Here is a 257899-nt window from a genome sequence, read left to right as displayed (position 1 = left end):
CGGTTTATTTAAGCTGATATTGCAACATGTGTTTGTCCAGTTTTACACTGTGCCTCTCTTCTACCTGCAGTTGCTTTCACCTCTATGTATTTTACATTGTGCCTGAATAATTTAGAGCTCAGTAGAGTCTCGAGCAGGATTATTACTGGAGAAGGTAAAATGCAAACTGACTGCAGCATTTGTGCCCGGATGATAAGAAGAAATTTGTGATGTTTCTGGGTTATGTTCTGTGAGAAGTCAGTGACTGACACTTCATGTTCAACCCTTCTGACAACTTCAAATGTTGTTTTTTTCCCTTCCTGGAGTGCACTCTTTGTGTCGAAGTAAACAGTCCTTCATGTCTTTGCAGCTAACTGAATCCCAACATTTTCCTGTTAGCAGCATTTCCAGTTCCACAAAAGCAGCATCAAAATGGAAATGAACTTCTGCCCTGTTGAGTATAATTTTACAATCTGCTCCATAAGAAAATTTACAGCTAAAAGCTCTCAGGGCTTTCAGTTTGTGCAGCTGTCAACAATACAATGCTCTCCATACCTCCCTGCCTATTAATCAAGATTTGATTTGGTCAGTTTGTTGCTTACTTCACAGAAAAACTGATGACGTGCATTGAGTGATTATATAGTCAGCTTGCCATAAAGACATTCAGAACTGGCAGATAAATTAAGGGTTTTGACAAGAAGGGAATACAAATAAACTAATCAAAATTCAAATCTCCCCCTTCACTTCAGTTCAACTTCCCTCTTTTCTTCTTGTGAGTGTTTTTTTTCTGTTTTTTGTTTCTTTTAATCGGTGGGGAGATAATACATTTTTCCCTTACGGTAGATGCAAAAGATCTGCAAACAAACATGGCACGATTTGTAAACGTTTCAAGACTTTAACTGCTGATGATACTAGCACGGGAGCACAGCTTGAGAAGAGGCAGAATAAAGCACTTAAAGAAGAAAAGTGAGCAGTGGCAGCTGGGTTTGGATGTTTGATGCAAAGTCAAACTGACACGGTTATCTTTGTGCATGATCATAACATAAGCCACAGAGACAGAGATGCATCAGACTTGTGTTTTTTATGTGTAGAACAAAGGGTTCAGCTGCTCAACTTAAGGCATAGAAGGTTTTTTTGTATGTTTTTTTTTTTTTTTTGCCCCTGCGTCCTTGCCTTCCTGTGTTTACAAAACTGATTTTTTTTTCCTACGCTTGTCTCTGTGAGTGAATGCGAGTGTACACATGGCTGTGTGCATGTGGATATGATTAGAAAGGAGAGTAAAAAAAAAAATCTTGAGACAGAAAATTTGCAACCAGAGCATTTTTTTTTTCAAAAGGAATCCTTGTGGAGTCCAGTTTGTTTTCCTCTCGTCATAGACGGGCAGGAGAGGAGAAGCGGAGGGGTTTTGGGGGCACGGGGAATAAGAAAGCGGCAGGTAGCTGTACATTTCACAGTTGATTAATGAGTCAGTGGGATGATGTCTCTTATCAACACTCTGCACATGGCGCCGAGAGAAGAAAGGTTTACTGGAGCTAGAAACGCTCCAATCACAGACGGCTCCTGTTGCCGTCCCATCATTCCTTTCTGTGCTCACCCACCTGTTTTTGTGCAGGGGCTCCTCTCTTCTCCCCTCTGCAGCAGTTTGAGGCTGATGCAATATCAACTCTTTACCCTGTATTAAGTTAGGTGCCAATGAGTTTTGTCTGAGATACATCTGCTACTGTGGAGTTCACAGTGTGTATCATGGTCTTTGTTATGAGATTACCACAAGGAAGTGATGTAAATGCTTGTAATGACTTGTTAAAGTGGCTTCATGCACTAGAAAAGTACAGCAGACTGCCCGCTGACAGCCGCAGAAGATGTGCAAGTAAAGTATCTATTAATAGTTACAGATGTGCTTGAAAATATATCACTTTCACGCTTGACAGAGCTGGATGTCTGATATAAACTCCAGTTTATCAAGTTTGATACGCAGCCTGAATGTGTTGATTCTTGATAAATATGTATGGCTTCCACTAATGGCTCTCCAAAACCTCCGCGATATGAGCTGAGAATGATAGTTCTGTCAATGCCGGGGCAGAAAAATCCCAGCCACAGCATGTTTCCTTAGCAGTATAACACACTGTGAAGATAAATCACAGGGAGGAGAAAGATGAGAGGAAGAGGAGCAGGAGACAAATACATACAAAAAAAAAGTGTATTACTCGTGTTGTGTGGAGTATATATCCCTCTGAGCAGTGAGCCTAGTTGTTTTTGTCATTTTGTTTGACTTAAGGTGTTAATGCGTTGATGTAATGTTGGAAATCCTTTCTGGTTGATTGGTTTGCAATACAATATAAATAACAGCTGTAGGGACTGAACATGGTGAGACAGAGAGTCTCAGAAAGAGTTGAATCCAGTTTTCTCTCCAGAGCTTAGTTTTGTGCTGAGGAGCCTTTTTTGTTAACTCAGAGGAAATCGAGATAGAAAACAGAAAGGCTGTATCTGAAAGTAGATTAAAGGATAAATCCACTGTATCAAAGCAACATGGAGCTGATTATTCCATCAGTGTCTTTTCTCTCACACTAATAAAGAGCAAATCAACAGTCTCAGCCATGCAACATGTTATGCCACAGGTGTTTCAAAACGACAAAAACTCGCTCAGGAGAGCATTTGAAATGCATTTCTGAATCTCGCCCCTCGCCTCCAATTAAATGTGTTTTGCAAACGCGCATTAAATAAAACAAAGGTTGGCCGAGCAGTGCCAAAGTGGTGGCAGTTCCACATGGCAGCAAGGGGTAATTGAAAAATGTGAACTTCAAACCCAGCATTCATGCAACTCAAATGATGGCTGTGCACAAATATTTCTGCCTCTCCAGTGGATTTCAGACCCAGTTTGGGAGAAAAAAGCCACCTCTTGCATTTTCTGTTCTTGTGGTTGGGCAGCTCTGCTGTCCACCTGGACTCATGCAAAGACCCAGGTATGTCTGACAACACTGCACTGTGTCAAGCTGTATTGTTCTGTTCTGTATTGTATATTGATGTGTTTTACTTTACTGAATCATATTTTACCATATGTTAGATAAATATTTCATATAATATAATATCACATCAGTTGCACGATGGGGCAACAGTTAGCACTGCAGTCTCACAGCAAGAAGGTCAACGGTTCAATTCCCAGCTTGACCGGTGGGCCTTTCTGTGTGGAGTTTGCATGTTCTTCCCATGCATGTTCTCCAGCTTCCTCCCACAGTCCATAAACATGCTCATCAGGTTAATTGAGCCCTCTAAATTGTCTGTAGGTGTGAGTGTGTGCGTGAATGGTTGTCTGTTTCTATATATCAGCCCTGTGATTGGCTGGCGACCAGTCCAGGGTGTAGCCCGCCTCTTGCCCAAGGACAGCTGAGATAGGCCCCAGCCACCTATGACCCTGAACAGGTTAAGTGGTTAGAAAATGAATGAATGAATGAATGAATGAATGAATAATATCACATCACAAAGTTTAGTCCTGTGTCATATCCTGTTGCATAACCTGGTATCACCTGTTATCTTATCATACGGCATGGCACAATCAAATCCTATCATATTGTGTAATGGACAAAAGCTGAGCTTGAGATAAAAACATGATAAATAAGGCCTGACGTTCTTTAAACACCTGTCCATGTTTATGATACAGAGCAATTTAATACAACTCCATTTAGTAGGGGGTCATTCTTGGTTCTGCAAAACAACGCAGTATAATGAAAACAGCATCCTATACACAGAGATCTGAAGGCCTGAGAGTAACTCAATTTATTGACAGCAGACGGTTTTTGGAGAGAAGCGGCTGGTATCCTTCGAACATTTCTTGTCAGAAAAAGCAAATGTTTGATGCTTTTTAAAAAAGTTGTATGGTTTGAAAACCTGTAAAAGTTCAGCAGATATTTCTATTACTTTATGTAGCTTTGGAAAAAAAAAGATCTTTCTGAAGGGATGACAGCTCAGCCAGACACTGCTGTCCTTTCTGTCTATTCAGCGTCCTGTGAAGTTAGTCTGACCTTCATGAGACCTTTGTGCATTTGAGCTCAAGCATCTCCGATACAATGTATTCATGATTAAAAAAAATGACTCATTTATCTGTCAGCATAGCCTGTTGTGAAATAATAGGAGATATTTTTTTTAAGAAGAAGAAAAGGCTGGCAAAATCTTGTGTGATTGGAAAAGAGCCAATTAGGGTTGTGTCGTCTTTTGTATATCTTTCTAAAAAAGACAAAAAGAGACTTTCTCTCTTCCTTTAATGATGTTGTTCTTTTAATTTAATTGTTAAAGTGTCACTTTTATTGCTAAGGAAATGGAGTTACTTATGACATCCCGTCAGACGAGTGAAAATTGTTCCAGGGAAGATGAGAGAAGCACAGAGACAGAGAGAAAGGCTGTAATTGGAAATCAAAACAAGGGCCATATATCTTTTTAAGCAAACATCATCGTGGTCTGGCGAGAGAAGTGGACGGCAGTATTGAACCAGACCACTTGAGATGTAATTCCTTGCTCCACTGAAGAAAGACTGGACATTTCTATTGCCAAGAGCAGAAAAAAAGTGAAGGTAAAATCAAGAGAAGGGGGACAGAGGGAATGAAAGAGAGGCATCAGCAAGAACAAAGAGGCGTCAGAGAAAGAGCAGTAAGGAGGGAGCGGAGGACTCAGGCTTGTGGAACTGTGAAACAATCCGATATGGATTCTGCCATGGCTGTGCGACTTTGACTGCGTCATGCTCATCCCTCTGCCTCTCACATGTGGGGTTGTTATTGATGGAGCCGTCATATCCAGGCTGAACATCTGTAATGAAATTCTACTGCTCTTATTGGATTTGGCGATGGGATCTCTGTCTCTCTCACAGCTGTAGTCTGTCCTTTATTGTACAGCAGCTGGTGCGTATACACTGTAAACACACAATACACAGGACTTTATGGAGTCCTGCACGGAGGGATTATGAAGCTACTCACTACTGTACCTATTGTTTACCTCTGTGGATGGGTCCATCAACAGTGTATTCTTACTCAATTTTAAGAAATTTTCTCATCCTCAGAAGATTGTCACCAATCCATTTAGGAGTTAAATTTAGTTTGTGCTTTCAGAAAATGTATTATTCCTTCAATACAAGAAGGCAGAATAAAAACATAATGGACGCAAGCTTGGAAAGAAAAAAAAAAAAAGATGTGGAAACTAGAAACAGAGTTGGTATCAGCAGTTGCTGCAGGCGGCCCACAACAATGGGAGGTTGGTGGAAAGAGTTGTGCAAGTGGTATTCAGGGAGGAGAGCAGGAAGAGAATAAAATACAAAATAGATTTGAAAAGAATAGAGTAAAAGAGATGATACAATGCAATGCAAAATTATGAATAATTTATCAGCGTTGCACTAGAATGGGATCAGAATATTACAGTGGACTCAGGTCCATGAAGAGCTGCAGCGGCCACGGGAGAAGCTTTCATCCGAATTTCCAAAGGGAAGAAAAACGGAAGGCAAGAGAGCAAGTAAGAGGGACGGCACAAACAGAGCAAGGAGACAGAGTATAAAATTCACATGACAGGTCTCGTTATCTGGGATGCAAATGCCGGCTGTGTGTTTGCCGGAGTGACACATTGGTTCTTTTATTGATAAATTGAAGACCGCTATGCTATAATGCTACCAATATACTTTGCAGAGGCCTGGCTGAAGGAGCCACTCTGAAGGCATAGATGATGACAGACTGTTCAGACTGCCTCTCATTACTCTTGCACCTCCTGGCCCAGCGCGTTTACATGTTTATGACGTACACATAGCAAAAGATTCATTATTCTTGGTGCCTGTGCTGATTTAAAACGGCATGGGTGGATTTTCAGATTACAGGAGCTCTAAAAAAATAAGCCCTGGTTTTTCTCACAGCTGAAAGATTAGAATTCAGGGCAGATGACCCATCAAGTCAGCTACTGCAGATAAAACAAAACAACAGCATCACACCAGCTATTTTGCCTTTTTGTTTGATGACAGAAATCGAGATTTGTTTGTCACAGATTTGATTACATGATTAGCGTTCTCCTGAATGAGTTCACACACTGATTTCTGATTGACAGAACATCTCCTCACTGTAAGATAGATAGATTTTGCCAGTTTTCTTTGGTATGATATGATCTAGCAACCTTAACCAATACCATTTTAACCCCCCAATTCCAGCCATCCTTTACTTTAGACTACACTCATACAATTATCTGTAAGGTGTAAAAATCCATTATGCAAATACCTGTATTCACTACCAACCTCTGTGCTGAGGGGGCCAATAAAAGAGTCTCTTCTGCATTCTCCGCGGGCATGCAGACACTGCATGTAACCTGAAGGGTGTATCTTACCAGACTTGAAATTATATTTACAAGACCTGAACATATTCCAGTAGGAGCTCTATATGAGAACCAAACCACTGGGGAAGGGTTTTGAAGGCTAACCCCAGTGAAACATCACCATTTTAAAGCAAGAAAAAAAAGGATCGGGGAGCAGTGCAGCAAGATGTATCTGTCAAAAAGTGTGCTGAAAAGTATACGATTTTCATTGAAGATTCAGGCACTTAGTTCTGGCAGCAAAGAAATTCAAAATTTATCAGACCCCCTCTCCCTCCCCATCCCCTTTTCTTTCTGTCTGATGAGCAAATGTTTCCCCTCTCAGTGGGAGCTGCGGGGCTGCACAACAACCTGCTAACCTCCACCAATTAGAAAATTACTCAGCATATGAAATACTGTGCACTGGTGCTTCATCAATTACCGTAAAACTGAGTATTTCGCTGCTCAAGCAAATCTGCTGCAACAGTGGCAGTGGTCTTATTTATTCCTTGGTGTTAGGAGTCGTTTCAAAATCATCTGCAAATAATATTAATGAATTATAAATACTTAAAATATGCTGCTCACTCAAAAACAAGTGGAAAACTTATAGGTCTGGACTTGTCGGACTTAAGGCTCCATTATTGGACGTCGCTTATTACAAACTGAGACGACGTGTCAGCAAATCAGTTCTCTCTTTTGCTTGTGTTGAAGAATATTGATAAGAGTGCATTATTCTAATGAGAATTGTAGTTTTCACGAGCAGCAAAAAATTGATTGGGAAATTATTTCTGATAATGTATGAAACATTGATCGAGTTCCCCCTTCAAGAAAAAAGGGATCAGACAACACCTTAATGCCTGACAAATTGTCCACCCTACAAAAAAAGCAAAGGGAGTTAAGCCCAGATCAAAAACTGCAGTGAAAGTGCGGACAGAGATTTATTTAGTGGAAAGAAAGTCTGAGTAAAGGTGAGCATCATGGAAAGCTCAGTGCAAAGGTAGAGAGCAGCTCTGGGAATCTCAGTGAGATATCGCAAGCTCTTCTATCAGCGCGTGTGCGTGTGTGCGTGTGTGCGTGAGTGTGTGTGTGTGTCTGAGTGAGTGTGTATGTGTGAATAGCCTCACATAAGGGTGTGTTGAAGCTTGTATTTTTAGGTCTTTGCCCAGGGCCGTTGTACTACCCTGAGTCTGTGTGCTTTATGTATGCATTGAGGCAGAGAGAAAAAGAGGAGCTGAGGAGGAGCTGAGGAGGAGGAGACAACAAGGACCTGAAGGTGGATAGGATGAATGGAGAGAAGTAGAGGTAGTGTTGACCCCCCCCACCCTCACCCCGGTCCCTCTCTTCTCCCTCCCCTCTGAGGTAAGCTCCAGGTTTGTATTCAGAGCGAGTGTAACAGCAAGAGAACCACACTCCACAACCAATAACCCCGACCCCAGAGGACCCCACACGGCCTCCAGCAGCTGTGGACCGACGTGCTGAACAAACCCAATGTCAGGTCAACACACCTCCTCTTACAACCACACATCAGGCAGGGCTGAGATGCTGAGAGAGACAAGCGAAAGAGAAAACTAAGACAAAAGGAGGGGGAGTGTGGGAAGGAGGGGGTGTGGACAGTGAGAAATAACGAGAGAGTTGGGGAACAGAAGTAAAAAAAAAAAAAGAAAGTAGAGGAGGAGAGATATCTTTCAGATAGTGATGAGATGGGGGAGGTCTACATACACAGAATGAATGAGTGTGTTGATGATGTCTATGTGTGTGGAGTGTTTGAGGGAAAAGAGCAAAGGGTAGATAGATATGAAGAGGGGAGCAGAAACTCAGAGGAAAGAAAGTCAGACACTTGGCTAAAGATTCTTTTATTTTAGATTTCAGTTCTTTCTTTCTCCCACTACAGCAGTTTCCTGCTGGATACTGAGGCTGCACAGATGTATAAGTGCTTCACTTTGCTTTAACTGGCAGTAAAGCTCTGAAGATGGGGCTAAATAACAAGTCATGCTTTAGTAGAAAAAGCTGCATACTAAGGAGTAATAGATAAATGGAGAGGGTAAATCCCCTTTAAAACATATCTGTGTCTTCTTTTTTTTAATAGCTAGTTAACTAAAATCTGCACCAAATCACTGTGAATAATCTCTGCTTATTAACACCCGCTGTAAGAGAAACTGTACAACTTGTGGAAGAAATAAGCCAATTGTCTCTCTGCAGGAAAGTGAGATGGCAAGACTGATACTTCTCTTATGAAGCCACTTAGCGTATCTCATCTTAGAAAAAGATTAGCTATTTGGCTGTAACTTTAGACAGTAAAGTGGTTCCTATTGTATCATAATCCTGAACGAGCAGCCTCTCTCATCACAGCACTGGAAAAGCTTTTCTTATGTGTTTGTAGTCTCTACATTTAGAAATACAAAACAGCTGCTCATTAAAAAAGGTTAAATTTTTTGGCACCGTTGACAGCCAGGCGCCAACCTCTGAAACCAAACGTTACACCTCAGTCAAGTGACAGCTATGACCACTGGAGGTTGGCTCCAAAAAGGAGTCCGTTCTCACCTTGGCCACAATTCAGAGGCTTTAAAGGTCCCATATTCTGCTCCTTTTCTGCAGTTTAATACGGATCATTGATGTCTTCATGAAATGGTAGTAACATGTTTTGGTCCAAAAAACAATAAATCAAGCACAGCAGCATTGTTTCCAGGCTCTCATAGCCCCTCTGTTCAGAAAGCTCTGATTTAGTGGGCGTGACCTTCATATGTAAATGATCCACCGCTGATACTGCCCGCTCCTCCGCGTCACTGAGAGCGGCGCCATGAGCTCCAAATGCACAATGTTTAGAAAACAGTGAAGATCGTTTACTGTAACATTACAGGCTAAAACAACAGGCTAACCGCAGCTACAGTTAGCATCCTGAAGCTAACACAGAGACAGGGGGGACACTGAGGAAAAGCTCTTACATCTGCTCCACAGCACACAGCATTTAAAATACTCACATTTCCAGGGTCCCAGGTTGTTGGCGGATGGTTGGTAATGCGCCTGGATTCAGGACCAGTCTATTCGCTAGCCCTCTGTTGTACTGCCCAAAGTTGGGAAAAAAGTGACTTGCACACACATGCACAGTTTTACTGAGTGTAGCTGGCACATTTCCTTGATAAATGAACTCTAGCCACTTAGTTTTGTCTTCTTCCAAGATGGGGAGCTTGTGCATGGAACTATGTGGCTGTTTACAGCCAAAAACAAAGCAGTGATGGTTCATCAACTTTAGCATTCTCCTCCCCGCTGCTGGGGAGGGGAGTGGGCGGGGAGGGGAGTGGGCGGGGAGGGGGTGCAGGGGTATCTGCTGGGTGGACCAATCAGGTCAGACTTGCTCCTGATTGGTCAAAAAAGGGAATCGCTGATGTCAGCAAATCCCCAAAATCCAAACAGCTCGTTTTAGGTCAGGATTTTACATTCACAAGCACTACTAAGTACAGTTTTTGTCATTAAATATCACATTTTGTGGGCTGGGAGGAAATCCAAAGACCCACAAATTTCACTAAAAGACTTAATAAAGTGATTTTTGCATAATATGGGACCTTTAACACGTGTTTAAAAAAAATCAGTGTTGCTTCTCACAAGCACTCCTGGCTCCTTTAGCCTCATCATTAATCACCTCTGATCAGCTACATCTAAGATACAATCTGCCATTGCAGGAAACAGGATAGATCCATATCTTATTAAACACAGCGACAGCCCACTGTATAGTTTGATGACCTGTCATTGGCCAACTCACTGCTCCTCTTCAGCACTGTAATTTTAACTCAAAGTGGTCAAAAAGTAGGAAAAAAGAAAAAACTGAACTTGAATACTCTAAAGGCATTCAAAAAAAATCTATAGGTGAGGTCACTGTAGTTGGGTCAATTTTCTACACAAGCAATACCCCTGACTCTGGAGAAATCTGGCAGAGTACTTCTTTTTAAAAGGCAGATATTTTCTTGCTTCTATTTTTTTTTCCTGTGTAAGTGAGCTTTTCAGGCAATTTGATGGGTTGTGTAACTTTTGGAGAGAGCCAGGCTAGCTGTTTCCCTCTGGTTTTGGTATTTGTATGCAACACTAACAGCTGCCGTGTGAGTCTTGTAACCAGAACAGATGTGAGCGCCATCAATCTTCAAATCCAGGGGTTTAGTTCAGTACATACAACCTAATTTGATAACAAGTGGACTGGATCAGTCCACTCACTGCTCAAAATCAGAGCACGATAACCTGTAAATAACAACATCTCCACAATTGTTCCACAATTGGTACAGTGGGGAAAATAAGTCTTCAACTTTTTTCACATCACATTTATTTCCACAGATGCAATTCAAACCAAATTTCCACCAAACATTGGTATTAACTTGAATAATCCACACATGAAAATGCAACGTTCAGGTCTATAAATGATAAGTGTGTGGAATTAAGTACAATAACACAGGAAAAAAGTATTGAACATGCTAACTGAGACTCATCTAATACTTAGTGGAGAAGCCTTTGTTTGCAATGACAGCTTCCAGACGCTTCTTGTATGTTTTAACTAATCGCTCACACTGCTCAGGTGTGATTTTGGCCCATTCCTCTGCACAGATTGTCTTTAAATCTTGAATATTCTTTGGTGCCCTCTGGTGAACCCTTTTCTTTAGTTCTTTCCACAAATGTTCAATTGGATTTAAGTCAGGTGATTGACTAGGCCATTCTAACAGATTGATTTTCTTTTTATGAAACCATTTGAGAGTCAACTCTGCCGTGTGCTTTGGATCATTGTCCTGCTGGAAGGTCCAGCCCCGTCTCATCTTCATCATCCTGGTGGATGGCAGCAGATTCATATCAAGAATTTCCCCATACATGGCTCCATTCATTGCTCCGAAGATGAGAAACAACCCCATGCCATGATGCTTCCACCTCCAAACTTCACTGTTGGTGTAGTGTTTCTGGGTGATGTGCAGTGCCATTTCTCCTCCAAACATGGTATGTAGTATGACAGCCGAAAAGTTCAGTTTTGGTCTCATCTGACCAGACGACATTCTCCCAGTATTCTACAGGCTTGTTAAGATGCTGTTTAGCAAACTTTAAACCAGCTTCAACATGCCTTTCTTAAGGAATGGAGTTTTGCGGGCTGAGCGTCCATAGAGTCCATGGAGGTGGAGTGCATTGCCTATTGTTTTCTCTGTAACAATTGTACCTGCTGCCTCCAAGTCTTTCTGGAGCACTTTCAGGGTGGTCCTTGGCTCGTTGAGTACTCTTCTGACTATCTTTCTGACTCTCTGGACAGAAATCTTGCAAGGAGCTCCTGTGCGTGGTCTGTTGATAGTAAGGTGGTGCTTCTTCCACTTGTGAATAATGGCCCCAACGGTGCTGACTGGAATATTCAGGTGCTTTGATAAAAGTCTGTAACCAGTTCTATTCTGATGCTGAGCAACAATCAGGTTGTGAATGTCTTTAGAGAGCTCTTTGCCTTTACCCATCATGAGGTGTGTCGTATTTAACTGCTTGGTGAAAAGACAACTTTTTTTATAGAACCATCAATTTGCTCTAGCCCAGCTGATGTTGGTTTGCACTAATTGGAAGTTCAAGTAATAATTACTGACAGATTTCAGGTGGTATGGTGCATTTCCTTGCCAAAGTATACAGCCTTTCCATGGTGAGTTCAATACTTCTTTCCTGTGTTATCGCATGATAACTTAATTCCACATAATCATTATTTATGGACTTGAATGTGCATCCATGTGTGGATTTTTTGAGTTAATACCAATGTCTGATAGAAACTTCGTTTGAATTGCAGCTTGTGAAATAAATGTATTGAGAAAAAAAGTTAACGCGGTCAATACTTACTTCCCCCACAGTATGTTTCACCCCCATGTTCTGATTTAACTTCCCACATGACAGTAATCCAGCGTCTTTCCCGGATATCAAACAATTCCCTGAGACCAACGCAGCAGTGCTGGGAGCCAGGATTAATAAAAAGGTCAATCAGTGTGATCCTTATCAACAAAATCTACATGTCTCTATTATAAACGAATTAAGGCGCTCCATCACAGACATGATGGCTGCTACAACTTTAACAAAGACATCACTGGAGACTCCATAAGATGGAAAGAAATGATAAAGGGATGTAGATCTATAGTGAACGGGAAGATGCTAACTACTACATGGGAAGAGGGAGGAAAGAGATTAATTGAGGAGGTCAAGAGCACTGAAAGAGAAGACAGCCGCATGCTGGTGCTTACAGCTAATGGGGAAGACAATAAGACAATAATGGACTAACACAAAGCTGATGACTTGTTCTCATAGAAGAAATCATTTCTTTAAATGTTTCCTGTCAACAGAAGTGCTGCTACACTCGTCTTTTTGCTATGAATTTTCAGGGGCTGTTTAGCCGGCAGCATTAAGACTCCTTCTGTTTAACATCCAAACATTTTCACAGCTAACACAGTGAAGACCTCAACATCCAAGGCCATGGCATTCAACAAACCCTTTCATACCTTTTTGTTAGCCTTCTGATCTAAATGATTTACTGAAGTGACTGAATAACCTTCAGAAATGAGAATATATTACAGAAGAAGAGCGTTGAAAATATAGACTATGGCTTTAGTGTTTTTGAGGATCAGAACTGGAGCCTTGAGGCTGTAAATGTTTTGATGGTAACTATAAGATGCACTAACAGATCTCAAAACTTTTGGCTAGTATTTCTTCTCCAGGAGGTGTCTTTTCTATAATTTTTAGCCAACTGGGACAAACAATGCACTGGTACAGGAATAATGATACAGCCCCAGAAAAGGGATTGAAACCAAGGAGGGAAAGACGAGGGAACATCCCAAACTACAGCACCAAAGTGACAGTGACAGGTTAGCCATGACAGAGCCTAAAATTCATGATGGTATTTCTTCTCTCTGGGTCCCCTTGTTTTTCACTTTCAGAGCAGCCACATGCACAAGCTCCAATAACAATCTCTGTGAATGTTATCATTTCAGAAATCTTAGATATCGACTTCAGGGCAGGTTCCTGGAGCTGCAGGTCAACCTCTCTCAGATCCCCCCTCCTGCAGCTCTCAAGTCTAATGAGTTGAAACAAAAGAGAAGACCAACTGCTGACGTTAGTGGATAAGCATTGGTAGAACCAGGCCCCATGCAGACCCACTTATCTCCAAATCACCTATGTTCCACAGACCGTATGGCCAATTATATTGAGCTAAACCAGCACATCAGAAACAAATCAGAGCACAGTGTTGTCATCCGCTTATTCCCGATCCAGAGAGAATTTCTGTTATTTTATTTAACCTTTATCCGCTTAGAGAGGATAACCTTATTAGAGTGTAATGTATTTTTCAAAATCTGGCTTCTTCCTCACTTGCCCGCTAGGGTCAATCACCACTGCAACAGGGAAGAGGGAATAGAGAGCAGGCAGCGTGTGTGTGTCTGTGTGTATGTGAGTGATGCTGCTCCAAGTCATTAATAATGTTCTTTTTGGTTTGATATGATTGAGTTTATTTGAGTTTTCTGCACAGAACAGCTGGGCATCAATTCAATCTCTGCAGGATTTATACAAGAAGATAGGTAGTCTGCAGAGAAATAAAAGAGCACTCAAGTTCATGGGGTTCATAAGTGAACTTCTCTCAGCACCGTGGGGTCAAACTGATTTTTATTCAGGATCTGTTTAAACTTTTGGCAACTAGCTTTAGTTTTAAAACATAATAATGGAGAGGTATTGACTGCAGTATTGATCCACATGTAAGAGGTTGAGATAACATCCACATGACATTATGTTGAGTAATTTATGTTTCGACTCGTAATAAAATGATTGACAATTGAAGAGGATTCTTATCAGGGATCAGGTCGCCCTCATACTCATCAAAATCACAAGTCAGAGCATGAAAGTGAGCGTGCCTGTGCTGATAAAATGGACCCTCTCAGACAGTGTTTGATGTTAGACTTAACCGTAGCTTTTTTCACCAAGGAAGAGATGATTTAAAACGATCTACTAACCCCTCAAAAAGCTGCCTTTGAAACAAAAGAAAGTAATTACTGATATCGACTGAGCAGGGAGTGAAACATGTCGCATTTCTGCACAGCTATATCTTGTTTTCTCTGTTTACGTGTTTGTGTCTGTGTGTGTGCACCTGTGCTCACCGGTGTCCAAGTATTTGTATTTGTGTCCACTCTCCTGTCCTGCCCAGTGTCCACTCAAATTACACACCCTATTATCTGGTGTCTCCAGCCAGAGAGCTCATTTGGAAATGAGATTTAAAGCAGCAATAAAATATAGAATTATATGGGGGAAATAGTGAGAGGGGAGCGATTTTCAAATTGTTTTGTTAATAGTCGTTCCAAATCACAACAGGGCATTTGAAAAAAACAGCAAATAGAAAGATATAATGGCAGTGACTAACTGCTAGCCAGTGTTTTTGTCTATTCAAGCTCCTGCGCTGAAAGCAGTATTTTCCCCACAGTTTGAAATCCTTTTCCCAGGATAATTATGCATTGTAGATGCCCATCCTCAGATAATGACTGCCTCACCACTGAGATAGGAAATTAACAGGGACCCAGTGTGCTGCAAGCACAATACAGGGACTGCCCCCTGGATCACTCAGCTAATTTTAACTGAGGAGAGAAATGAGGAAGCTGTTGCTAATATGTCTCTACTTTTAATAAGGAATGCCATAATTTTATTTCATGTATGATATCATCTAAGAGGAGGAAAAAGAAACAGAAATAAAGTGTGAGAAGATCTTAGTTTATAAAGTGAATGGCAACAGTGCCCCCTTGTGAAGCAGATGAGCAACTTCTCTGCATTTAGGGGCACAACAGCCTCAGATTTGGAGAAGCTCCACATTTTTCTTTTCTTTCATACATTAAGAATCTGATTTGTGCGGTTCAGCCCCATACTGTCAACACACCTTAGTTACTTTAGCCATGCTAAAAGGGATTAAGTGATCAGGAAAGATCAGGACTGACAAAAAGGCTGAGGAAAATGGGTTATGTGAAGTTGGGTTATTTTAAGGTGCCGGCTCAGGAGCTGTTTGTGGTGCAGGAGAAAGGACAGATAAAATAACAGTGTGAGTTAAGTGCAATCACACGCTGGTATTGTGTCTACAGCAGGGTTTTCATAAGTGCATTAGTGCAGCAGGGTCTCAGTTTTAATTAGTGTAGCAAGTATTAGAACATTTGTTTAGTGCTGTGCTAGAGCTCGCACAGACTTAATTATATGATAGTGAAGGCCATTTTTTACCAGCCCTGCCTCTTGGTAAAGTAATAACTGTTGGCCTACAGACCCCTCTTTTCATGATGTGATTGAGACACTTGTTGAGAGCTGGCACAAGGCCTGAAAGCCATCTATAGGTTAAGCTGTGAACACAATTTACAAATAAACGCCTCTAATCTTTAAAAGAATTACAACAGCCATCTCCCCCTGAAAATATCTGTCTCTGCTTTGGGAAGAAAACACATTTTGAAGGGAGGAGGTGGTGTTAGGCGTGTTCTGCTATTCCGCTCACGCTGAACGGCTGTGCACCTTTCAACAATTTATAGCTCAGTTACACTCCATATAATCCTTATTAGCAGATGCTTAAGACTTCTGAAAGCAGTTAACTGTTGTTAGCCAGAGAAGTGTTAACCAGAGAGGGAGAGATGGATGACTTAATTTGTGAAATTTATAATGTGCTCAAAACACCTGGGGGGCTGGATCAGGGTGACTTTGGCAGTGATCCATCTGTGATCAGGCGCAGTCTTTCTCTGGGACTACACCCCTGCTTCAAAAACTTAAATCATGAGCAACAGTTTCTCTATTAACCCCATGACTTAATAGGATTATGTGCAAATCTCATCTGAAAGGTAAAATGAGGGTGAAACAGCAGCTGGAAGCTCCAAACAGAGAAGCAGTGAGCAGCGAGAGTATCCATGTCCTGTCGTTGACCTCTCACTTCTGCCCACATAGATGTATTTTGATGCGCAGATGCGTACGTGCTTGGCCCTACACTTTTATCTAAGGCCTCCCTTATCGAAGACGGCACTCGCACTGGATCTGAGCCCGACACCTTTAACAGGAGGAGTGTTGATGAATTAAAGCTTCATCAAGCCAGGGCTTGGGAGAGTCGAGTACAGGGCATTAAATCAATACTCATAACCCTTTCTATGTGTTTGTGTGCAAGTCTCAGTGACAACTTCACAGTCTGGGAGCATTATGCATATCACACCTTACACTGGTGACACTCATCAGGTGTGTGGGCAGACAGACAACTTCATTGCCCTCATGTAACCTGACAAGCAGGCAGTTACTGTGAGCTCTGACCGCTTGGTGCTAGCCTTATTTATATGCTGCCGGTGAGGGAGATCTTGGGGAGAGCAAATTGCCTTGCACACAGAGAGAGACAGGCATCACAGCTTTGAAGTGTGAGCATCTGTGTGAGTGTGTGTGTGTGTGTTATGTTTGCACACAGCCTCACCTAAGCTCTTGCAACAGCCAGAGCAAAATGAATGTATTCATGCCAAGAGAGGATTCAAAACTGTGTTTGGTTTTTATTAATTGATGACAGCTTCATGCTGCCTGTTGTCTGGTCAAGTTTAACACTGAGTCACGTTCATGAGGGTCAACGAGCAGGTGAACTCCTCTTTCTCTCTCTGTGGCACACACCAGCTCCCAGAGGAGTTGTGATGTAAGGAGGGGAAAGGTCCGTCCTGCTCATGCTGTACCAGCAGCAGCACCGTAACACGAGGTCCCTGTAGTGCCTGACTCTCCGACTTGTGTCCCTCGCTGCAGCAGCCGAGAATGAAGCAGCCATACATCATAAGCCAACTGCGTCCTCCGAGGTGGTGACAGAAAAAAGCCAAAAGAATCAATAAAGCCTGGACTCACGCCCTACTTCTGTGCACTCAGACCTGGCCTTGGCCTCCTTTCTTTCTCAAATTCCACCTTCCTTTCCTGCCTTGCATTTCTGGTACATTCTCCTCCTCTCCTCTGTCTTTTCCCGGGCGACATCATTTATCTGCGTCTGGCTACAACTTCTGTCAATATTATCTCTATCTGCCCTTCTGCTCGGCCCCAGGTGAACATGCTGATATACACAGTGGAGCTGTCAGCCTTGACAGCAGATGAAAAAAAGAGAGAGGGAGAAGCACTTTCAGGAAGAAAGAAAAGACCAAGGCCCGAGGATTACCGAAGGCCATTCAGCTTGTTAGAGCAACTGCACCTACATCAGACAAATGCATACTTAATTTTTTCAGAGGGGCTGAGTGATTCCAGCTCAGGAGGTGTGAATGTTCCCCAAACAGACAGTTTAAATGATGGAAGGCCATGTGTAGTACCCACAAACCATTTCAGACAGCAGTGGAAATGCTATTAGAGAGATAGAAGGAGCACTGGGGAGTAGTTCTCGGTAATTAAACCGGAGCGTCAGTGTCACTGCTACCTGTTTACGACCCAAACGTGGAGCAGTTTCCCGCAGTGAGGAGGTTCGGCTTTCATCTATTACTGCCGATTACCGTTATGAAGTCCTCTCACAAAGGACTTGTGTTTTATCTTGGGAAGAGGTGCTTTAATCTCTCTTGGAAATATACTCTCATAAAAAATATTATTCAGGGATAACAGTTGTGTTAAAGTTGCGGCGTTCCATTAATCAACCCTTGAGTAGTTTTGCTAATTAATTTTTACAAAACCAAGCTTATTCTGTTCTCAGAATGAAACCTTGAAAAATGTGTGAAGGCATGTTTGAGATGTCTGGTTTTCTTTAAAGGTAGCTTTGATTTCCATAGAGTTGACATCTAATTAATGACAATCAAATTTTACCAGTAGCATAGCATCACAGTTTGTTTCTCGCAAAAAAAAAATTAAGTCAGTTTTAACTCTGGCATAACCTTAGTTACATGTTTAGCATGAAACGCTGCTGGTCTCTTCTCAAGTAAAATGATGAATCAAACAGCTACTGTAAATGTTTGCTCTCTCTGTGATACTGTTGTGTTGTGTTGTGTTGTTCCTGACAGGATCTACTTAATCTCCAGTGTAACGTGGATTCATATTGGATCCACGTTCAGCTGCCTACATCCTGCAGGCGGCCAAAAAAAGGCATATGTGCAAACACAGAGCAGGCTTACATAAGAAATTGGATTTGTGTGTGTGTGTGTGTGTGTGTGTGTGTGTGTGTGTGTGTGTGTGTGTGTGTGTGTGTGTGTGTGTGTGTGTGTGTGTGTGTGTGTGTGTGTGTGTGTGTTAAAATGCTGGTTCACAAAAATTCAGGGAGTCATAAAGCAATTGTGTTACATGTGGCAAAGAATTTGCACACATTTGAGGGTGTGTGTGTGTGTGTGTACATGTAAAGGCACTGATTGCTAGTCAGTTTTTCCCACATACATTAGGTCATTTTTGTACATATCGGTTGCCTTTATTTGCTTGTAGTGACTGTGTATGTGGATCCATTGTGTAACTCCTCTGTGTCCACCCCTCCAGACACTGACCAGGGTCAGTTTCTCTGGCCAGCTGGGTCAACAACATTATGCTGGGTCTTTTTATTCAGCGAGGTATTGATCCTCCTCCATGTGTTTATTTGTGTGTTAGTGCGTGTCTGTGGGGGTGAGTGAAGATAAGCAGGGACATGGGTCTTGGCCAAGAAAAGGATTCACGTTCTGGAAGAGCAAATTTGACATAAAATCCAATCAATTGCCTCTGCAGCCTGCTCCCAGTCCGTCGGCCTGAGCTGCTCCTTCAAGTACAGAAAACAGCAAACGCCACACTCACACGACTAATCACACAGCTCCGTTCACACAAACATCTCCTAAGTGTTTCCCTCTAATGCAATCTTAAGGGACTTGCTGGGAGATTTATATGATTGAGAGTGTAAATGGACAGAAAATCAGACAGTCATGCACGCACACAAGGTGCTGAGGTACGTGAATAATAAATAACTATTTTTAACATCCCTGCACAGCATCACAGATACCTTTGGACTGAGGTTTCAAAACAGACTCTTCTAAAGCACGCAGGCTTTAAAGATAGCCATGAAATTACATTCACACACACACATTTTGAAATACACAGTCCTGCCCACTCACTAACACTCACTCATGCTTATATGAAAGCAAACTGAAAATCAGTCAAACTTTCAAAGAGTGAGCCGACAGAAACAGGCTGGTGTCTTTTGTCACAACAGCAGAAACTAAACTTTGAAATTATCCCAAACACAGAAACATGAACAGCCCACATGGTCAGCTGTTGCATTGGGTTGCACAGAAAAAAAATGGTAAACAACAACATGTAGTATCAAAACTGCTTTCATTTGTGATTAGACCCACACACACACACACACACACACACACACAAGAAAAATCAACATTACACACAGAAATACATGAGTCAGGCACTCGCTGAGTGTAAGAAACATCATTCTTCCTCTGTTTCTGGCTCTGGTTCCAAAAGAACATTACTTCGAGACAAACAAGCAAAACATCTCGTCATTTAATCTGCAACAAGCAAGTCAGGACAGCTGAGAAGAATGTGTTTTTGCTCACAGCCAAGAAAAGCAACTTCAAACATATATTTGTTAATAACTTAGAGAGACTGGAAGTTTTGTGCCTAATTTTCTGTGCAGTAGTTTCCAGGGTGTTGAAACCAAAGATTAAGAGTGAGAAAGTTAAGTAGGCTGTAAGAGTGTAGAGGAAAAAGAAGAAAGAAGAGGAGGAGGAAGATAACAGGGACTAGAAAGACTCACAGAAAGTGATGGACACTGAAAAGGAACAACAGACAAGTCGTAGAGGGAGAAATGGGTCTTCTGCCAAGACTGAGCTGTGGGGTTACAACCTGATCATTTATTCAGCTCATCTGTTACATAAATAAACCACGACACAACAGATCTGCTCCTGGCTCCTGTGTGTGAGTCTCAGAGAGAGTCAGTTGGAGCAGGGAAGCAGGTTAAATCTTCAGCAGGACATCACGACTGGTAACACGATGCATGAGTCATCAGCTCAGCAAACATTTCATTTGACTGACTCCCCTTGCCTGGGCACACGCATGTAAACATCACGTTGTCATATAAATATGGTCACACATTCAGAATAATCTTTTGATGTCCCCCACACCTAAACATTCAGGTATTAAGACCACTTACAGATATATTATGTGAAGCTTTCAGTGGAAGTGTGGGCAGGGATGATGTGCTGTTTACAGAGGCAGTGAAGTGAATAGCAGAGCTGCTGGGAACCCTGCCAGGAGAGGAGAAATAAGGCAGTGAGAAGAAAGGTGGAAGGTGAAAAGAGACAGGTAAATAGAGAGTTGCATGCTAGGAACAAGGGATTAAAGGGTGAAAAGACTAAAGAAACAGAGCACAAGTACAGAGAAATGTATGTAAGAGGTGGAGGAGGCAAGCAGCGGAGGAAGAGGAGGAGGCAGGGAGGGAGAGATGGGAGTGTTGGATGTTCAGAGTGAAAAAAGAGAGAGTGGGAGGGAGTTGAGATGGGAGGCAACTCTGTAAAGAGAGGGAGGAGAGAGAAAGAGCATGTTTATGGAGGAATGTGACAGTGTGCAGTGTATGGGAGATGGGACGGAGTGATTGCAAGCGTACCAGGTGTAGAAGAGGGCTGAAGAGAGAGGAGAGATAACTCTTCTCTTCACACAGAAGTGTTTTAGCTAGTACCCGCCTGGAAGAGGCTGTGCATGGTTATCCACTCAGCTTTTCAGGGAGAAGAGCAACAGCGGCACTGACTGTGACTGTGGAGGCATGCAGGCAGTCTATAATGGAGGTAAGTCACCTACTGTCACATGTGAAGGAGAGTTCTGGCTGTTTGAGGACAAATAATAGTCCAGCTTGCGTCACAATCTCACAACTTTCTGCAGGAGATATCCTGGCACGAGTGGACGCCACCAGTTGTGTGTAGTTGTAGAAAGTGTGTGTGATTTGTGGGTTGTTGCTGTCCTGTTGTGGCTAAAACAAAGTTAACTGTAGCAAATGAGAAACAAAATGTTAACTTAGTTTGTTTTAGTGCCCTTTTAAATTGAGCCTGTTGTTTATTCTGTAAAACTTTGAGCAAGTGTTTCACTTCTTTTCATGTGCAAACTAAATTTCATAGTTAGGCACTGTTGTGATTGAAAACTTACCAGCTGAATGAAAACTCGGCTTCAACTTTTTTATGTTGTTGGCAGAAGACAAAAGTGTCTCTGGACAAACTGCTGTTTTAACTGCGCAATCACAGAGAGCCTCAAGAGCAGGGGTCTCAAACTCGTGCCATGGAGGGCCAAGAGGCTGCAGGTTTTCTTTCCAACCAGAAACTCCACCAGCTGAATTCACTAATTACCTCACCTTCAAGCAGAGAGCAGGGACTAATCAGTGAATTCAGCTGGTGGAGTTTCTGGTTGGAAAGAAAACCTGCAGCCTCTTGGCCCTCCATGGCACGAGTTTGAGACCCCTGCTCAAGAGGCTTTATATAAATGTTCCAATAAACACAGCACTTCAAGAAAATACACACCACTGGGAGCAGAGCACGTTGTTAAAAGTGTGTGAAGCATGCATTAAGTGTGTTCATCCATATATTTCCCACCCAACCGTTCCCTCTTCTCTGCTAACACAATGATTTTGCAGCATAGATAATAGCAATGCCAGAGATCAGTGTGGGAAATAATTTGCCCTTTGCACAATCCCCAAGTTTCAGCACTGTCACACCTGTGTGCAGGATGTGTTGAGACCTGTTGGGATCAGGAAATGTTGTCCATTATACAGGTGACAAGGTGTAGGGTAAAGACAGAGCGCCTGCACAGGCAGGTTTGTCTTTGCTCAGCACTGAAACTTATTGTTTAGACAGAAATACAGAGGAGAGACAGGATCACAGGGTGCAGGTGACGGTAGGTCCTTCCTTTCACATCAGAGCCACTGAGCTGTTATTCTTTCCCTGAGGTCATTATTAAAGGGTCGTTTTGAATGCTTATGTATTTAAATTTTTTGTCTGTATCAAAGCATTTCCTCTTCCTCATATCTGTTGCGTGTGACAAACCATTGGTGCAGTCATGACCTGCTGAAGAACACGCTTCCTAAAATAACTGTCCCAGATATCCAAATGCAGTTTCCTTGCATGAGTGAAAGCTCAGTGTCAGAGAAGAGCAGCATCCCGACAGCTCTGAGAGTCTTGGCTTCCCAGCACTGATACAAGCATCCCTACGTATATATGAAACTGTTGAGAAACAGCCAACAGCAGGTGAGAATCAGGTGTGACTTTATTAAGTTATGACTTTGAAACTGTTGCAGAACCCTGCAGAGTTTCCCCCGCACTGAACACTTTGGAATTACAAGGTTGGAGGGGGAGCTTTTATTTTGGAGTAGAGCTCAGGTATCGCCTGCAGAAAAGATTTCCAGCTGCTTTCAGAATGATACAGACCCCTGAAAGTGAGCTCATTGTGTCTCCGCTTACTCCCACATTACACCATCCATCCCCATCCACACACACACACACACACACACACCACAGACAGACACAGCAGATTAGGAGGATGGGAGGATGGTTATGCTCCAGAATGACAGCCTTATCACTGAGTCTTCAGCTTGCAGGGTCAACGGGCCCCAGTGCCAGGAGAGACCTCATTCTTTTCCACCTACCTGTGCATGTCATCCCTCTATAATACCGTATCAAAGTGTAGGGGATACACTTTAAAGGTGCAGGGGGGACTATGTGTGGCTGTAATAAGTGAACTTATCAACAACTTAGTTTTCACTGATGTTACGTAGTTAAAGTGAAACAGCCCTGATTTGTATTTGGATCAGGTTTAACTCATATAAACAACAACAATAATGCGAGAACACAACTTCTACACCGAGACAGTAAGTGGGACTTCCTCTCTGGAGGCCCCATTAATAAAAATATATTACAGCAACAAAGCTTTTATGATAAGCCATTCAGATTTCATATTTATAAAACTGCCATATCCTATATTACTGACACAGTGTGTCCAAGACAAGGGATGGCTAATGGAAAAGGTAAATATTTGTGGGTAATGGATGGTCAATAATTCAAAACCACTAAAAATCCTGAAACTTGTTACAATACATCTCTACTTTCTGTTTATAGAGTTGGATAAAAGCCTCAGATATAAATATTTAATGATTATGGAGCTGGCCGTTGAGCTGCTGCATCACACTTAAGACACATACAACTCTTTTTGAAACTATTTTTGGACAAATTCCAGCTAGATGCATCAGTTTGAGGCCTTGCAGTAAAGCAGGGAGACATATTGCGGGGCAATAATCAATCTTGTTTGGACAGACGCAGCCCAATAAAGACGTATAAAAGGCAATATCGGATATTCAATTTTAGAACTCCTTAAATTCATGAGCGTCAATTCCCATCGTCATTGGGGCTCTAAAGGCTTCCATTTAGACTCCATTAAAAATACATTTTCCTCCATACTCCGGCTGCCAAGGTTATGCTAATGCCTGTAATACACTGGTTGGCCAGCCATTCAAAATCAGCAGCAGTGCAGACAACCTCCTTATCTATTAAAACCCAAGGAGGTTGATTGTTTGGTTGACCTAATGGCTCATTTGGATGCACATAAAAGCATCTGAAGGCAATCTAATTTCAACAGGGGGTTCTTCACTAAAAGCCAGCCTCCAGCTAAAGATGCTGCCTCATGGCTGCCAATAGAAGATACTGGGATTAAATTAATGACTGTTAAATGTTCCAGTCACATGACTCAAGTACACAGGCAGTGTTTAGGCCTTCGAATCAAGGAAAACACTGACACTTTTAACAGAAGAGACATTGACTCTAACTGGACAATACAACAGTCATCAACGTATAATGCAATCTTAGCTCCTCAGAATATAAATCTCACTCTCTCGCACACACTCGCCCCCGTCTCTGTGCCTGGTATTTCGTCTTCTCACTCTGGGGCTGTAATGAGTGTCTGGTATTCTGCTCTTCACCATTCAAGCACCATTCATGCTCAATCTCCTTTACAATGCACTAAAAGGATTACCCAATTAGCTACTATTGGATGCCACTGTGTGTATGCAGTGTGTGTGTATGTGTGTGTGCTTGGTCAGTGGATAGATGTGTTAGCACTGAAAGCAAAAGATAGATGGCTGTCTGTCCCCTACACTTCATTCCCAGTTGATGTTCTGCTGGAGGCCACATTACTCATCCCAGCAACTCAGTCCCAGTGAGTAAGACTCATGATAGGAAAGCGTGTGTGTGAGTGTGTGTGTGTGTCCCACAGAGGATGACAGAGATAGAGACTGAGCATTACTAAGTATTACTCAATAATTCAACCTGTCAGCCCATCATTCTTTGATAATCTACTCCTGCCGAGGACAACCGTGTCACACGCGAGCTGTTTCTTCTTCTCCCCTCTTTAATTTGTGACTTTGGTTTCCATCGCGTCATACCTTAGATAACAGGAAAGCCTGCTGCATAACATGTGAATCATCAGTTATATTGTGTGAATCACTGATCAATTTCAGTTATCTAACGCGTTACATCACACCGTGGGCATTATGCTCAGCGTACATTTAAGTGATCGGTGAGCCCAATAAGAATTGATCAAGTTGTGTTCTCCTCTGGGATTAATTAAAGTAGAAAAATAATCATTGCTGTTACTTTAGATAATGCTCAATTTAATTAAAATGTTTTAAGGAAAATGTGAGTTTTGCACATTTCCATCTTTTAAAAATAAGAATAAAAGCAGCCGTGCATTTACAAAAAAGTCCTGTCTGCATCGAGTGAGAGCATCAAAAATGCTCACTTTTTGAAAGGGTGCTCTTCAATGTTTGACTCCTGCCGTGAGTCTTTGATGTCAGACAGGCCTGCTGGCATTTGACCACCCCACAGTGGAAACAAACTGTGCTTTCATCTCCATTAGATCACAATGATATCCTAACCTTGACGAAAAAGGACTAGATTTCCTCTGAGATGGATATATTGCCTCAAGACAGATTTAGATCTCAAAGAGGATGAACTGACATTGGTGAAAAAGAACGGGCTGATGAAGAAAAATATGTCAAACAAAAAAAAAGAAATGCACAGAAATAAGACAAGTGTTTGTTCGATTGTTTTAAATAATAGCAGCTATGTCAGGAAGGCAATCCACTGATTTGATGATACAGTTTACTCATTTATCTAATGTCATTAAGTTCAACTTGGCCTTTAGATTTGAAGTGTTTTGGAAGGTATGACATTTAGAAACATAAGCCATTACAAGGATAGCGTATTTTAAAAGTAAGTCTGCCAGCCATGATGATGTAATGAGTTCATCTGTTGCACAGCAAGTGTTGGGGAAGCAACACCAGAGAATTTTGCTTTTATTCCCTTACTTTCATATATATGAAAAAAAAATTGTGAAAATTACAAAAACCCTGGAATGATCCTTTTAGATTGAAAAAGTATAACACAAATGGAAAATGATTCAGCAGGTTGAGCTCCACATAAATTGATGCTGTGTAGAAAAAAATAGTCGTCACACATAAACAAAGAACAATAAGCTGTCTGAGAGTGACCTAAAAAAACAGACACACTGAACTAGATAGATTACACTGCATCTGTTACAAATTACCATACAGACAGTGAGAATTAAAGCAATGCCATCTGGCACAGTGGCAGCGTGGAGGTACAGTGAGAACAGAGGAGAGTTTCATGGTTATTGTGAGACAGGTATAAATCCTGAACCTTTATAGCACACTGCCGCCTTCCACTGCCTGTGCTAATGGATTGGCCATGCTCGCACATTCGTGTTTATGTGTGAGTGTATCTGCTTGTGTGCCTGTGTTGGGGGGGGGGGTATTGTCAGCTGGTCCCGAGCGGGCTGGGGCTTTGTGTCAGACAGGTCAGCTGGGGCTCGGAAGCTAGGACAGCACCCGCCTCACACACACACACAAACACACACACACACCAACCCCCTGCCTGTGCAGAGACCCACACATCACATGGGTGCACACACCCTTTTGTGCAGACAGAAAATCATGCATCCAATCAGATGTAAGATTAGATGTATGCATGCATCCACACACACTCACTCCCCCCAAAATCCCACCTCACCAAAGGTCTTAAATCACACTGTCCACACAAAAGCTGCAAGGTCAGAACATTTGTGCTGCTTATTAAGAATTGAGATAAAAGGTTTTTTTGATCACTTTAATATTTGCATGAAATAGAAGTGGAAGTGAACAATTCTCCTCTGAAAGTGAGAGTGAAAACAACAGTGCATGGCTCTAGGGGACAAATCAAGAAAGGATGTCAGTTTAAAAGATGAGTTAGTGCTGCCGCTGGAGGAGAAACTGGCAGATCTTTAAAGATACACTAAATCATTTCATTATTGTGTAGAATTGCTTGGTAAAACAGTTGATAATGGTAAAGTTTAAGGCAGGATGATGTAAAATGATGTAAACCTGCTGCACAAGTTGCAACCACACAGTTTCGACTCACTCTGCTCCCCACAGTCTGCTTTTGGTTCACTCTGAACTAACTGATTTCTTTATTGATTCCTTTGTGATGATATCAATGAATCAGTAGTGTTCTATCTGTAGATATGCGGTAAAGCTGTCTGTTTTCTCCACATTAACAGAAAGTATACCTTTACTTGTGACAAAAATTGGCTTTAAGATTTACACTTGTTTTGTCAGCAGCACCGCTAAAGGGCCGTATCTCTCCTGTTGTTGTTGTTTGTTCATTTGGAACACAGCACCTTGTATATTTCCCTGTCTCGATGTGTGATTGTATATCATCCACAAGGTGTTTTGTCAACAGTGTGTACTCTGTGGGATGCTGAACGCTCCACTGCCTCGGAGAGACGTGCACTCCAACAATACGGCTGTGTGAGTGTGTTTTTTTGTGTGGATGTGTAAAGGTGTGAAAGAGAGTGTATGTCTGAACAAACAGCATAAAGGCAGGATGGTGGTAAATCACTATAAAACTGAGGCTCTCCAGCCCTCTCATTGTGAGGACTAGTCATTTATTTAACACTCAAATATGGTCCGGGGCTGTTTGGGGAGAATACATCAAGAGTCCACACAAAGAGCGGCACACTTCAACACACAAAGAGCCAAAAAAGAGAGGGCAAGCGCCTTTTTTTTTCCTTTAGATGAGGTGTTGTTTGTTCAGGGTGGGTGCAGGGCACTGAATGGGACGGGTGGACGGAGGGAGGAAAGGGAGGGGGCTGATGATAAAAGTGAGGGAGGGGGGAGAGAATGGTTATTACTCTGTGAATCGATGCACAAACGGAGGGTGTCAGTGGGCGATAGTGGGGAGAGGAGGGGGCACTCAGAGGGGGTGTAACAGATCTTTTGTGAAGGCTGGGAGTTAATCACTTGAACGGCACACGCCAGTTCTATGGGAGCACATGTTGTACACCGGCTCCCTTGGGGGGGGGGGGGGGGGGGGGGGCTGAAAACACACACACACACACACACACACACACAGCTGAATTTACATGTCAGTTATAATGCAAAGCTGGGCCCAGGATGACAAGAAAGGCAGAAGACCCACCCCCTCCACTGAACAGTTAGCAGACCCTTCTGGACGGGCTGATAGTGAGAGGTCTGCGTTCAAGGCGTGCACATATACAGAGACATACACACATGTCTGCATGTTCACTGTCTCCTGGATGGACTAATGATGCTGCAGAGACTGTGCTAAAGATGGACACTTAGTTTGACTTGGCTGTAAGTAAAGTCTATTGTTTACTTCTCCAGTCCCAGGTTAGTGGTAGATGCAACTGTCTGAGAGTTAAAGTGAGGGTTGGCTGCAGATATCCAGGAACAGAAGAAAAGAAGCAGTGAGAGTAATGTCAGACACTGTTAACATCAGGGACTGCTTTGCCTCATACTTAAAGAGGTACAAATGCAACAGAAGTCATTTACTTTGTATTTATGGACTTGAGTCACGACTGAAGAAGAAAATCAAACCTGAAATTATGCTGAAGACTTCTAACTTGCTGTGTGATTCTTTCATGATTAGAAATCTTTATGCAATCAGGGTTACCTTTTACGTTTCCTGTATCCAAATAAATTATAGCTTTGTATTCTGCTGCAGCAACCACTCAACTTTCCTCTGTATGCATGTTACTCTGTCTCACTGCTGCTGATGCGCCTATTATTCTCCTCATCATGAAAAACATCCATTTTGCTCTCATCTCATCCTGCTTATCAACGCTTTCTTTGTTTTGGATGAAAAGTGACAGTCTTGATCAGAGTCCTGCCTTCAATTCAGGGGGAAAAAAAAGTCCATGACAGCTTCTCTTACAAACACTACTGTTCAACCAATAATTATGGATTGGCCCCAAGCCATGAGTAATGTGCACTAATATGTGACTTAGCATGGGCCATTAGTCCTATGCTTTGTTGGTGTGGCCGTTATAAAGTGCTTAAAGGCTGAGGACCAGGTGGTTAGGGGAGCCCACGGGCCTGATAAGCCAGCATGGAGGCTTTTGCCACTAAGTCACTGCTGAGAGGGACTGTTCCCCTGTGGGTTAGAGATCATGGACAACAACATCTGGGGTCTGACTGTCTTTAAAGAGAGGTGTGGACAATGAAGAAAGAGCATCACTACCATCTCTGCAAAAAAAATGCTTGTATTATAAAAACTTATACTCAGGATATAAAAGATCTGTTTTCTTGAGCCAACCTTTGTGTTATTCTCCAAGTCTTGTTTGGAGACTTGTTTTTGTGAGTGTACTTTCTTTGGTCAGTCCACTCTGTGATCAAAATAGTCGCACAGTGTTGCTCAGATGGCAGCAGCAGCAGAGTGTAGAGTAGACTGTAAGTAGCCTAATTGCCAGTTTGTTTAGAGGAAGGGCACCAAAGGCTTATTTGTCAAATCCAACGGCCTAGCAATAAATCTACAAACACAAAGCCAGGCAGGGGGCCAAGATGGACTACTTTCTCACTTTGTTTGTTTTGCAAATGTGAACACACCTGCTTCTACACTGCATGTCTGGACCGACCAGGAAACAATAAATTCAACCACCACTGGAAACTGATAAGCATCAGAGGAAACTGTGACCTAGTTTTGTCCTTTGATCAAGAACATTTTTCCAGTTAAGGAAACAGTTATACTCTCTGTGTTTCATGTGTTTTATTCTCTCCTTGTGCTGCAGATGAAGCTACTGACAGAAACTCTCTGGGGTCATGAGTTGTGTCTTTCCTTCACCTCTGTATAACTTGCCCGCCTGGAGTTCAGCCCAATCCACCCCTCACCTATGCCTGCAGGACCATGGGTAGTGTCAGCAGCCTCATCAATGGCAACAGCCTTGACAGCAAACACTGCAAGGCATCCGACCACAGGTTAAAAAAAGAAACAAACCCTCACAGAAAGAGTGGAGGCTGCAGCCTTGACAGTTTACTCAGGTGTGGCTTCACTCAGGGAAACTCATCCAACAACTATCCCTCTAAAGGCCTGTCGCACTCCCGCTCAGGACGAAGTGAAGACTTTTTTTACATCAAGGTGAGCTCATGTCCAATCAGATCCAATTAAACAATTTTACTGATGGTTAAAATACTACCATTTACTGAGCTGAACTGCGGTATTATAAAGTGTCTTCTCTGCTACAAATAAGGTGAGCCATAAGCCACGGTCAGCGTACCATAGAGGAGGATCAATGGAAGATCATGCAGGTGGAAAGAACAGAGATGAAGAAGCAGACGGGCGACAGCAACAAAAACTGCAGCTCATGTCGGGAAATGTGAATCAAAAAGTGAGCAAAACTTTTTTTTTTCTTTCAAGTATTTTTATTTATTTCTTCATGTGTTTGTAGTCGAATTACAATACATTCAAAGAGAAAAGTAAAACTTTGGGGGAATTTAGAGATTTTAATGCCCACTGGACACTTTAGAAGATTCACCTGTTCAACTTCTCATTGATGCAAATAATTAATCGGTCAATCAAATGGCTGCAACTCAGTGCATTTAAGCATGTGGACATGGTTCAAAGGGAACACCAGGAGAGGCGGAAGGTGATTTAAGAAACTTTGAATGTTGCATGGTTGTTGGTGCAGTGCAAAGATTTTAGGCAGGGAAAGGTCCTAACCACTAACAGCTACCTAAGCCGCGTTTCCACCAAGCAGTCCGGTTCAGTTCAGTACAGTTTGGCACGGTTTGGTACAGTTAAGCCTGATCCCGTTTGCGTTTCCACAGCAAGCTGTGCCCCCTCATGGTAATCGGCGTGTAAGTCGGATGCCGAAAGCCGCAGCTGTTGAACAATAGCGTGATGCCGTAGCAGTGTGACACAGTTAACCCTGCTAATAAATCCAACGAAGGAGAAAAACGCAACAAAGTAAACAAAGAGCACAGATGGAAAACATGCAGCGTTTCATCCTCTCTGTGATTGGCATTTAGCTCTTTGATACAAAGTGTAATCAAGCTTTGTTTCAGAGAAGTCTGTGTGCCACCAGGAGAAATGCCGCCGCTGTCATGGGGTAAGACGATTCTTATGACCAATCACCGGTCTGCAGTGTTGTAGCTCCACCTTCTGAGAGCAGGTCGGTTCAGTCTGGCACCCTTACAGAAGGGTCCCAAAAAGTGGGACTTTAATGCTCTTGGTTATTAAGGGATTTGTCCCAGGATAAGTTGGTGGAAACGCCACAAAATGCGTGCGGTGCTGGGACGTCATATAGACAAACCAAACGGCTCTGCTTGGTGAAAATGTGGCTCTAGTAAACCGACTGGTAAGAGACTTGAAACTGAGGGAAATAGCTAGACAGACTGATTCTGTTAAAAAATTAGCATAGCAGCAAAAAAATATCACATGATTACCAGGAAATCTTTCTCATATGTTTTAAACTGTATTGTTTATTTATTTGTTTGTTTATTTTATGAATTTATTTGAACTCTACAGGCTCAAAAGAACATTTTATAGATATAGGAACAGATTTATTTAGCAATGAGATTCAAATTTCTAATGATCTCTTGATCAAATCCTCCTGACTCCTCCCTTGAAGAAGCAACAATGGCCTTCAAGGCCAAGAGGCTTGATAAATGTGACCTTTTAATTTGACAAGTCTGTATCATCCAAAAGATCCATTACATCAAATTCCTGTGCGCATAATAACTACTATCTTCTTTTTTTTGTCTCACAACAGGAGCATTTGATAATCCCACTCACCAAAATTGAAAAAAAAATAGGATGTTACTCATTTATCTGTTCTGTGTCGCTGTGAAAATACAACACTACATGATGGCCACCTTAAGCTTACAAAAAAACACAACTTAATATTCAGGCAATTATTTTAATTGGAAGTATTGTATTCCATTTCTACTGAGTCTATTTTATCAAACGTCTATGACTATCACAAACTGCACCTTAAGCTGGAAAACATGAGATCCCTGTTCTTAACAGGAGTGTGTACAGGTCTAGTGGAGACTTTCAGAGGAGCGAAAAGGAAGTGCTTTTACCAAGAAATGGTGAAGTGGTAAATCACAGCTTTAATAGATAAGTTACAGTCAATAAAAACATAAATGTAGATTAATAAGGGGTGCTGGTAGGCTAATTTTGTTACCTTTGTGCCAGACAAGCTCGACTGAGAGCTAAGCTAACTATCTGTTTAAGGCAGCTTCATGATAAAAATGCTAGCATGGGTTTTTTTCTTACCTTACTCTCAGCTGAAACTGAAGAATATTAGACAATTTAAAACTATACAACTTAAAACAGACTGTGAATTGAGCCATTAAATGAGATTCTACTGTACTTTATTTTCATATCCTTCACAAAATGTAGCTTTGAGCAGTGTTCAACTGGATTCTTGTGCTCCTCAAGAAGTCACATACTGCCTTCCTGCTATAAGTTTTGAAAGGTGAATATAAAAATGCACATCACATAGGTTTCATTGGTGGCAGCCTTTCGTCATAACATGTTGAACGGCCTCAGTTTATTAATCACCCCCCATCCAGATTAATGACTCAGGAATGCCTTGATCATCTCATGGAAGTCATTTCTCTGCCAAGAATATATAGGCAAACTAAGTCTCCACTCAATAGGTCTTTATTCCTCAGGGGCCAGAGGGTGAGAGAGGAGAGGAATAGGAAGCAGCTTTAAAAAGAGACAGAAAATAAAAAAGAGAAGGGAGTGAGGGAGAGAGGCCAAAGAGAGTTTGAGGGATAGAAAGGGAGAAAAGAAGAGCGGCTCCCAGTCATGAAGTCAGTAAGAAGGAATGCTGAGCTCACAAGCTTTACCTCTTAGACTTCAGCAGTAGCTCATATTATTAATATCACAGAGAAGGGCTATTCATCTTCGCTCAGACAGCACATGGGGGAGAGAGGCAGGATGCAGAAGGGAGGAGAGGAGGACAGGAAGGAGAGGAAGTATGGTACGGTTTGTGACGTTCTTGGACAGCATAGATGGGGCATGGGAAGTATAAGTTCATCTTGGAAATGAGTCTTCACTTCTGTGACAGTTGGGTGAATTTTATTTGCAACCGCTGCTGTGTGTCTGTTAACACTGGCAGTGAAGCAATTCTGCACGCTTCAGTGCCTCTATTTCTAATATGAAAAGACATGAGTGGGAAAAGAATCCATCCCTTTCATTTCAGCATGTGACAATATTTATCTCTGTGACGGACAGTCATTATGATTTTCAACTTTCAGAGAGTGACCTGTCTCTGCTCTTTGTGCTCCCTGTAACATTAGAGAAGGACGTGCTTTGTGCACTGCTGTCAACAAAGAGTAGCCGTTGAATACAAAAACCAAAACAGGGACAAGCACCCCTGACTGCGAGTCATTTCACCCCTCTAGACCTCTGCTGAGAAGTCATTGGTCCGTTCCACTGCCTTCAAGCCTGTGATTCCCAGGAGTACGACCTCCACAGAGACAGCCCACAACAGCCTGGACCGGATCCTTTGTCCTCTAGAGACAACCAGAAGTCCAGATATCAGGCAAAAGCAGGACAACCACTCAGGTCTTTCTCTATATTATACTCATAAACTGGAGCCCTAAGATGTGATTTTAAAGGTTGAATGATCATTAAAATGAATTAAAATGTCATCTTTTATCCTTTCAGGGACTCTCTCAGACTCTGGACACAATTCCATGTCTAGCCTGCCCACCCACAGCACCAGCGGCAGCCTAAGTGCTTCCACAGGCCCTGTCAGTCAAAGTGACAGCAGCCCCGCTCCTTCAAACAGCCTCAGCAAGGGAGTGCAGCCCAATTTCCCTCCATGGGTCAATGGGAACGGCGCTAACCTTGACTGTAGCTACAGGGCTGGTTCAAACAGCAGGGGGTCGACATCTAAGGCTAATGGGGACTCAGTTGCCCCACTTTGTGCAGATGAGATGAGTACTCTCTCCCAAACTGCAGGTGGGATTCGCTCTCCTATTACAACAGATGAGTCACTGATTGAACGCCTGGAACAAAGGCTGCTGGAGCGAGAAACCGAACTGCAGGAGCTGCAGGTATTATTAGGAGTAAACAGCATGTGCTGATCGGTACTTCTCATTAGTATTTAAGACCGTATAACTGTTCACTTACGATATGTCTATACCCAACGATAGGTGAGTTTCGAGGAGAAAGAAGCAGACACCTGTCAGCTGTTTGAGGAAAGACAGAAGTACTGTGCAGAAGAGATGGAGGGCCTAAAGCAGCGATGTTCAACAAAGCTGCGACAGGTGTCTCAAATAGCTGCAAAAACTCAGCAAGCTCTCCATCTTCAGATTGGCCAGCTCCAGGTCAGCGCATCTTTTCTTTATGTCTTTGTCTCATCTCAATCCACTGAGCTACAAATAAGAGCATCTGCAGCGTATACATTTCTTTTCACTCTTGTTTGAAGAAATACATTCACACATAAGCTCTTCTTCAGGCAGAGAAGGAGAGGCTACAGGAGGATGTTTCAAAGCTAACCCGGGAGAAGGACCTTGTGGAGCTCAGGCTGAGGTCTTATGAGGCACAGGGCACACAGCTTGCTCCGACACTTGAGGAAACTCAATGGGAGGTGAGTCATGAGTCATATGTGTGATATCACTTGGGTTCAAAACTTTGTGGCAGACCACACAATCTGTTGCAACCTTGAGCTGCTGCTGAGGTGAGAGAACATAATATTCTGCCATTATGGGAGGAAAAACACGATCCTCTATGTGCAGGGTTTGATGAAAACAGAACGCAGTCTTTACAGTCACAGAAACTAACTTTTTCCACTTTTCATTGCTTCATGATGTTGATTTTTAACCGTCAGGAGCATTAAGTGCTTCTTCTTGAATAGAATCATCTTGTTCAGCTTTCACTGTACTGATCTCCTCACACATTTAGGATTATTATCCTATAGCTGTACAGTTTGTTCCTGAGGCACCTATCTTTTATGTAACTACATGAAAACATGAGTGGTCAGTGCAGGTATAAACCAACAAACCAGCAGCTCTCCTTTAAGTAGTTTGATGATGTTACACATTTTGTTTTCAGCCTGCAAATTTTTCACAACTCTAACCTGTGGATGTGTTTGCTCAAATAAACACCCTAAAGCTCCCTGCCACAGTAGAGGAGTCAGTCAAATAAGGTTTGTGACCATGAGAGACAGAAGTACCCCTGATGAGTTGGTGGAGGTCACACACAGCTAACATGGCATGTAATAGCCAGGAACTGAAACTTAACTTAAAATGCTTTTTTCATCTCTGACTGCTGGGTAATTAAAGGTCTGATATCATGCTCCTTTTCTGCAGTTTAATATGGACCATTGATGTCTTCATGAAATGGTAGTAACATGTTTTGGTCCAAAAAGCCAATAAATCAAGCACAGCAGCATTGTTTCCAGGCTCTCATAGCCCCTCTGTTCAGAACGCTCTGATTTAGTGGGCGTGGCCTTCATATGTAAATGAGCCACCACTGATACCGCCCCGCTCTGCCACATCACTGAGAGTGGGGCCACGAGCTCCGAGTGCACAATGTTTAGAAAACAGCGAAGCTCTTTAACCGTAACATTACAGGCTAAAACAACAGGCTAACTCCAGCCAAAGTTAGCATCCTGAAGCTAACACAGAGACAGGGGGACACTGAGGAAAAGCTCTTACATCTGCTCCACAGCACACAGCATTTAGAATACTCACATTTCCAGGGTCTGAGGTTTGTTGGTGGATGGTTGGTAATGCGCCTGGATTCAGGAACAGTCTATTCGCTAGCCCTCTGTTGTACTGTCCAAAGTTGGAAAAACAGTCAGTCGTGAAGTGACTAGCACACACATGCACAGTTTTACTGAGTGTAGCTGGCACATTTCCTTGATAAATTAATTCTAGCCACTTCTTGTCTTCTTTTGAGATGGGAAGCTTGAGCATGAAGCTATGTGGCTTGGTCAAAAACGGGAATTGGTGACATAAGCAAATCCTGGAAATTCCAAACAGCTCGTTTTAGGTCAGGATTTTACATTCACAAGCACTACTAAGTTCAGGTTTTGTCATTAAATATCACATTTTGCGGGCTGGGGGGAAAGCCAAAGACCCACAAATTTCACTAAAAGACTTAATAAAGTGATTTTTGGCACAATATGGGACCTTTAAAGTGTCTCAGCTATGTAAGTTTACTAATTGCAATGTGAGCTGAAAGAACCATTTTTAGGGAGCACTTGGACTTCAACTTAACACTGTTGCTTCAGAAATCTTACTGTTTAATTCACCAACACTTGATGAGTGTGTTGTACTTGCAAACAATTTCAGAAATCAGTAGCTCAATGAGTCATTACTTCCAAACCAGTGATCTGTTTAAATATACTTATCAAAGTAAATGTGCGTTACTCTTTTTTTCTTGCCTTTGGTAAAAATAATTGCTTTCTTCTTGCGTCGCGGGGAGTGACGTGAGTCACATGCGACAACTGACATTTTCATGTGAGGAAAATTCAGTTGTGAAATATCACGCAGCAACCTATACTAACGGAAACAACGTTGGAGGATGGGCAGAAATGCACGTTTTCCAGCTGGAAATACAGTCACTATTTTAATTTTGTCAATATTAAGGTTTGTTGTACATTCTGTGCTGGCAGTTAGCCTAATATCTACTGCTGAAACATTTAGCCATCAATTTGAGAGAGACCGGCGCACTGCGGCCATAAATGCGTGAGAAGTCGTTTGACTTTTACCTGGGGGAAAGTTGAGTCCCATCTTCACTTTAACATCCGCTATTTCATGAGCTGAACCCTCGGTTTTGCATTAATCCATCCATTGATGAGCAGAGCAACTTAACGTATGCTACCTGCAAGGAGGCACGCGGTGACGAGCGGAGGCGCGGCCAGACGTTAGCCTATACACTTGGGTGCCCCGCCCAGGGCACTGGAGATTATATGAGCCCACACACCAATAATCTTTATTTTTGATTATTTGTGTTACAAATACAGGAACAACAGGCCACACATTCAATAAAAAATGGAACTGATAAAAAAAACCCTAGACTAAAACAAACATTTAAAAGAATCAATTAAAGCTAAAATTTAACTGAACAGTACTGTAGTTCACTGAAACACCATTGTACACGCTTTCTTTAGATTTTTGGTTTTGAATTAAAAAAAAACTTTTTTAAATAATAATTTAAAAAAAAAAATTTAAAATCCAGTAATCGTACAACTTTTTCAAGGTAACTGAGGTAACACTGGTCAATGATTTCTTTGGCTGTCAACTTCCCAAACACAGGTGTGCCAGAAGACAGGGGAGATCTCATTGTTGAAGCAGCAGCTGAGAGACAGTCAGGCAGACGTCGGTCACAAGTTAAATGAGATCGTCAACCTGCGGGCACTGCTGAGAGAAAACACTTCAAAATTGGAGACACTGGAGAAACAGAATAAAGAGCATGAGGACAAACTGCACTCTCGCACTATAGAGGCTGAGGTAGGTCTGCTGCTGATTCAATAGCTATTCATTGCACAATGACATTCAAAGGAGAATGTGTGAATAAAATGCCCACACAGTGCTTGTAAGATGAAAGCCCTTCTAGTTAGGATGGATACCTGCAATTATGTTCTCCTCTCAGCTTTGACCCTGAGACTGTTTTCAGTGTCTAGGAGAACTTATTAGATACTTCACATGATTTGACCTGTGAGATGGATAAAAAACAGTCTTTCAAATGCTGTACATGTGCAACTGTTTTACATTTCTAATTCAGGTATGTCAAAATGAACTCCAGCGGAAGAAGAATGAGGCTGATTTGCTGAGAGAGAAAGTGGGCATACTGGAGACAGACATTCAGGCGATGAAACAGGATCTGGCCTTGGCTAAAGAGCAGAGGCTGCAGAACATTGTGCAACAAGAGGCCTGTGCCCAGACTCAGGCCTTGGAAAGAATAGTCCACGGCTCAGACTCAACCTCCCACAGCCAGGTGGAGGAGAGCAGTGGACATGTCTCCACAGAATCCCTCCAGAGGGAAGTGGAGAGACTGAAGCAGCAGCTCAGCGAGGAGAAAGATGCTCAGGAGAAGCAGGCCAAAAGCTTTGAGCAGGAGAGGCTGACATGGAACAAGGAGAAAGACAGGGTCATCAAATATCAAAAGCAGCTCCAGATCAACTACCTGCAGATGCACAAGAAGAACCGGGACCTGGAGAGGATCCTAAAGGAGCTAACAGCTGAACTGGAGAGCCGGACAGAGCTAGGCTTCAACTACAGCTCAGGGCTACAGACATATGACGATGTTATTGCCACAGAGATTTGATGGGAGCACTCATACACATAAAGTAAAAGGGAATAGGCAATTGTCAGTGTTTTACAACAGATTCTTACGACATTGTTATGCCTGGAGGTCATTCACTGCCTTTTATTGTTTTACAAGGTTTGTTGAATAGAATATGCATAACCTAGTGACACTGCTAGCTCTGGTTTTAAATTCTAAGTTATTTCATGTTCAAATGGGAATTTTTTGTATAATTTTACTGTGCTGTTTAATTGAGTAATGCATAATAATGTGTTTCAAACACACCTTCTATTTGTTGTTAATGAATACAGCCCAGACACTGGGCAATTCATCTGTTTTTGTGACTAATATCTGAAAGTGACACATGACAAGCATGATAGTGGCTTAACATCTGCCCCTTCCAGCATGAAAAATGGCTGTGATACATCATCTATTGTGGATTTGGGTTCTTAAAACAGTAATTAACTTTGCCTTGTGTGTCAACACTACTGCTATGCTCCTTCACTGCCTGTTGTTTCCTTTTTGTATTTTTGCAGCAAATGTTGTATTCACTCTGATGTCAAACAAAGAGTTTTTGCACTTCGAAATACATATCAAAATAATATTCCAGTGTCGTGCATCAATTCAAAAGTTGAATCATTCATTTAACATGGTAAAGAAGAGCCCGGGTATTATAGCTTTTTAACCAGCTGCATGCTTCAGGTATTCTTGATCCTGCCAATTTTAAACTTCCTGTTGTTGACCACATTTCAGTGATTCAGCTTGCAATGCAGTATCCTAAAAGAAAGACTTCAAGTTGCAATAAAAAAAAACTTTTCTTATATTAAAAAATATCCTGTCAATAAAAAACATATTTGTGAAATTAATATAAGCATAAAACATGCAACCTTTGGCTATATAAACCAATGTTAATCAGATCTGATGAATGTTACTCAAAATCGCTTGTTCAATTCTCAGTTGTGTTTTAAAATGTGAACTTTATGCTCATCCTGGGTAAGAGAGTCTAAAATTCTGTGAGAAAGGATGCACATGCATTAATATTCTTTCTAACCAACAGGGATGCACCAATATGAAAATTTTGGCTGATACCGATATTAACATTGCTGTTAAGGCTGATAATTAATATTTACCAATATCCATATTGGTATAAATTAAAAAAAACAATGAGATGATGTGTCAAGGTAGTTCAGAGTGAAAGAGTGGCACAATCATGAGAAAAGATGACCATGGAGAGGATCAAAGGATGGTGTGCAAAAGATGAACGTGATCAAAAAGTATGTTTTGTCTGCTTTTTGGATCAAATTCTTAGGTCGTTTTGATGTTAACAAAGTCATAGAAAACAATTTTATTTGGGTCTTGAAAGATTACTAAAGATGCTCTGAAAATGGCTGGCAGCCGATATCGGCCCACTTTTACACATCGGCTGTTGCCGATATGTCAAAAAAAATGACCAACATCGGCGGATACTGATATTGAAACGAATATACCATGCATCCCTACTACCTGATGAACACAAAATATTTCTGACATTTTAATTGACAGTTGTTTTTCACTGCAAAACCCACATCCACTGCATGGCCTTCCCATGGGCCTTCAAACTAAATGTTCTTCATGTACAAACAGAGTCATCCCAGTAAAACCTATGTCACTGGTGTTGCAGAGATCACATCATACCTGTGCAGGGAAGGTGAGCTTATGTGTGCAAAGTATTGACAACTCAGGACACTGTGCTGGTGAAATCTATTCCTTGGCCCTCTAGTTTGTAAACAAAAGAGTCACTAAGTGCTGAAAATCCTTTGAGTTTGTCCCTTGGATCACTGTTTCCCTAACTTTTTTTGGGGGTGACCCACTTTATGGGGGGAAAAGCCACAACGACCCTATCCAAAATATGTCCAATCTGTAAACCAATTGACAGAATAACTGTGCAAAGATAAAAAGGGTTCCTCAATCATGTTTCCTCATCATCTTATATCTTTTGTACCAGCTAACAGGCCTAACATGTTTGACAAATGCATTACAGCTGTATTAGGCTTGTGCTCTGAAAATACTTGCATCTTTTACTGTGACAGGTTAGCCTGTTTGCTTTTCAGAATTGGATCCCAGTCATGTGATATTCAGGTCAAGATATTAAGATGAGATGTTCATCCAGAACGAAGGTAACAGCATGCGTCAATGCCTCTTTTTCAGTGTCACTGTACAGCTGTAACAAGCTGTAACAAGCTGTAACAGCCCCATTTCTGCAGCTGGTGCCCGTCTAAGATCCAGCAGTGACTTAGGACTTTCAGACTCGAAGAGGTTTTGAATCTGACCTCATATCTTTCTTTTGGAAACCAACAATCAAAGTAATCAGTGGGTCAGCTCTTTCATACGTGTGACGGTGACACAGTGACAGCATTTTCCTCTGAGTGCTATAAAACAGAAGGAAACATACGGTGGTTTGGCTTTGGTCATGGCTTCAGACTTTTTTTAAAGCAGTTACATGTTTCCAGTTTCAGTAAACATTGTGGCGATGACCCTTCACAATGAAAACATAACCAGCTATGACAGTGTGAGGAGCCAGTCATCGGTCAACAAATTGGCGGGGAGACTTCTTCTGGTTAAGGCAAGCATGACTTTAGTGTCAACATTTTGAAAACTAATTTGGTGACCCATAGAAAATCTCTGATCCACCTTTGGAACAGGACCCAGACTTTGGGAATGACTGCCTTAGATTGTAAGTTAACTCTGTTAACTATCAGTAGTACACAGTGTTGAACTTGCACTCATCGTTCATCATTATGCAAAGTTGGCCACTGCTACTTCATATTTCTTCAGTGCAAAGCTGCAGCTATGTATGATTTATCTTACCATGTAATTACAGATATCATGTTGCCACAAACTGTGTTCGTTAGCTTTAGCTCACTTTGGTAGCTACCGGAAAATGTCACACCACTGCCCCAAGCACACCAGCCCTTGCTGTGGAATGCATACACCTAACAGCAAGTGAATGAAAGCAACGTTTGAGGTAGTTATTATGGGATAATGTTTTACTTTCTAAATAATGAATGATAAAAAGAAACTATAATAACTAGCTGGATGATTATTTGCTGATCCAGTTCATTCCTAGAAACGATTTATTTCTTTTATGAGCACAAACCTTTGAAATTCAAAATGTAAGAGTGAACTTATGTCAGGACTCTGAATCAAAAAAGAAACTTTCTTCCAGTACTTAGCAGAAATGAAAAAGTCCAATCAAGTGTAATTGCTTGATTAAAAATAAAATTGATATATAGTAAAGTACACACTGCTCAACACCTGTGACTGATACCAGCGAGGGCACACTATTTTAAAGATTTACTTTGTGTGCAGTTTTGTGTTTAGAGATAAAAGGAGAGAGATTAAAGGGGTCTGGATAGAATAAACAAATGTAAATATTTTGATAGTGAAAACAAAAAAGGAAAAGGTGATCTCCCAGAATCATCTATCTCTCTCTACACTGTTTGTTCGTGAGAGTTTGCTGGCACAGTTTCACTCAGAGACAAATAGTCTTTCCTTGCAGCAGCCCCGGACATTTGGCTATAGAATTTTGGATCTTTTCCTCTTCCTCACAAGGGCACAGCCGTTTGTGAAGCAAAAGTTTAACTACTCCCACCCACGCTATACTCTGAGGCCAGCTCTGAGTATTAAGCAGAAATATATGCACACACTGCACTGGCCAGAAATGTGTGGCAATCTGGAGATTACTCAGCTACCCACAATTACATTACACTACCACAGCAGGTCAGAGGAGATTTAAAGGCAGACAGACTCAAGTGGAAGTGTGAGGTGAGGGGCTGTAGGCTGGGGCACTCAAACTCAAGTGACTGATAAGTGTTTTAAAGCGCTAGCTGTGCGACTAAGGGCAGAAAAGCCGGAAAAAAAGAAAGTAGTAAAGGTTGACACTGCAGCTCTGGTACTGGTAAAAATTTAGTTCACCACACAAAGCCAAACACGAAGCTGAAGCGAACTAAGCGCCTTTGGCAAATGCAGCTCAGGAACACAGACGGTATGCTGAGATAGAAACAGAAATAAGTACCAGCAAACAAGGTGGGGTGCAACAGTGGTGATTTAAAAGGCAAAAAAAGTTTGTCTATTGTGCATCAGTGCTCATTGTAGCACCTTTAGTACTTAGTTTTCTGTATCCTGAAACAAAACTTTTAATCTGTTTGAGCCCACAGGCTTCGCTAAGGTGTATTTTCTCCCAACAGATACAATAGAAGCTTATTTTTGTGTAAAGCTTTAAACATATGAAATAACTAACCTGCATTATTTTTATTTTATTTTATTGCCATCTTAAATGCACTTCCCAACCAAGAGGTATGAAGAAAATGCTTTTCATTAGCAGACCACAGTGCACGATATGAAACATGTCTTATCAAACACAGTTGTTACTGTTTGTTTGATAAGTTTGTGGGGGGAAAACTGGGTGTAGAAATAAACACAACTGCCGTATATATACAACTCAAGTTATCATCTGCACACTTTGTCAGCCCCTCATTATCATTCCCCAGCCCTCTTACACTCCAATAATGGCAAGATTGTTTTCCTCTCTGGTCTAATCATCTAATATCAGCCTTTATAGTGTTTCCTTCCTCACGCAGCAGCTCTTTCCAGCTCTGCTTCTGTCAGAGTTAAGCTGATTGGGCCAAATCAAGACTGAAATCAAATTAAAGCTTATTGTCACTGTGCATGGCTCTGCCGCTGACATGAAAGGAAGACCACACAGAGAAGATAACAGAAACTATAGCAGAGCTGGCTGGGTGGGCGGGTGAGGGGATTTCTTACTCAAAATAACTATGTGTAAGAGACACCACCTACTCTTCGTCTCTGACATGATCGTATACACATAAATCCAACGCTGTCTTTTTGTGGCAAGTGCACAGCATTTTAACTGTGCTAACAGCACAAGTGTTTTTTTTTTCATTATTTCTATTCAAGGCTTCAATATTATCTTGTTCAGAGGATCTGCTATTTCAATTATACCATGAGGTAGCAGAGAGGGGTTTTATTTTGGGAAGGTTATGATATAAATCTCTTTGTATGGACTCAGCTGAACATGCAGAGTTCTAGTCCAGCAGATGTCTGGGTGTGATTGGACAGCAGTTATGCAGCCGTCAGAAGACACTGGGTGATAATTTAGCCCTGCCCCTGCAGTGACATGATAATAACACACTCATATCCTGCTGTGATTCTCCTGATCGGCTGACAGTCAAGCACAAAAGAGCCTGAATTCATTAGTAATGGGGCTCCGCTTCTGCAAAACCTGTTACACATACAAAAAAAAGAGATCCTGCTAAATATTCCCCGCCAAGACAAGCAATAACTCACAATTTGAACACACGTGGGGAAAAAATGACAGTTCTACTATGAAATAGGAGTTTGCACCTCATTCCTGGACCCTCACCTCTAACACTATAATAAATATTCTATAGCAGTAAATAATACATGAGTCAATAGCACTATCAGTTTCCACATTGGCCTCATTACTCATTACATACTCACATACTCAAATGTGCTATATCCCAGCTATAGCCCCCAGCAATTAGTTGCTGTAAAATACCAGGGGGCTAGTTATTCAGGCATGTATTTCATATTTTTATTGGTTTATTTGGAGACCTGAATGCAGTACAAGATACAGCAAACTCAGCCTCAGCAAATCCCCAAGCTCCTCCACAGTCAGCAAAGTAATTGGGGAGGGAGTCCCAATGGGTCCAGGCTCATGGCTGAACCCTTTGCTACCGACAAGTTGAAATGGCAGTGGAGGTAGATAGGAGTCAGTGTTACTTTGCAAGTGTGTATGTGTGTGGAAGCTATAAGTATAGGAGATGGCTAGAAGACACGGTGTGAATGGGCCCACAGTCTTTAGAGACTGACTGGTTGGCCGGGAAACCATCTGGTTCCCCAACCCCCCAGTTGCATCGCCTATGGCTCACCATTTCTATGGGGACATTAAATTCTGCTCAAGGGGAGGTGGGGGGATTGTAGTGATGCCAATATAAGCCCTGCTCCTCAAAATTAGTTAATTAACTCTATCTCTCACACAGAAAGAAACTTCCTTTGTAAGAAATTCTGCCATTCATCACAATCCAATTCTTTCATTCTAAAGCTTTGCCAACTATCTGCTTTTGAAATTAGCAGGAACAGTTCAATGTGGGATAAAAAGGAAAAGCTCCATTAGTCAATCCATAACATTAAATAAGGAAAAAATAAACTAAAAGGAGGATTTGAGATTCTTTTTATTTAAGACCAGATATAAAAATAGGCTTTGGCTGAAACTCCACTGATGATATTAAAATGATACATTTATTTATGTTAGTCCACCTCAAACTTTACATATTCATGGGCTTACATAATCAGATTCACAGTTACTGTTACGGCTGCCTGCCACAAGGGAAAACATGTCAATGTGTCTTATCAAAACAGATTATTTAGAATATATATGTGCATGTGTATGTGTGTGTGTGTGTGTGTGTGTGTGTGTGTGTGTGTGTGTATGACATTGATTCACACATAATACATATGCATAAATACGTGAAACAGATTCAGTAAAACTGCTACCAATTATGTCAATTTTGTACACTGACTTTGTGCACTGACACAAAGTGATCATATCCTGAGGTGATGATAAAACGGAGATGCGTTGCACTGCTTCCATTTAGCTGAAAAATGAAAATAAAACAAGCAGGTTTTTTATGCAATGTATTTACATGATATCTGTTTAAATATTTGTTTTGACTTACCGATATTGCATTTGACTGAAGATGTCCATCTGTTTGCTCAAATTCTACAAGACAACCGCAAAGAAGATTTAAACCCTTTATTCAATTCTCTGGCTTCAAAGTATCAAAACATATATCATAGGTTAGTCTCTCCCTTACCTTTCTCTGTAACAAACTCAAACTGAGAAGCATGTTGTGAGGTATTCTTTTCTATCTTTAGGTGCTTGACTGAAAGAGAAAACAACACAATAAGACAAGCATAAATGTTTCTCTACCATAAACTACAGTAACACAACACAAAAGGTCTTAGTTTGTTCGTTTGTTGATTTTTTTAGGTAAATTTGACACAATGACCAAACAACAGTTGATTTAAACAATGAGCATGTTCAACTGGTTTTACTGTGGGGGACTAATATTTATTATCAAGGCAGGACCAAAGGGCATGAAAGGTAGTCTAATCATTGACTCGTCAGCTTTCTGATCAATTACATATCTCCACAACTATGAGGTCACTTGCAATGACATTTTGAACAGAAGTAAGTGATTTAAAAAATACTCTAAGTCAGAGGTCTTCAACAGAGGGTCTGTGGCCCATATAGGGTCCGTGGAGGTACTGCAGAGGTCTGTGACATTTTTAGTTGATTTGGAAATTTTTTTATATTTTTGAATGATTATTCCCAGATATTTCAATTTTTACTCATGTTATTGTCTTTGAACACATATAAATGGATATACAGAGGCCAGAGGTGTTACCTTTCAGTCAGAAGGTTCCCAAGAATAGCTCAGTGCTGAATGCATACTAACAAGGTACGTTAATACGTAGTACCAGACCTAGCTTATTTTAAAATACAATTTTATATTTATATATAAGGGAGTCTCTGCTCCGTCTCTTCATCAGCTAGGGGGTCCTTGGTCTGAGAAACATTGAAGTCCCCTGCTCTACATAATTCTTATTACTTGAGTGAACCCACCTGTAATTCTAGTGCCACTATGTGATCATTATAGTCTATCCAACCGTTCCCTCAATAACTGCTGGCCAGAATGCATTCAAAGGAGACCCTTTCAAAAACATAGACTTTCAATGTAGTGCCACCATCAGGTCAAAACTTATCAAATACTTCGCAAAATAAAAAAAATACACCAAATGAAATTACATTCCCTTCAGTTTCAGCTCATTGTCTTTTATGCTTGTTCGACAATACACACAATAAGAGAGTTTAATTAATTAATTATAAAGAAATTCTCAGTTTCTCAGGTGTTCAAGATGATGTACAAGGGGTATTTTACTTGTGACTACTTATCTTGAAAACTCTTTACCTCACCATACTTAACCTTGAGAAAATCTCAGTAATGTTAATGGTTATATACTCTATAACTGCATATTACATTCAGAACGTCAATGCACAGTAATGTAAATGACTGCCAGGTTCCATCTTGGATTATTAATTACTATCTGTGTTTTATAGATATGGCAAAACGAAATCAGTCCTTTTCATTTTGCTCTCAAGACAAAGTGATTTATTATTTTTAAATGAAGATGATTCCATATCCACCCATAACCATTTGGTGTATGCTGATGACTTGGTCATCCTTTCACCTTACAATGTCTGCAGCAACTCCTGAGAATCTGTACTAGCCATGGTGTGCAGTTTGACATTAAATACAACTGTAAGAACAGTGTGATAATGATAGTGAGAACAAAAGATGATCAGAAGCAGCAGTTTCCATCCTTCCTTATCTCTGATCAAGTCCTCACTGTAATGGAAAAAGCCTGTGGCACATTATCAGAAGTGATGATGATGATGATGTTCAGCATCAGTTCTGTAAATTGTATGCACAAGCTAATATGTTAGCAGGTAAATTTTAGATGTGTACAGAAAATGTTAAAATTGAGCTTTTAGAGCTTACTGTACTCCACTGTACACTGCTCATTTATGGTGCAACTACAGTAAAGCTAAAATGAAAAAGCTACAGACTTATAATAATGCTTTCACAATATTTCATAAATTACCTTGATGGTAGAGTGCAAATCACATGTATGTTTATGACAATGTGCCCACAAATTCATGGGTCGATTGGTTGATTCAGACAATAAAATAAAAATATCACTTACTTAACCCCACCCAAGGTTCACATCCTGCTACTGGAAACACTGCCACAAATGTCTCTTTGTGTTTTAAATTGCTGTCAATGGATGAACTGTGTTTTTCCCTTTTTTTTAAATTTCTTTCTATTAATTATCTGTTGTATTTAAATGGACTTAACGGTCTGGAATAAAGTATAACTAACTAACTTTATTTCTATTACTTACAAGTTTGAATAGTATCTTTATTACATACGTTAAAAACACATTTTATTACAAAAAGAGCAGTGTGTGCTATATGACTTTCACACTTTCTGGAACAGGAATGTTGACTCTTCATGTGATACAATCAAAGCATAAACATACCATTGTAGCTGTCAACAGACACTGCTGTAATGTTTGTGGGATCAGCAAAGCGAATGATGAACTCTTGGGGAAACATACCGGTGGTCATCCAAAACGTTTTAGTGTTTCTGTTTGTGAGGGACAAACAAACACTCAGGTAAACACCGAACAGTGGGATTGAGATCCAGCAGCAAAGCGAACACTTTGCATATACAACCAGCATGCACTCACCCGTCAATGATGTTTTCTGGTGGGTGATTCTCATCACTGGATGCAGCGACGACCACTTTTGCCCCCAGAGCTTTTTTTAAGGACTCGATCATCTCGAGTGACGCACAAAATACAGATGACGATCTCTTTCGCAGTCTTGTGAAGAAAAAAGGCAGCTTTGTATTGGGCCAAACAACCTTTTATGACATTCGTTCGAAGAAGTCGCAAATTGCATTGGTTGCCAAGCCAACCAATGCGTCGCACGATTTATACGTTACAGTTTCTGAACTACGTCACGTCTCCGACGCATGTTGCACGTTATTGTTCAGCAGTTAGCTAGCTGTTAGCATTAGTATCCACGCTCTTTGACATGGCGAATGGATGTAAAGACGTGTTGTTTACACGGGGGACTGGACAGGTTGGTAACGAAACATTAGTGTTCAGTAGATGACAACACGTGAACCAGTGTCAGCTGCTTACTTGTGACTTTAGTTGGTATGTTGAGCTAAAGCGCTAAGCTACATATCAAAACAGACGGGGGCTAAGTTGGTTAAAATAAAATGATCCAAAATTAAAAACATAAGTAATGCGGCATCTGCCTTAAGGCATAGATCTTTAGAAATCACCTTATAATGTTTTTTTCATTAAGTTCCCGGCAGACAGCAGGTGAATTAGCAGCTGATTGTGATGCTGATACTATATATTGTAGCTGTAAACATGACAGGTCAGATCAAAACTGAGGTGAAGTCAAGAAAAAGCACACAATAAAAGTGGTTGAGATCAGCATCCGTGTCACATAGCACTTGTGTCGTCTAAGATCAAGCATTATTTTGATGCTCTAAATCTGTTGTCCTTTCTTCCAGAGTGATGATTCAGATATCTGGGATGATACAGCGTTGATAAAAGCTTATGACAAAGCAGTTGCGTCATTCAAGGTAAGTTAGTGGTTTGAAGCATGTGTTAAATAAAATGTAAATGCCGTTTTTTCCCAGTTTTGTAATAATTTGGATGCAATGTGAAATGATGAAAAACAGCATTTGATGGTTTGCATTGCAATCATTTAAAGCCTATAGTTAACTGACAACAGTGTAAAAACAAAATTCGTCGCTTGGTTCAAATTTGATGCCAGCAACACATTTTAAAACATTATGGAGATTACCTCGTTTTTAAACAACACTCAAAGTGGACATGTTTTAAGAGTTCTGAAGGCTAAAGTTGTCTCATTCTTGCCTGGAAAAAAATGATTCTTGCTGCTAACAATTCAGGGTGTTCTTAGTCCCATAACAATCCCTAACTAGCCATGCCATGGGTTGTTGTGCATCCCATACCATCAGGGATGCAGGCTTTCTCATTTATTCCACACTCTATTTCTTTGTTAAACAAACAGTGGGGGTGGGACAGGTCAGCACACATGTGCGCACACACACACAGTGCTGCTAGAGCTGATGATGCGAGAAAACTTCAGAGTAATCAGGCACTAAAGTATTATCTTGTGTTTTATAGGATTGGATTATATGATTGGAGAGTGGAGTCCATGACTTCCAAAATAAATGCAGAATATTGAGTTGTCAGACCACAGGAAACGTTTCTGCTTTTCCTCAGTCCAGTTTAAATGTTCTCCTGCTAAGAAATGTTGCCTGCATTTTTGTGTTATGTTTGTATGTGGTTACCTCTTTGCATGGTACCTGCATTTACGGATACGGTGACAACTGTGTTAACAGACAGTGGTTTTTAGATGGTGTTTGGAGCCCCCAGTAGTTTCCTGAGAGAACTATGTCTGTTTTTAATACAAGATCGCAGCCCTACAAATTTCTCTGAATCTTTTAATGATATTTAATGCTTCTATTTCCTCAACCAGTTTCTAACAGAGCGGTGATCTCTTCCCATGTTTGTTTCTGAGGTTTCTCAGAGGTCCCCTTTTGATACTCATCCATGTTGCTAAGATTTTTCACAATTAGTGTCACTAGCTGAGAGATGTTTCTTCGGGTCATTTTTAGTGCTTTTCTGTGTTTTGTTGTCCCTGTCCTGACTGTTTTGAAATATGTTGCAGGCATCAAACTTATAATGAGCTTATTGTTTTTACAATGACATTTTCTTGATTTAGCATTCGATTTGATGTCACTGTTTTCAGTGCAGGCTTTAAAGTATGTGCAAATTCTAAAATCCTATCTTTAACAACACTTTACTGTGTCCAAGCTCATCTGAAAATAAGGTTGTACTTAGGTCCTTCTTGCTTTGTGTATCAGACTGCTTTAAAGGGTGAAGATGAGCCACAAGATTCCAAGAAAAACCAGCCAGGAAAAAAACGCAAGAACAACAAAAAGAACCAGAGCAGAAAAAGAACAAATGCGCCGCCAGAGAAAGAGGTATGTAACTCAAAATGTGAGAAATAAAGTGAAGTAACCTAAAAAAAAGAATAGACAAATAATTAAATTGGTATTTTGGGGGGTTTTGGCTGGGTTGTCCTTAAAATAAACATCCTAAATGGAAAGTACAGCTTAAACACACAGTGATCGCTTGATGGGATCAGCTATAATCCAGCAAATTTTGTTGAAGTTGTGTTTGTCTTAGACCTGAAAACATCAAAGACAGATTGGCCTCCTTCATCAGTCTGTTCTCTATGTTGTGTCTCAGTGGCAGGTAGGGGACTCCTGCTCTGCATACTGGTCAGAAGATGGACAGCTCTATGCGGCCACCATCTCTTCCATAGACCAAAACAGAGGCACCTGTGTGGTTGTTTTCACAGGGTACGGCAACGAGGAGGAACAGAACCTTGAAGACTTGCTTTCAGAGATATCTGAGGTTGATGAAGTAACAAATACCAAGGTAATGACTTCCAAAAACAATCTATTTATAGTCATGAAGAGTAAAATATCCAACAGAGTGTGTAAACCTGGGGCAGCTGAGAAAGGCTCCATTATGGATGGATAGAGTGAACTTGGTTACAAGGAGTGTTTGTTTTGCTGTCAGCTTTTAAGATAAAAGGAAAACTCTTTCATGCACAAAATAAAACAGACATGAAGTAAGTGAAGTGGGAATAAACAGTGAAGCTGTCTTCTTTTATTTAATTGACCTGTAATATATTTATTATGCTCCCATTCATGATCGCTTTGTAAAAATAACCAGCATCATTTGTTATTCCTTGATACAATATTTAGAGGACATTGCAGATGGATGAGGCGAGTTGAGGCAAAGTGAAATTAATATCATTTATAGTACATTATCTTTATTAAATTATAGCGCCCGGAAGGGAATAAACATTATAAATTGCTCTTTTACAATGTCATCCGTCCAATGATTAAGTTGTAATAAGTTAAACACTTGGCTCTTTAATAGATTTGAAGCTAATTTGGCCATGGATAAAGTCATATTTTGCTCTTTAGTTTGTTTTGGTTCCAAAACGAATTCTTAGATACTTCCAAGTGTGTATTCAGCAGGGAATCAACACAGCCCATGAAAATATATCATAATTAAAGCAATACTGTATGTGTCTGCTGTGAAGGTAAATGAGGCAGAATCATCAACAGAAGACAGTGACAGGTCGTCCACATCAAACCAACACAAGCAACGGCACCACAGTAAACCCCAGAAGTCTAAGACCCACAAAGAAGCCCCCCCTATGTGGGGTCCTGGTTTCCCTGGGTTTCCCCCTGGCCCACCTCCAATGCATGCTTTCAAGCAGGTATGTGTGCCTCTCTGTTAAAAAGTGTCTGACAGATTTCAAACTACGTGTTATGTGGCTAACAGAGTTCACTGAAGAGGTGTATTTGAACTGGTTCATTGGTGCAGCCATGGAGGTTCTTTTTGTGTGACTGGGATCTCCGTGTGTTTTTAACCCTTCTTATTTCTGTCTTTTGTGTCCTCAAGGGTGGAAACAGAAAAACTGGTGGTCATGGGCCTGTACCTCCTCCCTGGCCTCCCATGATGCCCTTTGGTCCACCAGTGAGTTGCAATCTATCTTAACACCACTGCAATAATTAAAGAAGATATCGTAATATTGTAAGACTTCAGAAAATTTTGATGAGTACTGAATTGAGAGAACACAGTTGGTTGATGTCTTTGCTACAGATGATCCCTCCTCCTCCTCCCCCGATGAGTCCTGACATGGTGGATGATGAAGCCTTAGGCAGTGTGCTCATCTCCTGGTACATGAGCGGATATCACACAGGATACTACCTGGTATGTTCACTGAAGCTAACTGATTTACTCTGTACTATAAAAGGGATTTTCAGTTTTTCTTCAGGTTCAGTCTCTTTCTTTACGTTGTGAAAAGAGGTGGGCGTATGTGGCAATTTAGATGCTCTTTTGCCTTTTTGGCAAAAGATGGTCCATTATTGCACTTTATGCTTCTCAGCTAAGAAGCTTTCCATCAGATGCCTTCAGCTACATTATAGGTGGGAGTCGCTGATGTTCAGAAGGAGAGGTACACTATAGAAAAATCACGTTTTTTTTTCCTAAAGGGGTTGAAGCAAGGACGAAAAGAGGCTGCTAATTGGACAAAGCTGCACCACAAATGAAATGCCGTCTGAAGAATTCATGGTTTCACCTGCACAGCGTGTCACATGGAGCTGCAGTCATCCTCTGTTCGGCCTGATGTGTTTTCCCTTGTTGTCTCAAAAACAAATGTTTATTGATGAAGTGTAAACTTTGAAAGGAACATTCATCTGCATTCAAGGAGAACAGTTTTGTATTTTTTTTGTAAATGGATTAAATAAAGTCTTTAGGAGCATAGTTGATAACTGACTCTGTTTGTTTTTGTCACATTAAAAGTATAAACTCACAGAGTAAATGCCTTGAAGTAGATTTGTTGGAATGTAAATGAATGTAAATGGTTTGTAGTGTTTGACTTATCCAAATGAATGTGCCAGTCCTAATGATGAGTAGTTGTAATGGCACATGATGACCAGTAGAAGTCAGACTAGTATAATACATTCATATTATTGGAAAATGAGGCAAGAATGCATAATAGCTTTGTCTTCAAATCTGGAACAAGTTTTTGCCACTCATCTCATTCCTCTCCACCCTTAATCGAGTGTCTGTTGTACACCTGGGTCTCTCAGAATGCAGGAGATTTGATTGTAAGTCAGACTTGAGTCCTGCATTGGTCCCTCTGGTGCTTTCCATTCAGTTAATTCACAGAATCATTCTGCTGTTTGCACTGCAGTGGGGCTCGCTGCTCTCTCAAAGGTGTTCTCTCTTTCTCCAACAAATATAGGAATTACATCCATCACAATTTTTCACCCTACTTCATAAAGGAACAAAGTGTGAAAGGTTTCAACAATAAATATGGTGCCAGTTGCTCAGATTAAAATTCTTTGAAAAAAAAAAAAAAAAAGACATTGAATCAAGACGTTTTTTTCTTAGCTTTGATGACAAGAGCTATACTCAATGTGTGAGCCTTAAATGCTAACAAAATGTTCTTTAAATATCCAGAGATCAAATTCTATATTAAAGTATTTCAGACAATATGTTTTCGTGGTATGGCAGCTGACTTAACTGACTTTAGTGTAATGAATTTTTGTTCTGAAAACTGATCCTGGAACGCCTGAGGTTTAATAACGTAGAGGATCAGTAGAGAGAGTAAGGCAACGATTACATATACTATGTATGAGCTTATATTTAGCATATAGCTAAACACATGTAATTACAGTGGAAGCAGCCACAGCCATTCTGCTGAGCCTGTAGCACATTTGTTCCACGAAAACAGATTTCCCATATTTCCTCTACTGATGATTTGCTGCCTGCTTACACACGCTCCTCTGGTTATGAGCTGATGGCATCTGATCATAAATATATACAGTACGTTTGTGCTGAGAGAGAGTAATACAGCATAGGAATTTGTGGTGCAGTCTAACAGCATGATTGTCCGCTGTCTTTCATACCATGTGATCTTCCTCCAGCTGCTTCACAGCCGTTGCTGTCTGTGTAAAGAGCGGCCTCTTTGTTTGTGTACTGACTGTGGTCTGCATTTTATAGCCCACTGTGTCTGTGCCAGTGTTAACTGCTGTATTTGATTCTCCCTGCCTGCTAACAGTCACTTTTGTCTCTGGCTGTTTGTGTGCATTTGTGTGGGCAAAAGGAGAAAAAAAAGCAGGAGAGAAAAGAGAAACGGTAACAGAAGGAAATGTAGTTTGTGGGATTTACAAACAGAATATGCTCTATAAACGAGGGGCGATAAACCAGACCTATCTTCCCCCTGCAGATGGGTTTAAAATCTGCCACAGCACAGGCTGCACATAAGCCCATTGCCTGCCTGACTGCAGCAAACTGAGCTGCCCAAAGGGCTCGGTGCAGCCCAGTGAGGAGTTAAAAGGGGGTCAGACTGAGCTTGGGAAAGCGCTGTTCCCCTCTGAGACTGTCTACCCCCTACTGACCACAGCAGCATGAGGCATGTAAACATAATCTGCATTTCACATAGTCCCTTCTAGGAAACAGACAGATATCCGAGCAAGATCACATTGCTGCATGAGTTACAACGCCTTCAGCTATTTACTCAGGCTCCCAACACCAACAAACATCCTGCTCCTAAATAAGAGTCTGGGGAGAGATTAGAGAGACGGAGGCTTCACAGGGTCTCTCTCCATAGAGACTGAGCATGAAACGCAGTCATCAGTGCATGGTGAAAACTGGGGTGCAGACAACATTAACCTCAGAGGAGGGGAATTCATGTTTCTCTTTTCTTACAGGAAAAGCTCACTTTGGACTATTACCCACAATTTGTAAGAGTTTAGTCTATCCTGTCAGCGGTATGTGATCTGCTGTATGGAAGATACAACAACTGTTTTACTGTTTATGCCTCTATTTGTTTTGAGGAACACAACCAGGCACATAAACCAACACCAAATTTGAATTTTATGGTTTGTAAACAGACAACAGGTAGCAGTATTTAGACTGCTGGCATTCAAATGGAGATTAACACAAATTGCTCACAGGCACATTATGGCAGAGTTTACATTTTTAGAGTTAAAAACCTACCTTTTGAAACTTTTTGAGTTGTAAATCAAATCCTAATGAATGTTGACTCTCAATAACATAAACTCTGTTGTTAACGTAATGCATCTATTCTCACCCATAAATGATATGATGATTTTACATTTATGGATGGCTATGAATGTTTCTTGACTCTCGTTTGAGTTTGTACTACTGGCAGTGGTTGGAAGTATACGGTATCCAAATACAGAGAAAATGTTAATTTAAAATTCTGTTTCAAGGAAAGAAACTTAAAGAGCTGTGACATTTAAGCATTTCAGGCAATCAGTCAGTTAATGCATGAGTGAGAGTGCTGTCATAAGTCAAGGATGCAGAGTTTGTGACTCTAAGGCTCCACGGTTAAATGTGAGCTCTTATGTGTGCATTCAGTGCTTCTTATTGTGTTTAAGTGTCTGCATGAAGCTGGGACTTCCCAGCAGACCTCACTCACTGTCTGTCAGCGCAACCTCTGCTTTGTGAGGCCGATCTCTGGTGACTTTCTGACCTTCTCGAATTCCTCTCACAGCATGTTGAGTAAAGTCCTGGTGCCGACGCAGGCTGTGATCCACATTCCTGCTGGATCTTCATGCTCTCTTGGAGAAGCTTGTAAATACAGTTCTTTAACGCAACAGCAAAGCCCACACTTTGCAGCTGCTAAGACAGATATTACAGAAAAGGGGATTCTCATTGAGTAGCTTATCCATTCCATACACTGAATAGATTTTTTTTTAAGCCAGTTAATTTTTATATCTGGTATCTCTTTAAAGCTTCTGTGAGGAGTTTAAGGGGGTTATAAAACAGAGTGAAATGAATAACGGTGCCTTTTGTACAACCTACAAAATCAGGCAAGACCATTACAATAAAGTCTGATAATTTCTCTGTGGTTATTTTTCTGTCTGTAACCACTTTGACAGGAAAGTGTTGGATGAGATGACCAAAAACATGCAGCAATTAAAAAAAAAAAAAAAGAAGAAGAAGAGTGTTTACATTTTAACTGCAAATATTCATGACAAGAATACGGTGCTAGAAAAGAAATATAACAAGAAATACAACAAAATCAACACAAGCCAATGACAGGCTACAAGACTCAACAACCCACTGAGATTTCCTTTTTATTTGACACCATGTATTTATTCTGGTGAGAAAAAAAAATGTAAACACATCAGGTTGAATCCTTGTAGAACTCTTTTTTACATCTTGTTCTTGTGTTTTTTTTCATGGAGTTGTTACCTGTCAAGAATAACTTGTGTCTGAAGAGAAAAGCAAGGTTCCAACCTTATTTTGTTGATAGTAATTGGGCTAAATTGTAATTGCAGGTTGATGCTTCCAGTTTTTGATTCCTAGAGGGAATTTCAATAAGAAATTTGAAAAATTAGTTTTATGATCGTTTTAAGCTTTAAAAAGTTTGAAGACTTGAATTATGTACCCAAAACTTAAAGTCAAACAAAAATAAAGATAGTCACTAACCAGACTTATTCTTTTGTCTATTTCGCACAGGCTGTTAAATTTTATTCTTTATATCTGGATGGATTTTGTGTCATACACCATCCACAAACAAGCCTGTATTTGAGACATTGCACTTGTAAATCTCAGTAAAGTACAGACTCATCACCGGTAGAGGTCTCCGGATGGGGGACAGCACAGGGCAAAGTTAGGTCTCAGCTGTTCCACATGGGGTGTCAGTCAGTGTGTCACTGTGGGACGCGCAAGGGGCAGCGTGTGTGGAAAAGTGAAAAGTCAGCTGTGGGAGAGGAAGACTCCGTGTTTTTGTTTGTTTTTCTCCTCAGACTTGGCTTGCTCCCGTGTCGGTTCCAACATCAGAGCAAACGTCAGTTTTTTGATTCAGGGTTTGCCTAAAAACCTCCCGGGAGTTTCCCCCGGTGGGACTATTTTGTGCCGCCGCCTGGATCAGCGCTCGTCTGTTTTTGCAGTTTTTCGAAGCGATATCTCCCGCTTTAAGTTCCTTTTCCCTTTACGCTCTGCTTGCTCGGGACTTTTCTGTGAAGTTGCCAGAAAAAAAAAAGCGGAGACGATGTTTTGCCGAAACCAAACAGCGAGAGCTACCGTCGCCCGCGGCTCTGCCCTTGAAATGGAGATACGGCGAGGGAAGTTCAGAAAGAGCGTTTTCCTGGACACATCACAGGTAGAGTCTGATTGTTCGTCAGTTATCAACACACACATGCACACAACAAACACACACACACACACACACACACACACACACACACACACGCAAACACAGTAATGCAAGCACACACGCTGCTGGGGATTCTCTGTTTACAACCCTGACTGATGTCTCCCCCTCTAAACTTATTTGGCATACTTTTAATCTTGTTCTGAAGGCATCAGAGAGAGTCTACCCTGCTTTCGCTTCCTCACACATTTTAATTACAAAGCATTGGGGAGCTGTGCTGCTGCGTTCAGGTTCTCAAATCAAAGCTGTTAATTGCAGTGTTTGTAACTACTTAGCATTTTACTCGACTCTAAGCAGAGAACTTCAATATTCCTACAGAGACATAACTGTGTTTGTGTTTGGTTGTAACTTTGAAATGTTAACTGTCCCCTTATCTGCTGTGATATTGTTTTAATAATTCTTAATGGTTCAAAAATGGTTGTGATGCTGGTTCTTTCAGATGGTTATTGCATGAAATTTTTTTTTCATTATGGCGTGTTTTTAATTTGACAAAAGCTACCTCCTCTCTGCAGTCACTTTCTGTCTGTGGCCCAGTTGTGTTTTATGGGAATGACCTGCACAAAAAAGGCCAAGTTGGCTCCATCCTAAAGTTCAGAAATGGGTCAGACATGAAGCTATTGTGTGTTTATCCCCGTCAGATCTCTCCATACATTTTTCCCTTTCCTCTCTGCTAAGCTCTCATGTCAGCATCTGCTTCATGTTAGCTTCTGTTTGTCGGCGTTCAGACAGCCTCAAAGGGACTTCAAATCTAACCTGTCATTTTTTTTTCTTGTAAGCCACATTATACTGTTTTATTGGAAAGTTCTCCCTCAGTCTGTCTCTTCTGTGTCTCTCTGTTAAGCACACACTTGTCTGTGTAAACTTTGTCACTCCACTTTTACTCAAGAGTCCCAGTATTGGGATTTTCCAACCGGGAAAACTCCCAGGTTTCGGTCACTGTGGTTGTTAAAGAGTAACCAAAGCTGGATTTCGCACCTGTAAACACGTTTGGATGTTCAGAGATTGCTCTGGTATTGTTGGATAGAGGTGTGTGCTGAACAGAGAGTGAGGAAAAGAGAGGGGGAGTGGGGGGGACTCAATTGTAAGAGGATACTTAAGGAATGTTAATGGTGCAATATGGTGAATGGAAAAGATGGAGTATTGATTCTGTCCCTCTCATTCACTGTCTGAATCCCTCTCTACGTGTTCTGTGTGAGGCAAACACATTGTCAGTCTATCTGTACCAGTTGTTTATAATTCATGTCACAGGAAAACACAGCTAATCCGTCGAGAAAAAGGCACGCTCCGCGGTATTGATCTGCAGTCAGAATTAGCCTGATCTGGTGTCTGAGGAAGAAACAGGAGATCATATTTGACACACAAGCTGGTAAAGGCCAAAAACACACACTGAGCACTTCCTGAGGGAGCTGCTGTATTAATGTGGTGTTTCACAGAGGAGTGTATGATCTCGTGAGTTGTCTGGCTTGTTTTGATGATTGTCTTATAAGGATGAGACAAAGAGAAGTCGGTTTAAGAATTCATGACTTATCTGACATCATATTATATGTGCTCATTTAAAATAAGGATAACCAAAGAGGTTGACCACCCCTTACTCCTATTGCTAAAGCCTTCCTGTCTATTCATGACAACAATCACTGCTTCCTTAATGCTGTAATCTGCTCTCCACTCGTTCTCATACAACTTTAATTTGTGTCCCTGCCTTTGTTGCCAATGCTAATGATCCTCTTTCAGACTCTGGGACTCTCCTCCGGCTCCCCTCAGTGCCACCGTGGAACCAGCCTGTGGCATTTCAATGAAGCAAGCCAGCTTGCTGTGAAAGTACCCTATTTTCACTGTGCCAGCGGAAACCATGTGTGTGTGTGTGTGTGTGTGTGTGTGTGTGTGTGTGTGTGTGTGTGTGTGTGTGTGTGTGTGTGTGTGTGTGTGTGTGTGTGTGAGTGTGTGTGTTTAGTGCCAGCATTTGAGCCTCTTATGTAAATGTTTGCATGTAAAGGTGCTTTTTGTGGAATTTCGGGTTGTTTGCGTTATCAGAGAATGAAACGCACAGGGCTCGGACAGCTGATAGAGAAGCACTCCCGTGTTGGACTGAACCCAAAGCGAGGAGCGCCAACTTTGTTTTGCACACTCATTTGTATGCATGCAGGCAGAGAAATTGGGTGTCCGCGAGAGAAAAGATAGCAGTGAGGAATTACCTTGCATGCCCTGCTATCAAACATGAAGTGCAGTTGAATAAAAACTTAGGATAAAATAAGCACTGAAAATAAACAGATTACAATGAATAGTGTAAATATGAAAGAATGGTTAAGAAAATATGTACAGTGTTTGTATTTGAAGACTTAAAAAGTGGCTCTAATCACATTTGATTAGCTCAAAAATGTAGCTTTAATTTGTGTGATTATCGTCAAAGGTATACTCAAAGCAGCCTTTGAATAGAGAAAAATTAGAACATGACATTATGAGTTTGTGCGTGTGTGTTAATGAGCCTCCATGGAGGCTGGAGGCAAGTAAAGCCAAGAGCTTTATTTTCGAAGGCTAAATCACTGCTTTTATTAATCTCCATCATTCAGATTCTGGGGATTTCTGCAGACTATATGCTTAATAACATAAATCAGTTATGCAAATTAAAGATTTAAAGTTTTAAATGCTGTCAGACGTCCAGTTCAGATGTGATGTATTAAATCCACTCAGGTTATTGTTTCTCAGTGGATCAAATTCAAAAGCCCAGAAAATTTTGAGTGACAGGCCTGCTCTAGTTTGAGGTTGCTGATTCATTCTGCAGTGTGTGGGTCATGAACTATCAGACTTATGCAGCCTGAGAGTGGACAGAGAATGAGAAACCGAGGTAAAGATTACATGCATTTGTCCTGAAATCCATTCTCCAGCCATGCTGTCCATCCACCGCCCGAGTTGAAAATGCATCTGCTTTCTGCATCCCTCCTTCCTGGTGCACAAGACCACCAATGGGTCTCTGTATCTCAGTCCCCTGTTGGCACTGCTGTCTCAGCCGAAGCCACCCAGGCCTGCAGAAGGAGCGCTGGTTGTTGTGGTTATTATTTCTATGGAGGTGGGGCAGGAATGTCTTCTATTTCGACACCGTGCATAATGTTTAACTCAAGGTTGGTCCCTACTAGTCCACACTACTGTGGCTAGCTCCAGCTATGCAGGGCCAGGAAGTGGTAATGTGTGTGTGATGGGCACACCCATCCACCCACACTCTCTCCGAGCATGCTGCAGTGTATGGCGAGGGCTGGGAGTCGGCCATTTGTGTTGAGTACAAGCTTTAAGAGCTTTTGGGCTGTGGTTTGGTTGGTTTTGGTTCTCTGCCTTTCTCCACCCTGTAGATCCACACATCCTCACCAGAGAGTATCCAAGCTGAACACACCAGTGGCTAAAACTCAGTTTGGAAAATGTAGAATAGAATAGAATAGAATAGAATAGAATAGAATAGAATAGAATAGAATAGAACTTTATTGTCATTGTAACAAGTACAACGAAATTGAAGTCACAGCAGCAATCAAGAAAACAAAAGTAAGAAAGTGTATAGTAAGTGCAAAAGGGTCCATAAGAAAATAGATGATGACAGCTTGTCCATCATTCTCCAGTTCAGCCAGCCTCCACCTCCACAGGGTCCAGGACTGAGCTTCTTCAGTCATGCTCCATCTCTGTCTCCTGGATCCTGTCTGCTCAGAGCAGGTGAAGCTCTTCCAATGTGGCGTTGGTGTCTGGTGTTAGCTCAGTTAGCCATGTCTGTGAATAGCATGATGCTACTTTGCCCTCTGGTATTCCCTCTGTTGCTGGGTTAGCACAGCTAGCTCGTCCATCTTATTGGAGATAGATCTTATGTTCCCAATAATGATGGATGGAAGGACAGGTCCATGTCATCACTTCTTAGCTCACACCTGAGAACCATCCTCACCTCCTTCTCCTCACCTTGTGGGAAGACATCAGGCCTTACACCAGTTAGCATTGACATGCTACAGGCTGCTAACAGCTGAGTTCACATGTAAACAATGCAGCCATGGTTACATGTAGGATCTCCAGACAAACACAGGAGCAAAAGTAGTAAAAATATCACTGAAGCCACAAAAAGGTTGGTGTCCATGACCAACAAATGATCCATACAAAGCAATGATCCACTCCAAATACAAAGATTAGGAAAATAAGACAAAAAAATTAGGACATAGAACAGAGAGCTGCTGCAAAAGGCAGCCATAGCCAAGAGGGCGGTGCCTAACAACCAAGGCAAAGGTGTTACTTTGCCTTATATATACTCACCAACCTTGGAAGAATGATCCCACCAGCTCTGCAGCAACTCACAACTTGAAATAAAGATGATGTGATGTGGATCACAACAGGTTTTCCAAAATTGGCTTGATTTTTGTGCATATTCAGATGAGGTATGAGGCACATTTTGCTTGTGTCAGTGAAAATTGATGCCTCCTGGTGCTACCTCTCCCCGCTCTAAGATGCTGTGAACCTGATATGTGTTCTCCAGATGCTCGGATGTATGGTTTATAGTTTACAGATCTAGCACTGTAAGCAGCCACTCAGTGTGGCCTCTCCTGGTGTTTAATGTGGCCTGGCAGAAAACTGTGATGCCTCCTTATGCAAGCATATGTTTGCATCCCCACGTGCACACTCACACACAGAGGAAGGAGAGAGGACATATAGATGTTTCAAGGACGACACTTTTGCCAGGGAAAGAGGAAGTACCTCTCAGACCCAGTGAGAAAAGAGTTGCTTTCAGAGAATGCCAGCTCCCTCCCTACCCCTCTGAATCTCACTCTCAAGGCAGCCCTGTGTACCCAGAGAACAATGGGCCATCACTGCACAGAAGTCTGAAACGGAGGCCAATGCTAGGGCATGAAATGCAGGGCTGAAGGGCCTTCTTAAAAGAGAACACATCCTATGTGTCAAAGTTGGCAAGCATGGGCTGCATGGAGTCCTGTGAGGCAGGAATCTGATTTTCAGCACAAATCTTCCGAATTCATGTCAGACCATTTGGTAGTGCTTCAACCTGGCTGAACTTGAAAGTATGTGCACACCCTCCAAGGTTTCTGCACAGGTTGAGCACTGCAGGGGTGCAGGGGGGGATGCCAGGGACAACTTCACCCCCGTGAAGACCAGTCCTCTCACTCAAAGCTGAGCTCTCTGCTTGGAGGCTTTCTTGGTATGCTGAAGGATGTTTTAATGAGCAAATGTTTAACGTCTTTATTACTAAGGCTGTGTGAGTTTATCTACTACTTGGCCTCTGTGTGAGCACAGATTGTTCAATCTCAATATCTTCAAGCTGTGAGCAAAAATGTTACCACTGTCCCGCTGTTGTATCCATGGTAATGACCGGACTGTTTGCCTAATAAGCGGTGAAAGAGAGAATAAATCAGCATTGTTCCAATAAAGAAAGATTATGCCACTGTAACAATCACACACAAACACACTCATCTGTTGTCATCTTATGCAAAGAGACACGGTTATGTTGAAGTTTGTTGTCACACAATAGGCCGCTTGTTGATGGGGGAATTTACCAGTAACTGATGTAATTCCAGTAAGATCCTTACTGTTATACAATGTTAATCTATCCCAGCTTTTAATTTGTTCTTTTCCGCAGAGCAAAAGTTCACAAGCTAAGAATAAACTGAGGATTTGTTCACTAGATTTGGGGACTGAAAAGCCCTGAAGCTCTCGGTTTTCTTCTTATTTCATCTGACCCGCTCCTGCTGACACACCAATTGGTCTCATGGTGCACGGGTGTCATCCTGCGTTGATTCTTCTGTGCAGACACCAGGACTGCCCTTTGCCTCACATTCTTGTTGTATTTCAGTCTCTCTGACCGGAAATGCTGGAGAAACCGTTCAAGGCTTTTGACTTTGGCAAGGACAAACCTGGTGTTTTCGAGGTAAAGTTTATAGTTTCTGGTAGTAGTTCTTTAAGTTTTCGACATGTTTTTACTATCAAACTTCATGCAGTTTTTCATTGCAGAGCTCTGATGGCATGCAGTGTGTGTAGTCAGTTTAGATCAAACAAAAAGAGCTTTTAAGATAAGATAATATTTCAGGCAAAACCACAAATTATCTAATGTTTCTGTCCTCTTACTTTCAATTTTTGTTTTACGATCGAATATGCTTACTGACTTGAATGTAAGAGCCAAAACTATGATGATAATATAAGGAGAAAGTGTTAGTCATATTTCTATGTGTTTAAAATGTCACCACTGCCCCTGCACTCGTTCAACCTTTGAGATAATAAGAAAGACTTCTTTGGTTCATGATATGATTTAAAGTTACTAGTTTGAGTCCCTGTAAAGTTAAAGCCAAATGTTCTTTTACACTGTTGAAGATTTGATTTAAACTTGAAAAATTAGGGCAGGGGTGGCCAACCAGTCAGAGACCCAGAGCCACAAAAATTACTGTGGTACTACAGAGAGCCACATCACACACATGGTCTTACAAACGCACTTCCTCTCACACATAAATGAAATTACATAAAAAGATAATCAATATGTTTCCATCCATCTTTCTATCTATCTATCTAGATAGATAGATAGATAGATAGATAGATAGATAGATAGAAAGATAGATTGATAGATTGATAGATATGAGCACATGAGCGATTGAGAGGAGCACATGTAGAGAAAGGAAACCGAAACTTAAGTATAAATCTCATCACCCAAGTATTGATTAATACTGATCCCAACGTAGGCATCAATATATCAATATTTTAGATTGACCAGCACACCACTACTCATAACAATATATAGTTCTATATATTTCTTTTAGGAATGGATCGAAGAGCCGCACACCAAAAGGCAAAGAGCCACATTCGGTTTGCGAGCCACAGGTTGGCTACCCCTGGATTAGGGTGTCGTCTGCCAGACAGTTTTAGAAGCCCATCATACACAGGGGGTGCAGTAGTCCTCTTCACAGTGGTCCCCAGTTTAACTCTCAGCCTCGACATTTTTCTGCATGTCATCCCCAACTCCCTACTTCCAACACTTCCAGTTTCTTTTCAGCTTTCTCTTCAAATAAGGCAGGAATGCTCCATAAAGTAGTTCGAAATATAGATTAAATGGATAAAACATGGGGTGGCAGTTGAATAGCTCGCCTCAGAGGTAGAAGTTCCCAGAGCAGGTGGTCTTGAGTCAAATCCATCCACTGCCCATGTGCCATAACATTCCCCAACCTCTCTTTCCTTTTTCCTTCACTATCCACCATCTAATCTTCTAAGTACGTGCCTGTAAAGCCCCAAAATAACCCCAAAATAGAAGAATAGTTTAAAGGTTTAGTTATCTAAAAAATAACATGATAAAAGGAATAATGCTCCGAGAGACATTGTTATCTACTTCCAGTTCCTCTTTTTTTCTGTAAATAGACTCAGGGTTTCCTTTGGTGTGAGGAACATATATGTTTGTGTCCTCTGTCATAAGTGTTTTAGCCTTGGGGTGTGGTTTGTGGCCTCTATCCATCTTTGTGTGGCAGCTGGTGTCAGGGTACAGTTTAACAGCTGAGGGTCTGCTGCTGATGCTGCAAGTGAGCCCCACCCAACCTCACACACACACACACACACACACACACACACACACTCACACACAGTATATTTTCTGTTCATTACAGGACTTCACACTGAACAAGGCGTTAACAGAGAGAGCATATATAGATAACAAGTATATTTGTACACACACACACACACACACACACACACACACACACACACACACACACACACACACACACACACACACACACACACACACACACACACACAGGAAGTGAGTCATACATACTGCCAGTGTGTCTGAATCTCCTCTTTTTTTGTTCTACTGTGAATGAAAGCTGCTGTTTTCAACTCTTCATTAGTCATTCATGATAACTGCAGTCTGTCAGACTCACACACTCACACACACACACCTTCAGACAATGACGAAGCAACAACGTCTCCTTGAGCAAGGTCCATTGCGTATTTTCAGACACATACGAGCTTTGTTCACACTCCGTTTGCTGGCCTGAGCGAGGCTGTCACTGGCACTGACTCGGTTAACAGACAGATGGAGAGATAGATGGAGGTGGAGTAATCACTGGATACTTTCCCACAGTTTCTCCCAGATGGGAAACTTCCCCCACGCATCATCAGACCTGTCTCTTCCACTTACGGTCTTAGATAGTGAAGTGGATAAAGCTTCTGAATTGGGGTAACCCAGAACTGTTCAACTCTTGACCTATTTTTAGTGTGTAGTCAAGTAAAACAGAAGAGGTTCATATTTATCGTCCACCAAGTTATCAAATCCCTGTATTCAAATGCAAGACTATGTCCGATGTGGATTTAAAACATTTGGTAGCATTGTATCATGAATAGCCCTTCAAATAAGCTTTTTCGGAGCCTTAAAGGTCCCATATTATGCAAAAATCACTTTCTTAAGTCTTTTAGTGAAATTTGTGGGTCTTTGGCTTTCCTCCCAGCCCACAAAATGTGATATTTAATGAAAAAACCTGTACTTAGTAGTGCTTGTGAATATAAAATCTTGACCTAAAACGAGCTGTTTGGATTTTGGGGATTTGCTGACGTCAGCGATTCCCTTTTTTGACCAATCAGGAGCAAGTCTGACCTGATTGGTCCACCGGAGCAGATACCCCTGAACCCTCTAAAGACATTAATAAGAATGGGTTAAGTATTTCTATAGTGTGTATATAAAGAGGGCTCTGATACCCTCAGTGTCCCCCCTGTCTCTGTGTTAGCATCAGGATGCTAACTTTAGCTGCGGTTAGCCTGTTGTTTTAGTGGGGCGGTATCAGCGGTGGCTCATTTACATATGAAGGTCACGCCCACTAAATCAGAGCGTTCTGAACAGAGGGGCCATGAGAGCCTGGAAACAATGCTGCTGTGATTGATTTATTGGCTTTTTGACCAAAACATGTTACTACCATTTCATGAAGACATCAATGATCCATATTAAACTGCAGAAAAGGAGCAGAATATGGGACCTTTATTATAAGCCAAAGTGGAAGTCTGCCATTTTCAGAAACAGCTGAAATGTCATAAGTTCTTATTAATCAACTGAATGGCATTGAGTCCCGCTGAGAAAAACAATCAAGAAATGAAGTGCGAGTGTATAAAGAAGTGTCTCATCCCCTATAAGATCAGGAAAGAGGTTGCTATCATCATGTCTATACCTGCCCTCTACCTCTGTGAGACTTCAAATCCCTCCACTGTTCCTTTCTCCCCAATCTATCAACGCCTCCTCTTCCCCAGGAGGGCCACATTATGTGGGCCGCACCGCTTCTCTGAGGCTCAGGTCCCCTGACACAGCAGCAGGGTTTGTGCTTTTTGCCAAGCATCAGACTGCTAACCCACTTTCCTGATCCAGATAACTCAAAGAGAGGTAGCCCTTCTTTGTCTGCACTTCTACCTGAGTGTAGAAGATTACTGTTTGTTTTATGTCCCTTTATCTCTCAATCATCTGTTTCCACTGTTCATCTCTGTGTACACACCACATGCGGCAGAGACCTTGGATGTAACCCACAGAGCCCACCGCCAACAGACTGTAACACAGAACCTGACTGCCTCATGTGAATGGTATCTCCTTCCTGTGAACATAAGACCCCCACTGTGTTAAACATTGACAAAAAGACACACATACATACACACACAGATTCCAGTGTGTGGTGTCATTTACAGTCCTATTGTCAGCCTCTTTGACTTATCACTGTGGGCTCAGAAACTTGAGAGGATTTGTCTCAGCAGGAAAAAAAACGCAGTTCTCAAACACAACACTGGACAAAATAAATGTGACAAGTGTCACGCAGTTGTGTAACTTTGCAATTTATGAAGGTATTACTGAAACAAAGAAGGATTTTGTGGTCATACACAAAGCAGATATGTCTGGGTTTGGTAATATTTTGCGAACCTTAGATGAAAAATTATGCAACACTTCAAGAAGGCATTAACCCACATAAGTAGTGAGAAAAACAAACTTTGTGCTTTGTGTGAATCAATTACAGCACTGTGTGCTTTAAGTTTAGTCCACAGCACAAGTTATTAACCTTCAATTCCAAAAAGTCATTATGGTTCAATAATAAGGGGCACATCTCTGTCACCCCTTTATGCCACTTCTCTTTGGCTCTTTCAGCTTTCTCTTTCATTTCTTTGTAGAGGAGCGTTTTATCCCCAGCTTCTAAACATCACACTATTACCTTTACTTTACTGTGAAATAGTTGGAGTCAGAGCCCTTCTTTCATTCAGAGGAATGCACTCAGAGGAGAATCAATACTGTGAAATGTTTGATTGTGCGTTACGTGCGTATGTGTGTGTGTGTGACTGTTAGGTGTGTTGTTCATGTCTGCTCCTGCACTGATCGTACCGTTGTTTTCATTTTGTGTAATCACACTGAGTCACAAAGCGATGAGTTCAGGCGACATGCCTGCTGTGAACTGCGTGTAATAACCAGCAACTGTAGCTGCTCAGTTGATGGATGAATTGTACAGCAGATTTAACCTCATACTGTTAAAAAAAAGAGACTCTTTTACCAAATAATTCAGAGCAGAACAGAGTCTAAACTCCCGTTTTCCCAGGTGCTGCTCGGCCAGCAGATCACTGCATGAATTTGTGTTGAGGAGAGGTTAAAGGGGCAAAACCACCAATGATGCCGCTCTATTTTCTGATGATGCTGAGCAGGTGTTTCACTTTATGGGAGCAGATGGGTCTATTATGCATATCTGCCTTCCCTGCATGCTGCATGGTGTACGAGTTCCTGCCAGCAAGCCCCTGTTTTAATGTGTTTGTTTACTGGGCCCAGTGGCAGACGGTGTGCTGTCAGATCTGATTGTATTGTCGCGTTGTTCCTGCTGATTCAGCGATTCTTTTTATCATGTCTAGAGCTACTTGGCTATTATTGCCTGTACTTCAAGAATCTGATGAGGATCGGTTTGATAGATGTTCCAAAATGTAGATTTGGATGCTTTGTAATTTTGGTGCTGAGGTTGTGCAAGATGCCATGAATGCACATAGATGCTTAGGGATGGGAATTGATAAGATTTTGTCAATACTGATGCCCTTATCGATTCTGCTTGCTCTGCTTGATCTGATTCTTTATCGATTCCCTTATCAATTCCTGTTGTGAATTTTCTTGGTACAAAAAGTAGCTTTACAGGTTTTCTGTGTTAACAACATTTAATTGAGTTTATACTGTAAGTGAATAAAATGTAATTGGTCCCTGAGTTTGGATATTTCTGGGCATAATTATACAGAAACAGGTAAAAATTACACACAATGTGGCGTTGATGTACTGTGTTGTAATATATTAATAATTAAAGTAGGCCATCTAGTGTCTCAAAGTGATAATAGCAATGGTTTAAGTTGTTTGGAAGCTTTCTGCAGTTATGAAGTCAGCCATGAGCCTTTCATTAGCCTGGTGGCTTTTGACATTTGAGATTCTCAGTATTTTTTTTCAAAGAGTTGATGTGATATGTTTCTGTGATGAAAGTTGAAATTCTATTCTGAAGCTGTAGTTATACTGATGTATGCTAACTGCTAGCATATCAATGCAGTTTCTCATATATCTTAGCATCAAGCTTGCGCTATTTTGTTATTTTGGTGAATAAGGTGATTTATACCATTTTGAATGTACTGAATATGAATCTCCTGAGAGAGAGTAATGTACATTTCTTTATGAAGTCAGTTCTTCAGAAAAATTTCAAGCTGAAAATCCTGAATCAGAGTTTTCTTGGGAAACATTTTCTAACTGCTAAGCTAAGATAGCTGCAGCAGACTAGTCGACGTAAGGCTCTGCGGCTCCGACACGATGTAAAGAATTGATAAGGGAATCGTTAAGCACAAAGGCTACAATCAATATAGATTGATTGGAACATTTCTTGTCGATTCTTAACAGGAACCGGTTTTCAATCCCCATCCTTATAGATGCTTTCAATTAAATATATAGGGTTCATAAAACACAAATTCCCACTGACCTGTGGATAAAACTTCTAAAAGGATGGTAACTGACTGCAGGTAACTTTGTGAAAAGAGCCAGTTTGCTCTGCTTTGACTAGTCATATACCTCACCATCAAAATATTATCCTTGAAAAATATGTCAAAACAGACACAGCATTCACTGAAAAAAATGCACTTTAAAGATGTCTCCATGCTCTTAATCATGGTTTCAGACCACACAGCAGTGCAGCATTAATTGAAATAATAAATCTAAAAGTCAAGATCATAAAGTAAATTGCATTACATTAATTTGGTTCCCAAATAAAATTGATAAGCCTTACATTATTAATATGATACTAAATCCGATTGAAATTGAGCTATTAATTATGATTATGAAAACAAACTGCCAGACAGCCCTTGTAACAATCATATCAAGAAAATCATAGATAAAAGCATTTGTGGATCATGATAAATACCACATTGAATTTAAGCACAGCTGTCTACACAGGGAGAGGTGCAGAATAAAGCACAGGCATCACAATCAAGACACTTTAGATATACTCAGAAACATAAAAAATTTTAAACTTGGAAATTTGCTCTCTTAACTGTAAAAATAAGTGAAAATAAATAGAGAAAAACAACTGTTTCACAGTTGGCATGCATTTGAATGCAATATTTTCAAGCTTCAACTCCCCAGCTTGGTTTGTGTGACACAAAAGTAAACATGTCAAAACACCTCATTGAGAGCTTAAAAATCCTGTTTGTATTTGTTCTCAGGGTGAGGAGTTTTTAACAAAATTCTTAGCTAATTAACTGTCCAAGGCATCAGCCATGCAAATGCAAACCGGCCTTACAAACTTTATGTAATATGTTTTCAGTTGTCTTGCTGAGAGAGAAGCCTGCTGAAAGTCTTGCTGAGACAGAGGGATGTTTGTTTTGCTGATGACTAAGCGTTTATTGTTTTGACAAAGTTCAACAAAAACTCCGGTCTCCTCTAGAAAGCAAAGTAAACAACCACAATGAACAATTTTATGCCAAATTAAACTCCAACCTGATCTGAATCACTGCTCCCAAACAAACGAGGGGAATAAAAGCAAACATGAGAGGGTTTGGCTGAGATGTCTCTGGTAATGTGGATTAAACAGAATCAATGAGCGGAGTGATTTTCTCATATTGACATCATGCTCAGTACCTTGTTCACTCTGTTATCTCATTAAACTGCCTCTCTCCTCGTGTGTTTGTGCTGAGCAGGAATCAGTAACGTTTAAAGATGTTTTCCCTGTCAGTTTGAGCTACAGTCTCCCCCCTGAAGCCTCCTCTGCAGATGTTTGGACTTTTTATTGCTTCTGCAGACGTTTACATACGAGGCTTCTGTTTTAAATGTTACTGAGGCAGACTTTTACTACAGACAGCAGCCTTTGCTGGAAGCTCTACAAAAACATTTTTCCCGGTCTGGCTGAAATGACCTCAGCGCAAATAAATTCATGTTTTTTGAAGCAAGGCTTTTTATAAATGGAACAATGACTTTTGTTGTGTCTGTCTCTGTCTGTCTGTCTCTTGGTTTTGTATCTTTGTTATGTCTGTTTTTTTCTTTGAAAGAAATTACAGCAAGTTCTTCCTCTTTCTTAGTCTCATTAGAAAATCTGAACACATTGATACAGACACATGTCAGAAAACTATCATTAGTAGCAGTATCTGGTAGAGCACAATGCATCTTTGCCTCTTTTTTGAATTGTGTTGCATGCCTTCCTGTGTTTCTGTGTCTGACCTGCAGAGGGAGCCATTGCTCCATTTCAGCTTCTGCAGCAGCCCAAGAGGAGAGACTCACCTTTACTCTTCTCTTCACCTTTCTGTCAGGGCTTTAACTTTCTCTTTTTATTTACCTTACAGACATTTTAGTAGTTTAACATTTTTAAATACAGAATGAAGAGCTTGTTGTGCACTTCCACTTAAATCCACACACATCTTCCTCTGATTTTGCACATCCCGCACCCCTGAGGGTAGAAATCAATGGAGATGAATTGCTTAACAAGTAAGTTTTCTGCTCGGCTCTTCAGAGTGATGAGATGCTGCAGTCTCCCGTGACCGGCTGAGGTAGCGATCCTGAGAGTCAGCAATGATTCTGGGAAGCTGCCAGAGTACTCTGCTTTTCACATTTTTTCATGTGTGTGTGTGTGCTTGTGTGAGTGAGCACTAGAGCCAGGTTTTCCTTCATTGGTGAGGATAAAACAGAGAAGTAAGATGGTTCCTCAATCCAGGTGCTGAACAGACCCTGTTCTATTATCGCTGATGATAAGTTGGGCGACTCTCCTGCTGCTTTTTTTTTTAAACTAGTAGATGAAGTGTGACACATCCATCCTGTTCTTTAATTTCCAGGAGAAGAAGAGTACCAGCTGTATGATTTGTGTGTTTATGCTCTGCATCATTTCCCGCATACTCAGGTTAAGATCGTGTATCTGGAGCAGAACGTTCTTAACAAAATGCATCATGATAACACCCTCTGTGTCTAATCTAAAAGAAGAGTAAGATCAGTCACTGACTCACCTAATAACAAGGTAGACACTGGCTGAGATTTACTGATGTCATTAGAGCGTCTCTGTGTCAGAGTTATGACTGTGTGGCTGTCAGCGCAGGTTTGTCATGCTCCATAACAGAGAAGTGGTGACCTCCAGGGGGATTTCTCCGCTGATACGTCTGGTTTCACAGCTCCTCACAAACGGCTGTCGTCACGCCAAGCAGATGTGACCCCGCGCCTGCCATAACACAGCCGTGTAATCCAAGTCCTGTGATATTCAAATCTTTTGAGGCCAAGTCTTTTTCAAGCAGGGGAACTTTCCAAATGTTTCTGGTTTGCCAGTCTGTTGCTATTTTATCACCCCAAATTTTTTCACAACAGCAAACAGGAACAGAAGTTTTATGTTATCCATTTATAGCTAAGTTTGAGATCTTTGTGTACTTCCTTTGCTTTATGATGCTAATCTAAGCGTGTTTGAACATGTCTTATGTCAAATAGAAACCCAAACTGATAAGTTTATCTGAGGTTTAAAAAAAAATGAAAGCAAAAACACAGATAATTCTCCAAGAGGAAGTTAAGTCTTCACATTGTTCCTGTTTTTTAAAGACAAACCCAAAAAACTTCATTAAGGATGACAAGAAGCTGCTAATTCACACATTCAAGAGGTCATAGAGGGTACATTTTTGACAATTATGTTAAAAATCTTTATGGATACTCAGTCAGATGAGGGGTATCCTTTTCCCCCTTCCTGTTTTTTTTGTACTGTCAACCCTGTTAGAGTGTAAAAATACTCTGTATTTACCATCTGTGTGAAACATCTGACAATGTTTTCTTGTCAGATCATGATCAGACAAACAAACCAAAATCAGCTGCATTTGTTGCCTATCATTTTGTGGGTGTTTGTGTTTGCTATGTTCTCATGATTCACAGTGTTTGTTGACGCCTTAATGTGTTTTTTTAGGTGTGTGTGTGTGTGTGTGTGTGTGTGTGTGTGTGTGTGTGTGTGTGTGTGTGTGTGTGTGTGTGTGCGCGTGTGTGTGTGTGTGTGTGTGTGTGTGTGTGTGTGTGTGTGTGTGTGTGTGTGTGTGTGTGTAGCTCTTTCTGGGTGAGTAGGAGTCATCTGTGGGTGGGGCTTAGTTTTCAGCTTGCGTCTAGATGACAGTCGGGGTGCTTTGTTGTGGTTTGGGGCCCAGCTGGCCTGGGGCCCTCTCTCGTGTTTCCCTGCACAGCTATGCTACACTGTTCGCAAGACTAAAGTTAGCTTTTGACCCATTAACACAGACTCTACAATGAGACACAGACTCTTAAGAAATACAGCTCAAACATGTCAGTGCTATCTGCTGGTGAAATCTTGATAGTAACATTTGTACAGTAATTGTCTGCGTGTTATAACAGTTTTTAAAGTATCACACAAACCCTCTTAGTGTTGCTCCTGTTTCCAGATTGATATTTTGTTTGGTGAATAGTTTTAGTGTCATTCTTTACAGATAGGGTCTTTTTTGTGTAATTTTGTCTTTATACTAAGGATCCCACTGATCAGATCTTGGTATCAGATATCGGTCTGATACTGACTCAGACATTTACATCAAATATCAGTCACAGAGGGCCAGTCCATAATTGTCCAAAATCTATTTAACTCAGTTCTGTGCTCTCCTGTGCTTACAACAACCATGTATCAGTGTCCTCCATGCCATTTTTGGCATTTGCATTTTTGCTAGGCAGAGCAGAAATAGCTAAAGCTTATTTGGACTGCAAAGTTAGCTAGTATGATGGTTTAAGATGCTGTCTGATGTATTTGTTCTATAACCAGTCATGTCATCAACAAATCTCATCAGCAGACCATCTGTTTAGTTATCACAACAATTACACACAATGATTTAAAAAAATAAAGACATATTCTTCTTTTTTTTTTTTTTTTTTTGTTTACCGCTTGTTTGATCATCTGAAATCTTGTTTTCATTTTACAATATAAGCCTTGCCAAATTGGATCTAGGAAGTATGTTACAAATATAGAATAATCACCATCAATATGATAACTGAATAATGACCCTCAAAGGTCCAATATTCTGCTCTTTTTCTGCAGTTTAATATGTATCATTGATGTCTTCCTGAAATGGTAGTAACATGTTTTGGTCCAAAAAGCCAATAAATCAAGCACAGCAGCATTGTTTCCAGGCTCTCATAGCCCCTCTGTTCAGAATGCTCTGATTTAGTGGGCGTGACCTTCATATGTAAATGAGTCACCGCTGATACTGCCCCGCTCTTCAGCGTCACTGAGAGCAGCGCCACGAGCTCCGAGTGCACAATGTTTAGAAAACAGCGTAGCTCATTTACCGTAACATTACAGGCTAAAACAACAGGGTAACAGCAGCTAAAGTTAGCATCCTGAAGCTAACACAGAGACAGGGGGGACACTGAGGAAAAGCTCTTACATATGCTCCACAGCACACAGCATTTAAAATACTCACATTTCCAGGATCCCAGTTTTGTTGGCGGATGGTTGGTAATGCGCCTGGATTCAGGACCAGTCTATTCGCTAGCCCTCTGTTGTACTGTCCAAAGTTGGAAAAGCAGTCGGCCAGAAGTGACTAGCACATACATGCACAGTTTTACTGAGTGTAGCTGTCACATTTCCTTGATAAATGAACTCTAGACACTTAGTCTTGTCTTCTTTCAAGATGTGAAGCTTGTGCATGGAACTATGTGGCTGTTTACAGCCAAAAACAGAGCTGTGATGGCTCTTTAACTTTGGCAAGAGTAGGCAGGGGAGAGGGTTCAGGGGTATCTGCTCTGGTGGACCAATCAGGTCAGACTTGCTCCTGATTGGTCAAAAAATAGAATAGCTGACGTCAGCAAATCCCCATATTCCAAACAGCTCATTTTAGGTCAGGATTTTACATTCACAAGTACTACTAAGTACAGGTTTTGTCATTAAATATCACATTTTGTGGGCTGGGAGGAAAGCCAAAGACCCACAAATTTCACTAAAAGACTTAATAAAGTGATTTTTGCATGAAATGGGACCTTTAACAATGAATTTTAACCTGAGAAAATAAGTGCAACTCTTTCACACTCATCTCATCTTGAAGCCTCACACAGAAGGAAATGGTGTAAAGAAAAACATGTCATCAATGCTCTTTCTATCCTTCCTATGTTGTCCGATGTATCATCGCAGACTGACAGGGTACTGTTCAGCTCTGGCTCCAGTTTGTTTCCTTCAGCTGATTAGGTTTAAGAGGAAGGAAGTTATCAGTATTTCTCCACACATCCGTCCCAAAATAAGAAAACACACCGGCTATTGTTTTGAAAGCAATACAACCCCTTCAGAACTTATTATGCAACTCTGCGTGTTTGTTTTCCAAAAGTCCAAAGTTTCTAATCTCTTGGTGTCGCAGGTGATTTATTGCAGTGTTTTGCTCCCTGCTCCTGTTTCCACCTCAGCATTAGCACCAGATTAACTGACTTTGTAATTCATTACTTTCACTCACTCTTTCCCTCATGGCAGCCAATTAGCACACCTGGCTTCGCTACAGTTAGACCAAGTCTTTAGCCACGAGCTGCTGAAGCATTGCTCCATCGGTGCTTGATCACCCTTTAACAAAAACAAAATCCCAGCCAGGCCTGAAGCTGTTGGGCTTTTCCGCCCTCTAAACACCTGATTTTGACTTGTCCTCTGTGGCTCCCGGCCAAGGATCTGTGATGATCAGTGTTTGAGCTGGTCGCCCGCCTACCTGCCAGCCTGCCAGCCTCCCAACGTGCCCTGTCATTTAGATAATAGCTGTTTTCTGTCTGCTTCTTTTCAGCCTGGAGGCTTTGTCATGAGGTGTCTGTTGAATTGTACAGAGATTTCCCTGCAGCATGGGGACGCTGCAGGTGTAATAAGAGAGACTAAACGGATTATGTAGGTTCAGGAAAATGAGCTGTTGTCACGTTTCTTATTCATTCTCTATAAAACACTGACATAAACCAAGAAAGGTAAGCCCAGTTGAACAGGTTTAAAGAGTTTATATTCTTGGTTAAGTGAAAATTTCTCAGTGCAGCTGCGTACAGGATCCACTTTCAGAGTGACTATTACAGACTGCACAAACACTCATACTCACACAGACTTTCGCAGACTAGTTGGATGTTCAGCAAGCCCTCTCCCTCTGTGCATTCACCTCAACTATTTCTCCTTCCACCTCCAGAACAATAAATCTCCTCTCTGGGTGTGAGTATGTTGCTGTGTGCGACAGATTAGTCGGGTGATTTAAACTCTTAGGGTGGAGGCTTTTCTTGGGGAAATGACCCAGGCAGCTTTGCTACCAGCACCCCTGGCTGCTCTCTGCCTCTCCTTGAAGGTGAAAGGGATTTTTTTTTTTTACAGATCCTATGTTTTCACTGTTTTCCTGAGTGAAGAAGTTTTGAGAACATGCCTTTAGAGTGATGGGGAGTCATATGGGTATTTGAGTGGAGAGGAGTGGTCTTAAAAGTGATGTAAAATCCTAATATTTTTTCTCTAACTGTAAAAAAAGTAAGGGGTGATACTTTTCTCAGGGACTAGCTTTTGAAATCAGGGACTCTCTGAAATCCCCCCGTGTGTCGCTGAATGCCAGAAGAATGTGTGTTGTAATTCATGCGCCTTAGCGAGCAGTGCGCCATGTGACGCCGGTTTCCTGGAGAGGGGTGGGCTTGTGGTTTGCCTTGCTTATTCTCATCCACGACTCACACCGAGTGATACGCACACACATTACACACGTGCTCTCCCTTCCTCCCCTTCGCTCTCTCTCATTTACACACTCACACACACACAAACACAAACACACAGCTGTTTGCGGTCCAGGAGTGACGCGCTGGAGAGGGGAACAGGATGAGAGTTTGAATCTCTGTTCGCCGTGTTTGTTCTGAGGAGGTTGTCTGTCTGCACACCACTTTTCCCACAGCACCAAAGCGGAAGCATCAGTCCAGTTTATGTCTGAGACTCACATGGAGTAAACTTTTGGATTCTCTTCTTTTGAGGACAGAGGAAACTGACGACCAAACAACTGAGAGGAGACTTTTTTTCTTATCAGAAAGGACATTTCTCCCCATTTAAAAATTATCCTCGTATTTTTGTTCAGTGATCTCACTACTTAACATTAAGTTTGCGCATCATCTGGATGCTCAAATTTTGGTTGGATTAGGTAAGGTTTTTTGGGAGGGTCTTAAATAAATATTTCAAAGCTTAAGTAATAAAAGATTGAAGCGATCTGTGATACCAAGGACCTGAGCCATGAAATATGTATTCACATTCGCCAAATGTCTGTGACCCCCTGACCTACTAAGCTTCACATTTTACTTTACAAATGCATGTGCGCGTTCGTTTGATCTTTGTGGATTACAGCATCGCTTTGCCTCTGAATCAGGATTTCTAATTGAATCTTTTGTTGTGTTATGATTATGGTAATTATGGTAATTAATGGGAAGCCAGTCAGATTTTCTCATTCAGCTTGGTGTTAGAAATCAACTTTTGGTGTTAATTTGTGCTCTCGCCCTCCCGACGAGCGCCAGCTGACACGCTTATAATTTCTCCATTTATTATCAGCCTATAAAAAAAGAACAAAGCACCCACCCTGCTCCGCCTGTGTGGAGCTGTGGTATTTGCTATTTATTTGTTTAAAGGGTGTGTGGGCTCCTACAGTAATCTCTCCCTCTGTTTTCCCCTCTTTCTCCTCTTAAAAAGTTCATTACCATCACCAGAGACGCGTCGTAGGGGTTAATGCAACACTGAGTCGGGGCGCGTCAGGGCGCACACAGTGGACTAGTTGTGTCGATCACTCCCGCAGAGGCGATGCCCTTTTGTGGAGAGGTCTCTTGTCACACAGAGGACAGACGGCATTCACAGTTGGGACACAGGGATACAAAGAGGAGGAGTGCATTTTAAAGGACTCCATTCTTCCCCCGCTACCGCTGGGTGTTGACTGTGGGCGTTTGAGAGGATCTTTGTTGCCCTGAGAGAAAGTAGGGAAGAAGAAGAATACGCGCCGTGGACGGGCTGGGGGATTTTTATGGAGAGGGTTATTACAGTGCAGGCTGTGCTGTCACCCAAACCTCCTCTGTCTGCTTTCCAGGGGCGGCTGTCTTGTTTTGGATAACTTTTACGCATCGCTTTACGCACTGATCGCACGAGCCGTAACTTATAAGGACTGTGTCATGATAAAGTATCTCTCCCCGGTACCTGCGGGATAGCTTTCTGAAGTGGATCGTTAACTCTAATAGGGAGTCACTTTGTGGATATCTGTGTGAAGGATGCCACTGGATTCACTTGCAAACATGGAGGAAAAACTGTGGATACTGGAGGATCTGAACATGATGTACATCCGTCAGATTGCACTGAGTTTACAGGTAAAAGTTTGTTCTATTAGTTCACCATGTGTCATCTCTGAGACCCTGTACATGTTTATTTCACTCACATTTACACGCTAGTCGCCAGTTTTACTCATTCTCAACGTTATGGGGTGTGTCAGTGGAAGAAATATGTGTGAGATCATGTCTGAGACTGTTTTGCTTTAATGTTCCTGATTGATAGACAACCCACCCTGTACACAAGCAGCCTCACCAAGGACTGAACTCTTTTTAAAAACCCTCCTGTAGCATAGTGCTTCACTGTGCTCGCTGTCTGTGTCTGCAGCTGTGCCTCAGCATGTTGTAAAGTTTACACAGGGGTTGGTTGAAGAATCTTTCTGTGTGACAAACAAGTGGAGCAGACACTGGTGTGGTCTCCCCATTTGCAGATGGCAACGCTCTCTCTGACAGCAAACAGAAAACAACGCTGCATGCCATCCATCTTTCACTCTCTGCGTCTCCCTTTCCCACTGTGGGTTCACACACAGTCCACAGCTGCACATATGGGCCTCATAAGTCCCAATGGGAATGTGTGTGTGTGTTTGTGTGAAGGCAAGGGTTGTGTTCCTAAGAAGGACAGTACCACAAAGGTTTATCATAGCTGGAAAATCCAACCACCTCTTTTTTTAAATCTCCTAAATCTCTTTTTTTTCAGAGTAAAAAGCTAAAAAAAAGTGTGTCTCTCATCCTGAATCAAGTTCAAGGGAAGATTAGACACATGCTCATTGGAAATGATACAAGAATTTCAAAGGAAAACTTTAACAAACTTTATTTTCTGGCCTCATAATCCAAAAAAGATTAAGGCTGTCTGTGCTGCAGCTGTTCCGAGGTGTAAAAAAATGAGACCATTTCTTTCTCACTATGTCAAAGGAAATCCAGTCCAAAAGGCCCTCAGCTGTGTGACATCAGGGGTGTCGGAGAGGTGATATCCCTCGCTGGTGTGCTGTACCTGCCAGCAGTCTGGCATGGTGTTCATAAATGAGGTGTTTTCTTTGTTTATCTACCTGTGCCAAGTGTTGTGGAGCGTGCCAGGTGTCTGGTTTTATCAAATAAGAGAAATGTGACCACAGGATAAACCTCTCTTTTTGCCAGCTGCGACATGTGCAAAGGATAATGTATTCTCCTTCTCATTCTCTGATGCTTTCTGTGTCCCACTTATTTAACTCTAGTGTCTTGTGTTTTAGAGCACAATGTGTGAATGATTTCTGTGAAAGGGGTTTTTTGGCGCCTGTGGGATGAAATGCACTATACAAACCAGCAATCACGAGGTTTACCAACAAGTTTATGGGGCACAAAATCGGCATATTAGATCCTGTTACCACAACTTCTTTGATGTAGAGACTTGTTTACAGCGTGGACGTAGACTGAAAAATGGTGCTTTGTGTGAATATTGAATCTTGGGTATTTAAAGTGGAATGCTGATAACATGCAGGACATTTTCTGTCTCAGCATCTTTGTGCATTCAAGCGCTGTTTGTGCCTGTTGTTTCTCTGAATGCAGTTGCAAAAGCAGGATGCATTGTAACAGGATGATGAGCCTCAGTTTTGCCTGTGTGGGAAACTCCCTCCTCTGCAGGCGAGAGTTCAGAGGTCAGGGCTGGCTGTAGAGAAGCATTACTCTGCAACTATTTCAGTTAGTCGTCCTCATCTTAAACTTGGGAGTATTTTTGCAGGTAAACACGCACTTGTTTGCTCACATGCCCCCTCACTCAGCCTCGCCTCCTTCCCCTCATGTCTCCTCTGCCTGGGTGGGTTTATGAGACAGGGATTCTTTGTATGTTGCTGAGCTGCACAGTGTAACTGTAATTTCAGCCAGCTATGGATGAGTTTGCCCAAGGGTGTTTTCTTAAAGCCCTGTTGGGACGACTTGCAGTTATTACACTGTAAACCCTTTCCTCTCCTTTTCTTTCAACCTGCAGCGACATTTTTCTGAAAGCATTCCCCACCCATCACACAAGAAGAATCACACATACTGTTTATGTATTTATAGCATTCATAGATCTTGTTTTTGTTCTCCAGTAGACATCTCAGAAAGTATCTGTTGTTGGAAAAGAAATTTTAAAAGGTAGAGACCATGCATGTCTTGAGGCTCCAGCATTCCTTAGGCGTGCATAATTGCTGTGTCAGGAGAGCAGAGAGAGCAGCCATTGTGTTATTTTCAAGCTCAGTAGGAAGTAACATTTCTGCTCTTCAGGTTTTAACAAGTCTGTTACCAAAGGAGTGAGTGCATTCCTGCCTCAAATGCGCTCTTCTTCCATCTTTCCCGCCGCCAAAAAAAGAGTCACCACTGCACTGCTTTTTCTGAGTCACACATGCAAAGTGGAAAAGGCATTTGGCCCCTTGAGCACAGGAAGAGAGGTGGCCGATGGGAGACAGGAAATGGTCTGGTGTAATTACTGTTTCCCACCAGGAACAACAAACATGATGTCATTGAACTCACTGCCGTTTATGGACACATGAACACACCATTTCCTGTCACCAGAATCAGATTAACACTCTTTTTTTTATCATGTTCACTTTGATTTCCTTGTCTTTCCCTCTTCCTTCCATGGGTTTCAGGCTTCTCCTCATGCCCTGTCCCCTTCACCCCCCTGATACCCAGAGGGCCGTAGATGGACACTTTCTCTCTGGTCTAATTTTAGCTGCAGACGGGGCTCCAAATCCATTTATCATTGCTCTGCCAGGGTTTAATCTTGACATTTCTGAAGGGGTTTTATGTCAGAAAAACAGGATCTGTCTTCAGGATATTGCTCTGTAACTCAGTCATTGTTTTTGAAAGTACAATACTGCCTCCACATGAGATCTTTATTGGAGCTTGATTTGCCTTGTTGTGCTCAACTTTGGGTGTTAAGCTGCTGAAACTGCCCTGGCTGCTACGGCTCATACCACTGATACCACCTGATTAGAAAAATAAGAGACTCTATGTCAGCATCACACTGCAAATGTTGTTTTGAGTTGAAACTTTTAAAGAGTAGGGATGGGAATCGAAAAAAACGGTTCCTGTTGAGAACCGATAAGAAATGTTTCAGTCCATCGATATCGTTAGCCTTTGTGCTTAATGATTCCCTTATCAATTCTTTACATTGTGCCGGAGGCCTTACGTCTACTAGTCTGCTGTAGCTATCTTAGCTTAGCAGTTAGATAACGTTTCCCGAGAAAACTCTGATTCAGGATTTTCAGCTGGAAGTTTTACTGAAGAACTGTCTTCATAAAGAAATGTTCATTACTCTCTCTCAGGAGATTCATATTCAGTACATTCAAAATGGTAGAAATCACCTTATTTATCAAAATAACAAAATAGCGCAAGCTTGATGCTAACGTATATGGAAAACTGCATTGAAATGCTAGCAGTTAGCATACATCAGTGAAACTTCAGCTTCAGAATAGAATTTCAACTTTCGTCACAGAAACATATCACATCAACTCTTTGTAAAAAATACTGAGAATTTCAAATGTCAGAAGCTAACAGGCTAATGAAAGGCTCATGGCTGACTTCATAACTACAGAAAGCTTCTAAACAACTTAAACCATTGCTATAACCACTTTGAGACACTAGATGGCCTACTTGAATTATTCATGTATTACAACCCAGTTCATCAACGTCACATTGTGTGTAATTTTTACCTGTTTCTGTATAATTATGCCCAGAAATATCTAGACTCAGGGACCAATTACATTTTATTCACTTACAGTATAAACTTAATTAAATGTTGTTTACACAGAAAACCTGTAAAGCTACTTTTTGAACCAAGAAAATTCACAACAGGAATCGATCAAGAATCAGATCGATAAGCAGAATCGATAAGGGCATCGGTATTGACAAAATCTTATCAATTCCCATCCCTATTAAAGAGACACTGAAATAGTTCAAAGTTCACAATTGAAATCTGCTATCTGTTCTGTTGTGTATCAGATGAACTGAGCAAGTGTTTTGCTCCTTCAGTTTGACGTTGAGCAGCATTTCCTGTAACACTGCGTGGCCCCTGAAGATATTCTGCTGTAAATTAGGATGATTTATTGCATTTTTCATGTATTATATGTCTTAACTTTTACACAGGCTCTCTAATCTAAACAAACCAACACATTGACCCGCAGCAGTTGTGGTCACAGGAGTTCAGACTCTGACCCTGGTTGACTAAGAACTATCATGGGGGTCACATGAGAGTCCGTAGCTGGACTCATGTTTGACCTCTCACACGCTCCCAAACCCTAAACTTAGCTGTGGTCATGCCTCGGATAGTTGTGGACAACACGGGGAGGCCTGAAATATCCACTGACTACATGCAGCCTATCATCTGATCCCACTGGTTAACCTGCAGCATGTTGTTGCTGTTTGATTGGGATGGATTTTTCAGGAGTTAGTCTGTATTGTGTGTGTGTGTGTGTGTGTGTGTGTGTGTGTGGATTCATGTTTTCAGCTGATACTGCTCAGAAATTTCCTGTGAATGTGTTTTTATTTCTTGCACATGCTGTAGATTTATCTCTGTGTGGTAATCACTCTGAGTATCAGGTGCAGTAACAGATATTTAACCTCGCACACCTCATGGTTTGAAATGTAGGAGCTCCTGGTGGGCAAAGGCCAGGTTAAGTGCAGTTAATCCCTGTCCACTTTGAGACAGTGCATTCAATGTGCTCTTGTGAGACTGATGACTCCAACCTTGATGATGATGAATTTGTGGTAAGAGGAAAGGTTAATCTCACTTATTCTTGGAAAGGAAAAAAGCAGGCATGTAGGGCTGAGCATCAAATCCCTTGTTTACTCAGACCTTTACTTTTTGCATTTCATTGCATTTTACATGTTCATTACTCAGTTTTAAACTCTTTTGTATTTCACCACTTGAGAAATTTTCATGGTAAAACCTGCCCCTTGGACTTTTACACATTTTAATTCCTACTGTCTTTTAATTAATATTCCATAACCTTTCTATAATTTTTGATATGATATCACCCTGCTCACCTGCAGTTATGATACTAAATGACTTTCCGCTGACTGGTTTGACAGTATCCAAAAGACGCGCAGTGTTGGCTGGACTCACGGCGGCAAAAAAGCTGGTGGCTACCCATTGGAAACCCCCACGTTGTTTGTCTGTTAGGGCTTGGCTCCTTATTTATTTAGACATTGCTTATTTAGAGATTTCCATTGCCCGTATTCACGGAGCGAAAGATTCTATCACGGAAACATGGACTTGAGTTATCAACAACCTTCAAAAATGTTTGAATAAATAATTATTTTTTTTAAAGATTGTTCAGTGTAGCCTGGACCTCTTAGGGTTTTTTTTGTTTGTTTGTTTGTTTTGTTTTGTTTTTATTTTGTCCCTTTTAAATACATACATTGTGTAATGGACTCTGATGGGCATGGGGTTACAGACGCTGGGTACCTTCCTATTCATTCTTGGTTCCAATGGATCTAATGATGGACTTTTACAAATGTGTTTTGATACACGGACATTTTATGCACCCAAGCTCTGTCACTTTTGTAACTTTTGCTGCTTGTCTTCCTTTTTTTCTATTTTTGTCAAATTGTTGAATTTCGATAAAAAGTTGATTACAAAAAAATACTGTTCCATAAAAATGCAAAAGCAGCTTTAAAGCTGGTCTCTTACATGCATAAATATTATTCCAAAGGTAATAATATTTATAAACATAAAAAAATAATACCATGCATGCGATCTTCCTTCTCCTTTCAAAATAAAAGCAGTATTTTTGCAACAAATAATGAACCATCAAGGTGTACTCTTCTGCAAAAAGTGCATCTTCTTCCTTTCACTTTTGATATCCGTACTTTCATGTAATGTTTCATTCAGTATAATTGTACCCCACGTGTGTGTGTGTGTGTGTTAGTTCAGCTGTGAGCTTGTTTAGGTAGCCCAGCAGACCTGCTTGCTTCAGTGGAAGTTGTGCTAAAGCTAACAGCACTCGCGCTCTCCTGACACAGAATACACACTCGTGTCTGAGCCAAAACACATTCTTCCACAGCGTAGGACTTCAGCGCACCCTGCTCCCTGCTGAGCTCAGCTGTGTGTGCACTCTGACTGAGTGTGTGTGTGTGAGAGTCAATATTTGCAAAGAGTAATAAGCCTAATCATAGTGTAAGCTACATAATTAAAGCAGAGATTTAAATTAAGAGGAACATTTGGTTTATCACCCTGGGTTTCTTTGTGGTTGTGATTTTTTCTGTATTGGTTTTGAATTAAACTCAGTTTTCCTACAGCAGTGCTCCAGCCTTTAATGAATGGAAACAACAAGGTGCTTGTAAATGTTATGTACATTGGGTTTAGTCTGTTTGCTGAGTGTGTGTGTGTTGTGAAATTGCAAATCTCTTTGGCATCTGCAGCAGGAATAGCTACAGTGGGCTCTAGTTCTTCCAGTGCTTGATGCCAAAGCAGGGATGGTGTGTGTGAGGTAGTTTAGAAAGGAGGCTTTGTATCGCATCTCTCTCACACACACACACACACACACACACACACACACACACACACACACACACACACACACACACACACACACACACACACACACACACACGTATCGCTCCATACCAAACCCTCCTCTCCTTCTTGGAATGGCACATGAAGCTTCAGCCATCTCTTCCATAACTCCCTCTTCCTCTGCCAGCCTCAAGTCTTCTGACTTCAAACCATATGGCTCCCCAACCTCACCTCTGCTCCCAAAACACTTCCCTGACCCCCCCTGGGCTTCACCACAGAGCCCTATCCCCTCCGAGCTTCAGGTCCCACCCCGACCATCGCCCGAGCAGCGGTTAGGAGGAGCGGCTCGGGGCTGAATAGGCGCTCTGTGTGAGCAGGAACCAGTTAGATGCGGCAGCCTGAGCCAGCTTCCTTTGAAAAACAGCAGGCAGGAGCCAGGAGAGTGAGAAGAAGAAAACACGGTGCCAAAGAAGCGGGAGGTGCTGTTATTGGAACGTCCACCTGGCTCCTTGCACCTTCACCACCCTGTTTCTTTTAGCCACTTACCTTCTTCTCCTCACTATCGCTGCCTGGATCTTTTTGATAATTTCCCTCTGCTGAGCTCGTTTCTCTGCCTCCGTCACAGCTTTCGGCCCTTATTTCCACCTTCTTTTATCTCACCATCCTTATCACCTTGCTTTAATCCCTCACTCTTTATGCCGTCATGCTCAAAAGACACTTCAGTCTGAGCATGTAAAAGACCTTTTTGAATTCACAACAGCAAAGAAAATTGGGGCTACTTAAGCGTTTTGAATTGGGTCTGCAGGCTTAATGCAAATCGGCACAGATTGGATTTGACGCCACGTTTGACTTATCATGTCAACAGCTCACCAGGATCAGTTTTGAAGTGGGGATATTAAAAATGTTGTGTTCCTTTGAAAAACATGTAATTAAGGACATCTGAACACGTTCTGGAGACGCAGCTGGCGGCACAGGCTGTTTAATCAGATGGTTGTCTTTGAATCTGTGTACAAACACACAGTGTATAAAAAGAGCGCTCGGTAATGTGTTTAATTGAGCCTGTAGATGCTGCTTTTGTGTTTCTCCATCTGGTTACACTTCATGCTTAGTGTGTGAGCACTCCAGCTTAACTTCCAGATAAACTCTCTACAGTGAACACTGAGAGTTTATGGTTCATGCTTTGACTTTATTGATTTCTTTAATGAGGTATATATACAGTATGTAGGGGAGTTTAAAGTGTGTAAGCGTACATCTAGGCTATTTCTGTATGTTTATCTCACTGCTCTGATCTTTGATCTCTCTAACAACACTGTTACCTGCAAAGTGAGAACTGGGAACAGAGAGAGTAGGTGGAAACATAGAAGAAAGAGACAAATACCACCATTAAAACAATCTCTTCCCTGTGAATAATCCCCTGAGGAGGATAACAGCATCTGTGGCGTCATCTGCATCCTTGTGACACCGAGACTGTGTCTTTGAGACTGTTTGTGTATTTGATGTCTGCTTAAGTAGGGGGCCCAAGTGTCTGATTGAATCAGTTCACACTGCCGGATCTTTGGCCACTGATTTGCTGCGTGCATGTGTATGTCACTGGTGTGTGTGTTTGTGTGTTAGTGTGTGTTTGTGTTTGGCAGAGGGAATAAATCTTTCAGCATTGGGAGTGCAGCTGTCTGACCATCTGAGGGCCTGTTCTGCTTTCATCAAGGACAAGGGAGGATCTTGTCTGACTTTGAGACATGATATAATGACATATTTATTTCTGTCCCCATGTCCTAATGTCACAGTGTCTCAGAGAGCCACCACCATCGCGTGATGAACATCAGTTTGTTGGCTGTAATGTTGCTCATTTGAATCATCTTTGAGAGCAGCCTGTCTTTTCAGTCACTTTCATATATGGATGCTTTCCCTTGAGTAAGTGGACCGCTGTGCTGTTTAGGAAAACCCTAAATGCCTGAGAGGAAGTGTGACAGGGGAATTCCAAGGTTTGGAGGCGGGTCAGTAGGATCCCGAGGTAGATCTGAAGGCCTGGACTGCTGAAAGGGGCCTCTTGTTGTGTTATGAGGTGCTGAGAGGCATGACTGAGCTGTTCCACCCCTAAACAACACTCCCTCCCCTAGAAATAAAAAACACAGCCTCTCTGTCTCACCATGATGAGATCAGTGGAACAAACAGTGCAGCTGGATGATGTCATCTCTGAGGCTCTGGGGTCAAAAGCTCAGGGTCACGCTAGGAGGAGATGTGTGTGTGCGTGTGTGTGAGTGTAAGGCTGTTCAGAAAGGGTGTGCATGTACCTTTAAGAGCATAAAGTGCAACTACCTGTGAGTGCTAAACAAATCAAACAGGCAGGTGGTTGTTTGAGTGAAAATTACTTTTATTTTCTTTGTTGAATGTGTTTAATCACATGATCTATAAAGACATTTTCTAGTCTATAAAGTTTCAAAATTTTGATTAAAAAAGCTAATTTTGCAACTTAAAAATGCTCTTTTATCCAACAAATTACCCAATAAATATATAAAAGTTGTGTACTCTCATATAGGGATGGTTACCTTTCACATTTAAAATGATACGGTACCAATGCCAGATACCTGGTTACCTGTACCGTTACTCAACGGTACCAATATTTGGTACTTTTTTGTGTTTATGTGGTAAAAAATATCAATTTGTTCAGTTATGAAGTATATTTTTTTTCAGTTCAATATATTCATTCTTCAATATATAACCTTGCAATGCTGTGTTCATTTCCAGCATGAAAAATTGCCTTCTCTTCCACTCCCTCACATTCACAATGAAGCATTTAGGCACCTAAACATAGTACCGTTTAAACCGGTACCCGGTACTTTTGACAGAATTCGGTCGGTACCTTTAAAAGTACCTAATTCGGTAACCATCCCTACTACTATGAATGAAAAATCATCAAATTACATCTGTAGCTATGAGTAACATACTCTTCCTCCCTTTGCTGCTGTCTTCTCCTGTATTAACACACAGCTTACAACACACATCTCGAACCCCTGTCACCCCCACCTTTACTAAAGCCAGGTTATCAGAGCTGAAGTGTGCCCATATGTCAGCATATGTGTCCCTAATCTTATCATCATTAGGAGATGTAAAGGTTAATCCATCTTACCTTCAATGGGCCAGACTCAAGGACCATGAAGAGATTCCTATTGGTTCTACTGGGAAGCATGGCTCAATATGATTGGTTAAGACCACACTGAAGACCCCTGCTAGACCAGTTCACTATGAGACTGTCATTGGTCAGTGTGCCACCAGACAGACAGGCTGTGTGATGTTATGTAACAACACATGTAAGTTTATAGAGGCCAGTATTTGAGGTCTGCAGAAAACACACACACGCATGCAGCTCATGTCCTCACAGTTGGTGTGCAGCTGTCACTGAAGAGGCGCCAGGGACTGACTGTGTGTTTATATTTAGCTTTGAAATTGATCACTGTTGATTTAGCTTGCATAACACTGCTGTCATCGATAACTTGTGATAATTGTTTATTTCATAATGGACTAAAAAAGTTTTTATGATGAGTGAATGATGATCTCCTTACGAGTTAAACATGTGATGTTAAGGTCACAACAAAGTAAGTAAATTAAGATATGTTCTTTGATCCTTAAGAAAGTTCAAAGGTCAGCGCTTATAGCAAAAGAAAAAAGTGACTGATGCTTCAGTTTGGATGTTGCAGTGTCTTTATGTGGCCAATAGGGGGCTGATAGGCTGCTGGACTTAATGAAAGATGTGGATGAAACTATTTTCTCCTTTCATGTCTCATCCAAAAACAGGGGATTCTGTTTTTCATATAACAAATTAATAGAATAAAAGAAGAGAGGCAGTAAATGATGGATGCATTATGTTGAGCAATGAGTCAATAAGAAGGAATGCAGTTTATGTGTCTGCACAGTCCAAATGTAAAAATTCCTGATTCATGTCCAGGGTTGGACCAAAAACTCAAGTGCACCTTGTTAAAACTGGAATTTTAGATATGCACACAACACAAAGTGTAGTCTAATTGTTCTGCATTATTAGGCTAATTGTAATAAATGTCCTGTTTTCTGTAAGAGAAACACTCGCCTTAAATGTGCTGCAGGCAATAAAAGAAAAAACTCACACCTTTATTACTGCTATTATTTCTGGCACCTCGCAATAAAACAATTGAAGCTTATTCATATGCTTCGGTTCCTTTGGGTCACTTTATGTGAAATTGCTTTGTGAGACCTTATTCAAACAGAGGGCTGTGAATCAAAGTGTGTAAAATTTGTGAAATAGAAACACAGGCCTGCCCTGCATCTCTACAGCCCTACAGCTGCTGTCAACACAAGCACCAGATTCAAATCTGCACAGGCCTTGAGTGTGAAAATTGCTAATCGTATTTGCTGTGCAGTTAGTCCTCCAGGCAGTGATAAGAATTAAGATTTATCTCCTTTAAATGCTTGTACAAGGATTAGAAATTAAATAGAACTGGTGTAAAATGATGTTCTATTATTAGACTTGGCTGCAGCAGGCGTTTCTATCTACAGGAGGAGGAAGGGAGAGAGGAAAAAGGAAGAGCAGTGCTTGTTTGGGAAAAGTCAATAGGAAATGCTTGGGAGGCTGAGTGTGTGAGTCCGTCCTCTTATCCTGTGAAGTGCAGTGTAATGACAGTGGAATTGATGTTATCTTTCATTCAGCTGGCAATGACTCAGTCAGCTGGGAAAAACCACAGCTGACTCTCTGAAAAGAGGCGTTCAGGTTCCCAAAATAATGTTACTGTGTTCCTCCTTAAACAGGTGGACAGTCTGAGCCATCGCTGCTTGTTTGTGTTGGAAATGTCACCCTCTCGTGCTGTTTCCGAAACCCGACAGTGAACTGTCAGTGTGAATTTATATCTGACAGCACTCCTCTGGTCAGCTACGTGGCACGACTAGTAGCTGATGAGGCCTTAATCTGATTAACCGTAGGATATTTACAGCTCTGAGTCCCAAATTATCAGGCTCATCTTGTTTTTGTTGCACACGTCTACTAAAACAAAGCAGAAGGGAGATGGATTTATGTAAGAGGGCTGATGTTAAATACTAAATGACTTTGTTAGAGTTCTTGTTGTTTTTTTAATGCTCTTAGCTTCTTTGGGAGCGTCCTCAGCTCCCACAGTGAACTCAGTGGTATGACAAAGCACCCACTCTCCTCTTCTGTCGTCCCGAGCTAAAGGTAAAGAGCCACTTTCACTCAGCCAGACACGCAGATGTATTATTGCACCATTGAGATGGACTTAGTTGCCATTAGCAGAGGCTGCTTGCCCACAGACTGACTCTCTCCTCCTCCAGCCTGATCCTCCTACATGTCATCTGCTGCATCTCTGGACTGTGCATATCATTCCTCTTCTCATCTCACCCACAGCACACACAACAAAGCAAGTGCTGGCCCTTTTCTGATTACATCCTTTACTTTGTGCTGACTTTTAGGAAAGTGTTAAAGCAAAAGTTGGTGAAATATTTGATGCTCATTGCACAATCATTTCCTGCAGATTAATTTTTTATACCCTTGATCTTCAAAAGATGACCACTCCATTAGCAGTTCTCCATTGTGGATTTCCTGCAGCCAAAAGTCCCACTCAGTGGTTTTTTACCCACGCTTAATTCCAGTCGGACTCCTCTGTGTTTTCCGTTTCGACCTGCCCACAAATCAGTCTCATACATCACCGGTGGACAAGGCGATACACTCCACTGCACAGCAGCTTCCCAGCGCACACATATGGGTTTGGCAATAAGCAAAGGCAGGCACAGAGACAGAGAGGAAACAGGGAGACGGATGTTCATTTTTATTTTCTGAATGAAATGTTGTGCTGTCTGTAGAATTCATCATAAATGCACCAATTTAAGATTACTGTCCAGTTTTATAAAAGCAGTGCTTTGCTTTAAGCAAAATATTTTTCTATTTCAACAAGGTTTTGATGTAATAAATCCTGATTCCAAATAGAAAAATGGCATCCATGGCAAGTAACCTCTTGAGATTAACCCCTTATTTTCTCATCAACATTAGAGGACACTTAATTTTCATCTGTGTCACTGAGTAAGAGCAAAGATGACCAAAATATTTAACAACTAAGCTGCAACCTACAGTACAAAAATATAAAGCCTATGTCAAAGGGCCAAAAACAGCAGTCCTTCCAGATTCCTCTCAAGGCGAGCTGCAGAAAGACTGGAAACCACATTCACTTCAATCCAGAAAAGCAGATTTTACAGAAATAAACATGTTTGGGTTTGAATTGTTTATTTCTCACCACACAAATACAACAAATGTGTGCAAAGAGTAATATATTGCATATTATGCAGTTTATTTCCTTAACACGCTAAAATTCATTTTCCCAAGTTTAACTGTGGCAGGATGTCCCATGATGACTTAATACCTCAAAAATACAGAAAATCAGTGGGTCTTTACTAGAAGTGGATAAGGAGGCTGCTAGCTGAGCTACTGCCATTTTTACTCATGCTTTGCTCTATCTATCTATCTATCTATCTATCTAATTATCTATCTATCTATCTATCTATCTATCTATCTATCTATCTATCTATCTATCTATCTATCTATCTATCTATCTATCTATCTATCTATCTATCTTCAGTAGGACTCCTTCAGAGGGAAGATTTTTCCAACTCCTCCTCTCCAGACTAAACAGGCACAGGAAATACCCCCCACCCCACCCCAGGCATTGGTATCCAAGAGCTGAGCTGCCCCTAACTTCAGCTTTGATAGTTTGTTTAATGAAATCTGTATCCATTTGTAAAAACAAGTCTGTCTGAACTTCAGATGATACTACAGCCAGTGCTATCTAAGAAGTGATCGTGAGCTTTGTATTGGGCAGTCCAGACTGAAAAACACCTAAGTCAGGTATAGAGCCTGATTGCCAAGAAATCCTTTTAAGGCACACAAAGTGTGAAAGACTTATTTTCCTGTGTAAACATATAGCGTAATAAATATATGTTTGTAGTTGACAACACTGTGTCAAGATGTGAGGAAAAAAATGATATTTTGTCAGCACTGTTCAGCAATCCACACAACTTATTGACCGTTGCCTTGTAGAAAAAAAAAAAGTTGAGTCATAACTCAAAAAAAGACAAACCGCCTTTTTCCACTGTGGGCGGTGTAGGCACAGAGCGACCACAGTGAATTTTACTGACACAGTTGCAACCCACTTCAAACTAAACACAGAGCTGCCAAATCCTTCTTATGTCACTTTGTTCAAATAGCTGAAACCATGCACTGCCATTTTAAAGATTTGACAGGGAACCACACTGAAATAGGACTTGTCACAGTGTAGCCTACACTGTGACAACAACAAACCCTTGAGAAAATGTACTTCTGGTGTATTTTCTCATTTATTGTATGTCTGCTACTCAAAGCTGCTACCAGCGCCCCTGGGATTCTCCTCAAGGACCCCTGGAGGTCCCAGGGTACGAATGACAGTCCGCTCTCCCCTGCCTGCACATGGATTAGAAACACGCACACACAGGCAGACACACACACACACACACACCCGCCTCCTCAGAAACGGCTCTCGGTTGGTCCATCAGTCGGTCACTCTCCATCCTCTCCTTGTGCTGGCGGTGTTGTGTGTTAGATTCCGGACTGGAGCTCTGGGGCTGCTTGGGCGACGGCGACAATGACGCTAAAGATGATGATGATGATGAAGACAACTCAGAGAGGGGTGCACGCACATGACTGCTGTCGTTCCCATATTACCAAGAGAGCGGGTTGTGATTTCCGCGTGGATCCGTAACAACTTTAGAGGCTGATTAACGGCAGCTATCCACGGACTGACAGGGTTTTTAAAACCCTTTTGCCTTTTCACGGAGGTGCCACGGAGGGAAAATCTGACTTGAGGTATTTCACGCTGGCTGTGTGGGACGTTTAACGGACCTTGGTGTTGCGTAAAGAGCTCGAGCTGCCAGTTTTGGAGAGTTGTGAAGCGGACTGCTCCTGGTGGAATACGATGAATAACTCAGTGAATCAAATGGTAAGGACTGTGCGTTTATTTCCTGACATGACTTCGCGAAAGATTTAGGGGTTTTGGAGTAAAGATGAAACGGAAATTATCTGTCAGCTGCAATAAAACACGTCACACTTGGAGTTAACTCGTCACGGTCGGCTCAGGCAGTCTGTAATCATATTTACATCTGCTGGGATCGAGCATTTCACTTAATGAGTCTGATTTAACAATGTGCTGTTTACTCTATTCGGATAGACGCAAAGCCAAAACATGGTATTTTAAAGTGTAGTTTGTTTGCCAGGTCTGAACCAGTATCCAGGACCCACTTTGGACTCACATCGTATTAATGAGAAATTTTGATTTATTCGGCTTTACTCTTATTAAATCAGCGGTTGTGGTTAATAAAACACAAACTTTTAGGATGAGATCTCTGAGCCTCTTACCATATGCTTTTTAGTACAGGAGGATTAAGTGAATTAGCACGGGAAGTGTTTTCAAATGCGTTCAAATTAGGCTAAGATATATAAAAAGGTGGATGAGATGTAGGCCGAAGTAAAAAATGTTTCCTAATGATGCTTTGAGTCGGTCTTGTTCAGTATTACACGTCACTCACATATATTAAAACGACGTTTTGTTAAAACTGTAAGTTTCCAAATGGAGTTTGGTTTCAATCTGTTACATGTGTCAGCATTTGGCTGCAAGTAGTTATAGGTGTGATTTTTGCAACACTGGAGACACAGTGTTACATTTATTACTGTCCCTCTTGGCAATAACAAAAGCTTCATTTTAATTAGTTCCTCTTTGACCTTAAATAACTCACTCTCCTAAGCCTCTGCATGAAACATCTCTCCCTGAGCTAAGAGTGTAGCATGCTGGAGTAAATGGTTGCGTTGGTAGGGACTTAAGGATTCTCAATTTCATGTTTCTGACTGCACCATGACATCTCACCCTGCCTCTCAGAGTGGGAATAGTGTGACAACTGTAGGATATTACTGCTATAATGACTTACATCTCCCAGGCGTCAACCTTTCCCTTCTGCTGTGAACAAATCTTTCCTAAATGCCTCAAACTGGCAGCGTTGAAATAGCCACACTCTTCAGTGAACACTGGAGTAGAGAAGACCTTCACTAATGGCTACATTTTGTTTTTTTCTTTTTGTAGCTCTTTTTTTAGCTGGAATATAAAATAAATTCAGAGGTTTGTGCAGAAACTGTGTGGCTTTTATGATGCCAGTCCACAAAGCAGAGACATGTCTGTGATGAATTCTTATTTCTTACTTTGGAGGCAGTTCCTCTTAGATGCATGTAGAACCACAAAAAAGTGCAGCAGAAAAGCAGCTCCCAGTATTTTTTTTATCCTCCTTGTTTTCTCCCTAAGTCTGTGTGGCAGGCGGTCATTAGTCTTTTTGGCCTCAGAGCTTTGGACTCACTGGTAGCTCTGACCACTTCCTACAATCAACTTTGTTGTCACCACTGAAACTTAATCCAGGCCTGGATTACCCAAACAACTGGCTGTGTTTCTGTCTGCTGATTGCCTTCAGTTTCCCAAACGACTGACTGCTTCCTGATGTGAGAGAAAGTTCAGATTTGAGTCTCGTGTTGGTTTTAAAAGGTCACCTACATCAGCATCACTCAAAGATTAAAAGAGCAAGTCAGATGTGATCTTTTCAGCCTTGGAAATGAGCCTGCATGTGTGTGTGTCTGAAACTGTTTATGTGTGTGTGTGTTGGTGCAGTTCATAAAGAGCTTATATCATATGGCGTAAATTAGTTTTGTCTGTGCCGCTGATCTGGTCACAGACATCTCAGATCATTCGTGGTGAGAAGGTCACTGAAGTGCTCCTAATTGCCATTCTGATGCTTTTATTTTGAAGGGTTAAGAACTTTTGGTGCAAGCTGCAGTCAAATCTGCCCTGTTCACAGTTTAATGCATTTCTGCTCGAGCTTTTCATTGCAATTGCATAAAGGATGGAGCAAGTCAGCATCCTGTGTCAGCTTGCCGGCTAAGGAATCCTTCGGCCTGTGTCTTCCAATCAATAACCACTTACTGCAGAGGAGCTTTCTGCAGCCAAGTCTCTGTCTGTCCACCCTGCCTTCTGTCTCTCTACCTGTCTGTCATGATCTCCAATGTCTCCTCTAATTCTATATGTGTCTCTCCTTCTCTTTCCTCACCTCTGCAGTCACGTGTGTGTGTGTTTTTTTTCCTTCTCTCTTCGCCCCTGCTCTCTGCTGCAGTAGAGGTCACTCTGTTTTCTCTGCTGATGTTGTCCTTTGCTGTTTCTACCAAGAGGTAGTTGCTGGGACTAAGCAGGACATCCTCACCAAGCCTTCAAACGCAGGGGGGTGGGAGGCTGGTTTATTTCATGTGGTGTGTGGAGCAATACAGGCACTGTGGAGAAGGAGGACGGGGTTAAATTGGAGTTAGGTTTGTGCGTGAATGTGTCTCCTTGAACCAGTTGTCTAAGGACTAGCATGAAAAATGAGCCACTTATACCCTACTCTGCCACAGTATTGCCTCTCCACCCAGCCAATTTTAGATCTTTTAACTCTACTGATGCATGCACACACTCTTCCTCCCTAAGAGGGTTTTCTTCTCTGTTGCAAACTTTGGTTTCAATCTCCTACTTTTGGTTTCTGGATTGAAATACACACAATGCCAAAAAAAGAAAAGTTCAAAAGCTGCCCTGATATGACATGCCATGGCTGAGCTTTCTCTCTCTGGTGTTCTGTCCTGTTTTTTCTTTCTACTTTTAGCAGCAGATGTTGTTGCATGCAGAGTGGCAGGGCTCTCATTGAGATGTCAAAAACTCAAAATAAGTGGCAGACAGAAGTAAGGAATGAGGTGCAAGCATGAGAAAACCTGTATAGTAAGAATCACTCGCTGGACACCATTTATATTCGATCAGCAGGAGATTGATAGTCTGGTCTGTAGTTGCTGATTCAGAGGACGAGAAAGGGAGTGATGGACAAACACGAGACAGACAGACAATTAAAGTGGAGTGATGACCTGACGATGCAGAGGGAGATTGTTAAGGGATTGATGGTCATGGTGGAGAGAGCTCAGTCCTGCAGACAGATAATCAGACAAGCAGCTAATGCAGAGCTGCTGGCAGCGGCTCCAAGTCTATCTGTCATGTCGGTCTGGGGAAGCAGATGCAGAGCTGTCAGTCATTCTTACTGCGCTGTGTGACATGCTGTAATACCTGCTACCTGTTGTGTGCGTGCGTGTGTGTGTGCAGCAAGCGTTCTTTCATTTTATGCTGCAACTGCTTCACCAACCCATGATTAGGTTATGTTTATTTATCCAGATTGCAGCGTGTTGCTGATAAGACTGATGCAGCAAATAGTTCACACACTGACACACACACACCAGATCAGAGGAGATCTAATGTAATGACTTATCCATCTGTGCTACGCCCCACCTTTTCCCATAGCTGGCTGATGAAATGCTGTCATGACTGTAAGAAATCGATAATTTCAAAGATAAAGTCACACACACGTGCGTGTATATCATTTCCTCCACACTCTGTGCTGCTTACATGACTGCAGACAAAGTGGAATATGTATGACAGACAATCCACCGACAGCTGTTGAGAAAAGAAGAAGATTCATCACAAAACTAATGCATGACTGCCAGTCATCTGCTCCTGGGCAATAGCAATGAAACATTTTGTTCAGAGTTTCATTATCAAGGTGATTGTGGCTGTAAACTGACAGAAGTGATGCTTCATCAAACACATTGAGCAGTCAGTGACTGTCAGACCTTTGTTCTCTATTTCTTCTGCACTGGAAAAACATGACAGATGTCGGTCACGTCTATTAATATATTATTTGGCCTGAGTCAATACACAGAAAACATTTGTTAGGTTAAGAATAGGTTAAAGAATCTGACTCCCCAGTCATTCCAGATGGGCTGTGGTCAAACTTTAAAAAATTAACACACGTTGTAGAAATGTTTCTCACGTTCAATTGTTGTGGTGATTTGAAGATATCATTTGGCTGTCTTGTATTCAAGTTCTCTTTTTTCTGAAAAGTTTTGTTTTCATTAGTGCGAGGTTAAAAACAAGGTTTTACGTAACGTTTAACGATGATTGACAGCTGCCATTCTCATGTGTTTTTTTCGGGGATTGTAAAATATGTCTGGAGGTAGGGTCAAGAAGTGATTAGACTCTTGAAAGAAATAAAAATTATTATCTTTGTCACCCAGCTCAACTCAGATTCTCCCAGAATCCCTCACAGTCTCTACTGCGCAGACTCTGGCTGCAAACTGCTACAATGGCTGCACCTGTGATGGGGAATTTTGGCTTCAAAACTGTGCAATGATAAAAGGTGGAGCCACACTGTCCACTCTATATACAGTCTATGGTCTTTACATGTTATGCTGCGTACCATTTGTACTCACAACTGGGAAGTCGGGAGTGGGACCGACATCATCTCCTAGTTCAGTGTTCCAGTTGCCAAGTTGGGAAAACTTGCCGTAAAGCAGTATTTCAGTATGTAAACATTGTATATTACTATTTGTACAGATAATTTATTGTGACAAACACTAGTCAGAAATTCTAAAATAAAAAGAATATAACAGGAGCTTAATTACTGTTTACTCCCAAACTCTGAATTCCTACTTGGGAACTCTGGGGTGACTTACAAGTCAGAAATTCCAACCTCAGGGGGCGTTGGAGCTGGGCGGTCCTATTTGGAACTTAGAAATTCTGACTTACGAGTTCAAATGGAACAAATGAAATCTGTGATAGGCTCTAACCCCCCCTACGACCCCAAAAAGCAAAAGTGTTTGGTTTAAACAATAATCAGTAAAATTAGTTTAAAGGTAAAGATCTGCGTATGGTTATGAATCCAGTGTCATTAGCTGCGTTTTCCATCACACTTTTTCGCAAAATAAAAGCAATATTTCTGAAGTGATTAAGAACAATTTTGCGTTGCCGATGTTTCCATTACCACCAGAATTGCACCCAACTTGTGTAAAGTAAAATGTAACGTCCGTCCAGGCGCTGCACTCATGAGGATGCCGATTCTTGAACATGAGTGTTTTTATTCACTGCTCAACCTGTCGGCCGTGATCACGCTACCTCACAACAGGCACGAACAAAACACTGAATGAAGATCATCATCTCCAGCTCACATACTCTCGCTCACGCACACAGGCCACCACCCCTCACTCCTGATGCTCTTTGACCCACTCACAGCCGTCCTGCCAGAGTCCGTTTGTGTGGCAGTGGACATGTACAAGGAGGTGAGGGAGGTGCGTTGTTATGACAATGTGACATTTTTGTGAGAAACTTCACTACCGAAACTTCTGAAAAACCACCTCATGAGAGCGTAAAAACATTTTATCGAAATTTGAAAGGTTTCTTTTAAAATGTGGCATTTCCATTACCATTTTTATTGTGATTTTTATGTTTTGCGCAATTCTAGGTGTAATGGAAACACAGCTTTTGAATGCTTGGTGCTCATATGTCACAGAAGCAGGAAAAACAAATCTGGTTTACTTTGAACTTGTTCCTTGCTCCCGTCAACCTGCTTATGGTGTATTTGCATGTCAGCAGATAAAGACTACTGTGTATTGTTCTGTTGGCGCTGAATAACTAATGTGCAAAACTGTGTGTCTATGCGTGCGGTGTTGTTGAGTAGATAAGCGATGGAGGAAATGAGGGTGTTGGAAGTTCTGAGTTTTCCCTAAGTTTGTCTGGGCTTCATGTAAATGTGGACCCCAGAATCTGCTAAAGTTCTTCTGCAGGGCAAAGATAAGAGCTTAAACACACACACAGAGTAATGCTCTAGCACACACTTTGCCATTAATTAAATCCCCTCTCTTGTTCTTTTCACTTGCCCTTATTCGCCCATGTGCTGTCCCTAACTCATTTTGTCACTCCACCTCAAGTGTCTTTACACACGCACTCACACACAGGCACACATAAGCATATTCACAACACACAGCCACAGATACTCAGAGGGTTAATGTGTACCATTAGTAACTGGAGCAGGCTGTAAGTGCTGTGAAGTGGCAGCAGGCAGGAGCCACGGTGACAGACTGAGGGCTGTGAGCGAATCTCACCTTACACGTGTTCCCTGTGACATGAATATGGCCGACATTAATCAAAGCGGAGGAACAAAAACTACTTTTATTATCCTGTGGTGGCAATATTCCTCAGCTCCTAATTCATGGCAGCCATTAATTAATGGTACGCCACAAGGCTGTAAAAGGATCCTCCATAAAAAGGCAGTTCGGCGTCTTAACATTTCAGATCTTGAAACTGTTTCGTTACCATGGAAGTCTTTATTTTTGTTTAGAGAGTCCTTAAATTGTGCTGCTGACAGTTTGAGGGGACAAATACTGTAATTTCTGAATTCACAAAACTGTTATTGGAGGTTTAAGTTTACTATTGTTTTGTTTCTTACACTGGTTCTGTCCTGTTTTCATCCTTCTCTCCATGACAGTAGTTCCCAGCTGTAGCCAGAAGATTTCGATAACAGCAAGTTGCTGTGAAGGCCATTTCTTTGTAGCGTTATTGTCTTTTTAAGGCTAAGAGATTGTGCCATCTGTTTATAGACTGGTGGATTTATTGATGGCCAACCTATATTTAAGGCATCGGAGACACAAGGTGCTGTACTGGAGAGAAACAGTCTTTCTGGAGCCTTACAGAGGAACTAAAGTGGTGTGACTCAATGTGATAATCTACATGGGACCCAAAATGTTTGGCAGCTCCACTAATCAGAGCTATTTCTTATCCTGGTAATGAAACAACTCTGGGTGAAACTGCAATCTGGATGGCTTTCATCAAGTTTTATCCCCCTCTCATCACAAGCAGATAAACCCACCCTTCAGCTGTGCTTCATCTGGCCCTTTCTTTGCCTTTTCCCCTCAGGGCAGAGGGTTGAGGGTCAGTTTAGTCATATCCTGCTTTGCTTTGACTCAGCTTAGAAGTCCTGCAGCTTCATGAATATTATAATGAATTCACTTTCACTTCTGGGCTCTCTCTGGTCGATAGCGATTCAAGGACATGCTGATACACAAGTACACAAGAAGAGAATCTGCACTTTTGTTGTTGCCTGTCCCTGTGTAGTGCACCGTCATGGACCTTACATCCACTCAAACGACCCTCACGTGGATGCAGCTCATGAGATTACATACACATGTGGTTATAAGGTCTAAATAAGGCAACAGCGATGATGAATAATAGAGAGTGATAAAAGAAGGGTTGACTACAGTGAAAAGCTCTTAGCTCTCAGAGAGAGCACAGCAAATGTAAGAGAGAGACAGAAAATACCCACACGTAGACTGACTGCAATATTTCCACAACAGGTAAGGACAGCACAGGTTAACAACGTCCTCTAAATGCTTTCATGTTGCGATCTGAGTAACTAAATTGAGGGGATTCGCAGAGAAGAAGAAAAAGATAAGCAGCAAGATGAGAGTATCAACCATCTGTGGACTTACAGGATATAAATAAATATCTTGTTAGTGATGCTGTCAATCAAAAACACTTCTGTCGTGGCAGGCTGTCGCTGCAAGTTACACAATTTTATAATGGCAAGCTGGATACATTTAGTGTGTTTGCAAAACAGGCTGGTTTCTTCATCCAAGACTAATAACTGCACAAACTTTAATGCCAAAAAAAGACATGAAACCATCTTAAATCTCTTTTTCTCCCATGTGGTCTGATCAGTGGAAGACAAAAACTACATGAAGAATGACCAAACTTGATTTTGATTTGTAAGGTTATTTACAAAAAATAGAAAGAATGATCAAGTGATCATCACTTGTCAGGTTTTGACAGAAGTTCACAAACAAAGAAGTTTATTTTCATTGTGATCAGTGTTATAAGGTTTATCAGTATTGCTGAGGTCTTAACCCATCATGCTTTGCACATGTCTGCTCCTGGCCATGCATGTCTGAGGTGTAGTTAAGAAGGAAGGGGTAAAAGACTCTAGTAGGAGAGTTTGGCACGCTGACATACTAGTTAGGCCAGCTCAGCTAATTAGTCCTGATTTCTTCATCCTGATTCAGACAAGGAGGAAAGCTGAGGATTACTGAAGCGGGCATTGTGTCGATTCGTGAGTGTGTTCGCGTGTGTCTTCATGTGTGTGTGCATTGTGTCACTGAAACTGTGTCAGTCTGATATAACTCTTCATTGGCAGTGGGATATGGATGCGCTTCTTTGTAAAGCCAGCTAATGAGAGATTTACGACTGTGTTACAGCATCCTGCTCAGAAAGTGTTAGGCTGGGTTTGTGCTGGTGAGATAAGTTGCTCCCCCATGAGGATGAAAAGGAGCTTAATGGAACAGGACCCAGCAGGGAAGCCACTCTCCTTTGGGAAACTGCGGTGCTGTGACCTCTCAATGCCTCAACCTCTTGCTATGTCCTTTAAGCTGCTGCTCATCTGCCATTTGCCTGGTACTAGAGTATTTTTATATCAATATTAGGGCTGCAGAATAAATTGTAGTATCATTGTTTTTGCAATATGAGCGGTTGCAATTAAAGGTCCCATATTATTCAAAACTCACTTTATTAAGTCTTTTAGTGAAATTTGTGGGTCTTTGGCTTTCCTCCTAGCCCACAAAATGTGATATTTAATGACAAAACCTGTACTTAGTAGTGCTTGTGGATGTAAAATCCTGACCTAAAATGAGCTGATTGGATTTTGGGGATTTGCCAACGTCAGTGATTCCCTTTTTTGACCAAACAGGAGCAAGTCTGACCTGATTGGTCCACCATAGCAGATACCCCCGAACCCCCCCACTGCCAAAGCCATCACTGCTCTGTTTTTGGTTGTAAACAGCCACATAGTTCCATGCCCAAGCTTCCCATCTCAGTAGAAGATGCCACTAGACACTAAGTGGCTAGAGTTCATTTATCGAGGAAATGTGCCAGCTACACTCAGTAAAACTGAGCATGTGTGTGCTAATCACTTCATGGCCGACTGCTTTTCCAACTTTGGACAGTACAACAGAGGGCTAGCGAATAGACTGGTCCTGAATCCATGGGCATTATCAACCATCCTCCAACAAACATTGGACCCTGGAAATGAGAATATTTTAAATGCTGTGTGCTGTGGAGCAGATGTAAGAGCTTTTCCTCAGTGTCCCCCCTGTCTCTGTGTTAGCTTCAGGATGCTAACTTTAGCTGCGGTTAGCCTGTAATGTTACAGTAAACGAGCTTCGCTGTTTTCTAAACATTGTGCACTGGGAGCTCGGTAGTCATGGTTTCATGGCTCCGCTCTCAGTGACGTGGAAGAGCGGGGCAGTATTAGCGGTGGATCATTTACATATGGAGGTCACGACCATTAAATCAGAGCGTTCTGAACAGAGGGGCTATGAGAGCCTGGAAACAATGCTGCTGTGCTTGATTGGCTATTTGGACCAAAACATGTTACTACCATTTCATGTAGACATCAATGATCCATATTAAACTGCAGAAAAGGAGCATAGTATGGGACCTTTAACATATTGCAAAGTCACACAGTGATACTATTTCACAAAAGTTAAGTGAATTATTTATATAAAATCCAACATTCTCCTCCTCAGCATGCTCATAATAATAGAAAGTATTTGTCACAGGTGTACAGTTGTGGACCCAAGTGCACCAGTTTGGTCGACCAACCTGGAGACTTGGTCAAATTCTGTTGTAGTTTCATTTTCCTCCAGGTTTATAAGAGGCATGAGCAACTTTTCAAACTGAGAGCTTTCAGTCATAGTAACACTTTCACACACATATGTTGATCGATATTTCCTTGAAATTCTTTGAGGGTCAACTTATTTTTGCTTAGGGGAAATATTGTGCCAAAATCCTCCCTCCAGCCCTCTTTTGTATATCACCATAAGCTACTTCCAGCTCACTCCAAACACCTCTCATTCAAAACATTAAGTGTATTTTAGACAGAGCAGGCTGTTGTTGCAAGTCCGAAAAAAATCCTGCACAGTGAAATACAATGTGAAATCAGAGCCTTTTCACCTCACATGTGTCTTTTAATTTGATTAAATCCCATTTAGTCTATCTCCCCACTTACGGATGCACTAACAGAGCACTCTCATTATGAGAGATCACAGCAGGCTTTGATCACGGGCTTAGAAAGACCTGCTTCCTACCCGTCCTCCCCCTAAACCCTCCTCTTATTTCACTGTGTGGGCTTGTGGCTTGCAGGGAAAGCTGTCTAATCAGTTGATAATACAGTATCAACTTGTATAATAATCAGTCTCTGAGTGTGAGCCAGGCCTGCAGTGCACAACACTGCCTGTGCCAGAAAAGTTCAGAGATGAGGTTACAGTATCGCTGTGTGTGTCTTTCTGGGTTCGTTAATTGCCTCCTGAAGTCTCCTGACAGTCCAGTCTACCAATTAGTCACATGAGGGTTTCTCCAAGACTGTTAACTTGGAAAAGAGAGCCGCTTTGTGACAGTCCAGCTCCCTTTTCAACCTCTTTTCTCTTCATTAGGTCAGAATTCTTCACTTAATAACTGTGAAGCACATTGGTCTGTAGCACACTACAGACCAAGATTATTACCAACACTTTTCTTTTATGTCTTTTATGCTGTGATTCAAAAAGACTGACTTTGTAGCCTTTTATGGTCTTTTATATCTCATTTTATTTTCACAGTCCAGCATATTATAACTGAATATGGTATTATTCTGTGCAGTGGATGCAGCCTGGTTTCTCTCTCCTTCAGTCCTCTCAGAGGTGAGCTGGTAAAGAAACAGTGGAGGTTATGCTGAAGTGTTTTTGTGCTGTTGCTACTCACAACAAACTACCCTGCTAGATGATTGTATACCCTTTTCTCCAGCTCACAGTTATTTATGAGCCCAGTCTGGAACCCAACACAGCATTTCATAAATCTATATTCCTCCAGCCTGTTAGTTATGTGCTGGGAGACCACACACAGTCATACAGTAGAGATAATACCGCGCACACTTCCTGTAATTATCACCTTTACATTGCCTGCAGATGCTTCTGCAGTTTTATTCACAGGCTTGTTCCTCCTCCCACCTCCTGCTGTGCTACTATAGGACAATGCAGAGCTGGTGTATTAGGCTGAGTGTGCACAGCCGTGTAAGAGCCATCAAGCTTTAGTGTGTCCATAAATTGCAGGAGTGATCACTGCTTGGCAGAGTCTGCGCTCCCTGTGCTCTCCTGAAGCTCTAAACATTTTGTTTTATTGCTCCACATACACTCTCCTTCAGGCCAAAAAGAAACTCTGCAATGTTTTACTTGCATGCACTTGTTTGCATAGGTGGGCTGATTCCTCCCGTTTGGCTTTTACACTACACATGATTGAGGATGCATATGCTCACACAGACTATTTCTGTCTTTGGCACTTTGGCATTTGACTCCGCCTACTGTCTTCTGGGACCCAGCTGCATTGAAACACACTGCCTTTGTGCGAGAACAGCTGGCTGCAAAGTCATTTGGACACACACTCGCACACACAAGCACAAGTGTGGACAGGCCCTGGTTTACACACACAGTTATCCATGCAGGCAGAGCTGAAACAGTGTCTATTGTCAGCAATAATTGAATGCATGAGCTTGTCAAGAAAAGAGGGGGTGGAGTTCACGGTGTTCCAGCTATAGCTGGTTGTTGAACTACAAAGCAATCACCTCAATAATGACATCACTGCGTTGGCACCTTCGCCGGGATACAGACGCATTTCACCATAAGACAGGGCCCTTGGAGTGCATATACTGGCAGGAAACAGACCTGGACTGCTTTGTAGCTGGATTTTCTGTCGTAAAAACCAAATGTGAACACTCCACCCTGTTACTGTTTTGCCTGACCCTCTCTCTACCCCCTCCTTCATGACCAGTACCAAACCAGCTCCCTTCACTGTTGTTTCCCAACTGCAGCTGGAGTCACTGTGACACTGGAGGGATGTTGTTTGGTGAATTGGATCTTTGTTCTAAGTGGCCTGGGTTTGGTTAAGGGTTGTTGTCTTGTCTCATATCTCTTTTCTCGTAACGCCACTTAAGGCTACGTGTGTCTACAAATCATTTTATATTTGTTTTGTTTGCTTACTGCGCTTACTGTGCTTTATGTGGTGTTTCTGTGGTTATTTACAAAATTCACACTGTTGACGTTTTCCTCTGACATCATGCTAAGAGTGGGATGTGTAGGCGCTGCTTTAATGCAGTTCTGCTTTGGCCAAGAATACCAGATGTAAGGATATGTCAAGTCATAATCATGCCATCATTTTAGCATTCGTCAGCAAGTTTAAAACTGTTGAGACATTGTCCCTAAGTCAGTTGAAACAGTTATTTTATGCAGCCACACAACAGCTGCCGTTAGTAGTCAGTTCATTACTCATTAGCATTAGCCAGCTAGTAACTACAAGCTAAAGTTATCCTCATATTGATTTTCATGGCACAATAGGAAAGGCTTACACTTCTTTCTTACACCATGCTAGCAAGAAATTCGCTTCTCGTCGACAAAATGTTAGCTAGCATTTAACGTTTGGTTGAGTTTCATGATAGTAAAGCAGAGGCATACAATTGTGGCTAACATCAATTTGAGCTGAAACCTTTTTGCTAACTTGTTTTTAGCTCAGAATTAATTCCACAGCTAATATTTTGTAATGCTTCTATAAAGTGATTGAATGTTAGCCTTGCTGTTGTATAACTGTAGCAAATAACCAAACTATGTTTATTTGAAATTACAACAATGAAGTTTGATATTACAGCTTGTAAACTTTCCACTTTGAGCACTATTTCATAGGAAAAACGCTTGTCTGGGTGATAATATGGTGAATAAGTACAGGCTAAAGAAGCCTGTGTTTTATGTTCCTGACATCCTCCTAATGGGCCTACCTCCAAAAACTCAATTTTATCTGTTCACCCATATTCAGTTAATTTGTTCCTCTCAATCCCTCTCATTCTCTGCATTCTCACATTTAATTTTCTCACATATTTCAGCCCTATCTCAGCTCATTTGCCATTGATTTTTTTCCCCTCTCTTCATTAATCTGTTACTCTTTCTTGCACTCTCAGCTCCTCCATCAAACCTTTAGTGCAGCCGTGCTCTGGGTGTGGGAGAGGAAGGGGGGTAAGGGCAAGCATGAGAGAAAGTAGGGGAAGAGGGTGGAGAGGAAGGCGAGGCACATAGTTGTGGTTGGCTAATTGAAAGCCTGAAGTTTGGTCAGTAAAGTCCCAGCATATGGGAGTGGTGGAGGATTTGCAGATCTTGGTTATGTATGAGTGTTTTTTTAAAAAAAGTGTGTTGATGGAAGCCAGCTATGGCTGAAAAGATTGACAGATTGTGCAAATGATTGGGACTGCATAAGTTGGGATTTTTTTGTCTGTCTGTGAGTTTCAGCCTTGTTTTTTCTTCTGTCCTCCTCCTGCTTGTCTCTTTTTAACAGCACCTTTCGCTCTGTCTGGCAAACCAGCTTTGTATTGGTCTGGTCAGCTGTGTCCTCTTGTCTGCTTACAAAGAAAACAACTCAAGAGGCAGGAGAGAAGAAAAGGTGGCACCCTTTTGTAGTCCTTAGAAAAAGAAAACTTGAATGATGTCTTGAATGAAATGTCAACAGTCCTGTCCTTCACTTCTGACCTCATAAAAGAGAAAGATGGAGTTTTTCCCTTGGAATCAATGTAATTGCTGATTGCCTATTGTGTTTGCAAATGTGTCAGATGTAAATAATATACATCATGTACCTGCTGGGGCTACAGAGGCTCTTGATTTGCCATATGAACTGGCAAAAAACACAACTTTTAGCAATGCTAGCTGCTCTGTGCTCCCTGTGTATTGTCACAGTAGTGCTTCTTGGTGCACAGTGTTTACGTATTGCTGATACTATGTTTATCATCTTTGAAATCTCAGTTTGGTATTTTAGCTTGTAGCTTGCTAATTAGCTCCACAAGCGAAGACCAAGGACAAGGTGATTGAAATGTCGCTGCTTTACGATACACCCAAGAACTGACTGGATTGATCGTTTTGGATTAGGAGGACTTAGTGGTGGAGTTGGTCATATCTCAGTCAGAACTTCAGTGGTTTAATCTCATCTCCTGTGGTTCACATGTTGACATGTTTTTGAGAACGACACCGAACCATAAGTCGCTATGAGCCGTTTCACTTACAGCTGCAGTGCCAGACCTGTCAGTCACATGAGCTGTGCCTCTGATTGGATAAACTCATGATCTTAATATTTTCTATTTAACCACTGAGTTAGAGAAACATTCACTCCCTTTACAGTGTGTGCGGATTGTAAAATTCAGCCAATCTTTGAACCAGGCTGTAAATATGTTGTTTTAATGGTGTAAAAGTCTGTTTTTTGGATTGGTGTCTACGTGGTTCGTGGTCTTTCTTCAGCCAGCCAACTTTTAGTACTTCTACGTAGGCTTCAGTTTTTAAAACCAGATGTTGTCCTTTGGTTTCACCCAAACTCAGACTAATTTATCAGCATTAATCCTTTCTCAATCATTCCTATGATCAGCTTTTATGAATATCTATCCCGTTTTGGTTGTGATATTTCAGTTTGGTAGTGGACTGGCCAACAAACTGACCCACATAACAAAATTGCCAGCAACAGAGGTATTCTGCAACATGGCTATAAATATGCTGGATAAATGTGCTTTCCAATTTTAGTTTCAAAACCTCCTCTCCATGACTGCTGATGCGAGGTATCTGTTGCTGAAGCCTCTAACATGATTTTGAAACAGTCCCCCTCCACTCACTGCATCATTCACCTCCAGCTGCTTTGAATTAACATATTTCTGCTGTAGAAAGCAAACTGTACTGTTTCTCAATATGTTTGAGGCTCATCTCTGTGTGTTAAAGCCCACCCTCAGGACTAGCTCAGTGCTATTACTGCAGCCGTCTGGTCTGCTCAGGGATAGAGGTCGGAGGTCAAGGGGTCAGTGATCTGACAGGAAAGCCTACTCGTGCAGAACAACGCATCGTAAACAAACCATTACCCACCATCTGCAGGGGCGTCAAATCCCTGACCAGCATGTGTATGTTTGTGTAGGTGTGTGTGTCAGTGTCTGAGATCACACCCACAGACACAGAAGGGAGGATCAACACACACACACACACACACACACACACACACACACACACACACACACACACACACACACACACACACACACTGCCAGACGGGGACTGAGAGGTGACAGAGGAAGTGACCATCTGGCATCTGTGGCATCGAGCGACTGGCTGAAGGGTCATGTTTGCAGTATGCAGATACTGTTAGTGTTATGTAAGTTTGATTTCAAAATACACGGATGCTTCCACAAAATTATATCATCTTTTTTGTATAATTATCAAAAGAAAAGAATTTAATGTGTAAATTTATTTCATGAACACACTTTTGATTACATAACACTACAAATAGATTTGAGAGATGTTTTTAATTGGACGGCAACATGCTGCTGTGAAATGAGCACAGGTTAATTATCTGTTACATTTGGATTCTGCTGCAACACCACAACAAAGCTACACCATTACTGGGCTTTTGTACTTTACAAAGTGTGGTAACGGCTAATGTCAGTTTGTACCATTGAAAACATCTGTTGATTCACATTACTTGTGCTTGCACACAACAGCCTGTTTCTTCATTCTCCTTCCAACCTGTTTGTTTTATGCCCATTAAATACAAAAGCATCTATGCTACTCGTTTGTTTACTTTGTGCTACATGGCAGAGGCAGTTTCTTTAGAAGGGGACCCTCTCAAGTAAAAAAAAAAAAAAATTTTTCTTATATCCAGAGAGTGATTCACTAATTTAAGCCTATGTTTATATAATGTTCTGTTTCTAAAAAGTCTGTCTTGCTAAATGCCTGCTAAATTCTATGCACTTGTCCTCTGGTCAAGTGCTTATGGGCAAGATCAAGGCACAACTTATCTCCAATTCCTTAATCAAAATTCCACCAAACTGCACTGTGCTACAAGCTGCCCCTTATCATCTGTGCTTGTTTACATACAGGTAGTAGAGCATTATAGAAGTAGTATTATAAAGAGTTACAGTCCTAGCTAATGTTGCAACAGCTAAGACACAGTATATGACCAGCATATTCTAAAGCTCTACAGTTTCATTTAGCAGACGCTTTTGTCCAAAGCGACATACAACACAATTAAGAATTTAGACAGAAGGAAAACCTAGTTAATGCCACAACAGTGCTACAAGTAATTCAGCGGCATGTGCTGCCATTGAGTGCAGGATTTTTTTTTTATATCGTAGAATAATCTAGCCAACGAACCACAATTAATTGCTGCAACAATATATTGGACAAAATATTGGGCCTACGATGAAATACTAGTGGTGGTAGTCATTAAACTAGCTCTGTCCTACTGGTTCCTACATTTACAATGAAGTCACCTTGCTTCTGTCACTACAGCTCAGCAGCTGAATGACTTCATCCCACTGTTAAGCATCTGTGACGTTTACATTGACCATGTGGTGTAGCAGAGGTGTAACATCCATCTTTAAAGAAGGGTGTAGAAGGGGTTCTCAGCAGAGCCAGCTCTTTTTACAGCTCTGTGATTAAATAGGAAAGCTGTGCCATGAATTTAAAATAACTGGTGCATTGATTTAGGCAGTTGATCTAAAGTTTCTAAAAATCAAATATGGCATTTCCAGTCCTTAGCCAATAGTATAGCTGTTAGATTTTGAGACAGTTATCTCCATATATCATTAGTAGCAACATCCTTCTCTGATATGCATTTTTTTCCCCACATTTTCCCCCTGACACAGTTTTCTGCTTCATTTTCCTGTTACCTGTGCAGCAGATTTCTTCACATGTAACACACCAGCCATTTCTCTGTTGCCTAATTCCTCTCCCTTCAGTTCCTGATTGCCACCCTCTCTCCTGCACTTCACTGTGTTCTTCCCATCATTCTTATCTTCTCTTGTAAGTCCAGCTCCTTAATCTACACCCCCCTCCACCCTTCTTATCCACTCATATAACATGCCTCTCTCCTGACATTCAGCGCTTTCTCTCGTCTCCCACTCTCAGCTTCATTCCTTATCTTTTTTCTCTCAGCTGCCTCTCTCGCTCCGCTGAGACCTTTCACCCTGTCAAACCGTATCTCCTCCTCTCTTCTCTCCCGACCTCCTCTCCTCTTGTTCCCTGTTGTTTTCCCTGTCAGCACCACCTCCTCTCTTTGTCTCTGCTTGATTCCCACCATGCACTGCACCCTGTCGCCAATCCACCCTTTCTTCACCCTCTGTCTGGCTGCTGTCCACACCACCAGGCGTCCTCTCTGGCACTGCCCGCTGGTCTCACACCTGCCGCTCTGCAGACACTGTGTGAGGGAATCAGTGTGACAGAGTGTGTTTTTGTCGTGTTGTATTGACAGTTGTCCTGCTTGTTGTCTCAAGCCTGTGTTGTTTTATCTCTTACTTTTCCTGACTGTGTTAGTGTCGGTTTGTTTCGCTGTTGTTAGTCCTACATCTAGACTGACTTGTGGATTAGATTTGGATCCAGGCTGCTCGGCTTCTATTCTGAGATCCCCAGAAGCAGAAGCCTGTTAATTTAGCGGCTAAAAATACAGGACCTCCTCCTGGCAGGTCACTCCAAGACCCACTGCACAGAACTGGACTGTAGTGTCAGCTCTGTACTCTATGTATAAGTCTATGTGTGTGTTTATGTGCACATACACTGCGACGTGTATAGATGTGTGTGTGTCCAAAGCCGACTGGCCTGCCTCCGGCTCAGTGGTGCATGGAGCGTGGTTTGTGGAGCTGCCTTTGACAAGGATATTTGGACAGGGCCTGAGCTGAACTTTTCTAGTTTCTCTTTATCTTCACTTCATGTTTCTTCTACTTTTTCTGTTAGCATTGTAGAAACTTGGAGGGTTGTTGCTGGTAATTGATGTGTACATAAAACTGTGACTAATGCAGTGCCCACCCTGGTGTTGGGACTTACCACTCAAAATACCAGACAGCTTTTTCTATTTATCATTACAGTTTAACCAAAAAATTTGCTGCATCAAAATCAAAACACAAGTGCAAGCTCGTTAATTTCATCATCTTCACCTCCCTTTTTCTATCCTTACTTTTTTTTCCAGCACAAACATGTTGCTGAGAGAAATCAACTCAATCACTCTTTCAATTCATATTAAAGGTCCCATATTCTGCTCCTTTTCTGCAGTTTAATATGGATCATTGATGTCTTCATGAAATGGTAGTAACATGTTTTGGTCCAAAAAGCCAATAAATCAAGCACAGCAGCTCTGATTTAGTGGGCGTGACCTTTATATGTAAATGAGCCACCGCTGATACCGCCCCGCTCTTCCGCGTCACTGAGAGCGGCGCCATGAGCTCCGAGTGCAGAATGTTTGGAAAACAGCGAAGCTCGTTTACCGTCACATTACAGGCTAAAACAACAGGCTAGCCGCAGCTAAAGTTAGCATCCTGAAGCTAACACAGAGACAGTGGGGGACACTGAGGAAAAGCTCTTACATCAGCTCCACAGCACACGGCATTTAAAATACTCACATTTCCAGGGTCCCAGGTTTGTTGGTGGATGGTTGGTAATGCGCCTGGATTCAGGACCAGTCTATTCTCTAGCCCTCTGTTGTACTGTCCAAAGTTGGAAAAGCAGTCGGCCATGAAGTGACTAGCACACACATGGACAGTTTTACTGAGTGTAGCTGGCACATTTCCTTGATAAATAAACTCTAGCCCCTCAGTCTTGTCTTCTTCCGAGATGGGAAGCTTGTGCATGGACCTATATGGCTGTTTACAACCAAAAACAGACCAGTGATGGCTGCTGGAGAGAGCAGCGGGGAGGGGAGTGGGTGTGGAGGGGGTTCGGGGTATCTGCTCTGGTGGACCAATCAGGTCAGACTTGCTCCTGATTGGTCAAAAAAGGGAATCGCTGACGTCGGCAAATCCCCAAAATCCAAACAGCTCGTTTTAGGTCAGGATTTTACATTTACAAGCACTACTAAGTTCAGGTTTTGTCATTAAATATCACAGTTTGTGGGCTAGGAGGAAAGACAAAGACCCACAAATTTCACTAAAATACTTAAAAAAGTGATTTTTGCACAATATGGGACCTTTAAAATCATTTGTCCTACTGTAGGAAATAATCTTCCTGCACCTTTGTATATCCAGAGCTGAACTATTCTCCATGTTTATAATTTCCATCCAATCCAAGAATCCAATTAAGTTTGTGTAGCTTTATTTCCTGTGTCTCGCAGTCAAGAGTGCTGTAATAGCTTTTCCGGTCAGTGAAAGTGTTTGTTTAATGACCAGCTTATTTGTGCAGCAACAAAATCCTCAGTGTGGCTGTGAAAGACTCTACACTTTGTTTTTTATCTCCAACAGCTTAAATTCACCCACTTATCCTTTCATTTCACGTGATATTTCTTGTCTTTGCGCTGAACCAGACGAGGAATCTTCCATTATTTTCCTTCTATCCTCTTTAGTGTTATACCATGTTATTCTAGCAATTAAGGAAGAGACTTTTTGAATTTAATGCTTGGGTTTTAGCAACCAGTTTTCCTTTGTGACCATGCACAGATAATATGATTATTTCACTACAAACAAATGAGGATTTCCCTCTCATCCGTAATCACAAATTCCTCTCTGAAGTGTACGTCCGAGCGAGGATCTGTGGGACTCATACTAACACTGTGACAGGTAGAAAGGAGAGCAGAGAGGGTGGGGAAGAAAAGAGAGACAAGCCGATTGAAGACAGTGAAGTGGAATGAATGGAGTGAGAGACGGTGGAAGAAAATGAGCAGTGAAAATATAAAAGCTTAAATCAAAAGAATAAAAAATTCATAAGATTCAAGCAGAGGGGGGAGGAGACAAATGAGAAGTATTGGTGTAGAGGAGGAGAAGGTGCATTCATCATTCACATAGAAAGGGCAAAGAGAGCATTACAGATTATTTGTGAGGAGAGGATGGGCTTTTATTTTTCCATACACATACTCAAAGCAGCCTTCCTGTTTGTTTATTCATTCATTCAAAACACAAAGTAAAAGTAATGTTTGCCTTCTTCTTCTCTAAGCTAGCCTTACTCATCTATCCATACTCATCTACTCCACCCATCCAGCAATTTATGTGCAAATGCGTGATTCAAAGGTGTTTTAGCTGAAAAAGGAAGACCTGGCACTGACACACAAGGTCGGCTGTTTCTTCTTCATCCCTCTCACCTCATGTTCGCTCTTAACGGCACTGGCGAATGTTTTAAGTTCATCCATACAGTGTTTTCATACTGCTGACAGAGTGAAGAAGGGCTTAGAGGTTTGTTTAAATCTGGTCAGTTTCACAGATGACAGAGCGGGAGTGGGGAGTCTTCGTCTGCCTGGGTTGATGAGTGTGTGAGCGTGTGTCCACAGAGCGTAGTTAATCGTGCACGAGTGTAAACTCATTCCTGCCTAGCTCAATCAATATCTAAATCACGTTTCTTGAAGCCACAGGGGTTGTGAAACAGTTTCACTAAGTTCTCAACTCTTTCAGGTATTTTGTGTACTGACTCATACCCTGAGCGAGAGGTTGATTTTACTGCATCTATGGAATTGTGTTGTATTGTATCCAGTTTCTCTATATCAGGGGTTTTCAAAGTGTTTCAAAGAGACAGTGAGCCTCCATTCAGAGAACATGAAGTCACCATATTTTAATCAAACAAATACTACTAATAATAAATGAATTATCCACTCTGGGCTTCAACCACAAAACATTTAAGTACCTATTTTGAACATTCAGTCCTAATGTAGTCTCCCACATTTGAGTGAAAATAGAATAGAGTAGAATAGAGTAGAATAGAATAGAATAGAATAGAATAGAATAGAATAGAATAGAATAGAATAGAACTTTATTGTCATTGTAACAAGTACAACGAAATTGAAGTCACAGCAGCAATCAAGAAAACAAAAGTAAGAAAGTGTATAGAAAGTGCAAAAAGCTCCTTAAGAAAATAGATGATGACAGCTTGTCCATCATTCTCCAGCTCAGCCAGCCTCCACCTCCACAGGGTCCAGGACTGAGCTTCTTCAGTCATGCTCCATCTCTGTCTCCTGGATCCTGTCTGCTCACAGCAGGTGAAGCTCTTCCAATGTGGCGTTGGTGTCTGATGTTGTTTCCATTAGCCATGTCTGTGAATTGCATGATGCTGCTCTGCCCTCTGGTATTCCCTCTGTTGCTGGGTTAGCACAGCTAGCTCGTCCATCTTATTGGAGATAGATCTTACGTTCCCAATAACGATGGATGGAAGGACAGGTCCATGTCGTCACTTCTTAGCTCACACCTGAGAACCAGCACGTTGTTCTTACCTCCTTCTCCTCACCTTGTGGGAGGACATCAGGCCTTACACCAGTTAGCATTGACATGCTACAGGCTGCTAACAGCTGAGTTCACATGTAAACAATGCAGCCATGGTTACATGTAGGATCTCCAGACAAACACATGAGAAAAAAGTAGTAAAAATATCACTGAAGCCACAAAAAGTTCGGTGTCCATGACCAACAAATGAGCCATACAAATTAATGATCCACTCCAAATACAAAGATTACGAAAAAAGAGATGAAAAAATTACAAGAAACGGACAAAGAAGAGAGAGCTGCTGCAAAAGGCAGCCATAGCCAACAGGGCGGCGCCTAGCAACAAAAATTGGTAAGAAAAAAATGGGTGAGAATCAGATGAATTTAGGTCAATGCCTATCTGTGGATTTATTATGACTACATTAACTTCAAGTGACATAAAGCTGCGGTTTCATGTGGAAACTGGCAGGTTTAAACAGGTTACAACATATGTGGTTTCGTGGACAAAGCCTGTATCGCACAAGGCAAAGTTCCACCCTGTTTCTTAAACAGATTCACAAACACATGCACGATCACACTCTGTATAGCGAACAGAGAATCAGGGAAAATAATCTGGAAACCTCTCCACACTGGTCTTCATACGTTCTGCACTTACTGCTGAGTTCAGACTTCCTCTTTTTGAGCTTTGGTTTGGTGCCTCTTCTTGTGCCTCCCCTGGAATTCTTTGGCGCCCCCCAGGGGAGGCACGCCTCGCACTTTGAAAACCACTGCTCTATATCATATTGCGTACTATCATATCGCATTGTGTTGTATCTTTCCTTTGAGAAAACAGCTTGAGAAGAGTTAGATCACTGAAAATGATTGGTGTGTGTGTCTGCATATGTGTATCTGAGCTGCAGAGGTCAACAGTTAAGAAGCTTCTTAAATTTTCTTGACAATCTGCTTTTCTATGTTCATGCGAGTGGGTGAGTTTGCCTGAAATGATTCAGCTTCTCAGTGTTTGATCAGCAGGGGGCTTTTTGTCAAGAGGGCAATAGGTAGTGTCTATGAAAAGTGTTTATTCTACTACAAACACACCATTAAACCCTGACTTACGACTGCTTTTGTTCACTCTTTGGTTCCCTTAAATATCCACGGGAGACATGTGATCTAAAGCAGATGCAGACTCTTTTGTTATCCTCTTAAATCTTCCTTCAAATTCATATCCACCAAAAAGCCACCATTGTATCCCTGTCTGAGTATTTTTCAACTCAAATATCATCTTCATGTATTTGTCAAAAAAAAAAATGTGTCACTTAACACACATTTACACACTTTCTCCTTTCTCCTCCCTCTGCAGGACAGTGACATCCAGAAGAAGATCGACCATGAGATCCGAATGCGTGACGGGGCCTGCAAGCTGCTGGCCGCCTGCTCCCAGAAGGACCAGGCATTGGAGGCAGCAAAGAACCTGCAGACCTGCAGCACTCGTATCATGGCGTACATGTCAGAGCTGCAGAGGATGAAAGAGGCGCAGGTTATGCAGAAAGTCACGCGAAGGTCTTCGGATGCTGGGCCCATGGACGACAGACTACCGTGCAAAGGAAAGGTGGCCATATCAGGTCAGTTCAACTTAATGTCTGTGTAACGAAGTGTGAAGTAGAAAGGGCCTCGAGGGACACTTTTATTGGAAAACGCTCAGAATTTTTTGAGATTTTGCCTTTTTTCCAAATCGTTTTGCCCTATTAGACCCTCTTGATCAGCTTCCTCTTTGAAAATGTCTCACTTTGTAAATTTTATTGACTGAACTCAACGTGGTGACTTTCTGATGTTGCCAAGTGCAATATGCGAGAGGGCAGTAAGATGAATGATAATGGAGCAAATCTGTTTTTGGCATGGAGAGAATTCAGCAGGGATGAAGGTTTTTTTTCCAAGCTGTTCTTGCTTTGTTTGTTTTTAGCACATAATGAGAAGGTAAAAATATATATATTTAATGAGATGTAAGCCTGGAAGCAGCTGGGAAACCACACTCTGACAGTGAGATAGCACCAGTGAATAACTAGTAACTGATAGAAGCACCAGTGGGTAGACGCACACACACTGGTAATATCAGTCAGACATTTAGTGTGATTAACATTTTCCTGGTCTAATCCCTTGCCTGTTGTTATTACAGATCTTCGGATCCCTCTCATGTGGAAAGACACAGAATACTTCAAGAACAAAGGAGGTGAGTATCCACCGCTGTGAGTGTGTGAAGAAATTCATTCATGGGTTATTAAAGATTTATGCCCGTAGGATTTATTAATGATTTGCTCCTGTGGAAGGTTTGGGGCTATACACAGTTATGAAATGGGTTGTTCACATGATGAATGTGTGTTAAAGCTCTGACAATCACAGGAGTTAGTGTGAGAACTCCCAGATATCCTCCAGACATTATTTATCATTTACGACAGGATGATCCACTGATTTAGTCTTTAAGTCTCATTTTTTAAGAATATGCTGACCCATGCAACTGTGCAGACACACTGTACTTTCTGTCTACTCCATACAATGTCCCTAGCTAACTTCCTGGACCTGATTATCACGATCTGTTGCAGCTTTGCCAGATTTCTCTCAATTTACAGGAATGCGTTTCTTTAGATGTGTGAAACTCCTGGCAGCATACCCTGACCCACTGTTCAGTCCTGCTGGCTCGGCCTCCTGGCCCTGAGCAGCACACATGCGCTGAACTGGGTCATTATTAGCAGGGTAGGAAAAAGACCTTAGAAATGAAATCTGTGCTGCGTTTAAGTTGACTCAACCTCTCAAAATATTACTGTCAACCAGGCCGTGCTGAAACCCCTTGATGGCATTTCAGAAATCAATGGTGCACTCACAATACATCAAGGGAAATCTTTACATCCACGATTTTCCATCCCACCTGCTCTCAGAGAGAGACAGAGTCAATGTGGGTTAACACCCGTGCCATCGTTTTACCAGTCTCAGGGCTCATTCTCTCCCCAGGCAACTTGATTGGAATTAATCTGCATGACCTGTGCATATAAATGAACTGAGGAGACAGGTAGGAGACTCCTAACAAAGCTTAATGAGGCTGTTAGTCAAGGTCATTAAGCACACGAAACACATAAACCCAGCCCCGGAGGCGAGGAGGAGCAAAGTGTGTTCCTGTCTCACACGTCCAATCATGTTTGGAGTGTTGAGCTCATACTTGGAATAATGTGTCGGAATATTAGGTGTCATTGAGCTGTAGACGGAGGAGCACATACGGGGGGGAGGCATCCTCAGCCCTTTAGCTGTAACCTTGAGTTTTATTATGAGGTTGTTGTTATTCAACGCTGTTGTTCGTTGTGTTATGGAAGAAAATTATGAAGACAGACGTGAAATATAATTAATGTAACAAAGCAGAATTTTCTTTATCATTTCTGTTATAATGGATCCAAATGTGTTCACATTCAGCTCTACTGTTCACATTATACAGTTGGTAATAACAACATGTACACAAGAAGGGCACAGCAGCTTCTTTACAGCGCTGTGTAGTCCCTTACATGGTTTCTGTTCCAAGTGTACAGGAGCCAAGTGTCTTTGTTCCCCCTGACTTTTTGGCTGCTACATCTTTAACACCACTGAGCTTTAGTTTCCACCACAGCACAGCAAACAGTGCTTCATAGAAATGTCTGGCTCAGGTGGCTGTATCCTCTGCTTGCTTATCCTGTTTGTGACTCAAAACTTTCTTTAGTTACTCTTGAAAGTTGCAAGTGAGCCTGTCCCAGGGGATGTTGAGGATCTGTTTTCAAGTGATGCAACTGAATGAAAGCTGTTGTGCTGTTTTAAAAGTGATGTTTAACAACCTCCTCTTTTATATTATCACTGTTTTCTATTTTTTCAGAGCTTCATCGGTGTGCAGTGTTTTGTTTGCTCCAGCTGGGGGGAGAGATCTTTGATACAGAAATGGTGATAGTGGACCGGACACTCACTGATATTTGCTTTGACAATACTATAGTATTGTAAGTCCTCTTTCTCCTTTACCTAATCCTGCACCAAAACTCCCAAGCAGCCTGTGCCTACGGTCATATAAATACTGTCCTGTGTATCTTTTCCTAGCAATGACGCTAGCCCAGGATTTGACCTGCGTGTTGAACTGTACAGCTGCTGCTCTGAGGACGACTACTCAGCAGGGAGCACGCCAAGGAAACTAGCCAGTAAACTGAGCTCCTCACTAGGAAGATCAGCGGGGAAGAAGCTCCGGGCGGCCATGGAACCTGGACCTTGTAGTCCTATCAGCAATGGAGGGGCAACTCCCCTTCTGCTGCCAGTTCCCTCTGTACCGTAAGTTTAAAACAGCAGTTGTTGACATTTAAGAGCAGATGAATATTCAATCAGGGGTTTTATATATATATATCATTATTTATTATCATTATATATTATATATATTATTACTGGTTTTTATTCTGTAAGTACAGCTCTTTTATTGGGGAAGTTTTATGCTGCTGTTTTGGGTAAACAAAGAAAAATTGAAGGTCAAACAGAATAAAAAATTAACATAAAAGCGGCATTTCCACCAAGCAGTCCGGTTCGGTTCAGTACGGTTTGGCACGGTGTGGTACAATTAATCCCGATCCCGTTTGCGTTTTGACAGCAAACTGTGCCCTCTCATGGGAGGCGGCGTGTAAGCCAAATGCCATAGCACAGCGACACAATTTAACCCCTAATAAATCCAACAAAGAAGAAAAACGCGACACAAAGAGCATATATGGAAGACATGCAGCATTTCATCCTCTCTGTGATTGGCATGTAGCTCTTTGATACAAAGTGCAATCAAGCTTTGTTTCAGAGAAGTCTGTGTGCCACCAGGAGAAATGCAGCCGCTGTCGGGGTAAGTGACAATTCTATTGACCAATCAACGGTCTGCATTGTGTTTTTGTCCACCTTCCGAGAGCAGATCGATACAGTCTGGCACCCCTACGAAAGGGTCCCAATAAGTGGGACGGCTCGGTTATTTAGGGATCTGTCCAGGGATAAGTCAGTGGAAACGCCACAAAATGTGCGCCGTATTGAGACAAACCGAACCGGTCTGCTTGGTGAAAACGGCTTAAGAGAACATACACAATTTCATGATAGCACAGTTAAAGATATGTATGAAGCATTAATTTCTGTCCCCTTTCTTGTGCTCTGACAGGGGGCCAAAGTACCACCTCCTAGCTCATACCACCCTGTCACTGTCGCATGTCCAGGATAGCTTCCGCACACACGACCTCACCATCTCAGGCAACGGTGAGTGGCAGCCTTCATCACTCTGTCTCCTCTCCATCTTGGCTCCTCTCTGCCAAATCAGCCATCTGTCTGTTTTATCATTTTGTGCCTTTCTCACTCATCCCTGTCTCTCTTCTCCTCCCCGTGTTCTAATAATTCTCCCTAAACCAGGCGTAGCGTCTGTGCGTCTCCCCTCCTTCCTCCTCGTATTCTCTGACAGACAGCCATTGTCAAGGTCACAGTTGTAATGGCTGAGCTTGTGGGGTGGCTGCTGTGTAAAGCTGTAATGATGCAGGCTAACAAGGGGCCCCAGACGCTGGACAGACAGGCCCCTAGTGTTTTATTCATTGGCCCTTCAGCCTGCTGTAAAGTTTCATTGCTGCACTTCACGACACTCTCTGCAGCTGCCAGGCTTTCACACCCCTGTGCCTTGTTCTGTCTGTTAAAGACGGGTGATGTGACATCAGGAGTGTGTTAATGTGTGTATGGATGCATATTACTGAACATGTTTGCATGTGAAATTTTTATTTATTCATGGTGTTTATTTTTGCGCTCTCCCTGCAGAAGAGTGTTCCTATTGGCTGCCGCTCTATGGCAGTATGTGTTGCCGCCTCGCAGCCCAGCCTCTCTGTATGACCCAACAGATGATGAGTGGATGTTTGAAAGTGAAGGTAAGTTGGCAGGTGTGTGTATTCCAGTAACAGGACTCTACCTCTCAAGGTTTCATAGCTTTTGGCTGTTTTCCTGGTTTATTTCTATCCTCTTCACCTCCTCCACTTCTCTCCTCTCCTCTTCTTATGCCGCTATCGCTCTTTGAGTTTCTTCCCAGCAGTTGACTCATATCTGATCGTTTTTCTCTACCTTACAGCAGTTGGGAGGTGACCCTCAGAGTTGGACAAAAGTGAACGCCGTCCTAAAAGGAACAAGCCTTTCCTGCTACAACCGGCAAGAAGATGTGGAGGCTAACGTCGAGCCAGCTTTTACTATCGCCATCAACAAGGTCAGCGAAATAATCACATAAAAACCTAAGGCTGATCCTCAGAGGTTGATGCTTTAAAGAACCCACACAGCTGTGTTGTTTTTGGTAAAGCCGTAGGTGTTAGTAAGGAAAAGGGATGCTGGATTGCTGGATTGCTGCCAGGTTGAGTAGCAAGCCAACATGAAGGCTCCGAGCCAAAAAAGTAAAAAGAGACCTGAGCTCTTTTCTTACTATTTAGGTGCCTTTGCTCTGTGTACATAGCCCTCGGTTGCCCTGAAAGTGTTAGAAGCTGTGCTGTTGCTCAGCCTTCGGGTGTAACTATGAATCTTCAGTGAGACTGAAAAAGAGCAGGCCTGTGTGGGGGGAAAAGGCTTCTGAGATTTCAAAATAGAATCTGTTCAGTATCTCCTCCAAGGCCCCGCGGTCAGCCCCATCCAATCAGGAGCAATATTTCTATCATCTCCTCGTTTTTCCAGGCACCAAAATGAAGAAGAGTAAGTCAGCCAGTCAGCTTCTCAATCATTGTGTCTCCTCTGTGTGTGATTGAAGTGCCTGTAGACCTCCTCATTCCTTCCATTGTGACTCATCTGGCCTTTTGTAGCCTCTGACCCTGAGCTCACAGCTGACCTGAGGCCAAGTCAGTCACATCAAATCATGCAAGCTGTGTCAGTCATTCATCTGTAAGAGGAACTTGGAGGGGAGCACTGTGCGAGAAATGGATCAACACTGCCATCTAGTGCTCAAAAAACAGGTGCTGCACATTTGGAGTAGAACGAGGAGGTGGGAATTGAGAGTCTGCACCTTTTGTTGGATAATTGCTGAAGGGAAATGGTTTGGAAGAGGACTAATTAGCAGCTTTATTAGTCAGGGCTTATTTTCAGTGGGGACTCACCATTACAATTGCCGTAATGATTACTTGTTGAGGCACATAATTTTGCTCATTCAGGAGCACTGGCATTCATGCCTGATTGCAGTTATTTTGTGGTAGATTATTGTATTCTCTGTCGCTCGCTCTTTTCAGGAGACCAGAATACGTGCATCAGAGAAAGACCCTCACAGTAAAGTTCAGAATATCTGCATCAGTAACCATTATGGTGGTGAGGAGGTTACCCATACCCTGACCACAGACAGTCGAGAAGACACACACCGGTGGATGGAGGCCTTCTGGCAACACTTTTATGACATGAGTAAGTAATTTCAATACTGTAGTACAATTAAAGTGTTTCATGTACACAATGAAATTACCTTGAGAACATAGTCGCTTGTTCAGCATCTGGAGCTTTGTGCAGTTAAAGTAAAAGTTTGTCTCTTTTCTACAGGCCAGTGGAAACAATGCTGTGATGATGTGATGAAAATTGAAATGCCCTCGCCAAGGAAACCGGCTCCTGTCACACCAAAACAGGGCTCACTCTATCATGAAATGGGTAAGAGCTCTATTCAGTACTAAAACCATAAAAGTTGTATATATGACGCAATACGAATAGTAGGGGATATAAAACAACAGATACAATTTGATATGATTTGATAGAATGGATTTGATATGACACAATACGACACATTATAACACAAAACGATTTGATATGATTCAGTGGCAGAGTGTAAGATTTCTGCTCTTTTTGTGTTGTCGAACTTTATAAATGGTTGGACTGGTTCCCATGAGGGGAATAAAGAATGGATTGAAACCTAACTGTGTTGTCCATTCTAGCTGTCAATTGCCAACACAAAATGGCATTATATAGTTTTACCCAAACCAATAAATTTTTGTTGATATGAACATTTACAATATAATTTTATTTATTTGTCTTCAATCAATCAATCAATCTTTATTTATATAGCGCCAAATCATAACAAATGTTATTTCAAGACACTTTACAAAAACATTTACAGGTCTAGACCCGTAAATGTTAATAAAATTTTATTAGCAGAAACCCAACATCAAGACAAGATAAGGAGTCTTATCTTATCTTAATCCACCATGAGTACAGGACTTTGCAGCATTTAGCTGGACATGAACACAACATTGCAGGGTTATATATTGAAGAATTAATATGTTAAACTGAAAAATGTTTTTATATTATTATTAAAGAAAATAACATTTTTTTGGAAACATAAAAAAAGTACAGAAAATTGGTACCGTTGAGTACCAGTACCGATTGTCAGGTACCATATCGTTTCAAATGTGAAAGGTACCCATCCCTAACTATACCACTGTGCCTAAGCAAAAAAAACTCTCTTTGGTACAATAGGACATTTTACTTTGTATAGTATGATGCATTGATATGATATGATATGATATGATATGATATGATATGATATGATATGATATGATATGATATGATATGATATGATATGATATGATATGATATGATTTGATTTGATTTGATGTGATATGATATGATTTTTATAATCCCTGTGGATAATGCTGTTTTGAATTTGTTTGAACCCCTCATTGTGGGATATAAAAAAATAATTAAAAAAGCAGTTGAAACAATTTAAAAAAGTGAAGTTAGGGAAAGTTAGCACTGTGTCTGCACTGCATGTGACTGTCTGTAGCTTTGTTTCCTTTGGCTCATGTGCTTGTGAGATGCTTTCATAATCAAATTTTCCTCTCTTGATATCTCAGACTCACACTCTGCTTTACTTCTCTGTACTGTAGGTAGAATGGATGTGATCTCTGACACACTGACTCACTGTCTGTCCCTTGTTTCTCTGTCCCTCTTTGTCTTTTCCAATTTCCCTGTGTGTCATCATCCATCACCCCTTGGCGGTGTCTCTCTTGTTCTTCTTTATTACTTCTTTGTCTCCTCTTTCACTATTTATTCTCAACTTCTTCTTTTCATCAATTCTAAAAATTATTTTGATGAGTGAATTATTTTCATCTCTCAACCCTCCTTTCCTCATGCCCTCACATTGTTTCTTTTCAATAAACACTCATCTACTCATTTTCTTTCATGACTATCAACACACTCACAAAAACAAACTCCACATGTTGCACATCTCCTACCCTCTTCCTCTCTTCCTCTTGGTTTTCCTAACCGCCCTGGCAGCGCCTCTTGCCACACCCTCCTGTGAGGGTCTTCTGCTGCAGGATAACGCTGTGTCTGCTGAGATTCGCGCTCTGCTCTCGTCCTATTACAACGACAGGTGAAGTAACAGGAATAGGGACTCTATTAAGTCTTCAAAGTTAATGTTGCAATTCAGGGTTACTCTCATCTGACTGAAAATGGGGAGATTTTGTAAAAAACTGCAGGAAAGGATTCAATTTGTCCTCGTTTATCAGCATGTGCCACTGTCTCATAAACATGCTTAAAATTTAAGTGTCTAAATCTGTCATTGTACTTTTGGCAGTGTTCATTGAAAGTAATTCAGTCAAGATTTTTTTTTGTTTTGTTTTCTTTTCATTTGGAAGTTTGTCTGCAACCATATCCTTATTAAAAATCTTAACTATGTTTTATAACTGGACCAAAATATTTCTTGTGTTTCATTTTTAACAGTATATACATTTAGAGTAGGTAACAAGATTAAAAACTTCTATAAAGAACAACTACATAACAATAGGAAGTAATAACAGTAGACTTATTTTGAGAGAAGTTAAACTTTCAGATATAAGAAAATGAAACATCATTTGTTAGATTAAGCTGGAGTCTTTTTATTTTCAGGTAAGGAAAAAAATATGAAGGGCCAACCTTCTACAGTATATTTATGGGTTTTGTTGCATCTCTCTCACAGTTATTGAGTCATCCGATGACCTCAGCAACACAGTCTCAGACATCCTGGCTCGGAGAATGCAGGAGCTGGAGCTCCGCAGCCAGCTGGGCACCTCCCCAACCTGGATGTCTGTGTTTGAGGAGAGCAACACTAAGATCGCTGGCCGCCCCCGACCCTGTAACTCTCGCCTTTCTGGCCACAGCCCCTGCTCCCCTCACCGCCTGCCCCACAGCCCTGTGAGCCCTCACCGCTGCCCAAAGCTGACTCTGCTGTCTTCAGATGCAAGTCTGACCTCGGACAGCGACAGCCACTGCAGCACCAGCCCCTGCTCCCAGCATCACGGCTGGCCCGAGCAAACTTCAAACTTCTCTATCCTGTCATCTTCCCCCTCTCGCCTGAGGCCGCGCACCCTGTCCCTGGATGCTAAACTCAGCACCCTGAGGGGAAGGGGGTACGGAGGAGTTGGGACCTTACAGTGTCCCTGCCAGCCTCCTCCCTCCTCACTGCTTAACCCTCTCCCCATCTCTTCTCGCTCACCTCGGTCACAACACAGCACGCAGACCACACTCTCCTGCTCCAGCTCAACCTCCAGTAACAGCTCCAGTAACAGCGAGGGCAGCCACAGCCCAGAGTCGTCCGAGGGAGCTCCTTTCTCGAGGCCATCGCCAGCCAGACGCAGCCTCAGATCCCTCAGGGCAAGACTTGATCCTCGCAACTGGCTTCAAAGTCAGGTGTGAACTCATCCCTGCCAAACGGACGTTTAACTCATCTGGCCTGAGGGTAACAGTGTTCATTAAACCATGGTTTAACTGACTTAACTCATGTGAACCCACCTCAGGCTATCATACAATGCCCTGAGGTGGATAAGCTGCCTCTAACCTGCTTCCTGCTGAAGGTTGGATCATGAAAGACCCTCCTGGGGAAAACTGGAATCTCTCCTAACACTAAAGACAGGTGACAATCACTGCAGGAGACACTTTTTTTGGAGATTGTCCAGAACTTAATGGGAGGTACTCTACACACTTTGAACGAATATGGTGAAGCTGCTCTGGGGTAAATGATGCTAAGAGCTAAGGATTTCCTCCAATAAACATGTGACACTAGGCCTAGTGTCTGTCCTTAGACTCTAACTCTGAGACTATACAGAGTTAATTTAACTTTTCTCTGCATCAGCCATCCTGGCCACTGAAATAGTATTTCAAGGTCATCTCTATTCATGCACTAGCAATGTTCGACTGGTTGTCTCTGTTTTGTATTTTACAAATAAGGGTTTGCTGTGTTTATGGTATGAATGCAAGCGAGCATGTGGAAAGATGAACATAAGGTGTAATAATCAGTCATGGGAAAAGTTTGGACTGTTCAGTGTGGAAGAGAAGTGTTGGTGTTTGCTGCCTGTACTGTGATCTACTTCAGTGTACGTTTCTAATTATTCTTACAACAAATGATCTTTGTGGTTTTCCTCAAACTTCTATGCACATTCTTTGGTTTTTCTTTGCATAATTTGACTTACAGTTTAATGATAAACTACCTGAGATCATTTCAGCAATGAATCTGGTGAAAGCTTCACTTTATGCAAGTGCTCATACATACTGTACTGGTTATTACTGTGATCTCTTCAGGGTTAAAATCTGTGCTCTGGTCTTAATCTGTTCACATTTATCTGCAGATTATGAACAAATAATTGAGAGACCTGGGTTATAAATTCTCTCTATAACGTAAAAAAAATTAGAATAAAGTGAAATTATCTGAGTCACACTTCTGTAGAAGCCATACTTACTACTCTGATATACTGCCTCACTTTACTGTTGTAGAACATTAAGGAAAATCATTTCCTCTGAATTGAGAAAATCCTCCTAATTAGATATAACACAAAACATTTCTTACACATTAGCAGCATTCCTAGCAAATTGTAGTAAAATTAAGCCCTCACATAAACACAAGTCAATCAATAGGTGGTACATTAAGAGCAAAATGTTTTTTTTTCTATTACTGTTTTTTTTAATCTGAGCTATTCAGATGAAACTCTGAGCAGGAATTAATTTTTAGCAGAAGAATCAGTAATCTTAGTGTCCATGTCAGATATTTCAAAGAATCTGTGTCCCAGTGAAAACAGCTGAACCTCCTCTGTGTTGTTTTTTTACTGTATATTTTACTGTTTTGGGGCTCTTCAAACTCATCTAAACATACTTCCATAGAACTAAAACTGTAAAATGTCTAAAAGCAGAAAAGCAGTGGTTGTTACTGTAAATTATTTTTTATAAGTTAATGAATACACCTTCTCTCTGACTTTTGTTACACTATTGACTTTGTTATAAATGCAGCTATATGGATAACAGGTTATGTGCAGATCTTTAACTGATACTGGTAGATAACATTGAATGTTATAACCTCTCTCGTGTTGAAGCAGGCTTGGTGTTCTGCATGTGTGCCATCCTAGAGGGCAAACATAAAAAAAGAGATATGTGGAAATCTCATGTTTAAATAATATAACATTAATTATAATAAATGTTTTATCAAATTCAGGTTGTCTCATTCTTTTGATTGACATATATTTTTTAAAAAATCTTATATTTTCTGCTTGAAAATCACAACATTTTTTCCTGTGTGACTTAAAATTTGACAGATTACTAAATACCTGCTTCTCTTATGACCAAACAGCACCCCACATTTTAAGTGTTTTAATTCAGACTCCATACTAGGCTCAGACTAATGTTCTTCCTTCCTGTTATGCACACTCTCCTGCAGTGGGAGAGCTGTCTGTGAGATGAGTAAAGTACTCTGCACTCTGAGCATATGATGGATCACACTTTATCCAATTTTATTCTCTCTCACCCTGCAGCATTGAGTCCCACAGGAGTCCCACCTTCTTATATGATCAGCTGAAGAAACACTCACAGACAGAAGGTGCAGTTGTCAGTCTTACAGAAGCATCACAAAAAGCAGGTAGAACAGAGGCTTTATTGTCAGTGTTTCCATAGCAAAGCCGTAGATTTGTCAATAGTACAAAGCATTGTTACAAACACAGGAGGTAGTCGACACTGGGTCTTCACTGAGCATTGTAAAATGCATAGAGAGATACTATGGCCATATGGAGTCTTGTTTTAGTTCCTCAGAGGAGAACTTATAGCTCCCTGCTTTCTGTTTGCAGTGCAGAGGTGTACCATTTTTGTGCTATTATAACTTCATTACTGCTTAAAGTATAAAAGCATACATATCATTATATTTAACTCAACAAATACATATTCATTAGAACAGAACAGACTCACACTCATAAATACTCTATATAATATGCTTCATATGATGCTGATATTGATTTATGTAGCCCAACAGTGGCATTTTAGACAAAGTTTGGCAAATATATGGTTGCTTTTGGACTGCATAAGTGAATGAACACTGTTACATCAAGTTACATATAAATAAGGGGTTTCTCTCATCTTCACCCTCCTCAAGTCCTCTATATTTAAACACTCTTCTTTGTGCACTTGTGCTTGCTCCATCACCCCTTCTCATTAACAGGCACTGCGTGGGTTACACACCCGCAGAGCCACTCCAGCCAGAGTACTCCAAGCAAATGTGGACACCTTGGCAGGACAGGTTCCTGCTCTGCTGATGTATGTGGACGCAATCCTGTTGAGACGCTTTGCACCGAAGGTGTTGTAGTGTCCAGGGAGGACTTGGTCAACCTGTGAAAAGGATTTGTCAGTTGTTTGATCTTTTCAAATAATGTGGAGCACATGTTAACAAAATTTTGTCACTGTCGGTACATAGTGTACGGCAGTTAAATATACTGTTTTACGTGGAACATACACATAAAATTGCTTTTTCCACTAATAAGACTTATGTTTTAGATTAAAAAAAACTCTTCTCATCAAACTGTAAAAATATACTGTAAGTGAGGTGACTGAACAAAAGTCACCACAGGCCCTAGAGTATGATCTCCATATTACAAGCAGCTGTATGAACAGCATTGTAACAGAACTCTTAATTTTTCCATTATGAATCAACTTTTGAAGGCGATGAAAATGTATTTGCTGTGCATCAATTTAACTCATCCAGGATGGCTGACTTATGACAAGGCAATGCCATTCATCCCATTGTGTTACCTGTTCACTGTCCACCAGCCCCACCAGACGCTCACAGCTGCTGATGTAGTCACTGACGCGGCTGTAGGGCAGCCAGTCGATCATGGCGCCGTCGTACACCACATCCCCACTGAAAAGCAACTTATTGTCACGGTCATGAAGGCAGATGCTGCCCCGGGAGTGACCAGGCATGTGGAGCACTGTCAGCTGTCTGTCACCCAGGTTGATGACATCCCCTGCAGAGGAAAGGAGACAGCATAATATTATATTTTTAAGATCATCCAAAGAAACAGAATGCATACCACACCCTGATACACAACCCACCTACCAGTATTTCCTTTAGCTCCTTGAAATCTGGCTCATGTATCCAGTAGGGAAATAGCTGTCTTTTACAAATGTCATCACACATTACCATGGTGTCGAAACTGCAGAACTTTCAAAAAATATAATCAATTTGATCCTGACCAGGCTTCAGTTTGACAGGAGGGTGAAACTAACACACCATGCAACAAGATATTCCACCTGCACTGCAGCAGTGTCTGACACAGCAGAGCAACTCAAGTGTATTGACAAACGTTGCAGAATCGCACTGCAAGAATACTAAAGATGACAACAGGCCGTGGTTTTAGTCATATTTAAAAAGGGGGCAAATTAAAAATGCAACATGGTTTATGGCAGAAAGCTGCGACTAAAACTATTGGGTTAAGCTGATCTCAAGTTCCTGAGTAATTATTAAAACTATTCCTGGCGGATCAGGTGATCAGGTATCTAGGAGGAGCTAAAAACCAAATCAGCCTTGTCAGGTATTGAGTCCAAGGTGTGTTTCCTTTCTTGCAGCCTGTTTCTGCATTGTCTTCTTTCCTGTCTGAGATGTGCCAGACTCTGAAGAACAATGGCCCAAAGGGGAGTGCCAGAAGGAAAAATAAGCAAAGTACAAACCAACCAATCACTTATGACTTAAGATCCATTGTCTCACTGATAGGGTTTTTTTAAAGGGTGGGACTTGAGTGGCTTGTCTATGTACTTTTTGCATAAGCTGTGTCATGTTATGTAAAAAGGCATTTACACCTATGCGGGTGCTACACCTCACTCCACATCATTCCTGTCATCATGTGTCTATGCATTTACATATTGGCTGTGTGTCTGCTTAATTGAGCGAGTAATTTTCGAATGGTAGTGCGGTAAAACCCTCCTATGGGGATACAAAGGAACCCGTATGGTACACGTGCAAGCTACTGAGAACATGCGCACACGTAAAATATCGTCTGATGATACCTTTATCTCTATTGCATTTAAACCTTGCGACCTGCCCTTTGATCTAAGTTCCTCCCCTCTATAACCAACACAAACACATCTGCGCATGCTGCACCTCCTACCTACCCTCCTGCAGGATGTGTGTGGGCTGCACAGCTTTCACTTTGTAGTGCCTTGCTCTCCATCCTGGACTGGGAGCCTGGGCTATCTCCCTGTCACTGAGCCAGGTGACTGTCTCGAAGTTGTCCCCGTTTGCCAAGGCATCGACCTCTGCGCTGTGGACGCCCACCTGTTGGAACTGATGCAGCCCGCCCGAATGGTCGAAGTGGGCGTGGGTGGCGATGGCCAGCAGCGGGTTCTTCCTCTGCGGGTCTTTACCGAGAAGCCCCTTGCCGTCGATGTAGTCAGGTAAGCTTCTCAAGCCTAGCCCGGTATCTATCACCACGTCCTGGTGTGAGCCGCGTAGCAGCCAGATGTTGGCCCGGTTGTCTGACTGGTAGAATCGCTCCTGGATCCAGAATAGTCCGTCTCCGAGCGATTTGTGAGCGTACCAGTCGGTTGCAGACATCCCAGTTCACGCACTGGTCAAAATAACTGCTGCTAGTATTACGCTGTCAGCTGATTTTTGAGGTGTCGGGATGTAGGTAGCTTTGTAGCTAGAGCTGATGTGTTTTCATTGGCAGTAATGTGATGGAGGCTGCAGACACACCCTTGTTCAAAGAGAGCGCGCTCATTGGGCAAACAAAGCAGTGACGTCAGAGGAAAGAAGTGACACTATTGGTTGTTTATAAGCCCCACCTCCCGTGTGTCACATATGGGAGGGACTTATTTAAAGGCACACTAGCTGCTGAGTAGTTTGATCTCCCTCGCCGGTGTTAGCAAAGCTGTAGACTAGAGACTTTCATCAGACTATTTTACTTAATGTAGCTATAGCAATACACTCTAAACCACCCAAACGATAGATGAAACGTGATAGATGATGACTAATGTTGAGAAAATTAGAAAAGAAAACGTCAATTCTTAGTGATAGCTAAATGCTGCAAAATAGTCCTAAATTAAACGGAGTGCTTGGATTATTGGTCTCCACTTTTGGAGCTGTTAACTTAAAAACACCCTTATAGTGAGTATTCAAAGCGACTTCTTTTGTCTTTTTGTCTCTGGGGCCGTGTCAGTGCTGGTCAGTGCTGTACACGCTGGCAGAGTCAGTCAAACGGATGTTGAAGCTTGTGTACATAAACCTGTTGGGTCTCCACGTGTCTGACAGTGGAGTTGACTGGATACATGTGTGCTCTGTACTGCAGGTACAGGGCAAGTCTGCAGCCATGGCAGGGAAGGGTCGTGGAGTAGCTGCCTATACCTTCAACATCGATGCTCTGGGTATCGGCAGGGGCAACATGCCAGAAGCCAGGGTGGGGCCCAGTCCACTGTTTCCAGTAAGTACCCACTACTTAGACAAATGCACACACAATATGACTGACAGTACATGATTTGAATTTTCCCACTACGCACAGTTCATATGCTAGCTTACACATAGATTTTGATTTAATTTTGAACACAGGTCCAGAGAGTGATCATGACTCTGTGTTTATAATGGTATAGTATTATAGTCTACTCACCATGAAGCATTTGACTTAGAGCTTGTGAAGTCTGTGAGGGCCAGTCTCAGTGTGTGACTTGTGACACATCAGTGTCTTGGTCATTACTTGGTCTCAGCATATGTAATTTGTTTCCCAACATTGTCTTGTTTATCAAATTAAGGAGGTAATCGCAACATTTTAACAGTGGTGAAATCCACCAAAAAGGCCTGTGCAAAATCTAGTGCAAGTTTGGACTGCGTTTAATTGTGTGGGACCAGTCTGTTTAATGTGTCATGATCAAGTCACCCTGGGGTCAGTTTTGAGGAAAATCTGGCACACATCAATGAAGACTAAGGTTTTTTCAATAATGCCACATTTTGACAAGGTGTTAATCAAATGCTAACATTATCATTTGAACAGAAACTATATTTTACTCAATTCACTGTCATCTCCCCTCCTCTACCTGTCCTCATGCAGAGCACTGACTTCAAGCCTGTGCCACTGAAGGCTGGCGAGGAAGAGGACTACATGCTGGCCTTAAAGCAGGAGATGAGGGGAACAATGCAGCGGCTACCTCACAACATCAAACCTCAGTCCAATAAAGCAGGTGAGGATGACAGGAGTGCATTAGAAACCCAATGTCTGATGGAAATGCTTTAGTAAGGCATTTGTCTGCTGTGAGGGGGGATAATGCAGCACTTAGGAGCTGAAACATTTAATAATGGTCATAGCTGGGAAAAAAGAGAAAGGTAGATTCACGGTACAATATTGCATTACAGTCCTAACTTGTCTATGATTGGATTCCTACTGTCTGCTACAACTATCGTCATTCTTGATCACAGACAAACTAAATAGAACAATGTGCTTTTTCAGACATTTTGTTCTAAACTAGTATGTACAGTAAGTTATGTAGATTTTTTTTTTATTTAAATGTAAACTTGAATTTTATTTGATTAATCATGGTCATTACTGTGAACAGTATACCATAAAACATAGTTGTTAAAGCATGCATTGACTAATATAAATTTCTCTTGTTTGGATGACAGAAGTGGAGAAATATACAGAGATATACCTGAAGCAAAATCACACGGAGGATGAAGAGTGGACTCCAGGTATTTGCACAACATACTGCCACATGGTGTGCAAAAAGAAGATAGTGGTAGAAAAATAATGTGTATGTGTCATCTTTTTAGACTGGAATCTTTTCCCAAAAGAACTGATGCCCCAGAAAAAGAGACCTCGTGCTAAACCAGGTATTTTAAGATAGAGCCATTATACATATTCAACTAATATTTGTTTTAAATTCTAAATAGTAGTCATGTGTGATGCTTTAATCCAACAGGCACAAAGAAAAAAACTGCCAAGATATCTGTCAAAGAAACACAAGAAGTACTGTCTAAGTTAGATGTAAGTTTTTCCTCATTTGTTTGTTCATTGTTCACTAACCCCAATAAACATCAGTTTTTTTTAAACATGATTTATCAAAAACCATTACATAAAGGTGTGCAGTGAGGATAATGTGCAACCTAGGATGTTTGTGTACGCACCATTAATAATGTATAGTAGGTTTCTCAGAGAAGCACAAGTTATGTAATATTATATTCAATCTTTCAGGAACTAGCCAAGAGAGATGATGGGAACCCTGACAAATCAGACGATGAGACTGAAAAGAAAAAAGGAAATGATGATGACGGTGAGGAAGAAGAAATAGAAGCAGAAGAATATGACGAAGAGGATATTGAAGAGGTCAGTTTACAAACGAACACAGGACATTTTTAAATAACAAACTTGTAGGATACACCTCATAGATCACTTCATTAATGTTCCCTTTTCTTTCTAGGAAAACGACTACATTGACAGCTACTTTGACAACGGTGAAGATTTTGAAGCAGGCAGTGATGATAATATGGACGGTGAAGCAACATATTGAGTGCGACTCAAATAAGTGTGCTTTTTTTTTCTCCTAGAGGTGAAATACTGTAGATCAGTCAGAAATACCTGGTGTATTTGCTTCGTTTGATTTTGAGATGAAAGCCTTTTTTTGAGACTGATGTAAATAAGATGCCAAACTGTGCATACTGGCAATAATTTATTCAAAATAGATGTTATTTATTTTCCACCCTGTGACTGCATTTTCACAGGCTGAAAGGCACATACTGTCAACAACACATAATGCTTTATCATGAAGTGAACAAAGTGGTAAATAAAAGGGCTAAAATAAAGTTTAAAACTTCACGCAATTACAAATATGAGTCATTGTTGGAACACTGTGCACTTTCCTCACCATGCTCCATGAGGTTCATTTAAGAGCAAATAAAAATGCAGTTCTCTCCAGGCAAGATAAAGAAAAGAAGAAACCATTTCAAGCTAATTTCATTGAAATTAGGAAACATAATTTAATGGGAAATCCCAATACTGATGGTGTAAGTAAAGGCTAAGTTCAAAAGTCTTGAAATAAATTAATTCTCTATTAAACACAAGGCAGCAGTCATACTTTTCCAACCAATTTAGCTGAAAACAAAACACTTTCTCTATTGTGGCAGAGGAGTACAACTGGACCAATCTGCTTGAATTCAGCCTTAAAACCAGATCCAGGTTAGATTTTTTTTTTTAACATTCCCAAATTCTCAAACCATGTGGCCACTGATCCATCACAGAATAAACAACAGTAAGCTTGCTGCTGGCTTTGTCGGTTTGTTTTCAAACTCCTCAGACACAGTTTTTGTGCAGCTTAGACTGAATACAGCAGCATAGATACAACGTTTCTGCAGTTTATCCATCATTTAGAAAAAGTTCAGCCAAGTATAAGATATCCATAACCCTGTTGGTAAAGTATGCAAATGTAGATGGACACGCACAAGGAATGGCTTTGAAACATTTTATTCCTTGTTCCTTGAAAGTTATAAAATTACCGTTCTCTTTATAAAGTGGCTGTCTCAGACAGTTTGCATTGATGTATTGAGTCTAGAAAAACTACTGTTATGTTTTCTCTTGTTCCCTGTGTTCATTGTCTCCCGCTTTGTCCACATTGTGTCCCTGTGAATCTCCATTAACTCCGATATCAGCATTGTGTCCTGGATCTGCCCCTGCTTGGTTGTATTCTCCAACATGAGGGTCTATATTTCCGTTATGGGGAATGTTACCTGCTGCTTGTGGAGGAATGCCATGATGTGCAGCATCAGTTTTCATGAGAACCTCATAGTACAGCAAATAAAACACTGGAGTCACGATGCCAACAACCAACATGATGGCCACAGCCGTCCACCATCTCATGCCCCAGTCCGCTCCATAGTAAGGGTCCTTCCTCTGCGCTGGTTTGTACTCCACCTCACCCAGCAGTGGCTGCTGTTGCTGTAGTGTCAAAGAAGACACGACTTCGTTCAGGCTGCTCCGGGATGGACCTGTGGATTTCACTAAGCGCTCAATGTCTTTGTCTTTCTCCAAGAGGAAGCCCTCAACACTGTCAGTGGAGGAAGAAGAGTCTGAGGAGGACTCTGTGGGGAGCGAGGTAACTGGGGAAATCTGGGGTACACGACTGGCACTCAAGGGGGACGCAGACTTGTGAGGTCCAGCGCTGTGAGTCTCAGTGAGAACACTAAAGCGTCTCACAGGAATTTTGACCGACCTCAGAGCAAAGAAGTCCTGCTCTGTCAAGAGGTTGTTGGCACGCTTTATGTCCGCCACCTGAAAATGCAAAGAAAAAAAATGAAACACTCTTCCATCTGAAGAAGTATGTAATTTCTTATTTATTGTTGATTCATTTCATTATTCCTGAGACTCTTTGAAAACCACTTAATCGAGTGAAAGCCTGTGAGCTGGATGCAAAGAAAGGTGGAAGCTACACTCAGACACAAATGTAATCAAATTAAGAACGACCTCAAAAAAATAACAGTACAGAGCAGAGCATGTTCAACTAAAATTTTTAAAAACTGTCTTCAAGTTTTAGTCAGATATATTTAGCATTAAAAGGAGTTTTTCATTTGAATATAGGTATCAGTAACCCCCATATATTAACAAGTGAACTGACAATGTCTCAAAGTCAGAAATTAAATAACACAACTTTGCAGTAATTGCTATTTGATGAGTTCTTTCAACATCCTTGTAGACTAACTGGCAAATTAATTTATCCTGAAGCAGTACATCATTGTTAGTTGCAGTTCTACTTGCAGAAAGCCCAAGAATGGTGGTGTATATGCTTAATGTTCACTTTATTGTCAGTAAGGGAAGAGCTTAAGTAGACTTAAGGATATACACAAAAGAGTGTTAAGTGGTTATACCCAAAGGAGAGGTCTTAATCCACACATAAGTAAGCATATACTCACAGAGCAATGGTACTGCAGGGAGATGCTGTTCAGAGTGTCCCCCTCCTGAATGTCTCTGGTCAGGTAGATGATATCCTCCATCCTCTCTCGGGAAGTGCTCCTCCGCAGCCTCTCTCTGCCACGTGGACGCAGCTCATAGCTCTCCCCATCCTCTTCAGACAGGTCATTTTCTGAGCCATTGTTTCCAAAGAGATAGGCATGACCGCCATTGGCAGGCTGCACCATTGTGGCTGACTGGAACCCATAGTGCTGGCTTCTACTGGACATTTTTTTCTTCACTAAGACAAAAAACAACAACAACAGAGACAGATTTTTTTTTTTTTTTTTACAAAGTTTAACTGCTATTCTGATTCTATCCAGACGCAAACTAACAGCCCTATTTCATCTTGACAGGGAACATACGGGCATATGAATGAGTATGACATACACTGCTTTTGTACCATTATAGATATCAGTGCCTCAAACACACCTTTTGTTCATGAAGTATAATAATTTCATGTTAATAACGTAGGTGTGTCTCCAATTGGGCGGCTGGCTTATAAAACCTTTATAACACCCAACACGATTGCTTGCTTTTCCCTAAAACCTACTCAAACGAGGCTTTACTCAACTAACGTGCCCTTACACTACAGTGGATATGATGTTCAGCAAACTAAAATCACACTAAAGTCCATTTCTGTGACAGGTGGCAGAGAACATTGATAAGATAAGGTTTCCTGCTTGTCTTCCAAGATGTCAAGGTCCTCTGTTTATGTAACATATCCAATCCGTTATTCGTTACATCTCATCATCCAGTGATACACTGCCAGATAACTATAATGTAAGCTGTCGACTCACCGATCATATATAACCGGTGTGCAAAACAACCGAACACGATATGTCAGTAGTTAAAGCAACACCCGCACGCAAATTGTCTCACCAACATGGGATTATATAAACGAAGTAAATCGAAGATATCAGAGGCATAACAATGTTGTGTATCAAGCACTGTGGGATGTGGGTAACTGACTGACACAACTTGCTTACTGTCGCTAAGGATAAGTCTCCGCACTGTATATTATAACACGTAATATTTTGCCATAACTGTGACAGAAAACGCTACGTGTATCGTCTTGAAAAGGTTAAACTAATATCGCTGTAATCTACGAGGAATATCGATGAAACCATAATAACACGTATCTTAATTGGCTTAAATGCACTGCCAGGTTCGCTGTGCACTGATAGGAGTCTAATGTACCTTGTACGTCAACCGTTTGCAAAGTAATTCACATCCACCAAGCTAGGCTAATGCTCGCTGGCATAACCCTACGTTACTAAACTGAGATCGTCTGAACTGTTAACTTGTGTTATCAATTAGTGTTAACTAATTATATTATTTCAGATAGTCATAAACAACTACCTTTACCTTGAAAGGTGAACGCCGATCAATCAGTCGACCCGAGTTATATCCATACTTCAACGGAATTACCTTCGAGCTCGACAGCTTTAGGTTTGGTAGCTACCTACTTGCTAGCTACGGGTGATTTGCTAACGCTACCGCTCAGGCCACGTCAACAGAATACAAACGTAATGACGTTACTGCAAAACGCCCCCGTTATATGGAAGTCTAACGTAGACATAGTTTGTCCCTTTTTTTTTTTTCTTCGAGGAAACTAGTATTTCAGAAAACGTGTCACAGTCACAGATTTGTGCAGCTTAGTTTTCCAGTGTTAATTAATTTGATTTGATTTCTTGAGTTTTTTTTTAAAGATATAAAGTTATATGGAGACACAAAGTTTCCCTTTCTTAAGTAACCCAACAATTTACCAGAAATATAAAACATTTTAAATGCCCTTTCTGTTTGTGTTTTTTTTGTACTCTTGCATGTCTGGTGATGACTACCATGATCACCCAGGGCCAAGAGCACCACTAGCTGTGCATAGGTCTCAGTGTACCCCTCAGGACAGAAAGTGGCTTTAGAGAGTATGCCATGTACAGTTAGATTCATATTGCAAGTGACCTGGGTGAAACATTTATGTCTAGGAAGTCACATATTCAAGGCTTTGTAACTCATATAGCTTTTCTCTGTGGAAATATTTACTTCAGTACTACTATATTAAACTAAAAGATTTTTTTCCCGAAGAAGCAAAAAGTAACAAAAGCAATAACATAAATAAATCATCGTTAAAAAGTTACATTATGTTGATACAGCACCTGGTTGACAGGGGCAGAAGTTTTTTGTTTGTTTGTTTTGTTTTATGTTCCTTTTCCTAATCAATATGATGTGACTTTATAAAATCCTTCTGTAGTTTTGTCTGGTTTTATATGAAAGTGTTAAAGCCAGAGGGGATGCTTCAAATGTAACACTGCTAATATTTGATGCAATATGAGATCATTTTGGTTTGAAACATGTTAACAGGGGCGCACTGTATGTTTTAGTTTGTGTTTTATTAACAATAAATGGGCTGAAGCTTGCATATACTCAGTGAGGTTTAATGGTGCACTTTATGGTGTTGAAATTATCGAGCAACTTAATATAGCTTCATAGTTGTATTGTAGGAACCCATTATTTTGGAAAAGAGTCAAATGTATGAATATAAGTGCACTTAAAAAAACATTAAAAACAATAGCTTGAAAAGGTTCATACTGTCTTCTTGGTTTATATCCTATTTTTCAAAGGGTTCTTTTTAAAAACAGAGTGGTTTGTTTACCTGCTTAACTAGTTTCAACCCTCTTCCGGGGTCTTCGTCAGAAGCGTCACGTGATGGTGAGGTGACGTGTCATAGGATCATAGGATTCACAAAAGAACCCTTTGAGAACCGGAGGCCAAAACTACAGAAGAGAAAACCCTTTGAAAAATAGGACATTAAAAACAAATTGGTTTGAAGAAATCAAAAAACGTTTTAAAAAGTAAATAAAATGACCATATCAGTGTCAGTTTGGAGCATCCCCACACTGGAACAAAGTATGAAGAAGTGAAAATTTAGCATAGATTGAGAGAACACTTCCAAAACGCAAATCAGTGCGGTATATGCAACATGTCATCAACTGAAACTCTTGTTAATCAATAAGCACCCAGTGCTGCAGATTAAGTGTCACTTGAGTTCAAATACCAAATGGGCGCAGTTTAAGAGGAGGGATTCTAGATGAATTATGGCATCTTTGGCACTCCATACATTGAAGTCGTCATTTCGAATCGCGAGATGGCGCCAATGGCAAGCTGATAACAAACGCCGGACGGCGAGGTTTGAAACTCTCCGTAAACAACCAGTAGATACATGTGAAGTATTTTGAATGGCCTGTTTGTCGATTCGTATCGAAATTCTATATTAATAGAGTGACCCAAAGGGTGACCACTTTATATACCTAGAGTTTATAACCAAATTTAGAAGTTATTTTTTGATTAGGAAAACGCCAGGCTCAACTAGCTTCTTTGGAGCAGTGTAGATTCACCGAGCACTAAAGTCACCGTTCGTCGTAAGTTAATTGAAGTGACGTGTCAAGATGTGTAGTTTTTACGAAGTCGGAGCAACAGAGAGCGTAGGAGCGGACAGCAGTGCGGGGGCTCAATACCTGTTTAGTTCACAGGGTGGAGCTGTCCACCACCACAGATATCGCCCCGAGACACAAATGGGATTAAAACATCTTGTCTCATTAGGCAGCGACCGGGAGACGAGTCCGAGTCCCAGAGTAGCTGCTCACTAATCTTTCTGTTGGGACAGTAAGTCGTGTATGTACAGTAGTAGCAGCTCTCACATGGCTTCAGGACCCCGAAGCTGTGTGTAGAGAGGAGAGAGGGTCCTGAAGAGACCGGGGAACCGCTCCGGCTCCGGCATTTCTCCCGGTTTCAGTCCCGTTACTTGACAGGCGCGCTTCAGTCCTTGTTGTGAACCGGAGACCAAAACTACAGAAGAGAAAACCGATGCGAGCATTTCTTCATACAAACTGTAGAGAATGATGCAGATTGTGGCTGCTGTTTGAAAGAAGAGGAAGTAGAAGACCCTGGGAAAAGTATCGATGTTATCCCTCGTGATAGATTCATTTAAGTAATTATTCTTGGACAGAGGCTACGCAAGGTGTCAGGTGAGTTGGAATCATTTGTCTTTTGTGTTTCCACCAAGGTGTTTCTGTCTCATATTGTGGGTGTAGAGTAGCCAAACTTTGCAGATCCTTTCATAAAAAAGACTTTGATAAGCTGATATCGCTTTGTGCCACACGGTTGCATATGGTTTATAGGGCAATGCTGTTACCTAGATTTATTTTTCAGCGAGCCCGTACTGAGGGGTGACTCCAGGAGCTTCCCCCTAATGTAGATTAATACTGCAGAGAATAAAGGGAACAAATGAGAAGAGGGATACTCCTCATCAATTATGCCAGACAGCTCCAGCAGACATATTGTATAACACTATAAGGAAACGATTAAAAGTGGTTGGGCACTGCTAATTTCTTTTTGAATTGTGCCAAAAATCCCCCTCAGAGCAGCTAATAAAATTGAAAAGCCTAAATATTGATTCAGCGCAATCAGTAAATGAATGGCCGGGCAGCCCATTGAGGAGGGAGACAAACGCTTCCATGGTAACATCCAGGATCTCCAGTGTGATTACTGCGCTTTGTGTGGGTTTTCTCTCTCCCACTGAAATAAAACAACAATTCAAGGGGAACTGCCACACATGGTGAGCTGGAGAACCTCTTATAAAAGCTCCGTTGACTAATCTATAGGCTTACTCCGGCCATAAGTAATCTTGGCACACTTTGAGTTGCGCACATGTTCTGTTACTGTTAGATCAACGAGTGCCTCAAGCCTCATTGTGCTGCTGCTGCTGCTGCTTTGCGTATTTTACGCAGATGTCCAGGCTTCATAGTTGATGTTGTGGGGGTGTTCAGTTCTTGAATAATTGAACATGTCCACATTATCTCGCATTGATTTGACATGATGTCATCGTTGTGGGTCTCCCTGCAAATCTCTTTTGTTGCCCTCTCTGTTGTGCCTCAGCAGAGTTAAATCCTTTCTCTCACTGGGGATGAGGGAGGGAGCTGCTTCTGTATCCATTCACTGCTTACACCTGCTCTTCCTCTGCACTAACAGTTTCTACTGTGTTTGTTTGATATAGAAATGGAAACGAAAGAGTCAGCGGAAGAATTGCAATCTTTCTCTTTGTTTACAAAGAGGCATCAACAGCTGCCAAGAAATGTTCACAGTTCTGTTCCTCACACACAAATGATCTGTTCCAATCTGAAGCCATGGGTCACAGTCAGTGTGTTTTTGCAAAACTGAGATCCTCCAAGATCCACACTTGCTCAGAGCTCAGGTCCTTTGTTTGTGAGTGTTTATGTCACTGCCTGGCAGGGGTCAGCCCCCAGTCGGCTGTGTGAGGCTCTGAATGTGATTCACTGGGCGGAAACTGTTTTACTGCATGCCTCTCTCTCCTTCTGTCTCACCCCTCTAATGGCTGCATGCTACAAAAGGGGGACAGTGCCATAAACGGAGCCTGTTCATTGATGAAAGGTACTGAAGTGTTGCACATTGCAGACAGGGTGAGATTGATGTTTGCTGGGGATGCGAGGGCTTGCGTTCTCAGTGTGTGGGGATAGAGGGGGATAGTGGATGAATGGACAGCTCTACATACACTGCACCGCCCTGCAACAGGCTGTGCCCGCCTCAGCTGATCTGTGCACCATGGATCACTGCTGGGGGCAACAGGGTAAAGGATGTCTTTATCTGCTGAATGAAGCCTGTATGTGATGTTGTATCAGAGCTTTTTATAGCTCCCCCTGAAAGTCTGTATTCTCTGCGCTTTTACAATGTCAGCAAGATCCCCCTGTACTGCAGACCCAGAAGGTTAGGCTCGCTAGCCTTAAAATTTTCTGGTGCTGTTCTGCTTTTATGTTTTCATGATGTAGGAAGAGAAGCCCAGCAGACCCACTAAACACCCCGTGTTAGCTATGGTCTGGTTTTCATTTCCACACCTTCAGAGGGCAAAATGTTGCACCTTTCCCACCTCTCCCTCAAGTTGCAAATTTCTCTCAGAAGTACCATGCCGTACAATAGTGCGTAATCCTTTAGTGCATGGCAGATGTATGGCTTAGACTTGCTTCTTTTTTCACTGTGCCAGCAGCTGACTGAGGTCGCTGAATTGAACGTGGAGGTGTTAACATTTTTGAAACCAGAGCCAAATTCCCAAGACATTTTAGGATCAGTGGATTCTGTGACATACTTTTGTGCAGCTTCGACCCAGTATGATTGTACACTGGTCAGGTCAGATTTTAGATTTTCAGAAACACATTCAGAGTTTGTTTTGTTTTATCTGACTTCATCGTTTGCTGTGGTTAGACAGTACAGTTATGATAGCAAAGCCCATACTTTGTTCCATCAGGAGATGTTGGGACAATAGAGAGAAAACTGTAAGGTTTAACAAGAAAGTACAAAATAAAAACTATTAGAGGTGTGGACTGAGGATTTTAAAGAGCTGAGATAAGATAGGAAACTCACTAGTTTATTTGACTGGGATCATCAGACCCAATGCCAAATTCCCTGAAAGAGATTTTAGGTTTAGTGTTGGACATAGTCAGGTTGTAAATAAGTCTCCTATAATGTTTTGTGGCTTTTAATTCTTATTTTCAAAGTGATTTGACAGTTCATGCTTACGCACAGGACACAGTATCATGTTTTCACAGTTGTTGTCATTGGAGCAGAGGGACTGGAAAGTAGAGGGCCCTTGACGATAGTCAACAATCCTGAGGTCTCTTTAGACGCCTGGCCAACAAGAGATTGTTCCCGATGAGAGGACGCCGCTACGGCCGATGCATCCAACGTTTGCCCATGACCTTGCTGTCAACTCTGGAACGCATGATCTCACTCACACACATTTCCAAATCTTGCGCTTTGAGGACTTTGCAGTTTTTTAATTACCTTCACCAAGGAGGTTATGTTTTTGGGAGTTTGTCTGTCTATCAACCACATAACTCAAAATGTTATGATCCGATCTTGATTAAATTTTCAGGAAATATTCAAAATTAATAAAGATGTAATACAATTTTTGAGGTGATCCAGATCACCGTCTGGATCCAGGATTTTTTAAAAGGATTCTTTATAATTGTGAGATAGGGCCGTTTTCACCTTATATGATTATAACTCCATGATAAATGGTCAGATTGTTTTGCAAAACAATACAAGACAAGGTTATGATCATTTCTGACAGATGTAAAAGTATGATCCAGATCCTGGTAATATTCTGGATGGTGAGATCTGGAATATGAAATATGTTCTGGGTCATCATAATTTTCAACACTGTCAGGTAACAAATTATCGTACAAACCTGCAACTAACACCAAATTGTAGCAGACAGTCTGCTGAAAGGGAGTATAACATCAAAGTAGGACTAAAGTGTTGGTGACAATCATAGTATGCTTGGTGGTGGTCTGCGCTCTCTAAATGCTTTTCTATTTGAAGTATTACACTTGAACTTTAACCCCTTCACAGTCCATAATGATAGGATTTGAATTAGGCCAACAAGAGTTATTTAGAATAGGAAAGTCCAGGAAAGGAAGCCCACAGAGCAACATCCTTTCAGATGTCAAAATAAATTTAAAGTAAAAGAACGCCACAAAATCCTGGTCTCTGATGGACATTAGCTAGGTTGGATTCTGCAAGTCTCAGTGACTTTTGAAGTCATTCATTTTTTCAATATATTTATTTTTTATTTCATTTTCTTATTTTTCTAAACTTCACATCACAATCCTTCGTCAGTCCTTACTTTCCTCTGTTTTGAACGTTTAAGAGATCTTAACATCGGTCCTTCTGTCCTCATCTGGTTGTTTTTGAGGGAGCCACATGGAACTCATCCCATGGTGGCCCCTGTTTCCTGTGTTAATTCATACAGGTCAGGTTGAATGGGTCAGACTTTGTGATCAGCTGGAACATCATGGCTATCCGTCCTTATACCCCTCAGTCTTTGCTGGTACCCCCTGCTATCTCCCACTGTTTTGTGTGTGTGTGTGTGTGTGTGTGTGTGTGTGTGTGTGTGTGTGTGTGTGTGTGTGTGTGTGTGTGTGTGTGTGTGTGTGTGTGTGTGTGTATGTGTGTGTGTGTGTGTGCGTGTGTGAGGCTCGGGGTTCCTATTGAAACATAAACCTGTTGGTGTAGGTTGTCAACTCTGTATGAACATCTTGTATTGACTCATTTACACATTCACCTCCTCCCCCCATCTGTCCCGTCTCTCTTTCTTTTCTTGTCTTTTGCTGTTCATCTCTTACTCCCCTCATTGTGCTGTAGTTGGTCATGGCAGAGGAATTCTTTGAGTTGTTGGGGTTGTTGATCTGAGCATGGCTGAAAGGTGGAGTTGGAGTTGAGGGGGGTTACCGTAGCAGAAAGATGCATCTGAAGACTTTCTCTGGAAGTCTTTCATCATAGATAGTTTATTTTTTAATAAAACACCTCAAGAGGTCAGAATCATAGACACATTTATGTTGTGTTTCTACACAGTGAACACTTGTGAATCATTTTTCATTTATAGAAAGAGAAGCAGATCTCTGGATGACTGGTTCTCTGACAAGATGCCCACTAACCCACAGAGCGACAGCAAAAAAGTTGCACTTCTTGAAGCATTTTTGTTGTTTTCAGTTCGATAAACAGCCTCTTTTGACCTCACATCCTCTGGGATTTGCTTCCTCCACAATCCTGCCATCTGGCCCTTAGTCTTCCAACGGTGCAGAGCCTTGAGAGAGCGGTTCTCCCACACCTACTGTACCGTGGATGTGTGTGCTGTTGCATGTCCTTGTTTGGGATTGATAGAGTAGAGCTGTGAGAAAGGAATCGAGTCTGAATGGGATGCTTTGGAGTCTGCTGGAGAGCAGGCCCGCATGCCAAAAAGTGTGGGAAACAAAAGAATTGAGAACTGTGGCAATTTAAGAAATGCACACGAAACACAAAAAGGAGCATGAGTGCACAAAAGCCTGCCCCTTAGAATTGTGTGCTGGTCAGTGAATCGTAAAGTCTCGCTTCTTCTCCAATGAAAATAAACCCCCCATTCTGGGTTGCCTCTGTGTTTTGGGAACTCTTTTGAAATGCAATTAGCATTTCATCCAGGCCCGACCAGTTACATGCAATGAAGTAATACCCTTTCTAATTTGGCCCTTTGGTCTGCAAGGCTGTGGAGAGCACAAACTTGTTTAATCCCCTGAAAGTGCTTTTCTGTCTGCCTCCATCTCCATGTGTCATGCAGGCTAATCAGTCAGCCAACGCTCCAACCAGAAAGCGCTCCAAATTGCTCATGCACTGGTTCCTCTTCAATGGGAAGAGCTTTTCTTTTTCTGTATCCTTTTCTTCCCACTGCCTCCGAAGAAGAAGAAAAAAAATCGTGTTTGTAGTGAGAGATTTGCGATGGCTTTGGCTCAATTTAAGAGCAGCCGACCAGGGCTGTGTGAACAATACCTCAGGAAAACTCTACCTCTCTCTGTTTCTTTTTTCACAGGAAAATGCACACTTGATTGGCAGCCTCTTGCCCCTGAAGGAGAAATGCCTTGTTGAAAAAGTATCCTCTGACAATAGCTGGAGGGCTGACCTCATGCATTTTTGTTCTTTGGGGAGGTATTCACTCAAGTGTTTTCTAGTTCCTGTTGGGGAACGGCATAATTTGGCTGCAGCTCTGCACCTTGCCATCCCTATTCCCCCAAAATCTTTCTCCCACTTCTTGTGAGACTAATGATAGGTTTTCTGTTTTCCTCCTGAAAATAAATAGAAATCTGTTTTTGGGGTAGAGCCCTCTAAAATAAGCCCGGTGAGTAACGCAGAGGTTTGTCAGATTTAATGATGTATGTTTTAGCCTCACTTGCTTATTAAGTTTCTTAATTTCTTCTTCCTAACTTCCCCGTACGGTGAGAACATTCACTGATCTAAAAATAACGAAGGGAGAGACTACATGTGAAGTGCAATTATGGGCTTGTGAGTTAAGTGGGTATGGCAGCCGTGGCTACACCGGGCTGAGATTGGACGGTGGGTGGTTTCTGAGGTAGAGCTCGACACACATCGGCCTGGTGGCATCATTTAGAGCGGAGCGACGCTCAAACAGAAAACAATCCAATAAACAGCACAGAGGAGGGCGCCACGGTTGTAGGCCAAACACATAACCAGAGTCTTATAAATACAAGCTGCACTCATATATCTTTTGGTGAGATATTTTGAAAGAACGCTGCCTCTGGCTGCTATAATTTTGCATTTTTATATTTGTTCTGCCCCCTGAAAAGAAATCCAGCCTTTGACCACAGAGTACTTCCATTTCCCAGTGTTTATATCCTCACAGAGTTGGCTAAGCAGTCAGCCCTAATAAATAAAGTGATATAAGTGAAGGCTTATCTTATTTCTGTATGCCTTTTTTTCTCCACCACATTATCTGCCTGTGTGTTGCTGCTTTCTTATCTGTTTACCTCTATCACTACCTGTCCGTTTGTATGGTTGGCTTTAGGCCTGTCACGATAACAAATTTTGGTAGACAATAATTTTCCAAAATATTGCCGATAAACGATATTATTGTCAATATTATTTTGATTTTTTTCCATTTCTATCATTGATGTAGTTATGATAAATGGGATAATAAAGTGAGTACACCGTATCAAAAGCAAGAAAATTTAATTTCTTAAGAGTATTTAACTGTAATTAAAAGGTCAGGATTTTTTAAATAAAATAAATTTAAAAAAAATATATAGTAAATTTAACAAACAAGAAAGAGAAAAAATACAATGAAAATGAAATGGACTCTCTTTTAGAAAAAAATACATGTCAATGAAAATAATTAACACTAATCAAAAACAATAAAACATAGACCCTGTCTCTAAAGACAAAATGACACTCCCCAGAAAAAAAACAACAATAAAAACTATAGCCTAAATAAAAGGGAGTTTATACAGTTCCTGAATTGTTTGTAACATGCACTTTTTCCCAGTCAATCCGTACTGTCTGTCAAACATTTTTAACATTTCTGGCTTTCAACCGTATTGAAGGGCTGCATTTCTTTGGCAATGTAGCTGTCTTTGAGCGTCCACCATTTGGCACTTTTATTTCTATTTACTTTGCCGACCAAAAGCCTCAGTAAGAGCGGATTGTCAAAGAACAAGACTCCGCTGCACCGCCCTCTTCTTCTTCGTTGCTACTATTTTCAAACAAATGGGACATATCAGCTCGTTGGTGTTCATGAGCTCACACTTTGTTCATTCTGATAAAAAACAAAATATTCCCACACTGGGACTGTGGCAGGCAGCTTAAGAACCGTATCTTTCGTGCCATCACTCATATTAGCGTGTGTTTCCTCCTTACCCCTCAGGACACTCGCTTCAGCTCTCTCCGTGTGTACGTGCGAGCAGCCCTGTCTTCACCCCAAAGATCACATTTTTGACAGATGCTCACTCCGCTATAAATCCGCTAAATCCGCTATAGAACCTATGCACCCCGATGTTAGGAAAGATAGATGTAGTGAGCCATCTTCTCATTCAGCCTCTTTGGTGGAAAGAGAGGAGGAAAACAAACATGCATGCACGTGTCAGTCGATCGAGGCTGGCAAACTTACCGAGGACGTATTTATTTATTGTTCGGTTAATCGATTTATTGATTATCGTGACAGGCCTAGTTGGCTCCAGTGTAAAGGTGCCCTGAGGAGACACACAAATGTTCCAGGAACACTTTTATTTTATTTGATCCTAATGACAGAGCTGTTTCTTTTTGTGGCCAGACTGACTCCAGATCACCAACCAGAGCCATAAGATTGATGAATGAGATCCCACTGCAGGCCTCCCACTGTCAGACAATTGAAGATTGCTTTCTATGTATGCACGTCTGTATGTGTGTGTGTGGGTGAACATGTCCACATGTGACTTACAGCCAGATATGACCACAAGCTCATCATCAAGGGCGTCTTAGCATCAAGGAAGCCTCAGGGCAGGAATTCCTTGTGGGAAAACCTTTGATTAAACTCTGTTATCCCACATACTCTCAACCATAAAGGAAGCAGGGGTATTTCTTTCCCCTTTTAAACTTACAAAACCTAATATGCAAGATTTAATAAGTAGGAAAAAGACTGTCACTGTGATTATGATAGATGTTACTTAACTTCCCTGGGAGCTCCAGTGGCTGAAACGATGACAGATTATCCTCTTTTATGCCTGTCATAGCAATTTAACATTTACTACTGTCAACAGTCTACACCTAGCACATGGCTCGTTCTGTACAGTGAATCCTGCAGTGTCACGCTTACTATCATCCTCTGACTGTGAAGTCTTGCATTGAATAATTGATGCTCAAGATTACGACACAGATGCCACCGTCAGGAGAAACCCAAGAGGTATCAGCACAGTGACCCCGGGAGCAGCCCTGCAACCAGACACCTCATCAGCACCTCTGACAGGGATATCCAATAGATCAGGGAGTTAGGATGTAAGTGTGTGTGTGTGTGTGTTGTGTGTTGTTCGTGTGGTGTCTGCAGTGTAAAAGTCTTCTAACTGGTCTGCTCTGAGAGGAGCTGACGTGGGTTAAACGACTCCTGACCACCTCTGATATAATCACTCAGTCTGCAGAGAAAGCTGTCAGGTGACGAACTGTCCATCACAGACAGGGAAGAAGATGAGGTGATAAGATGAGCTGCATTGGACAAAAGGACAGGAATGAGTGTCAAGTGGATTCTGTACAAATCAACACACTTTGTGTGACTGTGTGCACTTTACGTTTGCGTAAATGTGTGTTGCCTCTACATCGCTCCCTTTAGCTTTGATCTGAGCTTAACTGGTGAACAAGTGGGCTTAATGCCCCGCGCTGAGACACTTTCCTGGCAAACACGAAGCCTGCTTGTGCAAGAGGACCTCAGCTCTCAATGAAAAAATGAGAAAGAAGTCAGAAAGAAGTGTTGTGAACCAGTGAAGGCAAATGCCAGAGAGCTTGACATCATTAATCTGATTAAACAACAGCTTTAGGAACTTTATTGCTGAGAGAGCAGGTAGACTAATGAAGAATGTCGATTTAGATGACCTCATGAATATCTGTCAGCTATAGAGATGCATTGTACTTCTGAATACAGATTTGGATGACATATTTTGCCTGCTATTGATATGGTTGATATTAGCATATTTATTGGACACCATTCATTTTCCAGGAAATTAAATAATGCAATAAAGAAGTCAGCTGACTGAGGTTTGAGACACAGAATAAGTCAATGAAAGCAATTTTGGATGTTCAAAACAGGGAGTCTCTTCAGATGTGGTGTTGTCTGTGGCCTGTACGAGTGCCAGTCCTGGCCCCTTCCGTCATCCTCTGCTCCTTTTGCCCAGGATTTTTCTGATGGACAGAGTGTTTTCATTCACTTTGCAGTCTCCTGTGTCCTGGCCTGCCACCCAGCTGTCCGTCTTGGCCTTGAGATCTTGAATTTTGGATGCATGTGCTGACCGTGCCAGCTCCGGCAAATGGATCCATTCAAACAATATCTGTGGATGCACGCTACTGGGCTTCCGTGCGCCTCGCTACATGGACTCTGACTCTCAGCCTTATCAATGTCAGAGGTCTGAGCCAGGCTCTCCATGCCGCCTTGCTGTGACGGACAGATCCTTGGTGTTCGGCAGCCCCTGGGGTCAGGGTTGGCACAATGCATGATGCCAACACAAAAAGTGCCCTGCAGCATAAAAAAAGACCTGTGTCATCCTCACAGCATCTGCTTTTTTACAAGGCCCTTTGAAGAAAGTGCGGCATCGTGGTCCGTGAAAACACCCGGGACCACCTTCTGGTTTGGATAAGGGGGTTAGGAAGTTAGAGGATTGGGCGCTTTCTTCTATCCATCCAAGACATTGTGAGAAAAAACGATTTTAGGCATTTTTTGGTAAATTGAAAATTGCTTTATTAGAAATTTTAAAAACTGTGACATCTTTAAATGAGCCTTCAAGCTGTGGTCTTGAGGTAATTTAGCAATACTGAAATTTTGGTGCTTGATCCATGCAGCATAACTCTATTAGACAGGCTCATCCTTACACACTTGCAGGTGTCAATTTGCCGTGAAACTACACACACCTTCTTGGGTGCACTACTCCCTATGACGGCACATTCTGAGCTCACACTGGGTAAAATAGTTTCAGTGAGATGGTTTTACCGCCTCAGTCTTTCGGTCAGCTGTGCAGAAGGTTTCCAACCCCAGGACAGAGAGCAGAGCGGGTAATGGGATTTATTCAGCAGCACTCTCTCTTTGTCCAGCAACAAACTCAAGTCTTTCCCCCTTAGCCTCACCCTCTGTCCTCCACTGTCCAGCCGAGCTAACCACCCACCATTGCTAAATCCTTTTTTGATGGATTTCCCAGCAATCTCTCCTCTGCTGGCATGTGTGTGACACATGCACACACACACACACAAACTCGCTCTGTTAAACAACTATTTCTAATCCTGATACAATGTCTTGTTCATGTCTGTGACCTGTCAGACAGATTGATGGATGGTAACTCTTGAAACATCCACCATTACTTAAAATAACTAAAATTGATTTTACAGTAATGGAACAAATGAAAAATGGGATATTTTCAATGTCCAACTTTCCGAAACAATTTCCACTTATTAAAAAGGACCAAACAGCATGACTTCATCCTCTTTAGCTGCTGATCATGTTCTTTTTCAACCTTATAATTAAGAGCAAATATTATTTTGAAGAAGTTACGCGTTCATGCTGTTGGCATGTAGGGCTCTGTGGTGCAGATTATGAATGGGATGGGTAAAACACAGCAGGGAGGGGAAAGACAGGACAGAGAGTGGCCACAGTTTAGCTTCAGGCTGGCTCCGCCCCACTCGTCATGCTGTGTTGTTTTGTTGTGTTAACCATGACAACTGTCTGAGTGGCTCCATCCAGCTTTAGGATTATTCTGGGTGAGAGAGCCGTTCATAGGAGGGATGAGGAGACAAGACATGTAAAGAGGAGGAGGAATGGAGAGCAGAGGGGTGTGGAGGAGACGAACTGAAAAGTAGAGATGATTGGAGGAAGCAGGAGAGCAGAGCAGAAAATTAGAGAGCGGGATTATACCAGACTCTGTCTGAAGACTCACATCAAATCAGGAAAACCTCGTCCAGTGATCACATGTACTCTGCATGACATAATATTCATGATGAGTAAACCTAACAACAACTACCTCGACAGTTATGACAACATGAGGACAACAGCTGTTTGAGTGACGGAGTGATGTCATGAATCATTTAGACCACAGTGACCATCAGAGCGTCTGCCAGCCAGCCTGACTGCACATTTTAAAAACCCAGACTTCTGAACATCTGGACACTCGGTACTCCCTGAAGTTCACATTAGCTTTACTCTGACTGTACATTTATTTATTCTAATGCCAGCGTTGGCATTGACATAACTCTATGAGATGTCATTGATAGTGTTACTATTTAAACCATGAAGTTTTTCTTAATCTTTGTGAATATGTCTGATTGCTTGTATGGGAAGCGTCCTTGTTGTGTCATCATGTGTTTCTTTTACCTGGAAATATCCTCCTCCTCTTACCTTCATCATAAATGGTACAGCAAGGTCTGTAGATCATAATATTATGCTATTGTAGTATGTGAGTTTTTCTCACTTTTCTATACTGTTATTAATTTAAAATTTTATTTGAGCATTGTTTTACAGCATTTTAGCAAATCTTAAAAACCACTGAATAATAAGTGTGTTAATAAACTGCATGTTGTTGAACTTATGCACCTTTTCTCTTCTGCAGGAATGCTCCCTGTCCTCCTGCTAGCTGGGTTGATTCTGGCTCTGTCCATCCCTGGCACAACGTCTGAGTCAGCCACGCTGCGGTTCCTGGGGCAGACAGACTTTGTTGTCAACGAGAGCAGCACAGCTGTAGTCCGTCTGGTTGTGGAGAGGGTGGGAGACCCGGTCAATGTGACGGCTTTGGTTCTGGTAGGACATGGGACAAGTTCATTAACGATGACTCATTGTGTATTAATCTTCATCAACCTGTCAAATTATCTGTCTCTTTATCATGTTTACTCTTGGTCAGTAAAGAAAGTGGAAAGTGCGCAGACTCAGTGTGTGTAAAGGAACTCCCTTAGAAGAAAAGGTGTTAGCTTTATGTCCTCCACATGGGGGCTAGTGTCAGCTGCTCACAGTGGGTGTCTGGTAAGGCGAGCCGGCATCACTGAAGAGTCGGGGGTTTGTACCATGCTGCTTGATATCTTTACCACATTTCTTTTTCCAGCAACATGACGCCCCTCAGCAAATTTCAAATAATAAAACCTAACATTTTCAAATAAGTCAAATACAGTCAAATTCAGTCAACCATAGTTATGGTGTGCTTCACACAAAACGCTTTATCTAATGTGATTAAACTATAAATAAAACAGTGAATAAAACGTAGGAAAGAAATGCAAAATAAGGAAAAGAAAAAAGCAATGAGTCGTAAAAAAAGCAATAGATTTATTTTATTAACAGATGTGGCCAGTTGAAGGATAAATAATGTAAAGTTGTGGCCCAAAGTTTTGAGAATGGCACAGTTTTAGTTTTCACAAAGTTTGCTGCCTCTGTTCTCGTGGTGGCAATTTGTATTAACTCTAGATTGTCAAGAATGATCAGATGAATTGCAATTAACTTGAGTATGGCTCCAAAGTTTTTTTTCTGAGCTTGTGCATGGAACTATGTGACTGTTTACAGACAAAAACAGAGCAGTGATGGCTCTTCAACTTCAGCATTCTCCTCCCTGCTGCTGGTGAGATTTTTCTTCAGCAGCAGAGAGGGGAGTGGGCGGGGAGGAGGTTCAGGGGTATCTGCTCCGGTGGACCAATCAGGTCAGACTTGCTCCTGATTGGTCAAAAAAGGAAATTGCTGACGTTGGCAAATCCCCAAAATCCAAACAGCTTGTTATAGGTCAGGATTTTACATTCACAAGAACTACTAAGTACAGGTTTTGTCATTAAATATCACATTTTGTGGGCTGGGAGGAAAGCCAAAGACCCACAAATTTCACTAAAAGACTTAATAAAGTGATTTTTGCCTAATATGGGACCTTTAATCTTGATTACATTACTTCTGTTTTATTTTAGTTTTTGGGAGGTAGATTTGTGTTTCATCTAACACTAAAAATGTGTTTTGAAAAACAATTTTTGAGAAGCAAACACAAGAAGTAAGTGTTGAAAGTACTGGTACCAAGTATAGGACCTTGGGGGAAACCACAGGGAGTAGTGGCAGAAGAGGAAGTAGAGTTGTTATTGAAGATACTGAAGGGTCTGTTTGATAGATAAAGACATTGAAACAGAAAGAAAAGACAGACATGAAACAGTATCTGCTCTTTGTTAGAGATAAAAACTGAACACAGATAAAAACATCAGGCCCAGGACTCTGTTCTGGCTCTGTTGCTCATGTACCTGCAGCACTTCATCTCAAACTGTGGTATTTTCAGTTTATCCTTTTCTGTTCCTTTTAGCTAGAGGGTGTTGACACAGGAGACTTTGAGGCGGTTAATGCTGCAGCTTTCTTGCTATCCACTGAGTCCAGCAAGACCATCTTCATCGCAGTGAAAGATGACGACTTGCCTGAAGCTGATGAGACATTTACCTTCAACCTTACACTACAGGTAAAAGCAAATTTTGTTTGAAAAATCTCACATTCATACCTGCTCATTTATTCTATGGCTATTTTATCCAAGATGTTAGTGTCGGGATAAGGAAAGGCTTCTTCTCCTCCTCAGCTCTCATTCACAGCCTTCTCCTCTGTGCAGTTTCAAGCTACTTGTCCACAGGGTCCCACTGTTCAATCCCTGCCCCTGGGTGGGGGTGGCAGCAGCAGTAAGCCCAGGAGGCTCTAAGCTGTAGGGTCTTTGATGTGTCTCCGACATGGGACTTTTGCTGGACTGGCCTGGACAGGGCCAAATGTGTCTGTAAAATACACCTTTGTGAAAAGAAAATAACTTTGACAGCCAAAGCCTCACCACCAAAATCACAGTAGATTAAAGTGATTTTCTCATTCACAGTCAGCTTTGACTTTGATGGGCATGTCGATGCTGTGGATTTTACTTCTCTGTATGTTGTGTTCACTATTGCCACTGAAACAGGATTGCATATCAAAGCAGTCAGTTGCAATAAATGAAGAGATTCACAATCAAGTACATGAAAAGCTATCTCTGCCCTTCATATCACCACAAGTTAAACTGAATATATCTTTGCTGTTGTCCAGTTTCTTAAAGATCACAGAAAATAGATAGACTGAAGACTTTTCAACTGGCTGTCAGAGGAATAACTATCATCATGGCTCAGAATGCCTGACACCTAGAAACCATCTCCATGGTGTCTTGTAGCCTTTAGCTGTCAAGTTTGATTGATGAGATTGGGGGGTCTGCTTTTGCCATCTGCATGTGTTATCCCTTCCTAAAAGACCTAAGACAAAGGTCATTGTGAATCACAGAGTGTCAGCTGTTTGCATTTACAAAAAAAATAGCTGCTGCAACTACTCCCAGCTGCAACATGAGTCATTTTCTTCTCTGAATTTCTATTTTCGTGACACCTGATGAAAATCCAGAAGTGCAGGCCCATGTTTAGCCTGCCACAAAAGTGAAAGACCAGCTGAGGCCCACTTATTCCTTCTGTTTACACCACAGCAAAGACAAAGCTTTGGCCAAATGCGGCACTATCAGCTTACGGCAGGAGTGTCTGGAAGATGAATGTGCCCCACAAAGGATTATCATAAGTCAATCACACAGTGTCTCATTGATGAGGAGACACTTATTATTGCTGACAGTTTGTAAAATTTAGTAAAGAATGTTGAAGTAATGCTGTTAGAAAACATTACGAATCAGCATGACTTGTTGAACTGCTGTGGACCAGAGCTGTGTGTAAACAGAAGGTAGAGACACAGGGTTGTAGCAAAATCAGGGGATGAAGATTTTTGACTGCTGCTTCATACATTAACAATAAAAAAACCTTTTCAGATTTCTAGTTTTACAAAACACCTTCAGAAACAACTTAAAATCTATTTTTAATCACACTCTTACATTGGTACATGCTTTTGTCTTTGTGAATCATGTAGTATTTGAGCTTGTGTATGTAGTAGCACACTCATGAGGGTGTGCGTATATGTCTGGGCAGCTTCCTGGCTCAGCCAGCGGCTTGGCTTTGTGAATTTGCATGGATTCTGTGTCTGTCGGTTGACCGCTACAAGAGCTCCACAGCGGAAAAGAAAGCTCTATTACAGAAGAGGAAAGCCCTGTTTGAATAGGGGGATAAATTCAAGAGGCCTTAGCTCTTTCTTGTGTTTCATTTTCCTCTTTGCTTGTTTTTACCTTAATACACACCACACACTCTGTCAGTCAGTTTGGCCCTGCTTGGCTGAGAAAAAAAGAAAACGCTTCTGTTTCTGTTTATCATCAATGTTGAGACTCAAAAAGTTGATATTTTGTTTTGGGGAGTTTTGGCGGGAGCTGATGCACTGGAGTTAAGACACGGTGGTTCTCAGCACAGTTGTTCCATGAGATGCTTGTGAAAATATTGGTAAGCTCACTAATGGAAACCTTGGAAAGTTTACCCAAATAACAAGGCTGTGGTCTGTCTCTTTAACAGGGTTCAGAAAAAGGGAAACCCTCTTTGCAGATCATCAGGGTTGGGATTTTTTTTTTTTTAAGGTTAAAGGAAAACTCAACATGCAAGCCTTGTAAAGTCTCTCTTGAGTTTATCAGGTCTTAGTGCCAAATCACAGAGCACAGCACAAGTCCTGAAGAGGGATCCCACTGTGAGCTAACCTGTCAAATCAACAAGGGCGAGACCAGTACTTCCTGTCTTTGTGCCTTCTCACCAGGGCCTCTCAGTGGGAGAACAGAAGGGAAGAGAAAACAGTGGATAAGGCTGAGGTTTTGGGTTTATCCTACAGCCGCACAGAATCTAGGGGGAGGTTAGGAGGTTGGTACGAACTGTGTATTTAATTTGGTTAAATCTAATCAATTAAACCCCCTCTACTCTCCAGAGCTCCTCCAATGGTGTGACGCTGGGAACGCCAAACAAGGCCACCATCACCATCCTGTCCAATGACAATGCCTTTGGAATTATTGCCTTCAACTCAGTAAGAAAGCCCTGTTATCCACATACAACATCTCTTTCACCGCAAATATGCACATTTCTGTCCAGTGAGTGGGAGAAAGTAAAGGGGCAGTGATGAAGTTTTTTTAATCCTTTGTGGCTGCGAGAGGTTCAACCAGTATTTGGCAGTGGGAGGAGGGACCCTGCAGTGGTTGTGGGTTTCCAGGGGCAATTAAAACTACAGCCCTTATCAGTGGGAATGTATGGTGTTTCCATGGTAGCTGTGTGGAATATTGGGAACTGTTGACTCTCGCAGCCCCAGACGGTTGGATATGCTGGATAATGATTTGGCTTGCTTAGAATCAATAAAGGCCTCCAGGCACTGGGAAAAGTGTCTAAAAGAAACGCGAGGGAGAAAACAAGCAGGAAGATGATCCCCAAATCATCATAGCATAGTAATGACCTGTTCATGTATTTGATCAAAAATGAAAAACATACCACTATAATAAAGTAGATAAATAATCATCAGTTTTGATGTTCTGTGTTTCTGTGGCATATATGATTATTATCAATCCCAACCCTTCCCTTAAAAAGACACGAGCATGTAGGAAATTAGGGACATAAATACCATACTCTGTTGAGTAAACTGATCTTTTCCTTTATCCAAGTTAATTTATAAAATCTTAAAGCCAAAAAATCAGCAGGAATTGGTGGTTAATGAGTTTGGTCTTCGTCTTTAACAGTGTGTGAAAAGAAAACTGAAGCCAGATTTATAACTCTGCCATTCAGCTGGAATATCACTTTATGTTTGTTTGTTGGTCCACAATCCAAAAAGCTTAACTCATAATGTACAAACACCCCATTCACTAAGTCAGTTAAAAGATGTTTTGCTTATTTGCCCTTCCTGTAAAGCACCAATTAAAACTCAAGTGAGCACCATTTGCTATTAACTTTGTATCAGACTTTCTTGCATACAAATTAAAAGCAGAAAACTGTTTTGAACTAAGCAAGTAAAGCTGTTCAGGCTTTGTTTCTGTGTGTTGGTTTCACTGTCTCACCCTTTGCATCTTAGACTGAGGAGATTGTCGTTGATGAGCCAAGAGGAAGGAACCATTATGTGCCTTTCACCCTGATTAGAGAAAAGGGAACATACGGGACTGTGACTGTAAACTATGAGGTAAGAGCTCAACATACAAGGGAGGGCTAAAAAGTTTGTTGCCTGACTAGGAAGGAGTTATGCCATAGTGATGAAACTTGGTATGAATGAAATTCAATTTATTTCATGACATTTATAGCATGGTTTGATAAGTGTCAGAAAATGCTGAATTTAATGCATATCAAGTTTCATCGTTATGGCATAACTCCTTTCTCGGCCAGCTATGAACTATCCACTCCACCACCAAGGATTCTCCATTTTGTAACATTTTAAAGGTCCCATATTCTGCTCCTTTACTGCAGTTTAATATGGATCATTGATGTCTTCATGAAATGGTAGTAACATGTTTTGGTCCAAAAAGCCAATAAATCAAGCACAGCTGCATTGTTTCCAGGCTCTCATAGCCCCTCTGTTCAGAACACTCTGATTTAGTGGGCGTGGCCTTCATATGTAAATGAGCCACCACTGATACCGCCCCGCTCTTCAGCGTCACTGAGAGCGGCGCCACGAGCTCTGAGTGCACAATGTTTAGAAAATAGCAAAGCTGGTTTACCGTAACAATACAGGCTGAAACAACAGGCTAACCGCAGCTAAAGTTAGCATCCTGAAGCTAAAACAGAGACAGGGGGACACTGAGGAAAAGCTCTTACATCTGCTCTACAGCACACAGCATTTAAAATACTCACATTTCTAGGGTCCCAGGCTTGTTGGTGGATGGTTGGTAATGTGCCTGGATTCAGGACCAGTCTATTCACTAGCCCTCTGTTGTACTGTCCAAAGTTGGAAAAGCAATCGGCCGTGAAGTGACTAGCACACACATGCACAGTTTTACTGAGTGTAGCTGGAACATTTCCTTGATAAATGAACTCTAGCCACTTAGTCTCGTCTTCTTCCGAGATAGGAAGCTTGTGCATGGAACTATGTGGCTGTTTACAGTCAAAAGCAGAGCAGTGATGGCCCTTGAACTTTGCCATTCTCTTCCCCGCTGCTGGAGAGAAATCTCTCCAGCAGCTGGAAGGGGAGTGAGCAGGGAGGGGGTTCGGGGTATCTGCAATCAGGTCAGACTTACTCCTGATTGGTCAAAAAAGGGAATCACTGACGTCTGCAAATTCCCAAAATCCAAACAACTCATTGTAGGTCAGGATTTTACAGTCTCGAGCACTACTTAGTACAGGTTTTTGTCATTAAATATCACATTTTGTGAGCTGGGAGAAAAGCTAAAGACCCACAAATTTCACTAAAAGACTTAATAAAGTGATTTTTGCATGATATGGGACCTTTAAAAGTACTGAAAGGTTCATTAGTGTATTAGATTTCTGAGAAGATTTTTCATGTGTTTGTGAAAGTGTAAACATAACTTTGATCACCTGTGTTCAGATTGTTGAAGGACCAAACCCTGCCTTTGAAGACCTCAGTCCGGACAGAGGGAACATCACCATTCCTGTTGGACAGTCTGTGGTGCAGTTTATTGTCCTCATACAGGATGATAAGGTATCACAAGCTAATTCTAAACATGTGTATGGAACATTTGTTCATATGTCCCTCCACCAGTCCATCAGTTTCAGCCTTTGTATGAGTTTTGGATGAGAAAATGTATGAAAAATTTAAAAAAGGCATTGTGGCATTTTAAACTACACCCAGAAAGCTCCTAGGTGTGAACTGTTAAATCAAAGGAGCACTCTCTGTTCTCTCTGTTTTTGTTCACTCGTTTCTGCTGAGATCCATCCCTATTCAAGGTCAAATTTGACCGTCTGAAAGGAGCAAACAGGTTTTTGCAGATATCAGTGTCAAGTGCATAAAATGTTTGACCGTTTTTGAATGTGTTTCTTGGTTGTTCAGGTCCCAGAGGATGATGAAGTGTTTACCGTCAGGCTAACTGATGTGGCTGGTGGAGCTCTCCTGAAGCCCAACGCCAGCAGTGTCCAGCTGAGAATCCGACGTAACGACAGCCCACTGCGTTTCTCCCACTCCATCATAGCAGTACAAGAGTCTGCTGGAGTTATCGCCCTCAATGTGACCCGTGGCCAGTTGACTGAGGATGGCCCACTCATCGGCACTGTTGACACCGAGGTTACTTTCCATTGATTTAGTATTTAGATATACATTTAGTGTTAGACAAATGAAAATAAACTGGATTTTACTTTTCTCAGGTCTCTGTAGATTACATGGTGGTGAGCGGTGAAGCTCTGGGTAGTGCCACACCAGCCGTGGATTTCCTTGACCTACAGCCAGTCAAGACAATTACATTCCCTCCGTTTGTCTACAAGTCCAGCCTGTTGTTCAACATCAGAGATGATGACGTGCCAGAAATCGCAGAATCCTTTCACGTGGTCCTGCTGGAGGAGACCATAAAAGGGGACGCTGTGCTGGTTTCACCCAATGCTGTGCTCGTAACCATCGAGCCCAATGATAAACCTTATGGTGTCCTGTCAATTAGCAGCAGCGCCATAATCCAGCCAATCACCATCAATGAAGACCTGACACAGAGGTGCATAACTTAACCCTCGTGACTTTATTCCTGTTAAAGACTTCAAATATACTCTTCATCTGTACTGTGTTCTCAAACATCTTCTGTTTATTCTCTCTAGATTTGAAGGCATTGTTATAGTAAGGAATGGAGGCAGCTATGGTGCTGTGTCTGCCAACTGGTCCATCAGTAGAAACTCCAGTGACCCTTCCCCAGTGCCTGATGATCTGAGCCCTGCAGAGGGAACAGTTAGATTTGCTGCTGGTCAGGTGACTGCTGTAATTCCTATAAACATTGTGGCAGATGAACTACCCGAAGAGGCAGAGGCTTTTACTCTCAAGCTTCTACCTAATACTGTGACCGGAAATGCAGAGTTGGATGAGCCCATGGAGGTCAGTTTAAATGAATTCTTGAAAAAAAAACAATAACAATTTCATGTTGAGCTTTTCCATGCTGGTAAAACATGTACAAGACAGAGAGGGCTGCACTTGTTATGAAGCATATAATCCAGGTGTTTTGCATGTGTTATGCATGTGTAAGTGTTTGTGTTTGGCGTACCATAAGGTACAGTGGTAAACTTGGCACAATCTACAAAAGTCGACCCCTTAGTGTGCCACTTTGCTCCGTGGGTGTTCCTTTGATGTGGCCGAATCAAAACAAAGCGGAAACAGCAGGCCCACTCTGTGTGTGGTGTGTGTGTGCAAGTGTGTGTGTGTGTGTTTTTAGAAAGCGTGGGTGAGGTGGTGACAGTTTTTTTTATAGCTTTACTCTTTGTCCAAGCCTCTCTTGGCTATGTGTGAAAGAAGTGGGCAGATCTAAGTCCTGTTTATGTTGAAGGCATGAGATGGGACACATGCAAACTCTGCTTTGGTCACACACAGACACACCAGAAAACCACCTCAGCTTGTGAAGTTAGAGGGTGTGTTTGCCATCTGTGCAGAGAGTCGGCTTGGCAGAAATACCTTGAAGAATTAGTAAACGGCTTTAGCAGCAGGGCAGGTTTGTCAGTGTTAATACTCACCAGTGTTAGGATGACAAACTATACACATGACTGTGCTGTAAATCTGTGACTATGCAGACACCACGCGATGCATCAGACAAGTGTAAGTTTACAGGAAATGAATGAGCCTCGTGCTCATGAAAATTGCTATCCCAGTCTTAGCACAGCTAATTAAAGAGGATGGCTCTCTAAAGTTAGCTCAGGGTTCCCTTTTACTATTTCTGCCTCCCTTATTTTCCTCCCTCTCTCTGTTCCTCACCTCTCCTTCCTTATTATCATTACCCAAAGTGCGGCCTTAGTAACACAAAAACAGAAAACACAACAACAATACTCCCAAGTTATTCAGGGTAAATCTTTGCTTTATTGCATTTATCCCCTTGAAATCTAAAAATCAAAAGTTTTCTCTCTTTGTCCTGCCTGAAGGCACTTATTGTTGCCAGTGCAGCTCTGGACTTTGAATCAAAGTAAAAACCGAATAAAAGTTATGAAAACTTGTTTTTATCAGTACCCCCTTTGACAAAACTCAACACACTCCCTCTTGAGTTTGTTTGTGACTTGTATACCTTTTTATTGAGTTGTTTTTCTGTGTTGTTTTCCCAGGTCGTGTTCTTCATTCAGGACAGTGATGATGTCTATGGACTGTTCAGGTTTGACCCAGCCAAAGAGCAAAGCATCCAGAGCCAACCAGAGGGCCGTTACTTGTCGCTGCATTTCCTGAGAGATGGTGGTACTCTGGGAGATGTGACCATGACTCTCACGGCTCTCTACATTCCCTCAGGCCCGATAGACCCAGCACTCGCTCGTGACCGGGTTCTGAATGTTAGCAGGACCGTTCATGTGGTGTTTTCCCATGAGAGGATGGTACATGTTGTTCTGCCCATCAGGAATGATGCCTTTCTTCAGAACGGAGCTCATTTCTTCATACAGGTATGTGGCTTGAAATGAAGAGGAACACGCTGTGAGGAAAGACTGATTGGCAATGGCTCTTTTTGAATTGTAATTCAGCCAAAGTTTTTCTTGTAAGTCCAAAAAGGTGCTCTTTCTGTTAGTGTTTGCACTTTAGGCCATTTCAGTGCAATCCAGAGCTGAAGTGCCTGATTTGCATGTGTGAATGGTTTGACACTGGCTCTCAAATCTGGCATGGATACACAGAGTTTGCCCAAGTGTCCAAACTAACAACATCTCTGGGGACCTTGGAGGAAACAGTGCAGGAAAAGCCTTTTCACTTTCTGTACAAGAATAATAACACTACACACCTCAAGAGAGAGATTCTATAGGCACATTAATTAGTAACGTAAACGGGCCACCAATGGGCATTTTTTAAAGCAACAAAAAAGAAAAGATTCAGTTCTGTGAATTGGGTTGTATCTTTCATGAATTAGTCATCAAAGTGACATGCTTTATGTTGTAAGCATACCCTTGTTACCCAATTTTAGTTTCTATCGCAAATGTTTCTCAATGTGTATTTTCAAGTTGAATACCCTGGAGCTGGTTGACATCAAACCACCAATTTCATCAAACAGTCCAAGGTTTGGCGGATCTTTAAACCTTACTTTAACAGTCACCCCTGACATTGCTAATGGAGAAATCGGCTTCACAAGTAACACCCCAGTGGTGGTTTATGAGCCAGAGGACAGCAATTCCAGCACAGTAAGATCTAAATGTTCTTTGATTCTTCAGTATAAGATATGAACTATGATATGCATGTTTAGAAAGTAAGTTTATACTATACAGATAAAGAATACATAAAAGAGGTTGATGCTAATGATATCTGTGCTGCAGGTAAGCATCCCTCTTCGGCGAGATGGGACGGATGGTCAGGCTGAAGTATTCTGGAGTCTTCAACCAACTGGAACCAGTCATGAGGATATAACGGCTGAAGACCTGAGACCTCTGAGTGGATCTGAAATCTTTCTCTCCGGGCAGAGTGATGCTTCCATCAATATCACGATCATGGCTGATGATATCCCAGAAGTCAATGAGACCTTACTCCTCACTCTGGATAGGTATTAAGATTTAGATTATTTCACAAACACAAGCGTATCATGTGATTGCTATTATTAAACCATTTAAATCACTTCTGCTTTGACTTTAATCATAACAGTCACACACTCTCTTTTTTGGGTGTGAATGACTTGAATCCCGTCACATTCCTTGTTTAGTTAGTCTATGTTCTTATAAGTATGGCCACTCTCCTCCCCCTACATCCCCCCTGCAGGGTGGAGACTGCACGCTTTATAGTGTACTTTGGGTAAGTGGAGAGTGGAATGAACCTGAGCCTTTTGTGTAGCGTGAATCAGGGCTTTGTTTTTCACAGAAGAGCCTACTTCAAGATTTCTGGGGTCTTTGGTTGACGTGGGGATGAGGGGGGACCTGGGTTGGATTGGGGGATTTAGCAGTGGTGTGAAAAAGGGGAACCCAAAGGAGAGTGGTTCTTGGGAGTAAACAGAGAATCTTCTTTTTGTGTTTCGCTCTAATTTAACCAGGCTGGATTGTGTCCCCCTTTAAAGATGTCAGTGTTTGTATGCATGCAAAGCCTTGGCTGTGACTGTTTGTTTTGAGTGCTTCATTCTGTCACGGCTTTGTCTCTAATTTAGCCGTTGTGTGATTCTTGCTTGGCTCCAGTTTTCTCAACATACACACACATACACACACCCCTGAAGAGCAATAAAGATGCAGGCATGGGGTTTACTGACATTGTTATTAAAAGTGGCCTAAGCAGCAGGACCTCAGCTTATAAAGCCCATAATGAATACACGCCACACAATAGACCAAATGCCTTACACAGCCTGAATTACTTCATGTTTCTGGAGCTGAAAACAAAATCCAAGAAAACTCAAGAAACTTCTTCATCTTTGAAAATTAGATGAACATTTGCCATATATACTTAATCTGAGTGTAGTTTCACAATGTCTTATTTTGGAGGGCCTAACCACCTTGTTAAGTTAAGGTAACGTTTGCATGCATCTTTTATCTAACTATATGTGTATTTGTTTGTGCGTCTAAGGAGTAATGTTGAAAATCAGATCCTGAAAGCTGGCTTTACCAGTCGGGAAATAGTCATTGTGGAGAACGATGATCCTGGCGGTGTGTTTGAGTTCTCCCAACTCTCCAGAGGCCCTTGGGTCATCAGTGTAAGTCATAACACATGACTGTAAAACTATAAGATTTTGTTATTGTTATGTAACATTAAAGTGCGTGCATTGTTATTTTAACTTGTTTATTATGGCAAAACTTAGTCATCTGTGAATTCAAATTGTTTGCAGGAGGGTGAAGCTGTGGAGCTGCATGTGGTCAGAGCTCAGGGACAGCTGCTCAAACAGCTGGTTCGATACACTGTCATGCCCTCAGGCAGCAGCGAGTTCTACGGCGCCACAGGCATCCTGGAGTTCAAACCCGGGGAGCGAGAGGTGGTTGTGGCACTTGTGGCAAGGCCTGATGGAGTGCCTGAGGTAAGGTCATGGTCAGTTAAGTGTTGATGTTTATGTAATCATTCATTCACTGCATAGTAGAGACCCCTTAGTCTTAATATAAGTGATTTGAGTCTCAAAGTTAAGCTAACTAATAAGTAAATATTTTGTAACTGTGGGATTTCTGTCTGTGTATATGCACGCAGCTGGACGAAACTTTCTCTGTGGTACTTAGTAGCCACAGCACTCCACCCAGTCGCCTTGGCAGCCACAGGGAGGTTAACATCACAGTGCGAAAGAACGACGACCCTTTTGGCATCATTGAATTCATCCAACCAGGACTGACGGTGGCCATCAATGAGAGCAAAGGGGACAAGATGCACAAGGGTACTTTGAAGCTGAAGCTCTTTTGATAATAGTGACACTTCTCCATGTCAAGTTCTACCTTATTTACACTTCAAATGGCCCCAACTGGAATAAATTAAAGCACATTTGACCATGACAATGATAAAGAATTAGATGAAGAATTAAAACATAAACAGAGTTTTATGTATCATGTTTCAGCAAGAATTTGTCAATGCAGATTAAGCAGTGTATCGGTCGGAGTAGTGTGGTAAAAGTTCGGACACAAAACTCATGATGCACTCAATTCAGAGCAGGCAGACACCAGCCTTCTCTCAGCCCTTCATGGCAGTATCTCCACTGTTTTCTCTTAGCATACAAAGAGCAATCCAGCTGGGTTTAGATATCTGAATAAGTCATCTCTTAATATTGTTTTTTCTTCCAGCTGTGTATCCTGTGGTGAGGAACAGAGGTCACTTCAATGAAGTGTCAGTTTCCTGGGTCTTGGAGCCATCACTGTCAGAGGACGTGATCCCCATCCAGGGAAATATAACCTTCATGGAGGGGGAGTACCTCAAAAACCTCACTCTCTTCTCTGTTCCTGATGAGGTACTGTGATAAACTCAACTGAAAAACATATGCAATCCTTTTTTTAATGTTCCAGTCAGTGTTTGACCTTGAATTCTTTCTTTTTTTAATCAAAGATCCCAGAGGTCATGGAGAATTTTACCATCACATTGTTGAATGCCACTGGTGGTGCTAGATTGGGAGACAAACTTACTGCAAATTTACTCATAAACAAGAATGATGACCCAGTATACTTTTCTGGTAAGAGTGCCATTCTTGATATTTGGATAAAAGATCTGCTTAAAACCTACTGTATTACACAAGTCTATTAAAGCTGTAGCCATTAACTCCTCTCTTTTTTTTCCTGGCTTTACTTCTCATCTCTCCTTCCATCTCCTAAGAACCTGTGGTTGTGCGGCTCCAGGAAGGTGGTATTGCCAACTTTACTGTTCTGAGAGCAGGGGAAACAGACTTTGTTGCTTCTGTGATGTACCGTGTGGAGTATGGCGATGCATCTCCAGGTGACCTCACGGTGTTGAGTAATGACACACTGCTAGTTTTTGACGTGGGTGAATGGATGAAGAACATCTCTGTGGCTGTAGAAGATGACGATTTACCAGAGACTGATGAGCCCTTTTACATTGTTCTCTACAATGCTACCGGTGAGTATGTGGATCATGCAATATAGTGGATTGGTCATATATTTATTGTGTAGGTGCTTTTGATGACAAAAACAACAACATATGCAGTCTCTCCTGCCTGAGAGTGAGGCTTTTCTCAATTTTCCATGCCCTTTCAGAACCAAACACATCAAAATAACATCACCCCTCATCCCTGTTCATCGCTTCATCTCGATGCAAGTGATAACTGAATAGAGAGGAGTAGCTGGGTTATTATGCATTGTCTGCAGTCTTACTGAAAGCTCTTTTAATCCCAGTATTGTGTGTCAGGGATCAGAATGAAAGACCAGTGGGCCTCACCAGGACCTTAATTACCCGACTCCAGACTTTCTAAGACACAAAGAGCGGCCACTCCACTGGCCTCTCTGTGTTTACTGAGTGACACAGAGCAGAGTGAGAGTAAGGGGCGAATCAAAGCCGAGCGATTGTCCTGTAAGGTAGTTGTGTTAAAAGTCAATAACCCTTATGTTAGAAGTCAATCAAACTCACACCGTGGGCTTAACTGTCTTTACCTCCCCCTTTTTAATTATCAGCGTGCATGTGAACCCCTCTCCCAGCTCACAGTGTGTGCTTGTCAGGGGTTGGTGCAGATTAGGGATTTTTATTGCTGTAGTTTTTTCTCCTCCTGAATATTACAAAAACATGGAAATATGATAGAAGGGATTTATTGAAGCTCTGTCCTTGGCTATTTTCCTTTTTACTCCCTCACTATGAGATGCCTTCATCTTGTTATTTTTCATGAATAAGAAGCCTGTACTCCTGGGCTTGGTTGCCATAGTAATGGTGTGCTATGTTAATAAAACAGCCTCCTGCAATGCATGAAATTGACTGTGACAATAATAATACAGCCAGTGCAACTTTTGTTATCATTTTCATCATTCTTTGTTTGTATCCCTTCACATATTTATATATCCCGCTGTAACTCAACACTGTGCTTATTTACACAGGTGACGCTGTTGTGTATGGAGCAGACACAGCTACTGTAGTGATTGAAGCCAATGACGATGCCAATGGGATTTTCTCTTTGGATGCTACAGAGAAACCTGTAGAAGAAGGCAAAACCAATGGTTTTAAGTAAGGAATTGATCTATTATTCTTTTTTTTTTCATTTTGCAAAACATCCTGATATCCTATCGCTTGAAAGACAGCACTTTCCTTAAACTTAAACACTGAATCTTTTCACCTGTTCCAGCGTCCTGCGTGCCAGAGGCCATTTTGGTGACGTGAGAGTTTTCTGGCAGCTGTTTGCGAATGACTCTGAGACTCCTCTGGAGGAGAACCAGGAGTTTACCAACACATCTGGCTTCATCACCTTCACAACAGGGGAAGAGACCAAACCTATCATCCTGGAAGCCATCTCAGATAAACTTCCAGAGTTCAATGAGTTCTTCGTCCTCAGGCTGGTTAATATCTCAGGTGAGTCTTAGGCAGTGGTGGCTGTTGGTCAGTCAAGGAGGGGAAGCTCATTGTTTTCTGGCCTACATCATAAATTTGTTTATTTATTTAAACATAAATTCTACCCTCCATGTCAGCTTGTTAGCAGCTGGAGCTGCTACGTGAGACTACGACAGGCTGTAAGTGTTAGTGACAGAGGGAGAAGCTCCACATCTGTAGCTCTAGCTGCTTATTGGTGAAAAGAGAGAGAATCTTTAAACACAACGCTCATCGTTTTTAAGAACAGTAAACTTGCTGGGGATCGATAAAGCCTCCGGATCAGTCCAGAACAACTGAATGTAGAACTCAGAAGATGGAGGGTTATACTTCAAGATCCCTGACTGGCTCATTTCACTGTCAATCAAAAAGGGATTCGGCCTCGGACAGATCATCCAATCATCACGTAGAAGCCCAGCATCCAGGCCAGCCCACTGCCTCATAGACCCCCAGAGATGCTGAGCGTCCGATGGGCGGGACAAAGCCCAGCGTTTATCCAATGACCGTCCAGTTTCCACAGTGGAACAACCCACTCTACACTTCCCCGCTGAAGTCAGAAGACGCTCAGCGTCTGACTGTGTTAAAGCGCTGAGACGCTGCCGTGATGAATGAGAAGGAGGTGGAGCCAGTTACCTGTGATAGGTAGCTGATTCTGAACAAAAGATGAAGGAATTCTTTTGTCAATAAAATGCATCTCAAAATGTCCCTTCTTTTTTGTTGGATATTTTAGGGGAAGCTGAGCTTCCCTTGCAGTCTTAGAGCAATCGCCACTGGTCTTAGGGGTATATCTTTGAGGTTTTGGAGATCATGTAGAAGTGTAAATATATCTGTTCAGGGATAAGCGGCAGCTGCCATTTTAGAAAATCGCAGCTGTTGTTAAAATCCAACATTTTGCCTGGATGACAATCTTCCAGAGCTGGCAGCCTCAAAGTTTTAATGATAACAAATTCCAAATTTGAGATTGAGGGATTAATTTTGGTTTAGATTTCATCTGAAACACTCACCTCTTCCTCTTCATTTCTTTTAGGTGGTCATCCAGGAGAGGGTGGAAAACTTGCAGACACAAGCCTGAATGCCTTTGTCCTCATCCCTTTCAATGACGACCCCTTTGGTGTCTTCGCCATTGCCGACAGCAACCTGGACCAAGAAGTAGCCGAAGATGTACTCTCAGAAGATGATATGGCCGATGTTACTTCCTTCACCATCCTCCGCCAGCAGGGTACTTTTGGTGATGTGCAAGTTGCCTGGGAGATTGTTTCTGGACGATTCCCAGAGGGCCTCCCTCTGATGGATGACCTGCTCCTTCTAGCTTCCTTCCCAGATGAGGTTGAGCTCAGGCCTCATGCCAGGCGACACCACTCTGCCACGGACACGTGGTTTTTCTCTGGACTCCCTGGAGCTTATGGGGCCATCTCCCCCGAAGATGTCCCTGCTGCTGCTGCCAACTTCACCTTCTCTGCTTGGCTTGTTCCCACCCCAAACACTGACGGCTTTATATTCAGCAAAGGAACCAGTAATGGGACCATGTATTACGGAGTAAAGGTCCAAACCAACGAGTCTCATGTCACTGTGATGCTGCACTATACTGCGACAGGATCACACAGTCCACAGGTGGCTCAAGCAAGTGCTGAGAAATTTTTAGAGAATAAGGCTTGGTTACACATCATTGTCACTGTTGATGATGGGATTGTTGAGTTCTTTCTGGATGGGATCTCTATTCCTGGAGGACTGAGGAGCATCAAAGGAGAGGGCATCGCTGATGGTAAGCCATGTGTTGAAAATTTATAAAGAAAAATATCGTAGTCTTAAAGTTCGATTTTTTTTCACATCCTAGTTTATTATATCCAGTCTATGTCTGCCTGTAATATCTGTCAGATCTTCCACTTTCCAGTGTTTGCCACATGCTGACTTGACTTGGCACCTTCAGTTTTGTTTTGTTGTTTTTTTATTTATTGTTTTTATGAGTTTGTTGCCCATGTTGCCACTGTTCTGTAATATTTTTCAGACTAAGCTATATATGAAAATGTTACAAATTTGTTACAAGAAGATTTGTTTTCTAAAAGTGTCTTAAACTTTAAAAATTCAGTTCATTATGCTAATCTCTTCAAGGAAAATCATGCACAGGCCACAGTAAGATGCTTCAATACTTCTTTTTGTCCGTCTCTCTCAGCACCATGGTCAGAGTCAGTCATTAGTTCATCAGTTAAAATGCTGATGTCATCAGTGATTTACAGGGTCTTTAATCTGTTTGTGTGATCAATTGTGTGGCTGTGTGTGGGCTGGACTTTAGGTGTCTCATTTATACTTCCCATATGAAATAACAGCTATCCTTAACCTTCATATACACAATACAGGCGCACAATCAAACACACATGCACCCACCTCTCAGTCACTTCTTCATTGTTCAGGTCTAGCGGGACTCTGCTATGCTTGAGTGACCACTTAGCTTCAGCACTGCAGGATATTGTTGCTGCCAAAGGGAATCAGTCGGCATCTTCTTTTCTTCCTATTCACTCAAATTAACGGAGACAATAGCTGCAGCCTGTATTGGACAAACCCCCCTGAGGGGAAATATTCTGATGGCTCCTTGGTTAACTTCAATCACAGCAGATGTATACATAATCATCAATCATGTCATGTGTCATTGTCTGCTACTGTTAACTCAAACCAGCAGAGGAATTGTTCTGCGTTGGGGTTTTGTTCATGCTCATTGTGGCAGAACTGCCATGTTTGTCCCGTTTTGTACCAGTGGAAGAAGCAACAGGCTGGGAGCCGCAAGTACCAGTATATGAATAAATGATGAGAAAGAATGGGATTGTGGTATTTGGTGGCTTTAATAGAGACTCTGTTATTGGTTTCATTAGACTCCAACAAACCAAATTAGTTTTAAATTAAGTGTAAGTTATGAACTGATTTTGTTATTCTGTGACATGTAAATGAGCAAATATTACAGTACCAATAGCTACTTGATACAAACTGCTGATCCTAAAATCAACAGCTTCTACAGAAGGTAATAGAGTGACGAAACAGTGAGGAGACACATTCCTTATTTTTTTTTAAACTCTCAAGCTTTGGGAAGTAGCTTATCAACTCAAGTATCTTTTTTCACATGTACAGAACAAAATACCAAAAGTATGAGCTACAGCACTTACATCCATGGTTGATGTAAAAGAGCATGTTTTGTCTGTGTGTCTGTGTGTGCTTGAAGGCAGCTTGTGACCCAGCACCACATCACTCTACTGAATGTCTAATTTCATTTGGAGACCTTTTAGACTTTAATTTGTGCTGGTAGCAGTTAGAGATGGACCGATATGGATTTTTTTGGGCCGATACCGATACAGATTATTAGTAGGCAAGGAGGCCGATAACCGATATTTGAAGCCGATATTCATTTGGAGTCAAAGTGAAAATATTGGCGTAAAAATCTTTGAACAATACAAACTCCAACACTGAACTGCATTTAATGCCTTCAAACATATGTTTATTAAACCACTCCCACCCTTAGCAGCATGTTTTATAAAGTTAACTGAAAATTTAAAAAAAATAAATAGCTTAAGTTTTCTATAGTAAATAAAGTTTTATAAAATTTCTATGTAACTGCAATAAAACAGGACGGAATTGAGTTTGTGCTGCCTCTTAAAGGCATATAATGCAGTTGAATTAATTTTCTGTTTGGTTTTACATGACTGATTTTAAATGACCATCTAGGGCTTCCGTAGTGTAAACGGAGAAATTCTGTGCAGAGAAGTATCAGAGCCAAAACAATACAGTTTTGAATGGGTTTTATATAGGCTGTCAGATTAAAAAAAAGGCTGATGCTGATATGCTCCAAAATGCCAAATATCAGCCCCGATCCCTAGGAGCAGTGACACTGTTGTGTGTTGCTTATGGCTCAAGGGTTGTATTGTATCTTGTAAACAATCTTCAGCAGAGATTGTTTTCTAGCATTTGTCTGTAAACAAAAAATAATACATTGTGTTTTTTTTGTGTTTTTTCCCCAGGACCTGCATCAGTATTTATTGGGTCAGACCCTGAGGGCCAGCAGCGCTACACAGGCCTTCTGCAGGATGTTCGCTTGTACAGAACAAAGCTGAACCGCAGCCACATCCATGAGCTTCACACCCAGCCTGCTAAGGCAGACCTGCGCAACATTTCCGGTTACCTGCGTTATCGCCAGGAGGAGAGGCAGAAGTCATTTGTGGTGGAGGTCAGGGATGATAGTGAGGAGGAGGGAGAGGAGGTGTTCTATCTACAGTTGGTGGCTGTTCATGGAGGTGCACGCCTCCCTCTCCCGAGACCCACTGCCATATTGCGCGTCATGAAGAGCGACAATGCCAATGGGCTTTTTGGCTTCACTGGTGCCTGCATACCTGATGTAAGTGCAGGGAGTTTCATTTATTTGTTTTTTTGAACAGTTTTTCTGACATTGGCATCTGAAAGCACCTTCAAACTCCAAATTATGAGTAACTCTCCTGGATAAGCCTAAATCTTCATGCATTTGCTTTCAGACACATGTAACGCAAACCGACTGGTTTGTCAGTCCCTGTCCTGCTACATATTTTATCAGTCGTCATGCCTGGCTGCAAGGCGAGCATGCTCTCTGTTTTTAGTTTGATTAGATACATGGGCTCACATGTTGGCCCCTCTCAGGTAGAGCGACAGCTGGTGAGGCTGCAGCAGGTTTGGCTGTCAGGGCATTCCTGTAGAAGTGGAGCAGGAGTTCCAGCACTGGAAGAAGGGATCTAATTCCTTGTTTCCATCAGCGCAACAGGTGGCAGAGCCAGAAATGGCATTCCATCAGAACTTGAGGATCTTCTTCATGTTCTTGATCCTCTGGGGATATATAGACGTAGAGGCATGTGGGCTGTCAGGTGCTTCTTCAGTAAATCACAATAATACTGTTTTGGAATTTGAAAGATTTACTCATGTAAACGTTGCAGACTAAATAACTGCAAGGTGTTTCATTCACAATGTATCGATTTGTGTATCAATTTATTCCCTTGTGTTTTTCCCACAGACCACTGATGAGGGCTCAACTATCTCCTGTGTGATTGAGCGTGTGCGGGGATCTCTAGACCACGTTTATGTCAACTACAGTGTTACCCAGCTGGATAGTTTGGACAGTGAGACACCTGCCGATCAGGATTTCATAAATGCTACTGGAGCTGTTCTTTTTGTGCCTGGACAGCGCTCTGAGGTGTGTATACTGTGTGCATGTCAGAGAGAAAACTTCACTAAGTTAATCCTGGATCATACAGTGCAGTCTCTCAGCACAGAAAACAGATGCCATGTAATCTGTGAGAACTGTTTTTGGACTTATCAAATAGATTTTGCGCTAAAACACAGTCACTGAGATGCAGTGCTCTGGACGACCAGCCCCCCCTGGTGGTGGGTTTGGTCTGTGAATTTACTGAGAAGTCAACAGGTGTCTTCTGATTTATGAGCTCAAACTTTATGATTGTGACACTCAAAACAAACACTATGACCACACTTAACACACGAAACTGTATTAACTTATTTTTCATATTAATGTATTTTTGTTAGGTGTTGAACCTCTTGGTATTGGATGACAACCTCCCGGAGCTGGCAGAGTCCTTTCAAATTACTCTAGAGTCAGCAGAATCTGGCGATGGAAAGCCTGGCTCTACACCCACCAGCGGAGCAAGCATTGATCCAAACAACTCTGTCAACACGGTCACTGTCACAGCGAGTGATCACCCCTATGGTATTTAACTGCATGCCGGAAATTCATCCCGTTGCGCTGATTTATCAGTTTCATTTGTGTCTTTCTCTCACCATCCCTCTTAACTGCAATATTACCCCCACTCCACATTCTCCTACCGTATCATCATACCTTTCATCCCAATCTCTTTAAATTCCCTCGTTCTCCCTTACACCACTAAAACACAATAACAGACATCGTGTCTCGATGCAGGTCTGCTGCAGTTTCAGCCCACCCCTCCAGGAGAGGGACTTATCTCTCAAGCGACAGAGCCTGCACATATAACTGTGAATGAGGAAGATGGAGAAGTACGTCTGTTGGTGGCCAGGGCTCAAGGCCTTTTAGGAAGGATAATGGTGGGATACAGGACTACCCCCTTTACAGCATCCAGTCCTGAAGACTATGAGGTTAGTTCCCAATTTAGTCTTAGATCTTTACTGGTGTGTTTTTTTGCCGATGAGTTTAAAGACTGCGCCTCTGCTTCTCTGATTTCCTCTTTGCAGGACTCAGAAGGTGTGCTGGATTTTCTTCCAGGGGAAAGACTGAAGTTAATCACTGTCACCATTGTTGACAATCCTGTTCCTGAGCTGAACAAGATTTTTCGAGTGGAGCTCTACAATACTGAAGGAGGAGGTGAGAAGTCACAATGGCAGAATTAAAGCTGCTGTTTCATTTAAATTAGTGATTTTTTTTTTTGTTATTTGTATCGAGAATCCCTTCTACCTTTCTTAGAGCTTAATGACCCTGTATTTGCCCTTGTGTGTTTTGTGTGCTGTGCTCCTGTGTCCCTCTACAAACCCTCTTCATATGCAATGGCCTTCCTGCACTCCTTTCTGATTCGATCTCTGCTCCCTTGGTGTGATTCAAACCTGGTGTGAACCCTTTTTGGTCCTCGTATGTGATCCATAAGTGGATCAGTTTCTGCATAGTGAAGGAAGTGGTAGTGGTGAGAGTGACTCTGATCTCCTCCTTCCATCCTATTACCACCATGGTAAGTATCCCCTTCCTTTTCTCCCCAAACTGGCTCTTGCTGTTGTTTTTTCACCCTCATATCCCTACGATTACTCAGTTTGAATAGTTGCAAGTAGGTTTACAACCAGTTTGTTGATCTGATTCTATAATTGAGCATATTATTTTAGAAGAATTCGTTTTTGTGTCTCTTTGATTTCATTAGACTGAGTTCTTGAGGGTATGTACATGCACACAACTATGTGGGTGTCTGCGTACACATACACATTTGTTTAACTGCATTTAAATTATGTTCATAACGAGGAGAGTAAAATGGGGAAAGCCCAATCCTGTAACAGAAGATACAGGCAAAAGGTTTTGACACTGGGCTGTTGTCACCAATCCTGAAACAACACACACTTTCTGTCTTCATCGTCAATACCCAGGACCATAGTATCGCTCTGACCGTTTGAACCCGCAGCTGAATCTTGTGTTTTTATTTTGTAGCCAGCTTGGGAGTAGCGTCCCACATCACAGTGACAATTGCTGCTTCTGATGACGCCCATGGAGTGTTTCAGTTCAGTCCTGAATCCCTGTCTGTAAGTGGGACAGAACCAGAGGACGGACGCAGCTCAGTGTTTCTGCAGGTCAGTGAAGAAATTAGATACTGCCCAGAGAGGGTCAAGTTGTGGGCAAGCTTAGGGGCAAAAAATTGATCACCACAATTCTCTCTGTGCTTTGTGTTGTTGTCTTCCAGGTGAATCGGACCTTTGGTGACCTCTCCAATGTCACTGTGTACTGGGAGGTTGATCCTAGCTCTGAGGGGGAGCTCCTCAGCAGGTTTGGGAACATCACATTTGGAGTAGGCCAGACTTCAGAGAACATCATCATCAACGTGGCTGAGGACGAGATCCCTGAGCTGGACAAGAGTTTCACTGTGTCCTTGGTCAATGTCTCCCATGGTCGTCTGGGTGTTGAGACATCTGCGACTCTGACTGTGCTCGCCAGTGACGACCCTTATGGTGTCTTTGTATTTGCAAATGAAACACGGTCTGTCCGACTCCCAGAAGCTGACTCAACTGTCTCCCTCACCATACAGCGACAGAGAGGCCTGATGGGTCAGGTGTGTCCTCTGAGTGTTACATTTTTTGTCTTTTATAAATAAAGAAGAATGGATGTTGGATTTTTATTGAACAACCTTAAAAAAATGCTGTCTCCTGTCTTATTTTGTGCAGGTTCGTGTGACTTATGGAACACTTAATGAGGCACAACCAGAACCTTTCAGGACCCCTGGGGTGGGCCGTGCCACAGAGGGGCGGGATTTTGTCCCCCTCCTGGATTCTGTTGTGTTTTTGGCCAATCAGACTGAAGCAAACATAACCCTACAAGTCCTGGATGATGAGGATCCTGAAAGAGACGAGTCAGTTTTTGTGAAGTTGATCAGTGTCCAACTTATCAGAGGGGAACAGGAAAGATCCAGTAAGATATCGAACTTCCATTGAGGGGCAGGTTTTACATGAAAAAGTTATTTGTAGATACAAAAACTGATATGAAACCCCATAAAAACTGATGTGATATGTATCCTTTTACTGTTTATTCCAGTTTTTAGCTCTCCATCACTGGGCCCCCGGCCAGAGACTGTAGCCCAGGTGATAGTGGAGGCAAGCGACGATGCTTTCGGAGTCCTCCAGCTGTCAGCTTCTGCTGTCAGTGTAGCTGAGCACTACGTTGGACCCATAATCAATGTTACACGTGTCGGAGGGATCTTTGCGGATGTTTCGGTCAAGTTCAGAGCAGTGCCTTTGACTGCCAGAGTTAGTAAGTGTTGGGCATTGATCATTGAACATCTCATATAGCTTTTCTGTTTGAAGGCAAAAGATGACTATGTGTGTGAATGTGTGTCGTCCGATAGGTGAAGACTACAGTGTGGCCTCCACTGATGTGGTACTCCTTGAAGGAGAGTCCAGTAAATCTGTACCCATCTATGTGATCAATGATATGGTCCCTGAGCTGGAGGAGACATTTCTTATTGAGTTGATCAACCAGACAACTGGAGGAGCTCTGCTCGGGGAGCTCACTCGTGCCATCATCACCATACTGCCCTCTGATGACCCTTTTGGTGCCTTTGGTAACAAATCACCATCCAGGGATTGTTTTAACCTTTCAGAAGAGATTTTTTATTGTTGAGCAAGTTTCTCTCCTTTATCTCTGTCCAGTCTTCCAAGCTGTTCCAGTTACCATAGAGGAACCTGGATCTGGCTCTGTCGATGTCATGCTGCCTATAGTGCGTAATGCTGGTACTATTGGCACAGTGGTAGTCCAATGGCAAGCCACCGTAAATGGTAAGCTGGCAGAAGGGGACATCAGACCCACAATGGGGGAGGTGAGATTTGCTCCTGGAGAGACCATGAAGACGCTGCGAGTAGAGATTTTAGCTGACGATGTACCTGAAATCACAGAGGTAAGAGGGAGATAGTTTAAATTCCAATGTGGATTGTATGAGCTCATACATTGTTCAAAATTCAGTCAATAATTCAGGACCCATTGTGAATCACAACCTTTATATGCTTTATAGATAATTAAGGTGGAGCTTACTGGTGCTAGTAATGGAGGAAACCTGGGAGCTGACACATCTGTCAACATAATAGTGCCTGCCAATGACAACCCGTATGGGACTGTGTTCTTTGAGCAGTCTGTTTACCGTGTTCAGGAGCCCCTGGAGGGAGTGTACAGAGCCAATATTACTGTCCGCAGGAGGTAATTTTTATTTATTTTCCTTGTGAAAAAAAGAATTGGTGCTAAAACTCTCACACTTATCTATCTTTTCCTGTTGCTGTCTTTTCTCTATCACCTGTTTCTCCTTTATTTCAGAGGCGGTCACTTTGGTGGCTTGGAGATTGTGTACAGCACCTCTGAGATCGACGTTGTTGGCCTGGCTCAGGAAAACAACCAGAACCTGCTTATGTACTATGACCTCCCAAAACCAGGCTCCCCTCCTTCAACTGCCCCCCTTAGGACAGTTAACGTGACTGGTCAGAGAGACCCCCTTGCTGTGTGTGCTGCTGCTTGTCTGAGAGAGCGTGCCTGCCAGGCCTTTTCTTTATCATCAGGAGTGACACCTCCATCATGCGCCTGGGTGGCTTCAGGGGCTGACCAGCTGACCTCTAACTCTCAGGTTATGACTTATTTAAAAAATGCCACGGCAGCTGCAGTCCTGTTCAGTGCCCAGGCTGAAGCAGGGAGCGACTATTCTCCTGTGACAGCTCAGAGTGCCTTCATGGACGACGGGTCAGGGGTTGCAAACCTCTCAATCCCAATCTTAACTGATAAATTTCCTGAAATGGATGAGAGCTTCAACATACAGATCTTAAAGGTAAACACAATCATACTTACATAAACTGGTTTATTATTAATATGTATCTCATGTTTTTTCATTCTTTTTCTAACAAGCTTTGATGATTAGTTGTTCACTTAACACTTTACTTTGTACTGTTTGAAGGTAGAGCTGATAAACCTGACAGTTGCACCAAAGAACCTGCCCTCCATTGGCCAGCCTGACAAAGCTGTCGTCACTATCGGGATGAATGGAGATGCATTTGGGGTATTTTTGATATACAGCCTCAGTCCGAGCGCCATTGACCAGGGCCTTTATCTGGAGGTTCGTGAAGAGCCAGGAGTTGTGGTGCCCTTGGTCATCGAGAGGCGAGGCGGGAATTTGGGCACTGTCACTGTGGAGTGGAGGTTTGTTGGAGGAAAGGCCACACCAGATGCTGACTTTTCTGGGACAGGAGGGACTCTGGTCTTTGATGGTAGGTGGACCTCTCAGTACTTAACTGGAACCTTATAGCCATGTGAAATACTCCAGTAGAAATGGTGACCTAACTGTGATCACTGATTCAGTGTCAAAGTACTTCATCAAACTTCTGTGTGAGTGAGGATAGTTACAACGCCGCGGCCACACCAGATGCAAATTCGCAAATTTAAACGTGTGTCACGCCTGTAATGCGCCGTGTGAATGCGTGAGTCTGGATGCTGGACTTTTTTTGACAAGCTGAGGGGCTCAAGCGCGTCACCGTGCAGGTGGAGTAGAGCCTGCTCATTCAAAGATGGAAAGCCCGAAAGAGCATCTGAAAAACAATGAGCTGTGGTTTCAAAAGCATAACAAGAGAGTGTATGAAAGCCTTGGAGATCACAATCAAGGCCTGCTGCCTCTCCGTGGTAATCCACCGGCCATGCCTGGCTGTTTCCTGCAACCTTATACTCGACCCCCCAACTCATGTTCCTGGAGGTCTCCCTGGGGATAATGAAGGGGTCGAGGAAAGAGAGGACCGCAGAGAACTTTCCCTGGGTCTGCCCCTGCCCCGCTCCTTCCTCCTCTCTATCAGGCTCAAAACTCCACTGAGAAAAACACAGTCGGACTCAGTGATGACCCGTGCAGGCAAATACAGCTAGAAACAAATATTTACAGACTTTCACCCAAGCCTGCTCCTTTCTTTCTGGTCTCTGTACAGTACACACGTACACAACTCTGGATGATGACACACCATACAGATTATTTCTCCTCCATCTTCCAGCGGGGTTGGAGTCGGAGCAGGTGGCGGTTCCCCCACAACGTCATCAAATCAATGACGTCGTGGGGGAATATCATCGCTGATTGGTTGCCGCGGCACAGCCTCACGTGAATTCGCATCGAAAGTTCAATATTTTCAACTCAAGCACAGAGGCGTCTGACGCCCCAAACGCTCCATCCCAACGCGCCAACGAGGATGTCTTCCCCTGTCCGGGGCGAATCAGCGTCTAGACGTGTCTTTGCATTGACTTTGTATGTAATCTTGACCCAAATTTGCTTTCAGTGTGGCCATACCATAAGAACACAACAAGTGTGGTTAACCATGCCCTTTGTTTTCTGTACCAACAGGTGATCTGAAGAAGACAATAGAGATAATAATCAGAGATGATGTCGAGCCTGAGGACAACGAGAGCCTCATGATTGGGCTTGTCAGTACAGAGGGAGGAAGTCGAATCCTGCCCAGCTCTGACACTGTAACCATAGTGATATTGGCGAACGATAATGTAGCTGGGGTAGTTGGATTCCGTCCATCTTCACGCTCTGTCATCGCCAGAGAAGGTGGGTTTATATTTTGGGTGGCTTAGGGTTGAATTAGGATGTTTGGTCCGTAGTGTTTGTGTCTTAAGTCATTATACTCACATTTACATCCTACATCCATTTCCACTGTCCTGTCATCATGAATGTTTCCAGTTATATTTAAGTGCAAATATAAGGGAATGCGCTTACAGTAACAACAGCATGCAGTAACAGGTGGGCTCCCTGCCTGTCTGTGGTTATGCTGGAGTTCAGAATGCGTAGGAAATGGGGTGCTTATTTCATCCTCTTCGTTTAGTTAAATTTCCAATTCCAGCATTACATATAACTGACTCACTGACTTGGGTGAAGGTATTACAAGTTACCCTTTAAGTTTGATACCTGACAGCATTTTCTTTTCTATCACAGGTGAGACGCTGTCCTTACTGGTGTTGAGAACACCTCCAGGTTTGGGTAACGTTACTGTGGACTGGTCTGTCGAAGGACCCAGAGTAGACCGGACTTTCACCCGAACATCTGGGACACTTTTCTTCACTGAGGTAAACATCAGACAGAGGTTAACGTATGTGCTATAGATTAAGCAGAGTTAACCACATTAGTTTCATGAATGAAGACTTTAATGTTGTTCTTTTGTAACTAGATGTATCAACAACACAACTTAAAGAATAAACTGAGCCACTGTTAAAATACAGTACTTTTTGTGTATCCTGTAGGGAAAACTCAATGACACCATAGTCCTGCAGCTTCTTGATGACACAACACCAGAGGATAAGGACGAATACAAAGTTGTTTTGTCTGCTGTACAAACTTTTGGTAATGCATTTCTTCTATCTGATTACTGGCAGTGCTTGAAATAATTTTGAAGAAAGTCTCAGATATCCTAAAGTCAGCCTGCTAAGAATCATCTCTGGCTTGCCCACAGGTGTTGAGGCAACAGGTCATGCTGCTCTGGACACTCAGGGCAGAGAGGCAGTGCTGTCTGTGGACACCAGTGATGAGCCCTATGGGGTCCTGACTATTGCTCCATCATCCCTGAAGGTGACCACGGAGGAACGGGACCAAACTATTAACATCTATGTCAACAGAGAGTTTGGAGCCTCAGGTTGGTGGGAAAATTATGAACGAAGGGAATTTATCTGCTTTGACTGATTTTACTGTGTGCAAAGTACTTGTTGATATACCAAAATGTTTTCCAACAGGAGTGGTGAACATCACCTATGAAGTTATAAGAGGTTCTTTGCAAGACCTGACCCAGGTGGAAGGTGCTCTCGCTGACCCAGGACAAGACTTCATTTCTGGTAGTGGTTCTGTTCTGCTTCAGGCTGGGCAGACCTCAGTTTCCATCCCTGTCACCATACTGGAGGTAAAGACTGAGGCTAACACATCATTGTATCAGGCAATACAGGTCTTCACTGATCCAGTGTGCTAGGATTTTTGCTGTTTACATCTGTCTGTTTTCTGTAAGGTGTTTTATTAATTTAGTGTTAACTTGTCTCAGCAGTTAATACATGATTTATACCACTATGGCCTCAATTAGAAGCGAGCTATATCCTCTGGAAGTTAATTTGATGGAACGCTGAATTCATAAGTTTTCTTTTCTGTTTGTTTTAAGGATGACATCCCCGAGCTGCAGGAGTTCTTCCTGGTCAACATAACATCAGCAGTCCTTATCTCAACTCTCACCACAGCTCCACAACTAGGTATGAGATAGTTCATCACCTCTATGATGACTTAACTAAAGAATATGAATTTTCTATTTTTATACCAGTGCATTTACACTGATATGTTACATTTATTTGTGAGTATAATTTAATGAAATCAAAATCCTTTTCTGTAATCCCTCTCTGTTTGCTCTGTGTGATGAGTAGATGTTGTGTTTTGCACATTGCCAGGTAAAAATACTTGGTCATACAAACAAGTGACAAACAACGGAAAACTTACACTACCTTATTCTAAAAAAAAGAAGAAAAAGTCTGTCCTGATAGCAGTTTTCTCTGCTAGAAGGAATGCAGGTTTGTTTCTGTATGACATCCCCGCAACAAGGCAATTTAAAGATAACAATGTCCCATTTTAAGGGCTCAAGGGGTCACCATGACACAAAGTTAGAGAAAAATCATTAAGAGAGATTTTGTCCCATCCCTCTATTTGACTTCCAAGGTTTGAGCCGTTGTGGTGGTGTTTAACACCTCTCCAAGACACACCATGTGGAGTTTTCCCTTTAATTTGTCACTTTCTGTATGTTCGCTGATTTTCTTAAATCCATGTAGTTTGATGTATAGTATTCCTCTATGGTACATTAAACTACAACAGTTTAGCTGACTGCCTCAGTGCACCATGAAAGAGCTTGGTAGTCATTGCTGCTTCTTTTACATAATCCAAACCACAGTCCAATTTATGAATGAGTAACTTTAGAAAGTGATGAGTCGACAGAACATAACAGGCACAGCAGCACTTGGAGACTCCCAGAATACTATCGGCCCTCTGAGTGGAGACACACAGTAAACACACGGCCTCTCTTTTGGCAGCAGTGATTATGTGGCTTGGATGGAGAGATTGATGCTTTCAGTGATTGAGGAAGCCTGGGGATTTGTTGGGAGCCGAGCAGCACTGTGTGGTGAGGAGAGAGAAAGCCAAGCTAAACCCAAAGCTGGCCTCCCAAAGTCTTGGCCATGGAGTGTATGAGAGAATACTATTCACAGGGTCATAAATCAGCATCCAAAAAGGCCTGGCTGCCCAGTCTACTCAGCCACTTATAGGAGATGCTTCTCAGCTGTAATCTTTTGGTGAAATGTGCCATGACAGAAGTTAGATTGCCTACTGTTTCCCCCTGTACATTTTGCTATTGATGCTTTGCGCTTTAGATGCTGTTGCTAATTACAGTAGTTAATATCTGAATTCTGTCATCATGGCCAACTGACTGTCTAATTCTTCATGGATGTTTCCTCTTTGTGTTTTGTTTATTTACAGATACCCAGGGTTTGGTGGCTGAAGTTGGCATTGCTGCCAATGATGGGATAAGAGGAGTCATTGAATGGACAAACACCATGTAAGAAAACAAACAATATTTTCAGATCCTGACAAATGTTAATATATCTTAAAATAACTTCCTAATATAAGTTTGTTCTGCTTCCCAGGTTTGAAGTTAATGAAACAATGGGTGCTTTCACTCTGGTGGCCTTCAGAAACAAAGGGGCGTATGGAAATGTCTCTCTTTCCTTCTACACTCAGAACCTGGAAGCTCAACAAGGACTGGACTACAATATCAGTGAAACGGTCAGAACTACATGATATTAACCACTGTGTGCAAGAAAACATGCGCTCACATGCCTACTTAGACAGCACATAACACAATACTTGTTCTAGCGTTTATATCCAGAAGTGCTTTTGATGAGATTTTAAAGTAGTGTTTTGATTGAAATCCTGCAGCATGAACTTTATTAACTGGAAAATTCTCTGCCCACCCAGATGCTCCATTTTGTTGATGGGGAAAGACATAAGTTTGTAGAAGTGCAAATTATTGATGACAACATCCCAGAGGGCGCTGAAAGATTTCAGCTCATCCTGTCCAATCCTTCTCCTGGGCTGGAGCTGGGGACGCATACGACAGGTAGAAGGAGGACACTAGCGCACAAAACGATACTGTACATATTCAAGTAAAAATGTAAATAACGATAATAATTTATTGTGTTCGTATCAATACTAGTAATTAATTGTGTATTGATTTTTAAAATTTTGATATCTGATAACCCACATGCCCATTGAAAAAAAGGAATTGTATCTGGTAGGGATAGGTACCTTTCACATTTGAAATGATACGGTACCAATGCCCGGTACCTACCAATAGGTTTCGGTACTCAACGGTACCAATATTGGGTACTTTTTTGTGTTTTTTTTGCCACATAAAATGTTTTTTTTTTCAATTTAACTTATTCATTTTTCAATATATAATCCTGTAATGCTGTGTTCATGTTCAGCATGGAAAATCACCTACTCTTCCACTCCCTCCCAGTCACTAGGATGCATTTAGGTACCTGAACTTGGTATCTATTGATTTTACCTGAATCGATACTCAGTACTTTTGACAGAATTCGGTCGGTACCTATAAAAGTACCTAATTTGGTACCCATCTCTAGTATCTGATTGGTGTTAGATTTCATATTAATTCTACTGTCTTAGAAATGTTAGAGTATGACCTAAAATATACCTGTTCTTTGTAATTGTGAAAGATAAGTTTACCTGTTGGTTACAGGAGAAAAGAAAATTCTACAGCTGTGTCTGTTTTCAGCTATCAACGAATCTACCCCAACCAATCAAATTTATCTTATGTTGTATGTGGTATATGGTAAAGGAAGAAGTATCCACTCAGTCTACAGCCATGCTATACAAAGGACTCAGGAGGAACTCAGCTTTATATCAGACAGCTCGCATTGGAATAGTTGAAGTTTTTATGACAGTAGTGGACAATTGTTTGTCTTGGCTTCTTTAGCAATATCAGACCTCTCAGATTTATTCTTCTTGCGTAGATTTTGGGAGGGCCAAGCTAAGATCCTGCACAGCTTGGTCATATCTTAAACATGGATGACAGCAAAAAGCAGGGGCTGAAAGGCCGAGTAGAGGGAGGGATGATAGATGTTGCAGTTTAAATCAATCACACATTGTGAGGATGATTCTTGTCAAATGTGAGATTAGTGCAGCTTGTGTCACCTACCTAAACCGATACAGAGCTCCTTTTGTTTTGAATTCAGATTATGTTTTAACAATGACCCGTACTTGTAACTGGCTAGATGACCAGATACCATACAGTGGTTCTTGAAATGATCTATATCTGGTCAAAGGGATAAAAAGAAACACAAAGAAACTTAAATACTATGTTTTGCTGAAAACTGTGTTTCTAATTAGTATTGAAAAATTGTTCTATTTCTAGAAATTAATACACCATTAAAGCAAAAATACTGTAAGTTGGAGCGCAGATGGCCTAGTGGTCTAGGTTGTGCTCCATGAGGTTCACCCTCCTGCAGGTGGCCCGGGTTCTAATCCAGCCTGTGGCCTCTTTCCAGCATGTCACTCCCCACTCTCGCCCTGTTTCCTACTCTATCCACTGTCCTGCTCCACCCGATCAAAGGCATAAAAGCCCCCAAAATAATAATAATTTAAGAAAATACTGCAAGTTTCTTCACATATAGAAACCAGCATCCTTCTGCTTTCTTTTAGCAACTGTGAACATCCTCGCCAGTGACGATGGACATGGTGTCATTTCCTTCAACACCAGTGAACATTTCTTGTTGAGGGAGCCCACGTCTGTTTCTGGCCTCGGTGAAAGTGTGGCCACCCTGTATGTGGTACGAAACCCAGAGGAGGGCACGTTTGGCTCCGTAACTGTTCAATTTACCATCAGTGATGCCAATGGCAGTCTGGCAGAGGGTGATTTGATGCCAGCTCAAGGGTTTGTGGTCCTGGAGGATGGAGTCAGATTTAAGGTAAGAAAAAGAGAGAAATGCAAACACATACATGAGGAATCACATTTAGCGGCCAGATTAAATCTCCTTTACTGCTCAAAGCCTTATAAAATTACTTTGTAGATCATTGGTTGATGTTTGCTTTCACAAACCATGAGAAACATTTTAATTTATTTTCCTCTGTGTTGTTTCAGATGTTGGAGATCTGGGCAGTACTTGATGCTGAGCCTGAAGCGAATGAAACTTTCACTGTGACATTGTCAAACCCAACAGGAGGTGCACGGCTGGGCAACCAACTTCAGATGTTTATCACAGTCCTAGAGAATTTGCCTCCTTCTGGCTTGTTCCGTATCGGACCCACTATCAACAGGTCTCAATACAGCTGCATCAAAGGATCTGAAAACAAAAATGTGTTGAAATGGTCATAAATACAAGCGAACATTCTCACATGTGTAAATAGGCTCATTCAATGTGTGTTTTCTGATCAGAACCAACACAGAAGTGATTGCTGATGAAGGTGGCAGGACAGTCTTCCTCACTGTGTCTCGCAGTAATGGTCTGGAGTCAGCTGTCAGCGTGGAATGGGAGACGGTGTCTGACACAGCTGTTTCCTCTGGTCAGACCGATATACGATAACTTAAAATGATCTGTTTCTCTTGACTTCCAGACTTCCTGATATCATTCCAATGAGAATTTACTTTTATTTCTTTATTTCATCCTCTTGTTTTCTAGAGGGCCTCCTGCCTGTGATGGGTGTGTACCAGAGCTTTGAGGACATTTCCACCTCTGCTTGGTGCTCGATTCCTGAAGAGGGGACGTCTTTCCTGGCTATGCGGCTGGATAAGAGGCCCATGGTTGGTTCCTCCCACACTTTGGCCACTCTGTACAGGTGGCAGGGTGTCTTTGTGCCTGTAGAGGTAAGCCAACAACAGCAGTGCTCTTGTGATGTCCACACCTAATATACTGTGTCCTTGACACATGTGCCATCATCTCCTTTGGTCAGTCTATCAGGATTCAGGAGCCCAGCTCCTGTGTTGGGTTCGCAGTAAATGGGTCTACCTATATCGGCATCACACACAGTGGCCCCCCTTTCTCCCCTGCAGCTAACCTCAGCATTTTTAAATTGCATCGGGACCTTAATGTCACACTGGTGAGTTAGAATTTAAGCATGCTACGGCAGTGATATAAAAAAGGCCTTCTCTTTTGTTATTTTCATGTGATCAATCTGATTTCTTTAGGAACAAACTTTAGGTATAGAGGCTCTGGATGTTAAACATTTCTCAACTGAAGGCAAGGATTATCTGATCGCATCAAGCCAGGTGAGCCTGACTAATGCATCTTAATTTCTTTCCTCAGTTGTGTCAAGATCGTAAATACATTTTTAAACCCAAAGAAAATGAGTGACTAATTTCTGATTTTTTGTCTACACTCCAGATTTTTATTTGGACTGGGGGCTCCTTCACCCTCCTCCAAACTCTTGACTTTGAGCAGAACATCCTCGGTGTTACACCTTTCATTCGAGCAGCTGTTCCTTACCTGCTGGTGTGTGTAGACAGACAGACTGTCAGCTGCTTGCTGCTGCAATGGACTGGTGGGAGATTTCAGAATCCACAGCCTCTCCAACTCAGCGGCAGGGCTGTTCAGGTGGAGACAATCAACACAAGCGCTGAGGAAACTGTCCTCTTGGTTCTCATTGAAGGTGATCTGTCCTAATTTTCCATCACAGAAAGTTTATGATGACTGGTGTATTAAATTTGCACTTCTGACCTGTTAAAAGTGTCAACAGGCAGTGAGGGAGTCTATGAAGATGGTATGAAGATAGTTTTGTTTTTGATAATCAGGCTGCTATCTGTGGCTGCACTCTCTGTATACTTTCTTTTGGATTTGCTGTGGCCAGCTGGTTAGCATTGTATAAATAAATCAGTGGTACTCTAGAAGGCACTCTGAAACTATGTGCCTGTTACAGACAGAACAGCCTTGTTCTGTTGCCTCAGCTAAGATGACAAAATTCACAACGTAGGCCCAATTATATATTTATACTATGCTCTGTATATTTTGATGAGACATAATCCCTCTGAGTCTGCAAAACTGGTGAGTTTTCTTAGTTCAGACCTGTTGTGGGTTTACGGGAAAGGCCTCAGTGTGGAGCAGAGCAAAGCCACAGAGGGAGGCAGAGGTTATAATTTGTAAGTCTTGGGTGTGTCACTCAGACCGGTCCTTATTTAACATAAACATATTATTGTAGCATTAAAAAAATGTAAAACTGTGTGCTTGTGTGTTTTTCAGGTCCTTCTACGACATGTGAGGTGTTACAGTGGAGCTCAGGACAGCCTTCGCCTCAGCTTTTTCAGTCCATTCCTCACCCAGGCCTTACTTCTATTCACCCATTCACAGCTCCCTCTGGCATCAGTAAGCACACATACCATATACAGCTTTATTAATGAATGTCTTTGGAACTGACAGGATATTCACACTGCATGTTTTTCTTTTCTCTTAGCATATGTCCTACTAGCTGGAAAAAACGGCTCATCACTTTACTCCTGGAGGTCTGATGTCAGTCTGCTCGCCATGATCCTGAGGGTCCCTCCAGCTGTTAGCTTCTTATCTTTTGTGGTCCCGTCCCTCAACAGCACCAAGATCCTCTTGGCTTCTTCTGAGGAGAATAGCTCCACTGTTTATGAATTCACATTAGTCTCCAATATGTCTGATTTCATATCCAGGTACCCATATTACCTTTCAAAGTCACAAACCTTAATGTCAGGAGAACAGACCCTGCTTTAAACACAACCAGAAACTTAGAAAATGCATGTTGCGTCTTCTTCTTGTTTACATCCAGTTTTGGGGAGCTGCACTTTGCACCAGGGGACAGCGAGCTGGAGATAGCGATTAACATCATAGATGATGACATCCCTGAAGAGCAGGAGCGCTTTCAGATCAGCCTGAAAAACCCAAAGGGTGGAGCTGAGATTGGATTTGGTGGTCAAGTGAGTGTCATAATCCCATCCAATGATGACGCCCACGGAGTCATCGGCTTTGCTCAGGTAAAAAAATAAAACTTTTGATGTTGAAAATATTGGTTGATATCTTGTACTTTAGAAGTACTTATGTATAGTTTTGAGGCGTAGCCATATGACCTGTTTTAGTTAAAAAAACAACATTTTTCCCCCCCAGAATTCTCTATCTGTGGAGGTAGAGGAGTTGGAGCAGAATTATCAGATTTCTCTCAGTGTGAAAAGGAAGAGAGGGACTTTTGGCAGGCTGACTGTTCACTGGGCCGCCACTGGCAGTCTGGCAGACATTTACCCCACTTCAGGGGTGGTGAGTAAGCTTGATCCTCCTGTCACTCTTTAAAACATAGTGTGGTATGTGTTGAAAATGTAATGCTTTCCATGATAAACATAATACTGAAAATCACAAACGTCTTCACTCATGGTTTAACTGACTCCAATCTGCAGGTCACATTTTCAGAGGGCCAGTCGGAGGCCATCATCTCACTGACTGTGCTGGCAGATGGTATCCCAGAGCTGAGGGAGACTGTCACCATCACCCTCATGGATGTCACCACTGTTGGGCTGCAGGACCTTACACAGGCGGCTGTCATCGACAAGCAGCGGGCTCAAGCTCTTCTCACCATCCTCCCAAATGGTTCTCCCTACGGGGTGTTTGGATGGCATCTGGACTCACAGTTCACACTCACACAAGAACCACAGAGTAAGTGTTTCTGTGGTAGATGAGTGATGATTTGTGAGTAGGAGTGTGTTTTTACTGGATCACTGTGCAGAACAGTTTTTATTTTGCTGGTCTGACCTCCAATCATTCAGTTTGGGGGAATTAGGTTACTTACGGAGCTATTACAGTAATATTGCTTTGAGATTTACTGTAAAAGAGATCTGTAGTGATTTTCAGGATATGAGGGGTTTTAGGATTTGTCTAATCTCTGGAATGGAGGTCATCCAAAAAGATCAGAGGAGCCTGGTTAGTTGGGTAATACACCTTAATACGGGTTTTTGAATAATTTATTACATTCTTCACTTTCCAGAATTTTCTGATCTAGGTTTTTATGATCGTCTTCCAAATAAAACATGACATGAAATGAGTCTGTGTCATAACATTGCCTCTGCTAACCTCCCTTTTTCCTAACACACAGGGCTTCCCATCAATGTGACCCTCTCCATCGTGAGAGAGCAGGGCTCGTCAGGGGTGGTGGCGGTTCACTACCAGACCAGACCAGCCCTGTACCAACCTCCCTCCAACCAGGCCAGTGCAGGAGAGGACTACGTCGCTAAAGACAATACTATCATCATGATCAATGGTGCTACGGTGGCACTGGTTACTGTCACAATCCTCCCGGTATGAAGACTGTTAGGCAAATGAGATATTACTGAATGTACTGACTGAAGAAAAATAAACTGGACAAATTTTATCTTGAACCATCACAAGAGCTCATAGATCGACTAAAACTATTAAAGCAATGCTGCAAGAATGCAAATATGAAAAGTAATAGTTTTCTCTGAGTTGAAGAATAACAGATTTTCTATCCCAAAATTTCTGTTCTCTCATTGTTCATCTTACACCTCCCACACTCGTGCTGATTCAGCCTGGTTATCCAGACTGACTCCTGTTTTTTACCTCTAGGATAAAGAAATACAAGCTGTAACCAGTCTAAGGATTAGCCTTAAATGTCCAGTGTAGGCGATAGCTGGAGGAAAAAATTGAAAACTCTTCTCCTCCTGTTCAATTACATCCAAAAATAACCACTTAACTTCATGTTACTTCTTTTGGGAATCATCATCTTTTAGTCTTTCTCCCTGGCTCTCACTTGTTGGCATGGCCGTTTTAATCCTCCAGGAAGGCCACTTGTGAATAGATTGTACAGTGGAGCGAGGGAAAAATAAATTTAGTGATGCATCTTGTTACTTTGATTATGAATTCTCACAGAAACAATAGTCTTTGTATTATTTAATGTATGTGTGTGTGTTTTCTAAGGATGACATGCCAGAGCTTGCAGAGAGTTTCCTGGTAAATATCACCAATGTGGAGCTCGTTGGTGGGTCAGTTGGTGCAGGGCAGCCCAGCCTGAAGAGGCCCGGCATGGAGGTTGCGGAGGTCACCATCCAGGAGAATGATGACCCCCGAGGGATCCTCCAGTTTAACGTTTCTGAGGTGAGCACAGGGTCATTTCTGTTTCTGTCATCCAAAACAATGATACAAAATAAATGTTGAATAATTAATACCATTTGATCACCACTAAATGTTTTATCAAAATATCCTGCCCAGGATATCACTGGGGTTGTTCAGGCATTTGAGATACCACCACCTGACAACATCCTCTATCTGTCGGTTGTGAGACTTGCTGGAACTACAGGAAGACTAGTCCTGTATTGGGAAGCTCAGCCAATCACTGCTGATTTTAGTGATTTCAGCCCATCATCTGGGAACATCACATTTCAAGATGGACAGGTAATCTTATTTATCTTATGTCACACAGCTATTATGTCAAGTAATCCATGGGTTGTGAACAATACCCCAAAGGTTGAACTCATTTGCTTTTTCTGATCTTCAGAAAGAGGCCAGGATTGCTGTCACTATTTTTGATGATGAACTGGTAGAGACAGCAGAGACCCTCAGAGTGAATTTACTGCGAGTGATTGGTGGTGCTCGACTGGGACAAGAGACCTCTGTAACCGTCACCATTCCACCCAATGACTCACCTCTGGGCCGGTTCGGATTTCAGGATCTGGAGGTGAGTCTTAATAACTCATTTGCTTCTGGACACTTAGTCCACAAACGGACTCATTAACTCTTTTAAACCTCTCACTTCCTGTACTGTAGACTATATTGCAAAAAGTCACCTAAAATCCTCTGAGCATCAATGTAACTTTCAACTTGTCTTCATCCTGTAACTACCTTCTCAAAAATTGTGATTAACTGTTTGATATCACCCTGACCCAGCTTATTTAATCCACTCTTAGGTTATTGTCAGTGAGCCTGAGTTTGAGGATGATCCTGACGCCGTGGCAACACTATCAGTGATGCGTAGTGTCGGAGGTGAAGGGGCAGTGACTCTGAGATGGCAGCTGGAAGACCTAGCTACAGATGACCTCTCACCTTTAAATGGAACGGTTGTCTTCACTGAGGTACAGATTGAAAGGCACACAGTGACTCTCTGATCACTTTACCATTGTTTACTTATTTTATTGAATAATTAAGTTACACTGTAATCAACACACCTAGTTTTTTTGTCTCCTTTCAAGTATTTTTTGTAAATTTATCTACTTTTCTCTTCATTTTTCTAGACTGACTCCTTGAAGACGTTTGTTATCAGAGCCTTAGCTGACAGTGTATTGGAAGGAGATGAGCATTTCACTCTCCAGCTGTTTCCTGCTGCAAGTGGTGCTGTCATTGACCCTTTAAATGGTCAGCACATTTTGAAAAATTTTCCAGACTCAGAATACACTGTCTTTTAGGTGTATTAACCCCATTGCCCATGTCCCTCATTGTGTTTAAAGTAGATTGTGTTGTGTCCTCCTGCAGGCATGGCCACCATCACTATCAGGGCAGACAAAGCAGCTCTGGGTGTTATTGGGATAGCAGAGTCCTCCAGGAACATCCTCATTGGAGAACCTCAGGGAGATTACAACGGCAGTGCTGTGATCAGGTTAGAAAAAACTGTGCAACTTACTTGAAGGTCTCACTCTGAAGGTAATTTTATAACACAAATATATGATGTGTGTATGTTTTTATGTTTCCACAGCCTTGTAAGAGGGCCAGGTGTGTTTGGAGAGGTCCAGGTGTATTGGAATATTACTCCAGCTGTGGTTTCTGAGTTTGAAGCAAACTCTGGCACTGTGACTTTCAGAGACAGACAATCTGTTGCCACAATTACTCTGAAGGTACTGAAAAATATCAGTGAAAAAATCTTAGCATTGTCTCTGTCAATGCATTGCAAAATGTTAATATGCAAGCCAAACCAAATCAAAATCACAATGATCTCTTTCTCATTCATTTCTATCATATCAGGCCCTGGATGATGACCTTCCTGAAGAGAGTCTTGAGTATCAGCTCACCCTCACATCTGCCACCTCAGGACTGGAAATCAGTCCCTTAGCAAAGCATGCCAAAATTATTATGGCAGCCAGTGACAACCCCTTTGGCCTGTTCTCCTTCACACAGCATCAGATCAGAGCAACTGAGGAGGAGGGAAGGGTGAGGATAACCAAATGAGACAGACACACAAACAGTGAATAAATCCTCTTACAGTGAATTAAGCTTGTTAACATATTAGGTTGTTTTTTTTTCTCTTTACACCACAGGTAAATTTGACAGTTGGTCGCTTCCTGGGGAGTCTGGGCAGTGTTTGGGTGACTTATCAGACCTCTGGCATCACAGCAGTCAGTGGAGTGGACTTTGTTCCAGCCTCAGGACGGCTTCTCTTTGCCCCGGGCCAAATTAGACAAGAAGTTACACTGCAGATCCAGGATGACGGTCTTCCAGAGGGGCCTGAGATGTTCTTCCTAAACATTACTGAAGTCGAGTTGGTTAACGACAGGTATAACAACTTGTTATGTCAGAAAATTAAATCCATTTTTGTTTTAAGTATTAACAATGCTTTTATAAGGTGGTGTGTTTTTTTGTGAGGGTGATTAAAGCTGAAATAATGTGTCGACACTCCAGTGAAGTTTGTTTTTGGTGACTCTTCATTCTGTGTCTCCCTCTGGTGGTCAGTGTTGTGGACTACACAATGAGAGAGTCTGGTCTCCAGCAGGATCAGCCCCCACTTATAGGGAACATTTCCACTGTCACTGTGGTCATACTGAAGAATGATAACGCTGAGGGTATCCTTGAGTTCAGGCAGGATCGTGTCAACATCACAGGTAAGAGATTGAACTAAATTACTTTGAACCTGCTGAAGCTCTTCTTGTCTAATGTTATATAAACTTCTCATGGTAATTCTTTTAGTTGAAGAGGATGTGGGCACTCTGCTGATCCCAGTGGTGAGGAGAGTGGGTACATATGGACTGGTCACAGCTCAGTTCATTTCTAGAGACCTGGGTGCTACATCTGGCCTTGACTACATCCTACATAATGGATCAGTGACCTTTGAACATGGACAAAATACCAGCTACATCAATGTCACTATTATAGATGACATGGACAGGTAAGAACAGATATCCTAAACTTTAAAATAAACATTGACCATTGAGGTAAACAGTGTATCATAATCCAAATCTAAATAACTCATATGTAACGCTGAAATTGTCTCCATCAGTGAACATGCAGAGATATTTGAAGTCTTGCTGCTCGGAGCTACTGGAGGAGCAGTTCTTGGCGCTCGACAAGTTGTCAGCGTAACCATCACCAAGAGCGACTCTCCAAGTGGTGTTGTCCGTTTCCTCAACGAGAGCTTGATTACTGTGGTCAACCCTAACTCCACTCTCAAACTCAACCTTGTTTTGGAGAGAGCTGGAGGCCTGGTGGGCAATGCAACGGTACAGGAGACAATACAGCACCAAAACCCTTTTTTTTTTTTCAAACATTATTTTCTTTTGCAGATGTTTAATTTCCAAAAATCATTTTCAATTTTGTTTCCCTTAAACAGGTAGCATGGATCATCCTCGGCCCAAACAGCAGAGAGGCCCTTACTCCATCCAACACAGACATAAGGGAGCCTGTAAACGGGTCCTTCTTCTTCAGGGATGGAGACGAAGGCACACGCAGCATAGAGCTGAAGATTCTCCCACATGGAGAAGTTGAAGTTGAAGAAACATTTGTCATAGAGCTCAGTGTCGTGTCGGGAGAGGTGGATGTTGATTCTCAGGCTGGTTCTGTTACACTAAAGGTACTTGGTAGCACTACATGCTATCATTAGTTAAAAACACATAAATATAATGCAGTGTTAACTACAGCACTGTACTCACCTCTACTTTCTCATAACATTTTTTGTACCCTAGATAGAGAAGTTTGGTGATCCAAATGGTATAGTCCAGTTTACAGTGGATGCTCTTCGAGAGCGTGTCTACAATGAATCCACAGAAGCAGAGGGTCCTTTAAACATTTCACTGTTGGTCACACGCAGGGAGGGTGTCATGGGTAACATCACAGTAAGAAATCATTCTTATTTGTTATTTATCACTCGAATTAAGCAACAAAGCTGAGTAAAAATATTTTTAATGTGTAAAGTTCACTGTATTATCTGTCATACCTCAGGTGCTTTGGCAGATTCAGAGTGACTCAGACATGACTGGCGATTTCTTAGCCTTAGCTGGCTCAGTGATGATTTTTGAAGGCCAAAGGGAAGCTGAAATTATCCTCAGCCTTATGCCTGATACTGTGCCAGAGCTGGAGGAGCTCTACACTGTCCAGCTCACTGCTGTGGAGGGAGGTGCCACACTGGACAACAACCCAAACCTCATCAAAACACATATCAGGTCTGTTCTGATGTAAGAACTCAATATCACACAGGACTGTGCTGAGAAAGAGAAGAAATGGATAAATTCATCTTTCCCTCTTACCTTTTAGGGTGCCTGCAAACGATGAACCTCATGGCGTCTTTTCCCTGGATCCTGAGCAACAGTCTATTGTGGTTGTGGGTTCAGGGTCTGAGGTCACCAGAGCTCTGATCATGAATGTGACACGACTTGCTGGGCTGTTCGGAAACACTAGTGTGGGCTATAGGATCAGTGGAAAGATAGATGATGTGCTGGACATGGAGGAGATACTGGGAAGAAAAGCTGAAGGAAAGCTTTTAATGAGGGAGGGTCAGACCTTCAGCACCATCACTGTGCCTATCAGCAGCCAGGTAAGGATGAGCATGTTTGTACAAAGACATGTCAGGAGAGAAAGACGTAACAGTTGAATGATAGACTGAAGAGAGACGTTTGGAAAATAAAACACATTTCATGTCGTTTCTGAGCTTATCTACAAAACATGTTACTACATTTTTCCCTGCAGGTGTTTTTGTCAGTGGGTGAGAGCTTCACAGCAGAGCTGACTGACGTAAGACTAGTAGGTCCTCTCCACGGCTCGCCGCCTCGCCTCCTAAAAGAAGCCAGCGTTGCTACAGTGACTGTTCCTGAAGAAGCTGCCAGCTCTGAGGCAAGTTAGATGCGTTTAATGTTTTGTTTTGTTTTGTTTTGTTTTTTTGTTGAGATGGATCAAATGTGTCAGTTAGAAAAAAATGAAAATCGTAGGAACCTTCTGCAGAGCACAAGGGACAAGACTCGCTGTCCACAAGTGTTTCTTGTACAGGTTTCATTGCCTTGTTCAGTGACAACCTGTTTGTGCGGATGTTTTTTCTCTGTTTTCATTTTCATTTAGCTCTAAAACAGCTTTGTTCATCAAAAATAATGATCAGTAAATGTCATTGATTTAATTATTCTCCCTCAACAAAAGACGAGCTGTGACAAACTGCACTATCCTCTGCTAGTATCTCTCTCTGGGAATTTCATACTTCATTAAATCTTACATAATTGTTCTAAATGAGTCAGTGAAGTGTCTCAGCTGCTCTTTACACATTCAGCTGAGTGTTTTTAATGCTCCTTTTTTCAGACATGTTTCAGAGTTGAATTCTGACTATGATACTTTTATGACAACCCTTGTGGTTTAACTTCAAAGATACCCTTAACTTTTCTGTAGTGGTCAAATGATAAAAAGCAACAGCATGAAAAATCATTCTCTTCAACATTTGTTGCACAGGTTGGCTTTGCCTCGCTGGCTCTTCAGGTTTCAAACATAGAAACTGGGACATGTGAAGCACGAGTGACTCGCTCTGGGCTGTTTGGGGATGTAAGGGTGCAGTGGAATGCTGGGTATCCTTCAGGTCAGGCTTCACCTGGACTCCAACAGGGCGTGATCCGACCAAGTTCAGGTAAAAGACACACAAATGAAGCTTAAAACAGAAGCTAACCCATTTAATTATCAAACAAATTTTACATTTTAGGTCTTTATATATTTAATGTGAATGTTTGAGCTGTCAATTGTGCCAAGAGTTGAAAAGTTACACTGGGGGTTGTTCTTTCCTTTTTGTTTCTTTTCCCCAAATTTTGCATCTGCATGTTTAGGGTGAAACAAATCAACATGGGGTAATGAAAGCCTGAACTTTTAACTGTTGATTATGTTTTCCTTTATCTGTACTCAGGCTCACTGACTCTGGCCCACGGGGAGAGGACTAAAATCATATCACTGACTGCAGTTGCTGATGCCTCTGATGCTGCATCCTACGCCATACACCTCACAGCTGCAGCAACAAGCACTGCTGCAGGTGCTGGTTCTGTCAGGCTCAGGTCAGGCTTTCACATTGTCTGAGGTTATGGTGGGGTTACTTTGTGCTGATGCCAATCACAGCTACTTATTTTTAATATCTTCCTTATGGTTTGATGATTTCTCGTGTGTCTTACACCAAATATAACCTCACTCTGGTGTCTGTGTCTCTGAACAGGTCAGGATTTACAGTGGCTGAAGTGGAGCCTCTAGGAATCTACCAGTTTGCCCCAGATTCCCGGCAGCTGGTAATTGAAGAGGACATTCAGACCATCACACTTTATGTCCAGAAACTCTACGGTTCTCGTAGCAACAGCACCCGCCTGTCTTACACAACGGTATCAGGCAGCGCAGCAGCTGGAGAGGACTTTATTGCAGTGCCAGATGGCCATTTGGTCTTTGACTCACCTCGCCAAACCAACACTTCCTTCCGCCTCTCAATACTTGACGACTCTCTCTCGGAGGCTGATGAGTACTTTCACGTCAACCTTACAGATGTTCGAGCTCTGACTCCAGATTTAGCTTGGGTAGATACTCCTCCTCGCCTCAACCCTCAGCACAGTGTGGCCACAGTCACCATCCTGGCTAGTGATGTGACAGGAGGAGTGCTGAGTATTGGACCTGGACTGGTCCAGGTACCTGAGGACAGGGATGAGGAGACCCCGCAGGAGAGGAGGGTGGTTCTGAGGGTCCGCAGGTCTGACAGTGGAGCTGGGGCTGTGAGCGTTCGGGTCCAAGCATATGGAGGTTTGTCTGATGAGCAGTACGACTGTTTTGCTACAGTGCTTGATGTTGTGGATTAATCATGAGCGTTTCTAATGAGAAATGTGTGTGTGTGTGTGTGTGTGTGTGTGTGTGTGTGTGTGTGTGTGTGTGTGTGTGTGTGTGTGTGTGTGTGTGTCCGTAAAGACGGAAGCACAGCACCTCCACCCTTCACTCTGGAACCAGTTGGGGCTCTGGCAAGGGAGGAACAGGACTTCCGCCTTGAGTCCACGATCGTGTCTCTTCAGCCTGGTCAGAACGAGGCAGAGGTCGTCCTCCTCATCCTGGATGACTCAGAGCCTGAAGGAGAGGAAGTCTTCTTCATCTACCTCAGTGATCCAGAGGGGGGAGCACAAATCATTGACAGTCCGCACCTGGGCTTTGGAGCTTTTACCAAGATAACCATCCTTGGTAAATAGCTGATTGGTTTAGATGGCTATTAAAGAGGAAATTTAATCACAGTTAAATGAAATAGCTTGTTTTAGCGATATCTCAGGGAGTGATCAGGGATTCTGTCTCCTTCTGGTTTCATTTATGTCATTTAATTTGCATTAGGTCAGTTCTACACAAATCTCTAGCTGCTATTCTAGGCATAATTTCTTATATAATCACTGAACAGCAGCCAGATAATCTGATCATCGTGCTTGTATGACTGATCATAACATACTTGATTAGAAGACTATGAGGTTATGAGGGAATTAGCTTCCTAATAAATTTTATTCTCTTTTGTCTTTCCTCAATCCAGGAAGTGACTTTTATAACGGGATTGTTGGGTTCAGTCTTGGTTCTCTGATTGGCCGAGTTTTAAATGAGGATTCAGAGAACAGAACCGCTCTTCTCTATCTGCAAAGACAAGAAAACAGGTGATTATCTAACACCTTTGGGTAAAAATGATCCTTTGAATTCACAGATATTTGGCTGCTTCTGATATCCGTGCAGTTCTTCCTCTTAAGCATGTGTCCCTGTCTTTAGAGCGTTTGAAGATTTGGAAGTTTTCTGGAGGGCAACCTTCAGCAAAGCAGCTCAAACTCTTGTCAGTAATGGTGTTAACCTGACAAGAGAGCTTGTACAGACCTCGGGAGCAACACTGTGCAGGAGAGGAGAGATACTCTGTGCTCTCATTGTTGAGGTTGAGGACGATGAGGTAAGTCACAGAGGCCTCAGGTGCTTCAGCTTGTTTTCATGTCACAGACTTAGAAACCTCCTCAGCTCCAAAATAACACTCTAGAATTCATCTTTGACACAATAATTTAATGAATAACCCATCTGTGTGTCCATAGGAACCAGAGCAACAGACTTGGTTTTTGGTGGAGATTTATCAGGTGGGTGCTGGAGCTTCAATCAATGAGAGCACCCGGTTTGCCAACGTCACCCTAGCAGAGAGTGATGATCCCCGAGGGGTTGTGTACTTTCCTGTGGGCCACAGACTGCCCATTGCCACCCTGATGACTACCAGGCTCAGTCTCCAGGTGCACAGAAGAGCAAGCACTGCCTCAGTCATGACTGTGCAATATCGAACACTGGTAAGTGATAGACAAGGGTATGTTTTCATGCATTCTGTGTGGTACAAAATCTATCAAACTTTGGGGTGATACAATTTCAAACATACACTAGCAGAAAGAGTTTCTGTACTGTGTATTTGTCTGCTTGACATTGGTGTTTGTTGTTGTTTGTTGCAATCATCCTGCTCTCCTATTTGCATCAGTGTATGGGTGTCATGGTAGGCTAGACAAGGTTTACAACCAGAGAGATTTTGAAGCTGAGGGTCTTAGGAATTATATATTTTATTTGACAGTGGATTCTTCTACCTCTGTCTGACCTTTATCCTGTAACATTTTCTTTTTCAGCATATCAATCTGACTCATTATTTATTCACTCTGATGATGAAAGATGTCTCATTTTATCTTTGATGCCATTGCAAACCAAAGCGTCTAAATGTCTTGGCTATATTCACTTTGATGGCATAAAGTATCTCTTCTGACTTTTTGATATCGAAGATCAAAGTGACAGAGGTTCCAGATTACTTAACAAAAATCTAAAAGCTCAGTGGGACACAGTCAGGCCATCGGCTTTCATCTCTCAGAGTTAAACCACACTGTGAAAATGAAGGCTTGAGGCACAATAAAAACCTTGTTGTCGTTTTGATTTCTCAGCACGTTCACTTGAACTCATCAACTTTTGGTCCTGTGGTAATACAGGCTTTTTGACCGCTGTCAACCAGAGAGTTTGTATTTGACAGTTAAGAGCAGCCAAGTTGCATATTTCCTTTGATACAGAGTTTCATTATTGTTTTAATATTTAAGGTTGATCATGATTTATTTACTGTACAAAGCTGGTTAACATGACTCCAGTGAAAACATTTTTTCCTTTCTGTTTTTTTTCTCCAGGAGCTCTCAGGAGATGATGCAGTGGGTCCCACAGTAATCCACCCTGCTAAGGCAGGAATGGACTTCCCCAGACAGGAGGGTACGCTTACCTTTAACGTGGGTCTTCGTAACACATCACTGGACATCTTCCTCACACCTGACCTCGCCTCATCATTGCCAACACCAAAGCGCTTCCAGGTGGAGCTCTTCAATGCCACAGGGGGAGCCAGAGTGCACCCTCAGTTTGGGCTGGCTAATGTGACTGTGGTGTCCAACGCAGCAAGTGAAGCTGTGTGGGTCTTACTGGACCAGTTACACCAGCCTCTTAACCTGAACATATTAAACCAGGTGCTACAAAGACTGATCAATAAGATTACCACACCTCTCTCACGCGAGCAGATGACGGCTGTGCTTGAAGCTTTGGAGAAGGTGAGAGCATCTGAGTCAAAAAAACATATCCTTAACATTTTTTAAGCTATTTTAAGCTGGTGAAGCAAGTTAAATGTCAAACAGGAAATGAAACTTCAATTACGCATCTGCTCCCTGCACAACATCAGTAGTATCTGATCAATCTCAGTAGTGTGAATTCTAGTTTGCCTGCGCTTTGTCACTAACATTTTGAGTCTTTCCTAAACTTTATTTCAAATACTGTGTTTTGAATTGGTACTCTAACCTTCCAAGCAACCTATTTTAACTCAGTGGCAAAGAATCTCTTCCTTCTGTACTGTTTTTTTTTTTTTTATTACTTGAAGCTTGTGAGCCAGTGCAGTAATCTGAGTCAGACAGATCCGTGCTCAGGGGGAGACTTCAGCTCCTCTTCCCTGCTCTGAAGGATCAGAGAACCAGCTTGTCACCTGAAAAGGCCTCAGTTGTCGCTCTGTGTAACGGGCTGTGATCACTGTGCTGCTCTGATGTTAGACTCTACATAATGCTCATCCTGCAGACAAGCGGAGACACCACTGTAATTTATTACGAAGGAGGAAAGTGCAGGGGGGGGAGAGAGCACAGACAGCAGAAAAGAGTTGCAGAGCATGAAAGAATCGGGTATAACTCTATGATGGAAGAAGAAGAGGAGGAGACAGTACAGAAAAGTTGGGATAGTAATGTATGAATAATTTAGAGACTTTTCTCAAAAAATGTTTTACACACAGTCACGAAGGTTAAATGGGAATGTTTTGAAAAAGAGGGAAAAAAACAGATAAAGTGCAGAGCAAACATGATAGTTAGGTACACAAGCAAACACAGTTAAGCCATCTGTGTCTTGAACAAATCATGTTTTTATTCATCTTCCATTTTGATCCAGGTACTTGCGGAAGCGGAGAGAACACCTTTACAGCAAAGTAGCCGCAATTTGACCTATGACCTGCTGTGTGCCTTGGCCAATCCCAGCAGAGTCGACACCCGAGGCCTCAGCCACCTCGCTGAGGTAGCAGAAAGATTTGCCTTCTCCCTCCTCACAGGCAGCCAATGTGAGATGTGAGTGAACTTAGTGATGGGTTTCCAGTGATTCCTCTTTTAAGTACTGTTTCTCATTATTGGAAAACCTCATTTTTTTTCTTTTTCATGTTTTTTCCAGACGAGGTACCATCCTGGAAACATGCCCCTATATGACCATCTCTGCCTTCCAGTGGTACCCCACACAAATCAATGGGCACAAATTCAGGGGGAAAAATGCAGACTTCTTCCAGCTCCCTGATCGCCTGCTGGCAGTCCCAGCAGTGCCCACAGCTGACTGTGCCAACCTCAGCCAGATACAACTGACTGAGTTTCGAACTGAGCACTGGTTTCTCACCAATGACACAACGACTGCTCTCAGTGGGAAGGTAGAGAAGCACCAGATGGTTTGCATTAATTTTGCCTTGAATAAAAACTTCAGTGTCATTTATAATTTAACTTAAAAGATCAAATAAAGGGCACCAGTTTTACCCCCTGCTTATTTAACAAACACCTACACTAAGGAGCTAGTCCTTGTTGCAGAGGTTTCTGGTTCAATCCCTGGCTTCAGCCCTTCCCTACATGTTTTCCCCTTCTTTCTACTCTCCATGTATCCTGTCTTTCTTCAACTGTCTTTCTATTATAGCTAAAAAAAAGCCCCAAAAAGTAACTAAAAACTCATAAAGATCACATTAAACAGCAGGTGGCAGTATTGCTCCAGCAGTCACTTTAGTTCAGCCCAAAGCTGACTCCTCTATTCTTTCTCTGTTTGTAAAAAGGTATTCTCAGCCAGTCTCCAGGACAGAGGGTCACGACCCCTAGAAGATGGCAGTGAGGTGGTGTATCGTATCCACTCCCCAGGACACCAAATTAAACCAGGACGCTCCATGTGCCTTCTCTGGAACCAGACCACTGCAAGGTTATCTACCCTACAGCCTCACAGATGCATGCACAGCTATTTAATTTAGAATAAACAGCAAGTTGACTTACCAAATGTTTCTGCTCTAAGCAATAGTCACCTGTGTTTGTCATCCTCACCCTTATCAAATAAGCATTACCAGTTTCATAAGGAAATGGCAAAAGCCCAACTTCAGCTTCTTGCAAAGGCGTCATGGGGAAGTCACACTTCTCTGCTTCATAGCTGCACATGCACTCCACTTTGAATTCTCCCACTTGGAGTCAGTTTGTTGAGGACATTCCTGGGGCTAGGATTGAGACTTGGCAGGAACACAATGTTACAAGTTAGGAATTGGCAGGTTTGGCCGGAACAGCCACTTGGACGACGTCTCCCTCAGAGTCAAATAGATGAGAGAAGTGATATAGAAGCCAGTGTCAGGGAGAGGTGAATGTCCTGCTATAAAGGAAGGTCAAACAGAAAATCATTAGAGGGTGTTATTTCACTTTCACATCAACAGAACCTGGATGGGACTTGACTCTCTGGTCTGTGACACGCCATCTTTGAATGCTACCAGCAAAAATAACCCCGGAGTATAAAAGACTTGTAAACATGATGATGCATCCTTTTCTCTCTCTTCTAGCTGGTCATCAGATGGTCAGTACTGCAGGGTTGTGAAAGAGAGTGGGAGCTATGTGGAATGTGCCTGCACCCACTTGTCTATCTACACAGCCCACGCAGAGTTCGCCACCCTTGCATCCTACAACGAGGCCTTCTATGCCTCTGGATTTATCTGCATTTCAGGTACAAAACACTCTGCTTATGGCTTGTCTCTCAGTGAAACCTCACTCGCTTGCTCTTGCTGTTTGTCCACTGCCTACTCGCCTCTCTTTGCAGCTACTCTCTGGTGCATTTCTTCATGAGAGTTTAATATCCCATAATCCTCCCACATTGTTATAAATAACCACAGTTTATTTATGCAAAAAAAAATATTATGTTGTTAATATTGGTTCAATGTTTTCCACTTCTCTCTCTTCAGGCTTTGCATTGGCCATAATATCCCATATCCTCTGTTCCCGTTTTCCAATGTTTGCTGCCAAACTGCTCACTCACATGATGTTGAGCTGCCTTGGAACCCAGGTAAACCCATTCTGCTCACACCTTATGCTGCTCCACCTTTACTTTTCATTAAATTTACAAATAACAATAACACCAATGGAAATCTGTCATTTGCTTTACTGCTTTAAATGTACCAGGAAATCTTTTGAAATTGGAATAGTGGCAGATCTCTCACTTTGTACAAGTCTGAGAGGAAGAAGCACATGCATGTCCTCAGTCTTATGAGGATATTAAACGCACAGAGGGTGCATGCACACGCACAGAAACAGTATGCTGCTGGCTCATCTGGTTAGCCACAAGACATGTCACAGGTATTTTCTTGGAAATGTGCATAGATGGGAACACACATCACCCAATGTCATTTGTTGCGTAGTTTGCGGGCAGTGTGTCATGACAACACAACCATGCCCCCGCACCCTCAGCCATTAAAAACGCAAGCTGTCACATAAGCAATGAGCGAGATAGATATGTGGCTGCAGGTCAGTCTCACAGCGGGTGCAGACCATGCATGTGTGTGTATGCGTGCATGTGTGTGTGCGTGAGGGAGTGCGGGACTGGTAATTTTCCACTGGTCTCCCCTCTCTTTGGTTGACAAACACGAGCCCCTACTAAAGCAGACTGTCGTTGGGGGCTAACCACCTCAGGCTCAACCTGTTTATGGCCCAGGCAGAGCCCCTGAACCTGAAAGGGTTTTGGATGGAAAATTCCATCCTGTTCTGTTTCCTTGTCGGTACTGTACTGCATGTAAAGGCCACTTCCTTTCTTGTGCACGTGTCCGACGTGCTGGAGTTTAAGAATACATGGGTGTGTTTCTGTGACATCCAGTCGAGTGTGGATCACGAAGGCTTGGGGAAATCCAGACAGTCTCACTCTACTGCAAAAAACTGAAATCTTATCAAGTGTTTTTGTCTTTTTTAAGTAAAAATTGTCTTATTATACTCGACATGAGCCACTTTCAACTTATCAATCCAGAAAAATGTTTTGTTTGAAGTTAGAGTACAAAAATGAGGTTTGAATCACTTGTGCCAATGGAACAAGAAAAAATTGCTTGAAAATTTCCTTGAGACTAGAACAATGTCTTAATACAAGTAACTTTTCTCTTGTTCCATTGGCAGATTTTTTTACTGGTTACATGATATTCAGACCTCATTTTTGTCTTTAAATAACTTGAAACAAGACATTTTTCTGGACTGATGAGGTGAATGTGGCTCATATTGAGTCTTAAAATGAATTTTCTACTGAAAACAAGACAAAAACACTTTATAAGATTTCAGTTTTTGCAGTGTGAAGACCTATTTGAATGAGCACTGGGAGATTAAATGTGTCCTTGAAATGTTCATCTGGAACTATAGACATCAGCTTTTTGGACTCACTGTGGTGAACTAAAATAGACTAACTAATGTCATTGTCTTTAATTACCTATACAGTGTATATGTCTGGTATGAGAAAGTTAGCACTGAATCAAAAAACATAGCTCACTTACATATAAGGGCAAATCAGCTTATTTTTGGGACTTTGCCACTCTGTGTCATGAAGTCATCAAGTTATTGACTTGACCTCTGTGTCAAAACAAGTAGCACAAGTTGAGTTGTGAAACATCAACTTGTGTTGATGTGAAACTGCTTTCTGTTGTGAATCAAAATTGTTAGGGATAGAAAATGTCCAACAACCCATATGCTACCACATCCAGGGGCTTGCAAGGTGGGACAGTGGTTAGCACTGTTGCCTCACAGCAAATAGGTGCCCTGTATGGGTTCTGTATAGGTACCCGTCCTCCCCCACACAGTCCAAAAACATGCTCATTGGGTTGATGGGTCACTCTTACGCTGCGTTCCATTTGTACTCTGGGAAGTCGGGAGTGGGAATGACATCATAACTGTGTTGGGCGTTCCAGTTGACAAGTTGTCAAATCTTGCCATAACATCAGTATTTCTGTATATAAACATAGAATAATGCTATGTATACGGCTGCAACAAACACTAATCAGAAATTCTAAAATAAAAAGAATCTAACGACTGCTCCAGTTGGGCGTTTCACTAGAAACTCAGAAATTCCAACTTCCGACTACAAATGGAACGCGGCATTAAACCTTTTTTTAGGTCTATCTTTTTCAGTGAAGCTGCCCTCTGTGGAAGGGAAACTCAAACCACCTGTTTGATAGAAAGTATAAAATAATGATCCAAACCTTAGTGACAATGTGAGCGACCAGGTTGACTATAGAAGCATGGGATTAGGGCTGCAGCTATCGAATATTTTAGTATTCAAGTATTCTACTGAAAATTCCATTGAGTACTCGAGTACTCAGGTAAAACACATTTTCGTGACCTTAAACAGCTATTATTTTTCAAATGGAAATTTGTTTCAAGCAAGTGTAAAATCAAGTCACTTTGGGTGATACATTTTAAATTCTGACTACATATGTGACTTTTTAACTAGGAATAAGACATTTTTGAAAGATTTTGAGCCTTTGCAGTGTGACCGCCGTGAGAGACTGCTGCGAGCGAGACGTCCCTCTGCGATGTGTGAGTGATTTGGGGTAGGGGAGGGGCTCAGCACGTGCGGCTCGTTGACAAGCAGCTAATGCAGATCAATATATGCTTTCATATCATTCTCCAAACTCGGGAAAAGAAGCTAGATTTGTTGTCAGTCGCTATTTTGAAAAAGAGGTAGCTTGAGGGGTCTGAAAACTCTCTAAATATGGCGTCAGCTTTATTTGAAATACGACTCTTTGACCTTTTTTAAAATTTGATGATTCCTCGAATTGGAGAAAATCCCTCGAGCATTTTTTGTACTCGAGTACCTCAAATTATTCGAGGGATTGTTTCAGCTCTACATAGGGTTCTACGTGTCAAGCTTTAAGTAGCTGACTGACTCTATAATCTGGTGGCTTTACTTTTTATTTTCTCTAGTTTCTAATTAGAAAGTGTGTAACCAGACAAAAACTGGATTTTTATTTCTTTTGCAAGTTTTTCAAAGGTGCTAGTGAGTAGAGGGTTTGGTGTGAAGATGCTGACAGGGTGGCAGACAGTGGCCGACAGAAATGATTTAAGTCACAGACCTCCTCCTGAGTAACAAAATGATTTATCCTATCCACTACCTCAAGGGAGAGAACGGAGATGTGTGTGTGTGTGTGTGTGTGTGTGTGTGTGTGTGTGTGTGTGTGTGTGTGTGTGTGTGTGTGTGTGTGTGTGTGTGTGTGTGTGTGCATCTTTGTCACATCAGAGGTTGAGCAATGACGACCTCTGGCTCGAGCCGACAGTTTTTCCTTTCCTCAGCAAGACAACTGAAGATTGTCTGTGCAGAGTGGAAATTTACCCTGTGCATATGCAGTCAGCTCCAAGCTGTATGAGACTGTCGAGGTGCAAAGGTGTGCAGAGATGTGCAAAAACAACCGTACAGACAGAGACCATTTTCATCTGTAACAATAAGTTAGCAGAAACCTTAGGTTACTTCAGCCACATGCAGAAGCTCAATAAACACGTTTAGTAAACTCCATCTCTCACAGTATATCCTTCATAAGATCTTTGTTTATTTGTCGTGCCCTTCCTAATCCTGACTTAGTTTTTAGATCTGTGGGAAAACCATCTTACCATTCTTTACATGTTTCACTTATTTTCCCAAATGCATTGTAAGTAAACACGCCACTTTTGATTTCCCTAACAGTAATTTGCGACCTCAAGCCAACAAAACCATGTTTTCTCAGGTCAATGTCCATGTGGTTTCAGATGCCCCAGAGGGACACATCCCTTCCAGCACTATTCCACTTTATTACCACAATATTCGACAATGACGAAAGTTTCTGAAAGTTTACAAACAGATGACATCTTTTTGGGGTAGTGACCTCGCTAAAAAAACAAGGTTCAGTTTTCTTCCATTTAATCCCCCTTCCTCTCCTTTTCTTGTTTTACAACTCCGTGGGCACTCCATCATCCGATTTACGGTCATCCGTTTCCCACTACTTTTAGAAAAAGTAGAGAGTGTTTGTTTTAAGCCCTGGCCAAGGAGATTCCCAGCAGAGGGTGAAATGATTTCCTAACAGGACATGGCGGGGGTATTGACGTCTTTACAGAGAAAGATGAAGACGTAGAGGTGGAGGAGTACAAACTAATGTGGTTGCTTTCAAAATACATCTCTGGCTCCCTTTTGAATCAAGACATATTTTAAAATTGAATGATTATCTTAAAAGTCACTCAGCATTACTTTTGTCACCTTGTGCTGTTAGGTTCTTGTTCATTCATGGCACGACTTAAAAAATAGAAGATGAAATCCTTCAACTTGGTAGATTTCAGCACAGGTTCGTGAGCCATTGTGAGAAAAAAATCGAATCCTTAATCTTTATGTTGCAAACAGAACACAATGTAATTTCTCTTGCATTGTAATTAAACAGCCTCCAGATCCTCGACAGCCTTTCCCACACGCTCACTGAAATGTTAATCCCAGTGGACCCGGCGCATTATTCCAGTATATGGGAGGTGTTTAGGTGACTCTTACTTTGGTTATAGAGGATTTCCTGACAGCTCTGGGAATGGATCCAGCATTCAAAAGTCTGCGCTTCACCCACACACACACACCACATATACACCCACTTCTGTTCCCCCAAACACCACCCACCTTCCACTCACATCCCGTCTCCGAGCAGAATAAAGAACCTATGATTGCTGCCGCCGTGTTTCCTAAATGTTCCTGTTTGTCGTCAGCAGGTATGTGTACGTGATGGAGGGGATTTAAGTTTTGGACGAGCGTACATGCAGTATCTCATCCATCCAGGAAAGGGGATGTCTGTATTGCGTAATCAGAGTCCTTACAGTGTCCTTTTCTCAAGAAGATAAGATAAACACAAGCCTTTGTCTTTTAACCAAGTGTTCAGGCTTTTCCTGGGGAAGTTTATCTGCTCCCATCAGGACCAATCAATCATTTAACCAATAAACTCTTTCTTCAGGTGACGTCAGAGAACATGCTCTTCTGATCTTATTCTTTGAAGTGTCTGAAACTAAATAAGAGAAGATAAAATAAGGCACGAGTGGGTATAAAATGCTGCTTCACTTGCAAAATAAATGATCAATCTAGGCTGTTAAGCTTAGATAGTTTATATTTGAAGATATTTATGGAAATACACAAGATTGGACCCTGAAAAATCTGATATCTGGGTTCCTGCTTCTAAATAAGGAGGGCAGCTAAAAAAATTTTTTTTACCTCACTGTTGTAATAAAATTACGCAATGTGTCCTTGACGTCATTGAGATGCAGTTTTAGGCTTTTTTCTTTCCTTTTGTACCTGAAGGTAACGTCTGTAGAGTTATGGAAGGGTTTCATGTTTCAGCAGACCGAGCCTGTGTTACTGTGAGAGTGTGTAGACAGGACAGCAGAGAGGTGAAGACGGCCTCTTGGGAGACTCACATTACTCTCCACCACCTGGTCCAACACTTTCTGCCTTGTGTGGCACTGACTCCTCTCCTCTTCATCTGATCTGTCCCTGTTTAAGTCAGCAGCGTCTTCCTGTCCCCGTTCATCATGACCTTATCTCTTTTGTCTGACTCTGCAAAGCAAGGCCCAACTCCACAAGCTACTCAGCATCAATGGCTTTAAAAGTTCAAGTCTTTATTTCTTGGTTTTACTTTCATCTGTTCCTCTGCATGTACCTCTGGATTTACCTTTATTCCATGAAATGATGAGTAATGCCCCTGTTTCTATTCTCTGTCCCCCTTTATCATTGTGACTGCTGCTTCTGGGCTTAGCAGGGAGCTGTGACTTTACAGACCTATGAAAAGGCTGTCTTACGCTCTTCTCGCCTCCTCTGCTCCTTCTCTCCGTCTGTGAAAGTGGCCGATCACATCCTGTGTGACTCATCACTTTGAACAATGACGACATTTTTACATGCTGATCATCCCTACACCTCTTAGAGACACTTGATTACTCAAGACACTCAGCACACAAAAGGCTGTCTAGCAAACCATTTTGTCTGAGTGTAACCAGCTTTTGTGTAAATATGAATTTACATGCAGCTTTTTGTACTGAAAAACATAACCTACTTTCTCCAGACTACATGTCTAGGGACACATTTTTCATAAAAAGCAATATTGGAAACTTATGCTCTGAACTCTGTATTGATCCAAAATCTATTTTAGTGCCTGATTTATTGTACACTAACCATCTAATTTAGTAGAAATCACCAGCTTTTTGTTTTGCTTGACAGATGTACACACTGTGGTCTATAAAAACCACAGCAGAATCTGCAACTTTGAATAAGTATCTTCTAAATCCCTGCTGCATGTGAGGCTATCTTTTCTTTCTTCCCCTGTGCATCGATCAATGTTTAACTCTTTATCAAAGTCCCTGCCACAGTGTGAACACTTTTGAACTGGATGTCCATACATTGCGCAAAAGTAGCAAGTTTTTTTTTTTTACAAATCAACCTGGTTATTTATCTACTAGTGTGGTCAGATGATATACCGACTGAGTTTAATCACAAGGTTCACTCCAGGATTAAACAGACTGGAGCACAGTTTACCAGAAAGCATGCCATCCTGGACTGGTTTCCCTTTGAAACCACATTACATTCGGTCTTTAAGTTTCTTCAGTATTATGATCTATGATTTTTAAGATAATGACTGAAGCTGTGGCATATTTGTAATACTGAACCATGCATTTGCAGGGGTTTTAAGTAGCTATGTGTCGTGATTCTGTAACCGTTACGGCTGCAAAAGCAGAGTAAACTAGATTAGTGTATTGATCCACTAACCATCCATAGTGCAGCTACAGACTCTGCCCTTTCTGCACTTTGAGAGATACTCTCACTTTCGCCGAATGTGTCCCAACAGCAGGTGACCTGAGAACCACTGCCATGGACTTTCCTCTACTTTTAGAAAAAGCTCAGTGGACATAAGGGCACAGTAGCTGCTTTCGCTGTGAGGCATGAGACCAGTCGCTGTCTTTAAGGATGTGGTCGACTCAGTCAGTCCTTTCTGACCTTTTCCAACCCTTGATGATAAACCCACTTAAAACTTAATAATGTGTAAGTGTAGGAAAATGTATTTGCTGAAAGAAAAAAACATAACTTGATGTTAAAAAACCACAGAACTTCAGGTTACTGATGTATTTTCTGGGCTCTCCAGGCTTTGTGCACCTTTCACCTGATTTTGTTGAGACATTTAGTTTGCCATCCAGGACTTCATCGAACAGGCTCTCTGAATGATAAACAGAGGAGTTCAATGCCCCCGGTTGCCAGCTCTATTTTTGGCGTTTGACAGCTTGTCTTGGCAGTCTGTATGTGTGGTGTGGAGTGAACTTTGGAGGTTTAGGGGGGAAAAAAACATGGTTTACTCTGAAACTGTTGAGGTCAGTGGTGTCACTGATCTTGCATGGTTTTTGCTCTATTTTAGAGGTTAGGCAGTGAACATAAAACATTGAATATTCAGATCAGATGTGTCACTTTTGTGTAATTTATAATCAAATCATGGGGTAATTGTTCATAAAGCTTATTTGAAAGTTTCAAAAATGACTTGAAAATCTCTCAGGTAGAGCACACAGTGGTTCCAGCTCCATGTCCTGAAATAGAGAGTGTTTCCTAACTTCCCTGAAAAATCAGGAAATGCTGAATGGAGGAAGGAAACAGTGTAGCTGCTGTATCTCCTGCTGTATCTATAATTGGGTCTTTTGTTCTTCACTTATCTGAAAATTCTCATCATCCAACTTCGACTGTTTGTTTTTGCTTAGTCTTGAATCTCAGTCTTGTCCTGTGCACCGTTTAGAGATCTTAGTTCAAGATTATATGACAACAGCATGCGCTGCCAACTGCAAAAGCATGACCTGTGAAGCAAAACACATCGCAACCACAAAATACACTCAGAGGAAAAAGCCACATATATGTCTTTCATAGTATTTTTGAGAAACAGTGTTCTCTTTTTGATGTTGTAATTTGAAACACATGCATATGTTTGCATTAATAAATGCACAAACAGACCCAGATGGCTGTATCTGCATATGCCCACTCATCTCTGCCTCTCCATCTCGTACACGCAGACGGAGCATCACAAACAGCCTGCAGCTCTCTAACACTTCGGCCTGTGGGGGTCACTGTAGATCCACAGACAGAGCCAAGTTCAAGCACAGATGTGAATGAAGTGCCTGATCAATGACTCCACTGAGCGCTTGATGGCAAGGATTAATTAAGGGAGCTGTTAAAAGCTGTTACAGAGATGGAATAGGTTTGAGCAAAATTATCCAGTTCCCATATTCAATGAGAGGTTTATATTGACTACATCCCAGCCTGCATCCGGATCACTGCAGCTAACGCATCAGACTAGCTTCTTGCAAATTAGCAAATCAGTTTGGAAAAAAAAAAAAACATACTATGGTACGATGAATCAAAGTTCAGGCATAATTCCCAGTGCGTTGGGTTTGTCGTGGAATGAGGCCAAATGATTGTACAGCGTGTGATAGTACAGCTGTGGCTCTGATTACATCTAAATTACACAGCATGGTACCAAAGCACAATGTACCGCCAGTGTATGTGTGTGCAGGAGCAGAATTAACACCACCTAGAGTATTTAACTCAATGAGCCTCTTGACAAATTGATCAGAGTTACAGCCATGCATTGACCGACGATCAGAGCGGCTACAGATCAGCCAGTTTGCACAGAGGGGATCACTCCTGGATCGATGGCCTGTTTGACAGCAGTGGATGATGCTGCATCTGTAAGTCCATGTAGGCTTCGAGGCACTTCACGATCACTATCTGTAGACTTGCATTTTCCTTTCACTGAGGGTGAAAGTACTAAAAACCTGGAAGTGATGCAACAGGTCTCATAAAAAGGTCTGCAAACAGAAGAAAGTTAAGTCATACTTGTGATGAAACTCACATGGCACTGTGCACACATCAGAAAGAAAAGTTACGTCTTATTCCATTATGAGGAGGACTGTGGTGATGAAAAATAAAAAATCCACCAGCAAAATTCCTGGGAAGCCTTGATTGAAAGAAAAGTCTCTCATTCTTCTGTTTTTATTAACAGGTGTTGTGTTTCACCCCAAAGCTCTAATCAAACTTCAATCAATCAAACCTTATTTGTACAGCAATTTTCATACATGAATTGGAAATACAAAGTGCTTTACAACAGAAAAATAAAAAATAGAAATAAAAATAAAATGAAATAACAAGAACTGGAATAAAAAGCAGAAAATTGGATAATTGGAAGCATAAGACCCCAACATCCCTCCTCCCCAAACCACATTCAATATACACACACACACATAGACATAAAAAGGAAATTCTGACAGAAAACAGAGTTAGAATTAGAGGACTGAGGAAACGCCATCTTGAATTAAAATGAATTAAAATGAGGAAACACAGGAGCTAAAACCAAAATAGTATGCATGTGTGAAGTTTTATAAAAAGTATTCATGTGCTTATCCAGTGCACCTAAGATGAAGGTGTGTCCTCTAATCCAGGAATAGACCGTACAGTTCTTAAATGTTGGAGCCATTCAAGCTCATACGCACACACAGAGGTTTGTAGTACAGAAAAGTAGACCCCGCTGTGTATGTATGTTTAGGAAGCTGAACTCTAGCAGCTGTGTTTTTATAGGTGTGTGTGTGTGTACAAGAATCCATGTGTGTGTGTCTCGTGCCTAGCAGTCCAAGAGTTCTCTGTCTGCTCCCCAGACTAGTTCACACCAGATGTTGAGGAAGGAAATTCAAGAGGCGTCTTGAGCAGCCCCGTTGTGATGGAAAGCAGCTGCAGGTTTACAGCAGCAGACATGTCTTTGACTGAAGTGTGAATGAGAGACAGAAGAGAGCAGGCCTGCTGGAGCGCAGCTAAATGTTCTTCATAAGGGTGTTACTGCTGAGAACATCTATACCAGGATGTTAGATTTAGCATGGATCTATATAAGTTAGGTGTGTTGAAGAAAAGCAGGAGCAGATTTTGCTTTATTTTGAGTTATTTCAGTCTGCTTTTGCTTTTATTATTTTCCTGAAAACACATTTAGGATGCTTTTATTTTTCAGGTTTCCTCAACTCTGAACACTGGCTCTAAAAGCTGTGGGATCTTATGAACAAGCTGCTTATCTTAACTTCATCATAACCTTAAAAGTGCTGACAAATCCCTACTACTGTGCCGCTAAAGATCAGTGAAAATGACACCATTTTTTTCTGGGTATATGTCAGTCACTCATGAAATACACAGTTAAGACTCTTGATATCAACTCATTAGGCGCTCTTTGACTGTATGGCCACATGTGCTCACGTAAGCAAACGTAGATGGCGTTGTTTGGATGAAAAACAGACTAAAAGGGAGTGCATGTTTATTTGCCAACAGCTGGCTCAGCAAGAACGTCTCAGCCTGAGGTTCAACCCAAAACACCTGTGAACTTTACTTTTAAACCCTGAGATTATGCAACTTGACATGCTAGTTGAAAAAATATTTGGGATAGCTGCACATCAGCACACTAAGCATTGTGTGTTACAGACTGACTATAAAAGAAATCTGACAATAAAAGAAATTTAGGATCGTTATGAGCTCACAGTATCCCATTGCAGACCAGGCTTTTATTTTTCTGTCTTTCCTTATTCATATTTTATCGTCCTCACTTGTCACGTCAGTGAATGCTTAAACACTCCTGCGTCTCCACACGCAGTGGCCCACTAACCCAGCTATCAGCCATCCCCATGTGACCTGCTTCTAGATACTGCCTGACTCCTGTGCTCCCTCACGTAAACAACACACAAGCACAAACTGACAGGCTTGCTGCACGTGAAGAGACTGACAATGCTTATGTGTGATGTTGAAAGATGCTGAAATATATTCATTGCCTGCCACTTTAATATCCTTTGAATCGCTGTGAATGCACAGGCAGGTGCATTTGTAACTGAACATTTTCAGAGTTTTCTCAGCTACAATGTTAATTGGTCTGCTACAAAGAGTGTAATTTGTACTCAGCAGGACAAAAGTTACTAGGCAGGAAAAAATTGCTCAGTGAGGAAAAGATGAATGAAGGAGCTATAAATGATCAATCTGATATTTCACTGTTTTTTATTCTAAAGCTCTATCTCTTCTTAAACAAAGACAGAGGAGGAAACACCCAGGGTGCAGGCTGAGGCTGGAACCAGCTAGATCAGACCGGTAGCTGTTAAAGAGAAGGGGGGAGGTGAGGAAGAAGAGAGCAGGAGGAGGAGGGGGAGATGTGATGAAGGGTGGAGCAGAGGATGGAGTTTGGGGGTTGGAGAAGAAGATGGGATAAGGGAGGCTGAAGGGGGGCAGAGGTGGAGGTTAAGTGTTGTGGACATGGGGCTGGATGGATTGGCTGGCGAGCAGACAGCTGAAGCCCCACTCTCCCAGTGATGTAATGCATGAGGCTGATGCTATTTTTAGACACCTTGGTACACTCGGCTTCCTCGGCGTCAGCACACAGGGCTATTGATCAGCAGCACAACTCATTGGGAAGATGAGATCTGCAGCGAGTAACAACACAACAGGAGCTGCACCAAAATGCAATGTGCCCTGTGTGTGTTTTTACAGCGTTTCACAACAGATCTCCTTTGTTACACTGTCCTCAAATTAAAACCCTTTCTATCTCATGGTGTTTTGATGTATTGTAGGTTAATCCCACCCTTTTCTTTTGATCAGATTAGGCTTTTTGGCATTGCACCAGTTTGCTGTCAGTGTCTTTGTGTTTTACTTCTGCAGAGCTGAGGTTGCAAAGTAAGCATTTTGCTTTTCAGAGCTGTCTATCAAATCAAAGGGAGGTTAAATCTTTTTGAAAGACAGGTAGACTCACTCCAGGCAGCTGAACATCTGTTACCAAAACAACAACAACAGTGAACTGACAGTCCCATGGGTGCTTCAGGGCCACGAAACAAAGGGGAACACTGTGATTGGACGTTTAAGCTTAAACTGTGGTGGCAGGCCACAAAACATTCTGTAAATGGAGAGCAGCTTTGTTTTCTGCTCTGTGTTTACGCTCAAGACCTGTAATGGCCTCTGTCTCCCTTACAGTAGAGAAATCACCCGTAGAAGTCTTATTGCTCCACAATTTTCCTGGGTGCTGTGGGGAGAATCACGCAAGTGAGACAACACTTTGATATGCAGTCGTTTCATGGTGGTGTCGTAAGCTGGCAGCTTTCAGTGACGGTGTGTGTGTGTGCTTAAAAACTTCAGAACATGTAACACACACACACACACACACACACACTCTGACTCATAATAAGTCCTTCAGCACCTCCCAGTTTCTACAAGTCTAAGGCCTGAGGGTCTAGACCAGTCGACTCCTGTTGTCTCACACAATAGAGAGCAGACCTGAGGACAAAGGACCAACCCATAGATAGGGCCCTGATTAAGTCCACCTCCACACCTGTCACCTCCCTGCCCCACTAACTTGTCCCTGTGTCAGGTCATCCTCAATTCTGACATATACCTGTGTCAATCTCACAATGGGCTGAACAATAGCTACAGTTGTAAGCGTGGCCTCTAAACCCACTTTGCTAATCTTAGCTAATATCGATGACCACAAAGACCCTATCCATATCAGTCTCAACCCTGAAGCATGGCCCTGTTTCCTGCTGACTTTACATCTCTCAGAGCCTCAAAGGATGACCTGAACATGCATCGTTGTCAGTGATTTGACTCAGGCTCTTTACTGTGTTGTCTCTTCAGTAAAGCTTACCAGGATCTGGGCCGTCAGAAGGAAACTGGACGTAGTTTTGGGTTTGATTTGTCCAGAAGTGCTTCTCTACTAGCAGGTTACATACATGTCCATTCAAACTTAATTAGTTCAGGGAGTTGGCTCGTCAGCTTTGCTAATGTGTTGACAACTGCCTAAAGGGTCAATCTGCTCTGTCACAAAACCTGATGGACTCCACTGTGCCCCCATCCCACCTCCCCCTCCTCCATGGTGCTCTAATGTCAGTGCTGTGTGTTTTTATGACATTTACCAGCCCAAGCATGAGACATCCAGTTTGTTTGTCCTCCGTTTAATAAGCTGTAGGGTGGATGGATGACTCCCTTATCTGTGTCACACCCTGTTACTCACAGGAGTTTCAGAACAGAGACGGTCTCTTTCAGCTGAGTTTCTGTTCATGCCAGGCTCAGATTACAGGAAGCTGCAGATGACTTCCTCCTCTGAAATCTGTTCAAGGCTGTATTTAGTGGACTGCTTTCACTCGTTTCACTGCTCATCGTGTACAAAGAAACACCTCCTATTAGACCTTCGAGAAACTCTTGATTATGCTTACGCTTTACACACACTATGTAAACTAATAAAGTCTCCAGGGGACGATCAGCTTCCTGTTTATTTGGAGGCCTGTTTCTGGCTTGCCTTGTGAATTTTCTCCCCCGACAGACAGAGACTTTGGGTACTGATAAAACTATCCTTGAGTAAACATCATTAAGCTAACAGCCACAACAGTCTTGTGTGTGTGTTTAAAGAAGACCTGATCACTGACTTTGACAATTACTAGTATCGTCTGTTGATATCAAGAAAAGGAAAATTATAATAGAATAGAACAACTTTATTGTCATTGTAACAAGTACAACAAAATTGAAGTCACAGCAGCAATCAAGAAAACAAAAGTAAGAAAGTGTATAGAAAGTGCAAAAAGGTCCATAAGAAAATAGATGATGACAGCTTGTCCATCATTCTCCAGTTCAGCAATAATGATGGATGGAAGGACAGGTCCATGTTGTCACTTCTAAGCTCACACCTGAGAACCAGCAGTTCTCACCTCCTTCTCCTCACCTTATGGGAAGACATCTGGCCTTACACCAGTTAGCACTGACATGCTACAGGCTGCTAACAGCTGAGTTCACATGTAAACAATGCAGCCATGGTTACATGTAGGATCTCCAGACAAACACAGGAGAAAAAGTAGTAAAAGTATCACTGAAGCCACAAAAAGTTTGATGTCCATGACCAACAAATGAGCCATACAAAGTAATGATTGACTCCAAATACAAAGATTACGAAAAAGAGACGAAAAAAATTACAAGAAACAGACAAAGAAGAGAGAGCAGCTGCAAAAGGCAGCCATAGCCAACAGGGCACAGATCTTACAGTCTAGGTCGTGCCCCATGAGGTTCACCTCGAGCAGTCGGCCCAGGTTCGAGTCCAGCCTGTGGCCTGTTTCCCACATATCATTTCCCACTCTCAACCCCTTTCCTACCCTATCCACTGTGCTCTCCTGTCTTGTTAAAGACTTTAAAAGCCCCAAAAACTAAATATTTATTATTATTATTTTTATCAATTTGTTGTTTTGTTTTGTTTTGTTTTTTTAAAAAGAAAAAATAACCAAACAGAAACTCTTTAGTGTGACTGGAATAATTTACTCATGTAGCAAACAACTTGATATATAGAGTACAGTCTTGTATAAAAGGCACAAAAGCTAAAGTAAGTCAGGTCACTTTCCTTTGGGAGTGTGCTTGTCCATCTGATCACTTTTGAGGCTCTCTGAGGGGGGCAGATTGTGATCACACGGACTTAAAAAAAAATCCTCCTGAACACATCTTGTTATCTCATCCAAGCTGCTTCACCTACCAGTTCACCTGGTTTCCAACCCTGACCTGAGCAAGAAAACTCTCATCCCTGCTTCATGGAGGGGGAACATACTTTCACATCTGTAGGGCAGCAAACAGGGAGAGAGTCTATTCACACCCCTGGCCTTACACACACAGTTTTAATCCCCCTGCCCTCTTTTCCCTACATGGCCGTTTCTCACTACCAGTTATGTCATCGTTTTAACACAGGTCAGTAGTTTCAGTGGTTCAATCGTTCTCCTTAAGGCTATGGAGCTTTGTCATGACAGGGCAGAGTGGCTGTGTGTGGGTGTATTTCTTAAAGCTGTTTCATGTCAAAGCTAGTGTTTCAATGTTTGTACTTACAGTCAAATGTTATTTGAACCAACCCACATGTTCATTAACAGGAAGGACCAAGCCAAAGCAATTGGCATTGATTTGCTCATTTTTCCTTTCATACACCCACCCATGACTGATCCCTCTCCGATTCATTTCGCCATGACAACACCAAAACCCAAAGCGTGCTGTCACCCCCTTTGTGCACACTGCACTCGATTGGGCCCTACGCTTGATTTCTCTAAATTATAGCCTTCTGTGCTAAACAAACATGCGTGTGTGCACTTCAAGCTTGCTTATGAGTTTGTGTCTGCTATCCTGGTGTTTATCTTAGCTTTCCCGCTCGGTGGTTTCCCCTTTGTTTTGCTTGTGAGAAGATGAACGGTGTGTCATACTGTGCACTTGGCCAAACGAGGTGAACTCTCCGCCAAAAACACACAACCCTGCTGAATAATCCTTGTTCCCGAAAACTACCGGAACAGATTTCTCTCTCAGGCATGATTCCAGGCAGGACCAGCACTGGTTTAGTTCCTGCCCTGTCCAAGCTCCTGTTTATGCCCTGTTGAGCCTGGTGCATGGACGGGAAACTGACACACGGCTCTTCTTTTTTTAAATGCCCCAACTTTTCCAGTCAGTCAGTAGAAGGACGGGGATGAGATCAGAGCTGGAAACTCCAGGATTGGTAATTTAGAGTCTAGAAGAATACAAAAAAAGTCTGTGGAGTGAGCTGAAGTTCATGTTACTGAATATTCATATGGTTTAGGAGCAGTTTCAACACAGTACAAGTCAAACAGATGTAAGTTCTGTGTGCATTTGTGAGTGTGTGCGTGTGTGTGTGTGTGTAAAACAGGTCATGCCGGAGCTCACGATACCTATTGACCTGGTTACTATAGAGACTGCTTTTCTAAGCAAATTATCTGAGACCACCGGGTGGGTCCAGCAGTATACATTAGCTTGTTTTGGAGGTATTAAGAGCTTATACTCATCCCCAGAAACCTGTGTTTGACTGTGTTGCATCAAATCAAATGACTGTTGAGCTTTCTGACATAATTACTGTAAGTTTGGTGAAGAAAGGCTCAGAGGTGTTGTAACACAATCCTTTCTAACTGAAGCCATGTCTGCGAGCATAAGTCTCTAACTGCTGGCTGTAATGAATATAACGTAACTGAGTTATCATTCCCCTCACATCCCTCAGCTCTCACAACTCTCTCCCATTCACCCCACTCTCTGGTCCACGGCCCTGGCAGAGGGCCGACAGGCTGCAGGTTATGCAACAATCGTCCGACTGCATTGGCACCACACTCCGTCAGTGCCAGAGGTTAATGAAGCTCTGCAATGGACGGCAGAGAAGCAGTATTTCTGCTGCCCTCATGGGTTTTCCACACTGTCCTGCCTCCAATGTTACAAATTGAATTTTGGCCCTGATGCTTTCCCGCCTACAACCCCTCCCATCTCTCTCCATCTCTCTCGCATATAAACACACACAAACGCACACACACATTTACCACAAGCTGTTTTCTGCAGCGATTCTGCATCGCCCTTTCTTCCTCTATTTGGAGAAGTGTTTCACCCACACATTTGTACAAATCTTTGTGCATGTGGGAAGATACCAAAGAAGCATATTTGTCAGTGTTGTTGATGTTGTTGCTGCTTTTATTTTTTGCTCCCGCCTGCATAGCTTGCTGCATGGTGGTGATGTAACAGGTCTGCAGGATAGGATGTCTCTATATTTCTGGGGGGGCGGGCTATCTGAACTACTCTGTCTCCTTCAGAAAGTATGAAAAACACTGCACCTGCTTGTAATGCAAGTGAGCCAGTGGGTAATGGAAGATGTGACCTGCGGCTGCGACCGAGGATAAAGGATGAAAGGCTCATTAACACATAATTCTAAATCTGTCTTTCTCTGTCTTTCTGTACAGATCTGCTTCCTGGTGTCAGCTTTCCGTGGCCGAATGTTTTCAGAGGACAGCTGTGCTGCTTTGGCGCTCTTCTCTCACTATTTCCACCTCAGTCAGTTCTTTTGGATGCTCATACAGGTAACAAAGGTTGAAATGCAACACTAGTCTAAAACATATGAGCAAATCTAAATGAATATATTTCAATTTCATGAGTGTTATTGCCACCAGCTGAGGTTTTTCCCCTGGGATCCCAATATATTCTACATCACGGATGACTCATCATTATCTTACTTATTTATCCAATTAGCACCATTATACTCAGATAAAGGTTAGAGTTGAGGAGTACTTTGCAATTCTTCATTACCGTATAAATTAGATCTATCTGATTTCAAATACTTTATTTACTTTATCTTCAGACAATCAGCCCTATTATTTATCTCAAGAGGGTCACTGAACTGGGTCTGTTGGTCAATGATACACTGATGAAAGCTGATGAAATATCATATCTCTCATTATATGTAGACTTTCTTGCAGTTAGCCTAAGAACCGCTCTTTGATCACATCAGAAATGATTATTTCTCTCTGAAAGACAAAGTAAAGTCCCTCCTCTGTCTCCTGTTCCCTTTCCTCATGGCTTGGCATGAACAGGGGCCCCATTCTTTCTTTGTTCCTTATGTGGACCATGTGTTTTTTTACGTAACAAGTAAAACTTCATGCCTCCAACACGTGGGCTTAGCCAGGTTTTGATTAGAGGGTAAGATGAAAGTACCATAATGCTGCATGACATGATCTTTGACCCCAGACTGGTACCACTTAGTAACACCAAACCCCAGCAGCTCCTGGCTCCCGGCGCCTGTTTGACCATCTGACCTCCATTTTCTTTTTTCTCTTTTTTTTGTGATGTAACTGCACAGAACAAAGCCTGGCAAGAAAAGCCCCAAGTTGGAGCTTAGCATACACACATGGTTGAGATATAAAGATTGGAGTTATACATGTTGGGTCCAGCAGACATCATAAATGTGCCTCTATTTTTTTTTATCGCTGATGCCCATGACATTCTGCACTTATCTTTTGATATCTCTACAATGATACAAATCAAACCAATCCCTGCAACACCACTATACAGCAACCCAGAAAATTGTTTTATTCAGCTGTAATCCTTCAGAGTGACTGAATGACTTGTGAGCTGCTTTTTCAGCACATGGACATATTGACCTGGGTAAATGAACCTTACCGGCCCATGAAAAGTGAATAACACTGCATCAACCATAGACCTTAAACTTAGGCTGATCTATGTCATTGGGATCTAACTCTTTCATAAAAACAAGTCATTCAACTAATCAAGTAATTCCTTGTTTATTTATCTAAAAAATGGCTTTTTATTTCCTCATTAGTTTTGCTTCTGTTTGCTTAATGCATTTCATATCCACTAAAGAGGTAATACTGAACCATTTTCATTTAAAAAATGTTCGATAACCGCTGCAGTGAAAGATAAGGCCCAGGCAATATTTCAAATCTACAGGCATGAAATGCCATTCATTCCCGTCGTAACTCAAAATCTCTTTAAACCGTTGGTCTTTCTCCAACTGTGAATCAGATAACAAGACAGGACATGTGTACAAGTTGTTTCAGCTGGGTTAAAAAGAGGTCTGCCATAAAACATGAGACACAGACCAGTATCCAGAGAAGAGCTGTCCTCAGATGACTCTCTCTTCTCCCCTCTTTTTTCTCTACTTGTCCTCTTCATGCGTAGTTAACCATTTCTTTGTTTACATCACTTTTCAGTCTTTTTTATCTTGAATTGTTTATGCACCAGATTAATCCCTACAGAAGCATTATTGTTGATGGAGTCTCAAAAGATTAGCCCTTTGAATAGGCAAATGGAGTTTTCACAACAGGTTTACGTTTGTCCCAGTGCTGAATGTGTGCAGGATTTTATACCATAGTGCTTGCCAGATGACCCGTGAGATACCTTAAATGATAGGCGTAAGTCTCTTCTGTGGCTTACAAAGTGTTTGGATTTGGATGAAGAGATTGACCTTATGTAAAAGTGGTTCAGACACATGTGGTAGTGGTTATCAAAGAAGTGGAGCTGATGTTATCTAGTCAGAGAAACAGACTTTATTTCCCCCAGAAGGAGTTCAAATAGAAGCAGAAGCATAGTATGGATAAAAAATGTATTACAGTCCATCACTCACTCACTCAACGTGACTTTTCTTAAATTGTCCTTATTCTTCAACCTCCTGCCAAAAAATCTTCTCATTTTTTATATTGTCAGCAACAATAGTGGCTGACAATGAATATAAAGCTGCCTCTCTGGCTTTCATTGACGTGTGGCGCTGAAACCCTTCTGTTCTCACTGATGTCTCCTTATCGACCCCAGTAATGTCTCACTGCTCATTTTTCCCCCCTATCAGGTAGCTGCTTTCAGCTAAGTGGCTGATAGGAGTGGGCGCCAGAAACCCATCTCAGACCATGAAGACAACTTTGAATCAATAACTGCAGTGCGTGTGTGGATGTGGGTGGGTGTGGGTGTGTCCATTAGAGAGTGTGTGCTCATCCAATATTCAGTCAGAGGAATATGCGCTGACATAATGCCAGAAACAGACAATAATTAATCACTGACCAGACCTGTTTTTTCCTTTACCTGCAGTGTCTCTCAGAGACTCCCTGAGCTCTCTGAGGAGAAGCATAATGTTACATAACAACATTGTGCAGCTTCTTTAGAAAGGGAAGACCTGCCAAATCCTCAGCACTGGTCTGCAGTGTGTTTCTACCCTGTTTCTCTGCACCTGTTGACCATATTAACAATTAACCAGGATGTCAGTTTCATAGATTTGAAGGGAGAGACTAGCTGTCAGCATTTTTCTCATGGACAAATTAAGATTCTTAACATTTTTAGCTGTATTTAAAACATCTATAGTGCTCACTTCTTTTTAGGACTTACCAGACTCCTTATGGCTTCTTTAAGCAGCCCAGTGGGGTGCAGAAACTGGCTCAAAGGGCTTAAATGTTCATAGGCATAATTTTGGTTCAACATTAAACAAACCACTTGCTGGCAAACACTCTGGTCATTTATACAGCACAGTTATAGCCAAATTTCTAAAAGATAGTTGCACCATCAGTACTCATTCTACAAGTAACAGGCCCATGGATGCTAATTAGGGTGCTGCAATACTGATCGGTGGCATCAGTTATCAGTGCCTCTCAAGGCTCAATCAGTATTGGTGGGAAGAGATCTATGGTGCCGATCCAGGCAAACAGCTCTCTGACTTTTTGTTTTCTTTACCAGCGCTCTTTGCTACTTGATATGAAATGTTGCCTTTTATGCATTTGCTTTGTTTAGGGCTGCATTACCAGCCTACAGGGTATATAAGTTTACATTTGAAAAGAACTTGTGTACATTCTGAAGAACTGGTTTGATGGTAAACATTTAGGGCTCTAATTTCATAGACCAGGCGCAAGCGCAGGCGCACCTGCCCTGCGCCAGCCTTCCCCGCGCGGACAGGGCGTGACCGGCGCACTTTGCAAGTTTCCTGCAGTGCCAAGAGAGGCGCAGTCTAGGTGCAGAGGAGCACAGAGCTGCGCGTCCACTCTTCCCTTTGTGCAAATGGCAGAGAGGGAGGAGAAAAGCCGTGAGTGGGTTTAACACAGCCGAGCGCGGTTTTCACCAATCAAATGAGCGCCTCTCCTTGCCTTTAAATGCCCTGCGGCTGAGGCGCAGCGTCCGATTGGTCTGAGTGATCCACAGCACCGCAAAAACTGTGTGCTGGAAAGACCAGGTAGCGGAGACAGTCAAAGCTGCTGTCCCTGCAGCAGGAGAATGTATAGCGGGGCGCATCGGAGGACACAAAGCGCGTCACCGTGTGGGCCAGCTCCCAGGATTTAATCTGTTTCTTCGTCATTAATAGGAGTAAAAAATTAAGAGACAGTTACACAGCTGGCTTATCCATTCAGAATACTTTTGATCCACCTGCACTCCTGGTTTGTCATCGCCAAGCAGAGCCTTTGGTGACATACTGTGTACTCTCCCAGTGTCTCCACCTCATCCTCCTTACAATAATGTCCCACATCTTTTCAGATCACGTTAAAAATAAAGACTAAAACAGAGAAATTTGGGAAATCACGGGTAAATCCTGAGTGACACACATTTATTTTGTCTCTTTTTTCTTCGTCTTTTATCTCCCTCTTTTCTTTGAATTAAATGAAATGAGAGAAGCCAGATATATACTCAGTATCAGATGTTATCAGTATCGTTATCAGTATCAGAATCAGAACCCCAAAAGTTGGATCGGTGCATACCTCGTGCTAATGGGAGTAAATACATTTTGCTACTTGAAAAATGGTGAAGTAGAAATTGTCACCTGCAAATGAAGCAGTATTAACTCTTCACTGCACCCCTCACCAATGTGCACCAGTTGTAAGACAAGGCCCACTCAAGGTTATAGTCAAAGACGTCAAAATATAGATGATGCAAATTGTTTTGACATACTTGTGAATAACTTACTGAACCCTTAAAAAAGCACAGTACAAGTTTAGGTCTAAGTTTAAGTTCTTAGCAGCAAATTGAGCATATTGATCTGTATTTAGATTGTTATATACCTTCCTGGCAATACAATGCTCATTCCTCAGGCTGCAGAAACAACAGTTAGTAAGGGATGAAACCACTGCAGAGGCAACAGCTCAGCACAAAGTTACCATAATCCATTTACTGTGGCTTCAGCATGCTAACAGCCAAGATAAGAATGAATCTGACCGACAACGTGCTATTGTCTCAGTGCGGTGGGTCGCCAAGTTGTTACACAATGTACCGCTTGTGTGTGTCTCTGTGTTTGTGTCCATTCTTGTGTTATGTGTGTGTGTGTCTGTTGTATCTGTGATTATACAATATGGTTATGGGGGAGTCAGGGGTTATCCCAGGGAGAGGTCAGCATCCCTTTACCTCCCGTCAGTTGCGTCACAATGTGCTGCTAATGTGATCACAGACAGATGGACAGTCACAAACATCCTGAACAGAAAAAGGAAGTGGGATTGCTTTACAGATATTTGATTTTTTAGAATAAAAGTTATGTCTAGCATGCAAGGCAGGTCAATTTTTATTAAAAGCTATTTTTAAACCTGGCCTGTGAGCGAGATGGGAAAATTCCAGAGCTACCTTATCTCATAGCTTTGAGCTTGACTTCAAACTTGAACTTTTGCTCTTTACTCCTCAGCAGAGCCGTGGTTTAAGACTGTCTGTCAGAAACTTTATTGTCTGCTTAAGTCCTTACAGAGGGATAAGACATTGTGACTGTGTTGTAACCAACAGGTGTTCAGAAAAGCTGCTTATATAACCATGAAGGGCTCAGTTTATCAAGCGGGTGAGACTATCAGAGCCTGCGGGATCACAAAACAACCATCAGGATGTGATAGGAACTGAGTCATCTAAATGTCTTTTTAGGATGGAAGTTGTGAAACATCCTGCAAACTCCAAAAAGGCTGCTCTTCCTCATAACTTTATTAAGCTGCTGTCGGTCTTTATGTGTTGAAGGTGTTGCTGTGTTGTTGGCACACATCTTGTTTTCTGCTCACAAGTTGTTTCCTCAAACTGTGCCCTCAGGCGGTGAACTTCTGGCAGGTGTTGGTGATGAATGACGAGCACACAGAGCGTCGATACCTGCTCTACTTCCTGTTGGGATGGGGACTTCCTGCTCTAGTCATCATCGTCCTGGTCATCGTCTTACTCGGGGGCTTTGGATGGTCCATACATGCTGTTTATGGGCTGGTGCAAGGCGATGTGTAAGTGTTCAGCGTACACCACGCACAAACACAGCTTTCAAAGTTGACGACAGGGAGGAGAAAGAATAAACATTAACGTAATCTGTTTTCTTAAGAGGGCTCCTGAGTGTGTGTTTTAACTGTGGTCTGGGTTAGAGCCGGTGATATCAGTTTCTCCTCTTAGACTCGGGTAAATTCCACTCCAGATGAGAGTTGAGCAAAACAGAAATCACCTGAGCCGGTGACATCATGTGAGGAGGCAGCTCAGCCAATCAACTGAATGACTAAATTCATCTCCCCACTGAGAAACCTGAAGGGTGGAGGAAGAGGAAAGGAAACACCTTAAATAACCTGTATAATACATGGCTTTGTTAGTGTGTGTGTGTGTGTGTGTGTGTGTGTATGTGTTAAAAATAACCAGTGACCTTCTATGTATAGAGCACCTGAAGCCTACAACACAAAAATAAGGTCACCCTACAAAAAAAACCCTCAAAGATCTGTAGTCGGGTGTGTCTGAATCAACACGGTGAAGTTACTAAATATATACTTGGTTGTGTGTGTGTGTGTGTGTGTGTGCGTGTAGCATTTGATTATAAATTTTTTGCGTTAAAATGTACATGCTCAAGTGGAGCAACTGTCGTCTTTGTGTTCAAAAAAGTGGACATGTGACAGGTAAAGCATTCATTAAGTTTTAACCTTTAACTCGCGTTTTAAAATTAGCCAACAGCCTTAGGTGTGGTTGTTATTGTTGGCATCGAGTGTGTGAGTGTGTTTCCTGTGGGTTGGCAAGTGTGGCACAGGGAGCGTATACATGAGTGATTCAAGGACACAGAGGAGTATTCAGTTTCTTAGGAAGCGAACTTCCTCTGATTTCTCCCCCGTCTCTCTCCTTTAAAGTGTGAAAGATACTCGTCATGTTTTCTCAAAACTCAAGCTGTCTCATTTATAACCCTGCCTCTGCAAACTGATGTCAAGATCACACCTTGCATCAGATGTTTTGTGTCATATAAATTCTAATGGTTGATTTCATGTTGAATTAGAAAGATGCAGTTATTAAAAAATGTAGTGTTGAGCAAAAGTGATCATAGTAACGTACCCTCTTGAAACACAGCTGTGAGTTCCTTCTTTGTTTGTGCGTCACAAGTGTAAAACGGTGTTACCTGGACAAACTGATCCACTGTTAATTAAGCGTTTTTACAGCCAGGCTATAAAGGATATGAAGTAATATTCTATGGAGGATATTTACACCTGTCTTCTGTTTACTCATAAAGTTTTATCGTCATTGGTATGGAAATGTAAACCCATATCTTCCTGATCTCCTGTCACATTATGTACGTTTGAGTCTTTTTATGCCTGAGACTGAATTTATACTCTTTACTTAATGTTAAGTATTCTTTAAACAACGCAGTGAAAAGTTATCTCACATGCAGTGTCTGTGAAAGAAACACCCAAGAACTTATTTTACCTCCACTTACCCAACAATTGAGGGCATTGCTCACTGTACTCATCAAAGTTTTTAGAAGAATTTATTTTTGCTCATTCTGAGTGAGATTTTCCCTCATTCATCTTCTCACAAAGCTACAGAAAAACAAATATCCATATTCCTGTGTGTTTATACTCTCATGGACTGGCTGTTTTGATGGGTTTAGCATACCTCACATTATGTTATGGCTACCACGACCTCAATTATTTCTCTGAGATTACGCGAGCCAGTGTGGAGGTCCTATCTGTGCTGTGTGCTCCCACTAACCAGGGGCCAAGCTTGTTTTGTGAAAAGGGCAAAGTCACATGGGTGTTTTGCTTGTTGTTGGGCAGTCACAGTTTACATAGAGATGATGATTTTCCCAGACGAAAATGTTTTGCTAAGTTTTCTTCAAATAAAGGATAAACATTTCTGATTGGTTTGAAGCTGGGAAAAGACTCCTGAGATTACCAATAAAAACAAGAGAGACAGACGGAGAAAAATAACTGAGTCATACTTTGTCCCAGAAGAGAAATTGTCAAAAGAAACATCTTGATTAAAACCAACCCAGAACAGATAGCTTTGGGGAAGAACACGTATCATTTGAATAAAAAGTCAGCTGATTACTTTCAGAGCATGACACAATGGTGTTTTTTTGTGAGACTTTCTTTCCAACATTTATGGAAAAACACTCATGAACATCTTTGGCCTTAGATGTTAACCTGTGTTTAGAAGCTGTGACAGTTTTTTTTACTGCTGTTGAGCAAAATACCAAGAGCCAGATCCTGTCTGTAAAAGTTGAGGGAGTGAAGGCTTAGACTGAGGAAGAAAAGATACAGTGGGGAAAATAATTTGGAATGCCTCAACTTTCTTTCTCATTACATTTATTTCCAAAGCTGCAATTCAGACGAAATTTCTACCAGACATTGTAATAATCCACACATAAAAAGAATTCACGACATTCAAGTCCATAAATAATGATTATGTGGAATTAAGTACGATAACACAGGAAAAAAGTATTGAACACACCATGGAAAGGCTGTATACTTTGGTAAGGAAATGCACCATACCACCTGAAATCTGTCAGTAATTATTACTTGAATTTCCAATCAGTGCAAACCAACATCATCTGGGCTAGAGCAAATTGATGGTCCTATAAAAAAGGTTGTTTATTCACCAAGCAGTTAAATACGACACACCTCATGATTGGTAAAGGCAAAGAGCTCTCTGAAGACATTCACAACCTGATTGTTGCTCAGCATCAGAATGGAACTGGTTACAGACTTATATCAAAGCACCTGAATATTCCAGTCAGCACCGTTGGGGCCATTATTCACAAGTGGAAGAAGCACCACCTTACCATCAACAGGCCACACACAGGAGCTCCTTGAAGATTTCTGACCAGGGAGTCAGAAAGATAGTCAGAAGAGTACTCAATGAGCCAAGGACCACCCTGAAAGTGCTCCAGAAAGACTTGGAGGCAGCAGGTACAATTGTTACAGAGAAAACAATAGGCAATGCACTCCACCACCATGGCCTCTATGGACACTCAGCCGGCATGACTCCATTCCTCAAGAAAAGGCATGTTGAAGCTGGTTTAAAGTTTGCTAAACAGCATCTTGACAAGCCTGTAGAATACTGGGAGAATGTTGTCTGGTCAGATGAGACCAAAATTGAACTTTTCGGCTGTCATACTACATACCATGTTTGGAGGAGAAATGGCACCTCACATCACCCAAAAAACACTAAACCAACAGTGAAGTTTGGAGGTGGAAGCATCATGGCATGGGGTTGTTTCTCATCTCATGGTGTTGGCAAACTTCATATAATTGACGGAGCAATGAATGGAGCCATGTATGGGGAAATTCTTGATATGAATCTGCTGCCATCCACCAGGATGATGAAGATGAGACGTGGCTGGACCTTCCAGCAGGACAACGATCCAAAGCACACAGCAAAGTTGACTCTCAGATGGTTTCAGAAAAAGAAAATCAATCTGTTAGAATGGCCTAGTCAATCACCTGACTTAAATCCAATTGAACATTTGTGGAAAGAACTAAAGAAAAGGGTTCACCAGAGGGCACCAAAGAATATTCAAGATTTAAAGACAATCTGTGCAGAGGAATGGGCCAAAATCACACCTGAGCAGTGAGGGCGATTAGTTAAAACATACAAGAAGCGTCTGGAAGCTGTCATTGCAAACAAAGGCTCCTCCACTAAGTATTAGATGAGTCTCAGTTAGCGTAACCATTATTTATGGACTTGAATGTCATGATTTCTTTTCATGTGTGGATTCTTTGGAAATAAATGTGATGAGAAAAAAGTTGAAGCGCTCAGTACTTATTTTCCCCACTGTATTTATCAGCATCTTATGTGTTTTCTTTTTGTCTGGAGCCTACTTTTGAGCTGGAATTTGTTTGTACATACATTCTGATTATTTCTCCAGTTTATGAATATCCTAATCACTTTAATTTCTGCCTGTCTGTCCCATCTTTAGGTGCTTCATCCCGAACATCTACGCAGCTCTGTGCACTGCAGTGCTGGTTCCTCTCATTTGTCTGGTTGCAGTGCTGGTCGTTTTCATCCACGCCTACCAGGTTACTCAGCAGTGGAAGGCCTATGACGACATTTACCGTGGACGAACAAACAGCGCAGGTATCCAAATGCTTTTTACTTTCCACTTTATAATGCAGAAACAGCCATGCACATAAATTATTGTAGTTTCAGTTCAAATTTTTTGCTTGTTCAAAGACAGAATCTCTCATTCTGCTGCAAACGCCACAAAACAAGTAACCTGCTGCCAAGACACCCTCAGGAGCTAGACGGCCTCCACCCTCATTTTAAGCTTAAAGTTTTAGCCCCTATTTTGAGCAGCTTATGGGACCTGTCTCTGTCTGCCATGTGTTTGCCCAAAGGATTCGTAATACAAGATCAAAATATTAGCCGTATCTTCTCCTCAATAATAAAATGCTTATCACTGCAATTTTATGCAGCTGCTGAACTTTAATGTAATTCAGGTAATAATATGATTTGCAAAGCCAAGTACAGTTTGAAGCAGTCCTAAGGATAATGAAAGAAATGTGTTTTTAGCCCTTTAATTTTCAAATTGCCATGACACAATCATAATACAATATCAAGCTGTTTTCAACTGCATATTCAAGGATATTTAAAGCACTGATTGTACTGTAATAACATAAGAGAAGAGAAGCCTCACACTTCACTTAAACATATATGACTAGCATGAATCAGTGGCATTCATCAAAAGCAGTCGCTCTCGCCCACACATGAAGTTCTTCGCCACAGTCGTCCCTCGGTATCACGGTTGTAATCAGGGTCTGTCTGTGAGAATCAGCAGGCTTTAGCTTGTTTTGCTCACTCAAGGCCCTCCAATGACAAAGCAAAGCCTGAATTAGTGCCAGTTCTTTGGCTGGCAAACTGTTTGCCCTGCTCGCTGTGTGTGGCCTCTGAAGCAGCGCAGGAAAACAAAACACTGCGTTGCTCAGCTGCACGTTGGTGTTCTGTTAACAGGAGAGCAATAGTTTCTCATTCACAAACCAGGCTGAGAAAATCATCATTCTTTAGGATGTTTTATCTAACTGGAGCGTTTCATTGGGACAGTTTGGACCACAACGATTGAGCAAGTATGTTGCCGTGCAGTCTGCTAAAGTAGAAAAGCTGAAGCGAAGAAATCTGAGCGATTCATCAGTGAAACAGCAGCCTGTTCAGTAGGCACAGGACTCAATTCAGAGCAGGAGGTTGATGCCTCGGCTGAGTGTGTGTGCTATAGAGCACAGAACGGCCCTTGAGTTGTGAATGTGTGTCCACTTTTGTGAGGAACAGCTGCACGGTGAAAAGACTGCTCGTGAATGGTTATTTAAATTAATTTTATAACATAGTTGTAAAGTGACCTAGTTTCTTTTATCTTGGCTCAACAACAACAAAAAACTGAGACATACTCATGAGCACATTCAAAAGATGAAAACAACAGGCACATTTACCTTTATCCTTCATGAAAACAAACAAATGTCAGAAAAAGGATTTGTAATGTTTTTTTCTTCTAACCACATGCTATGGCTTTTTTTATTCCCTGACTCACACACCAAAGCCTATCAACAGGTCTTTGATTCATCTTGATATTTAATCAGGCTTTTTCTCTTTTTATGCTCTCAAAATTAAATTTGTAAATCACATTAGAGAAACTTTACTGCATTTTTTGTTAAAATGGTACGTAGTGTGTTTTCCTCAGATGGACCCTTTTATCAAACACCCAAGTCCCCCTTCTTCCTCGATGCTCCCAGCTTGCTCAAACTAGTTCAAAAAGAGCACAAGGCCAATCAGAAAATGAAAATTTAGGTGGCCAGCATTTTTAAATGCCTGACTGCAGCAAACAACAACTGATAAGATAAGCTGAGTGCCAATCTGTCCGTGGTGTGTTTGTCTCTGAAGCCCACATGTAAAACTCACAGGCCTGTGAAAGATATATCAGGACTTTTGACGTCAGTGAACACAAGCAAGTGTGCCAGTGTGTGTGTGTGTGTTTCTGTGTGTGTGTGTGGCAGCACGTCTGTCCTGACCTGCAGTCTTGCACCTGTACTCCTACAAAGTTTGGAAATTGGCCATCCTGCCATTCATCACGTCGTTCTTCTGTAGACAACAAACAGCGTGGTTAAATAAATAACTCTGATTGCTCTACTTTTTATGATTCCAGGTGTTCCTTGGCCGTACTTTGACCACTGAATCACCAGGAACGTGGATAAATAAATAAATAAAAAAACGTGACAGCAAGCATTAGATTACACTGCGCAGTATTGACACGTGTTCCTGTTGTCTTTAGTTTTACCTGTTTAAATTTCTAGGTTTGGCTTAAAAACACACAATGCTACATTTATTCAAGATTCAAGTACAGCAGCAACTCACTCTTCATCTATACTTTTAATTTAGCTTCATTACAACAACTATTTGATTACCAAAGGGGTAAAAAAAGAATTCTATACCTGAAAACATTTAAGAAAAGTCCAAATATTAACAAAACTTAGAATCAGCTTTGATTTATCTTGTTACTCTTTGATCGTTGATCTTCCGTAGTGTTTAGGTAAACCCTTATTTTTGTCTCTGTCTGAAAATCTTCACTATAGCTGCTATCTCTTTAAGGCTCCCTGCTCCACAAACCCCCCTACCTCTGATTGGCCAGCCTTCTAGAGGCCTGTGTGGGCCAGAGCTTTGAGCAGGCCTTGGTGTTTGAGGTCCACCTTGCTGTTTTATGAGCAGATTAGAGAATCTGATGTGATGACCTCGTCATTTAATGAGTCCCATTAAAATGACCATTTTGATCAGTATACAGACAGATTTGGGGATTTCAGCATATATACAACATATTAATATTTAGCAGTTTGAAATACTGCACATGCTGTGTTTGAACATCCAGCACTGTTACTCTGTATCTGTGTTTATAATATGGGAAATTTGAGCTCTAATTTTGCTTTTTAGTTTTAGTGTTTCTCATCATTTAAGAACGCAAAAGGCATACATATTTTAAAACTTGGTATCCTCACAAGTATTGCAACTCTTCTTTTGCCTCTATGCTCACACTTAGTTTACACATACACACCGGACACACACATTACTTGTAGGTGGTGTGTTTGTGATGGCCCACACACACACTCAGTAGAGCTTGTTGTTATGACAGCTGCTGACCCTTCTGTGACAGTAATGTCAGCGCCGTCTTTGGTTTCTTCCGAGTTGTTTTCATTGGACCCATGTTCTCCCCTCTGTTTGTCCTCTCCCAACAGGAACCAAATCTGGTCAAATGTAAACTGGAGCCTGTCCTGCTGTGGAGGACAGAAACTCCCTTTTATGAAAAGATAATCAGGAAAAAATTGGTTTGAGATAAAATGACTGTATTAGGAGCTTAAGATACTCATGAAAACATTAGTCATATGGTGGTATCAGTCCACAGAGTCAGACAGCATTTTACAGTCATTCTCCGTTTTGCTGTGGGAACCTGCTCTTACTGTGGGAGCTCGGCCCTGTCCACAGGCTGGAAAGTGCTTACACGACTGGAAAACTCAAACCAAGGAGAGAGGGAGACAAATGTACAAGACAGGGGATAGAGAGAGCTTTTTAAAATGTGTTTTGATGTCACTAGATGCAGTAGAAAGTCAAGACAAGTAAGGAAAAGATGTGAAAAAGACAGAGTACGGGATGGAGCAAATCTTCTGGTTCCAGCAAAGAAAAACAGAGGTGTGAAATAATAATACTGAAGAAAATGAAACCATTCTCAGGAGTATGATTCGAATCAACAATGACTTTGAGGATATATGCGTCAGAAGGAAAGGGAGAGGTCTGAACAGGAAAAATCTGAGGAGAAGGAGATGTTGAAAGTATTACTCCCGGAGGAAAAGCTGCGGGGAGATAAGGAGCAGAACTTGGAGCAGACTGAAACTGACAGGGTGGTGGACGTAGCGCCTAAGTGAGGGCTTTTTGTGCAAACTTGGGCCCCGTGCCCCGTGTTTCCATCCTACTTGTGAAGTGAACTGTACAGTCTGTCCTACATAGCACCAGCCAGCAGACTGCAGCTAGAGTGACTCAGTGGTGTGATTTTGTATTTGTGCGTTTTGTATTTAAAAGTCAGCATTTCAGTCAGGCTGGGGTAAAGCAGGAATTGAAAATATTAATGGGTGACCATCTCTCATACTGACTAACTAAAGGGATTTCTGAGACAAATGCTGAGTCTTGGAGGGGAAAATTCTCAGCTTCCTTCTTTAAAGCAAATGTGGTGAACTTTTGAGCTGAAGGAAAAAAGGCTCATTTTATTCACATTGATATGACCATTTAATAAACTCAGATAACTTCTCACACTCCTGTAAAAGAAAAAAATACAACAACCTTAATCACGAAATATCCTGCTTATTCTGATACATTAGTACAGGGGTGGCCAACCTGTGGCTCAGGAGCCGCATGTGGCTCTTTGCCTTTGAGTGTGTGGCTCTTCGATCCATTCATAAAAATATATATAAAGTTATGAGTAGTGGTGTGCCGATCAATCTTAAATATTGATACACTGATGCCAATGTTGGGTTCAGTATTGATCAATGTTTGGGTGTACAGGTTGATACTTAAGTTTCAGTTTCTCTTCTCTAGTGCGAAATTTAAACACACTAACAAACACAGTAAATCTCGTTTGGAAAATTGGAAATGTTTTGATTTTCATTTTATGTCATATCATTTATGTGTGAGAGGAAGTGTGTTTGTAAGACCACCGGTGTGATGTGGCTCTCTGTTGTACCACGGTCATTTTTCTGGCTCTTGGTCTCTGACTGGTTGGCCACCCTTGCATTAGAAACATGTCGACACCAGCCAGTAGTATACATGGAGTGATTTATATTTATATCATTGATTTTCTACAGTCGTATGATAAAAAATGTGCTCTATATGTGGTCCAGGCACATTCAGCCATACGGATCCTAAATGAATGTTATCAAAGGTACAACATGTTCTCAGCAGCATGATCATCACTAATGAAAACACAGCACTCTTTCAGGCCCTGTTCTCTCACACACCCACCCACACACACACAGCTGTGTTGTACACAACAGCATAGGACTTAACAGACATTGGTTCACCTCTCCCACTATCAGTGTCTGAGAAGGGCAATTGGGATAGCTTTTCATCAGCTACGCTGCGTAGCCAGAATCCACTCGTTTCTCTCATTATCTGAAACTGAGATTAGGATCTACGCCTTAATCTCCACAGGGCTTGATTATTGTAATTTCCTTTCCTTCTCCTCCAGTCATCTTTCAATAGCTTGCAATTTGTTTAATGTGGCTGCAAAAAAAATCCTTACCAGGAAAAGAGGAAGGTCTTATTACATCCACCCTGGTCTCTCTGATTTATGAAACACACAGAGAAGCACAAAGCAGCTGTAAAGTCACATTCCTCTTTTTTTTAAGTATGTCCAAACATTCAAGGATAACGTGTGACTTCCATGACTTGAATCTGCTTTAAAACAGTCATTTAAGGCTTTAATTTGTCAGCCCAGCATTGATTTCACTAAGGCTGGAGCTCATCAGTCACAATCAAGACATGGGATTTTTTTTTTTTTTTGATTGTGAAAGTTTTAATCATCCCACAAGTTGTTGGCTGCACATTAGTGGCATGTTGGTGCTTTGAATATTCATCTGATTGTGTTCAGCTCCTATATCCCTCATGCCTCTTTTCTGTCCCTTTCTCTCTGCATTGTGATGACTCACTGTCGTCAGTCTAAGCCTGCTTGTGATTGGCAGTACTCATTTTTTTCCCTCTAATTAGCTGTTCTATAAAAAGAGGAGTGGATGATTTTTCAATCTGAGAGGAACACCATGAACGTATGAATGAGGTGCAAGGATGGTTCAGTGACCCACATTCAGCTCATTTTAATGTAACACGAAGACCGTCAGAAACCGTGCATGGCATAATAGAAGGACATTAACAGGGATAAACAGTGTCCGGAGCAGAAGCATGAATGTCCTCACCCCGATGAACTCCATGCCTGAATGTTGCTCGTCAGCTGACAGAAACTGGGTTACCAGTGACACCAGTTGCTAGAGGAGAGCTCAGTTTAGAAACACGTGCAGAGAGAACTGTGGTGGTCTTTTCTTTTCTTAGAAACCCTGAGCTGTGTGTTGGTGTGTGTTGGTGTGTGTCCTCTGTATGCAGCATGAGGAAGAGGGAGTCAGCATTTAGCAGCTGGTCACATGTTCATAGATTTTTTTTATTGCTGTTTTGGCAAGCGCCAGGATGTAATTGAGATTAAAAGCGTGTGAACTTAATGACACACAATAAATACAAGCACACCTTTTTCCACAATGGCTCTTTACTACTGAAGAGAAGTCCAACTCCCTTATTTACTGACAGCACAAGGTGTTAGCCAGTGAGAGCTCTGTTCAGGTATGTTAAGATAAGAATGATGAGATTTCATAATTTAGATCTTCAAACCTATTTCATCATCCATATTTTTATTATTTTAGATGAAGTTATAGATCCATGTCCAAGGTGATAATCTGTAAAACTTTGCCCCATCCTTTCCCGCGTGTTACACAAACACAATCATGAGATCAGTGTCTGTTATGATATTGTTGTTGTTGTTGGAATTGTTGCTTTAAATCCTGCTCTGTTGTTTTCTTGTGATCCAGAGGTGCCGCTGGTCCTCTACCTGTTCATGCTCATCTCCCTGGTCTGGTTGTGGGCAGGACTGCATATGGGCTACAGGTACCTGTGGATGCTTATCCTCTACGTCATCTTCAACTGCTTCCTGGTGAGCTCATTTACTTTTATACTGGTCTTCTATAAACACCAATGTTTTGTCTATTTGCAACTTTGAAGCCAACAAACAGCAGCATGTTGGATCATATACTGCAGACCCCTCTTGATTGAAAGACTCTTGTTTGCTCACATACTGTATAATTCCAGTATCTTCAAATTTCAACACTTCAAATATTTCTGTTTCTGTGCTTTCTAATCTATATATATGAGGACCTGAGGATGCAATGGAGCATAATTATAATCTGAGGTTTTATTTTCTAGGATTTTTAGCCCTTGTTTCCCATGCAAAAGTTACTCAGTGTATTTTTACTGCACAAACAAGAGGACATAGAAGAAGTTACCACAGATGAAATAATCATGAGTCAGGCCACTGAAATGGTATGAGTGTGTGGTCCACATGTGTGTGTGTGTCCATTGATGTTTTGTTTACTTAGAGAGACTGAAAGATGAAGGCTACTTCATCTCACTTTAAAGCCCTGCTTTGATGTGTCGGTGTGGCAGAGTGAGAAGCGCTTCAGGGGTGGAGGGAGTCGAGGTCATCACTGTGTCATATCTCACTGAAGCCCATCTCTGCCATCTCTCTTTCTTTGTTCTCTCTTTCTGTGTCTCTCTGAGCTTGCTTCTCTTTCTTTATCCCAGTTCTGTGCTTATAATCAGAGGAGGACATGAAACTGTGTTAATGATTCACAAGAAAGCATAATCAACTTTTTTTACAGCTGAAAATCCCCAGAAATTTACTCTTCCCTTCCCTTTTACTGTAAAGATTGTGATCATAGGCAGTAAACAGAGATTGAAAGTGGAACTTGGGTAAAACCTTTGGTTTCAGTTTTTAAACACTTTTAATGTTACAAAATGACCCTTTTTCTGGGTGAAGAACTTCTTTAGTAGATAAAGATGGGAAAAAATATGATAAATTGGATTATTCCAAGTTTGTTTTTGTGTTTCCATGGCAATATCAGTATCATATTTGTGTGTCTTATCATCCATTACCTCTCCTGTTAGTATAACTGTGATTACCAAATGTGCATGGCTTGTGGGGAAATCTGTTGCCTGTAAAAAATTACGTTCACAACTTCCTTGACAAAGTCTGCATTCAATACTTTCAAGTAATTTTCTGTCATATTTTAGAGTGATAACTTTCACACTTAACAGACCTTTAAGAGCAAGGTGGAGAATGACGCTGTTGCCACACTTACAGTTGTAGAATGAATACATAAACCAACATAGAATAGAATAGAATAGAATAGAATAGAATAGAATAGAATAGAATAGAATAGAATAGAATAGGAATTTATTTTCATTGTACGAAGAACAACGAAATTGAAGCCACAGCAGCAATCAAGAAAACAAAAGTAAGAAAGCGTATAGAAAGTGCAAAAAGGTCCATAAGAAAATAGATGCTGACAGCTTGTCCATCATTGTCCAGTTCAGCCAGCCTCCACCTCCACAGGGTCCAGGACTGAGCTTCTTCAGTCATGCTCCATCTCTGTCTCCTGGATCCTGTCTGCTCACAGCATGTGAAGCTCTTCCAATGCGGCCTTGGTGTCTGATGTTAGCTCTGCTAGCTATGTCTGTGAATAGCATGAAGCAGATACTCTGCCTTCTGGTATTCCCTCTGTTGCTGGGTTAGCATGGCTAGCTCGTCCATCTTATTGGAGATAAATATTATGTTCCCAATAACGATGGATGGAAGGACAGGTCCATGTCGTCACTTCTTAGCTCACACCTGAGAACCAGCACGTCATCCTCTCCTCCTTCTCCTCACTGTGTGGGAAAACATCAGGCCTTACACCAGTTAGCATTGACATGCTACAGGCTGCTAACAGCTGAGCTCACATGTAAACAATGCAGCCATGGTTACATGTAGGATCTCCAGACAAACACAGGAGAAAAAGTAGTAAAAATATCGCTGAAGCCACAAGAAGTTTGGTGTCCATGACCAACAAATGAGCCATACAAAGTAATGATCCTCTCCAAATACAAAGATTACGAAAAAGAGACGAAAAAATTACAAGAAACAGACAAAAAAAGAGGGACTGCTGCAAAAGGCAGCCATAGCCAACAGGGCGGCACCTAGCAACCTGACTGTAACCAACATGATGCCGTAATTTCAAATGGCAGAGTTAAAAATGCATTGGTTTTATTCAACTTGTGTGATTACACTTTGTGTATCTTGTGCTGTTGAATTAATCACAATCAGGACTATTGTTTTTGAGTTTTGACCAAAAAGAATCAAATATCTGATACAGCTGTGTAATATTTAGAATAACCAGCAGGTACTTTACCTCTGCTTGCTTCAATAAGTTCCTTTCTTTTCCTTAATGACCTATGAAAGTCTTTTCATCTTTCCTGGCACCCTTTAAAAGACCCCATCTGCCTGTAAAGTGTGCCAGAGGAGGCCTGTGATAACCTGTGGTGATATGTGGCATCCACATGCAAAAGACGACAGTGTTGTTCTAAAAGTAAACTTCTCTTGTTGGTGCTCTGACTGATGAAGAGAAGTGATGTCAATGCAAACACTTGACGTCACTGTTGACACTTGTTTTAAAGCTTTAATCGAATTTATCTCAGTCTGTGACGTCATGTGTCAGTTTGTTTTGTTGACCAATAGTGTGACTTGAACCCTCGAACCCGAAAACTCCCACAGGAACATCTCAGATAAGGGTCCTTTTTGCCTTCTTGTCTTTTATTTTATGCATCAAGGCCTTGCAGCTTTGCTCTGCCAATGCCCTGATGTAACACAAATAAAAGAAAAAGACATCTCCTGCTGCTGGCTCTGTGACAGTCGGCTCCGTTTCTCACAAAGAGGGCGGAAAGACAACATTAAAGAACTTAATAACGGCCTAATAGATTGTCTTTCCTTGCATCCACTCTGCCCTTGGCTTCTTGCAGGACAAATTCTCTTGTCAAGTTGACCTCCACAGCCAACTTTTCAAAGATAATATTCTCTAAAAGAAAAATAACCCAGTGGAAAAGAGCAACAGCAATTGATTTTCAAACGTCACCTCCATATTACAATGTCAGGACTCAGACTAAAAAACAGCAGCCTGTGGGGTTTGGTCTGGCTCTGTGGAAGGAATAAAGAAGTATTCATCTGAGTGGAACAGACGACCAAAGGACAACGACATTGATTAGCAGTAAACAGACTCGTCTGACCCAGTTTCACAAAGAGCTGCTGAGGAAAGATGGAGATGCTGTTGCCGTGAACAAAGCTTGGTTGCAATTAGATTTGTTTGTGTGAGCACACGTTTTATGTAGAAAGCTTAATTTGTTTCTGTTAAAGGAGAACAGGAGGTGCAGAAAGAAGGATGACATTTGTGTTATTGGGGGACTTTTATTAGGAAAGAAATAAAATTTTAATGAACGCTAATGATCCTGGTAAATGAGAATTAAAATGTATTTTTTTATGAGACAGACATTAATTGACATGATTCATTCCAGCTGACTGTCAGATCTTTTTACCAGTGCACTTTAGACAAAAATCTACTGCTAAGAGTAATGTTTCCTGCTTTTTAAAACTAGACTTACATATAAATTTATGTTTATCTTTTTTTAAAAAATAGGTCAAGAAATTTTCCACTTTCTTATTTTGAAGGCTGTTTTCCAGCACAACCACTGGTTGCAACATAATTGTTACACTGTCTGCTTATTTAAAAATGCCACATCTTCCTTTATCCAGAGCTTAAATATCATAAGATGAACATAATGTGTATTACAGCTTATTGTTATAGTTTTGTTCCACTGCCTTGAGGAGTCATTATGTTGTCGGTCCCTGCTGCAAAGTCTTGCAGAGCTTTTGTTGTCGTCATTTCTCTCACACTGTGAATTTTCCATTATGAGAATTTTCCATGTTTACCTTGGCATTGTTGTTGTTGTTGATGTGGTTTTGTGGCACACCTCCCAACAGCTGATTACTGCACGCCGTTAAACAGCTGCAGCTGCTGCAGCTGTGCACGGCTCTGTTTTGTTGAGGAGCACAGATCATCCTGAGATTATTAAGTGCTGTGATTGTCGAAATAAACCTCCAGGAGAATATTCAGTGCATCCAAACTGTGAGACTAAGCAGATTTGGTTTTAGAAAGAGGGATATTTTCTTGTTAACCGACCGCTGTTTTTTTCCCTTTGTCTTAGTATGAGATCAATCTGTGATTCTCCATTTACAGCCTCATTACTCTGCATCCACATCTGTGCCACATCAGGCTGAATAAAAAGACAATAATCAAATCACAGCAGCACCATCCCTTATTATCCCATCCTGCGGCGCCCTCTCTGCTGGTAAACCTCCTCTTGTTATGTTGACACAGTCAGAAACATCCCCTGCATTACAATCCAATTTGGCCCCCTCTTCCCCCCCATAACCTTTGTGCTGCCTAAAAATAGAAGACAGGATATCTGTGTTATTATGGAAACGAAGAACAGAGCATGTCCACACATACATGCAATCCTCTCGAAGAATCCGGGTTTCCAGGAAATAGATCTGTTGCTTTTATGGTCCTGGAAAATTATCTCCAGACATTACAAAACTTACATTTTAGGATTTCAGCAGTGAAATAAAAGTTTGAAAGACATAAAGGTTTTTTTATTCCTGTGTCGACAACCCTCTTCTTCTTTCCCCTCTGTCCAGTTTAACCCCAGCGTCTGCCACTCAATCGAATCCACACATGGTCTGTCCTCCATCTCTCTTTACCTTCTTCTAAACCAAAGTTAATTCCCCCTCTGCTCCACCACCTCCCCTGTCCTCCAGCTCTCCTCAGCTCTCCGTATCCAAAGACGTGGCCTCTCCTCAGATCAGGGAACACTTACATAACAGGCCTACGGTGGTAAAGCCTGTTCCTCCGGCTGCACAGCCTGCTAATGATCTGTGCTAATCACCCACAGCGCCGCTGTGATGGAGCCACATACACACCCTCATGGAAATACACACCTGTGTGCTTTTGTTCATTGTTTTTTTATCATACCTCACCTTCTTTTATTTCATGTGAAGAAAATGCAAACAAAAAGCTATGAAAGTGCAATCCATGCAACCCTGGAAAGTCACATTTCTCATTTGGAAGCTCCGTCACACTCTCACTGGGACATTAATGTGCAGCCTCTTTTATACAGATGTACTCATGAAACTTTATGTAACTGACTCTTTAGGAAACAGCAGGCTTTAAAGCTTGTGAGTTTTTCCACGTCTTATCTCTCACAGCCAGATTCTCTCTTACAGTCTGGATGCTCCTGTTTTACAGAGCACCTATAAACACACAGTTTCCATCTATAGTTCCTGTTGTTTCCTCCCTAATGATGATTACAACCATCAGCACTGCTCACTAGTCCTGCTCTACATCCCTATTTCTCAGGCAGACAGGTAATGATGATGGCTGTGCCACACATAAGGGTGCATTGTTGGCACTTAAGCTCTGCTGAACATTAGAGTGGAGCGTGTTTTAGAGTTTTCTGGGTTAAATATCCAACAAATGTAATTGTAATGAGGTCATTTGTGTAGATGTAGACTCCTGTCACTTGTTGATAAACTAAATAAGTTTGAATTTATTCATTAGCACATCTTAAACTCTGCATTAAAATAAAACAATTTGACTTTAAACTTTTTATCAAGTCTCAGGAAACTAAAATAAAACGTTACAATCCTGTCGCCTCAGTTTTGAGCAAACTTCTAGCAACTCAAAGTGTTCCTGTGTGAGACAAGGCCTCTGTGTTTGCATGCATGTGTTTGCACACACATTCACACGCTTGTGTTTTGCACTCATTCCATCTCTGTCTGCCGTCATCGCCCGGTGATGGGTGTTGTGAAATACAGGAAGGCTCTGTGGTATTCGACACGCGGGTGTTTTGGAGTAATTCACGGCCCGGTGCTGTTGACCAAGAGGATTTGATGATGACGGGGGAAAAAGGAGAAAGCAGAAATACCAGGATGCCAATGATGTCATGGCCTGAAGATGAAACACATCGTCTCTGATGAGACATTCTCATTACAATGAGAAAAAAATGTTCTTTATGTTAAACAAATTAGAGACCTGTACTTTTATACTGCAAGTATCTGTTTCAACGACCATGAAAAGCTGAGTCCAAACAGAGCGATGAAGCCAGCAATGAAACATACTCCACATCAATAATTTATGAAACTGAGGAGCTCTGTGAAGGAAGAAGGCTCAACGCTGTGGGGACTGAAGAACTCATTTCTCAAAGCTGATGTATCTCTCTGTCTTTCTCCCCACAGGGCCTGTATGTGTTTGCAGTGTACTTCATCATGCACAACCAGCTGTGTTGGCCCACTAAAGCTAGCTACACTGTGGAGATGAGTGGCCATGACAGTCCAAACTCATCATATCAGGGAGGGGGACCCACCACTGTGGGAGGCGACATCAGCAAATCAACCCAGAACCTGATCAGCGCCATGGAGGAGGTAAACAAACAAACACGCATACTATAAGAACACATGACATTAAACAGCTGTGAAAAATCCAAAAAGACATTCTTTACATGATCAAAAATATAGATTCATAGACTTTATGTCTCATACCCTTCCTGCATTCTATCCTACATAACTTAAAGTGATTATTCTCATGAGCAGGGTCTCCCTCTAACAAACTGAGGCATCATTTTTTATTTTTTGTGCAAAAGCATGTATAAAAGGTCTCATATTCTGCTCCTTTTCTGCAGTTTAATATGGATCATTGATGTCTTCCTGAAATGGTAGTAACATGTTTTGGTCCAAAAAGCCAATAAATCAAGCACAGCAGCATTGTTTCCAGGCTCTCATAGCCCCTCTGTTCAGAACGCTCTGATTTAGTGGGCGTGACCTTCATATGTAAATGAGCCACCACTGATACCGCCCCGCTCTTCAGCATCACTGAGGGCGGCGCCACGAGCTCCGAGTGCACAATGTTTAGAAAAACAGCAAAGCTCGTTTACCGTAACATTACAGGCTAAAACAACAGGCTAACCGCAGCTAAAGTTAGCATCCTGAAGCTAACACAGAGACAGGGGGACACTGAGGAAAAGCTCTTACATCTGCTCCACAGCACACAGCATTTAAAATACTCACATTTCCAGGGTCCAAGGTTTGTTGGTGGATGGTTGGTAATGCGTCTGGATTCAGGACCAGTCTATTCGCTAGCCCTCTGTTGTACTGTCCAAAGTTGGAAAGCAGTCGGCCGTGAAGTGACTAGCACACACATGCACAGATTTACTGGGTGTAGCTGGCACATTTCCTTGATAAATGAACTCTAGCCACTCAGTCTTGTCTTCTTCTGAGATGGGGAGCTTGTTCATGGAACTATGTGGCTGTTTACAGCCAAAAACAGAGCAGTGATGGCCCTTCAACTTTGGCATTCTCTTCCAATCAGGACCAATCAGGTCAGACTTGCTCCTGATTGATCAAAAAAGGGAATCACTGATGTAGGCAAATCCCCAAAATCCAAACAGTTCGTTTTAGGTCAAGATTTTACATTCACAAGCACTACTAAGTACAGGTTTTGTCATTAAATGTCACATTTTGTGGGCTGGGAGGAAAGCCAAAGAGCCACAAATTTCACTAAAAGACTTAATAGATAGATTTTTGCATAATATAGGACCTTTAATATGAGCCCTATTCACCTGACCAGTCCAGAAAAATGTCTTATTTCAAGTTATTTATTGACAAAAACTAGGTCTGAATTGCCCAAAACAAGCAAAAAAATCAGCCAGTGGGGCAAAAGAAATTCTCTTATCAAGATTGGAATAAAGTCTTAATGCAAGCACATTTCTCTTACCCCACTGGTAGATTTGTTTACCAGTTTAAGGTAATTTAGACCTAATTCCTGTCTGTAAATAACTTTAAATACAACATTTTTCTGGACTGGTCTGGTGAATGTGGCTCATATTTTCTATTCTATTAAGTCTAAAAAGACATTTTTACTGAAAATAAGACGAAAACACTTGCAGTGTATATTCTTCCCCCTTTACCCTATCCCCCTCTGTTTTTCACAAGCTGTCAGTCCCATGGACCCTTCTTTACATCAGCTGAGTGGCTCCTTGGAGAACATTCAATACTCATCCACTCAGACATTTCCCCCTTCAGCCTGTCTGCTTCAGACTGATTCTCATTATGTAACATCCATGTGAAATGTGTGTAAACGGTCAGTCTGCATCACTCCCACGAACACCCACATCATCTGCTCCTCTGACCTTTCCGTCAGACCGGCTCATCACATGCGGGCACACACCGAACACACACATGCAGGATTTTCTGTACTTCAGTAACTCTCCTCAGCCACCTTGTCCCTGGAGAATACCCTATAAGGCCTGAGCTGGTGAGAAGGAGAGGAAAAAAGGGGCAGGTTTGACTTCATCACTCCTGGAAACCCCTCCCCTTCCCTGGCTCTTTCTCCTCTCCTCTCCACATTTAGGAATCCTGTAATCGTGTTATATTCGCGAGAGCTCACTGAGATTTGGCTTCAGCCCAGTGAGAAAAACCAGTGCAGATGGAGAGCGCTGAGAGTGGGGATATGAGAGTGAGATGAGTGTTGATATATGAAGTGGATGGGTTGAACAGGATTGAAGTGGGATAAGAACAGGGACAGGAGCGTATAATTGAGGGTTAAAGTGAGTATTCGAAGGTCTGAGTCATCCTCTGTCCCCCTCATGGTGACCGTGACAGATCAGTGCCTGCTTGAGCTCAATTCATCTCAATGGGACGGTATGTTCTGGTTCCAGGTGGGTTAGATGCTTGTACAACATGTAATACACACATGTTAATGCATGTACATGAACAGATGAGATATGCATAATAAATGAACACGGTGAAGGCAGGTAATGGAGTCATGTCCCTTTTGCACATCAACTAGGGGACACAGGAAAACAGCAGCGTGCAGTTTGGAGAGGATTTCAGTCTCATCTCCTGTTTTTTTTGGGCCCATAAGTTCAAGTTTTTTTCTCTTAAAACACTTATTTAAGCTGAACAAGAGGCCGCCATCTGTCTACTTCTGTGTTTCCATTCTGTTTTTCTGGGCTGATTTATCCTAAAACCCAAATCCTGCTGACCCCTCTCTTACCCCATGAACCCGCTGTGACCCTGTGACTCGGCCTTAACCCTTTGGGGTGCTGGGACAATATGCCCTCTGAGTGACCCCAACTCTTCACAGATGTGATTACATGGCTGACAGAAACAGCAACTCTCTGAATCAAGCCTGTGCAAGCACGAGCATAAGTGTGTGAGTGTGTATTGATTGAAGTCAGGAGGTTTGCAAATAAAATGGATCTTTATCTATTCAACCTGAAGACAGCACTGAAGTAGAGTGTTAAATACTGATAGCAGTGACATAAATGTTTATTTTAGAAACCACATCCCGTAAAACTTCAAATATCAGAGACTTGCTGCAGAATTTTAGAGTTTGATGAGTTTGGAAAGGAATGTTTAATCCCAAATGTTGCCCAGCATGTGATCCTTCATGACTAGAACATAAAAATCAAGGTTCAATCGAAGTTCACAGTGAAAAACGATATGTCTGCATGTGATGTTCATGTGCTTGAGCTCATACCTGAGGTTCACGTGTATCTGTATGTCACAGGTGTCAGCAGACTGGGAGCGAGCGTCTCTGCGGCCCGGCAGTCAGCCCAGCAGCGTGTTTAAACCCAGTCCTGTGATGGGGACGTACAGCACCGACGGTGGCTTCATCAACACAAACCTGGTCACCACGGACGAGGAGTCGCAGGAGTTTGATGACCTCATATTTGCCTTAAAAACCGGTGAGGATCAAACTAACGCAGATATACTCTTTACTCACAAGTTCTTACAGCGTGTGTTGTGATGTTTTAACATTTAAACAAGTTTGAAGTGTTGTTACTCTGCTCCAGCCTGGCTCAAAATGTAACTTAAAGAAAATATCTGATCAGAGTCCTAATCAAGAATCCTGTGCAAAGAACATAAAGCATAATTATTTATTTATTCTGTATCAGTGCATAACCACACATTTGTAAAGACAGATTTCTCTTTGCCCTGTGTTTGCTTCTCTCGAGTTCCTCAAATCTTTTTTGTGCAGTGCTGGAAAACATCAATCATTAAACAAGATTCAATCGATGAGAAACTCTATTCTCATAAAACTCTAACTTGGAGGCTGAAACTTCCTGTAAACACGGGACTTTTTCCATGAAATAATGAAAATGTGAAAGGGCACTGTGCTCTTTGCAAAAGGTCGCCATAGTTTCAAAAAACTTCTTGGTCAGAAAACTTTTTAAACATTGATGAAAAATTCACTTTGACTCCAGAACAAAATCACTTCAGAAAACTCAAGACAATAAAGTTGATAACAGTTAAAGGCACAGACAAAAAGGTTAGACCACTGTGAACCTATTTCTATAGCATCTTTAGCATCTATAGCATCTGCACTGCTTAGTCACTCCTCTGCTTACTTTAAATCTCTCTGCTGCCATGGAAACTATTCTTCTGTTTTCATCAATTTTTCATGGGCTGAGGGCCCAAACTGCTCACTGATACACCAAACACTCACACGCACACACACACATACACACACACACACACACACACACACACACACACACACACACACACACACACACACACACACACACACAGTCCTCTCCTCCAGTCTTACTCTCTGAAATCACTGGGTAATTGCTCCACAGTGTGTGAATAAGAATCAAGACTGAGCTGGACGTCGGCCAGCAGCAGCCTCAGAGTGCTGGGACGCTTCTCTCTCTGTTGATGTGAGACACTGTCTGAAGATGAGCAGATGCAATGGAGAGATGTTCATACTCTCAAATATGAACCACTTTTTTAACCAGTGACAAAGCTGGCTGCCACACTTTGACGGTGAATGCAAAAATGATTTCCATGATGATTTGTTGAAATTAGTTAAAAAGAAGGAATAAGGTAATGCATTAGAAAGTCTTATTTAAGAACTTCAAATTGGAGTCTTAATTGTAAGTTAGTTTGCTCGTTTACAGTATTAAATCATCAAACTTCCATCCTCTCAAATCAAAATAGACAAGGCCGCCCCACAAAAAGCATTGTTTTTAAAACTCAAATGCATTCATGTTTCAACAGAGACTCTGGATTCATTATGAAAATTGTTTTCTGTCCAACAATAATCCCTTCCTGGTTACTCAACGTCAGCCTCAGACAACTGTGAGTTTTATTTCGATGGACAATGAACCATTTTTTCAGCTGTTATACTCAGCTTTGAGATTCAATCCCAGACGGCTGATTTTAAGCCAGATTTGGGGCCAGATTTGCCTCCCCCAGTGTTTGGGGAGTGACCGGATTTGGTGCTCATCATCAGTGATTATTTCTCCAAATAATCCACATGTGAGTGGTGTCACTGCAACTATTTAGCTGCTTCAGATCATGTCCTCATCTCCCCACTCTGGAATCTTCACGTGAAACATGTTAACATTAATGATTCCTCGTCGACTTTGCCACTTTCTGAAGGAAAACTCACGCTAACCAGCGACCAGCGAGAGGAGCGGACTGGAAAGGGTCAGGTAGATGTTATAGCTCATGAGCATGGCAGTGAATGTAAACAATACTTTACCTGGAGCCAAGTTGAAGATTGATTGTCTTCTAAGGTCACATTTGATAACATGTGCTTCTGTGAGAGCTCATGTCTATAAAAGCGTGTGTGGATTGTGAGAAATCACTTTAAGAAAATGAATTATTAACTTTTATTGGTTAATAGTAGGTATCAACCAATAAGGATTTAGAGCTCAACTCTACAGTCCTGAAGTTTGTTTTCACTTTAAGTCCACATGAAGCGTCACTTTCTGCTACTCTCACAGCCCGCCTCACTTTGTCAGCAGAGTGCACTCTCATTTGCTGCAGCTCTTGCTAGCGTGCATCCTAGAAAAACAAGACTTATAACCATGGAGACCGCCAAATTAAAAGCCCTTCCTAGCAGGTGTGAGTTCTTATGGGACTAACTGGTGTTAATGATTGTGGATTAGTCTGAGAGGATAGTGTTACACTGAGTCAAAATCTTGGACAGAGATAGCCCCTTATCCCCCTATTGATTGTGTGCTGACAGCGTGAATCTCTGAGATGTGTGTGCCTGAGTGTTTGTGCTCGTCTCAAGTAAATCGACAGTCCCAGCAGCAGCAGGTTGTTTGTCTCCCATCTGCTCCTCTCCTGACCTCACCCCGCTGTCCAGATCTGATGGGGTGCAGCCTTAAATAGCTCCAAAGCTGCAGCAAACAAGCCAGAGAATTTATTGGTCTCCTCGTCTGCAGACTCAGCAGGATGAAGTAATCACTCATATTATTCAGTGTGGCACAAAGGCAAGTTTGTGAGATTTAATTAAGTTGAATCAGTTGGCTCCTCTGAAGCTCTCTGGCAGTGCCTCAGGAAAAATAAAACTGTCATTTCATCTTACTTTGTAGAAAAGTTCTGATAAACTTGGACTCTAATCTGCTGGTCTTGAAGAAATGTTGCCATTTCACGCTTTCCCCCGTGACTTTTGGCCTTTTCTATCTCCAAATGCGTCACACTGAACTTGTAACCTGGTTTAATCTCGACTGGCAGTGACGATCATTCAGAATTACCCGACAGGGGTCAGCGAGCAGCGCTGTAATGAGGGTCTTCAAGCTTCATTTAGTAGTGAACTATTAACACATGTACATACAGCAACATGTGCTCCGCGTAGTACAACTGAGAGCTGATCATTAACGCGTGTTTTACTGTTTAAGTACAGCCTTATCACATGGAGCATCCCAGGCCTGGACACTCCTCTGGTTATGTCATAAGAGTCAGATGTCTCCTCTTTACGACTTACTATCTGATGCATCAACAATTCATCCATGGACGAGAAACCAGAGGACACTTCTGTTTGGGTGGTTTGTTTCCGTGTTAAAGCATATCCAAAACATAAAACACATTTCTTGTAAAGGTCTTAAAGTTGTTTGGGGTGATAACCAAGAAAGAATTAACAAACATGAATGCAGATACGTTATCTGAATAACAATAAAAATGACTTTTTGCGCCCACATACATCTGGTAGCTGCTGTAAACTGTGCAAAGACACCAACAAATGTTCAGAAATGAACTTGGCAGATCCTCTTTCATCAGTGCTCGTACCACGCAAAACAGCTTTTTTGTTTTTCCTGGCATGTTGCCTGAATCTTAAAGTCAACACATTGAGTGATGAGACATCTCAAGATATATCCTGCGGACAAATTAAAAAAACAAATTGAAACCAATCAATTTAAGAATAAAACTTATTTTCATAGATAACTGTTTGTTCCCAGTGTAGAAAGTGTTTGTGTTGTGTTGGAAATCTAAAGCAGTAGCATTCTTTTTACCAATGGAAATATTAAAGAATTAGGGTAGCTTTCTTATAGAATTACTGTGCATGTGTTTCCTCCACAGCTCATACAGTGTACCTCTGTTCTGTCTGAGCCATAATGAGTGACTGGGTTTCACTGGTCCGCTCTTACATCAGAGTCTGCTCCATTTTTACTCCAAAGGATGAAAAGCAGAACAGTAATCTGTCGATAACACAGATTATGGTACACAACACGCTATTGGCACTATTGGGACTGATGATTAGTGGTTGCTGCTGATTATTTAGATCTGAAGAACAAGTCCGCTTTAAGTCTACCGCATAACTCAAAAATTCTTTTGGCTCTAAGTGTGACGTGACTTTCTGTCTGTGTTCTTCAGGGACCGGCCTTAACGTGAGCGATAACGAGTCTATCCCCGGAAGCCACGACGGAGGGAGCGTCATAAACTCCCAAATAGTGGAGCTGAGGCGAATCCCCATCGCGGACACACACCTTTAACCTGTTCACCTCACACACACATGCCGCTTTTCCTCATATCAGATCAAACTACAGCACAGTATTTTTATACGATGAAATGCTTTTGCACTAAAACAGTTTTTGGAATAGAACATTTTCTTATAGATGTTTGATACTGTATGTGATTTTTACTGTACATCTGTTTTTATATATAAATAAAAATATACATAAATGTTTTACTAAATTAATTTTTTAAAGTACCTGATGTTGTTTCTGAATGTATATTTGGATGTTTTTGTTTCTTTCTGTAGAGACCGAGCAGCTCAGCTGAATGACTGCTGCTGAGGATGGTGTAACATTGTTAATAAATGATTGATAATATTTTACATTAGGCTGTGGCTGATTCTATTTTCAGTGTTCCAACCTGTCAGAGAGGTGGATCACTGATGGGGGGATGAGACTCTGATGGTTATGCAAGTGAGTCACTGCAGGGTCAGAGGTCATATTTACAGAGACTGGTTTGATAACAGTAATCTCACAGACTGACTACTCTGCGGCTGTCTGCAGAGAGAAACCAGAGCCAGAAAAGACGCATCATAAAAAGTTCAGAGCAGGAGTAATAAAAGTTTTGAGCCACTTGACTTCTTACATTGTATCACATCAAAACCAACTCTTTGATCGGCTCCGTGAAGAAACCAGGGGTTGGAGTGCGAATGAATACTCCTCTTTTAACTTTGACAGCAGCTTTGAACCTCTTGGAATTCAGTGTCTACTTGACTCTTGCCATGACTTTTGACCTCTGACTTGCACTAACTGGACTCCTGAACTCAGTAACTGGTTTCTGAAGAAGGTTGTGACTTTTACTACCCAAGAAAAGTTACACAGAGAAAGAGACACGAGAGAAGGAGCAAGGCAAGAGAGCAGCAGGAGATGAGTGTGTTTCTGAAAGTTTTGTTGCATTTTAACTCGAAAGAAACAGAATTAACACATTTTCCTTTAAGACTTCCCCTTGGGGTGCTAGACTAGAGTAGGGAGAATAAGGCACAAAATGATTTTCCCTCTTTCAGACAAGAAGAAGTCTATTTCTATTTAAGAAAAAGAGTCTGGCACACTGTATTCCTAATGCTGATATCAATAAAACTTGTTGATCTCACTCTCCCTACTCACTGTCCAGTATTCTCTGTTTTTTTCTGTCCAGGTCTGTCCAAGACGAAGGAGAATGTCTTATTTTTAGTTAAACATTTTCTTATAGAGGGATTATCAGTCTACGTCATCATAAAGATGCGCACGCATCTCGACCGCAGAAGCAGCATTTCGACGAGTTAGCGTTTTTTAAACACTTACTTCAACCTGTTAAAAGCATCAAAATGTACGGTTGTTCTGTGGACAGCTGTCAAAAACAATACTACACTTCCGACAAGTTTCGACCGTTACACTGGTGTTTCGGCGTTAATAGCGACCATGCTAACTGGAGACTTTCAGCCGAAGGCAGTCGCGATTAACGGCCGAGAGCCACCAGTTAACAGGGTCACACTTTACACTGATACACCAGCGACGTCTGTGTGTGTGTCATTAAATGTGTATTCTTTATCCAACCTCAGTTAACCAGGTTTGACTGCAGACAAGCAATAATAACTGCTGATACTCAAAATACAGATTTGACTCTGTTTATTTAATGAAAAAGTTGGTTTGAGGCTGAGGTTCTGACCAAACATGGACTCAATATGGACAGTAAATTATGAGTGAACCTATAAATCATGATTAACAGAAACGGATTTTATGACCAATATAAAATAAGGGAATATTATGAAATGATGTTTACATCCTGGTCTGTCACAGTCTGATAAGTGTCCACGGATAATGCAGTCATGAGCGTCGAGTGAGAGTTGTGTTTCCTCTCTAGGTACACACTTGGTTTTTATGCTAAAAACGTCTGTCCACCTAATATCTGTCTACTTGCTGATCTCTTCTGTCCACTCACTGCTATTTCATAAACCTGGGAGCGTTTTGCTGTCCGTCAAAGTGATGACATTGAGTTTAAAAAAATGTTTTTTAGTGGTTAACTCCTCCACATCAGTTGACAAACCATTATACCCTGCAGCACCCAAGTTGCGTGCGCATCCGCCGTTGTTGGTAAACAAATAATCCCTAAGAATTGATATCAGCCATACCCTGCAAGTCAAGAAAACTTAAATATGTTGATTAAAATGGATTGGAAAAATTACTTTGCCAAGAAGCCAAACAAGGGTTTTTTCCTCACCCCATTGACAGATTATTTATTACACTTAACATCCAATTCAGGCCCAATTTGGTCTTTTAATATCTTCAATTATGACATTGTACAGACTTGTTTGGTGAATGAGGCTCACATTAAGTCTAATAAGACCATTTGTATTACAAATACAGCATGAACACTTGGATTAGCTTAGATTTCAGTGTGGCAGTGCAGGTCGTCTCTGTTTTTGCATAGAGTAAAAATGGCTTTTAAGGCGCACCCTCTCACCATCAGACTTCCCTCTGGGGCTTCTTTTCTGTAATGAGAAAAGGAAAGCAAAAACTCTACACCATTAAACAAAATTCCAGCCTGTTTCATTGTTTACCTCCATCTAAGAAAGCAGTTAAGACACAAGCAATTAGTTTTCATGCTTTAATGCAGACAGCAACAATACAGCTTGAAGGCATTTCCATTATATATCCATTAGAGTAAGCCTCACTTCTAGCAGGCTGAATTATTTTCATCTTTGTTAATGAGAAACCCAAACATTCCTAATTTCTTCACCACCATATACATTTGTAAATACATCTGCCTTGAGAAACAGCAAAGCTTGCAGCCCTTTGCTTAGGTCTGCTGATGCACATCTGATGTAACTGCTTCATTAAAAATTGCTGACCACGAGGGGAAACCCGGTGGTGGTGTTTTATGGCATATTTTAGTTATGTAATTAACTGCAGTGTACACAGTGTAGTAAAATCTTATCTGGAGCTGCAGGTGAGGTGTCTGAGCAGGTACCAGGCTGAGATTAGTTTATTGCTTAGGGTTGGATGAGATAGTCAGTGTCAAAGTCCTAAAACAGTATGAGCTAGAAGGAGCATCTCTCTGGGTGCAGCCGCTCTTAAGATCAGGATTTATTTTTGGTTTTGATTTCTAGATAAATGTTTACTCCAGTATTTCTGCACTGAACAGTAAAATCGACTGAGAACTCCTCTCAAAACATTTATCTTCCAAGAACAAGCATTACTCAGGGATTAATATGATTAGATGTACAACAAGCTGAAGAGGAATTGGCTCTCCATCTCTGTGAGTTATCTCAATGAGACATTTTTAGATTTGTGTGCTGCTGATTTGATAAGAGAGTCATAAAATTTGTCTGTAAGCACTTTATACATTCTCAGACGAGATGTTCAGGGCTTCAGTAAGAAAAAAAAGAAGGTGGTTCTGCACTTCCATCTCCTCAAAGGCATATCTTACAAAATAAAAGAGTACAAACAGAAAGCACTGGGGCACAGATGCTCATCGCTCATGTCCTATTTTAGGAGCTGTCAGTGATCCCTCTTTGAACATCCTCCTCAGCTCTGTGGGCTGATCTGTGAATGAGTTTCCCTCTTTTATGAAAAATGACTTCATTTTTTCCCAAAGATGGAGTTTCATTATCAAACAATGAGAAATGGCACTGTGTCTATTTTTACTCTCATTGACGTTCAACCTGAGTGTATTTTGATAGGATCAGTCTTCATGTGGAACATTATTCTTTAAATTCAATGGAGAGGGCGTGATTTTCTGTAACAGGATAATGCCATCGTTTCTCTTTCACTCGTCTTTTTATGCAACAATAAATGCCTGAAAAGCCTCCAGTTGTGGAGGAACATTCGGTTTCACTGAGTGATGAAAAACAGACCTTATAAAGGAACATGCGATACAATGGAGTGACCCAGATCTGCACATAGAGCTCAGCGACAAACAATGGCCTTTGGTTGAACCACAAAAGTCAGTGAAAAGGAGTCGCTGTGGTGTTGAAGGTCAAGGAAAATAAGACACTGAAAGGAAAATCTGCAACTTGTTGCTCAGGTAAACATCCTGGTTTTTCTGTGTCTGAGAGAGGACACATGAAAAACCTGTTGTTGCTGTCTGTCCAGTACATGTTGTTTACCCACAGTACACAAGACTGAATCTAATCACTGCAAACATGCTTCATTAGAATTATCACACAGTGTAGGTGTAATAAGATCAACCAATCAGCCGGCTATGACGTCTGGCAGATTATCAATACCTCATGCAGGTAATTTGAAGGGCATGGGAGCTGATTTTAGGGACTCCACTCACTAAGAAACCTTTCAAGTTATCAGGAGCGGATCTAATTGATCCGTAGTTTTGCGTCACATTTGTACCAAACGTTACATAGCTTGGTATGGATGCATGACAGGCTCTTGTGTAACAGATACAGATAACATAAACTGGATTTAGAAAAGCATGAAAGAGGCTTATATAGAGACAGCTGAGCAAGCACTTCATACCGCTTTTACAACCTGAGAACACGGTCAAGTTCAAGTGCACATGATTTGTGCTGCTAGTAAGCATTTGTGAATTTCTGTATCAGACGCATGCATCACACTTGTTCTCTCATCACATTCCCCCTGCTCCTGTCAGACTCCCCTGAAACACGCCTCAGAGCAGGAATGTCGGTAGTACTGCGAGTCAGCAGATCTTCATTCACAAGTGCAATGCAGGGTTGTTATGTAACACCAGGAGAGGGGACAGACTGAAGCAAAGGTAAACACCTATAAATGAGGAGAGTGTGCTTTGACATGTATTTACATAAAGCTGTATCTCCATCTATCACCATCATACAGACACACACACATACACAATGAGGACATGATGCAAATATGTACCCACATCAGTGTGCATGCATGTTGCATTGCCCTCATTAAGATAGTAAATGATGTCTTGTCTCAGACGGGATCAGAGTGTGCTCTCCTTTCCTTCCTTGACAGATAATCTTGACATTTGCAGCCAGCTACCTCCGATCATCAACCAAACACCATGTCTGACATCACCAACAGCCCACAGCGGGAGTCTGGTGACAAGAGCAGCGCCAGTGGTGAGGCATGTTTGTCATTTTAAAAATGTGTTTATTCTTAGGTGATTGGGTGAAAACTTTAGCCTCATAGTCCCAAATATGGTACTTATAAGAGTTATTATATACACTATTGTCACAGGTTTATAAGCTATTTGCAGCTGTAAAAGTGAACCAACAACAAGGTTTAATGCCCACATCACATTCACAAGAACACATTCTAGCCACCGTGACTTAACTTGGGGGGTAGAATGCCAGCCATGTTTTCACAGAGTCCAACATTCACTCTGTTTTATTCGCAGATGCTGACGCCCAGGTCAGATAGCGTAACCTTTGGACACTTTCCGTCCACTGACTCCAAAGGTCAGTCAGATTAAAACAGTGTCTAGTGGAGGGGCAGCCAGGATGTCTTGGGCCATAGACCTAGACATCATAGATCAAGCATAAGTCGACTGATTGAAAGTTGATTGAGTGAGATGAGACTGAGAGGAGCAGCTTCCAAAGATGATGTGAGCTGTAGTGAAAAAGAGCGTCTTCGACCTTGCTTGCTTTACTTTCTTTGACGTCTTTCTCTGTTTCTTCAATGCATCACTGTAGACATAGCGTGCCATGCCTGCAATGTGTGGCCACTCTAAGAAATGTGTTTCTACAAAGTGAAAGGCAACACTGTCCAGGGTGGCCTTGCCAACATGGCTGAGCAAGTGACATAAATGCTGGATCGTGTGTGGCCAAAGGGAATGGACATTTCATGTCTGCAAACGACACTGCAGACTTGTTCTCACTATGCTGTCTTGCTGGCAAAAAACCAAGAGTTGTACTCTTGTAGCTGGAGCTTTTACACAACGTAATAAAACATGTAATAAGTGTATCTAAAATATCTGTGAGAAAGCAGAAGTTCACTGGTGTTAAACCTAGTGTCAGGGTGTCAGGGTTACTGTTACTGTACACACACTTTCATGTGAGTGAAAACTGACACTGAGGCTCAAGCCTGCAGGCAGTAATGTATATTTATCACCAACCTCTCCATCAGCCTGACAGAGATCTGTCAGAGGATCTGTTTTGATGAAAAAACAGACCTCGCTCAACAATAAAGACTGGAGCATCAAGCAACTGTTTTATCATCATCTGAATAAAAAGCTTCAGGAGGATAAAAGTGGTGTGTGGAGGACTGTTTGTTCACTGTGAGCAGAGTTATGTTCCATCGAGCGCAGGTCAAGTCTGCAAATAAGCACCAACATCACCACCACACCCATTTATGCTGCTTCGAACCAGTTGGTGTGTGTGTGTGTGTGTGTGTGTGTGTGTGTGTGTGTGTGTGTGTGTGTGTGTGTGTGTGTGTGTGTGTGTACAGTGAAGATGATTCTGAGCAGAGCCTTGATTAAGCATTTCAGAGATGACAGTCATGTGTGTGTAAAGTCAGACTCAGACTCTCCAACTGATCCCCCTCCCTCTCGTCTCTCTCCTCCCTGAGTTGCTCAAGGGAGCTGGCTGAGACCAGTTCCTGCTCGTAACCCACTGGGTGCTTTTGCTGTGACAGCTATATACAGGAGAGGTAGAGATGGGTGCTCCTCTGACATCCTCTCACAGTGATTTCATTCACATCACCTCATCCTTACCATAACCACCACCACTACTATCATCAGTATCATCTTTATAAAGATTAGTGTCTTCTTCGCACACCAGGGTGCAATATGGAGTTCCTCAAGGCTCAGGGCTTGGACCAACTCTTTTCATCTTGTATATGCTTCCTCTTGGCACTATATTGAGGAAACACTCCATAAACTTTCACTGTTATGCAGATGACACTCAGCTTTACTTGTCAATGAAGCCTGAAGAAACCAACTGAACCTGAACCTAAAACATGCCTCAAAGACGTAAGGTCCTGGATGAGCAGAAACTTCTTACTGCTGAACTCAGAGAAGACTGAAGTCATGGTTCTTGGACCTAAACATCTCAGAGAAGCGTTCTTGAACAACATCGCCGCCTCGGACGACATCAGCTTGGCTTCCAGCACCACTGTCAGGAACCTGGGAGTTCTTTTGGATCAGGACTTGTTCTTTAACTCTCACATCCAACAGCTCTCAAGGATGGCATTTTTTCATCTTCATACAATCAAGAGAATTAGACACATCTTGTCTCGGAGCGATGCTGAGAAACTAGTCCATGCTTTCGTTTCTTCTAGGCTGGACTACTGTAACTCTCTTTTATTCAGCTGTCCTAATAAGTCTATTAGGACTCTTCAGCTGGTTCAGAACGCTGCCGCTCGGGTACTGACTTGGACTGGGGGGAGAGAGCACATCTCTCTAGTGTTAGCGTCTCTACACTGGTTACCTATAAAATCTAGGATAGAGTTTAAAATTCTTCTTCTGACTTACAAAGCGCTTAATGGCATCGGGCCATCCTATCTTAAAGAGTTAATTGTTCCGTATTATCCGTCTAGGTCATTGCGTTCTCAACATGCAGGTCTGCTCGTTGTACCTAGGGTCTCTAAAAGTAGTATGGGAGGTCGAGCCTTATTTATCAGGCTCCTCTTCTTTGAGGTCCAGGGGGAAAACATAGTCTCAACCTTTAAGAGTAGACTTAAAACTTTTTTTTTTTGATAAAGCTTACAGTTAGAGCTGGATCAGGTATGAACCAGCTCTTGTCTCTTCCCTCCTGCCCCTTTTCTCTCTATACTTCTGTCTCCTAATCTTTCTCCTCTATCTGTCTCTCTCTAACCCCAACACAGTCAAGACAGATGTCTGTCTAACATGAGTCTGGTTCTGTCCGAGGTTTCTGCCCGTTAAAGGGAAGTTTTTCCTTGCCATTGTAACTTGCTAAATGCTGCAAAGTCCTGTACTCATGGTGGATTAAGATAAGATAAGACTTCTTAGCTTGTCTTGATGTTGGGTTTCTGTTAATAAAAACTGTATTAACACTCACAGGTCTAAACCTGTTATTGTTTTTGTTAAGTGTCCTGAGATAAGGTTTGTTATGATTTGGCACTATAAAAATAAAGACTGATTAACTGATTGATAGTGGGAACTTTTGTCCATGAATCCATACTGAATACCACCTCCTCAGTCTCTATGTTTCATTTTCTACCCTCCGGTTAGGCCAGTCTTCTTGGCATCAGTCCAAAGCTAATGATGATTTATCGCCTCACCATCTAAATTAGTAAAAGCAGTTTGGCTCGAGAGCAAGAGCACTTTCTGACCTCACTGGTGAGGATGAGCTCTAAAGTACCACAATCTTTGCTCAGTGAATGGAAATGTGGTGCGTTCTGCAAGCAGATATCACTTACAGCAGTCTGGGCTGATAACACACAGCCGCTTAAGGATGACAGCCAAGCAAAAGACAAAGGAAGTGGGGAGAAAGTTGCTGGAGTGAAATGATACAGAGGCAAACCACTGATGACCTCAGGCCAAAAAGATGCGTGACCTTCACAGACGACAGGAAGTGACTCACCAGAGAGAGAAAGTCAATGTGTCACACTGGACCCTCTGTGTGTGTTCAGCCAGACGCGACTGGTTTGATCCAGTAGTTCTTCCTCAGCCCCGGCAGCAGCATGAGGCGGAGAGTCAGCCTGATCAGGCCCTGACTGCTCACTGAACAATATCACTTATTGTTGTGTGTGCGTGATGAAATGTCAGACACGAAGTAGACAAGGCAGGAGCTGCTGAGAGACAACAACAGAGAAACTGTAAAGGAGATATGCCCAGAAACATCAGAGTGATGAATGTGTTGATAACTAAACTGTTTAAGTCATGTTCAGCCTCAGATCTGTATGAACATGAGACAGACAACAAAACTAGAAACTCTCCTCTCATGCTGGAGTCTTCTTTCATGTTTACCTTGAACTTCTCTACCAGAAAGTTCTCATTCAGAGAGAGTGTGATCTTAATTTTTGTCCTGCATGCTTCACGGGTCATTTTGTTTACACTCACCCACCTGTTGTTACACATCGGCAGGAGCAGAGAACAACAGAAGGAGCCACATGCTGAGTGTGTTATTATTAACAATACAGTGGGCTGTAGAGGTGATTCATCGTACAGCTATAATAACACACGATGTGTAAGAACTCATAATGAAAACACTGGTTTACAAAGATTAAAGGCTGTTTCAGCCATCAGGAGTGTAGGTAGTTTCCCCTCCAGCTGTCCTCCAAAGTGAGTTTCACCTGAACTTAGTCGAGAAACTTCCCAATTTTGACTATAAAGAGTAGTTCTGACAAAGCCCATTTTATCAGGTATGAAAGTATGTATCCATAATTAAACATATTACAGTGTCAGTGCCAGGAGTCATTCCCAGGATTGAGAGCTGGACCGGAGAGCTGATGACTTTCTGACCTGAGCTTTGGCTGCATGAGGACTTGGAAGATGGGAAGGAGGACTCTGACTTACTTACTGTTTATAAACATTAATTTTTCTGGTGATTTATACAGTTAGGAGCACAACTGGCATATTTTCACCTGCTGCATGCACATTCATTCACATACTGTTTTTTTGGTTTGAAACATTTTGCAGCAAATGCAAACAAAAGCAGTGCAACATGGTCATCGAAAGAACAATCAGGAAGAGGAGAGAGACTACATCTGTGCATGAAGCACCAAGAAAGCAAGTGAGGTGCTACGTCCCTACAGTATTAAAGCTGGAAAGCTGTTAACTTTTAGATGTTAACCACCAAACTCCTCAAGATGTTTAGTTGATTAAGTTCTGTTTAATAGACAGTGGGCTGCAGGTAGTTTTGAGTTTATCAACGACCTGCAGGGATCCTGTTTTATCAGAATCAATGAGTGCTTCTTCAGTACAGCCAGGTTGTGCGTTTATGCCTCACTTTAACTCTTACCCCGTGACTCTGACTTAAATTAGACTTTAAGACCTTAGATGCAAGACTAAACTTGAGCTTGCACTTTTGTAACTTAGATAAAACATGAGTCTGACATTTGTTTTCTCACTTGCTCACAGACAGTCTACCCAGATAGCCTCCACAATGTCTCAGGAGTGCAGTGGATGTATGAAAGGTGTTTCTGTGCTAACAGTCTTTGCACCAAGCTCAGGATCTCTTCAGAACTCTTTATATCACTTGAAAGATAGATGTCATATACTTGTTTTAAGACTTTTTGAACACATTTAGCATTTGAACATGAAACAGATTAAAAAAAAACTTTCCTATGAAAACCATGTTATTTTAATAGCACTTCAAGTATTGAACAAATATCTGACAGACTCATTAATGCTTACGACACTAATTATTTCAATATTTGCTTCATAAACTAGCCCTGTATATAATCTGTGGAAGTATTATGCTGTGAGAATGAGCTGGAAACTGTGGAGCACATGTTGAGCAGACAGAGAGTCAGAGGACTGCTCTGATATGTGTCACACATTCCTCTCCGTCTGCTCAGCTCAGAGTGACGACCAGCCCCGCTCTGTGCTGCGCTCACTGCTGCAGCTCAGCTTATTTGGAGGGAAACGAGAGCTGCTGCCAAATCCTGACTCAGTTAGATGAAATGAGAGAAGCCTTTTAGTTTGACTTTTTTTTTTTGTCTTCTTATTGGCGAGCGGCTATGAATGATCAAAATGAGTCACAGAACCAGAGCAGACCGGACTGGACCGCCCATGTCCCTGAGTGACTTTGGAGTGCTTATCTGTGAATCTCATAGAAAATGTGTGGGGAAGGGGAAAACTGGATGATTTGATGGAGGGGAAATCAGAACAAATGAAGCAACAAAGAGACTCAAAAATTCAATTTTAAGGGGATTAGGGTGCTACAGGGTTTCCACAGCCTCTCTGAACATGTGAGCGGCCTCACTGTGGCAGATTTGGAACCACG

At 41.9% G+C, this 257899-nt stretch overlaps 8 protein-coding genes across 12 annotated transcripts; 5 read left to right on the top strand and 3 right to left on the bottom strand.

The window, feature by feature from the left end:
• The first annotated feature begins 20734 nt into the window (after positions 1-20734).
• On the top strand, positions 20735-38427 carry lzts1 (leucine zipper, putative tumor suppressor 1). Its single transcript, XM_074671107.1, has 9 exons — positions 20735-21005; positions 29338-29684; positions 29797-29934; positions 32966-33128; positions 33231-33622; positions 33722-33895; positions 34027-34158; positions 36833-37027; positions 37302-38427. The coding sequence occupies exons 2-9, from the start codon at positions 29454-29456 to the stop codon at positions 37842-37844; spliced, it is 1968 nt and encodes a 655-aa protein (XP_074527208.1). The 5' UTR covers positions 20735-21005; positions 29338-29453; the 3' UTR covers positions 37845-38427.
• Positions 38428-44293: 5866 nt separating this feature from the next.
• hspb11 (heat shock protein, alpha-crystallin-related, b11) lies at positions 44294-47466 on the bottom strand. Its single transcript, XM_074671304.1, has 5 exons — positions 47220-47466; positions 47010-47116; positions 44720-44788; positions 44582-44625; positions 44294-44500 (listed from the first exon to the last, which is right to left on the bottom strand). Exons 1-5 carry the CDS (start codon positions 47309-47311, stop codon positions 44408-44410), a joined length of 405 nt encoding a protein of 134 aa, XP_074527405.1. The 5' UTR covers positions 47312-47466; the 3' UTR covers positions 44294-44407.
• smn1 (survival of motor neuron 1, telomeric) lies at positions 47458-51953 on the top strand. Its single transcript, XM_074671303.1, has 8 exons — positions 47458-47616; positions 48062-48133; positions 49445-49564; positions 49833-50024; positions 50701-50880; positions 51066-51140; positions 51267-51377; positions 51659-51953. Exons 1-8 carry the CDS (start codon positions 47569-47571, stop codon positions 51713-51715), a joined length of 855 nt encoding a protein of 284 aa, XP_074527404.1. The 5' UTR covers positions 47458-47568; the 3' UTR covers positions 51716-51953.
• Positions 51954-55853: 3900 nt separating this feature from the next.
• rtkna (rhotekin a) lies at positions 55854-125204 on the top strand. Of its 4 annotated transcripts, XM_074670538.1 has the most exons (12): positions 55854-56310; positions 114108-114369; positions 114921-114974; positions 116634-116751; positions 116849-117073; positions 117924-118018; positions 118562-118668; positions 118866-118997; positions 119998-120163; positions 120296-120400; positions 122024-122120; positions 122706-122843. In XM_074670538.1, exons 1-12 carry the CDS (start codon positions 56200-56202, stop codon positions 122710-122712), a joined length of 1479 nt encoding a protein of 492 aa, XP_074526639.1. In that variant the 5' UTR covers positions 55854-56199; the 3' UTR covers positions 122713-122843. The 4 variants fall into 4 exon arrangements, with proteins under 4 accessions (XP_074526639.1, XP_074526635.1, XP_074526636.1 ...); XM_074670534.1 differs by lacking the exon at positions 122024-122120 and having other exon boundaries at positions 122706-125204; XM_074670535.1 differs by lacking the exons at positions 55854-56310; positions 122024-122120 and adding an exon at positions 76276-77155 and having other exon boundaries at positions 122706-125204.
• A 424-nt stretch (positions 125205-125628) lies between these two features.
• On the bottom strand, positions 125629-128731 carry mblac2 (metallo-beta-lactamase domain containing 2). Its single transcript, XM_074670397.1, has 3 exons — positions 128147-128731; positions 126788-127002; positions 125629-126367 (listed from the first exon to the last, which is right to left on the bottom strand). Exons 1-3 carry the CDS (start codon positions 128586-128588, stop codon positions 126194-126196), a joined length of 831 nt encoding a protein of 276 aa, XP_074526498.1. The 5' UTR covers positions 128589-128731; the 3' UTR covers positions 125629-126193.
• Positions 128307-131574, top strand: polr3g (polymerase (RNA) III (DNA directed) polypeptide G). 2 transcript variants are annotated; one of them, XM_074670399.1, is made up of 8 exons: positions 128307-128428; positions 129322-129453; positions 130075-130204; positions 130644-130709; positions 130791-130850; positions 130940-131004; positions 131212-131343; positions 131438-131574. In XM_074670399.1, exons 2-8 carry the CDS (start codon positions 129343-129345, stop codon positions 131525-131527), a joined length of 654 nt encoding a protein of 217 aa, XP_074526500.1. In that variant the 5' UTR covers positions 128307-128428; positions 129322-129342; the 3' UTR covers positions 131528-131574. The 2 variants fall into 2 exon arrangements, with proteins under 2 accessions (XP_074526500.1, XP_074526499.1); XM_074670398.1 differs by lacking the exon at positions 128307-128428 and adding an exon at positions 128862-129140.
• Positions 131575-132233: 659 nt separating this feature from the next.
• lysmd3 (LysM, putative peptidoglycan-binding, domain containing 3) lies at positions 132234-135480 on the bottom strand. Its single transcript, XM_074670396.1, has 3 exons — positions 135325-135480; positions 133920-134197; positions 132234-133281 (listed from the first exon to the last, which is right to left on the bottom strand). The coding sequence occupies exons 2-3, from the start codon at positions 134184-134186 to the stop codon at positions 132577-132579; spliced, it is 972 nt and encodes a 323-aa protein (XP_074526497.1). The 5' UTR covers positions 134187-134197; positions 135325-135480; the 3' UTR covers positions 132234-132576.
• A 2059-nt stretch (positions 135481-137539) lies between these two features.
• Positions 137540-247396, top strand: adgrv1 (adhesion G protein-coupled receptor V1). The gene is made up of 95 exons (XM_074669983.1): positions 137540-137981; positions 149622-149809; positions 151329-151478; positions 153857-153952; positions 154982-155086; positions 156443-156556; positions 156905-157135; positions 157216-157553; positions 157654-157924; positions 159133-159459; positions 160006-160182; positions 160315-160538; positions 161540-161666; positions 161799-161984; positions 162149-162329; positions 162730-162893; positions 162989-163112; positions 163253-163513; positions 164479-164605; positions 164724-164947; positions 165990-166724; positions 168964-169337; positions 169980-170159; positions 170507-170687; positions 170898-171091; positions 171188-171317; positions 171595-171675; positions 172140-172279; positions 172390-172755; positions 172868-173111; positions 173235-173450; positions 173545-173760; positions 173849-174093; positions 174208-174389; positions 174504-175005; positions 175132-175441; positions 176551-176760; positions 177145-177275; positions 177450-177549; positions 177659-177838; positions 177936-178099; positions 178349-178436; positions 179704-179782; positions 179871-180009; positions 180202-180343; positions 181948-182213; positions 182387-182562; positions 182681-182808; positions 182925-183109; positions 183196-183342; positions 183431-183511; positions 183627-183891; positions 184479-184601; positions 184690-184912; positions 185029-185233; positions 185364-185510; positions 185648-185903; positions 186340-186542; positions 187179-187355; positions 187470-187652; positions 187756-187935; positions 188165-188329; positions 188489-188609; positions 188727-188850; positions 188947-189085; positions 189213-189398; positions 189506-189741; positions 189918-190066; positions 190152-190350; positions 190462-190681; positions 190792-191031; positions 191144-191293; positions 191400-191620; positions 191712-191991; positions 192144-192287; positions 192888-193059; positions 193330-193474; positions 193630-194198; positions 194361-194624; positions 194959-195076; positions 195186-195357; positions 195494-195736; positions 196601-197008; positions 197883-198055; positions 198156-198402; positions 198793-198932; positions 199552-199712; positions 199948-200048; positions 216782-216898; positions 222360-222538; positions 226477-226634; positions 233150-233271; positions 239500-239685; positions 242831-243008; positions 246934-247396. The coding sequence occupies exons 2-95, from the start codon at positions 149624-149626 to the stop codon at positions 247050-247052; spliced, it is 18633 nt and encodes a 6210-aa protein (XP_074526084.1). The 5' UTR covers positions 137540-137981; positions 149622-149623; the 3' UTR covers positions 247053-247396.
• The last annotated feature ends 10503 nt before the right edge of the window (positions 247397-257899 follow it).

This window comes from Halichoeres trimaculatus, unplaced genomic scaffold (assembly GCF_033239565.1).
Source record: "Halichoeres trimaculatus isolate MK-OKI-2021-1 unplaced genomic scaffold, fHalTri1.1 fHalTri1_scaffold_5, whole genome shotgun sequence".
Classification (NCBI taxonomy): Eukaryota; Metazoa; Chordata; class Actinopteri; order Labriformes; family Labridae; genus Halichoeres; species Halichoeres trimaculatus.
Note: the sequence above shows the minus strand (reverse complement) of the source record. Positions and strands in the feature narration are given on the sequence as shown.

Bases quoted from the DNA above. Each gene is read 5' to 3' on its own strand.
- lzts1 (XM_074671107.1), top strand. From the start codon at position 29,454: ATGGGTAGTGTCAGCAGCCTCATCAATGGCAACAGCCTTGACAGCAAA. The intron at 29,685-29,796 runs GTGAGCTCATGT...GCTACAAATAAG, and splicing joins AAGACTTTTTTTACATCAAG to GTGAGCCATAAGCCACGGTC. The intron at 33,129-33,230 runs GTCTTTCTCTAT...TTATCCTTTCAG, and splicing joins AAAGCAGGACAACCACTCAG to GGACTCTCTCAGACTCTGGA.
- hspb11 (XM_074671304.1), bottom strand. From the start codon at position 47,311: ATGATCGAGTCCTTAAAAAAAGCTCTGGGGGCAAAAGTGGTCGTCGCT. The intron at 44,789-47,009 runs GTATGTTTATGC...TTTCTCTTTCAG, and splicing joins GTCTGTTGACAGCTACAATG to TCAAGCACCTAAAGATAGAA. The intron at 44,626-44,719 runs GTAAGGGAGAGA...GTTGTCTTGTAG, and splicing joins TGAGTTTGTTACAGAGAAAG to AATTTGAGCAAACAGATGGA.
- smn1 (XM_074671303.1), top strand. From the start codon at position 47,569: ATGGCGAATGGATGTAAAGACGTGTTGTTTACACGGGGGACTGGACAG. The intron at 48,134-49,444 runs GTAAGTTAGTGG...TTTGTGTATCAG, and splicing joins AAGCAGTTGCGTCATTCAAG to ACTGCTTTAAAGGGTGAAGA. The intron at 49,565-49,832 runs GTATGTAACTCA...GTTGTGTCTCAG, and splicing joins ATGCGCCGCCAGAGAAAGAG to TGGCAGGTAGGGGACTCCTG.
- rtkna (XM_074670534.1), top strand. From the start codon at position 56,200: ATGTTTTGCCGAAACCAAACAGCGAGAGCTACCGTCGCCCGCGGCTCT. The intron at 114,370-114,920 runs GTCAGTTCAACT...TTGTTATTACAG, and splicing joins AGGAAAGGTGGCCATATCAG to ATCTTCGGATCCCTCTCATG. The intron at 114,975-116,633 runs GTGAGTATCCAC...CTATTTTTTCAG, and splicing joins ATACTTCAAGAACAAAGGAG to AGCTTCATCGGTGTGCAGTG.
- mblac2 (XM_074670397.1), bottom strand. From the start codon at position 128,588: ATGTCTGCAACCGACTGGTACGCTCACAAATCGCTCGGAGACGGACTA. The intron at 127,003-128,146 runs GTAGGTAGGAGG...TTTCCTCTGCAG, and splicing joins CACACACATCCTGCAGGAGG to GGGATGTCATCAACCTGGGT. The intron at 126,368-126,787 runs GTAACACAATGG...TCCTTTTCACAG, and splicing joins GGCTGGTGGACAGTGAACAG to GTTGACCAAGTCCTCCCTGG.
- polr3g (XM_074670399.1), top strand. From the start codon at position 129,343: ATGGCAGGGAAGGGTCGTGGAGTAGCTGCCTATACCTTCAACATCGAT. The intron at 130,851-130,939 runs GTATTTTAAGAT...TTAATCCAACAG, and splicing joins GAGACCTCGTGCTAAACCAG to GCACAAAGAAAAAAACTGCC. The intron at 131,005-131,211 runs GTAAGTTTTTCC...TCAATCTTTCAG, and splicing joins AAGTACTGTCTAAGTTAGAT to GAACTAGCCAAGAGAGATGA.
- lysmd3 (XM_074670396.1), bottom strand. From the start codon at position 134,186: ATGTCCAGTAGAAGCCAGCACTATGGGTTCCAGTCAGCCACAATGGTG. The intron at 133,282-133,919 runs GTGAGTATATGC...TTGCATTTTCAG, and splicing joins CCCTGCAGTACCATTGCTCT to GTGGCGGACATAAAGCGTGC.
- adgrv1 (XM_074669983.1), top strand. From the start codon at position 149,624: ATGCTCCCTGTCCTCCTGCTAGCTGGGTTGATTCTGGCTCTGTCCATC. The intron at 157,554-157,653 runs GTGCATAACTTA...TATTCTCTCTAG, and splicing joins AATGAAGACCTGACACAGAG to ATTTGAAGGCATTGTTATAG. The intron at 188,610-188,726 runs GTCAGCACATTT...GTCCTCCTGCAG, and splicing joins TGTCATTGACCCTTTAAATG to GCATGGCCACCATCACTATC.